This window comes from Heptranchias perlo, chromosome 8, assembly GCF_035084215.1.
Source record: "Heptranchias perlo isolate sHepPer1 chromosome 8, sHepPer1.hap1, whole genome shotgun sequence".
Classification (NCBI taxonomy): Eukaryota; Metazoa; Chordata; class Chondrichthyes; order Hexanchiformes; family Hexanchidae; genus Heptranchias; species Heptranchias perlo.
This window is the reverse complement of record NC_090332.1, coordinates 13420494-13658481: the sequence shown is the minus strand read 5'-3', so window position 1 is coordinate 13658481 and position 237988 is coordinate 13420494. Positions and strand designations below refer to the sequence as shown.

At 40.9% G+C, this 237988-nt stretch overlaps 1 protein-coding gene across 1 annotated transcript; it reads left to right on the top strand.

Moving 5' to 3' along the window:
* Positions 1-25374: 25374 nt before the first annotated feature.
* birc6 (baculoviral IAP repeat containing 6) lies at positions 25375-225072 on the top strand. Its single transcript, XM_067988688.1, has 74 exons — positions 25375-25578; positions 42899-43080; positions 48046-48183; positions 49443-49636; positions 51666-51777; positions 52337-52419; positions 53276-53498; positions 55256-55419; positions 55568-55626; positions 56926-58323; positions 66018-66167; positions 69616-69841; positions 75470-75630; positions 75958-76092; positions 77872-78003; positions 78897-79078; positions 79207-79343; positions 80333-80494; positions 80767-80898; positions 81136-81233; positions 82523-82670; positions 84789-84922; positions 90270-90404; positions 90844-91031; positions 91392-91709; positions 92919-93018; positions 93850-94064; positions 94911-95119; positions 96365-96711; positions 98852-99071; positions 100951-101084; positions 101573-101710; positions 102157-102284; positions 103000-103131; positions 105079-105294; positions 111533-111716; positions 113046-113204; positions 113395-113528; positions 114263-114416; positions 114513-114629; positions 116105-116250; positions 116340-116466; positions 116680-116790; positions 118633-118766; positions 121809-121936; positions 123922-124484; positions 126973-127148; positions 129763-129859; positions 130392-130586; positions 130829-131029; positions 131702-131981; positions 133870-134126; positions 134601-134709; positions 135955-136176; positions 137301-138093; positions 139345-139488; positions 142131-142260; positions 143722-143853; positions 145682-145849; positions 150801-150974; positions 157360-157556; positions 163788-164088; positions 164456-164673; positions 166262-166426; positions 170054-170219; positions 194179-194389; positions 203034-203179; positions 204174-204284; positions 207019-207236; positions 208760-208921; positions 210164-210241; positions 212623-212811; positions 221628-221762; positions 224351-225072. The coding sequence occupies exons 1-74, from the start codon at positions 25383-25385 to the stop codon at positions 224534-224536; spliced, it is 14544 nt and encodes a 4847-aa protein (XP_067844789.1). The 5' UTR covers positions 25375-25382; the 3' UTR covers positions 224537-225072.
* Positions 225073-237988: the final 12916 nt, after the last annotated feature.

The following is a 237988-nucleotide window of genomic DNA, read 5'->3' as shown; positions in this document are numbered from 1 at the left end:
CCAGAGAGCTAGAATATAAAGGGGAGGAAGTTTTGTTACATCTATACAAAGCCCTGGTTAGACTACATATGGAGTATAGTTCTGGGCACCACACCTTAGAAAGGATATTGGCCTAACCAGGATGCCAAGGATTATATTAGGAGAGATTACATAAACTAGGCTTGTATTCCCTGGAAGATAGAAAGTTAAGGAGTAAATTGATCTTGAAAGGAATTGATAGGGTAGATAGAAACTTTTTCTGTTGGTGGGGGAGTCCAGGGTAAGGGGATACAACCTTAAAATCAGAGCCAGGCCATTCAAGAGAGAAATTAGGAAACATTCATGCAAGGGGCAGTAGAAGTGTGGAACTCACTCCCACAAAAAGCAGTAGATGCTAACTCGATCAATAATTTTAAATCTGAGATCGATAGATTTTTGTTAGTCAAGGGTATTGGGGGGGATATGGAGCCAAGGCGGATAAACAGTTAGGATACAGATCAGCCATGATCACATTGTATGGTGGTACAGGCTCGAGGGGCTGAATGGCCTACTCCTGTTCCTGTGTAAAAGCACTATATAAATGCAAGGTGAGGCTATTGTTGGCTGGGGCAACAGTACAAAATAAGAAAACAGTTAGATTATACGGCACCAAGTACAACTATTCAGAGAGAGTTGTCAACCTCTGGAACAGATTTCCAGTATCTGAGTATGGATTTACCGCAGCCTTTCAAAATGAAGCTGGACAAGACTCAACAAGTCTTGAGTTGTGGAAATTAGGTGAGGATTAGCTGTGACTAAAGTTATTGATTATTGCAGTCTCCTGAAGTCTGCTTGATCAACTTCAAGGGTCAGAGATGCACCTCCTAGAGTTTTTTTTTCTACATTGGCTTCAGTTTTTTTCCTGGTTTTTTTTGCCTCCCTCAGGTGATTGCATATGTGGGGTTGGGTTGATGGTGCACCAAGACCACTGCATCTAGATGAGATGGGCTGGATGGACATGTCAGAATTTTCTTATCCCTCCTTTTTGTATTTTCATATGTATTCTAGGCATCTGCCACTGCTGCTCCTACCACTGGCTCTCCCAAAGCAGCCAACCACTTCCTCATTGCTCTTGGCACATAACCTGTTCATCTCTCTCCCGGTTTCCCCCCCCCCCCAAAACAAAGCTCTCCAATCTCCTCCCCGTTCCTCTCTCCTGTCCTCCCACACTTCATGGTCCTCCTACAATATATCCATTCTGCATCATCTTTCAAAGTATCCGCTCCCTTGCAAATAAGGATCTGATCATCTGCTATCTAATCCTAGATGAGCCCATCAACATCTTTGGCCTTACCAAAACTTCACACCCTGATGGTGACTCCTTTTCCGTTATTAACGCCATTCCACTAACCTATGCATTCCCTGATAATTTTTAGTGGGGCCCACTTCCAACCATCTGGAGGCCTGTATGTCACTTCTCGCTAGGTATACCGGCCACCAGTGCTACATTCTGTCTCAATTGAGCCGGGGGAGCAGAGAGTCTTGGTGTAGCAAGGAATCTCTGGCCCCAGCTCAGCCCCTCCCCACCCCCAGATGGTATTTGACTTAAAAGAGGCCAGAAAATGTTGGAAATTACTCAACAATGTTAGATCCCTGCCTTTTTCTAATGGGTTCCACTAGTTTTCCACAAGAGGTAAAGCAGGACTCCAGTGGGACCCCTGTGGATTTTTTGGGTCATGGTGTTTGCTTTATGCAATAATTCATTTGGAATTCGCAATAGAAATCTGGTGCTGTAATCATCCTTTGTCTATTTCTCTGTGTGTGTCTGTCTCTATCTGAGTTGTATTCTGTCCCTGAAGTAAAACTTTAGTGATTTAAATGTGAAACTTTACCTGAAAAGGGCTTTTATGTTTATCAACTTTGCTTCAAGTCATTTAGAAAAGCAAACTCAGAAATTTTTCTTTTATTTATTCATGGGATGTGGGTGTCGCTAGTAAGGCCAGCATTTATTGCCTATTCCTAATTGCCCTTGAGAAGGTGGTGGTGAGCCACCTTCTTGAACCGCTGCAGTCCGTGTGGTGAAGGTTCTCCCACAGTGCTGTTAGGAAGGGAGTTCCAGGATTTTGACCCAGCGACAATGAAGGAACGGCGATATATTTCCAAGTTGGGATGGTGTGTGACTTGGAGGGGAACGTGCAGGTGCTGTTATTCCCATGTACCTGCTGCCCTTGTCCATCTAGGTGGTAGAGGTCTCGGGTTTGGGAGGTGCTGTCGAAGAAGCCTTGGCGAGTTGCTGCAGTGCAGCCTATGGATAGTACACACTGCAGCCACAGTGCGCTGGTGGTGAAGGGAGTGAATGTTTAGGGTGGTGGATGGGGTGCCAATCAAGTGGGCTGCTTTGTCCTGGATGGTGTCGAGCTTCTTGAGTGTTGTTGGAGCTGCATTCATCCAGGCAAGTGGAGAGTATTCCATCACACTCCTGACTTGTGCCTTGTAGATGGTGGAAAGACTTTGGGGAGTCAGGATGTGAGCCTCTGACCTGCTCTTGTAGCCACAGTATTTATGTGGCCAGTCCAGTTAAGTTTTTGGTCAATGGTGACCCCCAGGATGTTGATTGTTGGGGATTCGGCGATGGTAATGCCGTTGAATGTCAAGGGAAGGTGGTTAGACTCTCTCTTGTTGGGGATGGTCATTGCCTGGCACTTGTCTGGTGCGAATGTTACTTGCCACTTATCAGCCCAAGCCTGGATGTTGTCCAGGTCTTGCTGCATACGGGCACGGACTGCTTCGTTATCTGAGGGGTTGCGAATGGAACTGAACACTGCAATCATCAGCGAACATCCCCATTTCTGACCTTATGATGGAGGTAAGATCATTGATGAAGCAGCTGAAGATGTTTGGGCCTAGGACACTGCCCTGAGGAACTCCTGCAGCAATGTCCTGGGGATGAGATGATTGGCCTCCAACAACCACTACCATCTTCCTTTGTGCTAGGTATGACTCCAGCCACTGGAGAGTTTCCCCCCTGATTTCCATTGACTTCAATTTTACTAGGGCTCCTTGGTGCTGCACTCAGTCAAATGCTGCCTTGATGTCAAGGCCAGTCACTCTCACCTCACCTGTGGAATTGAGCTCTTTTGTCCATGTTTGGACCAAGGCTGTAATGAGGTCTGGAGCCGAGTGGTCCTGGCAGAACCCAAACTGAGCATCAGTGAGCTGCTCCGAGTTGTACTTTGAGATAATCATACTGATGCATGCTGAAAATACTGTACACATTCAAACTGTGGTATCCTGGACGGGCCACAGCGAAGAATCGCATAGACCTCCTCAGAAGACAAACACAGGACGCAACCAACAGAGTACCCTTCGTCGTCCAGTACTTCCCCGGAGCGGAGAAACTACACCATGTTCTCCGCAGCCTTCAACATGTCATCGATGACGACGAACACCTCGCTAAGGCCATCCCCACGCCTCCACTACTCGCCTTTAAACAGCCACCCAACCTCAAACAGACCATCGTTCGCAACAAGTTACCCAGTTTTCAGGAGAACAGCGTCCACGACACCACACAACCCTGCCACGGCAACCTCTGCAAGACATACCAGATCATCAACACGGATACCACCATCACACGAGAGGACACCACCCACCAGGTACATGGTTCATACTCCTGTGACTCGGCCAACGTTGTCTACCTCATACGTTGCAGGAAAGGATGCCCCGGAGCATGGTACATTGGCGAGACCATGCAGACACAGCGACAATGGATGAACGGACACCGCGCAACAATCGCCAGACAGGAGGGTTCCCTCCCAGTCGGGGAACACTTTAGCAGTCAAGGACATTCAGCCACCGATCTTCGGGTAAGCGTTCTCCAAGGCGGCCTTCGAGACACACGACAACGCAAAATCGTCAAGCAGAAGTTGATAGCCAAGTTCCGTACCCATGAGGACGGCCTCAACCGGGATCTTGGGTTCATGTCACGCTACACATAACCCCACCAGCGAAAGGGGAAAAAAAAGTTATGTTTTTAATATTCTCTCTCTCTCTCTGTGCCATTTGGGTTTCTTTCTGTCTGTCTGTGTAATTGACACGATGTATATCCAGTGTACTGAGACGTGCTGTTCTCCGTGACTGGCCTGTTTGAACAACAACGACACCTCTTGATTGGTGTGATGCTGTCCCAGCCTAGTATAAGATATGCGATTTGAGAACCTTTTCACTCATTCACCTGACGAAGGGGATAATCTCCGAAAGCTTGTGATTTTAAAATAAATTTGTTGGACTATAACCTGGTGTTGTAAGATTCCTTACATTTGTGGTATCCTAGGAATTGTGAGTAAAGTTGGTAACTCTTGTCAGCTGACAGCAATGGCTCTGAGGGAAAAAAATCAACTGCAAGGCCACGGTGAGGCCTCCAAGTAAAACTTTATAGATAATGACAATCATATTTTATGAAACATGTAAATTTGTATTTATTTATTGCATTAGAAATTTTATTTTGATCTTGATTATTTGAGTTTGTGGGGAAACAAAAATGGTGGAGGTAAGTTGTTTGGTTCAGTTTCTAGTTTTTGATTAGTAGATTTTTGTCATTTTTAATAATTACAGACTTTAGATTTATTTGACTTGACATTGCTCATGGTAGCTCAGATTTATTCTGTTCTGGTGAGGAGGAGGGGGAATGGGAGTGGGTGGGGGCAGCAGCGGCGAACATATGTATTGAAAGATTTTAGAAATAATTTTTTAAGAGGTTTTCCTAGAAACAGTAAAGTGCTTTATTGATTGTATTGTGGAAAAAAAAGTGTTTGATTTTCACTTCCAGAAATCAGCATTAATGGAGGAGGAAAAAGCCTCAATATGGCTAACTTTAAGGCCCTGTTAACCCCAACACTCTTGTCAGCTGCCAATTTGAAAGGGGGTCATCCATGGGTGGCCGAGGGGGAGTGGATTCTGGGGTCTGGGAGTACCGAGAATGATGTGTTGAGAGTGTGAAAGTGGTGCAAGGTCAGTGCTGTTGTGTAACAGTGGTGGGAGACGATCTTAGGGTGCAGCAGTATTGGGGTTGATGGTGTTTGGGTGCAGTAGAATGAGAAAGGTATGGGACTTGGGGGCGAGGGATCCCAGAAAGTAGGAAATTGTGGGAGAAAGTGCTATAGTCATATTTGCAATCGTGAGCTGGGAATTGGCTAAAATTCGATCTTAGTAAAAGTGCAGTGAGTATTTTAAAGAACTTAAAGCCAGTTCTGAGGTCATAATTGGAAATGCAATTATATGGGTTTTTGTCAAGATTGGGTCAGTATTTGGGAACGGGGGACATCATAGGCACTCGGGGCAGGGAGCAGGAGTGGAGAGTGGCACCAGAAATGAACAAGTGATGAGGGAGGAAGGTACAGGGGCTCAGGGAAGGAGGGCCAGAGTGGTGAAAGGTGACAAAAGGGAGTGGGGAGGGGGACAGGCACAGGTCGGTGGGTTGGGAACAGGTGGGTAAGGGGTGATTGAGAATGAAGCCTGAAGCCTTCAATAATCCTCCCTTCCCCTCCCCCGAGGGTTTAAGAAATGAAAACGCTTTCCCAGCATTGAATGGAGGAAGGTTGTGTTATTTAAAACTCAAACAGGGTAAATTCACCAGTCCCACATTCCCAGCGAGGAGCCATGCATGAAGGGGGTATAGTTGGAGACTAGGCTACAGCACTGATTCTCTGCCTTATACTGATTTCATGTGCCGTTCCCTGCTCGAAATGCAAAACTGCTGAGTTCAGGGAGGAAATTCCAGAGTGCCTGATGGCATAGCTGCCAGTGGTGGGACAAAGGTAGAGAGAGACACACACAAGAGGTTGGAGACAGAGGGGAGGACTGAAGTTGAAGAAAGTTCCAGAGATAGGAAGAGGTGAGGCCATGGAAGTATTTAAACACAAGGATGAAAATTTAAGATTTGAGATTTTTGGACACTGGGAGCCAATGTAGGTCAGTGAGGTTAGGGCTGATGGACAAGCAGCACTTGATGTGGGATAGGATACTGGTAGAATAGATAAATGCATATCACAGCTACATAAATAAATAAATATACAATTCCACCCTATGTTTCTCCACCTCTCTGGAATGGAAAATAAACACATGGCTGCTTTAATAAAATGTATTTTTATTTTCAACCAGCAAAGTTCAGTCAACAATTTTTGCATCTTTTGGGAAGTGCGTTGAAGAGGGCAGAGCTTGTAACCAACATCCTTTGTAAATGGCCATTCTTCCCGTCAATCCCAAACACTACAGAATTACCTCAAGACACTTACCTGGGATAAGAGTCACAAGGTTATTTTTGCATTAAACATCTGAGAATAACAAAATTGTTAATGAAAAAAAAAGAAAGAACTTGCATTTATGTATAGCAACTTTCATGTCCTCTGTATGTCACAAAGCGCTTCACAGCCATTGAATTACATTGCTGTCAGGTTAATATATATGAACATATGAAAATGACCTACTGGTCCATCCAGCCTGTCCCCCACAGTTGTGATAGATACATTCCCCACTCACCCGGAGCCATGCAATCTCCTGGGAGAAGTGAAAAAATATAAAAACACAGGCCAATTACGGGGAACAAATATGGCAAATTCTTCTCCGATCACCTTAAGTGAGTGAAACTAGTCCAGGAGTCCAGGTTTACATTACAGGATACCTATCTCTTGTACAAGGTGATCTCTGCCCTAGCCAGAAACAGGTCCACCTCTCGCTTGAACAGTGTAATCGGACAAAAATCAACAATGAGATTTAGGACGGGTGGCTAAAAGCTTTGTCAAAGAGATGGGTTGTCTTAAAGGAGGAGAGCGAGGTGGAGAGGCAGTGAGTTGTAGGGAGGGAATTTCCGAGCTTAGGCCTAGACAGCTGAAGCACGGCTGCAAATGGTGGGGTGAAGGGATTTTAGGGTGCACAAGAGGCCAGTCTACAACGGAAGCCTTTATCTCCTTATGCTGTAACAGAATATCTGATATTCTTTGTTTTTCCAAATGATTTGAACACAATAACAAAGTCTTTTATAAACATAAATAGTAAAAGGGTAGTCAAATGAAGGGTGGGACTGATTAGGGACAAAAAAAGGAGATCTTCTTGTGGAGGCAGAGGGCATAGCTGAGGTGCTACATGAATTATTTGCATCTGTCTTCAATGTAGAAGAGGATGTTGCCATTGTAGCAGTAAAGGAGGAGGTAGTAGTGATATTGGATAGGATAAAAAATAGATAAAGAGGAGATACTTAAAAGATTGGCAGCACTCAGTAGAAAAGTCATCCGGTCCAGATGTGATGCATCCTAGGTTACTGAGAGAAGTAAGGGTGGAAATTGTGGAGGCTCCGGCCACAATCCTCCAATCCTCCTTAGATATGGGGATGGTGCCAGAGGACTGGAGGATTGCAAATGTTGCACCCCTGTTCAAAAAAGGGGAGAGGGATAAACCCGGCAATTACAGGCTAGTCAGCCCAACGTCAGTGGTGGGGAAACTCTTAGAGACAATAATCTTGGACAAAATTAATTGGCACTTGGAAAAGTATGGGCTAATAAATGAATGTCAGCATGGATTTATTAAAGGATCTGGACTTGGGTATAGAGGGTATAATTTCAAAGTTTGCAGATGACACGAAACTCAGAGTATTGTGTTCAATTCTGGGCACCACGCCTTAGGAAGGATGTCAAAGCCTTAGAGAGGGTGCAGAAGAGATTTACTAGAATGGTGCCAGGGATGAGGGACATCGATTAGGTAGAGAGGCTGGAGAAGCTGGGGTGGTTCTCCTTAGAACAGAGAAGGTTAAGGGAAGATTTGATAGAAGTGATCAAAATCATGAAGGGTTTTGATAGAGTAAATAAGGAGAAACTGTTTCCAGTGGCAGAAGGCTCAGTAATCAGAAGACACAGATTTAAGGTGATCGGCAAAAGAGCCAGAGGTGACATGAGGAAACATTTTTGACACAGTGAGTCGTAATGGTCTAGAATGCACTGCCTGAAAGGGTGGTGGAAGCAGATTCAATAGTAACTTTCAAAAGGGAATTGGATAAATAGTTGAAGGAAAACATTTACAGGGCTATGGGGAAAGAGCAGGGGAATGGGATTAATTGGATATCTCTTTCAAAGAGCCAGCACAGGCACGATGGGCCGAATGGCCTCTTCCTGTGCTGTACCTATTATGATAGTATGATTAGGTTTAGAGTAGTTATAGAAAAGGACAAGGAAAAATCAAATGTCAAAATATTCAACTGGAGGAGGACTAATTTCAGAGAGTTGAAAGGGGATCTGGCCCAAGTGGATTGGAATCAAAGATTGGCAGGTAAAACAAGAAATGAGCAATGGGAAGCCTTCAAAGAGGAGATAGTTCAGGTACAGATTAGACACATTCCCATGAGGGGGAAAGGCAGTGCATCCAAAGTTAGAGCTCCCTGGATGACTAAAGATATAGATTAAAATGAAACAGAAAAAGGAGGCTAATGATAAATGTCATACTCATAATACGGTGAAGAACCAAACTGAATGCAGAAAGTACAGAGGCGACCTGAAAAAGGAAATAAAAGGGGCAAAGAGAGTGTATGAGAATAGATTAGTGGGTAACATAAAAGGAAACCCAAAAGTATTTTATAAGCATTTAAACAGTAAAAAGAAGTCAAAGGAAGGGTGGGACTGATTAGGGAACAAAAATGAGATCTTCTTGTGAAGGCGGAGGGCAGAGCTAAGGTACTAAATTAGTACTTTGCATCTGTCTTCACTAAAGAAGAAGATGCTGCTAATGTCACAGTAAAGGAGAAGGTAGTAGAGAAATTGGATAGGATAAAAATAAATAGAGGTGGTAATTAAAAGGATGGCGGTGCTCAAAGTAGAAAAGTCACCCGGTCCAGGTAGGATGCATCCCAGATTGCTGAGGGAAGTAAGGATGGAGATAGCGGAGGCTCTGGTCACAATCTTCCAGTCCTCCTTAGATATGGGAGTGGTGCCAGAGGACTGGAGGATTGCAAATGTTACACCCCTGTTCAAAAAAGGGGAAAGGGATAAACCCGGCAACTACAGACCAGTCTGCTTGGGGAAACTTTTAGAGACATTAATCTGGGACAAGATCAATTGGCACTTGGAAAAATAATAGCTACAGGATACAGATTTAAGGTAATTGGCAAAAAAACCAGAGGCGACAGGAGGGAAAAGATTTTTCGGGCCTATGAGGAAGGAGCAGGGGAGTGGGACTAATTGGATAGCACTTTCAAAGAGCTGCCACAGGCATGATGGGCTGAATGGCCACCTTCTGTGCTGTATCATTCTATGATTCTAAGCAGGCAAATTAATTTTAAAGCTTTTTTGGGTATTACTACTATTACTATATTCACATCCGTCAGCTCAGCAGCAACACTGGGGATGAATGACTTCACTCCACAGTTGTCAGTTCTAAACTAGGCTGGCCGCTTCAGTCATCTGCATCCCTTTCTGTGACAAGTCACTCTTGATATTGTCTATCCTGCCTTTCCTCGGCCTTCCCGGCTTCTTGTTCCATGTACCTCTGTGCACTGGGTCATGAAAGGGAATCTAGCTGTTTCCATTCTTAAAACGTGCCTGAAACCATTGCAGTCGTCGTTCTTGGATCTTCTGTATAAGCGTTGTTTCTTGTCCGAGCCATGCTCTAATTATACCATTCTTGATTCTTTGCATCCTGGATACTCCCAGTATTCATCTCAACCAACTCATCTCTGCTGTTAGAATCATTTGCTCGTCAATTTTTTTCATGTCCTCTAGGTTTTCTTCAAATAATTTTGAAAAAAACCCCAGATACTGTTAAAATCAAAAGAGAAGCATTCTTCTACCAGATGGGCTGACAAAACGCTGCTGATGAATACTGGGAAACTGTGCACAGTTTACACATACAAACTGCAGCATCTATGTTGAGGTAATAGAATCGTAGGTCTGGGCAAAAATATTTAGTCCAAGCCCAAGGTTTTGATAGAATTTGAGGTCTACAACTAAAAACATTAATGAAGACAAGTTTATGGTTATAACCAAGTGAACTATGCAATGTTTAATGCCTTTTTATTTTACATACCTTTTAAACATTAGAAGAGTCATTCATTAACAGAAAAAAAAATTGCAATTGAATTTGTTTCAAATTTTTTAAAAAGTAATTTGATTGGTTCACCTTCTAGCCTTTATTCACAGGTTCTCTTGCCTGGTGATTCAGCATTGCTGTTTTCATAAATCCTTAATAGTTTCTCGGCCCTAAGCTCTGAAATTCCCACCCTAAACCTTTCTGCCTCTCCACCTCTCTCTCCTCCTTTAAGATACTCCTTAAAACCTACCTCTTTGACAAAGCTTTTGGTCACCTGTCCTAATATCTCCTTATGTGGCCTGGTGTCGAATTTTGTTTGATAATCACTTCTGTCGTTTTACTACATTAAAAGGCGCTATATAAATGCAACTTGTTGTTGATGGAAGAAGTGTGACATTACACAAAGTGTGACACTTACAGGAAGTACACATATATGGAATACTTTTAATATTACTGGCAGATATCCATTTTGTTACTGGTGGTGAGTTGGAGGATATGCTGATTTATAGAGCCGTGTTATGCCATGTAACAGACAATGTATCAGGCTATTGATTTAAGGTGACCAAATATGTGGAAATTTGTTTTTGTGATATGGTATTTTGGAACTTATAAACAGCATTTTAGGAATCAAATATGGAAACTGACCATTTTTCTGTGAAGACTAAGTGAGTGGTCATTATTATTATATGTTCCGCTACCTTTGTAGTTAACGTTTATCTCTTACTTTTTTAAAGCCTAGAATACACAAGGTGGTGGTGGGAAGATGTCCGTAGTTCCAGGTAGGTAACGGATGTTTTGTAATAGCATGAAGTGGGCAGTGGGGGGGGGGGGGGGGGGGCTCATAGGTTTTGGCAGTAGTAGTGGGGGAAATATTGGGTTTAATATTACAGGGGTGGTGTTGGGTTTGGTAGAATTGCAGAGAGAGTGATGGGTATAGTGGTACTAGTGGCTGTGTTGGGTTTGGTAGATCTGAAGGGTGGTGCTTTATTTGGTAGTGCCTGGAGCCTGGCAGTAATGTATTGCAGGAGTATAGGCATTCAGTGTGGGAGCAGCTAAAGGTGGTTGGGGAGAGAGGGAAAGGGGGGATGGGGAGGAAGGTAGGAGGGAGTGATAACTGGCTAAAAGAGTTGAGCGTTTAAAGCAGGAGCTGGAAAAGGAAGGGGGAAGGTATGAGTACCTGGGATTAGAGGGTGTGGTGAGTGGTGGGATGGATGAGCATTCAGGTTAGAAACATAAAAAGGTAGTAGGAGAGCAAGAAGGGGGAAGATATGGGTGTTTGGATTGTACGGCAGTAGGAGGGAATGGGGAACCATGGCACTTGGGCTGTGTGGAGAGTAACAGGAAAGTGAGAGAGAGATGCAGCAGCCTGAAGGCTGTACGCCATCAATTCCCCTTGCTCCCTCAGGTTTGGCGATGTCCTGTTACATAAAGCATTTGCAATTCAAATAACAGGGGCTTCCCTAAGTTTGGGACAGTCATTTAAGGAATGCCCACCTATACATTTTAAAAGCCCATTCCAGGTTCCAACTGGGAACAGACTTGCGAAGTCTGGGGCAGGATTCTGTAAAGTTTCCCCATGACTTTGGGGAAGTCCCTGTGACTTAAACTAGAAATGCTTTAAGTAATGGGGCTTCTCCAAAGAAGTGAGGAATCTATTTGGGGCTTTACAGTTTAAAAGCTCAGGGCCAGGAACATGGCTTTTGAGTAGGGTTGCCAACCCTCCAGGTATGTCTTGGAGTCTCCAGGAATTAATTAGTAATTTCCTGGACACTGCTGCGATCAAACCAGGAGAAAAGTAACAGGGGCATTAAAAGAATTGTATGTTTCTTTTTTCATTTTCTTTGAAAACTTTCATTTATCAGTTATAAAAATATTGCGGATAGAAAGAAAGGCTGTTTGATAACATAAACGGTCAGGGAACAAATACAATTATAGAACATAAGTGCAAAGTGACTGCTAAAAACAAAGGGAGGAGAACAATTACTAAAAACAAATTAAATTGCCTGTACAGCAATGTGCACAGCATCCGAAACAAAACGGGGGAACTGGAGGCAATAATTCATAGCGAGGAGCCAGATGTGGTAGGGATAACTGAAACAGGACTGGCAGTTAAATATTGCAGGATATAACGTATTTACAAAGGATGGGGAAGGAAGAAGGGGGGAGGGGTGTGGTAGCTGTACTAATTAGAGACAACATAATGGCACTCGAAAAAAGGGACTTAAGTAACATTAAGATAGCAACAGAATCCATATGGATTAAGACAAAGGTTAAGAAGGGATCGATCACATTAATAGGTATACTCTACAGACCACCTAATAGTGGAAGCGAAGTGGAGGAAGAATTAGGTAGACAAATCTATGAATTAAGTAAATAACATCAAATAATAATCATGGGAGATTTCAATTACCCCCAAATAAACTGGCAAGAGGTAGGGAAGGAAGAAAAGGGAATGGAGTTTTTAAAACAGTGTGTACATGACTCCTTTCTGACCCAGTATGTGAGAAGCCCAACAGGAGAGGAATCACTGCTGGACCTAGTAATGGGAACTAAACCAGAACAGATAAGAGGAGTAAGTGTAGAGGAACATCTAGGCAATAGTGATCATAACATAATAATGTTTAAAATAATACAACAAAAACAACTTGCATTTATATGGCATCCTTAACTTAGTCAAACATCCCAAGGTGCTTGGCACCTTTCTCAATAATGATTGAGAAAGACATAAATAAAACAAAGACTAAAATAATAGATTGGAAAAAAAGCTAATTTTGAGGAGATGAGAGTGGAACTAGGGCAGGTAAACAGGGAAAGAATTTTGACAGACAAAGAAATAGAACAGCAGTGGATAATATTCAAAAGGGTGATCAATACAGTTCAGGAGAAATGTATTCCCCTAAAAACGAGTCAATAATGAAAAACCATGGATGAATAAAGAGATAATGGTAAAATTGAAACAAAAAAAGGCATACTCTAAGTACATAGACAATAAAGGAAAGGATGAAAAGGGAAAATGAAGAGGTTAGGAAAGAAGTCAAAAAAACAATTATGAAAGCAAAGAGGAACTACAAGATTAAATTATTAAGGAATATAAAAAGAAATAGTAAAGTATTCTACATACACATAAATAACAAAAGAAAAATCAGAATAGGGAGAGGGCCACTAAGCGATGCATAAGATAACTTCACAGTTAACGACAGTGAAATGGCAGAAATATTGAATAGTTACTTAGTCTCCATATTTACCAGGGAGACTAACAAGGTGGGCAGGACATTAAAGAAGAGGTTGAAAAATATATTAAAACATTTAAGGGGCGAGATAATTGATAAACTAATCAAACTTAGAGAGGATAAAACCCTTTGTCCGGATGGATTGCATCCGTGAATATTAAAAGAAGTTAGGGAGGAGATAGCAGAGATACTATTACAAATATATAATAATTCACTAGAAAAGGGAAAAGTGCCAGAGGATTGGTGGACAGCTAATATAATTCCTACATTTAAAAAGGGAGATAGAACAAGTCCAGGGAACTATAGACCAGTTAGCTTAACTTCGATGGTAGGAAAGATAATGGAATCTTTATTCAAAGATGTAACAGAAAGACATCTAGAAAACAAAAATATAGTAAAGAACGGTCAGTACGAATTTCAGAAGGGAAAGTCATGCTTGACCAACATTATTGAATTCTTTGAAGAAGTAACAGAAAGAGTAGACAAGGGTAATGTAGTAGATGTGATATATTTGAATTTTCAAAAGGCCTTCGATAAGGTACAGCATTGTAGACTCATGGCTAAGGTCAGAGCATGTGGAGTCAGGGGACAGGTAGCAAAATGGATAGTAAGTTGGCTACAAAACAGAAAACATAAAGTAGAGGTTAAGGGTAGCTACTCAGGCTGGGAAAAATTGTGGAGTGGTAATCCACAGGAACCACCTCCCCTTGACAGTCAACAGCATTACCATCGCCGAATCCCCCACCATCAATGTCCTGGGGGTCACCATTGACCAGAAACTTAACTGGACCAACCACATAAATACTGTGGCTACAAGAGCAGGTCAGAGGCTGGATATTCTGCGGTGAGTGACTCACTTCCTGACTCCCTAAAGCCTTTCCACATCCACAAGGCACAAGTCAGGAGTGTGATGGAATACAGTCCACTTGCCTGGATGAGTGCAGCTCCAACAACACTCAAGAAGCTCGACACCATCCAGGACAAAGCAGCCCGCTTAATTGGCACCCCATCCACCACCCTAAACATTCACTCCCTTCACCACTGGCGCACCGTGGCTGCAGTGTGTACCATCCACAGGATGCACTGCAGCAACTCGCCAAGGCTTCTTCGACAGCACCCCCAAACCTGTGACCTCTACCACCTAGAAGGACAAGGGCAGCAGGCACATGGGAACAACACCACCTGCACGTTTCCCTCCACGTCACACACCATCCTGACTTGGAAATATATCGCCATTCCTTCATCATCGCTGGGTCAAAATCCTGGAACTCCCTTCCTAACAACACTTTGGAAGAACCTTCACCACATGGACTGCAGTGGTTCAAGAAGGCAGCTCACCACCACCTTCTCAAGGGCAATTAGGGATGGGCAATAAATGCTGGCCAGCAACACCCACATCCCATGAATGAATAAGAAAAAATCTGTGCTAGGACCACTGTTGTTCACTATTTACATTAATGATTTGGATTTGGGAATCAGAAGTACAATTTCAAAATTTGTGGATGACATCAAATGTTAATGTTGTTAATTCAAAGGAAGAATGCATCAAAATGCAAGAGGACATTAATAAATTTGCAGAATGGGCATGTAATTGGCAAATGAATTTCAATATAAACAAGTGTGAGGTGGTGCATTTTGGTAGAAAGAATAAGGAGGCTGCATATTGCTTGGATAATAGTCTAAATGGGATAGAATCTAGTGGTACAGATACACAAATCACTAAAAGTAGCGACACAGGTTAATAGGTTAATAAGGCCATAAAAAAGGCAAATCAAGCACTAGGGTTCATTTCCAGAAGGATAGAATTGAAAAGCAAAGAAGTTATGTTAAACTTGTGCAGAACCTTGGTCAGACTACATTTGGAGTATTGTGCACAATTCTGGTCTCCGTATTATAGAAAGGGTGTAGAGGCATTGGAGAAGGTGCAAAAAAGATTCACATGGATGATACCAGAACTGAGAGGATATAATTATCAGGAAAAGCTGAACAGGCTGGGGCCTTTTTCACTAGAAAAGAGAAGTCTGGGAGGTGATCTGATAGAGGTCTTTTAAGATAATGATAGGGTAAATGTAGAGAAAATATTTTTATTTGTGGAGGAGTCCAAAACTAGAGGTCATAAATATAAAATAGTCACTAATAAATCCAATAGGGAATTCAGGAGAAACTTCTTTACCCAAAGAGTGGTAAGAATGTGGAACACACTACATTAGAACATAAGAAATAGGAGCAGGAGTAGGCCATCTGGCTCCTCGAGCCTGCTCCGCCATTCAACAAGATCATGGCTGATCTTCTATCTCAATGCCATTTTCCTGCACCATCTCCAGATCCCTTGATGCTTTTAACATCTAGAAAACTATTGATCACTGTTTTGAATGTACTCAATGACTGAGCCTCCAGAGCCTTCAAGGACAAGTAGTAGTTGAGGCAAATAGCATAGATGCATTTAAGGGGAAGCTAGATAAGCACATGAGGGATAAAGGAATAGAAGACTATCCTCATAGGGTTAGATGAAGTAGGGAGGGAGGAGGCTCGTCTGCAGCATAAATGCTGGCATAAACCAGTTGGGCCGAATGGCCTGTTTCTTCTGTACTGTAGTTTCGACGTAATGGGAAAATAAAAAAAGAGCAGGCAATGAGGGTTGAAAAACAGCCCTGGCCTTTAAAAAGACAATGGAAGGGAAAAAAGAAATTCCAAGCAGAAATATGGTGAAGCCGTTTGACTCGCAGCAGGGCTGAGAGTTGGGGTTTGGAGGACCACATCTCATGATTTACTCCAGCCAATGACCAGTATGTACACAAGTAAAGATTAATGCTATAGTGCCATCTACTGATGAGTTCAGCAAAAGTGACTGAAGCTGCACCACGGTATTAAAGTAAATAGGAAATTTGAAGTATTACAGCAAGAAGTAACAGTGACGAACAGGAAGTATGTGCCAGGTGCAAGACGAAAGGTCATCAACCTGACACGTTAACCCTACTTCCCTGTCCACAGATGCTACCTGACCAGCACTTTTTGTTTTTATTTCAGATTTCCAGCATCTGCAGTATTTTTGCTTTTTGTTCTATGTTGATAGTGTCACAAACAAGAACTCAAAAAAGGTTTCATTACTAACTTCATCTGAAAAATTGTAATTCATTCCTGCTTTGTTTTCCTGACTTGAAAACCTCCTGATTGTTTACTACTGATTCCTGAATTCACCAGGTGAGGACTGTTGCTTTTCTCATTCTCTTTTACCCTTACTGTAGATTATTTTGGCTTTTGTAACTTAAATTACTCTCATGGGTGAGTCCTAATTCCCCATACTTTCAAGAGTGTTTGCACCTAGTCTTGGGATCTAGACAAGCTTTCAGTAATATGCCCGGGGAAACAAACAGCAAACCCTGTCTATCAACTATATTTTTCAGCTGCTGGAATTTATCCTATGCCTCCATAGGTTCTACGTCCAGTCTTTGACTGAAATACAGCATCACATCAGACTTTGTTTTAAGTTTAACAAATATTTGGCAAATTAATTAAATAGTGAACAAATGAATAATCGAATGGTGATATATATTTACAGTCGAAAGTTTATTATCTAAATCCATTAGTGGCAAAGTAGTAAAACAGTCACCTTTTGTAAATAACTTTTAAATATACAGTGCTTCTTTTTCTTCTTGCACATCTTACCACTGTGGGAGTCCTTATTAATCTAAACTGTTCCTTGGAAATTTTTCTCTCTTTCAGGAATTTCAAACTGATCAATTCCTTCTCTTGAAGAAAATCAAATTAGGATTCAGATTCAAACGGAATCATGCTCTTTATATCTCAGAAAAGAGTTACTGGGACTTCCTGGCCACTGAATATTTGACCATTAAAATTTTAAAAAGGAACTGGCATTCACATGAAAACTGAACTAATCTCTCGTTAAGGTTGGGTCAAGATTTTAGATTTTTTTTAAAACCTTATAAACTGTGATTGGATTAAAAGGGACAGCAACCAATTAAAACTAGATAAAATTCCTTATTCTTGCTGGAGAGTAAGCAATAAGATTACAGCAGCTACTGGAACAGAAGAAGAAAAAGACAAAAAGAAAAGAAAAAGAGGGAAAAAGAAAAATAGAATTGAAAGGGAGAAGCAAGAAAAAGAGTAAACGAATGCAGTTTTAAACTGGACTGAAGAATGCACATGCGAGCCACATTTTCACTGCTGCATTAGCTGGAACAGAATTAAATTGTGAACAGACTGTCCTTTACAACCAATGTGATGGGCCCAGATTGCTGCTTTGTTTTTGACAAGTGGAGTCATCTCAGGTCACCTACTTCTCACTTGGGACTAAAAAAAATCTCACATCTAGAAATTAGGGATTGTTGAAGACTCTCAGTTGTCCCCTTAAAAATACTCTGGTCATGGCTCTGTGAGAAAATATGTGTTAATGTACCATCCAGATAAGGAAGGTCCCTGGTTTGCGCTCAATCAGGTTGGGGGAACCTGGGGCTAGGAAGGAGGAAATTTTGTTTCTATCCAGTAATTCCTGCTGGAAATTTAATATGTGTGTGGATGTCTGGTGCAAATAGGATTATGCTTAAAGATAAAGACCTTGGGCTGCAGGCAATGGAGAATGTGTATTGAAGTCAATGAGGCACTTTAGGGGATGTCATAACTCCCCTATACAATTGTAATCACGTGGGCAGAGCATGAGCTGCCTCATGGACTATAACCTGGTGGACTATAACCTGGTGTTGTAAGATTCCTTACATTTACAGAGGATACACTCCTGAGACAGGAGCATTCAGGTTGTGAATTGGGAAAAGGGGTTGTGGTGTTACACAAGCTTTCAGAAATTACCCATTCTTCCCATTTCATTGCCATGTTAATCATAGTAAATTACTTTTCAGATATTTAAATGTGTCCAAATGGTTCCAAAATAACACTTAATTCAATGGCCATCGGCTGCGTTGCTCCTGATTCGCTACTATGCTCACTGCAACGTATTCTAATTAGAAAACCAGCAAAATAAAGAGTAAGTTATCAACGACGACATCGGTGAAATTTACGGTTCACGTAGCCAATCTGGTCGTTGCAGGAAAGTCTGGGCCGTTGTGTTGTACCATACACGTAAGGCCAAATGTTGGGAACTCCTAATTATCAGCCAATTTCCATTACTATGGCAGATAATGGAAGTTCCCCTAAACTCTACAGTCAAAAAAAAATAAAGGAATGATGCATTTTTAAAATACTTATTATAAATGATAAAACAATGCCATTATCAGTCCAGAATGACCTATTCCATGTTCTTTTATCTGGTCATATGTAATCATCAGATATATACATACAAACATTTTTTTAAAATACAAGTAAAAAATAAGTTAATTTTGATTGAAACCCACAAGACTGTGAATTGAGGTACGATTAGTGTGTTGTATAAACATATATATGCTTTCTTTTTGAATCAAACAATAGTCAATTTAATTTGTAAAACAAAATGTGAAAGGAAAACATTTTAGTGCTGTGATTGATAAAAGAAATGAGAGATAAAAAAGCATATGTTGCTGTAATCAACGTGACAATGTTGGCAGAAACTGTACTTTAACGATTAAGCAGACGCCAATTTCTTCCTCTGACTAATCTGACAATAAATTGACTAAGGAGCAGAAAGGATAATCAGTGGAACTGAACAACAGCTCAAGCTAAAAGTCCATTGTTGCATTGTAGTAGCAGATTGACTGAAACACTATATCCACACAGGCCAAAGGCCAACTCGGGAGCATTTAGAAGAGTCCATCTTAAACACAGAAGGGGTTATACAAAAACCTCATTTGTACACCAACATTTAAAAATAAATCAAATCGCTATCCTACTAAATACAAGTCTTATAGCGAAGCATCTTCTCATCTAATCAGTCAAACAAACTTTGTCATCCCTTTTAACGAGTATGGAAATAATTTCTTATTTCTCTGTTATTTCTCTATATATTTTTATATCTGTGTTTCCCCGTAGTCTTCCCTTGTATCTAAAATTTCTCTCTACCTTGTATCTTTTTGTCTTTCTCCTCCTCACTCCCTTCCCTGTTGTATTTTATACCTTCTTGTATCCACCCATACAATGATAGAAATTACAGCACAAAAGGACCTGTCTCTGGACTCATCAACAGCTGTATCTGTGCTAACTCTTCAAATGGAGCTCTCCTAATTCCATTTTGCTGCCCTTTCCCCATATCCTCCAATATTCTTCCTTTTTAAAAATACATTTCCAATTCATTTTAAATGATGTTTCGGGTAGATTTTCATTTATGGCATTGCAGATTACTCCACCTCCATAGAAACGGCCCGATGTTCATCTTCGTTGATTTCAGTGGAAATGAAAATCAGACAGTTTCTGTAATGGATGGCCAGTTTAACACATGGTGGCAAATGGAAAATCTACCTCACTGACTCAACAGTCACTTGTGGTAAAGCATTCCATGTTCTAATAACTTTAATTTTTTTCTTGTACTTCTCTCTCTCTCCCCTTCTTCCCCCATCTCCTCCCTTAATTCCCCAACTCTCTCCCCACCTAGCTTCTCCATCTCACTTCCTTTCCCTATCTCCCAGCCCCTCCCCATCTTCCCCATTTTTATGCCCCTCTCCTCCTTCCTTCATTCCTCTCCTTTGTATTCCCATCACTGCCTCCCAAATCCCTATCCCTTTATCTCCACTCCTCTTCCTTGTATTCCCATCTCCCCCCTCCTCTGTACTCGTTGCCAACCTCTTCCTCCCCTTCACCAGTATTCCCCTCCCCTTATCCCTGCTGCACCCAACTTCCTGGTATCATCCATCTCTTTCTCCCCTATATCCCTCCCCCATCTGTCGCCGTATCAGTTACTCCCCATATCCTTTTTCTCCCTTTCTTTCCTCCCCTCTCCCTGTTCTTCTTTCCCCGTATCTGTCTCCTGTCCCCATATTCATTCCTCCCCCCATAGACCCCTACATTCCCCCTCCTCCCCCCTCCCTCCCCCACCTCACCTCCCCTCCTCCCCCACCCCCCTCCTCCCCCTCACCCCCCCTCCTCCCCCTCACCCCCCCTCCTCCCCCACCCCCCCCCTCCTCCCCCACCCCGCCCCCTCCCCCACCCCGCCCCCTCCTCCCCCACCCCCCCTCCCCTCCCCCACCCCCCCTCCTTTTCTTCTGAATCTCCTCCTTCCCTGTACTCCCCTCCCCGTATTCCTCCTTCCCTGTACCCCCCTCCCCATATTCCTCCTTCCCTGTACCCCCTCTCCCCGTATTCCTCCTTCCCTGTACCCCCTCTCCCCGTATTCCTCCTTCCCTGTACCCCCTCTCCTTGTATATTACCCTTGTATCCCCCTCTTTCCGCTTATATTACCCTCGTATCCCCCTCTCTCCCCATATATTACCCTCGTATCCCCCTCTCTCCCCATATATTACCCTCGTATCCCCCTCTCTCCCCATATATTACCCTCGTATCCCCCTCTCTCCCCATACATTACCCTCGTATCCCCCTCTCTCCCCATACATTACCCTCGTATCCCCCTCTCTCCCCATACATTACCCTCGTATCCCCCTCTCTCCCCATACATTACCCTCGTAAACCCTCTCACCCCCTATATTATCCTTGTATCCCCCTCTATATCACCCTTGTATCCCCCTCTCTCCCGCTACACTACCCTTGCATCCCCCTCTCTCCCGCTACACTACCCTTGTCTCTCCCTCTCTCCCGCTACACTACCCTAGTCTCTCCCTCTCTCCCGCTACACTACCCTAGTCTCCCCCTCTCTCCCGCTACACTACCCTCGTCTCCCCCTCTCTCCCCCTACACTACCCTCGTCTCCCCCTACACTACCCTCGTCTCCCCCTGTCTCCCCCTACACTACCCTCGTCTCCCCCTCTCTCCCCCTACACTACCCTCGTCTCCCCCTCTCTCCCCCTACACTACCCTCGTCTCCCCCTCTCTCCCCCTACACTACCCTCGTCTCCCCCTCTCTCCCCCTACACTACCCTCGTCTCCCCCTCTCTCCCCCTACACTACCCTCGTCTCCCCCTCTCTCCCCCTACACTACCCTCGTCTCCCCCTCTCTCCCCCTACACTACCCTCGTCTCCCCCTCTCTCCCCCTACACTACCCTCGTCTCCCCCTACACTACCCTCGTCTCCCCCTCTCTCCCCCCGTCTCCACAATTCTCCCCCTATATCACCCTTGTATCTCCCTCTCTGCCCCTATACCACCCCTGTTCCTCCCCCCCTCCCCCCCCCCCCTCTATATCACCCCTGTACCTCCCTCTCTCCCCCTATACCACCCTTGTACCTCCCTCTCTCCCCCTATACCACCCTTGTACCTCCCTCTCTCCCCCTATACCACCCCTGTATCTCCCTTTCTCCCCCTATATCACCCCTATACCACCCCTGTACCTCCCTCTCTCCCCCTATACCACCCCTGTACCTCCCTCTCTCCCCCTATACCACCCTGTACCTCCCTCTCTCCCCCTATACCACCCTGTACCTCCCTCTCTCCCCCTATACCACCCCTGTACCTCCCTCTCTCCCCCTATATCACCCCTGTATCTCCCTTTCTCCCCCTATACCTCCCTCTCTCCCCCTATACCTCCCTCTCTCCCCCTATATCACCCCTGTACCTCCCTCTCTCCCCCTATATCACCCCTGTACCTCCCTCTCTCCCCCTATATCACCCCTGTACCTCCCTCTCTCCCCCTATATCACCCCTGTATCTCCCTCTCTCCCCCTATATCACCCCTGTATCTCCCTCTCTCCCCCTATATCACCCTTGTACCTCCCTCTCTCCCCCTATACCACCCCTGTACCTCCCTCTCTCCCCCTATACCACCCCTGTACCTCCCTCTCTCCCCCAATATCACCCCTGTACCTCCCTCTCTCCCCCTATATCACCCCTGTACCTCCCTCTCTCCCCCTATATCACCCTTGTACCTCCCTCTCCCCCCTATATCACCCTTGTACCTCCCTGTATCTCCCTCTCTCCCCCTATATCACCCTTGTATCTCCCTCTCTCCCCCTATACCACCCCTGTACCTCCCTCTCTCCCCCTATATCACCCCTGTACCTCCCTCTCTCCCCCTATATCACCCTTGTACCTCCCTGTATCTCCCTCTCTCCCCCTATACCACCCCTGTACCTCCCTCTCTCCCCCTATATCACCCCTGTACCTCCCTCTCTCCCCCTATATCACCCTTGTACCTCCCTCTCTCCCCCTATATCACCCCTGTACCTCCCTCTCTCCCCCTATATCACCCCTGTACCTCCCTCTCTCCCCCTATATCACCCCTGTACCTCCCTCTCTCCCCCAATATCACCCCTGTACCTCCCTCTCTCCCCCTATATCACCCTTGTACCTCCCTCTCTCCCCCTATATCACCCTTGTACCTCCCTCTCTCCCCCTATATCACCCCTGTACCTCCCTCTCTCCCCCAATATCACCCCTGTACCTCCCTCTCTCCCCCTATATCACCCCTGTACCTCCCTCTCTCCCCCTATATCACCCTTGTACCTCCCTCTCTCCCCCTATATCACCCCTGTACCTCCCTCTCTCCCCCTATATCACCCCTGTACCTCCCTCTCTCCCCCTATATCACCCCTGTACCTCCCTCTCTCCCCCAATATCACCCCTGTACCTCCCTCTCTCCCCCTATATCACCCTTGTACCTCCCTCTCTCCCCCTATATCACCCTTGTACCTCCCTCTCTCCCCCTATATCACCCTTGTATCTCCCTCTCTCCCCCTATATCACCCCTGTACCTCCCTCCCTCTCTCCCCCTATATCACCCTTGTACCTCCCTCTCTCCCCCTATATCACCCCTGTACCTCCCTCTCTCCCCCTGTACCTCCCTCTCTCCCCCTATATCACCCTTGTACCTCCCTCTCTCCCCCTATATCACTCCTGTACCTCCCTCTCTCCCCCTATATCACCCCTGTACCTCCCTCTCTCCCCCTATATCACCCCTGTACCTCCCTCTCTCCCCCTATATCACCCCTATATCACCCTCTCTCCCCCTATATCACCCCTGTATCTCCCTCTCTCCCCCTATATCACCCCTGTATCTCCCTCTCTCCCCCTATATCACCCTTGTACCTCCCTCTCTCCCCCTATACCACCCCTGTACCTCCCTCTCTCCCCCTATACCACCCCTGTACCTCCCTCTCTCCCCCAATATCACCCCTGTACCTCCCTCTCTCCCCCTATATCACCCCTGTACCTCCCTCTCTCCCCCTATATCACCCTTGTACCTCCCTCTCCCCCCTATATCACCCTTGTACCTCCCTGTATCTCCCTCTCTCCCCCTATATCACCCTTGTATCTCCCTCTCTCCCCCTATACCACCCCTGTACCTCCCTCTCTCCCCCTATATCACCCCTGTACCTCCCTCTCCCCCCCTATACCACCCCTGTACCTCCCTCTCTCCCCCTATATCACCCTTGTACCTCCCTGTATCTCCCTCTCTCCCCCTATACCACCCCTGTACCTCCCTCTCTCCCCCTATATCACCCCTGTACCTCCCTCTCTCCCCCTATATCACCCCTGTACCTCCCTCTCTCCCCCTATATCACCCCTGTACCTCCCTCTCTCCCCCTATATCACCCCTGTACCTCCCTCTCTCCCCCTATATCACCCTTGTACCTCCCTCTCTCCCCCTATATCACCCCTGTACCTCCCTCTCTCCCCCAATATCACCCCTGTACCTCCCTCTCTCCCCCTATATCACCCCTGTACCTCCCTCTCTCCCCCAATATCACCCCTGTACCTCCCTCTCTCCCCCTATATCACCCTTGTACCTCCCTCTCTCCCCCTATATCACCCTTGTACCTCCCTCTCTCCCCCTATATCACCCCTGTACCTCCCTCTCTCCCCCTATATCACCCCTGTACCTCCCTCTCTCCCCCAATATCACCCCTGTACCTCCCTCTCTCCCCCTATATCACCCCTGTACCTCCCTCTCTCCCCCAATATCACCCCTGTACCTCCCTCTCTCCCCCTATATCACCCTTGTACCTCCCTCTCTCCCCCTATATCACCCTTGTATCTCCCTCTCTCCCCCTATATCACCCCTGTACCTCCCTCCCTCTCTCCCCCTATATCACCCTTGTACCTCCCTCTCTCCCCCTATATCACCCCTGTACCTCCCTCTCTCCCCCTATATCACCCCTGTACCTCCCTCTCTCCCCCTATATCACCCCTGTACCTCCCTCTCTCCCCCTATATCACCCCTGTACCTCCCTCTCTCCCCCTATATCACCCCTGTACCTCCCTCTCTCCCCCTATACCACCCTTGTACCTCCCTCTCTCCCCCTATATCACCCTTGTACCTCCCTCTCTCCCCCTATATCACCCTTGTACCTCCCTCTCTCCCCCTATATCACCCCTGTACCTCCCTCTCTCCCCCTATATCACCCCTGTACCTCCCTCTCTCCCCCTATATCACCCCTGTACCTCCCTCTCTCCCCCTATATCACCCCTGTACCTCCCTCTCTCCCCCTATATCACCCCTGTACCTCCCTCCCTCTCTCCCCCTATATCACCCTTGTACCTCCCTCTCTCCCCCTATATCACCCCTGTACCTCCCTCTCTCCCCCTATATCACCCCTGTACCTCCCTCTCTCCCCCTATATCACCCCTGTACCTCCCTCTCTCCCCCTATATCACCCCTGTACCTCCCTCTCTCCCCCTATATCACCCCTGTACCTCCCTCTCTCCCCCTATATCACCCCTGTACCTCCCTCTCTCCCCCTATACCACCCTTGTACCTCCCTCTCTCCCCCTATATCACCCTTGTACCTCCCTCTCTCCCCCTATATCACCCCTGTACCTCCCTCTCTCCCCCTATATCACCCCTGTACCTCCCTCTCTCCCCCTATATCACCCCTGTACCTCCCTCTCTCCCCCTATATCACCCCTGTACCTCCCTCTCTCCCCCTATATCACCCCTGTACCTCCCTCTCTCCCCCTATATCACCCCTGTACCTCCCTCTCTCCCCCTATATCACCCCTATACCACCCTCCGCCGAGGCCCCCCTCCTGGTGACGTGTCGGCCGTCGCTTCCTGTCCGGTTGCCAGGCTCCTTGTGACGAGCGCTGCCGGGGTTAAAGTTGGCGCCGGGCCGGCTCTTCCTGTTTGAGAGCTGCTTCCAATATGGCGGCTGCGGCAGCGGCGGAGTCCGAGTCCGAGTGGCTCGTTACCCGCGACGGCTGCCTGAGCTGCGAAGAAGGGCTGCGCAGTCTGGCCTACCACCCGTCCCTCAACGCGATCCTGGCCGTCACCAGCCGCTCCACCGTCAAAGTCATCGACGGCACTTCGGGCGCCGTGCTGCAGGTGTCCAGGTTAAACGGTGAGTCAGTGCGGGCTGGGCCGGGGAAGGGAGGACGCATTACCGGCTCGCCGGGTCTGGGCCTCGGCTTCCACACCGGGGCCCAAGCCGCTGCCTGTGTTTGGGCGCTTGAGGCCCGGGCGATCTCCAGATGAAGGAAGCGATGGGGTAGAGAGAGGGGCGGGGGCCGGTAAGAAGCCCCGGCCTGTGAGTGACAGAGGAGTCCGGGAGGGGTGGGGTAGGATCGGGGGAGGGGGCGGCAGTAAGGGGAGTTGGACGCGGAATCGGGTTCGGGGCCTGCCTCTCTGGGCCTCGGTGAAAAGCCGGCGATGACGGGCGTGGGAAGGTTGGGTTTGTTCACCGGGCCGGAAACAGGACTGTCCGGGACCGGGGACAGCGAGGCCAGAGGCTGCTCCGGGGAGGGAGAGTGGGTATTGCGGGGGGGTCACAATAAAATACATAATAGTCCACCGCGCTGCTTATTTTAACCTCCTCCCCAATCATCCTTCACACTCCGGCTGTGGTTCCTTCTCTCGCTTCCGCACACACCCGGAACCGCTGGCTCCCTCTGCCCTTTTCTTTCTTACTGTCTGTCTGTCTCTTCTTCTGCCCCGCATCCTTGATCTTTAAAAAGGACCAAAAAATAACGTGTTTTCTCTATCATAGCGCTCATTCCTGGAAACAAAATGTATTAGTACATCTATTAAGTATAAAATGTGCTGTACATACAAATGCACGCGATTACAAATGTGTACATAATTAGCATAGACATCAATGTAAAATATGCTTATGTACACAATTGTAACTATACATTATAAAACACATTAAAAATATTTATGCATGCAAAGTGATGTGCATTGCATTTAAACTGTATATAATATTTACAAATGATAAATGTATCCATAACAATGCTTACCTATTTAATGCTAATACAATGTCACTATATAATTTATACTGTGTATATGTGTACTGTAATGTAGATAATACAACTATAAATTTCCATTTACTGGCTTTCGTAATGAGTCAAAATTGACCTGATCTAAAAGTGGACCAGATTTAGTAGATATGTGCTTAATTTCAAGTTATAAGATCACGTAGGAGAAAGTTAACAAATAAGGATTTTGCATTTCTCTGCACGTGGAATCTGAAATTTCTGTTTGTGCTATAATTACATTAAATGAAAAATCTTGATGTAACAATAAGATTGGTGTTCTGGTTTCTCATCGTAGCAATGCTTCGTAGTAAACGGTGCCCTGTTCATGCCATGTGGATTTTAATTCAGTTCTTCTAGTTATCCAGTAAATCTATTTTGCTTTCTGATTTATTAAATTCTGGGTAAACTAATTGGTGCAAATTATTTTATTTAACATGGCCAGGTATGATTCAGTATACCATTTTTTTGAAATATTAAATTTTAGCAATACACTTTTAATCAGTTTACATAATTTTAATGAGCCTGGTGATCTCTGCTAATTAGAAACTCTTCCTGAAGGCAATGTCTTGCGTAATATACAAAATCTGAAGGTGAGAATTTAAAAATAAGATGTCAGATTGAAAGCAGTTTGTTTCAATATATTTCTCTACAATGCAATAGTTTATGAAAAGCCTATGTAGTAGACAAATGCTACAAATGAGTAACTGTATAACTGCCATTCAAAAAATGTCAGTTAAATAATTGTGAGCTAGAATTTATATAGCTTTGTCACATTTCAAAGGACTCCAAAGGCAAAGAATTACTCAAGTGCACTGACTTTTATTTTTGTCGTTTTATATTTCAGCACACATGTACTAAATGTCATGCAACATCATATGTTAATACAGTTATGGTGTTTTCAAACAGAAACATATTGAATTAAAAGCAGATAATCACAACTGCAGGAGGGTAGACTTGTTTCATTGAAGATGACAATGATCTATTATCCCCATTGTCCAAGTGACTTCAGCCCAGTATTTTTAAAAGTGGAACCGTTTTTCAAGGCAATCTATGGTTAATTGTTGGGTGAGCTGGGGATTCCTCATAACTGCCTATTATAAGGTGGATTGTTGTTAGGATAGTACAGTGCGAACGTATCGTCATACCAGAATAATACATAACTGTTGTCTTGGTTTGAAAGGACCTTTTTATCATTGTATGCAAAACCTATACAATATTTATTTGATTGTATTTACCTATGCTTCAAAAAATGTTGAGATACCAGTTGTGTTTTGCCTTCTGGAATGTAATGGTGCTTTTCTTTCCCAGTCCCCTTAGTTCGAACTAAGGTTCTCTGCACTCATCTGGCCTCTGTCTATTTGGTCTATTGCTGTCACAATTGTTTTCTTTTAAGAGCAAGGTGATTCTTCCAACCCCAAGACCCTTATTCAACTCAAATTGCCCTTTATCAGCACTCCTCTTTCTATGGTAATTAATTGATCTAAAACATGGAATGTAAGGGCAAATAACTCTTGTCATGTGGTTTTGAGTAACCTGTAAACTATCAAGCAGTAAACAAAATGAAGGCACTTATGTTGGGTGGCTAAGAATTATACCTCTTTGAATGAAAAATCTTGTGGCAAAAGACATTTTGTGCTGTTGTAAGTTATTAATTTATTCTAAATGAATAGACAAGACATAATGCAAGGCGTTTGTATTGCTATGGAACATACTGTAATTGTACACTATAGGATGAAATGCCAGGTCGTCTTTGTGCTGCGTTATGGATGTAGCACTGAAATCATGTTACCAGTGGGAATCTGGTGCCATCTAACTGATCATTAGATTTTACTTCACAAATAATAAGGGAAAACAAAACCAGCAAGTGTTTGAAATGTGAAGTGGTGATAGAAAATGTTGTAAATTCTCTGCCAGTCGGTCAGTATCTGTAAAAAGAAAAGATAGGTTAATGTTTCTGATCGGTTGTACCGGAAACATAACCCCTCTTTTTCTTTTCACAAATGTTGACTGCTTTGCTATTTACTTCCAATATTTTCTGTTTTTGCTTGTGAATGAAACATGCCTGTCATGCCGGTGAAACGAAGTCTGAAGTAACATATATGATTGAATGGCATTGGTTTTAGGAGAATTTGTTTGGCTGCGAGAAAAGTTTGATTAAAATTATTTTGCTTTAACAGTCTGTGTACCATTTTTATATTAAACTATAGAATGTCGCCATGATTACCTATTGATGCTAAGTATCATTGATAGTTGAGTGAACAGTTCAACTACTGTGTCTGGGGGACATGATTTTCACTGATAATTATGTCTGACTGTCTAAATGTTAGACAAAAGTCAAAACTTCTTCCTCTACAAGGCAAAAACTAGTCCGTTCATATTGGTTCAGTTTGTGTGAAACTATTTCTTTAGTTGTTCAATTGTCTCTTTGGTGTCAAGGCAGGATGACATAATTTAAAAGATTTATCTGATGCATTGATGTACAAAATCTTGTTTTTATTTTCTTTATGCATGAATCTGGCTTGGAGCATGTACATTTTATAAAGGATCATTGCATTCCTCTTCTCCCAGTACATTTCTTGATGAATGAAGCATATCAATAAGCATCTTTTTCTGTTGGTTTTCACACCAATTTTCTTCCCTTGTCTCCTTCCTCCAGCCCCTGGCTGAAGGTGTTGCTGCCTTGTTATGTTATGATTTCACAGATACTAGGTGCCTTTTGCTGCTACTTCTGAGTAATCACTATTCACATATGAACCTTGACAGTTAATGTTGGGTTATTTAATTCTGGGGTAACACAGCTGAGCCTGATCCTATCATTCATCAGGGGTCAATGGATGGCAGTTAAGAGTGGGAGATCGAGCCAATTTTCTGCTCCCTGCCACAGGAGAATTAAGTTCAAATATAGTGCAGTCCTTTCTCCTGTATTCCATTCTTGCTGCCTAACTGCCTCTCGCTTTCACAGCTCTTTTTAAAAGGCCTGGCTCCCATTGTCAGCTTTTAGTCAAACTTTACCCTCTCCCTAGAGTAAAAGAATCCACTAGCCAAACTTATTAATGACCCCTGCCATGTTCAAATGAAGAGTTGTTGCACAGCAGTGAGAGTGAATGATCGTTGGAATGTCAAACTATCTTTTGTTGTCTCCAGCATGCTGGTTCAGACGCGCTGTCTGAAATCTAATCTTTACCTACCAATCTTGCTGTTGTGTAAATTTAACCCCGAGAGCTAAGTTCAGTTCAGTAGTTTTTTAAACATTTTTAAGGCTGTCCCTTCCCCCACTCATAGCGGTATAGTTTGAAATCCTGAAACATGACAGTAGTTGACTTTTAACCTGATACAGTTGAGCTTGGCAGCTCTAATATTTGACTTAGGGGTTAAGAGCAGAGATAAAGTTGGTTTGGTATGATCTTACAAAATATGAAACTGGAAGGACCACTATTTTCATTTTTATGGAACAGAGCTAGAATACCAGAAACTTTCTTTCCTATTCCCAGTATTTATGAAGGAGTGGGGAGGGATCAGGAAGGTAAAATGAGAAATAGCTAGAAGTTGATGTGAAAACAAAATGGCGTGCCAATTTGAAAAAGTGACGGTGAATTTAGAAAAACCTTGTCAATGGCATTATTTTAACAGATGTGTGAAATATCATCTGTGCCTAAAAATTCAACTTGGGTATATATTTTTATGTAGATATTGCAACATAATACGAGTTGACTTTTTTTTTTCCAGTGAAATGTTGGAGCCAAACCTAGGCTTAGTTTCTTCCTAGTGCAGGTTAATGAAACTAAAATTTACTTTGGTCTTCCGGGCTGTGCTCTGAATCTTTTTATTTTGTGCGTGTGTGAGCTTGTCATCCGACTACCAGGTGCAATCGGTTTGAGTCCTATTAGTTTAGCTTATAGGGAGCTAGACCTGCACCTCAGTGACTTTGGCTGTGAAGTTGACTTTTCAAGCATGTTTGTCGGTGAGCAGGAAGTGATAGCTGTGCTTAGGATTCTTCCCCTCGCTGACCTATTTTTGACAGTCGTGCTAAAAGTTCAACTAAAAAGGGGTAGGAAGTTTTCCATTCAGCGGTGCATGTCTTCTGATGATTCAGCAAAGCACAGACCACTAATGAACTAGATGATGCTCGTGTAGAAAACGTAAATCGGTCAAGTATACAACCTATTCTGTAACCTGGACAGTTAAGTTTTCTTGCCTGCAGCTCAATTAAAATATGTTGGGTGGGGTGGGGAAGTGTCTGACGTTACAATACTGGAAGTTCCCTGAATTATACTGACATTACACAATTTTCAGAAGAAAACCATTGAAGCTAACATATGAGCACACTTTCACTTCAAAATATGTTCCCACAACTCCGCCCCCATCCCCAGAACTCTGTTGGAAACAGATTGCCATGCTGCAAAGTCTCTGCCCTTCTGGGCTGCGTAAGAGCCTGTAGCCCAAAGATTTGGTTCCTGATCGCTATATAGTAACCTGCTGAAAGTTTTCATGTGTGGATGTCTGGTAAGGAGAGAACTGGCTCAGTGATGGAACAACCTAGTATTTCCTGTCCAAGCTAACGTGAAGAATAGCCGTGAGTGACGTACCAGGGGAAGGAGGCTGCCAGCACCTGTAGAACAGAACTGTACCCCACAAAGAAGAGTAAGTGCCTTCAGGAGAGGAGAACATTGGCACTAGGGAAAATTGCCAAATATCTCACCCCTGAGAACCCTTTTTTATTATCGCTCTCCAGATCTAGCTCCTTTTTAATTAGATCTTGGGTATTATTGCTCTTTACTTAATGCCTGTTAGGTGTTGAAACACTCTTTAGAAGCTTGGTGCTATTTGGACAATTTCCCAGCCAATACTAAGCAAGTGAAGTGTGCTACTGTACTGGGACCAGCATTCAGGAGCTGAAAGGAATGTTTATTTTCACCTGAGCTCTTAATAGCAGGTGGCTGAATGGGTGTCTTTCAGTCAGTCCCAACATTGCATGTTTCCATACGATGCCTTTGGACCTGCCCCATGGAAGAACTACATTTTGCAACCTTTTATGGAGGGAGTAGTTTAAATTGAACAGAATATCTCCTTTCCACACCTGCACCTATCCAGAGAAGGCTTTTTTGTTGTTGAAATATTAGTGCGCTCCCTCAAGTCCTAATATGGTCCAAGACCTTTAGCAAATCTGCACTTTTTGTGTTTCATAAGCCAGCAGAATGGAGGATGTGAATTTTTCCCAACATTGTGATTCACCAGCTACTTGGGGAACTGTTAAGATTATAAGTGATGTTTTCCTGCACAGTGAGGTGGTGAATTAACTTGTGACACTCTTGAGCTTTTCCTATTGGACAGTTAGAGTGGTACCAGTCTAGGAATAACTTGCATTCCTTGTGTGCCACTAGGCACAGGAGATTCTAACTAACAGAGCAGGGAATGGTGTTGATGAGAGAAATAGCTACTGTACAAAGATGGTTTTAAATTTACAACCAGCCTCAACAAGCCATTTATTACCCATGATGCTTTGGCAGCGCTAGAAGTCTTTTTGCCTAATGGTACCTAGGTTCTCTCAATTGAATTTGTTGAAAGTAGTAAATTCCCTCTAGGGGTATGAGTATTGGTGGAGACTGGGATTTAAATGTCTCAATGCTGCACTGTTGTAGCTGATAGTCTTCCCTGTAGCTGTTGTTTGACCCAATATGTTTGTGAAACTACCACTGGGGTACAGAGATGAGCACAACAGTGATAATCCAGTTTGATATTTTTTCTTGTCAGTTTTCTCCTTTCCCATTCCTGAAGCTGTCAGCCCCTCAGTTGGGGTCCTGTTATGCACAACCTGGTCATCCTTTACTATCTCGTTCAAATGGCCATTGTTCACATGAGCCCTGATGGTGAGTGTCGGCAGGCTATTTCGTTGCATGTGGATGGATCATGGCCTCTGGACCGTGATCAGAAATGATGACCCCAGCAAATGTTTTTTCCCTTTCCCAATTGTAACACTGCTATCTCTGCCTGGGTGAAGATCAGGTAACTGTGCAGAGTGAGGTTGCATTTGGGACCTTCCTAGTCTGTATGGATTAGCTAATAACCTGACAAACTCGCTTGGTCATTAGGATACAGCCTTGATGCTCCATTTTATCTAAGTGGTTGTTTAGTAAACCTCTTCTGCTTTTGTCTTGTACTAATTTTTCTCTCTCTCTCTCTCACCATCTTAGCATACTTGGAGACAGAGTTTTCAAAAGAACACTGCCTCATTAATGGAAATGGACACTTGCTCCATTTGCCAGTTTTTGCCTACATTTTACTGGTCTGTTCACTCTACATTTTTTGTTTTTAAAAATTATTTCCTTTCTTCAGCCTTTAAACTGTTCTTGTTTTTAAGCTTCTGACTTTTTTTTAAACTTATCTCTGCCCTGGTGGAACAGCAAGTCTGCATCTTTGATCACCTTCTGGTCATTTTATGTTGGGTACAATGGAGAGAGAATGAATGAGAGTGCTGAAGCCTTAGAGGCATTAGTAAGTTTAATTAAATGGTGAGTGTTCAATATGTGACTTAGACAGAACCACATGGCTGCTTAGTTAAATTTTATTTACTTTTTGTGAAACTGTCATTTTTTTGTAACAAAAGCAGGAATGAATCCAAAACATTACTGTATGTTTTCCATAGACGCTGATTGACCTGTGTGTTTTCAGCTTTTTATGTTTTCATTTGATTTGCAACATTTGCAATATTTTGCTTTTTATTAACCAGTTTTTGTTTTCAGACGATGAATGTTGATTACCTTGATCCATCATCCCACCACTTGCTTCTGATATTGTGATTTGTAAACAATTTTACAACACCAAGTTATAGTCCAGCAATTTTATTTTAAATTCACAAGCTTTCGGAGGCTTCCTCCTTCGTCAGGTGAACGATGTGATATTGTGATAGAAGTAAAGGTAGATTGAACTTGCACAAATAAAGCAGTTCTTGTGCATTTTAAAAATGCTAATGGCTTCAAGAGCACTGTATCCCGTTTAAAACCTGGAAAAGTTATATTTGCTTTTTACTAGGTTTTTGAAGGACTTTGCCAATAATTTTGAATGAGCCAGTTCCTGAACTTATCATGATCTACAATGGTCACTAATTATGATCCTCTAAATAAGAATTAATTGCAGAGTAATGTTGGTGCAGCTGGGGGAAGTGATATTTGGATTCCCAGGGTGGTGGTATAACATTAGGCGAGCTAGGCTCAACGGTTGCATATTATCAATCTACCTGAGCTAAGGGCAGATGTTTCCACTGGTTGTTGAATTGGTAAGCAAGGGTGTAGACTGAGGATTATCACTATAAGGACAATGGGAGAAGTTAAAAGAAATGTTTTCACACAGAGGATTAATAGAACATGGAATGCTTTACCACAAGTGCTTATTGAAGCAGAGACTAAATATAATTTAAAAGGGAATTTGGATAGGTATTTGAAAAGAGAGAATATAGAATGGTTTGGGGAAAGGGCAGGGAAATGGGACCAGAGCAGACAGCTATATTTGAAGAGTTAACACTGGCACAAGCATGATAATTTGAATGGCCTTATTCTGAGGCTGTTGATTCTGTTCAAGGGTAAATCTGTTTAGGACTTTTAATGTAATATATGTTGTGCGTATATTAAAGTGAACATCTTGGCTTTTGTCAACAAGCATAAATTTGGAAAAGCCACATCTGGTAGAAATACAGGATTGAAAAGTGAATATTATCACTCATAAGTAGCACTCAAACATTCCTTTTGGGAGGGTCTCAAATTGCCGCTTAGTGGAACTTCTAAATTAAATATGTTTTAAATTTTCAGATGGTTAGATTAAGCTTTTCTGTTAGGCTGGGAAATAATTTTCAGAAAATCATTACGCTGTGGGAGGGAATGAGAAGAGAATGAGATGAGAATGTTGGTGAGCCTTCAAAGCCGTGGTGTTTTAACAAAAGAAATAGAACTTGCATTTATATAGCACCTGTCATGACCTCAGGACATCCCAAAGCACTTTACAGTGCCTGTGTTGTAATGTAGGAAAATGTGGCAGCCAAATTGTGCATAGCAGGGTCCCATAAACAGCAGTGAGATAAATGACCAGATAGTCTGTTTTTGGGGATGTTGGTTAAGGGGTAAATGTTGGCCAGGACGCCAGGAGAACTGCCCTGCTTGTCTCTGAAAAGTGCCATGGGATCTTCTGCATCCACCTGAGATGTCTGACAGGACCTCTGTTTAATGTCTCATTCAAAAGACATTGCAGCATTCTCTCAGTACTCAATTGAAGTATTGGTCTCAACTATGTGCTCAAGTCTCTAGCGTGGGGCTTGTACCCATGACCTTCTGATTCAGAGGCAACAGTGAGCCAAGGCTGACACCTCAGCTTGCATTTGTATAGTGCCTTTAATGTAATAAAAGGTCCCAAGGTGCTTCATGTAGAAGGGTGGACTGAAAGGAGAGAAATTAGAGGTGGCCGAAGGCACAGTTACAAAGGTAGATTTTGAACAGGTTATTAAAGGTGGGGAGGTTTAGGGAGAGAATTCTAGAAGGTGGGGCCAACATGACTGAAAGCCTCGCCATTAAGTTAGGAAAGGTCACTAGGGAAGGGATGTATTGGAAACCAGCATCGGAGGGTCATAGGTTATGGCTGGAGGACCCTGCAGGTGTAGGGTGGGGTAAGGTCATGGAGGGATTTGTAAATGACAATGAAGAATTTGAATTAGGTGAGTTTGGAGCTGAGTTTTTGGAAGTCAGTGAGGATATGCATGATAGGTAAGCGAGATCTAGTGCAGTAAGTTGGAGTTTGTATAAGGAGAAGTTTAGGAGGGTATTTGAGAAGTCTAACCTTGAGGTAACAAAAGCATAGATGAAGATTTCCAAGACTTAGGGGTGAAGGGACAGTGTTTTAGGGGATGAAGTATGCTGTTTTAATGATGAATAGAATATAGGGTTTGAAGCTCTGATCGGGGTTGAACAAGACACCTGAGGTTACTATCTGGTTCAGCCTGAGTGAACGGGTGGGGGGGCCCAAGGGTATGAAGTTTTTAATGGTTGGTTGGTAAGTGAGATTGCTTTGGTTTCCTCAGTATTCCACTAGAGGCGTTTCTAGCTTGATGTCAAATAAGCAGTCTGATATCGTAAAAATGAGGGTACTGTAGTTGAATGTCATCAATATACGTATTGAAACTGACTCCATAACTACAGATGGTGTTTCTAAGGGGCAGCATACAACTGAGGAAAAAATGGAACCTGGAGGAGGTTGGTTGTGGGATAAATGTTGGCCAGACTCTTCATTTTATAATCTTCAGCCTTTTAAAACACAAGAATGGGGTCAAAATGTTGAAAAGCAAAATACTGCAGATGCTGGAAATTAAATTTAAAAAAAAAACAAGAAAATGTTGGAAACATTCAGCAGGTCAGGCAGCCTCTGTGGACCTTGGGGTTAAGGTAAAAGTGGGCTTTGTGGGGTTGGGGGACTGAGGTTGGAGGCTGTGGTGCGGGGGAAGATCTCCAGAGAAGATTTGGGAGATGATGGCTTGGTGCTCAGTAATGGAGTCGTGGCCCGGGGGAGATGGGAGGAGGTGTCAGAGTTGGTGTTCATCCTCCAAGGTGGAGTTCCTTTCTCTGTACAACAACAGCGCCTCCCTGGTCAGTAGATGTGATAATGTCAGGGTTGGACCTGGGAGAACGGAGTTCAGAGGGAGATAGATTTGAGGGGAGGGGAGAAACTGACATGACCGCTGTCACGTCAGCAGCTCTCAATGAAAAGATCGAGAGAGTAAGAAGCCAGGAGGTGGTGACCAGGTGGAACGTAAGTTCTTAAGACAGGAGTAAGGGTCCACTGTGCGGGGAGGTAAAAGTGGCAGAAGAGCAGCTCAGCATCATATCAAGCTTAAAATTCATAGAGGTGGGGGTGTAAGGGGATGAGGCTGAGGCCTTTACTGAGGATAGGTCATTTGGGGTCAGAGAGGGATAAGCCAGAGGGGTTAGTAGAAATACGAGAAGGGGGTATGATTCGAAGGAGGGATGGGGCCAGAAGAAATTGAAGGGGAAGAGGGATCGGGAGAGTCGTTGGCATCCAAGAGTCATTGAAGCTTGCGGTCCTTCCACCTGATGGGAAGAAAAGATATTTTGTTAAAGTGACGGTTGAGGCAAAGGGTGAAATGGAACTGAGGACTAGGACAGCTCTGAAATAAATTCTGTGCTGCTGAAGAGAAGGACTGAGAGCACGCACGTGCCGCCGCATGGTGGAGAGGGTGGATCGCATCGCAAGCAGTGGTTAGAGTAATGCTGAATATCATGGTGGTATCTGTAATCATGGATCTGAAACAGGGAGGGTGGAATTTAAGCTGGGGTCCATATGGAATGGATCTGAGCTGGAGACAGTTGCTGAGAAGAGGTGTGGCTATGAAAGCGGGTTTTAGCGAACACGTGATCAAACATGAAGTGGGACAGATAGCATTGAAGGTGAACAGGTTAAAAGAGACAAACAAATGTCACATTGAAGAGGAGAGCAGAAGGTGGGCATTCCTGGAAGAAAAGGGGCAGTCAATAAAACAAAAAGCAAAATACCGCAGATACTGGAAATCTGAAATGAAAACAGAAAATGCTGGAAACACTCAACAGGTCAGGCAGAATCTGTGGAGAGATGAAGGTAGGGTTAATGATTCACCACGCAGACAGAAGGTGCAGATTTTGATAAATTACAAAAAATGTCAAATTAATGAATATTCAGCTGTCCTGTTTCCTTTTCCTGACCCTAGATCTTGTTTTTCAGATTTAACTCGCGTGTTAGACACCCATGACAATTAATGTTTCTCGTGGAGTACTGTGTGCCATAAGACCAAAGAGAGATTTACCCCTCTGAGTGTTGGGAGATGCAGGAAATTCCATGCTCCTTGGCCTGATCAATTTTTTAAAAATGGTTTTATATTGTGCTCCACAATGCTTAAAAAAAAAACCCTTGTACATCAGTAATCAAGCTGCTCAAATGATTGGAGTTACTTCACTGCTGTCTCTAGTAATTTGCTAATTTACTACGGTGATAACTGTTTACTAATAAAATAAACTTTAAACATGTTCTCCCCACCCTCGCTTCCCTATTATGCCTCTTCTGATTTTCTTTTAACTTAGCAAATTATTGTATGCTAAGATTATGGACTTTTATTTGCATGCCTCGTGGTTCCTGGCATCCATTTCAGACACAAGACTCGCATTTAAAAAATTGGCCCTCTAGCCTTTGGATTTTTTTTATACAATCAAGACCTGGAAGTATAAATACTGTCATGGGTGTATCATGACACAACCATACCATCTTCTCACTCATTTAAAACTAGTGACATCTCAACAGGTTACCTTGTCTTGGCACTAGCAACTTGACTGTACCCCGATGAAATTACTTATCCAGCTCAGAGTTAAAAATCCTACTGTCATGACACCAAATTATTTGACTTGTGTGTCTCTTGGCAGTGTTCTGAAGGATGCACTTTTGGGATATAAATTTTAGCTGAAACCTTTCAGTTCATGTACCATATACCAGAGAAATAATTTGAGCATTCATTGGTAATCCTAAGAGGACAATTAATCCTGCCTTTATGGACTATGCTTGTGACTACGAGACCATGCATTCCTGTTTAGTGGAGATGTACAGACCTTTTTAAAGCAAGCATTTTTCTGAAAGCACTTGAGGTGGCTGCAAGGTAGCGAATACTTTTTGTCGCAGCATTGTACCTGTATAAGGACCTCTTCAGTAAGGTCCGGGCAAAGGTTCTCCCTGTTGCCTTGAAGTAGCTAATGTTTGATATTGATCTTGACACCTAAAAACTGAGTAGAACTGGAAGGGGTTGCTCCTCAGATAAATATACAGTTGTCTAAATGTCAGTTTGTGCCTATGTATATGTGTAATATATATTTACATATGTATAAAGCACCTATCAAGGCTTTGGCGCAATGTTGGCACTCTTGCCTCTGAGTCAGAAGGTTATGGGTTCAAGCCCCACTTCAGAGACTTGGGCACATAATCTAAGTTAATACTTCAGTGCAGTAGTTGGGGAGTGCTGCGCTGTCGGAGATGCTGTCTTTCAGATGATTCGGGCACTTATGTTGAAGCATTAATAATGGTCAGTTGGTTGAGGCAGGGTGACCAGCACAAATGGAACTGCACTCCAGAAATGCCTTTGAGAAAGTGGGGGGAAGGGGGAGTTTTTTTCAAAAAGCATTATGTTCGGAACAAGAAGTTAGTTGGTGACGACTTAAAACTTTAAATCCACACAATGGACAAAACTTTCAACTTCGGTGAGGGCATCAAATGGGAGGTAGCGGATCAACCCACTAGTTATTCACCCCACCCGATTTTGCTATCCATTGAAGTCAGTAGAAAAGAAAATCGGGCGGCGTGTATAATAGGTGGCTGTTCCAGCAATGCCCGTTTTATGCTACCACCAAAGTTGAAAGTTTCGCCCAATGTTTTGCTTTCTGCGTAGATGGGCTCATGTGGTATGTGTAGAGTTGTGAGGGGATTGTATGTCTAAAGGACTAGCTGACCTTGTACAGTAATACGCCCGATCTGTGATGGTGTATTTTTTCATGCATAACAATAGGATGAAAATCTGTTCTGTCAATTATCGTTACACTTTTTAGAAAGGTTTCCGATTGCAGGAAGTTAGAGCAAAGTATACAGAATGGTACTCTGAAAGTTGTGTACTGTTTTGTACTCAAACTCTGGCCTAATTCTCTTAGCTTTGTGCTGTTATAGTGTGTCTTGGAAGCACCCTTTGAATTGTTTTTAGATGTGAATTGGAGTCAAAATTTGAAGAACTTGATATCTCAGGATAGCTATAAAACTTGAAAATCTTTGTTTATGATTATGCCCTTTGGATTGTACTTATTACATAGAGTAGAAGACAAACAAAGGATACTTTTAAATATAACCTGTGGCATTACTTACAGACAACTAAACATAGTTAAAATATTTAACCAAAATATATATATTTTTAAAAGTTATCTCTTGGTAATTTGGATTTTGTTTGCTCTCCATTCTTACCTTCTTTCGTATTTATTTGTGTGCCTGCAGCTGCTGTGGGGTAGGAAGGAGCAGGTGGGTCAGTTCAAGTCCGTACAATGGCTTCTGGGAGTTGTACTGTGGATGCATCTGATTCACAGTACAATGATGCTTTTCAAGCACTCTGGCGGGGAGGAGTGTACCCGAGGTGAATTTCAATGGGTTATGTTTGGCCATGCACGGAAGATGGGAACAAGTGTCAGAATCAAGCACACCCAAGGTCAGGTGTAGCACGGCAGATGCAGAGTGAAGTTGCTACTCTGCCTCAACATGCCCCCTATTGCGCTAGTGTGATATTGTTTGCATTTGCCACTGCTATCCTGTGGCTTCCCTCCTGAGATTACTAATTAGTGATAGTTTTTTGTGCTGTAAAACCATGCTCACCAGGAGCTGGATTAGAACCACCTAGACTCGTTTTACATGGGCCCCTTGTAGTCTTGCAACCAGCAGACAGAGGAGAGTTTCATCCCATTATCCTAGGCTGCATTTGAACCTAGTTTCCAGGGTTGAAAGGCCAGTGTTTAACCCAGTTCCCTTGTTTGTTAAATTTAATTTTAAAGGAACAAAGGAGAGGATGGGGAAGTAACGGCACCTGTATGGTAGTTGCTTGCTGGAATGTAATTTGGTAGACTATTTTAGGTGGAATATGATTTAGTTATTTACCAGTAAACAAGAAGAATGTCTTAAAACACCACCAGTGAGGAGGAAGGCAGTTGACTGGTTTGATAGGCCAATTATATTATAACGGTGGAGGTAGATATCTGACTTATTGTTTGGAAGAGTGGGAGAGGGAAGTACATGAAAAAAACAAAATTGGATCATCACAGTTCAAAACAAGTTGTGTTTTCCCTACAATAATCAAACAGCAAGAAATGTTTGTTTTCTGTGGGTTGAGCAGAGCACAAAATGAGTGAAAATAACTGTCAGCCTCTTGGAAGATAAACTGCTGTGACCTGAAGTGCCTTGTGCATTGCAGTAATGAAATAGTTTCACTTTTTCCACATGGGGCTTACCAAGATTGTGAATATGAAAATCCTTTTGGTTAGGAGTTAAAAAGGGTGTGGATCTATGTTATCAACATTGTGATTGTTACGTACTCCTGTTTAGCAGCAGTGGTGAAACTATTTCTTCAGATGTGTTATAAGTTTCATTTTCACATTCAGCTTTCCCGCTCCATCCCCTTGTGACTTTCAAAGCTAGGATATGTATTGGACCCTGGAAAGAAAATAAACACAAATATGCAACTACTGAAATCTTACAAAATTTCAGTAGGATTGTACCCACGGTGAAGTGGAGAGCTCTGGAAAGTCAGTGACAGGCCTGATTATGTTCCAATGGATCTGGTAATTCACATCGTAGTGATAAAGTGGAATCTGCATTTCCCAACAAATCACAATTTTGGTAAAATTGGCAATACCCCTAATATGTTTGCAAGTCTCATGTATCTTACCTTTAGAACAGGAGTAGGCCATTCAGCCCCCATGCCTGTTCTGCCATTCATTCAGATCATGGTTGATCTTTACCTCCCCACCACCTTGTTCCTCCGTTGCGCTGTGTGTACATTTGGTGCACTACTGGATCATTGCTTCCCTCAAGAATTCTTGAAGTGTGAATTGGTTAGGGTAGGGAAAACTCAACTTGTTTTGAACCACGTTTGTCAAGTTTTGCTTTACTCCTGTAATTCTCCTCTTCCACCCTCTCAAAAACCTCAAATAAAATTCTTCTAGTCCATCCTTGTAATAATTCCATCCAAGTAACAACTTCTCACTTTCTAAATTAGGCTTTGTTTAAATGAGACTTTAATGGCAATTTTGTACGTTGGTTTGGCACAAATGGCAAGTTAATACTGTTGATGTAATTAGACTTTTCTGTTTTTAATTATTATTTGTAGTTCAATTAAAATTGTTGCTGAGATGATCACATGGAAATTTACTACTATGTACCCAGGGTGTTTTTCAACAAGCAGTGTGAAAAGGACCCTCGTTCCTATGTTGTGCTGAATGAAGATTACTTCACTTTCAGCCACCTGCAGCATGCAATGATGCAGAACTGAGTTAAGGCACTTCTTGGAAAGGAATTAAAATTAATATTAGTCCAATCAGACAGTGAAAACTGATTGCATTTGATTGAAGCATTACGTGGAGTGATCTAAAGATGAGTCTGCTCTGTGCTTAGCTGTTCAGCAGCTAGTAATGTGATGGATCTCCAACAAGAAAAGGCCCACCTGTCTTCCCCCTGACCTTCAATAGCACCACCATTACCAAGTCCCCATCAGCAACATCCCTGGGGGTCACCACTGACCGGAAGCTGAGCTAGATCCGCCATATCAACACTGGCTGTAAAAGCAGGGCAGAGAATGGGTATTCTGCAAAGGGTGGCTTGCCTTCCAACCCCACAAAATCTCTCCTCCATCTATAAGGCTTGTTGGGAGTGTGTTGGAATATTCATCACTCATCGCTGGATGTGTGCAGCTGCAATAGCACTCAGTGCCCTGCTGCTCGACTCAATATCCACCTCTTCACCGGTCCACTGTGGCTGCAGTATGACCTATGTACACTATGCACTGCATCGATTCCCAGCCCTGTAAAAGCAACCACCAAGAAGGACCAGTGCAGCAAGAAAATGGGAACAGCATCACATCCAATTTCCCCACCAACACCATCCTGCCATTTCTACATCGTCACTGGATTAAAATCTTGGAATTCTCAACCTAACACCATTGTGGGAACATCATCAGCACAAAGGCTGCAGAGAAGGAATGGGCAATAAATGCAGCCTTGCCAGCATCACTCTCACATTTTCCTCTTTACCTATGCCATCAACTTTTCCAGACAGTAATAACTCCAACATCTTGTGAATCCCACAGAGCGTCATTTTTCTCCTAATCTGCCTCATTGCCTCTTCTTTGTTCTAGTTCAAAGATTTTCTCGTTGGTCATTCTTGTCAACTTCAGCATGTCTGTAGTACCGTAACTGAGTGCTTCCAGTCTTTCTTCATGCAGGGTGGATAGTAGACTCAACTAACTTGTCAGAACCTTGCAGATCAGCTTCTCAGAATTGGGTTTCTATATTCAATTGAAAAACTTGTTATCTTCTAATGTGAAGAGTGCTACTGTTCACAAAAACTGAACCAACTCCAGTTTCGTGAGGTGGGAAGGTGTACAGTCTTAGATTTGTGTTAATGTCTGTCCAGAGGATTTGCTCAATTTGGGGGAGGAAGAAGTTATGTAGAATGAATGACCTTTTAATGTTTTTTGGCCTTTTAGAATGATCCACACAAGATCATGGGTTGGGAACTACTGCAGTTTTACTGTGAAATTTATTGTGAAAGTCACACTTCATGGATATTGAATCAGTTTGCTTCTCTTTTCAGCAAAGCCAGGAGGTCAGGTGAGGTGTCAGTACTTTCCAGCGGTGGATAAAGTTGTCTTTGTGGATGACTATGCAGTGGGATGTAGAAAAGACTTGAATGGCATCTTGCTCCTCGATACAGCACTGCAGACCCCTGTCTCAAAGCAGGATGATGTGGTTCAGCTTGAATTGCCAGTTACAGAGGTAAGAACATTTTCTGTGTCTGAATGGGTTCTCGTTTTCTGAAAATGGGTAACTTTATAAGGATAAGTGTTTCTCCCTCTTCCTCCTCCTTTCCTGAAATTGCATTTATTACTCTGTGGTATAAAGTTTATACCTTAAGCAAAGAATGAGCTCTGTAACAACAGTGATGGAGGATAAATAAATACCTCTACTTATGAGGCCGATAATGAACATTAATGTTTACATATGAGTTAGCTGATCAGCCTAATTTTTGGCAGTATTTCATCTCTTCCTGCTGTAAATTAGGATTGCTGTTCTGGCTGAGATCATCTAATGCAGCAGAGTGAATCTGAAGCCTTCTTCCAGCAGCCATGGATCTTTCCTCCCTGCCGTGGGACAGATCACCCTATAATGACATCCTATGTAGCAGTAACTTTTAGCTGTGGCAGTTAAAGTGAATCAAAGTTGAATGAATAATGGTGCACTTAGAATCCTGGAAAACTATGGATGCCTTATTAAGACTGACCTAAAGTTAAGAATCCTAGGTGGCTGATGGGGGGGGGGCTGCTGTGTATGTTTGCACTGTACCACAGGGTAAGGACCTGAATGTATTTTGTGGTTTTGCTGATGTTTGTCTCTCTCGGAACCTGTACGTGATTGAACCAGGACTGGTATGTGTATCACTTTTGGGGCCTTGAAAAGATGACAATGGGTTTCTGAAGTGGAAATAGCTAATTTAAGATACCCTTTCAGTTATGTAGAGAAATGTGAAAGCTGGCCTGCAAATTAAAACTGTAATTTCTGAAAATCCACGAGCTAGACAAAGAAGTGATTGCAAAAAGATTTTAAAATGTTTCAGTATCAACTACAGACACGTTGTGGAAATTTCATTCTCAAAATTATCCTAAATTATACAACCATAAAGATTGCTTAAAAGGTTGGCTATAGACCTTGATGCAATTTAATGAGAAAAGCTAACTCCAAAAGTGAATGACATGAGCATGTCATGGCCATTCATTTTTCAGTAATTTATTAATTCCTTTCATAGATTCTTAATAAAACAAAATGGAAATTTACTCAGCTACTGTACAACTTTCTCTTTCCTGAATCTCTCTTAAATCCCACCCTAGTGGGAACTTTTTGGGTGTTAATGGCTTCTTTTAGGATGCCCACAAGATATGGATACCTAGGAATGACTTCAGGGCAGTAACCCTGTAAGGGTTCAGATGACGTCCTTAACCACAAGGGTGAAGTGTTTTGTTTGTGCGTCTGACTCCAAGGTGACATTATAGCCGTGAAATCTCAATCTTGTTTTTGTTCATTTTGTAGTTTATAGCGTGACTTTTTTCCTGCCAGTGGGTATCCTGCCAATCACTTGATGTATGATGCTCCCTCGTGGGTTAAGTATTGTGGCATGACCTTATTAAACCTGAATGATAAACTATAGTTGATTACTGGGGTACACAATACATTGTGTCTTCTACATTTTGTGTTGAACCAGTTGATTTTTGAACTCAAGAATTTTTCAGGAAAATTTATTTTACCTTTTTTTTAAAACTGCAAATAATTCTTATTTGCAGCCAATTTTATTAGTAAAATCTGATCTGTCACATGTCCTAATACCTTCCCCTTGTGGCATGATGTGTGCAAATGCTTTCAGTTGAGGGGATCAAGAGCTTGGTAGAGTGGGCTGGAAAGGATGTGATAACAGAACACTTGGAAGGCATTAACGGGATTGGATAAAGTCAGCATGGGTTTATGAAAGGGAAATCATGCTTAACAAATCTACTGGAGTTTTTTGAGGTAATTAGTAGAATAGATAGGGGAGAACCAGTGGATGTGGTGTATTTGGATTTTCAGAAGGCTTTTGATAAGGTCCCATACAAGAGGTTAGTGTTAAAAATTAAAGCACATGGGATTGGGGGGGGAGTATACTGGCATGGATTGAGAATTGGTTGACAGACAGGAAACAGAGAGTAGGAATAAACGGGTCTTTTTCCAGGTGGCAGGCAGTGACTAGTGGGGTGCCGCAGGGATCAGTGCTTGGGCCCCAGCTATTCACAATATATATGAATGATTTGGATGAGGGAACTAAATGTAACATTTCCAAGTTTGCAGACGACACAAAGCTGGGGTGGAATGAGAGCTGTGAGGAGGATGCAAAGAGGCTCCAATGTGATTTAGACAAGTTGGGTGAGTGGGCAAGAACATGGCAGATGCAGTATAATGTGGATAAATGTGAGGTTATCCACTTTGGTTGTAAAAACAGAAAGGCAGATTATTATCTGAATGGTGATAGATTGGGAAAAGGGGAGGTGCAACAAGACCTGGGTGTCCTTGTACACCAGTCGCTGAAAGCGAGCATTCAGGTACAGCAAGCAGTTAGGAAGGCGAATGGTATGCTGGCCTTCATTGCAAGAGGATTTGAGTACAGGGGCAAGGATGTCTTACTGCAGTTATACAGGGCCTTGGTGAGACCACATCCAGAGTATTGTGTGCAGTTTTAGTCTCCTTATCTGAGGAAGGATGTCCTTGCCATGGAGGGAGTGCAACGAACGTTTACCAGACTGATTCCTGGGATGGCAGGACTGACGTACGAGGAGAGATTGGGTTGACTAGGCTTATATTCACTCGAGTTTAGAAGAATGAGAGGTGATCTCATTGAAACATATAAAATTCTAACAGGACTAGACAGACTAGATGCAGGGAGGATGTTCCCGATGGCTGGGGAGTCCAGAACCAGGGGTCACAGTCTCAGGATACGGGGTATGCCATTTAGAACAGAGATGAGGAGAAATTTCTTCACTCGGGGTGGTGAACCTGTGGAATTCTCTACTACAGAAGGCAGTGGAGGCCAAGTCATTAGATGTATTCAAGAAGGAGATAGATATATTTCTTAATGCTAGAGGGATCAAGGGATATGGGGAAAAAGCGGGAACAGGGTACTGAGTTAGATGATCAGCCATGATAATTTTGAATGGTGGAGCAGGCCCGAAGAGCCGAATGGCCTGCTCTTGCTCCTATTTTCTATGTTTCTATGAACCCGTTTTCATCCCTCCAAATGCCATTGGGCTGCTTGATGTTCCACCTTATCACAAAATGCCTCCTATTGCACCAGTTCCTTTTAACAACACTGTCAAATGCTCATTGCTCTTTCATGCTTTGAATTGTTTCCAGTTTAAGTGCAGTACTGAGGGAGTGCTCCACTGTCAAGGATGTCGTCTTTCAGATGTGACGTTAAACTGAGGCCTAATCTGACTCCTCAGGTGGATGTAAAATATCCCATGGCACTGTTCAAAGAGGAGCACAGGTGTTCTGGTGGTCTGGCCAATATTTATCCATCAACCAACATCACTGAAACAGATTATCTGGTTATCTCGCTGTTTGTAGGACCTGGCTGTGCACACATTTGGCTGCTACGTTTCCCTACATTACAACAGTGACTACTCTTTAAAAGTACTTCATTGAATATGAAACGCTTTGGAACGTCCTGAGGTCATGAAAGGTGCTATTGAAATGCAAATTCTTTCTGCTCTTTCTCAACTGTTCAGCAATGTCTTTTTTCTGGCTAACTTTATTCAGTAAGTACATATACCAGTGAGTACTGCTCTTTCCTTGCAATGTGAGGAGTACTACAACATGTTCAGTGGGATTTGAGCGGTGTTGTGGTCAACGGTATGAACGTGGAAGTGACCTGCATTGATTTGAAAATATTAAAATCAGGTTAGGCAAGAGAGGAGTGAGATATGCAGATCCTTTCAGCTGAGTGAGTAATGGGCCCTTTAGCCAATTAATATTTTTGTCATACATGTTCAATTCATTTTAATGTCCTTTTATATGTATAAAAGATTACACGTAAATATTGTACCTATTTGGGAGCAAAACTTTTTTTTGCAGTTATCTAACATAGGAGCAACACCATTTATTTAGCTGAAAGGTTATTTTGACAGGTAAAACCACTTTCGTGTCACAGTAAATTGATCTGTTGTGGGTTTCTGTTGAGCAGCTCCACAGATTTAGTTTCTGTTGAGGGTGTTTTTAAGTTTTAACACTTGGCTTTAGGAAGCATTTCTAGCTGCTAACATTTCAGGTGGTTCAAATTAAATTACGTACCGGGAATGTCAAAATACTTTCGCTTACTTGTTGATCATGTGGGCACTAATCACTAGGATTAAGGCATAAAACTGTTCGTGGAACTACCATGAAAGGGAATGGTATATGCAAGTGCTTTCCACCTTTTTGTTGCTTAGCTGTATGCAGTTGCTTTCGATTAAGAGTGTTGGACAGTGGAGGTTGTGAACTCTTTCAGAATCATTGCCAATCCTGGTTGGTTGCCAAAAGTAATTTTTACTGTTGAGAAAGGTGCTTTCCTTTTTTCTCTCGGTGCCAAGTGCTCCACTGGCGTAATGATGAAACGTACTCCTGAGTCTTGCAGGTTCTAGTGTCCTGTAACTATCAAGTACATTGCACTATCATTTTTTATAGATTTTAAATTTAAAATATAAATTGTCCTGTTTCTTGGGATTTTTGTTTTCCACAGTATATTTAAAATCTACTTATTACTTTGCCCACAAGTCAAATGGATTTCTGAATGGTGCCCATATATTTTCAGTATCTCGACAGATTAATCAATTAAGGTAATCTCTGGCTGTTACTTTAACTGGTTACTAACTAAAGCAGGGAAGGTGTTAAATCTATAGCAAGAAATTATAGGGCTTTTGAAAAAAGGAAGCTTTTTGTTTAAAGCGACATTGTAATGAACAGTTTTCAGACTGATACCATAAGGACTATTGCTGCATGGCATGTCATTGGTATAACTGCAGTGTTTAGGTTTTTTTTAATAGTTGCTTAGTACAACAAGGGTTGCAATATGTTTTTTTTTCCTGTGATCAGTGTAGGTCATTTTTCTAGAAGATCTATACTTAAAGAAACTAGTTGAAGTTTGTGCTTGTTTGCTTATGTGTGTACTGTCTTTTACATGTGTAGGCCCAACAATTGCTGTCTGCTTGTCTGGAGAAGGTGGAAGTATCGTATATAGAAGGGTATGATCAGTTTATCTCACAATTGAAAGATGGGTTGCAAAATACCTCACATGAGACGGCAGCAAATCACAAAGTTGCAAAGGTTAGTAGAAACTACAGTACATTCTCCAAAGGATGATATTGTGGCCCAATACTTTAACCTGTAGATGGAGAAAACCCCTGCACTTTCACTTCAGACGGTTGTTAGAACTTAGTGATGCGTTGTGAAGGCACTCTAGCCGCTAAAGTTGAAGGTCCAGTGATGCAGTAAATGAAATGTCCCCAACAGTGTTGTCAACGTACAAGCTGTTTGGGAAACAGCTGCCAGTATAACAACAACACTGTCCTATTATAACTGTAGCACCAAGATTAATGGGACCAGCAATACTGTTGTTCAGGCATTGTGGCCATTACTGTCCCTGTTCTTATTCTTGTGATGTGGGCAATGCTGGCAAGGCTGCATTTATTGCCCATCCTTATTTGCCCTGAGTAAGTTGTCCTGGTGGGACTTCTTGAGCTGCTGCTTCCTTTCCTCCCACCTGTACCAGATAGGGTCATCTGGTTGCCAGACTTGAAATTTGCTCCTCCTGGCTGAGTGATGCATTTTAGCAAGATTTCATGATCTTTTATGTTATTTAGTTCCTTTTTGTTTTTGAAATGTTAGTTCCTGGACTTTTAGAAATCTCGAAATATTAAAATGTTCATTTTAAAAACTTGCACCGTTGGAGCAAAATACTATTATAAGCAAACATTTATGATCTAAGGAGTGGAAAAATTCTGAAGCTCCTTAATCCAATTTGCAATGGTGTACTTGTCAGTTCCTGCATGCAATTTTGAACTGTATTTCAGAACTGGATGTAAAAATTGATGATTGAACCTCCATGAATGCTTCCAATGGAGGAGAAACACCTGGCAATATCCCTTTGATACGTCTACTGCGATGGGCGATCTTGGAACATGTGCTGTTTCTTACTCTCGCTATGCATATAAGGACTTTGTTCTGAGCCACATTTTTAATTCTCTTTCCAGTTGTCAGCAGCAATCCATGCTTACTTGTGTACCTGAGGGAGCTTTTTTTCTAAAAAAAAACAGATGCTCCACACTGCACAACTGTGAATTAGAATGACTGTGTTACCTTTGTTTACCAGTTTTCCTTTGTGAAAGTAGCTGGCCTGTGACCATCCATCCTCTCCTGCTTTCCAACAACTCCCTGGCTAAGATCAGGAACTATTGTAGGCAGTGGACTCCATGTCTAGGTTTTAATAAAGCTGTGTTTTTGTGAAATACTAAGGTGTATATTTATGAATCTGATGTTTTTATTTCCCAAGGTATGCAGTAATACATATGCTCTTTTTTTTGCAGTGGGCAACAGTCACTTTTCATCTTCCTCATCATATCCTGAAATCGGTTGCTAATGCCATTGTAAATGAGTTGAAAAAGACCAATCATAATATTTCTGCCCTGTCCGTGGCCTCATCTGTAATGGATAGGCTATCCTACCTCTTACCAAGTGCGCGACCTGAACTTGGTGTGGGTCCTGGCCGCTCAGTGGACAGGTATGAGATAGTTTACTATTCTTTGAATAGAACAAAGTCATAATGTTAAATTTGCCATCAATTTTATTTCAGATTATATAAAGTCTAATAACGATATGCTGTGTTGGCTAACTAGTTACCCAACTATTGAATTGTTTAACTGTTGGAGTTCATGCTTAGCTCTTGCATAAATTTCCTCTGTTCAGGCTTTAACTTAAAAGAAGTCACTAATAGAGGCACAGACATGATCCACAGATGTGCTTTTAAAGAAGCAACTCTTAATGGTATGGTAATTTTGTCTCAATCGTCCTTTGGTAGATTGAGCATTGAAGCCATTTTTTTTCAGTAATCTTTCCTTCAACATAGCAAGTCAACTGAATTTGGGATTGGCTTTTTTAAAAAACACAATTAGGGATCAGCTTTGGGGTGCTTTAATGTTGTTATGACATTAGGAGAAATGCTAGATGGTATGAAAATTTGGATTCATATGTCAGCATAGCTAAAGCACAGTGGGTAAAGGATAGCATGTGTTTTTATTAATTCACAACCTGCACATTGAATGTATAAAACCCCTAAGCGAGTATCCTTAGTGATCTCATCAAAACTTGCTGTTTAAATATGGATTATGTACTTGACTGGCTTCATCTTTTATCTCAGACTCCAAAGGACAGAAATCAAATGATCCATTCAGACCAAATGCTGAAGTCTACTTACTATTCATAAAGTGCCAGTATGCACAGGCTTTTTGTGTTATTTGTGCAATGACTAGTGCTTGGCAGGAATTTTTGTGGCGAATGAAGTTTCTGTGTATCAATTAATTTTGTTTTGCTGGGTTTTGAAGTTGAAAGAAGTTCTGCTTTCATGTTTCCGCCCCCCCCACCCCTCTCCTGCTCTGGTTATTTAGGCCTTTCTGCCATGTCCAAAATGGTAGCTAGTGCCAAAATGGAGTCGCAATTACCATGGGATTACAGCCAGGTCCAAAAATAGTTATTTGTTAAGGCCTATTTTTTAAAAACTGCATCTGTTCCATGTGTTCACTCAATCTAACAGACTGAAAATAATATTCATAGAATGATGTGAATATTGTAATGGATAGGCTATCCTACCTCTTACCAAGTGCGCGACCTGAACTTGGTGTGGGTCCTGGCCGCTCAGTGGACAGGTATGAGATAGTTTACTATTCTTAGAATAGAACTAAGTCATAATGTTAAATTTGCCATCGTTTTATTTCAGATTATATAAAGTCTAATAACGATATGCTGTGTTGGCTAACTAGTTACCCAACTATTGAATTGTTTAACTGTTGGAGTTCATGCTTAGCTCTTGCATAAATTTCCTCTGTTCAGGCTTTAACTTAAAAGAAGTCACTAATAGAGGCACAGATATGATCCACAGATGTGCTTTTAAAGAAGCAACTCTTAATGGTATGGTAATTTTGTCTCAATCGTCCTTTGGTAGATTGAGCATTGACGCCGTTGTTTTCTTCAATAATCTTTCCTTCAACATAGCAAGTCAAAAAAATTCCTGTTGCTGCAACACATAAACATAGAAACTTGAGTAAAAGGCATTATTATTGTAGGAGAAAGTATTCTCAAAATAAATTAGTTTCCTCTCTTCCTCTTTATCTTCCACCCTCCCCACCCTATCGTTTCTTTTTTAAATACTCTACCTGTATTTTTGCTTTGCATTTAACCCTTCTTCCTGTAGAAACCCTCCATTTCTGGTCCCTGCACACGAATGTGGGATATTTCAATGAAGCTGGAATTGGGGAAACATAAGTGCCTCCCTAAGGAATCCTGCAGATGGCCATTCTGGCTTAGCACCTTGTGGATAGGAGATACAGAATAAAATAGTTTGAGAAGTTTGTTCTTAAATGTAAGACAAGCTGGGTGTGGCCATTTGTATCACAAGTGGTGCATCACCGCCCTCCCCGTCCCCAACCCGTAACAAAAGTTTCATGCGTCCATTACAAGTGATGAAGTAGCAGTCAAGGCAAACTCGCATTACCCTTAAATCTGTGCAATATAAACAATTTCAACTCTCTATTTAGGTCGCTAATGTATAGTGAGGCTAACAGACGAGAAACCTTCACCTCTTGGCCACATGTAGGATACAGATGGGCTCAGCCTGATCCAATGGCTCAGGCAGGATTCTATCACCAAGTAAGTTCTTAATAGTCATTCCCAGTATCGTAAAGTACCTAGCTTTTGTTGTTTTTGTACTTTCGAACTATGTAATGAACAGAATTATTGAAATTATATAAATGTAAAAACTCAGGATTTGGGGGAAGCAAAGAGTATAATGTGGAAAAGTTAACTTTTACCTTTTACTGTTGAGTCAACCTTTTTGTAGTATTGTTTAACTTCAATTCATGAGAGGAGATAGATTTCTTCATCTGAACTCACCAAAGTAACATGGTGACCCCATGTAAGAAACACAAATTGCATTTTCAACACTGGATCATGAGTAAAAATGACTTTGCCAAAAGGTCCCATGTTCCATTTCTGGTCTGTACTGAGTTAATTGATCAGGTTGGGAATCAGTTGGCTTAGACTAGTTGCCTTTTGGCTAACGGAGGGGGAAAAGTCCAATGGGACTCCTGCTCCTGATCACTATTCAGTGGACTTGCAAAGCATTCTTTAATTTTGTCTAAGCTTTTGAGAACTGAAGCAAACATTATCAAATAAGCTGACCTGAATCCTTGTTTTGCTTTTTATTTAGCCAGCCTCCTCTGGGGATGACCGGGCCATGTGTTTTACATGTAGTGTATGCCTGGTGTGCTGGGAGCCCACAGATGAACCGTGGTAAGTAAGACGTGTAATTCCATGTGTGCATTAAGTGGATAAAATCAAGATAGTTGGACTTGCTGCAGTATTTACACAGAATTCTTTCTATTCAGAAAGTATGGAGTTGATGCCCTTATGAGTGTGGCTGCACACTATATGGGGTTTACTTGATGTTTTCCTAATACTGTTAGGGGATATTTGCTATTTTCTGCAATGTGCAATAATATTCCCAGCAATAATACCTTGAAAAGACCAGAACAGAGTCCCATAATAGTGGGTGAGGAGAAGGGGGTGGGGTGGGGTGCAGGCAGGAACCAGTAACTGTTTTGTGGTATGTATTAACTTAAAATATACCATTATTTTATTCTAAAATTATCAGTGACCAAATGTATGTGCTTTCAGCCAGCTGGAGAATTTTGCACCTGAGATTTGCAACTATTTTATGGAGTAATCTTTTGCTATTGGTGTCTGTGTTTTTCTTTTAAATGGAGACGATCTGTAGAAAATTGTAAACTTTTAACATCTATTTCGAGACACCTGATAAGTTGTAGCATTCTCTTTTTTTGTATGATCTCAATGCATTTCATTTTTGGATTTTATCTTGTGCACAAAAAAAGTAGATTTGTCTCCCTATTAAATCTACATTAACATTTTACAAGCTGCTGTTTGTCAATTGCAGAATTTAATTTGTTAAATACATGGCTTATGGGCAGGAAATAGAGCCGCAGCAATTGTAATAAGTAGAATACTTTTATTGAGCCTTTAACTTTGAAGCAATTTGATCAAATTTCATAAAATAGTACTTGTGGGATTGTGGAGGCCTTGTCTGTATTTGTAGTCTTGACAATTTTAACATTTTTTTAATACAACATAGGTCAGAACACGAACGGCATTCTCCTAACTGCCCATTTGTGAAAGGTGAACACACACAAAATGTGCCACTGTCAATAACGTTGGCAACAAGTCCAGCGCAGTTTCCCAGCGTAGATGTCCCCGATCGAATAGCATGTGTTGGCTTTGGAAGCTGTCCTCATTTCTTAGCGGCTTCAACAAGGCGTGGGAAGATCTGTATATGGGATGTATCTAAAATGATGAAGGTATCACTTATTTTATTTAGTGATCGTCTGAGTTTTAATTATCACTCTGTTTTCCTTCTGAAGGACCTCTCAAACCAGCTGGATAAATGTAATTGGCTGTTGAGAAGTATGTATATAGGTAATTACTGGTATAGGGGTGCAAACCCATCTCTTATCAGTCAATAGCACAGGATGTTAGTTTTCATGCACAATGTTTAAACTGTACATTGTGCCTGGTTGTGAAACCTATTTTTGAGAATTCATCTTGGAAAATCCTTCGAGATCAAGGCTAAAGTGGAGTGAAGTTCACCTAAGGTGAATTCCATTTTTGTGTTGGTAGAGATGCATGTTTTCCTCTTCTGTCTTCCCATTTCTTTCCTCACACCAGCTTCCACTCCAGAAATAGTTCAATAGTTTAGATGCAGAATGCATTGGCTTCAACCTCAGAAGGGCACACCATACTGGCCCATTGTGATATTTAGTGCAGAACCTTGGGCAGCTTCTCTCTGTTGAGCGGATCTCGCCAGTAATTGGCCAGATTCTGCTCACGTACCTTCACTTAGGACCTTTTTGGGTGGTAGAGAGAAGACTTTGTTTTCGTCATTCTAGGCTATAGTTAACCTCTGGTACAGGTGTCAGCCATGGCTTAATGTCGCCTCTGAGTCAGAAGGTTGTGGGTTCAAGTCCCATTCCAGAGACGAGCACATAATCTATTCAGACACTCAGTACAGTACTGAGGGAGTGCTGCACTGTTGGAGTTGCTGTCTTTCGGATGAGACGTTAAACCGAGGCCATGTCAGCCCTCTGGTGGATCCCACGGCACCATTCGAAGAGGAGCAGGGGAGTTCTCCCAGTGTCCTGACCAATATTTATCCCTTAATCAACTCCTAAAACAAATGATCTGGTCGTTATCTCATTGCTGTTTGTGGGACCTTGCTGTGCACAAATTGGCTGCCCTGTTTCCCTACATTCCAACGGTGACTGCACTTCAAAAGTACTTCATTGGCTGTTTTGCTGCGTCTCTCGCTCCTTCATGGTGCTACTCTTGTTGTCCAATGTTGGGCCATTAAGCTTTTTAAATAATTCTGTTTTACTGCCAGTTTCCTGGCATTCTGTTTTAAGAAAATATTAGTCTACAAACAGATCAGGGTGTTATGTACCCTAAGTAAGTGACTTGATGTAGCGAATGTAACTGGGGAATGGAGAGCAATGGAAAGGCATTGGCAGAATTATGTTGTATTTATTTGCCATTAGGTCAAATATTTACAATTAAAGTCAAATTGTACTGGGCAATTTCTATGAAAGGTGCATCATCCAGTACTTTCTGCAAAGAAACCCTATGCAAACCATAAAGTACCAGAGAGAAATGTGTGTATTAAAATTCTAAAGACATTTTAAAAGGTACTTTACTTTTTCAGGTTGTTGGATATCATCCCTTGGTGAGGATTGGTGTCCTACTCCTAGGTCTCTGGTAGTGCCACTCTAATACTGGCTGCTAGGAGGATAAATCTCATTGACATTTGTTCCTTTTGGGGAAATGTGTGGCCTTTGCTTGTACCTTTCCACTCTTTCCCATCAGGGGAGAATTGTTTCCAGGAGCCTGCATTCTCGCACTCTGTGGTGCTGTGGGTTGGAGCCTTAATAGAATCATAGAAGTTTACAACATGGAAACAGGCCCTTCGGCCCAACATGTCCATGTCTGCTGTGCCAGATAGGATCAACTGTTTAATGCACCAGAGACATCTTTTTAACTACCTTTTTTTAAAAAAAAAATCCAGGTTCATTTGAAATTTGACATCAATCCATATGATGCAGCAATTTTGAGGCAGATTTCTATACCTGGGGTGGAACACGTGCCAGGTAGCGAATCCCGGAGACCAACACTGGCATGGTTAGAAGACTCTTCCAGTTGTTCTGATATACCGAAATTAGAAGGTGACAGGTAATGAACTAATTAAAGTAAAAGTTTGAATTTTTGTCCTGAATTGGTGCTTCAAGTTGACATAATATCCAGTTGTTGGAAAATTTCATAATGCAGCTCCTATTGCATTTGCATATGCTTCATCAAAGTGTGCTTTTTTTTAATATAGTGATGATCAGCTGGAAGATTCTGATAGTGAAGAGCATTCCAGATCAGATTCAGCAACAGGTAAGATCAAAATGGGAAAGTTTTTTTCCACCCAGACTACCACTTTCCATAACACTGGTGTATTCTTCACTATGCTGGATCAGTGTCGGTTGCTGGCTGCCTGATTCCAGTATATCCAAGCTAATTGTTCAGAGGCTACGCTACACCAGTTCCTGGGAACATGGTAACTTGAGCTGGGAATTGGCTTTCTTATCAGTCAGGAAGTAAAAAGCAAATTCTTGGGCAATAAAGTTAATTATATAATTTTTAATTACCTCTGATATAGATTGGAAAACTTTTTTAAAAAAAAAGTTGCTGACATCATAGGAACAGGAATAGGTCAGTCAGCCTCTTGAGCCTGTGCCACCATTCAATTAGATCATAGCTGATCTGTATCTTAACTCCATCACATGACCTAACCGCACATGATCGTTTTTTGATCATCTCCTCCTCAATTAGCTCTTACCAGTGAGACCAATTTAATGCATTTTGCTCTCCACGTGAAATGTATAGAAAATGCTGGTAAATTCCACATTTCCAGCTAAGTTCATCCCATAAGTAAAGTGTGACCTAAGATGGCAGTCGTGACTCAGTTGGTAGCACTCTTGCCTCTGAGTCAGAAAGTTGTGGGTTCAAGCTCTACTTCAAAGCCTTGAGCACATAACCTAAGCTGATACTCCAGTGCAGTACTGAGGGGGTGCTGTCTTTCGGATGAGTCGTTAAACCGAGGCCCTGTCTATCTTAGGTGGATGTAAAAGATCCCACGTAACTATTTGAAGAGCTGGGGAGACCTCTCTGGTATCCTGGTCAATATTTATCCCTTAACCAACACCTTTTTAAAAAGAAAGACTGATTTATCTCTGCTGTTTGTGGGGCTGCTGCATTTCCTACATTACATCAGTGACCACGCTTGAAAAGTACTTCATTGGCTGAGAAGTGCTTTGGGATGACCTGAGCTTGTGAAAGGCATGATATAAATTAAAGTTTTTCTTTCTATTCCTTTTGCGCAGCAGTTGCAAGGACGCTGCGTGAGTCTACTTGATGACATATTTTGTATTTAATAACTAAACCTTCAGGATGTAATGTATATTTTGGGGGATTTGAGAGGTCCTTTCTTCACTATCTAAGTTTAGTAGTGTCATTTTGCACAAGTAAACATTTAAATATACCCCTTCATGAACTTTTCTTAAGCAGTGGTTATGGTGGTTGTGAGGATTTATAATTGTGCTGAGTTGTAGTAGTTATTAGTCTGGAAGTAAAAGATTTAGCAGCACCAGCCAGTGTTATAGAATATTAACATGAAAATCTTATTTTTATTAGGGCATACTTCTCAGAAGGAGTGCAGCATGGACGTCAGTATAGATGTGACTGCACTAAGTATCCTTCAGCAGCCTGAGAAACTTCAATGGGAAATCGTAGCAAATGTACTTGAGGACACTGTTAAGGACCTGGAGGAACTGGGTGGCAACACATCCACGGTCAACAACAAGAGTGAAAAAACTAAGGAAAAGCATGCTGAGCAGCACAACATTCCCTTTCCGTGTTTGTTAGCAGGAGTTTTATTATCTTACAAATCTGCTGCTGCTTCTCCTATTAGTAGTCACTCACGGAGGTCTCTGGACTCTTTAAGTAGGACTCAAGGCGAAAGTGTGTCTGAGCAAGTGACTATGGACAATGAATCCTGCAGTAACTCTGAGCTGAGTTCACCATTAGTAAGAAGGACCTTGCCTTTATTGTTGCTTTATAGCATTAAAGAATCTGATGAAAAGGCAGGTAAAGTTTTTGCACAAATGAACAATCTTGTGAGTAAAAGTTTACATGATGAAGGTTTCACTGTTCCACAGATAATAGAAATGGAATTAGATAGCCAGGAACAGCTCTTGTTGCAGGACCCTCCTATGACATACATTCAGCAATTTGCTGATGCTGCAGCCAACCTTGCCTCTGTAGACTCTGATAAATGGAGTTCACTGGTTCCGAAACCTGGTGCCCTAGTCCATTGCCTGCGGCTGCCAAAGTTTGCTGAAGAGGAGAACCTCCATGTTGATTCTATCACTCCCTGTGCTGACGGAATTCATCTTTTGATAGGACTGCGGACTTGTCCTGTTACATCCCTGAGTGCAATAAGTCAAGTAGAGGCCTTGAATAATTTAAATAAGTTGAACTCGGCACTGTGTAATAGAAGTAAAGGAGATTTAGAATCCAACCTAACCATAGGGATTAATGCAGATATTGGTTTTCTTCAGGAAGATCCACCAACTGACACAAAAACTCCACTCATAATCCAGCCTGAGCAAAGAAATCTGAGTGGTGGTTATCTTCTGCTTTATAAAATGAATTACAGCACAAGGATAGTAACTTTAGAAGAGCAGCCTGTTAAAGTGCAACATATAAAGGATCCACAGGATGCGGTTACCTCACTAATATTACTTCCACCGGATGTGTTGGATAATCGAGAAGATGACTGCGAGGAAATAATAGATGAAACGCCTTTGACCTCAAAAAACGGGATTGTGAGAGAAAAGAAACCTGATGCCTCTAATCTGGGGCACTTAGTAGTTACTACTCAGGGAGGATTTGTAAAAATACTAGATCTCTCAAACTTTGAAACTCTGGCTAAAGTGGAGCCGCCTCAAAAAGAGAGTAGTAATGAGCTAGATCCTTTTATCTCAGTGGTGTACTGCTCTGGAACAGACAGACTTTGTGCTTGCACCTATGGTAAGACAGTTTCACTAACAACTTTGTCTTGTCAAAAAGTGTAATTCTTAAAGGCCAAGATTTTCTGTGGGATTTACCACTCTTAGCTTGAAATGTTTCATGTATCAGATGTTACTAAGTGCACTTTACCCTTGTGTAATTTAAAAAGGTTTGTATGGTTCACTCTTTTCCATGGTTGGGCATTGTGTTGCATGTGATTTGTACTGTCAAACTGTGTTCAAAGTAGCTGACAGCTTGTTGCACAAACTTACATAGAATATACAGCACAGAAACAGGTCATTCGGCCCAACAGGTCCATGCTGGTGTTTAAGCCCCATAGTATGTTGGGACATACTTTCATTTATACAAAATGTAAATCAGTGAATTGGGATTTTACATTTCTTTGAAACTGACCAGTGTCCTGCAGTTTTCGGGGTAACAGCAAAATACCTTACAAAGATCTATTTATTCTTTTAATCCTCTGTTAACATATCGATTATTGATTTTCTTCCCACTCCACATCTTTGCCTCTTTAGCCACCACCCCCCCCCCCCCCCTCCCATTTCCCTTGCAGTGGAATTAGATGGCCTGTTACTTTGGCCATTCAGACACACCACTTGGTGACACACTGTAGATGGCATTGGCGGCGATCTGGGAACCCATCCTCTCCCATAGAGCATGTAGATGGGCGAGGAATTGGAGTAAAAACATTTATACTCACGTAAAAATTTCCTGCACAGTGTCCAACTCTTCCTCCACGTAAAATACTCAGAGGGCTGGGTGAGAAGGGCTACATAAACGTGGTCATTGTATCAACAGCCAGAGAAGCAAAGCCTTGCATGCTGACTGTACAGTTTCCCCTCCCTGTCCCTACATTATAGTTTCTACACTATTTCCTCTTCTGTTCTGTGGACCATGTCTCTTTCAGGGGATAGATTGAAGACCGCTGCCCATTATAACTGCAAGGTGGTCTACATAAATGGTCCAGGGTAGTGTGAGGTTTGAGATTTAGTTCAGGATCTAAGGGATATTGAGGTTTTGCACCCTCAGCAAACAACGGAGTAAGGCATATAGTCAGGTGATGGTAATTCTTCCATTTGAACATTGTGAAGACCAAAGTCGTCTTATTTGGCACCCACCAAGAAAACCAGTATCCTTGCACCTGACTATATTCCTTCCTCAGTTGTTTGCTGAGGGTGCAACACCTCAGTTGTTTGCTGAGGGTGCAAAACCTGAACTAAGTCTCACACCTCACACACTATTGGCGAGGTTGTTTGCTTCCAACTTCACAATATCGATTGCCTGAGGCACCTCCCTCCCCCCTCCTCTCCCAGCCCATTCTGCTGAAATCTTTGTCAACACCTTTTATCTGCAGATTCAACTTCTTCAGTGTTCTCCTTGAGGGTTTCCTGACCACATCCTGTTTGTTACTGAGTCCTTGTTGACCTTTGTTAGCTTCCTGTTCCCCAATATACCAAATCCAAAAACCCCTCATTTTACAAACCCCTCCTTGGCCTCGGCCCATCTTATCTCTGAAGCCTCCTCCAGCTCTAAATCCCAGCTCATGCTCTTTCCGATTCTAATTCTGGCCCCTTGTGCCTCTCCAATCACCTCTGTCCCATTCCCAAACCCCTGGGTCAGCCTTGTGTGGCAGAGCCTTCAATCTTCAATATTGCTGTTTTGGTGCTCTCGCTATCCATTCCCCTTGATATTTCAGTCCCTGCTTTTAAGAGCCTTACGAAAAGCTATCGTATCACTGCTGCTACTTGCAACCGTTTCACCTCCTGAAGTGCCTTGGGGCATTTACTACTATAAAAGAACTATATAAAATTTTGACCAAATTCAGTTTTGAAATGCCGAATGTGTCTGAATTCTTATGTGAAAAATATAAGTTGAAGACAGGGTTGAACAATATATTGACTCATTTAAACCTAGGGCATGCTTGTAACAGTCCATCTGAAAAACGAGGATAATGCAAAAGAGCTCATTTTTCTACCTTTTATGATACTGATTTTTAAATTTGCAAATTGCTGTTCAACTGTACATCAAATTACTGAACACAAGTGCATTATAATCTGTCATAAACATTGAAAAACAGCTCTTTTGCATTATCCCTGATTTTCACGTGGACTGTTAACAAACTGAAGTCATTGTTAAACTTTATTACTTGATATTACAGCTTTGTGTGTGGGTCAGATTTTCATTTCTGATTACCTCTTGAGACAGATAACTGATGCATGCTGTTTTTATTAAAAAAAAGGATTTTTTTTGGCAGTAAAAGTACTGTTTCAGAAGAACGCATCTTCCGTTACTGGGGAAATTTTGACGAGCCTGCCAAACAGTTAGGGCATCTGTATGGTAGCTAATTAGTATCTTACTGGCTACTAGTCGATATGGATTCTGTAGTATTGACATTGTTACTGGTATTTGTAGTTGTGTTGATGTGATAAGACATGAACCTTTTCCTCCCCAGAAGTTTGTCAATTCCATTATCTTCACAACCAGTGTCTCAAGGGGAAATGTAGATTTGATTGATTTCTAAAGAGCTCTCCAGATTTAGGCTGTGGCTCTTGTTCGCAGTATAAATAGTATGCTACAGTCAGTTTTAAGAATGCCCATGTGGGTCAGTGTTGTACATGTGTGCCTTGTTCTGTTTGTTTAAATTGCTATGCTAGGCAATGTTGCTTGGAAAACTTCATTAAGCCTATTGATCCTTGATTTTTGCAGCCCTGGGTTTGAAAACCTGTAAAGTGGTTATTTGTTAATGAAGCACTGAAAAGCTGTAACAATGAAATTATGGATTTGGAGGAGAAAGTGATGTTGAACCAGACTTTTACTCAGTGTAGTGGCTGCATTTTTGCCCTATTTTCTCCAGCTAGGCAACCTTCCTGCTTCTCCCAAGTTTACACCATTAGAGAGTTGAGTTGTACAGTCCAGTCTATGGTAATCTCCATGGCTGTTTTAGTGCAGCCGTTTCATGTGGCGGGGGCAGGTTGTACAGAGGAGGAAGCAAAAGGAGAGTGTGCTTCACTGGTGCTTGGAGAGCTCCCCACCTGCTTAGTTTACTAAACCTTTTCCCAAATAATTTGGCCAAGATTGGAAAATAGGACATCTCCGGAATCGCATGTGGAAATCCCCACTGAGACTGATCTGAATGCGGATCTCTGGTTATTAAAGGTTTTAACCTTATTTTTTTTTAGACTAACTCTTAGGATGCAAGTGTTGGAAGTTCTTTATTTATTACGATGTATCCCAGTACCAGTAGCTTTTATCCTCCATTCATCTCATTCAATTATTCCCTTAGGTTGACTTGATCCATTCTATAGGGCAAATCCTCTAATCACTATCTGCATGGATTCAGTTAACCGCTTGCAGACTGACCTAACACAATGCACATGAAGTGTTAAGAAGGGACCAGAGCCCCTTGTCCTCTCGCGTGTGCACACCGTCTCAATTGGTGCGCATGAATGTATGTGACATGGAGATTGGTAAAGCTTGCCCTTTGATCAAACGACCGCATCTTCTGTGTCCCCACCTAAATTCTTCAATTCCCTGCTCGGTGTCCACCTCTTCCACCATGTGAAATGCTCAGCACTAGATGAGAAGGGTTATATAAATGTAGTCATTGTATCAAAATTCAAGTCATAATTGAGAGTAGTGTTTGACACTGAGTTTTGCTTCCAAGCTACAGCCCTTAAACATCAATAAAATTTAGCTAAGTAAAATCATACAGCCTCTTCCTTCCCTCGACTGCTTTGAACCTTCAAGTTATTTTATCTTGCTTGCTGTGATCAAATTGCTATAATACTGGGTGGGTCCAAACTCATTAGATTTTTACTTCCGATCAAACAAAAGTGACACAAAATTTGTTAGAATTGAGGTTTCAGGTGATGCAGGGTACACATGCACTAAGGAAAGCTAGCTTTCTGAAATTCATAGATTATTCAGTATTAACTTCGGATTCTGGTCATATCAATGTGTGATCAGCCAGATTTTTTCACTTGCCCTTGCCAGCTCATACATAATTGGACGTGTTGACTAAGAGCTTTCCATGATCGATCATCATTCACTCCTAAATCACGTTCCATTTTAGTGCAGGAACATTGCTTAATTTCTTGACAAGTTTCCTATTCCATTGTCCAATAACCTTGCGTTTTTCCACTTTAAAATCCAGCTCACATTGCTTAAGTCATCAATACAAAAAGTTCCGAACCCTTTGAATTATAATCAGCCTGACATTTGACTTGGGTACTTAGCTTGGTGTCATCAGCATACTTTATCTTGCTTCAGAAAGCATTCTGCTAGTTTGAGTTATTTGAACAGCAATGGCCACAGAATCATATACTGTAGAAAGGACTAAGGCTGTGTACCCCCTTCAAAACTAGAGCTTTCTTATTTATCTTGCCACCTACTGACTATTGTTAAGAGATTTTAATCCAATTAGCTAATTTCCAATTAATTCCATGAGCCCTAGTCACTCTTGTCTGCAATATGCAGAACATTATCAAAGATCTTCTGAAAACTATGCTCTGTTTGGTTATATTGAGGTGAAGTGAGAGTGACTGCCCTTGACATCAAGGCAGTATTTGACCGAGTTTGGCACCAAGGAGCCCTCGTAAAACTCTCCAGTGGCTGGAGTCATACCTAGCACAAAGGAAGATGATAGTGGTTGTTGGAGGCCAATCATCTCACCCGCAGGACATTGCTGCAGGAGTTCCTCAGGGCAGTGTCCTAGGCCCAACCATCTTCAGCTGCTTCATCAATGACCTTCCCTCCATCATAAGGTCAGAAATGGGGATTGACGCTGATGATTGTACAGTGTTCAGTTCCATTCGCAACCCCTCAGATAATGAAGCAGTCCGAGCCCGCATGCAGCAAGACCTGGACAACATCCAGGCTTGGGCTCATAAGTGGCAAGTAACATTCGTGCCAGGCAATGACCACCTCCCCTTGACATTCAATGGCATTACCGTGGCCGAATCCCCCACCATCAACTTCCTTGGGGGTCACCATTGACCAGAAACTTAACTGGACCAGCCACATAAATACTGTGGCTACAAGAGCAGGTCAGAGGCTGGGTATTCTGTGGTGAGTGACTCACCTCCTGACTCCCCAAAGCACAAGTCAGGAATGTGATGGAATACTCTCCACTTGCCTGGATGAGTGCAGCTCCAACAACTCTAAGCTTGACACCATCCAGGACAAAGCAGCCCGCTTGATTGGCACCCCATCCACCACCCTAAACATTCACTCCCTTCACCACCGGCGCACTGTACCATCCACAGGATGCACTGCAGCGACTCGCCAAGGCTTCTTCGACAGCACCTCCCAAACCCGCGACCTCTACCACCTAGAAGGACAAGAGCAGCCGGTACATGGGAACAACACCACCTGCATGTTCCCCTCCAAGTCACACACCATCCCGACTTGGAAATATATTGCTGTTCCTTCATCGTCGCTGGGGCAAAATCCTGGAACTCCCTTCCTAACAGCACTGTGGGAGAACCTTCACCACACGGACTGCAGCGGTTCAAGAAAGTGGCTCACCACCACCTTCTCAAGGGCAATTGGGGATGGGCAATAAATGCCGGCCTCGCCAGCAACGCCCTCATCCCATGAACAAATAAAGAAAAAAAAATTCACTAGACTGTCCTGGTCAAATAAGGTCTGATTTTCAAAGAATTCCATTAGATTTGTGAGGCATGACCATTTGTTTCAAAGATCCATGATGGCCACTCCTTATTGCCCAAGACCACTGGAAAATTACAGCCGCGTTTTTATTGTGGAGTTAGTGAGATTCATACAGCCCTATGAAAATTGTCCTGCTCCACTCCCTGGTTTGCCCCTCACCACTGCTCCTGGCTTCTAACCGATGCTGCTGAAGTTCCAGAAGATAAAATACTTCTGCATACTGTGGGTGGGAATTTCTGATCTTAGAATAGTGTTTCAAGGTCAGGAATTCACACCCACCATTGTGCAGCAAAGGTCGATCCTCCAGAGCAGCAGATCAGAATGGAGCTAGGGATGATGGTGATAAACACACCAGGGAAAAGCTGGCTGTGTGGTCGGTGGTGGGGAAGGGTATAGAATGCCAGCATGTACTGGGGCGGGGGGGGGGGGGAAGAGAAGGAATTTAATCTGACAAGGGAGGGGGATTAATAAATAACTTAAGCTGATTTGGTACCAGTACATTTCAACAGTTTGCAACTTTTCCATTGGAAATAGAGGAAAAATCCCAATAACTTTTGCATCAATCTTCCAGTGTCCTTAATTATAGGCTTTTCTCCCTAGATGAACTTTGAAATATTTTGGTAGGGAGCGGTGGAGAAGGAAGAGGATGCTGGGGAATAGAGCACATACAAGTTAAGAGAATTTCCCAATGCACCAGTTTGAATTAATCCAGTCCTTATAGCACCTTTTATAAGCCGAATACAATGGGATTTGGCAGATAGTCGAGAGTCCTCAGATTTATTGTTGCATGATACCCCAGGCATGGTTACAGTTCCAAGTAACAAAAGAAACAAAGTAGATTTTATTCATCAAAAAAAATGAAATGCAAAATAACAAAAGTTGTGCAATGAGGCAATTCTTGCACGAGGCTTCATCCTGTGAAAATTCTGGTAGATAATCAGGATTGCATATAATAGTATGAATAATAGCATTTCTATTACACTGGATTATAGGCAGTTTGTGCATTATGCCATCACTCATTTCATCCTGGGTTGAGATTGCCCAAAGTGGCATCACATAGGATTCTTGTAGCTGGCAGTTCTTTTGTCAGCCCGTGCTTGGGTCTAAGAGGTGATGGGCCGTTGTTCCAAGCACCTATGGAGCTCTGTCCTCAGGATGGCTCCATTTGATTAATGTGAAAATGGTTCGAATTAGTTCCTATTGTTTTGAAAATATAAATTGTGAAATAGTTTAAATGGCAATAGTGTCATTGCTGTTTTGTCGTTTCTGGTTGGAAAAATTAGTTTGTTTATTATTAACTATTGGAGTTGAGAATTAGAATAGGTCAGCTGATACAGCATTTGGACTTGAGGTTTTACCTTGATTGAGGGAGGGGGTGGTCAGGTCATGTTTGTGCTCCACATAGTTTCTCCACAGTTTGGACAATCTGTTAGCCCAGACAAAAGCAGCATTCTTAAATGCAGCAAAAGTAATGTATGTTTTGCCAATTTATGGTCAACAGGAATATTAGTTTACCTGGATATCAAATTGACTGCAGTTGGAGGAAATTTAGATAAATTGGGCACCATTTGACAGGATCTAGGATCATTTTATGGTGCTAATGGAATAGTGTAGAGTTTGAGTTCTTAAATCTGTAGCCAGTAATCTGCAATTTTCTTGGATGCAATTTATGATTAAATATCCTACAGCAAAAGTTATTCAGTTGACTGATCAAAAAACAATCTGGCTGCCATCTGCAGGGGTGTATTTGAAGGGCATTTTTGAAGATTGAGAATAGCTGTAATCAAGTAGATATTAATGATCCTCATCTTCATATAATAAACATTAAGTATACTGAATGAATATGATCAGATTAATCCTTAATAACAGGTTTGCTGCAGTCTTGTGTATGTACTCAAGTAGGCTGACTGAGGAAGGGCAGTGAATGCATCCATAGGGATGTCTGCAGGCTGAACTAATTTGCCCCTCAAGTTGAGAGCTGGAACTAGGGAATGTGCTGTGATGAAATTCTTTTTTTCAAAAAGGTGGAGAACTTCATTTCCTTCAGATTGGAGGGACTTATGAAGATGCGGATGAAACTGATATATTTGTGGATGGCAACCTTCCTAAAGGGATAGATCAGTTGTCCGAAGGAATCAGACACACATCTAACCCTTCTAGCCCTGGAATTACAGGTAAGAATCTTGATCTGGGAAGTCGGCGGGTATTTGCCTTGCTTCTCGTGTGTTCAGTCTTTAGGTGTACAATGCAGTATCAATTCTTGTGATGGAATATTTTAATTCCTTTCAGGGAGATGCTTGACCTTTGCTCAGTGTTGCCCAGTTACTCAGATAAGATTAGAAGTTGTAGGGGAAGGAGGAGGAGAGAAATTGAGCCTGTGTTCTACCCTTTGGGATTTCTGTGTCTTGGCCAACGTTTTTCCTTCAACCAAAAACAAACTAACATAGGAACCTAGAAACTAGGAGCCTGCTCTGCCATTCAAAATGATCATGATGTGGAGATGCCGGTGATGGACTGGGGTGGACAAATGTAAGGAGTCTTACAACACCAGGTTATAGTCCAACTGACGAAGGAGGAAAGCTCCGAAAGCTTGCGATTTCAAATAAAACTGTTGGACTATAACCTGGTGTTGTAAGACTCCTTACAAAATGATCATGGCTGATCGTCTAACTCAGTACCCTGTTCCCGCTTTTTCCCCATATCCCTTAATCCCTCTAGCATTAAGAAATATATCTATCTCCTTCTTGAATACATCTAATGACTTGGCCTCCACTGCCTTCTGTGGTAGAGAATTCCACAGGTTTACCACCCTCTAAGTGAAGAAATTTCTCCTCATCTTCTAAATGGCATACCCCGTATCCTGAGACTGTGATCCCTGATTCTGGACTCCCCAGCCATCGGGAACATCCTCCCTGCATCTAGTCTGTCTAGTCCTGTTAGAATTTTATATGTTTCAATGAGATCGCCTCTCATTCTTCTAAACCCTAGTGAATATAGGCCTAGTCGACCCAATCTCTCCTCATACGTCAGTCCTGCCATCCTAGGAATCAGTCTGGCAAACCCTTGTTGCACTCCCTCCATGGCAAGGACATCCTTCCTCAGATAAGGAGACTAAAACTGCACACAATACTCCAGATGTGGTCTCACCAAGGCCATGTATAACTGCAGTAAGACATCCCTGCTCCTGTACTCAAATCCTCTTGCAATGAAGGCCAACATACCATTCGCCTTCCTAACTGCTTGCTGTACCTGAATGCTCGCTTTCAGCGACTGGTGTACAAGGACACCCAGGTCTCATTGCACCTCCCCTTTTCCCAATCTATCACCATTCAGATAATAATCTGCCTTTCTGTTTTTACAACCAAAGTGGATAACCTCACATTTATCCACGTTATACTGCATCTGCCATGTTCTTGCCCACTCACCCAACTTGTCTAAATCACATTGGAGCCTCTTTGCACCCTCCTCACAGCTCACATTCCACCCAGCTTTGTCGTCTGCAAACTTGGAAATGTTACATTTAGTTCCCTCATCCAAATCGTTGATATTGTGAATAGCTGGGGCCCAAGCACTGATCCATGCGGTACCCCACTGGTCACTGCCTGCCACCCAGAAAGAGACCCATTTATTCCTACTCTGTTTGTTTCTTGTCTATCAACCAATTCTCAATCCATGCCAGTATGTTCCCCCCAATCCCATGTGCTTTAATTTTGCACACTAACCTCTTGTATGGGACCTAATCAAAAGCCTTCTGAAAATCTAAATACACCACATCCGCTGGTTCTCCCCTGTCTATTCTACTAGTTACGTCCTCAAAAAACTCCAGTAGATTTGTTAAGCGTGATTTCCCTTTCATAAACCCATGCTGACTTTGTCCAATCCCGTTAATGCCCTCCAAGTGTTCTGTTATCACATCTGGCCATTCCTCTCATAACACTTTTATGGGAGCTTGCTGTACCAAAATGGGCTGTCACATTTTCCCTACAGAAGTCTCTACTTAATGTAATTGATTATATGTGAAGTGCTTTGAGATGTTTGAGACATGGTAGAGGTTTATGATTGCAGCTCTTTCTATTGTGAATTTCTGATCTTGTAAGAAGTGACCAAATAGAGAAGTGAATGGAACTGACCCATTGACACTGAGGGCACAAAAAAGGAATGAATTTGCAGAGCAAGAGTTTAAAAGCTGCAAACTGTTCATAATAAAGGTTAGGCGAGAGAGCAAGTTCCGTGTAAATGAAAAGGAGGGAATCGGCTGTGAGGAGCCCCCTCTGTGGTGAGTTACAGGCCAAGTATTAGTAGCAACCTGCACAGTGAGCTGGGGTGGGGGGAAAGGGCCAGATTTTGATTGATTTATTCTGAGTAGGAGTTGTAATACAAATGGGAGTGGAATTGGAGGTCAGAGACAGGGATATAAATATGATAGAAAGATATGTGTATCACTTCTATTATATCTATCTATCTATCTCATGGAGTAAGAAGGGGAGGGATGGGAAAAAAATGGAGCTGGAGATGATCGAACATTTGGAGGTGGATAGATGGGAATCCTTTTAATGAGTTCACTGGAGGAAGCTGAGATTTTCATTGAAGGTTGAAAATCAATCAATGTGTTTTCTAAATATTTCAGTGTCTGCTTTTTTGAGAGAAGGTGGCAGCATTTTCGTACTTAACTGTCTGTGAGCATTTAGTTTCTCAGTAATGGGCACATTCCCAAACAGTAAGCAGACTTCATAATCCTCTTAGATATTCAGTTTGTTTTCAGTAAACTGATGGAGTCAGAGCAAGACTCCTGTTTGTATGTCTCAAAAGTGTGGTGTATCAGTAACTTTAACTTTTTGGATTTTCACCAAACTTAAGTGATTTCTCTGCATCCATCTCTTTTTGTAAATGCGCTTGTTACTATGTGTGGCAGGCCGCTCATTCATAAACCTTTTGAACCCTCAACATGAAAACATTACTTCAATATAATTTTTTTGAATTTTAATTAAACATGACCAGGATGTGTTGTCAGATTATGGGTTTATTTTGCTGGTGAGCAAATGGGAATCCATAATCACATGCTCCTGAGACTTTCATAAGTCAGACTTAATTAGATTTTACTCAAACAGGAACATTGCCTTTGGTTTATTTTTTTTTTAAAAGGGACATTTTCCATTTGTATGTAATTACTAATTTTAAACCCCTGACCACTGAGGCAAATTTGCACTGTACCAGAAATGAAAATGTGCAGCTTGGGATTATAAATCCAGATTTAATTTTGTTCTCTGCAGTTAGTTGTACTGTTAAGAGGGTTCAGTGAGTACAGGAGGATACAACATGACATTACTGGTATTGAGTTTGGATGTGACCCCATGAAGGTAATAGGTTTTCTTTGAGAGATTTTTCAATGTGTCTATCTGTTGGGATGGTTCTGTTTTGGAGTTGTTCATTTTTCTCTCTTTTAATTGGAATTTGGCTAGAGGAGTGAAATCTTTTGTGGTGCTGCTTGTGGCAATCCAAAATAGTTCTGAGTAAATGTAGCATTGATGCAGTAGTGGCCAAATATTAGCCTATTTTTGGAGTGTAGGGGAGAAAGTGGGTGTTACTGCTAAGTGTTTTTGAGCTTTTTATTCTTCTTTGTAGGAGTCGACTTGTTGGTCGACCAGCCTTTTTCTGCAGAAATATTGACATCACTGGTGGAGCTCACAAGATTTGAGACGTTGACCCCACGGTTTTCGGCCACGGTCCCGCCATGTTGGGTGGAGGTTCAGCAGGAGCAACAGCAGAGGCGACATCCACAACATCTGCACCAGCAGCACCATGGGGATGCAGCCCAGCATACTCGCACCTGGAAGCTGCAGTCCGACAGGTACAGCAAAACAAATGTCAAGACGGGAAATGCAAACTTGTTTGCTCAATTGGTAAAGCTGAAAAATGTGGAACACATTTTGCAGTATTTAATTTATAGTGTGCTTTAATTCTGTTAATGAATTTGTTTTTTTTTATTTGTTCATGGGATATGGGCGTCGCTGGCGAGGTTGGCATTTATTGCCCATTTCTCATTGCCCTTGAGAAGGTGGTGGAGAGCCGCCGCCTTGAACCGCTGCAGTCCGTGTGGTGAAGGTTCTCCCACAGTGCTGTTAGGAAGGGGATTCCAGGATTTTGACCCAGCGACGAGGAAGGAACGGCAATATATTTCCAAGTCAGGATGGTGTCTGACTTGGAGGGGAACGTGCAGGTGGTGTTGTTCCCATGTACCTGTTGCTCTTGTTGCCCTAGGTGGTAGAGATCGCAGGTTTGGGAGGTGCTGTCGAAGAAGCCTTGGCGAGTTGCTGCAGTGCATCCTGTGGATGGTACACACTGCAGCCACTGTGCGCCGGTGGTGAAGGGAGTAAATGTTTAGGGTGGTGGATAGGATGCCAATCAAGCAGGCTGCTTTGTCCTGGATGGTTTCGAGCTTCTTGAGTCTAGTTGGAGCTGCACTCATCCAAGCAAGTGGATAGTATTCCATCACACTCCTGACTTGTGCCTTGTAGATGGTGGAAAGGCTTTGGGGAGTCAGGAGTTGAGTCACTCGCCGCAGAATACCCAGCCTCTGACCTGCTGTTGTAGCCACAGTATTTATATGGTTGGTCCAGTTAAGTTTCTGGTCAATGGTGACCCCCAGGATGTTGATGGTAGGGGATTCGGTGATGGTAATGCCATTGAATGTCAAGGGGAGGTGGTTAGACTCTCTTGTTGGAGATGGTCATTGCCTGGCACTTGTCTGGTGCGAATGTTACTTGCCACTTATGAGCCCAAGCCTGGATGTTGTCCAGGTCTTGTTGCATATGGCCACGGACTGCTTCATTATTTGAGGTGTTGCGAATGGAACTGAACACTGCAATAATCAGCGAACATCCCCATTTCTGACCTTATGATGGAGGGAAGATCATTGATGAAGGAGCTGAAGATGTTTGGGCCTAGGACACTGCCCTGAAGAACTCCTGCAGCAATGTCCTGGGGCTGAGATGATTGGCCCCCAACAACCGCTACCATTTTCCTTTGTGCTAGGTATGACTCCAGCCACTGGAGAGTTTTCCCCCTGATTCCCATGGACTTCAATTTTACGAGGGCTCTTTGGTGCTACACTCTGTCAAATGCTGCCTTGATGTCAAGGGCAGTCACTCTCACCTCACCTTTGGAATTCAGCTCTTTTGTCCATGTTTGGACCAAGGCTGTAATGAGGTCTGGAGCCGAATGGTCCTGGCAGAACCCAAACTGAACATCAGTGAGCAGGTTATTGGTGAGTAAGTGGCGCTTGATAGCACTGTCGACAACACCTTCCATCACTTTGCTGATGATTGAGAGTAGACTGATGGGGTGGTAATTGGCTAGATTGGATTTGTCCTGCTTTTTGTGGACCGGACACACCTGGGCAATTTTCCACATTGTCGGGTAGATGCCAGTGTTGTAGCTGTACTGGAACAGCTTGGCTAGAGGCGCAGCTAGTTCTGTAGCACAAGTCTTCAGCACTACAGCTGGGATGTTGTCAGGGCCCATAGCCTTTGATGTATCCAGTGCACTCAGCCATTTCTTGATATCACGTGGAGTGTATCGAATTGGCTGAAGACTGGCTTCTGTGATGGTGGGGATATCGGGAGGAGGCCGAGATGGATCATCCACTCGGCACTTCTGGCTGAAGATAGTTGCAAACGCTTCAGCCTTGTCTTTTGCACTCACGTGCTGGACTCCGCCATCATTGAGGATGGGGATGTTTGCAGAGCCTCCTCCTCCCGTTAGTTGTTTAATTGTCCACCACCATTCACGACTGGATGTGGCAGGACTGCAGAGCTTTGATCTGATCCGTTGGTTGTGGAATCGCTTAGCTCTGTCTATAGCATGTTGTTTCCGCTGTTTAGCATGCATGTAGTCCTGAATTGTAGCTTCACCAGGTTGGCACCTCATTTTTCGGTACGCCTGGCGCTGCTTCCGGCATGCTCTTCTACACTCCTCATCGAACCAGGGTTGATCCCCTGGCTTGTTGGTAATGGTAGAGTGAGGAATGTGCCGGGCCATGAGGTTACAGATTGTGCTGGAATACAGTTCTGCTGCTGATGGCCCACAGCGCCTCATGGATGCCCAGTTTTGAGCTGCTAGATCTGTTCAGAATCTAGCCTATTTTAGCAGGGTGGCATTTAAACCATTGTGAATTACTGCATACTGCTGTGTTCTTAGACTGCTATCTTGGGTGAACTGCAATTTCCTCCAGTTAAAGATTGAAGCCATCATCCTTGGCCCCCTCATTACAAACTCTACCTTTGCCATAGATTTCTCTTCCCTCAGCTACTATCTCCGGCTGAACCAGACTTTTGCAGCGTCTGTGTCCGAATCAACCCCAAGCTGAGCCTCCAAGCCTACATTCAGCATCACAAAGACTCCCTTACTTCCACCTATGTAATATTGCCCACTTCCACCCCATCTCAGCCTATCTGCTGTTGAAGCCCTTATCCAAGCTTTTGTCATTTCCAGCCTCGATTATTCCAGTGTTCTCCTGGCTGGCCTCCCATTCTCCACCTTCCAAAAACTTCAGCACATCCAAAAATTTGCTTCTTGCACCTAGTAGGGAGTTGGTGTCGAAGTGGAGTTGAGGTCGAAGATCAGTCACGATCTGATTCAATGGTGGTACAAGCTCGAGAGGCTGTATGGCGTACTCCTGCTATTTCTTATGTTCTTAAGTCCCACTCACCCATGAGTTCTGTCTTCGCTGATCTACATTGGCTCCTGGCTTTCCAGTGCCTCAGATTTAAAATTCTCATCGTTGTGTTTAATTCCCTACGTGGCCTTATGCTTTCATATCTCTATAAATCTCCTCCAGCACTCTAACCTCCCTTGAACTCTCCATTTTTCTGACATGGTCTTTTGTGTATCTCTACCACTCCCCACCCCCCCGCACCACCATTGGGGGCTGAGCTTTCAGCTGCCTAAGCCCCAAGCTCTGGAATTCCTGCCCTTCATCCCTCCCTCTCCTCCTTAAAACCCACCTCTTTGTCCAAGCTTTTGGTCACCCCTCCTAATATCTCCTCCTTTGGCTGGATGTTTGTTTTTTTGATTGCGCCTCAAGTGCTTTGAGATTTTTCTACAGTAAATATGTTGTTGGTGTGACAGAAATGAAGTATTTTTATCTGATTGGTTATTTATTGGATTCTTTCTAGCTGGTTACATCATGCAGTGGGTTAATATCATCCAGCTGTTTCTGCAGACCGCAAATAATGCACATCCCAGACTGACTGATTAATATGCACTTCAGGACAAGGTCTTGATGTGGATCGGTTGATTGCTGCCATTCCCTTGGATGGGAAGCTGTGTCTTGGATCATTTAGTGTTTGGGACTGATCAATAGGCCAAGCCCTTCCATTCAATTCAATTACAGGCATTTTGTGGGGCTGTTTCCAGTTTATGTTTATTTGGCAGTATGTGGGCAAACATTGTCTTTTGTGAGCCTTGATTGCTGTTTTATGCGTATTCTAATGAAAGCTCTAAGGGAGAGAATTAGATTTTCAGTTTCAAATACTGGTCTTTGGTGGTTTACCTCAAGGTTTGAATGATTCACAACTAAAGCAGGAGGGATTTTTAATCGGCCAGATTTTGCTGTAAACACTCACCATTATTTATGTGCAAATCGAACAGTAACTCGCAACACCGCAAATGCGTAGTTAAACACAGAAATCAGGATGTTGCTGCCCGAGACACACCGCTCCTCCAAAAGCTGCATGAAAACGGCATCTCGCTGGCTGACTCACCTTTCAAATGAATTGACCAGCGAGAAGTTCCTGTACTGACGTCATAGGTACGGATTAAACGCCCCCAAAAAGTTAGGGCTTTTCCGGTGTAAGCACCCTTTAACGGCGTGGTAAGTCTTAATTACAGCCAAACAACCTCTCTGGCACTGAAAATTAACTTTTACAAGTGTGGAATCTCATTTCTTCAGCTTTTAATTATTGTTCGACATTTTAATAAAACTTTTTTTTCCATACCTTTTTATCTCTCATCTCTCAATTCAATATTTCTCTCCCTCTCTTTATTTTGCTTACTGTACCTGATTTGACACTGAATTCACTATTCTAACTTACACTTTTGGGTTTAGATGCTGTGCTGTCAATCAGATTGGTTAAGGGGGTATGTAGCTGCTTGCCCTGTTCACACAGGTCCAAGATGCCCTGTAGAGGGTGCGCCGCGCTGAATGGATCTCTAACTTACAGTTAACTTGCTGTGAAAAACCTCATAGACTTGCACTTGTCCATAGACTTTCTAACGAACGGCGCCGCTCACTGCAAATTCTGCCCCAATGAATATTCTTCATGGTCTATGGAAGGAGTTCAGAGGAAATTCAGTGCACACTCAAAAGTCTGAGTTCTCATCTTAAGAACATAAGAAATAGGAGCAGGAGTAGGCCAATCGGCCCCTCGAGCCTGCTCCGCCATTCAATAAGATCATGGCTGATCTGATCCTAATCTCAAATCTAAATTCATGTCCAATTTCCTGCCCGCTCCCCGTAACCCCTAATTCCCTTTACTTCTAGGAAACTGTCTATTTCTGTTTTAAATTTATTTAATGATGTCGCTTCCACAGCTTCCTGGGGCAGCAAATTCCACAGACCTACTACCCTCTGAGTGAAGAAGTTTCTCCTCATCTCAGTTTTGAAAGAGCAGCCCCTTATTCTAAGATTATGCCCCCTTGTTCTAGTTTCACCCATCCTTGGGAACATCCTTACCGCATCCACCCGATCAAGCCCCTTCACAATCTTGTATGTTTCAATAAAATCGCCTCTCATTCTTCTGAACTCCAATGAGTAGAGTCCCAATCTACTCAACCTCTCCTCATATGTCCGCCCCCTCATCCCCGGGATTAACCGAGTGAACTTTCTTTGTACTGCCTCGACAGCAAGTATGTCTTTTCTTAAGTATGGAGACCAAAACTGTATGCAGTATTCCAGGTGCGGTCTCACCAATACCTTATATAACTGCAGCAATACCTCCCTGTTTTTATATTCTATCCCCCTAGCAATAAACGCCAACATTCCGTTGGCCGCCTTGATCACCTGCTGCACCTGCATACTAACTTTTTGATTTTCTTGCACTAAGACCCCCAGATCCCTTTGAACTGCAGTACTTTCCAGTTTCTCGCCATTAAGATAATAACTTGCTCTCTGATTTTTCCTGCCAAAGTGCATAACCTCACATTTTCCAATATTGTATTGCAACTTCCCACCCTATTTATTTCCCAAGCTAAATGGTGTGTTTTTATGCATGTTCACAAGAACATTATTTTCCAGATTGCTTCAACAGCAGTGTTTGTTTTCTGAGAATTAGAGCTTTGAGATTTTGGATAAAATTGACAGTGTTTCACATTTGGTTGGTTTCAGCTCCTGGGATGTCAACATTATTGAAATATAGTGTTTTGTGCAACACCGTTGTGTGGTGCATGATACTTACATATTTCTGCATTTCTTTTATAGCACCAGCTGGGAGGAACATGTCTTTGAGCTGGTTTTGCCTAAAGCCTGTATGGTTGGACACGTGGACTTCAAGTTTGTCTTGAATTCAAACATCACAAACATTCCACAGATTCAAGTCACTCTATTGAAAAACAAGGCACCTGGTTTAGGTAAAGTAAATGGTAAGGATATTTTTTTTTTCAACTTTCATCTGTATTTTTCCCCAAATTTGATTCTTGCTGGTTATTGTGTGTTCCTGATATGAATAAATTAGAACCCAAAGTCCTTCATAATTAGCTGTAAATAAATTACCTGTGCGGGGGGGGAGGAGGAGGAGTGTGAAGGCTTAGAATGGTAACTTGCATTATTTTTTTTTAAGGATCCTGCTGATTGCTTCCATTCTCATCTACATTTAGATAAACGGTGTTACTGGGATGATGACTTGATCGAGGATTCAGAGAAAATTTAGTAGTTCTAGTAAATGAACAGTAATTCCTTCTTTATTGCAGAGTCTGCAGTAGACAAGCAGATATCGTTTCCTTTATCTCCAGCTTTTAATGTGGAGGTAGAGAGAAATGGAAGGCCTGGCCTTGCTGATTTAAATGAAGAGATGCAGTACACCATGGATGTGGATGAGTCTCAAGGTTAGCTAAAATGTACCATTTGGAAAAAAAAAAGCCTCAAAATGTCTTTTAATCTATAGCGCTGACTGGTCACATTCCAAAAAAGTGATTTGAAAGCCCCCCCCCCATTGTCTAGAGATTTGCAACTGGCACCAACGTTTGGAGTTTTATGCTTCAAATTTTGTGCAAGGATATTTTAAAGAATTATTTAGTGTAGTCATTGATTTCAAACAGTTGTTTGTTTTGGGAAGGACGTCAACATGTTCAATTAGTGTTGTCTTTTCTTGGTGCATTTGACATTTTAATTTCCGTACAGTAGAGGGAGAAAAGTATAATCTGAATGAAGTTTCGTTCCTGCCTCTGACCATAATAATACAAGTAATCCATTTACCAATGCTGCTCTGCTCTGCTCTGTTTTAAAGCTCCTAAAGGAACAATGCTGCTAATTATTCAAGGAAATGATTAAATAAATAATGGTTAGATGTGGAACTTGCTTACCACATGGAGTAGTTGAGGCAAATGGCATAGATGCATTTAAGGGGGAAGCTGGATAAGTAGATGAGGGAGAAAGGAATAGAAGTAAATGCTGATCGGATTAGATGAAGTAGGGTGGGAGGAGGTTCATGTGGAGCATAAACGTGGGCACAGACCAGTTGGGCCAAATGGCCCATTTCTGTGCTTTAAATTCCATGTAATAGACCAGTTTGAATTTTGATCATAGTCACGGTTGTATGAGTAAATGGTAGATGGAATTCAAACTTTGTTCTGCATACTTGGGGAATATGATCAAATACATGTTAACATTTAGTGAGAATATACGACCAGCACACACCAGTAGATTTGCTAACTGTGCTGTCAATTTTGTATTTCCGTTCACAGCTTCATTTCAATGGTGAAAATACAGTAATTTAGGACTAAAACTTGCGGTTACCAAGGACATTTCATTTAATCCTAAAACAAAATATTTGAAAAGGCCTGAGTAAATTCTTTTTCTCGAGGTACAAGAACTGTGATTTAAGAATTTTGTTTCCCCAAAAACAAATTTTCTTCTTTTACTCCTGCTGTCTCCTCCTTCCCTTTCTTTCCATGTCCAGGGTATGCACTATCCCTTGATAGTATGCTTCTGTTCTATTCTTCCAGGAGTTGCCCATGGTAGTTAGCCTGATGACTTTGTTCCTTACCTATGGTGAAATACCAGCTTCTCCACACAGCCGACATCCAAAATTCAAGAATCAAGAGTGCTACTGCCATTACACGTGGAATTCAAGCACTGTGTCTTGGGTTATTTCCCTTAGTTTGATGCTCTGACTCTTTTTAAATACCTTTTTGATTATAAAAAGGCTCTTTTTTGCTTTTGAATATTGTTCTGGACATGGAACTGAGTTAATTGCAGTGTGCAGACTTCTCAGTATAGTGCAAGATTGCTGCGCTCCATTTAGGGGCTTATGTCAGACTCCCAGTCTCAAAGGCCTGCTGAATTCTGTTTCCCTAGTTGTGTTAATAGTTTGCTGACTAGATGCAGTGCTTTATAGCAATGGTATCATTCATCGCCAGGACTTGTAAGGAATTGAGGGAGGTCCTGCCCCACAGATGTGCAAGTTCTGTTGGGCAATTTTGGGGTCCACTTGATGGGTGCTGGCAGACTATCGCAGCAGGAAGTGTAGCTTGCATTGGTGAGGATTTCATTCCACCCACTCTCTCACCTTAGTTGTAAAATGTTCTTTGTATGAGAATTGTTCCCAAATATTACAGTGCAAAGATATATGGCTAAACCTTTTCTTCCATTCCAATACTGAGAAGGTCCCAGGCTGTGTCCATTTCTGGAAGAACACAAGGAAGATATATTGTGCGGTCCCGTATGGTTGGCCAGTGGCCTGGATCTTTCGGGACATGCTGGGATGCTGACACTAACTAGCCCTAAGTTAATTAAAGGTAAGACCAAGTTGGATTAGCTATGATTGCACTGAAAAGCATATTCATTTTTAAAAATTACTATATTAAGTGTAGATGTGAGTTAAATGAGTTTGATCAGTCTCAGTCTGATTTCTAGGGGCTGTGGAGCCACAGTGCTAATTGCATATGACTTGGCTTTAAATAAATCATCTCATTTAGATGCTATATTTAGATTTAGATACTGTTGTTGCCTTGGTACAATACAAGCTATTTTTCTGTGGTTATGGTTATAGCATGTCTTTGGGGCACAGTAGAGTGAATTTTTACTCTGGCATTTGGTCAGGTATAGCACATCCTGCATGCAAAGGTGAAAAAATGTTGTGCTCGCTTTGAGTAGAATAGATCACCAAAATAAATGTCTACAAAAAATTTCATGCAAGATTTTAATTTTTAAATATACTTGCACCTGCCAGAACAAAAGGAGGATCCAGCAACAACGGAGTTTTAAACAAAAACTGCTAAAAGTTGCCTTGAAATCCAAGTATGATGCCATTTTCTTTGGCTCCTTGTCTATGTCCAGAAATCTTTTACATCACTTGCTTTTTAGGGTTAATTAAATGTGAAGTCTGGAATTTATAAAACAGTGAAGCTATATTTCAATGGTGATGCTGAAATGTGATCAAAAAGTCAGGAATTGGCTGCAGTTGAAGTTCTCCCCTACTCAGTGTTTCAACAAATAGCTTTGGAAAATATCCACTCTGTCTCTTTTCCCCCTCCCCACACTTGTATAACACTGATATCAAATGGTGAGACTGTAATGCAATTAGAACGTATCCTAAAACTGAATACGCATTCAGTAATTGGGGAGTAGGTGGTATTTGTGCTTTGCCTATTTAAACTGAACATTCTTCATTTTTGACTCTTCTCAGCAGGCATGGCTGGTGGCAAGTATCGTTCATTTTTAGTTCACATCAGGTCGGCTAATGAGAAGCCAAATGAAGAGAATTCTAATGGTAGTGGAATAAGGCCGGTCATGAGAATGCAAGCTTCGAAGCCACAGAATAGCAAGAGTCACTCTCTTGCTTCATTACTTGCTAAAGTTACAGCAGGAAAGGTACAGTAGTGGTCTGTAATAGAGAATAGATTTGAATCTGTACTTCATATGAACTTGTAGGCTTTGAAAATGAATGTTAGCTTCTGTGTTAGTATACTTGTAAATGTAATGTCTCTTTTTATTAACAGGAAAAACCATCCACCTCAAAAGCAACCGAGTCTGGCAGCTCTTCTAAGAAACCTGACAATCTCAGAGGCTGTGATCTGCTGCAAGAAGTTTCTGTCACTATTCGAAGATTCAAGAAAACGTACATCCCAAAAGAAAGGTGATTTAGGGATTTTTATTTGCTTTTTGAAAGGAACTTAAAAACCCAACCTTGTTGCACCTGCTTTCCTTCTTGACCCTTCCCCTGTCAATTGCAGCACTGTTGCTTGGTTCAGTATTACAGATACTTAATACCAAAAGATAAGTCTTCATCTGCAACTGGGACTGCGGGAGGGGAAATGAAGGAGCAGAGGTCAAACCTTTCAAATGAACATGAAAAGTCTAAATGGGCCTGTTCCAACATAACTTGAATAAATATCACATTAGTTGTATTTGGTACTTCCAAATAGTGTCAAATTTGAAAGTTAGTCTTTGGATCACTAACTGAAATTTGAGATGGTCATAGTCTGCTGAAATACAATATGGGGTAAACTTGCTATCTAAAATAAATATTGTGTTTTTAGGACCAATGGAGTGCACAGTTTTGGCTCTTGGGTTTGAAGCTAAGATATTGGCTTTTTACGGTCTGGTCCTGCTTGTACTTTTAGTAACATTAAAGGTGTCCTATATATCGCCCCATCAGTATTGATGCAAAGTGGCTTTTTAGTTCCCATCGACACAAAAGCACAGTATAACTCAGTACCAAGTGCACTCAAGTTATGGGGTGCATGAATCTGTCAGGGAAGTTGTTTCTCAATGATTTGATTTTGCACAAAGTGCAATATAACTCCAGCCTAATCCTCTTGAGAGTTCCATTTTTACAAGGTTCACGTATATTGGATTTTTGGAGGCGATTCCTAGTGGAAACAGAAATTTCCCGTCGGGGGCGGGGGGGGACAGTGAAGGAAAGATTCAACTCGAACCACTCCTGGCATAATTTATAATGGTGTGAAATGCATGAGAGTCGTTCATCTTTTTTCCCCTCCACAAGCTGAGGAATAGTGTTGGATGGGTCATATATATTTGTGCAGATAAGATTACTTTAAATGCAAGTGGCCAAATTAAGGCAATATAAAGTGCCTCAGTGTAATCGCTGCTTTTGTCTTTTAGGGTGCAAAGATGTGCCATGTTGCAGTTCTCTGAGTTCCATGAAAAGCTGCTTAATACACTCTGCAAGAAGTCGAATGATGGTCCTGTCACAGAACATGCTCAGAGCCTTGTGTTAGACATTCTCTGCTGGTTGGCAGGCGTGCATGCAAATGGACTTGGCAGGTAGGATGAAATGTGCAGCAATATATAAACTGAAACTTGTCTAGATCTTGCAACATTTCAGTATTACTACTTACATGTGAACAATAGATTTGTTTTTTACCCATGCAATTCAGAATATTATGACTTGAAGCAGAAAAGTGCTGTTTGCTCCATAATTCTGTTCAATAATTGAGTCCTTGGCTGCTGTTTTGTAAGTAGAGACCTGTAATGTCAGATATTGCAGATCCAGTTTGAAGTGATGTGTTTATGTCCTATGAACTTTTCAAATACAGTTTCCGAGATGGCAAAGAAAGTCTGCACGCAAAAACCAAGAAACGACTCACTGGCATTGTACGTGTTTGCTTCTTTGAAGCGGGTCGAAGTATAGCTCACAAATGTGCCCGGTTCCTCGCACTTTGCATAAGGTCAGAAACACCCTATCAAATTAAAATTAATTTGCAGTTTTTGTTTAGCTTTTTTTTAAAGAAAACATGCTACTTGTAATCCAACACAACATGTGGCTAGTTGGAGATTGTTTTAAGGGAAAAGTGGTAGCCCCCGTTTATTGTTTCTTGGCTGTAATGAATGAACCTTTTAAGTTGGATCTGTTTTCATCATGCTTTTTGCACCATACTTATAAACATTTTCCCTGTTCTTTTCAGTAATGGGAAAGCAGATCCAAGCCAACTGGGATTTGGAGGCGCTCTATTGAAAGCTTTACTTGATAATTTGCCGTACTTGCCTGCAGCAGCAACTGGTGGTAGGTTAAACACTGTTTCTATTCCTCACTGTATAAAGGCAGTTCTACGTGAAAAGTATTGTAAAATAGCCTGCCTTTTGCACTGAATAGCTTGATTTTACAATTCCATTTATTTTCATTTCCTGTTCTGCTTGTTCATTTGATATAAAGTAACTCTTATCCTCTCTCTCTACTAAGTTTATCTCTACTGGTCTCTTGCTGCTGGAGGAGTCTTAACAAGCTTGAGGGGTGCTGTCAAAGTTCTTCTCCTTTGCCCCCCCCCCCATTTATACAGATCTTGAGCTCTTATTGGAAAAATCTTAAATATGATTTGTGTGGTACTTAGGAGCAATAAAACCCAAAGCTGCAAACACCTGTTCTGCTTTGTTTGGACTTTCTTGCTACCGTGCTCTCTGTACATGGAGAATATTCACTGTGGGAGCCAGGGCATACCCATGCTGTAAAATTACTTTCGTGACCATTACTCAGTTTTCTGTATAGGATGCTATTTTCTCTGGGTGGGAGAGGATAGGAAGAATCAAGTATCTAAGGAGAAGTTTGTGTGAGGGGCAGATGTTCATGACATTGGGGAAGGCCTGGGAAGAGTTCAACTGCCTGTGCCCTCTGGACTGGCAATTGGTGCTTAGTGACCTAAAGAAGGTAAAGAAAGTAACTTGTGATACGCAGAGTAGTAATCATTTAATCCTTTGAGGTGACTAATGGATATATAGGTTTAACCATCTCATTGAGTAGTATTGATTCACCTCTTCCCCATAGTAATACTGCTGACTGTGATTTTTTTCCTACATGTCGGAAGATTTTTTCCAGTATTTTAGCATTTACATTGAAATATGGGCTATTTTCTATTTTTTAATATTAGTAGGGATATCTTGGTTCATAGCATCTGGTGGGCTGTTTTGAGTACATTTATGCAAAGTGTTAAATTGATAACCTCCTGAGAATCTGCAGTGTAACTTGAGGAGCTCCTCTCAGTCTGCTAATTGGATTGTTGAGTGCAGATTTAAAGGCACCAGGGCTCAGTGGGTATGACATGGCCATAGCCTGAATTGAGTACATCTACACATCAGTTTTTACATTGGGAGATTATGGAACCAAGGCAAGTGGATGGAGTTAAGATACAGATCAGCCGTGATCTAATTGAATGGTGGAATAGGCTCGAGGGGCTGAATGGCCTACTCCTGTTCATGTGATTGTGTGTGGTGGTTTTTTAAATGAAAGCCTCAAATTCACTGAAAAAAAAAAGTATTCTAGCTTTAGAAATAATTTTTGTTTCTTTTTGTTGGGGACAGGTTCTGTGTTCTGGTACTTTGTGCTGCTCAACTATGTTAAGGATGAAGATCTGGCTGGATGCAGTACAGTTTGTGCATCTCTTCTCACTGCTGTTTCCAAACAGCTGCAGGACCGGCTCACACCTCTTGAGGCTTTACTTCAGACCCGGTTAGTAAAAAGAATATAGCAGCAACAACAAATGGACTTGTAAACCGAGATAAGTTTACATGAAATGGTCAATCACTGTCTGTAATAAGTGAATCACTACTGCTGGGGAAAATATTTGAAGTTTACCTACACAAGACAGTTTCCAAACACACTCATTCATCTTTCCACTTAACATAAACTTAAATTTTAAGTAGAAGAAATGAATCCTGAAAAGTGGGGGGAGAAAACGCATCTTTTGATAGATGAGTTAAGTTGAGTGGGAATGAGCTGCAACAAACTACAAAGAAAGCAAAGAAACAAATTGAAGGACTGGAAATTGAGGGATGAACTGAAAGTGACTGTCAAAGTGGAATTTTTGAGCTTTTCTGATATCTTTTTAAAATATATTTAGGATGTGTGTTTAAGTGAAGCTTAACTTCCTATAAAATGCTGTTGGTCCTGTGACCATTTTGTTTTTCTTTCAGTACTCTTATTTTATCATAAGTTCCTTTACTTAGTTTAGTAGAATAACAGTTGCCCCCTACTTATTATCCACTTACGTCTACCCAATATATAAATGCTAAATATTTCAATTTCCTGAATACAAGGCTACGTTTTTTACTAATTGTAGATTACCTGTGCGACTGTAAAACTAAAATATCACTGCTCTGTCGAACTGTTTATACTAACTTCAAATTGATATCTGTAATCCACTTTGTATAATGTTTAGTTCAGCTCCAGGTAAGATGATTGTGACTACAGAATTTTTTTTTAAAAATCAGTTTTATTGATTTGATTTACAGTATTATAACCTTTTACCTGCACTAATTGGGAGGGGAACCCAATGCTAATGAACAATGTAGGATGCAATATTGTCATACTAAAGTGTAATGGTGGGTATGTGAATTTTTTTTACCGTGCTCACTTGAATGCTGAGAAAAATGGGTCTAACTGTACAACTCTAGATTTTGCCTTTCCAAACCAAAATGCATTTTGAACTGCATACTAGTAGGCTGAAGTACTGGTGGTTACAGGGCAGTGGTGGGAGCAATTTGAGGGATGAATTAAGATATCACGAGTATTGGCATAACAAAATGACTTGCCAAGTTTCCTATAGCTTACTGGTCCTTGACTATACGCATTCATTCTCATTTATTATTGACCAGGTTTAATGGACATTCAGATATAGCAGGTAGGCCACTCGTAGACAGTACTAGCTATTTAACTCTCATACTTTTCCTTCCCGGTGTGTTGGCAAGCTGCGCACTCACCCTGTGTGTGTATCTGTCTCTGTGGTGCCTGGCCTTTGTTTGTCATGTGGCGAAACATGGCATGATTCTGCAGCACCTACCATTCTGGGACACCAGGCTGGAGCACCAACTTGGTCTGCTAAAGCACCACATTGTGCTCTTTAAGCAGTTCTGAATATTGCTATTGAGAATGTTGAACCAAATATTTTGCTGTATTAATCTGTTTGGAAAAATGCTATATTGTTGGGAGACTTGTCCAGCCAGTTTTCTCCACTTCCATCATCTTCTACTTGCAGTGATTCATTCTGGGAGGTAGATCCAATGACATTCAGTAGCGCTCTTCACACATGGCCCCAGGCAGTAAGGGTCCCCAAACTTTAATCAGCATGTCACATGGGAGATGAATCCTCTACTTGTATGACTGCTTTATTTCTACACTTAGCAGCATGGACCACTGGATTGGGATCAGGAATGGGAACCCTGGATGGTTTAAAATTCCCCTCCATCTTTTAGCCTGGTGATTTTGAAGGCAGTTCTAGTGCTTTACCATTGCTCTGCCTAAGATCGGCTAACTTAGAACAGAGCAATATTCACAGAGGTTTTTGAAGAGAAAAAATGTTTTCATATTTTTATATTTACAAAGCCAAAGAACTGGTTTAGCACTTAGTATTCATTAATGTAATGTTAGTGAAAGATGAAATGCATTGTTTCACTGATTTTAAAATATTGAACATAATTTTAATGTACTGGTATTTGGATACTAGCTTAATTAAGTGGATATGAAAGTGCTGTAACATTTTTTTTAGTCACTGATTTCAGTAAGTGTTTCCAGTTTCATTTTTCTTCCCGGTTGGTTATATTTGGTACTCAAACTGTTTTGAAATTTCAGGTACGGTTTGTACAGTTCACCCTTTGATCCAGTTCTGTTCGATTTAGAAATGGGTGGTTCATCCTGCAAAAATGCCTATAATAGCAGCATGGGTGTACAATCTGATGAAATAGATCTTTCTGATGTATTATCAGGTAAGAGTGCACATAATACCAGTGGCTGAAGCCAATAAATGCTACTTTGATTCTAGTGGAAATGTTCTTCCTGCACTGTGCTGATTAGCCAATTCCACAAATGTCATAGGGTTATAATATGGACAATGCTGAAGTCCTTTTGAATTTGATAGCTTGTTCAAAATACATTGTTCAAGGAAGGAGTTCAGCACAACGACCTCTGTTGGCTGGTAGTATAAAATGCATTTGGAGTGAAGTATTGGTGTACAGGAAAGCTCCAGTGCACCACACTGTTTTCATAGCCTATTTTGCATTCTGTTTCCATTTCTGGAGCCAATTAACACTGGTTTATTAGATTGAGATTCAATACATTATGCAGAGGACTGGAAAGAATGGGATTGTGCTGTCTCTATCCAGTGAAGCATTGGATGTGTTTAGTGCCAATATGTGTGGTCCATGAACAGGATCAGCATAAATAAGAAGCTTCTTGTACAGATGTTTTACAAACCAGTTCTGAACAATGTTTGCATATGTGAATGAAGTAAAACAAGTTTTTATGTTAATAGATTTTTTTTTTTAAAAGCCATGCAGATTTACTTTGTTAGTTAATGATACAGGTTGCTGACTTAGTTACCTTAATTTTGAGCTCCGTTGTGTTGTGATCCAACCTTCTTATCACACCATTGCTGCTTACCTGATTCTGTTTGCAGCACTGTGAGGTAAATGAGGTGGCACTGCAGCTTCAAAGGAAGCTTTTTCATACTATAAGAGTAGGTGTTCAACTGCTGCTCCAGAAGCATCAGTGGCATGTACGCCAATTTATACATGACACAGGTCTGTCTACTTTTAGGGGTCAGTAATGCATTTTATTAATTACTGGACTATGTGGACCTTTCTTTTTCCGCCCCCCCCCCCCCCCCCCCCCCCCCCACCTTCCTCAAATGGCAAATGGAATTTAAACCGGAGAAGTGTGAGGTAATGCATTTGGGGAGGGCAAACAGGGCAAGGGAATACACAATAATTGGGTGGATACTGAGCGGTGTAGTGGAAGTGAAGGACCTTGGAGTGCATGTCCACAAATCCTTGAAGGTAGCAGGACAGGTAGATAAGGTGGTTAAAAAGGCATATGGGATACTTTATTAGCCAAGGCATAGAATACAAGAACAGGGAGGTTATCCTAGAGCTGTATAAAACACTAGTTAGGTTTCAGTTAGAGTACTGCGTACTGTTCTGGTCACTGGGAAGGATGTGATTACACTAGAAAGGGTACAGAGGACATTTACGAGGATGTTGCCAGGACTGGAGAATTTTAGCTGAGAGGAAAGATTGGATAGGCTGGGGTTGTTTTCTTTGGAACAGAGGAGGCTGAGGGGAGATTTAATTGAGGTGTACAAAATTATGAAGGGCCTAGATAGTGTTTTTTTTAATTCGTTCATGGGATCTGGGTGTCGCTGGCGAGGCTGGTATTTATTGCCCATCCCTCATTGCCCTTGAGAAGGTGGTGGTGAGCCGCCACCTTGAACCGCTGCAGTCCGTATGGTGAAGGTTCTCCCACAGTGCTGTTAGGAAGGGAGTTCCAGGATTTTGACCCAGCGACGATGAAGGAACGACGATATATTTCCAAGTCGGGATGGTGTGTGACTTGGAGGGGAACATGCAGGTGGTGTTGTTCCCATGTGCCTGCTGCCCTTGTCCTTCTAGGTGGTAGAGGTCGTGGGTTTGGGAGGTGCTGTCGAAGAAGCCTTGGCGAGTTGCTGCAGTGCGTCCTGTGGATGGTACACACTGCAGCCACAGTGCGCTGGTGGTGATGGGAATGAATGTTTCGAGTGGTGGATGGGGTGCCAATCAAGCGGGCTGCGTTGTCCTGGATGGTGTCGAGCTTTTTGAGTGTTGTTGGAGCTGCACTCATCCAGGCAAGTGGAGAGTATTCCATCACGCTCCTGACTTGTGCCTTGTAGATGGTGGAAAGGCTTTGGGGAGTCAGGAGGTGAGTCACTCACCACAGAATACCCAGCCTCTGACCTGCTGTTGTAGCCACAGTATTTATATGGCTGGTCCAGTTAAGTTTCTGGTCAATGGTGACGCCCAGGATGTTGATGGTAGGGGATTCGGTGATGGTAATGCTGTTGAATGTCAAGGGGAGGTGTTTAGACACTCTCTTGTTGGAGATGGTCATTTCCTGGCACTTGTCTGGTGCGAATGTTACTTGCCACTTATCGGCCCAAGCCTGCATGTTGTCCAGGTCTTGCTGCATGTGGGCACGGACTGCTTCATTATGTGAGGGGTTGGGAATGGAACTGAACACTGATGATTGCACGGCGAACGTCCCCATTTCTGACCTTATGATGGAGGTAAGGTTATTGATGAAGGAGCTGAAGATGGTTGGGTCTAGGACACTGCCCTGAGGAACTCCTGCAGCAATGTCCTGGGGCTGAGATGATTGGCTTCTAACAACCATTGCCATCTTCCTTTGTGCTAGGTATGACTCCAGCCATTGGAGAGTTTCCCCCTGATTCCCATTGACTTCAATTTTACTAGGGCTCCTTGGTGCCCCACTCAGTCAAATACTGCCTTGATAGCAAGGGCAGTCACTCTCACCACACCTCTGCAATTCAGCTCTTTTGTCCAGATAGAGTGGATAGGAAGGACCTATTTCCCTTAGGAGAGAGGTCAATAATCAGGGGGCATAGATTTAAAGTGATTGGTAGAAGGATTAGAGGGTAGTTGAGGAAAATTTATTTCACCCAGACGGTGGTGCGGGTCTGGAACTCACTGCCTGAAAGGGAGGTAGAGGCAGAAACCCTCATCACGTTTAAAAAGTACTTGGATATGCATTTGAAGTGTCATAACCTACAAGGCTATGGACCAAGTGCTGGGAAGTGGGATTAGGCTGGGTGACTCATTTTCGGCCGGCACAGATACAATGGGCCGTAAACTTCCGTGATTCTATGAATTAGGAAAGCGATGAGGAACAACAAAATTAAATTATCAAGGAATATAAAAATAAATAGTAAAGTATGCTACAGACATATAAATAACAAAAGAAAAATGAGAATAGGGATAGGGCCACTAAGGGATGCACAAAATAAACTCGTAATGACAGCAAAATGGCAGACACATTGAATAGTTACTTTGCCTCAGTATTTACCAGGGAGACAAACAAGGTGGGCATGACATTAAATATAAAAAGGAGGGAGATAATAAACTAACCAACTTAAGGAGGAAAAAGCTCTTGGTCCGCATGGATTGCATCTGCGAATATTAAAAGAAGTTAGGGAGGAGATAGCAGAAGCATTATTACGTATACATAAAAATTCATTAGCTGTCTGCCAGTCCCCTTTCTAATGTTCTTGCTCTCTTAAATATAGGAATAACAAGTCCAGGGAACTATAGACCAGTTAGCTTAATGTTGGTGGTAGGAAACATAATGGAATCATTACTCAAAAATGTAATGGAAAAACATCTGGAGGCCGAAAATGTACTGGAGAATAGTTAGCACGGATTACAGAAGGGGAAGTCATGCTTGACCAACCTTATTGAACTCTTTGAAGAAGTAATGGGAAGAGTAGACAAGGGTAATGCAGTGGCTGTGATATATTTGGATTTTCAAAAGGCCCTCGATAAGATACTGCATTGTAGACTCATGACTAAGATCAGAGCATGTGGAGTCAGGAGTCAGGTAGCAGACTGGATAGCAAGTTGGCTGCAAAACAGAAGAGAGAGTAGTGGTTAAGGGTAGCTACTCAGACTGGCGTTCCACTGGGATCGGTGCAGGGACCACTATTGCTCACAATTTACATTTACGATTTGGACTCGAATCAGAAGTACAATTTCAAAATTTGTGGATGACACCAAATTGGGTTGAGCAGTTAATATGAAGGAAGAATGCATCAAAATGCAAGAGGACATTAATAAATTTGCAGAATGGGCATGGAATTGGCAAATTAATTTCAATATAGATAAATGTGAGGTGCATTTTGGTAGGAAGAATAAGTAGGGCACATACTGCTTGGATAATCTAAATGGGATAGAAGAGCAAAGGATTCTTCGTACAGATATACAAATCACTAAAAGTAGCAATGCAGGTCAATAAGGCCATAAAGGCAAATCAAGCACTGAGGTTCATTAGAGGGATAGAATTGAAAAGCAGAGATGTTATGTTAAACTTGCATAGAACCTTGGTTAGACCACACTTGGACTATTGTGCACAGTTCTGGTCTCCATATTATAGAATGGATGTAGAGGCATTGGAGAGGGAGGGAAAAAAAGATTGAGGTATATCCTCCCAGTTTTGGTGTTATCCTTATCAGGAAAGGCTGGAGTTCTTTTCTGTAGAAAAGAGAAGGCTGAGGGATGACCTGATAGAGGTCTTTAAGATAATGAAAGGGTTTGATAGGGTAAACGTAGAGAAAATGTTTCCACTTGTGGGGGAGTCCAAAACTAGAGGTCCTAAATATAAAATAATAGCTAATAAATTCCAATAGGGGAAAAAGAGTGGTAAGAATGTGGAACGCATGACCACATGGAGTGGTTGAGGCGAATAGCATAGATGCATTTAAGGGGAACCTAGATAAGCACATGAGGGAGAAAGGGATGGAAGGATATGCTGGTCGGGTTAGATGAAGTAGGGAGGAGGAGGCTCGTGTGGAGCATAAATGCCGGCATAGATCAGTTGGGCCAAATGGACTCTTCTGTGTTCCAGTTTCAATGTAACTTGAAGCAGTTCTGTAATATAAAGAGGCATGAGCATCCACCTTTCATGCTGTTCTTAGTTGCTCTTTATGCATGCCTCCAATCACTCTGCCTAAGTTGTACTCGCATTGTATGTCCATAGTAACATGCCACGTAATGGGATAATTTTGTGGACGGAAAATATAAATTGTGGCATTTTAAATGTTCAGATTAAACTATCTGTCCCTGTTCATAGGCTCTGCCTATAATTCTTTGACTGTTTGCTGACTGTTTAGCACTGTTAAAACAATCATATTCAGGTAGCTTTGTACTGACTGAGGTATCCCTTTCAAATACACTACCCTTTAGAATTTTAACCTTTTTATGGGAGTAAAAGACTCCAGTACTTTCGACCACATCATGTACAAGTCTTTGGCTAAAGACTATGGCAAATATTTTTCTTCTTCAAAGATACAGCTGTCGTTTTACAACATTAACTTTTCCAGTCAAATCAGATATTTCGATCTAATTTTGAATGTGTTTCTTTCTGGTGTTTTCCCCCACCCCCATTTCTTGTCTCCTCTTTTTCCCTTCCTCCCCCCCCCCCCCCCCCCCCACCCCCCAATCGTCCATGCTTGCTAGATGTACACTAAATGTAAGGGGCTTAACTTAACTGTAAATACGTATCCCTCTGCAGGGAATGGGAAAATGAGCAGTTGCGCAGCAGCAGAGGGCAGTTTCACAGCTCTGACTGGACTCCTGGAAGTGGAACCTCTGCACTTCAGCTGCATTTCAACAAGTGATGGCACAAGAGTGGAGAGAGATGATGCAAGTAAGTTGAGAAGTACTAAATGATGGATAGATAATGGTCATTTCTATAGAACCTGGACCCCTTTCTGTGTGCCCACTTCTCATGGATCAACCTCACCATCCTGCCTAACTGGGAAGGCCAAAACAAATATAATGTTGGCAACCCTGCACTGCCTTCCCATGTGCCACTAAATGTCCCAAAATGCATGCACATGTAAATGTTTGTTTTCTATGGGGTTAAATGCCCATGAAGCTGACATAATTGGATTGCTTTGTATTCAATGACAGAGAGTATGCACAGTAATCCACAATTGCTGTCGGAAGATAAGTTAAGCTGGAGGTTGAAGCATTAGGAATGCTTAGCACTTTTTAAAATGTAAAATATATCTTTCAGATCAAAGTCTGAATCGTTATTGTATCTTAACTTGTAATGTGACCGTTTCTGCTTTCCTCCTATCTAGTGACTGGCTTTGGGCTTACAACAGCAGTGGGTGGGCTTACAACTGGTACAGTAGGAGAAGCCTCAACAGCACTGAGTTCAGCAGCTCAAGTAGCCCTACAGTCCCTTTCGCATGCTATGGCTTCAGCCGAGCAACAGCTACAGGTTTTGCAGGAGAAACAACAGCAGTTGCTAAAACTTCAGCAGCAGGTGGGCAGTGAGGCTTTAATACTATTTGTTAATTGAGGAAACCATGATTAAGATTTGGTGGCCCTGACTTTACCCCATCCTCCTAATTTATTTAAACATGTTACCTTTACACTTAATATATTTAGTGATAAACCTAGCAGCATTTTGATGCACAAACGAAATGTGAGTAGTTTGGTATTACTGTGTTGACCGTGGAAAAACCTAGTTTTAGGATAGATAATATCAGGGATAGTTGCTTCACACAATCTCAGATCCTAAAACCAAATCACATTTTTCTGTGTTTGTTCTAAGTTATAATTGGAAACCTCACGAGCTGTAATAAGGTAGTTTAATGGACTACTCTTTTTTTAAATATAACAGAAAGCCAAGCTGGAAGCCAAGTTGCATCAGACTACGGCAGCGGCAGTAGCAGCGGCAGCACCTGGAGTCGGACCTATTCACAACTCGGTGCCTCCTAGTGCCTCCACAGCACCTGGCTTTTTCATACATCCTGCCGATGTCATTCCTCCCACTCCAAAAACAACGCCACTGTTCATGACTCCGCCATTAACGCCGCCCAATGAGGCAGTCTCTGCAGCAATCAGTGCAGAGTTAGCACAGCTCTTCCCTGGCTCAGTTATTGATCCTCATCCAGTCACTGTGGCCATTCATTCAAAAAATGCCAACAAGTCCAAAACGGTACGTTTGGGGATATCACACTAATTTATTTTTAGAAATTGCTGTGCATATTTAAACATGTAGGCTTCAAAAATTAGTTAAACATCAATTGCATAACAGTTCCAATTAACTTTTTTAAAAGATATAATTTGTTGCACCAATGAATCACTGAGGAGATGCATACATGGATTTTCACAAGGCATTCAATGTCTTGTAGGAGGCTTGTTACAAAAATTGGGGTGAGGAAATGTAGCAGCATGGATAGAAATTCGTTGGACAAGAAACAAAGGATTAGTGTTACTAGGTGTTGCTTGAATTGGAGAATAGTAGCTAGTGGTGTATGTCAGCGGACAGTGCTCGGCCCACTTGGTTCTTGTCGTTTATGGGTAGATAACTTGTACTTGCGTATAGGGCGAACAATGTCAAAATTTGATGACAAAAAAAGTAGAGGGTTTGGTAAACAGCAAGGAGGACTGTACAAAACATCAGGTAAGACGTAATTTGTTAGTGGAACGGGCAGACATATATAGCAGATTCAATTTCAGGTGGAGAAGTGAGGTGGATTTTTTGGATGAGAAATGGGAGTATGCACTTAATGCAAAGATGTTGAATGGCGTAGATGACCAGAGACACTTAGGGGTTTAAATACATAATTCAGTGACAATGTGAGTGTGGGTCAATGAAGTTATATAAAAAAGGCCAAAAGCATAGGAGTTTAGAGTATGTGAGTGAAGAGGCAATCAAGTTGTATAAGGCACCATTAGATACTCCATTACAGAAGGGGTTCTTTTTGTTGCTGTCCTCTGCATTATGTCTCATATAATGCTGACATGCTATTTGCCTGCGATGACTGTGTCACAGTGCAGTCTTGAACAGAAATGTAGACTGTTAATAATATGTGAATTGTAATTTGCTGAATGTTGCATGTCATGCAGAATGCTTCATTTCCACGTTTTATATAGAGTATAGTATAGAGGGATATGGGCCAAGTGCAGGAAATTGGGACTAGCTTAGTGGTATAAACTGGGCGACATGGACATGTTGGGCCGAAGGGCCTGTTTCCATGTAACTTCTATGATTCTATATGCATAGTGTGTGGAAAACAACTACTCGATGGACAGGTATGATTCACTGTTGATTTCAACTGGTCTGTTTGAAGCGCAGGTGTTTATGCCTTCATGTAATTATTGATTTTTGGATATTAACTCTCAATTTTTTTTGTTTTTGCAGAGTCCTCTGGGTACTGGTTTAGCGCTAGCAATTTCTCATGCTTCTCACTTACTTCAGCCTCCACCGCATCAGTCTATTATCATTGAACGCATGCATTCAGGTAGAGAAACTTTTTGTAGCTTTTGTAACAATTGGTTAACTTACGCTAATATTTCAGAGCTGTATAAAAACATTTATTTTCCTTACCAGTTTTCTTGCATCCTCCTTTGAAAGCATTGACTCCTGCTGGTCATCTTGTTACATCATCCAAATGGCCATCCTTCATGTGAGCCCAAACAGATAATGTAGGCAGGCTATTTTATCATGAAGTGCATCACAGATGAGCTTAATGCTGTCCTCGCCTGATGTCCATATTTGCTCACTTTACAGCAGGGATCCAAGGTTGGCTGTCAGAAGTGAGAATTCTGATTGATTCTCCTCTCCCGAGCCAGGGGCACGGAGGTTGACTGTTGTGCCCCTAGTGGCCACCTTGGTGGAGAGCAATTATCAGTACAGACCAGGGATTGAACCTGGGACCTTCCTGCTTTGTGCAGTAAATGTACTCAATGCCTTTGCCAGTTGAACTGTCTGTTACTTTTAAGCTATGTTGACTTTTTGAGGCGTGGGGCATTTTGATGAAAAGAACAAGAGGAAAGGAAGTGAAATAATTTTAATAACACTTCAGTTTTAAAGTTTAGCTGTTTTTATTTTCTTTGTAGTTTACTTTCCTGCCCATTTTCAATTCTCCTATGCACTCCCAAGATGATCTTGCCTGCTACAGAACCTTGTTACATGTTGAATGAAGTATTAATTTTTATATAGTTCCCATACTGATATTTAAATTTTCTTGTCACGCATATCCTTGGTACAGTGCTCATATGGACATTTTGTTATACCAAAAAATCTTGCTTGTGTTAGGCAATTTAAATTGGGTTTCGTTTTTCCAATTTAGGGGCAAGAAGGTTTGTGACGCTGGACTTTGGGCGACCAATACTCTTGACCGATATATTGATTCCAACCTGTGCAGACCTGGCATCTTTATCAATCGACATTTGGACTTTGGGAGAAGAAGTGGATGGAAGACGTTTAGTGGTGGCCACTGATATTAGTACACATTCATTGATTCTTCATGATTTATTGCCGCCACCCGTTTGCAGGTTCATGAAGGTATACAGCCTGTTAAACCAACTGAAACAACAACAATGTGCATTTACATAGCACCTTTAACATAGAAAAATGTCCCAAGGCGGTTCACAAGTATAATCAGACAAAAATCGACACCGAGCCAAAGGAGATGTTAGGAAGGGGTAACTAAAAGCTTAGTCAGAGGTTGGTTTTAAGGAGGGTCTTAAAGAAGGAAAGGGAGGTGGAGAGGCAGAGGGGTTTAGAAAGGGAATTCCAGAGCTTGGATAGCTGAAGGCACGTCTTCCAATGGTAGCGCAAAGGGATTTCAGCATGCATGAGGCCAGAGTTGGAGGAACGCACAGTTCTCTGGTAGGCTGGAGGAAAATTATGGAGGTAACCTCCATGAGGTAAAACCATTAAGGGATTTGAACACTGAGATGAGAATTTTAAATTTGAGGTGTTGGGGGACCAGAAGCCAATGTTGGCCATCGAGCACAGGGGACGGTGATGGGTTTCGGCAACAGATGGGCTGAATCGGGTGGAGACGGACCATGTTACGGAGGAAGACGTAGACGGTCTTTGTGATGGAGATGATATGGGGTCAGAAGCTCCGCTCAGGGACAAGTAGGACACTGAAGTTGAGAACGGTCTGGTTCAACCTGAGATGGTTGCTGGGGAGGGGGATGGAATCGGTGGCAATGGTATGGTGTGTGTGTGTGTATGTGTGTGTGTGTGGTGGGGCCGAAGACTATGAAAACTTTAGATTTGAGATAAATCAATTGTAGGGCAATTGTTCTGTGTTTTGTATGTTTTAACTTATAAAATATATAAATAACCTCATGAAGCCTCCTATCACTTTTTTACCAAATCCTCCCATTTGCTTTGCAGATCACAGTGATTGGGCGTTACGGTAGCACAAATGCAAGAGCTAAAATACCGCTGGGACTGTATTATGGGCACACCTACATCTTACCATGGGAAAGTGAGATCAAGTTAATACATGACCCCCTGAAAGGTGAAAGTGATCCTGCGAGCCAGCCAGAAATGGAACAGCAGTTAACAATGATGGTAGCTCTTCAAGAAGACATACAGTGCAGGTTGGTTTAATCATTTCAATAGGTGCAGATATAGAGTGGTCTTTTATTTCCTTTACCCATCTCTTGAAGACTATGATTTATGCTGGGACGTACCTCCCCTGAAGCTGGCAGTCCTCCAGTACCTCATTGAGGGGCCATTCTTCATAACTGGGCCTAGACAATGAATGACATTTGACTGTTTAATCATAGGGAAGGGGACTAGCACAACCATGTCTGCTTTGTTGCACAATGCTTTCATATGTTGGTTTGTCCAGCAATGGGCACTGTATAGTGATCAAGAGCAGGAACCATGACCATTTTATCCCCCTTCCCTATCTTAGGGGTACTGATTAGGATACTGTTGATCCTGGCTGAAACCGGCAAACCTACACATTTACATTTTTTGAGTAATGCCGCTTTTTGCTTTCAAAATACATTTTCTGCTGCTTAACATTTCGTAAAATGGTCTGCAAACTTGTACGAAATCAAAATGCAGAAATCATAGAATCTTACAGTACAGTTGATGGGCTCCAATTAGTTCCACTCCCCTGCTCTTTCCCCATAGACTTGCAAATTTTTCCTGTGGAATTCTCAATAAACTAAAATGGTCTTGGTACTGTTGCTGAGCTTGGAGGGCTAATGTGCAAGATACCAAGTTGGTATTGGTGTGAGCTCTGTGATGGCACCTTTTGGTGTAGTATTAAAACATATAGAACATTAAGTCCAGTGTGGGTGCTGATGGCAGCTGGAAGGCTATGATTGCCTCAACAATTGGAATGTAAAAAGAAATTAGCCTCCCTTGATCACTATCCAGGAATTACTGCTGGAAAATGAATGGGGTTGACTGAGGATAGGATTGATGCTAGCCCGCTTTGTTTAGTCGTAGGCTCACACCTGAAGGATAGCCACTTAGACAAAGCACCAGAGGTTTTTCAGGGTTTGTGGAACCCTACCCCAGGGGAGGAAGGACAAGGGGGAAAAGTTAGCATTAGTGTTCCTTTCCTAAAAAAAAAAAGTCAACCCATTAAAATGTTTTTTTGTAATAACTTTAATGCACTTTTTCTTGGTTAATCCATGTAAGCATAGCATTGATAGTAACTTGTTTTTGTGGTCTAGAAGGGAAGATGGTATTAATGAGGGGAAATGGGAAGGAGACCAAAAATTAAACTGAACCACTACGAGACTATAAAACTTGCATGTTCATAAGGGTTTTGTTTGGTGGTAAGTATAGTCTATTTATTAATTGTAAAAAATTTGCTTTGACAGGTATAACCTCGCTTGCCATAGGCTGGAAACTTTGTTGCAGAATATTGACCTTCCTCCACTGAACAGTGCTAACAATGCTCAGTACTTCCTACGGAAGCCTGACAAAGCAGTTGAGGAGGATAGTAAAGTCTTTTCGGCGTATCAGGACTGCATTCAGTTGCAGCTTCAGCTAAACCTGGCGCATCACGCTGTGCAGCGCCTCAGAGTGGCTCTTGGATCCAGCAGGAAGACTCTGCCAGAAACATATGATTCAAAAGAATTGATACAGAATTCTTCTACGGAGCAACTGCGCACCATCATCCGATACCTTCTGGATACACTGCTGAGCCTTTTGCATTCATCCAGTGGTTGGTGTCTTTTTTTTAATCCTTTTGAAAGCGTTCATGTACAATATTCATTCATCACATTAAACTAAATGACCATCCAGGAGACTGCAACCATGGTTCCCCCAGCAGTATATAAGTGGGTTCAGCGCTCTTCAGTTCTTTGCAGAGACTGGGAAGACCAAGGAAATTGGGAGGGTGGGGGGAAGACATCATGACCATCAGACTTAATGACATTGATCACATTGTAATTCAGACAGGCCCAAGTGTAAGCTATTTACTTATTCAGATGTTCTAGCAAAGCAACTATTTATTTAAAATACCATCATTACTTATAGCCTTTCCATTAAGAAAATCCTTTGTGCTATTCCCCTTTCTCCTATGTCTTATTTCAGTTTTGTTGTGAGGTAATTATAAGCTGCTAAATGAAGATGTTGTATGATCTTGTCAAAATCTTGATAGCCATAGAAGGAGGTGATTTACAGGTCGATGTAGATGTGTGAATTGTTTGTATGATTAGCCTATTAAATTGCGAGTGATTCAGAAGGGTGGAGAGGTACAATTTATATTTGTGTTGTGGGTGAGCTCTGAGTTTCATGCCATTAAAATCATATTTATTTAGTGCTTGCAGACCTAGCATATAATTTCAACCATCTTAGAGCATTGTCATCACCAGCAAGCAAAACGTGTATGCCACCAGATAGTTTAGTTAATGGGCATAATTCATTGCCTTGGAACACGGTTTATATTTGTCCGTTGTGTTTTTGACAACAACAAATATCCTAAGAAATAAGAGCAGGAGTAGGCCATACGGTCCCTCGAGTCTGCTCCGCTATTCAATAAGATCATAGCTGATCTTCTACCTCAACTCCACTTTCCCGCCCTATCCCCTTATACCTTGATTCCCTTTGTGTCCAAAAATCTATCTTATGAAAGGTCCCATTGGTCAAGATTTGAGTTGAGGTGCACTGCACTGCCCTGCCCAGTTTGAAAGCAGTTGAGAAATGCCCAACTGTGACATGGCCAGTTGAATCCTGGTTGACGGTAGGGTTGGAGATGATCTGGTGATTTATAGGAGCATTTGCTGTCCTCTCTTCACGCCAGTGAGTTGGCAAGAAAAAGTCAAAGAATCAGGAAAGGTCAACCATATTGGGTGTCTCTAAGAGAGCTGCGCTGTTAGTGGATAGAACAAATCAGAGTGAATTGGAAACATGATTTTGTCACTAAGTTTATTCACCAATTTTGTTTCTGTATCTGTACGCTGAAGGTGTGAAGGAGCTATGTTGCAGATGACTGGTAATCATGGGAGGGAAGTAGGGTGCAATGCGCCTGACACACGACGCAGTCACATGAAGTTGAGTAGCTTTGTGTGCGGTGAGTCAGCCCAAATGGGAGCGCAATATTCCACAACTGAATAGCAGAGTGAAAGCAGATGAGCGTAAATCGCATTGATTCCTGATAAACCTATAACTCCTTTCCTAAGATTATGTTTGGGACAGGTTTTCTACAGATATTATGTGAGTATATAAGTAATATTTAACCTCTTCCCATTTATTATACTCTCCATCATCCAAAAACTGATATTTTACAATAATTTGTTAGTGTGAGAGAGAAGTGAAATGAGTGATGAGCAATCGGGGAACTTGGCAGAGGTATAAATCAGTAGTTTGAGGTGTATATATATCCTACCTAAAAGAAAATATTTTGGTTATTACTTTCACTGAGCCACAGGCAAAAAATTTTTGTTTTTTTTAAACAAAAAATTGGGATAGGAATGATTTTGATTTCTCTCAATTCACCTTCTTCCAAAGTGTGTGGGATTGACTTATTATTTCTGTTAGAGTTTTTCTGTCGAATGTCAAAATTTATTTTGAACAGCTCCCATGGCATCAAATTACATTCATAGTGGTACGTCTGCATTAAAAAAGACAAGGCAGGAATGTTAAATTACAAATAAGTAGCTGTTGGGAGTTATTTTGAGTAACCTGCTACTCCCTGCCTTACGCCTGTGTTAAAATAAAAATCTGTGTTATCTTGGTGCATACAGTGCCCCCTAATGACACAAATAAGACTTTGATGCGCTGTAATTTTATCCAACTGGCGGTGCTGATGCACATCGTCTTTTCACTAATGGTACATTTATATGTGTTTTAAATTCTTGTAGGTCATGCTGTACCAGCAGTTCTTCAAAGCACGTTTCATGCACAGGCTTGTGAGGAACTGTTCAAACATCTGTGCATCAGTGGTACCCCAAAAATACGATTGCACGCTGGATTGCTGCTTGTGCAGCTTTGTGGTGGTGAGAGGTGGTGGGGGCAGTTCCTGTCTAATGTTTTACAAGAACTTTATAACTCTGAGCAACATCTCATCTTCCCACAAGACAGGTAGGTGTACTGTACGAACACCATCACGAGTGGTTTACATCACATATAAACATGAATGAAATAATCAGTATTTAATTACATAAAATCTTATATAAATTCAATCTTTTTTTAAGCATTGTTTATTGGTAAAACACAACTTTTTTTTCTTCAGCCCCAATATTTGAAATTTGAGAAGCAGTGTGACCTGGAGATAGAATCATAGAAGTTTACAACATGGAAACAGGCCCTTTGGCCCAACATGTCCATGTCTGCCAGTTTATACCACTAAGCTAGTCCCAGTTGCCTGCACTTGGCCCATATCCCTCTATACCCATCTTACCCATGTAACTGTCCAAATGCTTTTTAAAAGACAAAATTGTACCCGCCTCTGCTACTGCCTCTGGCAGCTCGTTCCAGACACTCACCACCCTTTGAGTGAAAAAATTGCCCCTCTGGACCCTTTTGTATCTCTCCCCTCTCACCTTAAATCTATGCCCCCTCGTTATAGACTCCCCTACCTTTGGGAAAAGATTTTGACTATCTACCTTATCTATGCCCCTCATTATTTGATAGACTTCTATAAGATCACCCCTAAACCTCCTACTCTCCAGGGAAAAAAGTCTCAGTCTATCCAGCCTCTCCCTATAAGTCAAACCATCAAGTCCCGGTAGCATCCTAGTAAATCTTTTCTGCACTCTTTCTAGTTTAATAATATCCTTTCTATAATAGGGTGACCAGAACTGTACACAGTATTCCGACCAGAACTGTACACAGTATTCCAAGTGTGGCCTTACTAATGTCTTGTACAACTTCAACAAGACATCCCAACTCCTGTATTCAATGTTCTGACCAATGAAACCAAGCATGCCGAATGCCTTCTTCACCACCCTATCCACCTGTGACTCCACTTTCAAGGAGCTATGAACCTGTACTCCTAGATCTCTTTGTTCTATAACTCTCCCCAACGCCCTACCATTAACGGAGTAGGTCCTGGCCCGATTCGATCTACCAAAATGCATCACCTCACATTTATCTAAATTAAACTCCATCTGCCATTCATCGGCCCACTGGCCCAATTTATCAAGATCCCATTGCAATCCTAGATAACCTTCTTCACTGTCCACAATGCCACCAATCTTGGTGTCATCTGCAAACTTACTAACCATGCCTCCTGAATTCTCATCCAAATCATTAATATAAATAACAAATAACAGCGGACCCAGCACCGATCCCTGAGGCACACCGCTGGTCACAGGCCTCCAGTTTGAAAAACAACCCTCTACAACCACCCTCTGTCTTCTGCCGTCAATCCAATTTTGTATCCAATTGGCTACCTCACCTTGGATCCTGTGAGATCTAACCTTATGTAACAACCTACCATGCGGTACCTTGTCAAAGGCTTTGCTAAAGTCCATGTAGACCACGTCTACTGCACAGCCCTCATCTATCTTCTTGGTTACCCCTTCAAAAAACTCAATCAAATTTGTGAGACATGATTTTCCTCTCAGAAAACTATGCTGACTGTTCCTAATCAGTCCCTGCCTCTCCAAATGCCCGTAGATCCTGTCTCTCAGAATACCCTCTAACAACTTACCCACTACAGATGTCAGGCTCACCAGTCTGTAGTTCCCGGGCTTTTCCCTGCCACCCTTCTTAAACAAAGGCACAACATTTGCTACCCTCCAATCTTCAGGCACCTCACCTGTAGCTGTCGATGATTCAAATGTATTAAATATCCTAGCTATTCAAAAGAACTGGTGTTTCTTCGAAACAAATACCTAAAGCCCTTACTATAATCTGAACTACTGGCCAAAACAAGAAATCATTTAGGTGACTTTTATATTTGCTATTTTTAAGAGCTCATAATTGCTACCTTTTTACTTCCACTTCTTTGTTTCAGGGTTTTCATGTTACTTTCCTGCTTTGGTCAGCGATCGCTTAGTAACAGTGGGGTCTTAGAAGGCCTACTTAACCTTTTGGATAACTTGTTGTCATCTCTCCAGCCACAGATGACAACATACAGACGTACAGAGGGTAAGCAAGTATTTGTATTTGAATATGAGCAGTGAAATGATGATTCACTTTTGAATGGAGTTTATGTTAACATCACCTGAGTGTAGTAGTAATCTGGAGTGAAGTTTCTTTAAAAATTGTTGGAGATGTGGGTAATGCTGGCATGGTCACATTTATTGCCCATCCCATGGTGCTGGTGGGCCGCCTTCTTGAAATACTGCAGTCATTGCGTTTAGTGCTCCTGTTTTGGTGCTAGGAGGCAATTCCAGGATTTTGACCCAGCGACCATTATAAGTCCCTGCTCTGGTTTGCAATTAGAGTAGAATATTTTAGAAAACCATTTCTTAGAGTTAAAAATCTAATGCTATGCTGACCTTGTACTAAAAGTTACGAGCGTGCTCTTCGAGCCAGAACATTTGGCAAATATCTTGCTTTTTGGCTTTTTCAGGGACAAGACAACAGCATTACTACAGTACTTAATTTATTTTTATTTTTTTTAATCCCCTCAGGTGTATTGGACATCCCAATGGTCAGTTGGGTTGTCATGCTTGTGTCTCGGTTGCTGGACTATGTTGCAAGTGTTGAAGATGAAGTGGCTGCAGCCAAAAAGCCATTAAATGGTAAAGACAGAGAACGGATAGTGACAGGTATACTTCATTACAAAGTTGTAATATGTTTAATTTCCAATTTGATTATTTATGACTGGGTTGGTACCTACAACACTAAACCATTGTAAAGTAAATTTATACATTTCCTCCTACCTCCGAGGATTCTCCCCTCAGTCAAATTGATAGTAAATGACCTGCTTGCAGGCAATTGCTAGTGGTGTTTCGCCAGTTATTTACACGGTACAGATTGGTTTGCCCCTGCACAGCTCCAATAAAAGGCTTGGCGTAGTTAATGACAAGACAAAGCAGTGCTGTGCCCCTCTGTGGTGCAGTGCAGTAATAGTGTACAAATGCACTGTGTCAACTGACCGTATTGACTGATGTTGAGAAATCTGTTGGCCCAATTTTGAATGTTTTGAATTCTGAGGTAAACATTGCTTGTCTTGGGCGTGTAATAAAGGACCAGAGTTTCCCCTCTGCTCTAGGAAACCAATGGAGCTTCATCAATAACAATCTTCAGTCACAGTGTTCAGGCAGATCCACCAAAGGCAGCAGCAGTCTTGATCGATTATATTCGAGAAAAATTCGAAAGCAACTCATACACCATAAACAGGTATTGTTTCATCAGTTGACAATATGTGTGAACTTTGTTTAGATTTTATAAACAGCTCAGTAATCCAGTACTTTGGCAAATCTTATGGCTATGGTAATGAGTATTTTTTGTTCACAAAATGAGAATTGCTGAGACCATAATTGTAGCATCTGTACAGCACTAATGGGACAACTCTCCAATTGCTATATTTGGGAGCAAGAAGAATATTTTTCTGCCAGGTAGTGTGGTTTAGGAAGATACTCATCTTAGCAAGTTTTGCTCTTTCAAGTTGGGCTGTGAGATACAGTGTAATCCAGACTTGAGTTCAATCAGGTGCCTCCAGTGTGTTGTGCAAGTGTTGGGATATGGTTTTCCACCTGTCACTGCCCTTGTGAGTTCCTGATTTTCACTGGACTGGTGATCAGACACTCCTTCACAGGGAGGGACAGTGAGAAGGATAGTTATTCCAGGCATGTTTATGGCTGCATCAAGAGATGCATTTGCAGAAATCTTTGAGCAGATTACCTGTAAGTACTCTCGGCCGGGTTTTAGTAGGCGTGCTACTGGGATAAATTAAACTTCAGGGAGCAATGTCAGAGGGGAGGGGAGAAAGACAAGAATACGTAAGGTTTAAAAAAAATGATCAAGGTGTTTAAGGACTTGCTCTGTAGTTTTAGTGTGTTTTTTGGGGTGTGTACACATATCAAACTGACTTTTGACTTAACCTTTTTTGCAGCAACTCAATTTGTTAAAAGCAAAACAAAAGGCATTAGTTGAGCAAATAGAGAAAGAGAAGATCCAGAGCAGCAAAGGATCCTCATATAAACTTTTGGTAGAACAGGCAAAACTAAAGCAAGCTACGTCAAAGGTATGACGTCTGTTTTGTTCTATAGTTTAAGTGTTTAAAATGGTTGCAGTCCTATTGGTCCAGCACAGGACGAGAACTAATAGATTGTTTTTTGCAGCAACAACTTGCATTTATAGCACCTTTTAACATAGAAAATTGTTCAGAGGTGTAATCAAAACAATGGACGCTGAGCGAAAGGAGATATTAGGCAGAGTGACCAAAAGCTTTGAAAAAAGAGGTGCATTTTAAGGAGGGCCTTAAAGGAGGAGAGGGAGGTGGAGAAACTGAGAATTTTAGGGAGGGAATCCCAGAACCTGGGGCCTAGCCTGCTGACGACATGGCAGTTAATGGTGGGCTAAAGAGTTGGGGGGGGGTTAGCGGGATGCACAAGAGGCCAGAGCCAGAGGTATGGACAGTTCAGGGGGAGGGTGCTTGTAGGGCTCGAAGTGTAGAGATAGGGCGAGGTGAGGCCATGAAGGATTTAAACACGAGAATGAGAATTTTGAATATTAAGTGCTAAGGGACCATTAGCCAATGTAGGTCAGCAAGGACATTGATGATGGGGTGAGCAGGATTTGATGTGAGATAGGATATGGGCAGCAGAGTTTTGGGTAAGCGATAGAAGAGGATGGGAGGCCAGCCAGGAGAACAATAGAATAGTTGAGTCTGGAGGTGATTGGGGGCTTCAGTGGCAGATGGGCTGAGGTAGGGGTGGAGGTGGGCGATCTTAGATAGGTGAAGTGATGGAGAGGCTACGGATAGAGTTGGACCCCGAAGTTGCCACCAGCTGGTTCAGCCTGATGTAGTGGCCGGGGAGGGGAATGGAGTCAGCAAGGGTAGAGTTTATGGCGTGAGCTGAAGGTGGTGGCTTCAGTCTTTGTGCAATGTCTTGCAATGTTTCAACCACGGCTCATCCAAGACGGTGTGTCTGATAAGCAGTCGGATAATTCAGAGGAGGTGGTGTTTGAGAGGGGTGGAGGAGAGGTAAAGCTGTGTGTCGTCAATGTACATGTTGAAGTTGACCCCGTGTCTATGGATGCCGTTGCCAAGAGGCAGCATGTAGTGAGGATGAGGAGAGGTCAAGGATACTCTGAAGGTAATGGGGCGGGGGCAGGAAGAGAAGCCATTGTTTGGCAATGATTGGATAGGTAAGAGTGGAACTAAGCAAAAGCAGTCCCTCTGAACTGGACAGTGGGAAGGCAATTGGAGGTGAATGATGTGGCTCACCGTGTGAAAAGGCAGCAGTGAGACCGTGGAGGGATAGTGCATCACAGTCGCAGTGAATGTCATTTGCAACTTGGTTAGGGCTGTTTCAGTGCTGTGACGGGTGAAAACCTTACTGGAGAAATTCAAACATGAAGTTGCAGGAATGACAAGCACGCAGTTGGGAGGCAAAAAACTGTTCAGGGATCTTGGAGAGGAAAGGGAGGTTGGAGACAGGGTGGTAGTTTACAAGGACACAAGGTACAAGGGTGGGTTTTTGAGGAGATGGGCAATGGTGGTTTGATGGGAGGGGGGAAAGTACCTGAGGTGAGGGAACCACTTAAAATGTCAGACTGCCTGGGGGCCAGGAGGAACGTTGGGTCATCAGCAGTTTAGTGGGAATGGAGTTAAGGGTGCAGGTGATGGGTCTCGTGGATGATATAAGGTCAGAGAGGATATGGAGGGGAAGATGGGAGAGAGGTTGATCTTTTAATTTGATTATTACTAGAGGTCTGCTCTGCCAATGAATGCACTGTTAACTGAGATGTTGCTTGGGCTATTTTAGTCTCTAATAGTTATGGAAATTGAACAGTTTTGTTTTCACTTAGTATACCTATCTCTAGTTTTTCCTCCCAGTGAACAGAAATTCAGATTTCTGTTTTAGTTTTTTCTGAATGTTAATTGCATGTGTGTAAATTCAGATAGTGGGAATTAGTTAGTTGACCAAGTTAATTGCATTTTATCCTAACTTCAATCCTACACTAGCACTTCAAAGACCTTATTCGTCTACGCCGGACTGCAGAGTGGCCTCGCACTACTTTAGATTCAGAATCGTCCTCAACAAAAGACTCCCCCGAGGTGGAGCCACTCCCGTTTACTTTATCCCATGACCGCTGCATTGCTGTGGTGCAGAAGCTTGCGCTTTTTCTTCTGTCCATGGATTTTACCTGTCATGCAGATCTGCTGCTCTTTGTCTGTAAGGTGAGTGTATATGTGTGTCCTTGCCTTTGTAACTTATCTGCTCAAATGAAAACGTTTCTCCAAATGTTTTCTCTCATTTATAAACGGCCAAAGAAAGTTCCTAAAGTGATGGTTACTGGAGTGTTAGAAGGCATGGTTACATAATTGGCATTCAGATGTCCTATGCTGAAGTTCATGAACTCGGTTAGACCTGAACTTTTTTACTACCATTAATGCACTACCATTTGTATAAATAATGATGTGCAAGTTATAAAATTACTACATTTGAGGGAGGTGAAGTAATCAGGATTCAGTGGATTATAGAATTTTACAGCACAAAAGGCCTATCGCACCTGCGCTGGCTCTCAAAGAGTTAACTATTTAGTCCTGTTCCTCTACCCTTTTCAATTTTTCTTTTTCAGATGTTTGTTTACCAATTCCCTCCAAATAACTGCATTTTTAAAAAAAAATTCTCCTAACCTCTTTTGTTCTTTTGCTGGTGGTTTTAAATTTATGCCTTTCAGTTAGCAACTATCAAAACCATTAATAATTTTGAACATCTCATCAGATCTCTTAACTTTATCTGTTCTGATGAAAAGGATCCCTGTTTTTCTAGTCTTTTCTCATAACTCAAAATATCTCATTATGCTTTGCTGACTCAAACTCACACTCTAAATTGCGGGGAAAAAAAGCACCATGCTAAAAAGTACCAGATGTTAACAATAGAGGCAGCTAATTTTTTTTAAGTACTTAAAACTGAAATGTTCCAGAGAAATGGTGCAAATCTGTGTAACTTGTACAAAATGGTAGCTGTAATCTGATACTTTGGGTAAATCTAAGGATATTGTTTCTACAGTGCTGATATTAGCATTTGAAGTCGATAGATTCTGTTTAGGCTTGCTGGCAAACTTGGATTTCATAAAATTGATGCAACAGTGTTTTTTTTTTGAGGGGGGGGTGTGGGTGGGTGGAATATAAAGAACAATTGAAGTCCCTGAGGCCCAGTTGGATGACTGGTCCAATAGAGTGCAGAGAAACAAAGAGCTCATGGTGGCTTTAGCTGCTTCCTACAGGGAAGGGTTTTATTTTGTTGAAGGCTTCCCTGTGGGAGTGGGACAGGTTTTGAGTGAGAGGGACTAAAATTATCGAACCTTTACAACAACAGTACAATTTAAGCAGTTTCTAGAATCAAGGAAAAGTTGAAGATATTGGTCAGTCTACAAAATATTTGTGTGGAAATCTGAAGGGCAAAATCTTTTGCAGAGATTTGTGAAAGTAAAAGATAAAATTCTCAATTATATTGGAACTCTGCTGAAAAGTAATGTAATTTCAAAATAGACAGCAGTTTAAAAAACGAATTGTCAAATAGTGTCATTCTATTAATGGTGGCGGGGTTGGGGGGGGGGGGGAGGAGGGTTGTGACCACCCTATTTGGGAAAACCTCAATGTAAATATCAAGTAAAATAGGTGAACAAGGGAAGTATTTTAGTTATGATAAAAGTGCAGCTGCTTGTTTAACATTGTCACCCAGTTCAGATGCCACCCCTTTTGTGATGAGGACCACTGTGTTCTATTGCAGCCTTTTTCTGGGATGGAGGGTAAACTTTCATACTTTGCACACTTGAACAAAAAAAAGTCTCCTAAAAGTATCATGGCATCTTGGAAATGTCTGCACAGAAAGCTCATTTGGCCTATTGTGTCTGGGAGGTGATAACTAGTTCCTCTGTCAGAGGTATCTAATCCTATTTCCTTGCTCTTTCCTCGTATAGCTTTTAACTTTCTCCAGCATTTTATTTAACTTCCTCTTAATGTCACGATTGATTCTGTTTCATTAGCCATCTGTTGTAATGCATTCTATATTCTAATAACACTTTGTATGAAGACAAAATTCTTCTACCCAAATCCCATTTGTCCTTTTAAAAATTTGTCAGCATTCCTACATCTGTTTCACTCCCCTGAGAATGTTACAATTTAAAGTATTTTTCCATTCTCCATTTTTTTAAAATCCCTAGACATTTGAACTCAAATGCCACATTTACCCATCACCCTAGTGTGTCTATCCTCCCGCAGTTTCCTGCATTCATACAGTATGCCTTTGTCAACAAACTTTGATATGTAGAACGAGAGGCCTCAACAAATATCTGAGGCACACAACTAACTACACATTGCCAATTTGAGAAGCATTCATTTACTCCTACTCTCTATGTTCTGTCCTCAATCTAGACTACTGCTTTACTTTTACTACTGTGAGCCATAATCCGTCTCTTATGTGCCACTTTATCAAATGTTTTTTTGAAAGTCTTGATATATCACATCCAAGGCATTCATTATATATGCTTGATAACTTCCTTGAAGAATTGAACTAAGTTATCCAGACATGAATTGTCTTTTACAATTCCACGTTTGTTGTCTCTGATTAGGGCCTACTTTTCTAAGTGCTAACGATTGATACCCCTTTTATTATGGTCCCAGCCGTTTTCCTAATTGATGTGAGGCTAACTGGTATATGATTGCCTGACATTACTTTCCCCTTTCTAAGCATGGGTGCATAATTTCTCCTGTTTGTGTTATTTGATACAATTTTCGATTTCCAAAGAATTTTCAGAAAAATATATGGCTAATAACTCTCTTTCATCACTGACCTCCCTCAATTAAGCCAATTTTAAGGCTTTAAGCTCTGTCCAATATATCAGACAGACGTATGGAAAGCAGGAATGATCCTTTTCACTCACACCTACAACCCAAAGAAGTGCAACGACTGATTACAGGAAGAAGTCAATTGTTTTGTAGTCACAACAAGCATTGAGAGGGTAGAGGTGAAATCAGTCTAAATATTTGAGAAGTAGTGGAAGGGCTTATGGGGTTAGGGGTAACATATTAGCCTGGATAGAGGATCGGTTAACAGGTAGAAAACAGAGTAGGGATAAACGGGTCATTTTCAGGTTGGCAGGCTGTAACTAATGGGGTGCCGCAAGGATCGGTGCTTGGGTCTCAGCTATTTACAATCTCTATTAATGACTTGGATGAAGGGACCGAGTGTAATGTATCCAATTTTGCTGACAATACAAAGTTAGGTGGGACAGTAAGCTGTGAGAAGTACATAAAGAATCTGCAAAGGGATATAGATAGATTAAGTGAATGGGCAAGAAGGTGGCAGATGGAGTATAATGTGGGGAAATGTGAGTTTATTCACTTTGGTAGGAAGAATAGAAAATCAGAATATTTTTTAAATGGCACGAAACTATTAAATGTTGGTGTCCGGAGAGACTTGGGTGTCCTGGTACAAGAAACGCAAAAAGTTAGCATTAAGGTACAGCAGTAAATTAGGAAAGCAAATGGCATGTTGGCCTTTATCGCAAGGTGGTTGGAGTACGGAAGAGTAAGGAAGTCTTACTACCATTGTACAGGACTTTGGTGAGACTTCACCTGGAGTACTGTGTACAGTTTTGGTGGTCTTATCTAAGGAAGGATAAACTTGCCTTAGAGGCAGTGCAACGGAAGTTCACTAGATTGATTTCTGGGATGAGAACATTGTCCTATGAAGAGAGATTGAGTAGACTGAGCCTCTACTCTGGAGTTTAGAAGAATGAGAGGTGATCTCATTGAAACATATAAGATTCTGAGGGGGCTTGACAGGGTGGATGCTGAGAGGTTGTTTTCCCCCGGCTGGAGAGTCTAGAACTAGGGGGCATAGTATCAGGATAAGGGGTCGGCCATTTAAGACTGAGAGGAGGAGGAATTTCTTCACTGAGGGTTATGAACCTTTGGAATTCTCTACCCCAGAGGGCTGTGGATGCTGAGTCATTGAATATATTCAAGGCTGAGATCAATAGATTTTTGGACTCTAGGGGAATCGAGGGAGAAAGTGGAGTCGAGGTTGAAGATCAGCCATGATCTTATTGAATGATGGAACAGGCTCGAGGGGCCGTATGGCCTACTTCTGCTCCTATTTCTTATGTTCTTATGAGTGGAGTTGAGGGTGTTTAAATTATCCTGATGTAAATGTGCTGCAAGACGAAGGATGTTGATGTAAAAAGCACATCTGAATTGTGTAAACTTGATGTGTTGAAAATCCAATTCCCCCCACACATTGCTTAACTGAGCTTCTCTGTGATGGTGTGGGTGGCTCCAGTTTTATTTTTGGTCTGTGCTTAGTTTTCTGATCTTAGCCAGGGCAGTAGTCAGCATTGGTCCCTAGGCTAAGAAGGAAAAATCAGCCAGAGTTCCTACTCTGTAATCGTTACTTAGTGACCCCCACCGCCCCCCCAACAAGGTCATCCATGTGGACAGAATTGGGCTTGATGTGATGTCTTTTGTAGGTGAATAGCCTGCAGATGCCATTTAGGCTCACCCGATTGGACACTTGTGCAAGATACCAGAGGGTGGTGATGCCTGTGGAATTGTATGTTTGTATGAGGAGAGGATGGGAGAAAATTGTTACAAAAAACCCAAATCCTTAATTATGCAAAGCCCTTTTCACTATTTGAATGCTTCAGTGCTACTTGGCAGTGATGATTGCAAGTGCAATTTAAGCGTTACATGACAATTTTTAATGTAAATTGCAAGGAAAGGTATTTATAACTTGAGTTTGAACAGTTTTTGAGGACCTATTTTGCAATTTGTGGAAGTGAGAAATATTCTTTGAGCAGAGAAATTTTTTTATAAACCTATGTTTACCTGTGGCCGCTCAAATAATTGCTCAGCAAAATGCATCATTTTGACAGTTGTGCTCCCTCATAAAATGTTCACATGATCATGATAATTACAGATGAAGGTGGCCATTTGGCACATCTGAATTCATCCACTCAGAAGCACCTACAGCTCCCCCCACCCCCACCACCACCACCATTTCAGTATCCAATTGCTTATTAAATAAATGCAGAATTGTTGCCTCTGCTATTCTATCCAGGAGTCCATTCTGCATTGATCACACTGTGTGAAGAATTTTCTAATATCACCAGTTTGAACTTATGTCCCCTTGTCTAGTGTCTCAATTTATTTTGAAGTAATATTATGGATTTATCTTTTCCATGCCCTTAACTTGGGGTATAGCTCTATAAAATCACCTGTCAGAGGCTTGCTTTCTGGGCTGAAAAGCAAAACTTGCTTTAGTCTTTCCTCCGAACTCACGTGTAACTCTAGGGATCAGTCCATGGCACTTCTCTGCTCTGCCTCCAGTGCTTGACTGTTTCCCTTGTGTCTCGGTGACCAGAGCTGGGCCCTGTACTCCAAGAATAAATAGAAAATGCTGGAAATGCTAAGCTGCCTGCCTAAAGCTTGTAGGGTCCTTCTTTACATAATGTCAATAACTTCCAATAAAGTCATCGGGCTCCAAATTGCAATTTTAACTCTGGCCTGAGCAGAGTAGTTGTGGCGGTTTTTCTGCCAGGCTGAAGAGAACCAGAGCGTGCCAGAAACATGAGGCCCAAACAGGTACGGTTTTTTCTCTTTGTGGGGCCAGAAGAGAGTGAGTGCTCCTCCGGGCACCACAAGGAAAGTCATGGCCTTCCCTGCCTCACTTTTTTTCTTTCTCCCATTCCCCCTCCCCACGAGACCCTCCTGCAATCCCATTCCCGCACCTACCTTAATGCTGATGGGGCCAAGGGTGGCAGCTGCTTTCCACCTACTCCAGCAGGAAGTGGACTGGCAGCTTGTTAATGAGGCTTTTTAGCTTTTGATTCATGTGTGTGCACCTTATTTCTTTGTCTTTTTATTCCTTTTTAGTTAACCTTCTATCGCGTATGGTTAAGTGGCTAATATGTCATAGCTTTTCCTGGATGTAAAACCATGCCAAAGTTCTACAATCGCATTTGGTACTGCTGTTATGGTGTGCATGGTTTTTTAAAAAAAAACATGTACGTATGGTATACCGTTTAATAAGTGGGACTGAGCATGCTATAGATTGATGAATAGGACTTGCCACTCCATCCAAGTTTTAAAATTCAGCAAGTTGTTTGCAAGGCCAGTGTAATACTTTTCTCTTTCGTTTATCTGGTTGAATCTCTGTATGTAGGGCTGTGATAAAGAGCTAAAGAACAGCAGAGCAGGAATAGTCACTGGTTGCAGCTATGCTGTTCTTCACAGGAGATTTGCATTTTTAAGTGAGTTTATTTCCTTTTCTTGATTTAGTACTGGACTTTTAGAAAATGTACGTGAGGTAATGTACTTGCTATCTGTAAATGGACTGACTCAAATAGCGGGCTCTTTGCCGCGGACATTAAATGGTGGCAATAAATGAATTTCTGAACTTTCTTGGTAGGTTCTGGCACGTATTGCAAATGCTACAAGGCCAACGATTCATCTTTGTGAAATAGTTAATGAGCAGCAGCTAGAAAGACTTCTGCTTCTGCTGGTAGGAACAGACTTCAACAGGGGCGACATCTCCTGGGGTGGAGCATGGGCACAATATTCTTTGACCTGCATGATTCAAGATATATTGGCAGGTAGGAAGGAAGAAATTATACCATAAGTGTTTTCTCCTTAAAAATTGCATCCAAAGTGTTCTTCTGTACTAAATATTTGTGTGTGAACAGTGTTGAAACGATGCACAAAAGATTAGTTTTACTGCTGTGCATATGTGTGGGGATGTGTATAGTCACACACATATTACGTGTAATATATATTTGTTTTTCTCCTGCTAAAGGTGGGCCAGTATTTGGCATGTCATGATCAGAATTGGAATCTTTGCTGTCTCCCAATTTATACCTACTGGCTCTCTTTTTACTTCTTCCCTGCCTCTCCCCCCATTTTTTCTCTCCACGCTCATATTCACTGTCCTCCCTCACTCCCCCTCCCCCCCCCCCCCCCCACCCCCACCCCCACCTTTTTTCTCTCCGTCTCATACTCTCTTCATGCATTTTTCTCTCTCCCAACTTTTTCTTTAACAAATTCTAGTCTTAATTTTTTTTTAAAAAGAGCAAAATACTGGATGCTGGAAATCTGAAATAAAAACAGAAAATGCTGGAAACATTCAGGTCAGGCAGCATCTGTGGAGAGAGAAACAAAGTTAATATCTCAGGTCGATTGCCTTTCAACAGAATGCCAATTCCAGTTCTGATAAGGTTATCAACCTGAAACATTGACTGTTTCCAGCAGTTTCTATTTTTATTCCAGTCTTAATTGTTTTTTTCAGTGAATGACCCAATGTAGACTTTTGGCTGGATCTGATTGGTCTTTGAGTCTTTGCTAATCTCGACACCAGTTGGCAATGTCACACGTTCACACCAGTTAATATAAACCTATTTGTCAAATTATGCAAATAGTCATTATGCTGGACTGTTGGTTAGATTTATAGAACTAACCTGGATGCTGTTGGGTAGAGTTTTTTCTTTTACACACCTGTTAAACATTTACATTGTAAGTAAACTGAGACCTAATGACAGTAAATGTCTGGATTGCCAAATTTTGTCCACCCATTTCTGTAAGCAGATATGTTAGTGAATTAATTTAATTATTGCTTATTAATGCTTACAAGTACGATGTGATATATTGATGTGATGTACTACTTCATACTAGCCAAACTTATGGGAAATATGCAACAGCCCATGAAATTGAAATACCCTTCAGAGTGCTGGCCCGTCTTTCACAATGGTTATCAATTTGTTTTTATTTCTGACTTACAGCATTTGAATTTTTCTGTTTCTTCAATTTCAGCTGAAGTGTTGCAGGTTTTTGTTGATCTTTTGTGTACAGTGAGCAGGCAGCACGTATTTAAATATTTTGTTTAAAAGTTACCACCTACTGCTAACGTTTTTCCTTTAAACTGGAAACAGGTGAGCTGTTGTCACCAGTAGTTGTAGAGACCATGGAAGAAGGAGCTGTTGGTGAAGATGCAGGAGCATCAATAGCTGAGTCTGATGATTCCCTACCACAGCCGTCTGTAATTCCACTTGTGGAATCTATAGATGAGCCTCTGACCCCGGATATTACAGGTAAGTGACTTGTAAGGAGAAAAGCAGTGACTAGGTTGTCCTTTTATTAATTTTAAAGAATATGCTGTACTGTCTTTTTATATATAAAAAAAAAGCACAGCCTTAAAATTGCCTGGTGAGTGTATATGGTCCATTTCCATACATTAGTTAACATACTTGGCAATGTTAAAGCTGTTTTTATCATCCAAAGGTGCTCCATCTGCATCATCTTTGGAAAAAGATAAAGACAAAGACTTTGACATGCTACAAGACCTCATGGATGTTGATATTGGTCCCCTAGATGTTGACTTTGATGAAGATCCCCTTGCTGCCAAAGTGTTCAAGGTATAGTATGCACAATTTAAATTTTATCTTTGCATGCAAAACTAATTTTTGTTCTGGTTAATGTTGGCAAAATTGACTTTCATTGTGTTGCCTTGGGCAGTATTCTTAGTATGAGGTTTTTCTTTTGTAACCCTATCCTCCCCTTATCCCTCCCATTTTTCTTGTAAGTTGTCAAAATCAAGCCTAAGAAGACTTGAAACTCAAGAGTGCGTCATACTGTTGTAAACACAGAAAGACTCTGAAACATATTGCTAATGCAGAAGGTTTTTTAAAAAAAAATTAAATTGGTATTACAGAAAATCTAAAATGAACCAATACGGAGCTTTATTGGCCATCAGAGTACTTGTAAATGCATTCATTCTCTGTTTTACCAGTCTTATGCTTTAGGTTTTTTTTTGGAATTGGTGTATATGTGTAGAATGTTTAATGGTTTTTATAAGTGTGGACTACATTTGTATTTAGCAGCCCAAGACAACATAATTTAAGGAACTCTACAGAATAAAGTCAACTTGGGTCATCTCAATTGGACCATTTGTATAACAGTTATGGATTTGCTTTATTTTAGCCTTCATCTATTAGATACCAGCATAGTTTTTAGTTTTAATTCATGAATCCACAGAATGTTTAAATTTAATGAATTATGCTATAGTTTTGAGTAAAATGTTGGAAGTAGCAGAATGAGCATTAAACAAATCAGTGTTGCTGTTCAACATTTTATTTTTTATTCACAAAAGCCTATTAGCAGTACTTGGTATGACTATTGGGGTACCGACTATGGCACTTACAGTTACAATCCTTATATTGGTGGCGTTGGAATTCAGATGCCAAAACCACCCCCTGCCAGCGAGAAGAATGGATCTCAAAGTGTATCTGTTTCCGTGTCTCAAGGTTTGTATTTTTCACAAGTAGTTTTTTTTTTACATTCTGATGCTGCAAGCTAGCAGAAAAAGAAAGTAACTTTCCTTGGTTCTGTTTGTGGTGCAGCGCTGGATGCCCGTCTGGAGGTTGGTTTGGAGCAGCAAGCCGAGCTCATGTTGAAGATGATGGCTACACTGGAAGCTGATTCTATTCTTCAGGCTCTCACTAATACATCACCAACAGGTAGATGGATGGAGAGATGCTCAAATCTCTAGAGCAAAGTACTAAATTTATAGGAAAATGGGAGTAGAAGTAGGCCATTCAGCCCCTCGAGCCTGATCCGCCATTCAATTAGATCATGGCTGATCTTTACCTCAACCCTATCTACCCGCATTGGTTCCATACCCCTTAGTACCCTTACCTAACAAAAATCTATTGATCTTGGTTTTGAAATTTTCCATTGACCCAGTCTCAACAGCTTTTTGGAGAAGTGTGTTCCAGATTTCCAATCCCCCCAGTATGAAGAAGTGCTTCCTGGCATCAATTGAAACGACTGAAATCTTCCATTCTTTGTTTTTTGTGATATCTAATTCTGGTTATTGTCTGTTACCTTTGCAGACTTTCAAACCTCAGCCAAATGTATGAACAGTGTTGCATTTTTTTTTACAGCTGGCAAACTGGTGCACAAAGTGGGAATGGCTTTGTGATGTGTTCTAAATATTGCTGTTATCCTGGTACCTATCTTAGACTGCAGCTATCTGACTCTGAAGTGTGATGTGCAGTTGTCAGACTGGAGTAATGCTACCCGTTGCTGCAGGTTACGCTGAGTTTAACCACCAATGTCTATGCTTGGATGCATGCACAGAGCTTTCTTCCTGGGTAGCTAGCTTTTAATGTGGGAGCAAGGTTGCAGGGTGCCTGCTTTCTCCTAACATTAAAACAGGTTGCATGTAAAGTTTTGAAAATTTCCAGGAGATCCCTTGTCACTTGATTGGGAGATGCTGTGAGTCGCACTGCTTGAGTTTAGTGCACTTGGAGTTTGGCTAGAACCTGACTGTTGAGTTATCATGACACTTTTGTGTTGCTGTACACTGGAAACTGCTTTGCATTAATGCAAAGGTGCCAGTATAACTGCATTCTTAAAATATGTGCTCGTGATATTTGCATCTCAGTGTAAAGGATTCTTCGGAGTCAGCACTTAATGCAACGTCATGAAACTGTGTCTTATAGCAATTTCAGTTGTTTTAGAAATTGCTTTTGGGTAAAGTGTTAAGCAGCTTGTTGTTAAGACTGTGTATATCTTGGGGTGTGTTACTGCAAAGTGATTTTGGATGCTCATCAACGCAAAAGTAATGTAACTCAGGAGACTGCTGAGTGCACTAAAGCCTGGAAGTGCGAGATACGGCCCAGGAGGCTGTGTCTCACTTATTTAGTTCTTTGACTGCGGTAGAACCCCAGATTTTGATGAATGTTAGCAGTAGAGTAACTAATTATTTGTGGTAGAATCACAATCTGCTAACAAATCGAGTGTAATTACTGTCAACCTGTAGTGTGATCCAGTTGCTCAAGTAAGTGTTAGAAGTAGATTGTCTATTGTATTTCACTTCAGGTAGAGAGATTTGGGGACTGCCTTGAGTTGTAGGGTGCTCAATGTCTTAATGGCAAAACAAACCACAATAAATGGATATTTATTCTTGTGTTTAATTTATTCACTCTAGTATCTCAGCCTCCTCCTGGAACTGATGACTCCTTGCTGAGAGGGTTGCATTCGTCTAGTCAGCTGATTGTGCCACCGCCATCAATCCCTATGCTAAGTGCATGCTTCAACAAATTGTTCTCAATGCTCCAGGTTCATCATGTTCAGGTATAGGATCCAAATTGTTTCACTTAGATCTTGGTCTGTGGTTCTTCATTTTCCCCCTTTTTTTAATGCAATTTTAAATTTTATTTCAGTTGGAATCATTACTGCAGTTATGGCTTACATTGAGCATGAATGCTTGTTCTGTTGGAAATGAAGATGCTGGAGCTGATGCTTTTTTATTTAATGCAAGTAGAGTACCAACAATCCCCTTAAACCAAGGTGAGCCACTTTTTTACAAAAAGTAATGGCTGTTTCCTTCATTTCCTTAAAAACATATGTAAAGATTGCTGAATTGTGTTTGCTGATGAACTTGAAGATAAATGAGATGGAATAATTTATAAAGAGATTCCTTTCCTACTGGCAATGCAAACTTGTGCATACTGTAAATTTTGAATGCCTTTCTGAAAATATGTTTGTTCGTTTAAATGGCAGCTTCAATATCTAGCCTCTTGACAGTGTTGGCATGGTACCCAAACACCTCGCTGCGGACTTGGTGCCTTGTGTTGCATAGTCTGACTCTTATGACAAACATGCAGTTGAATGGTAAGTACTTCGTTTAAGTTTGGCATTTCTCCTCCTTCCTCTTTATAAGTAATACAAAACAGTTGGAGTAACTTTTTCATTTCTGTGGATCAAGAGGAGCAATTTTATTCACTACCCTTTAAGACCCTGTCTAAATTGAATAAGAGGCAGCCTCAGCTATCCATTTGATTCTTGCACACTGTACATCTATCCAACCTACAAGTATGTGGTACATATTCCTGACACAAGCTGTGCTTCTGAAAATCTACAAGCTGCAGTCTTAGTTTCTTTCTTTGGCTGTAATGATGAGCTTTTGTACACTGCTTAGGCTGCAGTTTTTGAAAGGATATAAAAACAATGGAAAAGGTGCAGTGTAGATTCATTAAGATGTTAGCGGGGATAACTGGTTACTGTTGTGAAGAGAGACTTGAGAAGTTGGTGCTAAGAAGGTTCAGGGGTGACCTGATAACCCTTCCTGACCTTGAAGGCCTCTTGTGATGGGCCAAATAGTAGTGGATTATTGCCATTGGTTAGTGCGATGGTAAACAGAAGGCGCAAATTTAACAATCCCAGAAATTATTAAAGAGGCGGTTAGAGAAAGCACCTTTAAAGAGGTTGAAGCAGAGACCGTAATTACTTTTGAAAGGGAATTTGATAGTCACTTTGGAAAGAGAAATAGTAAAGGGTATGGGGATGGAGCAAAACACTGGTGCAAACTTGCTAGACTGAACCGCCTGTTTCTGTGCTATAACATTATGATTCTGTTACTGTATAAAGAATCAACACCTGCACGCCTCAAAATAAATCACAGTTCAAGTTTTTGTGTAATTGTGAATATTTACAAATTAACTTTGACCTTTTCAGGCTTCAACCAATCCTTTTAATCATTTAATCTCTTTTGCCTTATTTTCATTGCTTAAGAGGGTGATCCAACTGGAAAATAAAATTATGAATAAGAGGCTGGAATCCCACAAGTTCAGACTGCATATTTTTCAATAAACACATGTTCCCATGTTGTGCATCACTGATGAAATATATATTAAAATTTAGATTTTAAAGCAACTACTAGTTAATGTTATTAGAATTGTGGCCTCAGTTTCTATACAATTGCTAAACAGAAAATTGAGAAGGTGCTTAAATGGGTTGGGGACAAATGGAGCAGAGTGAAGGAGAAAGCTAAGGCAGAGAATGGAGGGTTTCTGATGAGTAGCTCAACGCAAAAGACAACCTTCCAGTCTTCTGACCCAGGTCTTCCCCTTGGTTTCCAATTCTGTCGAAGTAAAGGAAAGTGTAGAGATTGCATAAAGTAAAGAATACATGCAAGTGACAGGAAGATTGACCTGTAAGAAAGAAAGGGGCAAGATGCAGAAAATTAAGAGCATGACATTAGGAAATGTGGCAAAAGTTGAAATCTTGACCAGCGAAAGAGGTGTTGTGTTTAATAGTGTACTGATTGGAGGTATAAAAAATACTGAAACTGTCTCCCGGGTGTGATAGGAAGTTTAATTTTCCAATAGGAACATGAACTTTTTATCGTTGATTTTAACCCAATCCTTGGTTTGGTTACTAAGTATCTGCAACAGCCTGTTCACTTTCCCTTTTGGCAAATTAGAATAGACTTCAATTAATGAACCTCAAATTTAAACCAAGGGGAAATACAGGGCATTTGCACTATTATGTAAAATAAATGCCGTACATTCTTGCTGTATTTCCATATTAAATTTACAAAGAGTTCAGTTAAATGTAATTCTAGTTCCTGAAGTGTTGCATCTGTAGTACATAAATTGGATTAAAATGCTTACCTAATTTCTAAAGAAGATGACGTCAACAACAATTTTATTGTAGGCTTGATTTCTGTTTCAGTTGCTCCAAGCAATAGTATGGTCTTGCAAGAAAACACAGCGCAGGTGATGGTGTCCGATCCAAACATGATTCATGTATTAGTGAGATTCTTCTCAGGAACCAGCCCCCATGGCACTTGTCAACACAGCCCACAGGTACTTAATTTATTACAGTTTGTGAAATAGATTTGTTTAAAAAAAACCCATTATATTTCAATGCATAGTTGCCGTTTTCATTTTGTCCTAGATTTCTGATCTGTTTATAAGGATTCATGTGGCAATGTGACAGTTGCTCCATTGTTTATTCCCTGTATTGTTGAATTTTTGTCTACCTATTTGTCTAATTTTCTTTTAAATTTCTGTTAACTTTGCTTCATTCCCTATGTTATGGTCTTTTCCTGGTGAGATTTTAAGTTCCTTCTCTCCCCAGCCAATAGATCTTTAGCTGAGGCAAATGATCTGCTCCCAGGCTCTCCAATGCTGTTCTGAAATTGGCTGATTAGGCATGCAAGAATAGTTTGGGAATGACTGTCTGTCTACTCTTTCCTCCCTCCAGTGCTGAGCCTCGACTTGGTGCCTTCCCATAATCAGTTATTGAGGGGTTTTTTTTCTAAATTTTGTCATTGAAGGTGAAGGCAAGAGTTTATTTTCCCAACCTGTGCACCACAATCATTGCTTGTTTCATTGTGTGTGGGCTGATATTGATTTTCTGAATGAGCCTCCTTTGTTCTTTTGATGGTGATAACGCTTGATTGAGAACTTTGGAAAGGCGATGGACACCACTGTGTGCAGAGGAAGCATAATGAGCTACAATACTTGATTGTGCAATTCAACAATAAATTGTTTGAGTCTGTCCCTGTAAAATCATCAAGGTTAGGACAAGCCCCTCATGCTCAGTATGATACATTCTGTAGCAGTAAAAAGTAAAATTGCTGTAATCGTATTTCAATGAATGGAAATAATGTCACCTGATATTTCAACTCATTGGGGGAGATGACCATTTTTGTGCAGGCTTGACCCATGAGATGCTAACTGACTAGTTTTATCCCTGCTCGTCTTCAATGAAGATGACTGATGATTTAATCACAGAAGACGTTAGTGAACTCTTGAGTATGAATGTTCTTCACTTAGTTCTTCACAAACAGTTCAATCCATGGTTGGTAATGTAGTTTTGAGACCGTTTAAACCATGGTACTGGTTAAGTATCGCAGTGGAAGTAAGTCTGTCGTGGGTCATTCTTGTGCTAATCTGTTGTAGTGCCGAGTTACAATCAAAGATGTAAATACGGCTGGGCTTTCAGTACAACACTAGGAACTAGTGGTGTCACCAGAGCTGCAATGTTGTAGCTGCTAGTGTTGGAAACAACTGATACAGCAAAGTAAGAGGGGAGATTTTTCTGGGTCTGTGCCAAGATGCACCGGATCATCTGGGTACAGGGGATATCTGATGTCAAAGTGCACACCTGCAACGGAACCTACCCAATTTTCTTTTTATTTAAATTAACGGATGGCAAACTGTTCTTTTACAGGTGTGCGTTCCAACTCATCCGCTTTTTCCGATATCTGCCGCGCCCAGGTGATTGACTGTATCTGGGTGCAGACCTAGGAAAATCTTTCCTAAGGTTTTTAGTTGTCACAGTTGAAGAAAGCAGCTATTTTTATCTGCCCTGGTTTTCTTGGGTATGTTAGTCCAGGACACAAGAACATAAGAAATAGGAGCAGGAGTAGGCCATACGGCCCCTCGAGCCTGCACCGCCATTCAATAAGATCATGGCTGATCTTCGACCTCAACTCCACTTTCCCACCTGATCCCCGTATCCTTTGATTCCCTTAGAGTCCAAAAATCTATCTGTCTCAGTTTTGAATATACTCAGTGACTGCGCACCCACAGCCCTCCAGGGTAGAGAATTCTAAAGATTCGCAACCTTGAGTGAAGAAATTCTTCCTCATCTCAGTCCTAAATGACCGACCCCTTATCCTGAGACTATGCCCCCTAGTTCTAGGCTCTCCAGCCGGGGAAACAGCCTCTCCGTGTCTACCCTGTCAAGCCCTCTCAAAATCTTAAGTTTCAATGAGATCACCTTTCATTCTTCTAAATTCGAGAATATAGGTCCATTCTTCTCAATCTCTCCTCATAGGACAATCCTTTCCTCCCAGGAATCAATCTAGTGAATCTATGTTCCACCGCCTCTAAGGCAAGTATATCCTTCCTTAGATAAGGAGACCAAAACTGTATACAGTACTCCAGGTGAGGTCTCACCAAAGCCCTGTACAACTGTAGCAAGACTTCCTTACCCTTGTACTCCAATCCCCTTGCAATAAAGGACATTCACTTGCAGTTCCTTTTATAGCAAAGATTGATATTTCTTACCTTTTTTTAGTCTGTGGACTAAATTTAAGTCCTGCTTTTTTTTCGAAATTAGAGATGTTTTTTAATTGCATTGACTTTGCACAGTGTTCCCTCTACATCAGCCCAGCACCAGTTGGTGTGAACTGCAGCTAGTCTGACACTGAAGATGATAGCTGGACGGACTTGTTTTGCAACCTCCCTCACTCTGATCACATCATAATGTGTGTCAATAATTCTTACAGTGGATGCTTGGTTTCAGTGTGGATCTGACCTCCTTTGAGTTGAGTGTTGAAACGATTTCTGACACAAAACGTGAAGTATTTTGTCATATTTTGACTGGACATCCAAAATTAGCTTGACATACGGATGCCAAAAACGTTAACCTAGCAGTTCCCTTTCAAGTAATCAAAAAAATCTTGGACAGCATCCAGAGCTTAGTCTTTGAAAATGTGGCCAAATCTGAGGGGCAGTTTTCAGAAGAGCTCCTCCTTTTGGCAGATGGTGTTTACTATAAGGATAGAACAAAAGTAAAGGGCGGAGTTGTCTTTCTCACCCAATTTCTCTCATGTATGTCCAAATCAGGATAGTGTGTGATTGGAGGGGACCTTGCAGGTGATGGTGTTCCCATGACACAAGATGCAAAAGAAGTATGTCATAGCATACAGTGAATTGTCGCTCTTGAACGTGGTGTGGTATATTCATACTACAGCTTTCGTCTATGGCATAAACTTAATTTGACAATACCAGGGTGATTTTTGCAGATGCAGCTTTGGGATTTAATGAAATTACATTTCAAGTTTCAAATTACATTTACAGAAAGGTTTAGCCTCTTTTTGTTTTGCCTTTCAGGTTGGACCAACAGCTACTCAAGCAATGCAGGAGTTCCTCACTCGACTTCAGGTGCATCTCTCCTCAACCAATCCTCAAATGTTCAGTGAATTCCTGTTAAAACTTATACATATACTTTCAACTGAAAGGTAACTGAAGCTTTCTTCTGAAAATGTGTGATGAGATGGGTTTATGACTCAATGTTAGGGCTAACTTATTTTTTTAAAAAAGGTTGTTTTTCCATTGTGGTTGAAATTAAAGAAAGAAAAGACTTGCATTTATATAGCACCTTTCACGACCTCAGGACATTCCAAAGGGCTTTGCAGCCTATTAAGTACTTTTTTAAAAAAAATGTAGAAAATGTGGCAGTCAGTTTGTGCACAGCAAGGTCCCACAAACAGCAATGAGATAAATTACCAGATAATTGGTTGTAGTGATATTGATTGAGGGCTAAATATTGGCCGGGACATTGGGGAAAACTCCCTTGCTGCTCTTCAAATATCCCATGGCATTTTTTTTACATCCACCTGAGAGGGCAGACTGGACTGTGGCTTAACGTCTCATCCGAAAGAAAGCACCTTCTGCACTGGAATGTCAGCCTAGATTTTGAGCTCAAGTTTCTGGAGTGGGACTTGAACCCACAACCTACTGAAGCCCAGGCTGATGCCTTGTATTATTATAACAAAAATTATGGTAACAAAAAGTAATTTTTGGCTAAAATTAATTCTTTATTCAGAAAGCAGTGATTAAACATTCACTTAGTGATTTGAAGTGTTTCCCCAGTGTACTTAAATACAGTGGGGTAATTTTGTATGAGAACACCTGATGACTGTTTACTGCAATTTTTACAGCATTATTTTCACCATATTTTAGATGTGCAATACTTGCTAAGCTCTAGTCCCCTGTTGTCCTCCATTTTGTTCCCCAGTTGTTGCTGGTGCAGGGACTTGGTGATGCTTCCTGTTGAGGCAGACCTGTCTCCACTTCTATTGTTACCATGGTCTCACTATAGTTAATGCAGACTTTCCAATTGCATTGTGGAACCTGGGTGGGCCCTACCTTAATAGCGTTTCCTCTTTTTCTGTTACTGGAATTCAGTGTTGCTTCTTCTCAAGTAAGTGACAAATGGCACCAGATAGGCTGGGGATTGATGGTACAGGCAACAGCTGGGCAGAGCAAGGAATGGCAGTCAGATATTGGGGGGCCGGTTGAGGGGTTGTTGGGAGGTATGAAACAATGGTTTAGACTTTGAGAGAGTCTAAATTTAGTAAGATATTGCCGTTTCTTCAAATGATCAAGTAATTAATATGAATCTTTAAATTATTAAGACAACATTTTACTAGTTTTCTGCTGCTCTGCCTCAGTCTCTTTCCTCTGCCAAGCCCAAGAAAGAAAGAATGTACATTTTTGTATTAATGCATCATGTCCTGAGGATGTCCCAAAGTGCTTCACAGCCAATGAATTATTTTTTGAAGTAGAGTCACTACGTTTTCTAGGCAAACGCAGACATTTGTGCACAGCAAGGTCCCACCAACAGCATTGAGATAATGACTAGTTAATGTTGGTTGCGGGATAAATATTGGCCAGAATACCCTGCTCTTCAAATAACGCCACAGGATCTTTTGTGTCCACCCGAATAGGGAGATGGGACCTCAGTTTTATGACTGATCTGAAAGATGACACCTCCACAGTGCAGACTTAAGTGTCAGCCTAGGTTACCTGCTCAAGTCTCTGGAGCGGGCTTGAACTCTCAATCTTCTGACTCGGAGGAGAGAGTGCTACCACTTAGTCCTACTTAGCCTCACTGACAAAGTAGATGCTTCTGTCTGCAGCACTATCCTGTGCGCAGTAGTTAAGATCTGAAGTATAAAATTAACTGAAAAAAAAATCTCAGGCTGGAAATGCTGTAAGTGCCAAGTTGGCCTAGAAATTCTGACACAATTCATGTGAAAGAATATTGCTCCTATATACGTTTTCATCTTGATTAAAAATACATTACTTTGTTATCTCAAGTGTTGTATAACTATTGCATGTGATTTAAAAAAAATATTGCTGGATAACATGGTGACCAATTTCAATCCTCAAATCATGAATTGTAAAATAATTTTTCTTTTAAACTTTACATGCTCTCCAGAGGCCCGTTCCAAACAGGGCAAGGACCACTGGATGCACAAGTTAAACTCCTGGAGTTTACACTGGAGCAGAACTTCGAGTCCGTTTCTGTCAGCGCAATCTCTGCGGTCATCGAATCTGTGACTTTCTTAGTGCATCATTACATCACCTGCTCTGACAAGGTTATATCTCGAAGTGGCTCCGACAGTTCAGTTGGTGCCCGTGCCTGTTTCGGTGGACTGTTTGCAAATATCATCCGTCCAGGTGATGTGAAAGCGGTATGTGGGGAGACGACAAGGGATCAACTCATGTTTGATCTGCTGAAGCTGGTTAACATTTTGGTGCAGTTGCCCCTTTCGAGTAACCGAGAGTACAGTGCCAAGATACCAGTTGCCAGCAGTGCCTCGGATAGCGTGTCTGACGAGGAAAAGGTCTCCGGCAGTAAAGATGGGAACGCAAGCACCTCTTTTGCACAAGGAGCAACAACTTGTATTGCTGATTTAGTACTGGGAAATCAGCAAATCATGAGTCAGATTCTTTCAGCTTTGGGCCAGTGCAATAGCAATGCTATGGCAATGATAATAGGTAGGTATTTTAAATTTTTGGATTGAACTTTGATGGGAACTTTTTGTTGAGGTAGAGCCAACTAAATTAATTAAAAGTAATCAGTATGACCTTGCCATTTGGTTCCTGAGGAGTTGAATACTGGGAATTTAAGTAAATGATTCTGAGGATCAAAGGAAATTAGGGGATATGGATAAGATGGTGGCATGAACAAAAACGTGGCAGATGGAATCCAGTGTCAGTAAATGTAAGGTGGGTACGTTTTGGGTCTTAACAAAAATAAAAGTAAACATGCCTTGAAGGTTGGTCGATATGGAAGAGCAGAGGGATTCAGGCATACGATATTAAAAGCAACACCTCATGTATACAGTCGTTTTTTTTTTAAATCTAATGGAATACTGGGTTTTCTAACAAGGGGTAGAGAACATAAAAGTTGGATGTAATGATGAATCTGTATAAAGCTTTAGTACTCCAACTGTGGTCTTACTGCATGCAGTTTTGGGCTCCGCAGTATAGGAAGGATGTTGAGGAAACAAAGCATGCCGCCAAGGTACTAGGATGCTGCCTGGAATGAGAGAATACAAAAATGCAGAAATTATTCAAAAACTGGGGGTGTTTTTTTTAGAACAGAGAAGATTATAGGATGATATTTGTGTTTAACAATTATGAACGGGTGGGGCAAAGTGGAACCATTTTCAGTGGTTGAGGCATCTAGAATAAGAGGACATAGATATAAGACTTAGAGGTATGGGATTTAGGACAGAGAGCAGGGGAAATTTTTTTTACACAGGGTTGTGAGACTGTTAAATGTACAGCCGGAATTAGTGCTTAAAGCGCACACCATGTCAACATTTGAGAATAGGTCAAATAGATGGTTGAACAAAAGGGGGATAAAAGGATACGGGAAAAGGGAGCGCACATGGGATTGAGATTCCTGCTCTTGTAGAGGATGAACACCAACACGGACCAGTTGCATCGAACCACCTCTTTCCATGATTTAGCTGCTGTGTGATTCCATGAGACTTGAGGCTGTCTGTTGCTTAAGTTCAGCCAATTTTCAGCTATGCTGTAGGATGGAATTCTATTGTATTGGTAAGCATAATACATGTGCAGTGCATGCGATGATCCTCTTCTGCTTACTTTTGTAATTTGGCCACTTCCTAGCCATTTGTAGAGTGTCATTGACATTGGTTATGAATATCACAAAGACCTTGTGCATTCCTGGTTACCAGTGGGGGGGTGCATTGTGATGGCCCCCTGTGAAGGTTGGAAAATGGAAGCAGAATTTTTAGTTTTTAAAAAAATTGTTAAATGAACAGGTTCCAAATAAAATTTTGTAAATAGGCCACTTGACAAACTGTTAGCATATCAATTAACAGCAACAATAACTTGCATTTATATAGCGCCTTTAACGTAGTAAAACATCCCAAGGCGCTTCACAGGAGCGTTATCAAACAAAATTTGTCACTGAGCTACATAAGGAGATATTAGGACAGGTGAGGGTCAAAGAGGTAGGTTTTAAAGAGCGTCTTAAAGAAGAGAGAGGCGGAGAGGTGTAGGGAGGGAATTCCAGAGCTTAGGGCCTAGGCAGCTGCAGGCATGGCTGCCAACGGTGGAGCAATTAAAATCGGGGATGCACAAGAGGCCAGAATTGGAGGGATTTGAAAACAAGGATGAGAATTTTACAATGGAGGCGTTCCTGGATCGGGAGCCAGTCTAGGTCAGCGAGCAGAGGGCTGATGGGTGAACGGGACTTAGTGCGAGTTAGGATACAGGCAGCACAGTTTTGAATGAGCTCAAGTTTATGCAGGGTGGAAGATGGGAGGCCAGCCAGGCGAGCATTGGAATAGTAGAATCTGGAGGTAACAAAGTCATGGATAAGGGTTTCAGAGGCGGAGATGGGCAATGTTACAGAGGTGGAAGTAGGCAGTCTTGTTGATGGCGCAGATATGTGGTCGGAAGCTCATCTCCGGGTCAGATAGGACGCCAAGATTGCGAACGGTCTGGTTCAGCCTCAGACAGTGGCCAGGGAGAGGGATGGAGTCGGTGGGTAGGGAATAGTATTTGCTGCGGGGACAGAAGACACTGGCTTTGGTGTTTCCAATATTTAGTTGGAGGAAATTTTTGCTCATCCGGTACTGGATGTCGGACAAGCAGTGTGACAAATGAGAGACAGTGGAGGGGTCGAGAGAGGTGGTGGTGAGTTAGAGCTCGCTGTCGTCTGTGTGGAATGTGACGTGTTTTTGGAGGATATCACTGTAGATGGGAAATGTGAAGGGGCCAAGGATCGATCCTTGGGGGACTCCACGGGTAACACACATACGTTTATTTTAAATGAGTATCATACAGCCCATGTAGAAAGATCTTTGATGAGCTGCACAAAATCAGAATCATAGTATTGATGAAATAACTTTTAAAATGTATTTTAATGTTTGCACAAATTCTACTGTCCTAAAAATGTGTCGAAGCCAAGATACGGTGATCATGTTGAGTTTTATTTCCCAATCAGGTGCAAGTGGATTACATCTTACTAAACATGAGAACTTCCACAGTGGTTTAGATGCAATTTCAGTTGGTGATGGTCTCTTCAGCATTCTGACTACACTAAGCAAAAAAGCCACTTCAGTACAAGTCATGCTGCAGCCAATTCTCACATATATGGCCTGTGGGTATATGGGAAGACAGGTAATTGAATTATTTCTTTTAAGTTTTTGTGAGGTTACTTGTCTGTAGTCTTGCATTACTGCTGGATCAGTAATGCAAGACTACATATCTTCTAAAATGCTTAGTGAAAACTTTATATTAATGTTATGTGAGCAGAGACCTGTATCACCGTTGCCATGTGAACAGCTCAGCAGTGTTACTCAATGGTTTGCTCCAAATTACTGTGAATAAACACTTTTATGTATAAACGTAGGGCAGCACTTTGTTTTACATTGTCTCGTTTTCTGGTCTCTCTCATCTGCACTGTACATTAGATTGGAAAATTTCAAATGTAACTCTATTATTTAAGAAAGGTGCGAGAGAGAAACCAGGAAGTTATAGACCTGTTAGACTAACATCTGTTGTGGGGAAGCTATTGGAATCTATAATTAAAAAAAAGTGCGACACAGCACTTGGAGAAATTTGAGCTGATTAGAGAGAGCCAGCATGGATTTGTAAAGGGTAGGTCATGTCTAATGGACCTAATTGAATTTTTTGAGGAAGTAACTAAAGCAGTAGAAAAGGGAATGTCTGTGGATGTAGAAGAGACTGTTGGCTAAAATTAAAGCTCATGGAATTGAAGGCAAATTATTGACCTGGTTAGGAGATTGGTTAGAAGAGAGAGTAAGGAAATGATTAGTAGTGCCCCACAAGGATCTGTGCTGGGGCCTCAACTATTCACCATATTTGTTAATGACTTAGAGAACCATATATCCTAGTTTGCTGATGACACAAAGATTGGTGGCATAGTAAGCAGTGCAGATGGGAGCATAAAATTACAAAGAGACATTGATGGATTAAATGAGGGGCAAAACTGTGGCAGATGGATTTCAATGCAGGTAAGTGTGAGGTCATCCATTTTGGACCAAAAAAGGATCGATCTGAGTTTTTTTTAAATGGTGGAAAGTTAAGAACAGTGGAGGTCCAAAGAGATTTAGGAGTCCATGTACACATCACTAAAATGTAGTGGTCAGGTACAAAAAATAATCAAAAAGGCTGATGAAATGTTGGCCTTTATATCTAAGGGCTAGAATATAAAGGGGAGGAAGTTTTGCTACAGCTATACAAAGCCCTGGTTAGACTATCAGGAGTGCTATATACAATTATGGGCACTGAATCTTAGAAAGGATATATTGGCCTTAGAAAGAGTACAGAGCAGGTTCACCAGAATGTTACCAGGGCTCCAAGGGTTAGATTATGAGAAGTTACATAAAACTGGGCTTGTATTCCCTGGAATATAGAAGGTTAAGGGGTGATTTGATTGAAGTTTTTAGGATTTCAAAAAGAATTGATAGGGTAGATACAGGGAAACTTTCTCCGCTGGTTGGGGAGTCTCGGACAAGGGGACATAACCTTAAATTCAGCTCCAGGCCATTCTGGAGAGAAGTTAGGAAATACTTCTTCACGCAAAGGGTGGTAGAAGTGTCGAACTCTCTCCCATAGCTGCTAGCTCAATTAATAATTTTAAATCTGAGATAGTTAGATTTTTGCTAGCCAAGGGTATTAAGGGATATGGAGCCAAGGCAGGTAAATGGAGTTAGGATACAGTTCAGGCATGATCTCATTGAATGGTGGAACAGGCTCGAGGGGCTAAATGGCCTACTCCTGTTCCAATGTCCTATGTTCCTATGTACAGATACAACGCCCAAGCCTCCTGCCAGTGTGACTCAGAACTGGCTGCTGCATGGTGCACAGGGGCATCCTGTGGATAATATTCCTGCCTCTTCTCTCTTTCTTTCTATCTTTTTATGGCATCCACCTCCACACCCCCCCCCTCCCCCACCAGCCAAAAGACCTGGTCTCACAGCAGCATGGGTGGAAAACTGTGGACACGCATCCATGTTTCAACATCCCATGGCCCGACAGTTTGCTGCTCCAAAATGCTGTGCCGCTAGGCTGTCTGATCTCAGATGGGGTAATTGGCCATGGCATTGCCCATGTTTTGCCGGAAGGGAAAATCCCAATTAACAGCATTGTTGAAAATATATCGCAGCTAAAAATCAGAGCCTTCAGGATAAGAGGGGATATAATTGGAGTGGGAGCAAAGCAAGTACTGTCATGGTGATCACGTACCGCTTCAGCCCACTTCACTTCCACACTGAAGGTGATTGTGTCATCTGCTCACTTTTGAAAGTAAACATCATATTTCATAGGGTGGCATTCAGCATTTCTTCATGTGTGGGCTCCCTTTTGAAATGAAACTGTTCAAATATTTACTGCAGGCAAAGGGAGTGCACATTCTGTTTTAAAGGGCTTCCAATTGATGCTGAGGAGCCAATTTCTCTCCTTTGTTCAGCATTTTTTCTCGCTGGTTAACTGCTCGCAGAAAATTAATAATTTCTTTTGTGGTTGGGAAGGGGGCAGGGTCTACTTTCTCAGCAGATAGAAATCACCACACATATACCAGGCCCTGAGATTTTTGCGAATGACTGGACCTTGCTGGCATATTGGCTGAACTTCATTAAAATATTGTAAACAGCACAAATATCATTACTGGACCACTCCACGCAACCAGTACCATAATATAATGTGTTAACAATAACTGCTTTCTGTTTTTCACTTTTCAGTAATCTGTTTATAATATCCTTTCTTTTAGGGTTCGCTTTCAACGTGCCAGTTGTCCGAACCATTATTATGGTTTATTTTGAGAGTCTTGGACTCCACTGAAGCACTAAAAGCTTTCCATGACATGGGTAGGTGAATTCTACCAGCGGAATATTTGTGATAGAAAATGATAGATTTCAGGAGTCGCACACATGGTTCAAGGCTCGTTTCCCTTTTGACCCCCTGTATTTGACATTGAATATTCTTCCAGATTGCTAAAACCATATTTGTGTCAGCTTGGCTCAGTTGCTAGGCTTTTGCTTCTGGGCCAGAAGTTTGTAGTCTCAAGCTCTAAAGAGCTCTTAATCTAGGCTGACATCTGGTCCGGCACTGAGTGAGTGGCTGATTGTTGGATTCCTTCAGCTGGGACATGAGCCGAAAGTTCAGCTACTTGTTCAGGTGGACATTGAATATTCCGTGGCATTCTTCAAAGACCACGGATTTCCCTCCCATCCTGCCCAATCTTTTGTGCTGACTGTTTGTTCCTCAGCATGACAAAATCATATTAAGAGATCCATTTTTTGACATTGCTTCGGATTTTTCAGACTCTATGAATTGAGCCCTGTCCATAATGTCTTTGGACATTTACACCTAACCAGCAATTTTTCACCTTTTTTGTAGGGGGTGTCCAGCTTATCTGCAATAACATGGTAACAAGCACACGAGCAATTGTTAATACAGCACGGAGTATGGTATCCACCATAATGAAGTTTCTTGATTGTGGGCCTGGTAAGACAATTGATGGAAACATGAAAGCTAGAGTATTAGCTTCCGAGCCAGACAATGCAGAGGGACTCCATAACTTTGCTCCATTGGGTATGTAATGCCTTGCTTGTGTTCCAATGTAATTCAATCCATTGTATAATTTTTTATTTGTGTAACTTTGCACTAACAAATTGCAGGACTGTAACCATACAGGTATCCAATATTTTCGCCAGTCTTTGAAACAGTGATGTTTTTAATGGCCTGCAGCGATTTGTCATCGAAATATGTGTAGAAACTTTTCAGTCACCTATGTAAAATCTGCATTTTTACGATTTAATTTTTGTTCTTTGCAGGTACAATAACTTCCAGTAGCCCAACAGCTCAACCAGCTGAAGTACTGCTTCAGGCTACACCGCCCCATCGCAGGGCTAGATCCGCAGCGTGGTCATACATCTTCTTACCAGAAGAAGCATGGTGTGACCTCACTATCCATCTGCCAGCTGCAGTGCTGCTCAAAGAGATACATATTCAGCCTCACCTTGCATCTCTTGCTAGTAAGTACATTCAGCATTGAGGTTTCGTGGTGATTAATGTAAAAATTTCTTTTACTAGTTTCTGTCCAAGATGTTCCGTTCAGAGAATGAGGTTAGATGGTGTAGCACTGTTTTTCTTGCAGGAGCAGCACATGGGGGCATGTGTGACATCATAGTATCCAGTGCACAAAACGGATCTTATTGTTAGGTTGACCTGGGAACCATGTCATTTAAGTAGATATTGGTCAGTAAAGATGCTCTCCAGTTCATAGGGAAGGCAAAGTTTGCTTACAGGAGTGAGCGGTGATGCTGAACCATAGAACATCTAGTAGAGACCTGAAAGTTGTAACAAAATGTTATTGTGGAAATTAATAGCCTGATTTGCCCTCTGCTAAATGGCCATAGATTGGTAGCAAAAATGAGTTGTTTTCTCACATTGAAAGAAGTGGTGATACAACTTCAAATGTGATCGTATTATTGGACTAGGAATTGCAACAAAGCTCTGACGCATTAATTATTGCTTATTAGAGCATACTTGGAGATGCAGGGCATTATGATGCAAATCATCACTTAACTGAAAGCATGTTTGACGTACATTAACTGAATTCACGTACAGAAAACAAAATAACCTTTTAGATTATGTGACTGGCCAACTGTTTAAAAGTTGTATTCATCCCACTTTCTCTCTTGCAGCGTGTCCTTCTTCAGTGTCAGTTGAGATCAGTGCAGATGGAGTGAACATGTTGCCCCTTTCTACCCCAGTTATTACCAGTGGACTAACTTACATTAAAATACAGCTGGTCAAAGCTGAGGTAGCATCAGCTGTCTGCCTTCGGCTACACCGCCCACGGGATGCCAGCACACTGGGCCTATCGCAGATCAAACTGCTGGGCCTTACGGCCTTTGGCAGCACTTCATCTGCAACTGTGAATAACCCTTTCCTGCCCTCTGAGGATCAGGTTTCCAAAACCAGGTAAGATGCTGGAGCCATGATGCTCATAGTAAATACCTGTTTATTAAACTTAAAGCTCAAAAAAATGTGTAGAGGGAGTTATTTTATGTTCAAAGTGGCTTTGCGGAGTGTTTTTTTCAGGGCTGGGTGCAGAAAGAAGTGGGATCGGAAGGGGATAAGGGGCTTTGAATGGCGAGGGATACAAGGAAGTGGTCAGAGGTGGCCTTGTCTGTGATCCAGACAATGGGAGTAGAGAGGCCACATGAGATGGCAAGGTCGAGGGGTTGGCTGTAAAAATGGATAGGCGAGTTTATATGGAGGGAAAGGTTATAGGAGGGCGGGCAAGGTAAGTTGAAATGGTGACTGAAATCACCACGGGTGAGGAGTTGCTCAATTCATGGGCTGAGGGAGCAAAGGCAGAAGGATATCTCAGTGAGAAACCTTTGTTGGGGGAGGGGGTGGTGAAAGAGAATAGGATTTCAAAGGAGAGGCTTGATGGGTGGAACAAGCTGAGGTGCTTGAAGGCAGAGTAGGAGCAGAGACCAGTGTGTGACTTGGTGATAAGGGCCACACTGCCACAGCGGTTGTTTGGGCTGGGTCAGTGGCAGAAAATATAGCCAGACGGGGAGGCTTCAGTAAGGGACTAGTTGTCGCCACCCTTTAGCCAAGTTTACGTTCGAGCAGTGTTGTCAAGGTGATGCCTTGTGGTTGAGGCAAATTTAGCTAAGTTTCTTAATTTTTTTTAAGTTATGAAAAATGTTACGCGCGACACTCATGTTTTGACATTGTACTTTCATTAGTCGATCACAGCTGATGCTGTTTAGAAATATGTTGCTTTTGGTGGATTATCTACTATTTTGGTTAGCCAGGTGTCTGAGACATGGGGTAAATTTTAACAGGGAGCTGGGAAGTGGGGGGATTTCCTGGTGGGGGTGCGAGATCGTGGAAGTGTTGCGGGGGGGGGGGGTCAGCTGATCGTGTTGTGGGATCAGGGCAGGTAAGCCTGTTGGGCCTGGAGGAAACACTTCTGCTTCCCCTGGCCCACAAGCAGTGCCTTCAGAAGGCTCAGGAAGCTCGACCTGCAAGAGTTAAAAATAAAAAAAACCTATTAAAATGGAGGCCCGCGGCCTCCTTGAAAGATTTTACTGACTGACCTGCCTCCTGAGAGCGGGTCGGTCGCTCGCCCCACTATCCGCCTCCGTTGAAACCAGAAGTGGGCAGGTTGGGGTTGGGTTTTACCCCCATGTTTCAGTGTCTCATCCCAGCTGCTCAGAAATCTGCAACGTTATTCTGGAGATCAGATTTGGGTGAAATCTGCCATTATCTGTTTTAGGATGTAACAGATACAATTTTGCATGTTTAGAATATAATCCTTCCATTATAGTTGTATCAAAATGTCTTATCTAATTCTGTACCAAAAATAGCTTGATTTTCTGAGTTATGTTAGAATTCATTGTTCGATGGTGGCTCCCCTGCAGCTGGTTAAGGAAGTCAGTAGCTGAGACATGCAAACTAGAAAAGCTCCAGGTTTTATCTTTGATCTATGCTTAGGTAGTTGAACTCAGTTAGCGGTGAAGGTGCTAAAATTAGCTTCTGGAGGGAAAAATTGGATAGAGTTTCTACCAGTGGGTGTGTGGTCTGTGTAAACTTGTGCATGCTTGTGGTCATCAGGTGAGGACAGCATCAGCCTCAACTGTGATGCTCATTAACAGTCAAGTGGCCAGCTTTCACTCAATATCTACCCTCATACTTTTGGATTATTGACACTTCGAAGGGTACTTGACCCATGCAAAGAGGAAAGGGCTGTTGGAGTGGAGCACAGAAAATTGATAAGCGGGCAGGAAAGAACCTTCATTCTGTCCAGATATTGCTTGGAAAATATTACAATAGAATTTATTTCTATTTTCAGTATTGGTTGGATGCGACTGCTTCACCATTGCTTGACCCATATAAGTGAACTTGAGGCGATGATGGCCAGTGCAGCAGCTCCTACTGCTAACCTACTGCAGACCTGCGCAGCACTGCTGATGTCACCGTATTGCGGCATGCATTCACCAAATATTGAGGCTGTGCTGGTAAAGATTGGGCTGCAGTCGACCAGGATAGGTCTAAAGCTGATTGATATTCTTTTGAGGAATTGTGCTGCTTCAGGCACTGACCCATCAGGTAAGAAATATTTCAATCTGTGCTATGTGAAAAGTATTGGGAAGCAGAGTTATTTCAGGTCCTTCAATCATCTAGTTGTAATATGTGGAATGAGTGAAGTTGACCACCAAAGCTCACAGATGAAGGGATGAGGAGAAAGGCAAAAATGATTTTTTTCACCATGCCAGAATTGTAATTTTCAAAAGAGCTTGCGATTGTCTGCCCCATTAATTTAACAGCAGTGAGAAACAATGTGGGGTTGGGTTTGGTATCTGTTAATAATGGTGCACGAAAGGGCTTGATGGGTAGAATGGCCTTTTCTTCTGAACCTAGTTTCTTGAGAAATTTAGAATGTTTTCTGAATGCAAAAAGGGTATTTAGTCAGATAATACTCTCCTGCATTTGAGAGACAGACGTTTTGTTTTTTTTCCCTCTCTTCCTCACACCCCCTCCCCGAAGGTAACTGATCGTGTTGACAACTTTTTATTTGTCTAGATTTAAACAGCCCTTTGCTTTTTGGACGACTGAATGGACTTTCCTCAGATTCAACAATCGATATCCTGTATCAACTCGGAACAACTCAGGATCCTGGTACTAAAGACAGGTAATGCATCAGTGTTGTATGGGTAAGATCTGCTTTGATTTTATATCGATAAATTATTCTTTGGGAAATTTGTGATGCCTTTTTTTAACTGGCAAAATATGTTAAGGATAATTTATCTTACCAAAAATAGCCATGCAGTGGATGTGTCTTTTTATTGCCACTTCACTTCTATGTAAACACTCCACAGCAACTTTTCCAGGTGAGATTTTGTAGTGCCTGATTGTAAAATAACATTTGCAGTGACCTATCCGCTGTATGCAGACAGTTTATATTATAGATGATGTATTTTTACTACCTGCATGATTTTCACAGAGCAACGTCCTATCAGGCTCAGTGTTCACTATTGAGTCTGCAGGGAGGTTAAGATTATTTAAGATAAAGTCAATGCATATATGAAATTACTAAAGGGTGTGTTTCAAAAATAAAATGCTGGAAAACTAAGCGGGGTAGATTCTTACCTGGGCTGCCCGGCGTAAACTGAGGCGGTAGCTGCCTGAAAATGTCTTGCCATCCCGTTTATGCCTGCGCGGCAGCCGCCGCCATCCTCAAAGGGGTCTTCCGCAGGGTGACTGGAGTGCCTTTTTATGATGCAAATTGGTGCCCTATGATATACACAAGATCCTGATTGTAATTTTGATGGACAGTGGGTCGGAGCCGTGCCCAATTTCATCGGGCACTATAGCAGAAAAGGCACCAAGAGGTAAGCTTAACATCTGCGGCCAGGAGGTGCAGGCGTGCTCCTCTGGGCTCCACAAAAATAATATGGGCCATTGACACCGCGGGCTCCACCCTCTCCCACCAACGAAGTAGTTGATGTCTGTACATTGAACTCTCGTTCAGTCCTTGATATAATTGCGCTCTTGGCTTAGATTAGCTAAATCATCCAGGAGAGCCACCAAGGTCGATTCTGTGCTTTCCCAACATCTCTGCACAAGGGTCAATAGATTGGAGTGATTGGGCAGCCTGCCTGTTGTTTTCATCCCCTTCCTAGCCCAGGTGATTTGATAGCAATAATAGTTTCCCAGTTGTCCTGGCTGACATCAGGTGGTAACTGGATCTGAATCCATCAGTTAATACTGCTTCTACCAACTGAGCAAAAAGGGGAGTGTTAATGATTTAATATTGGGTAACATTTTAATGGTGGGAATAATGTTGTGTATTTTAGTTTCCAGCTTTTAAGTAAGGAACATACTTTGACTTTTTATTTCAAAGTTCACTAAGCTAACACACACTTGTGTATTTCAGAATTCAGGCTTTGCTGAAGTGGGTTTATGACTCTGCAGGAGTGGCTGCACTAAAGAGAAGTGGCCACATTGCCACTGTAAATACGGAGAACATAACTCGCGAGTATGGCCTCCTTATGCCATCGCCTTCTCATTTGCACTGTGTAGCTGCTGTCCTGTGGCATAGCTATGAGTTACCTGTAGAGTATGATCTTCCAGGTTTACTAAACAGAGAACTGTTTGAGTAAGTAGAATGTTCAAGAAGCATTTCGTGGTTTTAATTTAGAAACAAATTTTGATTACCTTTTCATTGTTGTTTTCGGTCCTTTAGTGATTCCTGTTTACATGAGTTTTATCCTATATAAATTTAGGTTATTTGAAAAATAATTAAAATAGGAAATTCTAGAATGGTACAGCTTGAAAATCCTGCAGGTCTGCCACCAGAGGACCTGGTGATGGATACAGTGGATGTAACTTCAAGGTTTAAAGAAGAGTATTGGGCATCATCAACTTAACCTTGTAGTCTGCAGGTGGAAAAGAGAGCAAAGTGTCACTGTTTTGCTTCCTCTCTACCATTTTCTGGCTAAGGTTGTGAGTAGGCAAATTGATTTGAGGCCTCCCTGTAACCAGATTATTTAAGATAAAGTCAATGCATATATGAAATTACTAAAGGGTGTGTTTCAAAAATAAAATGCTGGAAAACTAAGCGGGGTAGATTCTAACCTGGGCTGCCCGGCGTAAACTGACAGTTCCACAGCTGTCCCAACAGCAAGGCCAATATCAGGAAGTCCTTGTCGGTGGGGAATTGTAGGTCCAACCAATATCCTACTACAGATCCCAAATTTATGTTGGAGACTTTCACTATTGAAACAGTGATGAGGGTTTATGGGGAGAGGTCTCGTGTAAGTGCCTTGCTGTAGACTGGCATCAACACCAGTCCTAAATGCTGATTTCTAGGTTTCCTTATTTACCTGCTCCCTAACAGACTTGTAACGTGCATCATTGGAGCTCCTCACTGTTGAGGGAAGACCTGAAATTATGGATTTGCATTGGTTGGGGAGGGTGGGATGGAAAATGAATACTCCCAAATTAGGATATCTCCCCTTGGAAGTTTTTACACAGAGTTGTACTATACAGGAGTACTTTGTATTGAGAATAACCAGCCTCTTGAGCATTATCCTGCTATTTGTGCTTCTGCATTTTCAGTATATTGTTGTCACAATGATTACGTGGGCTAATGTGCCTTTTAAATACAGTAGTTGCGCTTGCAAATCTGAATCTTTAAGTTTCTGCGCTGCAGCCACATTTATTTCACCAGAATGACTTCACCCTTGTGCTGTGAGGTAATTGTAAATTTTGTCTTTGTAGATTGCTGTATAACTGGTCCATGTCACTTCCTTGCAACATGGTTCTGAAGAAAGCTGTCGACAGTTTGCTATGTTCCATGTGTCACATTCATCCGAGCTACTTTTCTTTGCTGATGGGTTGGATGGGCATCACTCTGCCTCCTATACAAATGCAACATAGACTTTCAATGACAGATGACAGCAAGAAAGAGGACTTGAATTCTGGTTTAACGGATGACTCCAAAAATGCACAGGCCCCGATTGCACTAAATGAATCTCATCTTGTTACTCTCGCAGCAGCAACCCAATCTCCAGAAGCTATTAAACAGCTCCTAGAGTCAAGTTTACCTTCAATGCTTGTGAAGAGCTTAATCAGTTTCTGTTTCAATCATATTTCCAGTTTGGACTGTGCAGTGCCTTCTGCAGAGCTTGCCACAGACCGAAACAAGAGGCATCATTCGCAGCAGCGTGCGACCAGTAAGGTTCCCCTCACAGCAGATCTGGTGGCTCCTGTTCTCCGGTTTCTAACTGAAGTAGGCAACAGCCACACCATGAAGGACTGGTTAGGTGGACCTGAAGTAAACCCCTTGTGGACTGCTCTCTTGTTCTTGCTGTGCCATTCCAGCAGCAGCAGCTCTGGACACCACCAACACACTGGGTCCCAATATGTTGGATCAAGGTACCTTCCTTCTGCCTCCTCGCCTGCAGGAGTAGGACTAACGACTCAACAAAGAACAGCAATTGAAAATTCAACAGTTGCATTCTTCTTGCAGTGCATTTCTTGCCATCCAAACAATCAAAAATTGATGGCTCAGGTAATGTCAATATTGCATTTTGAGCCGTTCATCAAACCTCGTTCACTTGATGGCTGAGTGACTTTGTCCAGTAGGTAGCTGAACCATATGGACTGGACATGACTGAAATGGGGTTGGAAAATAACATTTTTGGTGTATTTGCAACTAATTATATTTGTTTTTACCCTGTTTAATGAAAAATTATTTATAAAATCAGTCAGAATTATACTTGTTAAGCTGTGTGTGTTCAGTTATTTCCCCGGGAGGAACAGGGAAAAGAGGAAAGGCAGGTTTTTCCCCTTCTGTCCTGGAACTGTTGACTCGTGCTAGTGACTAGTTCAGACATCTCTGCAACCTTATCCATAAGGCCATCTTAATGCATGTTTGTGGCTTATTCCATACCTAAGCCCCATCCTAAATTTACTCTGTGCCCACACACGTATTTTCCAGCAGGGGTTGCTGGATAGCACCTTCAGGGGAGCATGGGAAAAATTACAGGGCAACAAAAAGCTTCAGACCTACCTGTCTAAGTGAAATACCCAACTATATGGTGTGTTTATTTATTAAGCTACTGGGGAAACTTAGCAGAGATGATTTTTTTTTCCCCATCAGTTATTCCCCCCCCGACTCCTTGCAGGTTCCACATGTGCCAGCAACCCTTCAGTACCTCACCTAGTGACCGCTATTAATTTTGCAGCCTCAAGCATGAGTGCTGAAGCAGAGCCCATTGTCCTCGCCTGACATTCAAACACATGCACTTTTAGCAAATGTCACTGAATAGCAATGAGTCATGGAATCCGGGCTTATTTTGCTGCTCCATAGTCCAGGGCTACTGAGGCCATTTGTAGGACTCCCACTCCTTCCCAATAAGATCAACTCCCTCAGCACAGACTAAGGATTGAAACTGGGACCTTTCTGATCTGTATGACTCAGCTACTCTCTAGGTAAACTCACTGAGCCACTCAAGGAACTGCAGAGGTAATTTCAGCTGTCTTTAATCATTTAGTTTTCTGAACTGGTATACACCATCCTGAACAGTTCAGAAAAGTTTTATCATGCATTACATGAAAATCTTTCAAATTCTGACAACTGTTTGATTTGATAAGTTGTGCAAGCGTCCAAAATAATCAAAACATAGTTTGAAACAACAGGGTTTTAGTATTTTGCTGAGTTAGGTTTGAATTTTGTGTGAAATATTGGCACATTATCTTTTAAGCAATAAATAGCAATAGACATATAACTTTATCTATTTAAAAATGTCAATATTTTCAGGTTCTGTGTGAATTATTCCAGTCAACACCTCAGCGAGCAAATGTCCCAACGTCTGGAAATATTTCTGGATTTATCAGAAGGCTTTTCTTGCAGCTAATGCTTGAAGATGAGAAAGTGACTGTGTTTCTTCATTCTCCTTGCCCTGTAAGTACTGGTTGACATTGTCAACATAGTTAAGATTTTGAGTGCAGCCTTGAAACAAGGGTGTAAAAGTAGTGCATGATTTCTTTGGGCAAACATGTATCCAGGTATACACTTTACACTGAATGAAATGGTAGGAATGTTTAGAATATAGTGCAAGTGGAGAAAGGGTGGGAGGGGCACACTGATGTGGCAGTAACTAGCAACTCCAGCTGTGTACTCCAGTTCATGAAATTGATACTGGTGAGTACTGCCTAATGTTGTTCAAGCTAGTAGCTCAAGAAAGATGTTCAGTGCAGTGCAAACATCTTAATCTATTGAATCTGGCTGCCCTCACTTGAGTATAATGCATAAGTCACAGTTTAAAACAGGTCTTTATGGCTCATGAACCTGACTGTGCAACATGCACAAAGTTTGTGTTCTTTTGTCACCTAATTTAAAAGTTGTGAATAAAACTTTTTTTAAAACACTGGTGCTATGTATCCACTGTTTTCATGAGGGGGCGGGGGTTGTCAATGTATTCAAGCGGAAAGAATTTGTTTGGAAATTATTATTCTACTTTGAATTGATTCAGCCTCTCGTGCTTAATATTTGCATTCTAATTTTCACAAGTGCAGTTTCAAAAGAGTCTGTAGGCTCCTGTGAGACTAGCTCAATTTAATTTTGGTATTCATTGTTCAGCTGCTGTATTGTCTCCATGGTTTCTTTTGAAATTGTATGCTTTATTTGCACAATTAAAAATGATGGCTAACTTGCACTGAGCACATAAATGTTTTTTCTTTCACACAGTTCATTTAAAAAAAAAACATGGAATCCCATGAAATAAAAACAGAATTTAATTTATTTACTTGTTGTAAACCAGTGCTCTTAATTATAGGAAAATCAGTTCTCTTGCATATTATAGGTGAGGCCAGTGGCTTACTGTTTTCATGAAAAAATTAATGTAATTGCATAACACGATTCCTAAAACATTAGTAAAAAATCTCAAGAATCTTGTGTAATAAAAGTTGAATTTGTTGTCTTCAGTTTCCTTAAACCAGCAGTCATTATAGGTGAATGAAACTGAATCTTGAAACTGAATCTGTTTCCTGGTTTACAGTGTAGTGCTGTATCCACTAGATGGCTTCCTTAGACTTTGCGTTCAATGTTACAAGCAAATTGAATACAAGATACAGGTGTCATACGATTGATATACCTTTTTGCTTTACTTGCACACAGTCACATTGTTAAATTGATTTGCTGAGAAATGCTATGAAGTTCTGGTATCAGCTGCTAACCTTAATTTCAAAGTTGCTTGATTCAGATGATCTAATTATTCAATTTTTAACATTAAATTCCTACTTGATTTCTTTTGCTTAATTCAACTTGTATAATTCAAAATTTCTTTGTGCAAAAAACCTTCAAATTATAAATGCTAAATGTAGGCAAATACAATCTTTTGTAAGAATCATAAATTTCAGCACAGAAAGGAGGCCATTTGCCATTGTGTCAGTGTCAGCGCCCTCTACTGGATTATTGTCCTTTTTCCCTCCCTAATTCTTTCCCTGTGCCCTTTTTAATACCTTTATGTTTAATTCCTATTTAAATATTATGATTGATGACATCTTGGAAATGACTAAACTCATTTGGTTGTTTTTAAGCTTTAGGCCTTTAAAAGAGTGTCGAACCTTTTTTTCTTTTTATTACTAAAACTCCAATGTTTCATTGTCCTTTGTTTAAAGGTGCAACAGAAATGAGGATAAAAGTGTCACGTTCCTGTTTATTGATGGGAGTAAAAATTGACATGTAATGGAAAAGTTTGGAATTCATGAAACAGGAATTGATGCTTTCTACAGTTCTTTTCCTTTTGAGCATGTGATTTTCTAACAAATGGTTACATTTCACCTTCAGCTTCATGTTAGCCATAATATTCTGACCTTGATTCCGGACCTCTGGGTCAGTGACAGAGTTCAGTCAGCACACTGTACTCTTCAATAAAAAACACACATGTTGGAAATGCACAGGTGCACCTGAAAACAAGAGGTTAACAAGAAAAAAGTAATTGTAATTATTCCTGAGGCTCTAAGTTACAAACTATAAGAGCCCTTCATTTTACAGCCTTGTAACTTACATGAAAACATACAAAATTGGGTCTTTTTTGATAGAACAATGCAGATTACAGGACGATAAGTGTTTAAAATAATGAAAGGATAGTACTGCGTAGATATCAGTGGACTGTTTCTGGTAGTTAGGGGATCGAGAATGAGAGGCCATAGGCACAAGATTAAATGTAAGAGATTTAGAACAGAGAGCAGGAGAAACTTCTTCACATAGTTGTGAGGATGTGGAATTCACTTCCAGGGTTAGTGGTTGAGGAAACTGTCAACATTCAAGATTAGATTGGATAGATGGATAAAGAAAGAGGTTGAGAAATGGGAACAGGGTGGGTAAATATGTTTAGAACTATTTGCTTGCATAGAGGATAATTACCGACATGGACAAGTTGGGCCGAATGGCCAATGTCCGTGTTGTCACTTTTATGTATTTCTACGTATCCTCTTAGTGCGATATTTTGTGATGAGCTACTTGTGTCCTTAGTTCTTCAATTAAAATGTGGTAATTAAATCATTGTTGTTTATCCTTCTACTACAATTTTTTCCTTTTAGCTGTATAAAGGCAGAATTAATGCTACTAGCCATGTGATCCAACATCCCATGTATGGAGCTGGACATAAATATCGCACCCTTCATTTGCCAATTTCAACCACATTAGCAGAAGTTTTGGACCGTGTATCAGGTAGATTTGCAAACCTTGTATTGAAACATAATCTTGTACATTTTTCATCGTTTAATCTTTTCTGCACAGATTTAATGGTGTTCATGCAAAAACTGTGACTTTGATGTATTGAATCTGCCCTTTTGAAAAGTAAAATTTATTGGAAATCTTTTCAGTCAGAATTTTAATTGATTTTCTGTACATTCGTGTTACAAAAACCTTGAAGTACCATGATATGAATTCATGCATAATCGTCAGCGGCATTTAAGTTTCTAATATTGATGGAGAGCTTTAGCATTAATGTAGACATTTTTCTGCAGTTAAAATAGTGGACAGCTTACAAGATTATAATGGAATGATTTGTTCAGGAAGTACCAACTCGATATCTTTCATACATGGTGTAGAAAATTGAGGATTATTCTTTCAGTTCTGTGCACGTTTCCCTGTGATGGATTGCATACTTTAAGGTTAAGGAGAAAACTGAATATTCTAAATAGAGATGTGATATTCAACTGGCATTTAAAGCTATAGTAGGTCAGTGGCAATCAGCCATAGATGAGAGCAATTGGGTTGTTAATTGTCATTTGGTATATTGCTGCAAACTGGGTTTCAATGCTTTTCTAAAAAAATAGAAAATATTGCTTGACCCTGATCTAGCTATAAGATACTATTTGAAAACTTTGAATTTCACAGGCTGGCAGATATGACAAAAACCGTGGTCGATCTAAACCTTTAAGCACTTTTCATTTTAAAGTTGAAGTGTTAAATTAGCATTTTTGGTGGTGTTCATTGTTTCCTAAAGTTGTGGCACAGAATTGCAAAAGAATCCATGTCTAATTGACATTTAATGGAAAATATGATTCAACCATCAAGGTCAGTCTCTGTATAGTTAGTGTTACAAATTTTAGCAGTAGGTACTGAGACACTCAGCAAATGTTGTGTACAGTTTGTTAATAGCTAGTGTTTCTCTGATAAATTACCCTTCTCACAGGACCTTGAATAAATAAACTGTTCTTTGCACCTTGCTGTTTCCTTCAAAATATGAGAGTAGCTATGTAAAGTGAGTACTAAACTGGTGCATAAACGGTTGCTATAATGACGCACCGGCCTTGTGCCTCAACAAGAGTCAAGGATGGTTAATAAATAAAGATTGATTGTATTGAAAGGGTGTGTCTGCATACAAAATATTATGCATAGTTCAGTAGCTCATGTAACTCTGGTTATTAGGAGAGAAAAGTACAAAATGCATCTTGTTTTCTATTAGTTTATAACAGTGATGATTGGCAGAGAATCCATGGTTTTCTAATAAGCTGTTCCTTGGATAGGTAAAACATGGATCTATTTCAGCGATGTCAAACTCAAGGGAGTGAGGTGGGGGGAGTTATTTGCCATTTTTATCAGGAACCTGAAGGGAGGATTATTTTAAAGTTATGTTTGGAGTTTACGCCCTTGACACATGCTATGTATTTTTGCACATGTTAGATACACCAAGTATCACTGCAAAATTAATCAGTGAGCAAAAAGAAGAAAAGGAGAAAAGGAACCAAGAGGAGAAAGACAAGTTGAAGAATGATAATGGCTTCCAAGACAACTACAGTGTTGTTGTTGCCTCAGGTAATTAATGTTTGTGATACATCGGTGCTCACCCAGTTCTGTATATGCTGCTTCATTGTTTTATAATCTAAACTCCCTCCAGCTAATGGCAGTCTCTTCAGGTAATCATACAGAAAAAGATTCAGTTGCTTTTTAATTAATTTCAGAATGCAGAATAATCAAGCTAATTTCTGATGCATTGTGAATTATTTGCATTGTGGCAGAACAAATACATTCTATTTCTATAACCTTTTGTTCTGATGGAAGATTATTTTAGGCTGCCCAAATAGAATGCAGTGGGCGATGTTTCAAATTAATTTGAACCGTGGTGGACGGTGCTGTTAGAACATAGGTTATCTGCATTATATCAATGTGATCTAATTTACATTTGTGCTGTTCTTCAAATACAATGAGATTTGTAGATCCCAGTTTTGTCATGGGAGGAGAGAGAAGTAGGAGAATAAAATAGCCAGGTTGACTAATTCAATTATCCTACACATCTTTTCTGGATTGATTCTTGTATGATCTGAGATTGTTCCTTTTAGACTTTTGAGTTTCATTTGCAGGTGCAGAACATTTGGTGCAGTGAATCACCTTGCTGATATCCAGTATTGTCTGGAGATGTGTGGGTGACTTCAGTGTCTCACAAGTCACCTGGTCACATTATTTGTCTTCCTACCCCTTCCACCTGTGAAAATCTTGTTCTTATCAAGACAAGGGATGTGGATGCTGGGTAATGGAACATTTCACCATTTCAGGCACCCAGTGTCTATCAAGTGTACCACGGCCAGGCGTGGAGTGTAATTCCCTGTACTCTGCTGGAACAATTTGCCTGAACATCAATCTCTGATCCTTTCTGCATCAGTGTGGCATTCTCCCTCGCCGCCTTCCATTTTCCACACCAGCCATTCTGGTGACTTCTGATTGAAAGTATTAATTTCTGCCATATGGATAGTTTTGTCCTGCATAGTCATGCCCACTAGGATCTGGGTTGAAATTCCTGGATGTGCTTCACATAAAAAGTTTTCAAGACGTTCAAAGCCAGTTCATACTTTTCTATTTACATACTTGAATTTACCAGGGTTTTTTTTGCTGTGCAACATCGCGTGTTATTAAGATATAAAAGCCGGATCTGAATTAAGCTTCCAGAAGTAACCTTGCTCACCTGAATGTATTCCAGTAACAACATGCTAACATAGTGATGGCTGGCTAAAAATGGTTTCTCGCTACTTATGTGAATCCCATAATAAATTGTGTTCATAGATTACAACTGTGTTGCTAAAATTAGAGAGTGAAAGTCAAAGGGAGCATTTTTTGTTCAAAAGTATTCCCTCATTTTAAATTGGGAGGTATAATGTCTCAAACAATAGTCTGATTTTTTTTTTTAAAAACTTCAATTTCTCATCTCTATAGATGCCACTAATTTGTGTCTCCTGTCTGGTTGGTTGCTCTGTGACTCTGCTAGAAAGGAGGTATCCTTGAATGGCTCCATTAAAGGCATTGTCTAAACCGATCAGATCATCATCTGGGCATTGCAGTAAAGCTTTTTAATATTTTTAAAAATCCTTCTGTGGAAGAGAGACTGGCGAGGCTTATGCTGCTTTCTGAGTAACTGCTTTTCTGTGTGCTCATAAATATTAACTTGCCAGCTCATTAACGTTGTAACTTTTTAGTAGATTTGAGCCACACTTCACTAATATCATCCTGTCGTCGGACATTGGGGTTCCTTCTTGTGCTGAAAGTGTCCACATGTCTGCTGTCTGTCAAGCTATTTGCCTTTAAAACTAAGTGAAGGATATTTTATTTTGAGTGTTTGTCACTGGACTTACACTGTGTCATACTTTATCAGGACTGAAGTCCCAGTCGAAGAGAGCCGTTTCATCTACGCCCCCACGACCACCATCTAGAAGAGGGAGAGTGATGACGGATAAGTTGGCAACTGCTTCATCAGCAACAGAATCTGCTAACAAAACAATTAGTGTCCCTGTGTTCCATTTGTACCACAAACTTTTACCAGGTGAGTAAATGCTACTAGTCAATTAATACTCAAAATGGTAATAGTTTACTATAAATTACAACCTGCACTGTCAAAGCTTTTATCACAAGCTACTTATAGATGTGGAAGGTCATTTGACCCATCTCTTGACCATCCAGAAAGTCCCTACGTTTCCCCCCCCACTATGCCGGTGGAACTGGCTATGCCCCGAGATGGTGATGGAGGAATTTGGGACATTGGCTGATAGGCATATTCACAAAATCATACCTATGTCAGGCTGTTGCTTGACTAGTCTGTGGGACAGCTCTCCCAACTTTGGCACCAGTCCCTAGATGTTAGGATGTTGCAGGGTCAACTGGGCTAGGTGTGCCTCAGTCATGTCCTGATTCGATGCCTATATCGCAGCTGACTGGTCAGTCTCGTTTTATTCTTGTTATTTGCAGCAGTTTTGATATAGCTGAGTGGCATGCTCGGCCATTTCAGAAGGCAGTTGAGAGTCAACCACATTGATGTGGAACTAGTGTCACAAATAGGCCAGACCGTTTGAGGATGGTCAGATTTCCTTCCCTAAAGGACATTAGTCAACCAGTTGGGTTTTTACAACAAGCCAACAGCTTCATGGTCACTAACCGATACCAGGTTTTTATTTCCCAGATTTTTAAAAACTGAATTCAAAGTCTCATATTGCCATGGTGGGATTTAAACCTTTTTCTCTGGATTATTAGTCCAGGCCTCTGGATTCCTAATCCAGTGACCACTATACTACCATACCCATTTAGTTTGAGCTTGCATCAAAATGTTGAGTTTGAGGCACACACCAGGATGTGAGCACGATTAACGCTTTAATGCATTATTGAGAGAGCTGCATTGTCTGAAGTGCCGTCCTTCAAATGCGCCATTAAAGTGAGACTGTACCTGCCCGTTCAGGTGGCTTTTTAAAATATTTATTCTGTCCTGATAGACTAGTAAGCATATTGTATATTCACTTGGTACAAGATGTATGATCTTCTGGTTTACACTGAGTCTACAGCACAGTAGCAGGCCATTTGGCCCAACTGATCTATGACGCAGCGAGAGAGTGGTGGACACAGATTCAATCGTGGCTTTCAAAAGGGAATTGGATAAGTACTTGAAGGGGAAAAAAATGACAGGGCTACGGGGGAAGGGCATGGAAGTGGGACTAGCTGGATTGCTCTTGCAGAGAGCCGGCTTGGGCTTGACGGGCCGAATGGCCTCCTTCTGTGCTGTAACCATTCTATGACTGGGTTTATGCTCCACATGAGCCTCCTCCCTCCCTATTTCATCAAACCCTATCAGCATACCGTTCTATTCCTTTCTCCCTCGTGTGGTTATCCAGCTTCCCCTTAATGTATCTGCTATTTGCCTCAACTACTTGTGGTAGTGTTCCATGTTCGTACCACTCTGGATAAAGATTTCTCCTGAATTCCCTATTGGATTTATTAGTGACTATCTTATATTTATGGCCTCCAGTTTTGGATTCCCACACAAGTGGAAACATTTTCCCTACGCCTGCCCTATCAAACCCTCTTATTATCTTAAAGACCTCTATTCGGTCACTCCTCAGCCTCCTTTTCTAGAGAAAAGAGCCCCAGCCTGTTCAGCCTTTCCTGATAAGTATATCCTCTCAGTTCTGCTTTCATCCTTGTGAATCTTTTTTGCACCTTATCCAATGCCTCTATATCTGTTGTATAATATGGCGACCAGAACTGTGCACAGTACTCCCAAGGGCAGTCTAACCAAGGTTCTGTACAAGTTTAACATCATTTCTCTGTTTTTTCAAATCTTTCCCTCTAGAAATGAACCTCAGTGCTTGGTTTGCCTTTTGTACGGCCTTATTAACCTGCCTCGCTACTTTTAGTGATTTGTGTATCTATACCCCAAGGTCCTTTTGCTCCTGTACCCCATTTAGACTCTTAATATCCAAGCAGTATGTGGCCTCCTTATTCTTCCTACCAAAATTGCACCACCTCACACTTAATATTGAAATTAATTTGCCAATTACACGCCCATTCTGTAACTTTAATCTTGTATTTGGATGCAGTCTTCATTTTGTATTAACTGCACCCCCCAATTTGGTGTCATCCGCAAAATTTTGAAATTGTACTTTCAATTCCCGTCCAAATCGCTAATGTAAATTGTGAACAACAGTGGTCCCAGCACAGATCCCTGTGGAACACCACTTCCCACTTTTTTGCCAGTCTGAGTAGCTACCCTTAACTCCTCTCTTTTTCTGTTTTGTAGCCTGCTTGCTATCCATTCTGCTACCTGTCCCCTGACTTCACATGCTCTGACCTTAGTCATGAGTCTACATTGCGGTACCTTATCGAAGGCCTTTTGAAAATCCAAATATATTACATCTACTGCATTACCCTTGTCTACTCTTTCTGTTACTTCTTCAAAGAATTCAATAAGGTTGGTCAAGCATGACTTTCCCTTCTGAAATCCGTGCTGACTATTCTTTATTATATTTTAGTTTTCTATATGCTTTTCTATTACATCTTTGAATAATGATTCAATTATCTTTCCTACCATCGACGTTAGCCTAACTGGTTTATAGTTCCCCGGAATTGTTCTACCTCCTTTTTTTAAATATAGGATTAACATTAGCTGTCCGCCAGTCCTCTGGCCCAATTCCCTTTTCTAATGAATTTTTATATATCTGTAATAGTGCCTCTGTTATTTCTTCCCTAACTTCTTTTAATCGCGGATGCAATCTATCCGGACCAGGGGTTTTATTCTCTCTAAGTTTGATTAGTTTATCAATTATCTCCCCCTTTCTATCTTAAATGCTTTTATATCTTTTTTGTTCTCCTCTTCTAATGTCATGCCCACCTTGTTAGTCTCCCTGATAAATATTGAGACAAAGTAGCTACTCAATATCTCTGCCATTTCTCTGTCATTACCTGTGAGTTTATCTTGTGCATCCCTCAGTAACCCTGTCTGTATCCTGATATTTTTCTTTTGTTATTTGTGTCTAGAATACTTTGCTAATTCTTTTTATATTCTTTGATTTAGTTTTGTAGTTCCTTTTTGCTTTCCTAATTGTATTTTGACTTTTTTCCAAACCTCTTCATATTCCCTTTTGTCATCCTCTCCTTCATTGTCTGTGTACTTAGAGTATGCCTTTTTTTTCAGTTTCAATTTTACCCTTATCTCTTTATTCACCCATAGTGTTTCGTTATTCACTAGATTTTTTTTTAAGAGGAATATATTTCTCTTGAACTCTATTACCATTTTAAGTATTTCCAGTGCTGTCCTATCTTTTTGTCTATCTTTTTTTTCCCACTTTACTGTCCCTAGTTCCATTCTCATCCCCTCAAAGTTAACTTTTTCCCCAATCTATTACTTTGGTCTTTTGTCTTACTTATGTCTTTCTCGATCATTATTTTAAATCTTATTATGTTATCGCTATTGCCTAGATATTCCCCAACGCTTACTTCTCTATCTGTTCTGGTTCATTTCCCATTACTAGATCCAGTAGTGATTCCCCTTTTGTTGGGCTTCTCACATACTGGGTAAGAAAGGAGTCATGTACACACTTTTTAAAAAAAAAACTCCATTTCCCATTCCCTACCTCTTGCCAGTTTATTTGGGGTCGTTGAAATCTCTCATGGTTATTATTCGATGTTTTTTACTCATTTCATGAATTTATCTATATATTTCTTCCTCTACTTCCCTTCCACTTTTAGGTGATCTGTCGAATATACCTAATTAACGTGATCGATCCCTCCTTATTCTTTGTCTCAATCCATATGGCTTCTGTTTCTAAATATTACTTATGTCCTTTTTTTCCTATTGCTATTATATTGTCCCTAATTAGTACAGCTATCCCCCCCGACTCCCACCACCTTCCTTCCCTATCCTTTCTAAATACGTTACATCCTGCAATATTTAACTGCTAGTCCTGTTCTTTATGTAACCACGTCTCAGTTATTCCTACTACATCTGGTTCCTCGCTACCAATTATTACCTCCAGTTCCTATGTTTTGCTTCGGATGCTGTGCACATTGCTTTGCAGGCAATTTAATTTGTTTTTACATCGAGTCTGCAGCACAGAAACAGGCCATTCAACCCAACTGATCAATGCCGGTGTTTTTGCTTCACACAAGCCTTCTCCCACCCTACTTTATCTAACCCTATGACCATATCTTTCTATTCCTTTCTCCCTCGTGTGCTTATTTAGCTTCCCCTTAAATGCATCTATGCGATTTGCCTCAACTACTCTTTGTGCTAGCGCGTTCCACATTCTTGCCATTCTTTGGGTAAATAAGCTTTAATAATTGTTCCCCTCACTTTATTTTTAAGTCATTTTGTACTTATGTTCTATAGCTGTGTATTTATTCCTCGGTTGTCTATTATCCTTAGTCATTACCTTGGTCTGACCTTTACTCTCATCTCCCATTTCTTTAATCTTCAGACTTGTTATTTTCACCGGATCCCTCCCACCCTCTTACTTGTTTAAAGTCCGATCCACAGCCCTATTCTTTCTGCTAGGACACTGGTCCCATTCCGGTTCAGGTGGAGCCTGTCCCAGCAGTATAGCTCCTCCCCATCCTAGTACTGGTGCCAGTGCCCCATGAAATGGAACCCCTCCTTCCCACACCAGGTCTTTCAGCTACACAGTCACCTTCCTGATCTGTCTATCCCTATGTCAATTAGCACATGGCTCGGGTAGTAATCCCAAGATTACCACCCTTGAGGTCCTGTTTTTAATTTAGTTCCTAACATCTGATATTCTTTTAGCAGGACCTCCTTCCTTTTCTTCCGTATGTCATTGGTCCCAACATGGACCACGACAAATGGATTCCCCCCCCCCCCCTTTTCCAAGTTCCTCCTTGGGAGTTGTAATGTGTTGACAGAACCATATGTCTTTGTATTCTAACATTCAAAGAATATAATCCATTTAATAATTAATTAGATGTCTCAAAATAACCATGATGTTGTTTCCTAGGTCAACCACTGCCAGCAGAGGTGACACTAGCCCAGCTGTTGACTCTGTTGTATGACCGCAAACTCCCTCAAGGCTACCGGTCGATAGATTTAACTGTCAAGCTAGGTTCTAAAGTAATCTGTGACCAAGGATTGTCGAAAACGGACTCATTTAAGCGTCTTCGCACGGACAAAGGTATATTTGTTTTCTCTCTTTCATTGACCACCTGCTCTTACATTCCTGCAGTGTCTTTGCACAGCAATAAAGCCTCCTTCTCCACTTTGTTTGCTGCCCCCACTGGTGACTCAGTCAATGTCAGCCCCAGTACTGGCAGAAGGTCCAATGGGGACACTTTTTTGTCTCACTTGGTGCATGTGCAAGAGAATTTAGGAGGGTTTTTCACTTCTCCATCTCCTCCAGAATTTAGCAGAGTGAGGTTCTTGAGAAATACCAACTTCGGTGAAGTGCAGAAGTTGGTGTTTATAGAGGCTGCAGAAAGTGTCGTTAGCCCAGGAAATCGTGGTTTTAATTCTTGGATTCCCAAAAAGCATAGGGATGGGGATTTTGGCTGGCCCATCACCCCTTCCATCATGAAAGATGAGCTCAAGATGGTAAAACTTCCACAGCTGGTGTACATGGAAGTCTGCCCCACAGCTGTCAATCACAAGGATGCAAATTTAGGAAAGTTCCATTTACAGCAAGTGCAGATTCTGTCCTTTGCAGAATCCCATTTTCAGGACGGATTTGGGATCCATTTCAACCTACCAGCTGAGTTTCAAACCCCATATCCAATCCATCAACAAGAATGCTCACTTCCACAGCACCTGCCTCACTTCAACTACCACTGAAACACAGCTCCAGACTCTTCCAGTACCCTCCCTGCTGACTTCCTGAGCTCTGAGCTCATCAGGTGGAGCTTGACCATGAAAAATGCTTCTGTCCACATTCTGTCCCACTCACCCATCGCTCTCAGGCTTGCTGACTTCCATTGGCTCCCGATCCCCAACATTTCAAATCTTCATCCTCCATTTAAAAATCCCAGTTCTCTTTGGTTCTATGACTCTGGCAACCTGTGCAATCTTTTCTCCACCCAATCCTCCGTTGGTGGTTGAATCTTCAATTACCTTGGCCATATACTCTGGAACAATGCCCCTAAACCCGCTCGTTATGCTGCAACGGTGCCTTCAGCCTTTTACACCCTAAGCTCTGGAATTCCCTTCCTGTCTCCACCTCCTTTTAAGAACCACCTTAAAACTTGCCTCTTTGACCAAGCTTTTAGTCACCTGACCTAATATCTCCTCCTTTGGCTCGGTGTCAATTATTGTTGTCTTACGCCCCTGATAAAGTGTCTTGGGAAGTTTTCCTACATTAAAGGTGTTATATAAATGCAAGTTGGTGTTGTTGTCCCTTCCCTCCTTTTGAAAATCTTCTCTCAACTTTTCAATCATGCTTTATCTCTCTTAAATCTTTTACTACTGCTCTCTGTCCATTTCTCCTCTGTGAAGTGCCTTGGGATGCATTCTGTGCTAAAGGTGCAATATAAATGCAAGTGCATTGTCATTTCTTTGGAATATTCTATAATATGTTGCATTTTAATGTGTGCTTTAAACATCAGGAACAAACTAGGAGAACATAGGTTAGTAGAGTGCAGATGCAGTTCAATACAGAGAAATGTGAAATAGTACATTTTGAGGAAAAGAACAGTGAAAGAAAGAATATTATTAATGGAGGAAGAGAGAGACCAACTCCTAGGTTGTAAATATGTGGATCTTTTAACTTGGGAGTGTAATTAGAAAAGGCTATAAAAAGACAATTGGAGTTCTGGATTTTCTACGTAGCGGAATTGAATACAAAGGGTAGGAAGTGATGAATTTGTGCAAGACATTGATTCGGCTACAGTTGGAGTATTGTGTGCAGTTTTAGGCACCCATTAAAGGGAAGGATATTAGCTGTGGAAAGGGTAAGACGATGATTCACTATAGTATCAGGAAAGGATGTTATAGTTGGGAAGAAAGGGCTCAAAATAGTGGGGTTTTTTCACTGCAATAGAGAAGGTTAAAAGGAATTCTAGTAGAAGTTTTTAAATTATGAAAGCTTCGTGAAACATATCAACTGGTTGTGGTATCGATACAAAGGGGGACATAAATGTAAGATGATCACTGGAACAATAGGGAAAATTAGTTTTAAAAATTCACAGAGGCAATTGGATAAGAAAAAGAAGAATCTGAAGATATGGGTAAAGAACAGGGAAATGGGATTAAAGTAGGTCGCACACTTTAAGATCTAGTATCGGCATGTCCTTCTGTTCTATAATTTGACATTGGTTTACAATCTATCTCCTTATGGACATGGATTTGCACAAATGTAGAGTTTCAGTTCAGTTTAGATCAGTAAAGCCATGGCGGTAGTCCAAGCCTGGTTTAAATTCTTTACAGATTTTTTTTTAATGTGCAATAATCAGTAATTTTACAAATTTGTATTTAATATCTCTGTACAGCTGGTTAGTTTCACTTACTGCATACAGTTTTTGGCATCGGATGTATTGCAGTTTGGTGTGATTGTGCAGTTTAAGAAATTTGAGGTCTCCAGAGCATGTGGAAAAGTTTAATCACTTTAGTAGCATTGCTGTTTATTGGAAGAATAGTAACTAATTCTGGATGAAGAACAGCTTATACCACAGTCGTGCCACACTGAACAAAACAGTGCACTCCATTCCACACAGTTGAGACTGGGACTTTGATTCCACTCCCCCTCTCACTCCCCTGTATTCTGTTCCCAGCCCCTGCCAAGAAGCAAATTAACTTTCCAAAATCATCAGCTACCCTCCTGTACTGACAGCTATTGTCTGCAGCTGTATTTTAAAGGAAAAAGAGGCTTTGTGTATTTTATAGACAGATGACTTAATTTTTTGTACCTTTTGCATAATATACCATTTTATCTATGGAGCATAACCAGAAGCAATTGGTTAGCTCTGCAAATTATTCAGATTATTTGCTTCTCGCCCTCCCCTCCTCCTCCGCGCCCTTGCGCCGCCCTCCTCTTCTGCGCACTCCTTATTATTTAGTCTCTGTCAAGTTGCTGCGTGGAAAGATTGAGCAGAGGCAGCTTAAATTTTGCACTGACTCAATTTTTTTTTCCCATGCGTGAAGCCCACCAAAGCCAGAAATGTAAAGATTTAGTATTAATTATGAGGTGTACAAAAGCAGTATATTTCGCAGTTTCCTTTTGCACATCCTGTACAAAAACAGATGTAGGTTTAGAAGGTGCAGCATTCACAAAATTAGCAGCCTTTTATGCATTTTGTTTCACATGCCGTAGAAAATCTGACGCCTGCATAGCCAACAGAGAAAGTTCTCATGGTTACTTGAATCCAAGACAAAGTAGAATAGTTCTCAACCAAACCAACTCTGGTGACGACCAATTTATTCAGAGTTGAGAAAGGCAGACTTGCATTTGGAAATCCAAATGCAGAATCCTGGTAGGCTGCCAAGTTGGAGCCAGAATGTGCAAATTCTCACAGCAAAGGTATCCTTTTTTCCCCATTAAGAAGTCCAAATTTTAGAGTTTGCAGTGTATAAGCTGTATCTTAAAAGTAATCCAATCAGTAGTAGACACCCATCTGGTATACTGGGACTGCTTTACATAAGGGTAGGGCAGGTATGAAATAGTGTGCAGTGTTATCTGTCAGGGACATTAAACTGTTGTTATAGCAGTTGTGCAAACAACGGAGCTGCAGTATCAGAGATGGCAGTGACTTGGATATGACAGGTGGGTCTGTCAATGGAATAATGATGTCCTCATTCCTGACCATATTCAGGATATAATAAGTATGTAGGGTCACAGTACACCACAGAGGTAGTTTAGGTCCTCTCCTGTCTCTTGCATGCCTCCCCCCCACCCCTTCTGATAATTAGACGACAAGGGTTGCTGAAGTAGTATCCAATGGAGTTATTCCAAGAAATAAACTTCATATGACCCAGGATTGCAGCAAAACTTAAGGCTGAAGACTGCAGCTATCTGTTTGGTCCAGTATGAAGGGGGACTACAAGCAGACTTGAATTACTGGCTGTCTCTGCAGCATTTTCTTTTTGCTGCTTTTTCTTTCTCAGCATTTAGTCTACCCTGAAGCAAACAGCATCACGTTTTTTAAAATGCAGTTTGAGTTGGAGAGAGGGAAACAGACAAGAGAATAGCAAAATCTATTGCTCTTTGTAAAAATAAACTGAATGTTTTAGTTATTAGAGGCTTAGCAGGTTATAACGTTTTCAGCTTGTGGCAATTTCTCATCTGTGATTAAATGTAATACCTTTTAGGCACCCACAAAATTTGTAACCCAAATTCTAATATGAGCACATGTGTAGGACCACTCAGCCTACCCATTTTTAGAGTGGATTAGATTCTAATCTGAGGCTCCATTACAGTGCATGTGACAGTTGTAGTTTTGTTCCAAACTCAATAGATGACTTTATGGATAAACACACTTTGAAATCTTGGTACCAACCTGCTGGAATTTTTAAAAATCCATTCTCTGGATATGGGCCTCGCTGACTTGGTCGACATTTATTGCCCATCCAAAGTTGCCCTTGCTTAATTTTACACAAGAAATAAAAAGAAAACTACAAATGTTGGAAATTATAAATACAAACAGAAAAGCTGGAAATACACAATAAGTCCATCGGTATCAGAAGAGAAAGGATGTTTTGGGTGTAAACTTTCCTCTACTTGGTATTTGTAGCATTTTCTGTCATTAGTTTGGTTCTACACCAGCTTATTTGTCCATCATTTGTCCAAATGATATCTACCAATGTCTAGATCCTAACCTTGAGGGATGGCCTATCTGGTTGTGTTGGGCTCAGCAAGACTATTAAATGAACTGCTTGAGAGATCAGTCTCATTTGGTGACTATGCAATTTTGGCATCTCGGAAGATGGGATGTTACTTTGCAGGGTGTGGGGGTGGAGAAGGCATGATTTCATTGGGAGAGTGAAGATGATGTGTTGGGAATGACATGATAGACTTTATCCTCTAAAGTCTTCAATGCGCCATCACCTTCCAGGTTTGTGTGCATCTCTGCTGCAGCTGTTCAAATCGTACAGTCTGGTTTATGCCCTTTTTACACACATGGCCCTAGTCATGAATGACATCCTCTATGGCTGTGACTGTTGCATTATCTTTCCTCATCCTTTGTGACCTTTCTGCACTGATTGACATGGTTGACCACCTTGTGCTCCTCCAGTGCTCCTCTTCCATTATTCAGATCTAATACATGTATCTATTCCTACCTACCTGAATGTAGCCAGTGCATTTCCCGCAATGGCTTCTATTCCTAATCGACATACTACCTTTCGGTGGAATAATTCGCAGGTACAGGATTACCTTTGCAACACTGCCCAAATCCACTGGTTTCTCTGCCTCTGTAGGAATTCTTATTCATGTGTTTATCACCTCCAGACATGACTATTTCAAGACACTCACTGGCCTCCCATCCTCCATAAACTCCAACTTGTTCTAAACTCTGCCGCACATTCTATACTGCTGTAAATCCTGCTCTACAGTTACCGTTGTCCTCATTGCACTACAGTAGCTTCCCATCCACCAATGCCTTAAATTTAAAATCCTTATCTATAAACCCCTCTGGCCGTTGCAGTCTTCAACATTATAGCTCCTACCCCCAATCCCCAAAACTCAGTTCCTCTGACTCCAGTCTTCTGTGCAATTCCCCCTCACTTTACCCCCACCTTTGGTGGAAGAGCTTTCAGCCTCCTTATCTGGCTTCCTACAATTCCCTCCCTAAACTACTTCACCTCTATCCCTACCTTTTTGCAAAACTTTCTTGAAATCTGCCTTCTCAACCAACAGTTGGTTACCCCTCCCAATCTCTCCCCTTCCTGGTTTAGCATCTTGTTTCCTTGCACCTACTTTTTGAAGTGCTATGTAAATGCAAATTGGTAGTGATATCCTGAAAAGGTTTCTTTGGCTTTTCCTAGTTGTGCATTTTCCCTATAGTATGTGTTAATTTGAAGAATCAGACTTAATACTTGAAGAAATATGGTGGCAGAGTTGAATCAAAATTGTGTGTATGTGGTGCACAATATTAATGGCTTACATCGCACAAATGTGAAATAGGTTTAGCTGACCCAAGCTCAAATATGTCAAATTTCACTTTGTAGCTTAAAATCTCAAAATAGTTGGAACTTGGATTTCTTTGACTTCACCATCTTGAGTTTTAAATTGCTTGTTTAAATTTAACATCTTTTAATTAATGAATGGAGTCTGTTTGAGTCATACTGAGGAACTGTCTGGATAATAAAAACTAGATCTAAAACAGTGTTCCAATCAAACTTCAGGCTACAAAATAGCCTCAGAATTTTGATCAAATTTTCAGACTTCTAATTGTATTTTAAATGTATTTCTGTAATGCCTGCTCACTTACATGACCTATATAACTTCTGCAGTGCAAGTTTGTGAACTTCCCTTATCTAACTCTTAATGGGTCTATTCAATACCAGTTCCTTGCTGTGGCAGTATTTTATATTTTTCATGCTTTGGTAGGCTAATTTATATCCACTATTTCATGCAGAGCTTGGAGATGGGCTAACCAGCTGTCCTGAAGATGAAGTGTTGCAACCAAGTGATGACTGCATAGATAGTGCTCTGGATGAGTCTTTGCTTGAAACAAATCCTATCCAGTCTCCACTTCAAGTGTTTGCTGGCATGGGTGGGTTAGCACTCATTGCTGAAAGGCTGCCAATGTTGTATCCTGATGTTATCCAGCAAGTAAGTGACATTTCTGCTGATGTATTCTGCAATCATTTATCACACTCACCTGACACACAAACATATTTGAAGTTTTAGCATGTTCTAGTGAAACAATAGATGTGATTAGAACCTCCAGCTTATGACAACTTTTCCCAGTCTTAGTGGAAACTTACACTTCTCCTAATGCTGACATAGCACATTGCTCTAGTTATGATGCCATAAGAGTGTTAGGCCTTAGGTTTGCACCTATGAATTCTTGACTTTTGTTGCTCTGTTGAGGGTCAATGGTTCAGTGCTCCTCTGGAGGAAGGGAGAAGAAATGGGAGGGAACTCTCCCTTGTGCATGCTTCTTCACAACTGGTTCGAGTAGCTCTGAAAGGTCTGGGAATAGGTTGCCTGCCCTGCCTCTTAGCTGGGGTGCGGGTGATGAATGACACAGCAGGAACTTGAGAAGGAGAGGATATAAAATAGGAGAGTTCAATTCCCCAGAATGATGAACCCCTGTTGGGAGTCACGTTGTTAGATTGTTAATTTTCTACATACTTTCAGGACAAAGAGTGCAGCATTTGGCATGGTTGAAAGTTTCCACTTAAAGTTGCAGCATGCTCCAGTATTTAACATCTGATCTAATCAGTGCTCAAAAATAGCCATTTTGTAGAAAAACCTTTTGTGGGAATTTGCTTGACACAGCTCTATCCTGGTCCATCGTTCCGATGTGCAGTTCACTGGTTCAAGTTTATCTGAAGAAGTTAGCAGCTATACTTCCAAATTGAAACTTACCTAACAAGTAATGCAGCTGATTACCTTTTGCTGCCTCTCCCAGAATGTTGTGACTGATCCAAAAACCTTTTGTAGTGGTTATGATCTGGAATGCACTGCCCGAGGGGGTGGTGGAGGCAGATTCAATCATGGCCTTCAAAAGGGAACAGAATAAGTATTTGAAAGGAAAAAAATTTGCAGGACTACGGGGAAAGGGCGGGAGAGTGGGACTAGCTGGATTGCTCTTGCATAGAATGGCCTCCTTCCGTACTGTAATCTTTAAGATTCTATAGTATTGTCGTGATTGCACTATGCTACTACTTGATTCAGTTTTGCCTTTGCTTGGTGAAGCAAGTATAATATTTTCAAGAAAATGGAGGAAACATTCAGCAGATCAAGCAGCATCTATGGCGAGAGAAACATTGACTGTATTTCTTTCTCCACAGATGCTGCCTGACCTGCTTAGTGCATCCAACATTTTGTGTTCTTATTTCAAATTTCCAGCATCTGCAATATTTTGCTTTTGTTATATTTTCAATGGTAGATTGTATTTCAACAGTGATGAAATGTTAAGTCAATGAAATGATACTATAATAGGTCCATCTTAAAGTAAATAAATAATTTTGACACATGAAGTGGAATCTTTGGATGGCAAATAGCTCAATCAACTATTAAACAAGATTAATTTTCTAAATGATGGAGCATTCTATATAGAAGATAACCCATTGATACTGGTGTAAAAGCTGCTGAATCCCATAATAATGTGACCAGCAGTGGGATTTTGAAAATCTATTTATCTGAATGTTTGATTTAAATTTATATACCCAGTCAAATAGAATTTATAAAACTCAATTGCCTGAACATTTTGAATCTTGACGGGATGCCAAACCTCCGAGAAATGAACAAAAGAAGCTTTGCCTGTTTGAATCCCTGATTGAGTGTAACAATTATTAAGCCTGAATTATTCTGACTGAATTCACTATAATTTAAATATTTGAATTTGATTGTACAGCAAAGTTAATGATGGAAAAGTAAAATTCTTTCACAGCTGGTGTTCAGCTGCAGTTATAGATGCTGGCGATAAATGCAGTCTATTTGTCCGTTTTATGAGCAAAAATGTAACTGCAGTGTTTAAGGTGAAACTCTTAACTATTGAGATTGCATTAAATGAACAGATACGGGATAAATATTGGAAAAACAAGGGCATTTGTAAGTTATATAATCAGTTTCACTAAGAAATCTCCTTTGGTTTGGGAAATAGTTTTCCTAATTTTTTATGCATTGATTAAAATACAAATGGGTATTGTGTTCACAGGAAAACCAAGCCAAGTATTTTAGTGCAAATTTTGTCATTCTAATGCTATTTTCAGGCTCCATTTTTGATCCAGCCTAGGAAAATTCTGCCTCTGTTCAGTTTTCCTGAAGAAGTAGATTGCATTGTACTAGCTTACATAAGAACATAAGAAATAGGAGCAGGAGTAGGCCAATTGGCCCTTCGAGCCTGCTCCGCCATTCAATAAGATCATGGCTGATCTGATCCTAACCTCAAATCTAAATTCATGTCCAGTTTCCTGCCCGCTCCCCGTAACCCCTAATTCCCTTTACTTCTAGGAAACTGTCTATTTCTGCTTTGAATTTATTCAATGATGTAGCTTCCACAGCTTCCTGGGGCAACAAATTCCACAGACCTACTACCCTCTGAGTGAAGAAGTTTCCCCTCATCTCAGTTTTGAAAGAGCAGCCCCTTATTCTAAGATTATGCCCCCTAGTTCTAGTTTCACCCATCCTTGGGAACATCCACCCGATCAAGCCCCTTCACAATCTTATATGTTTCAATAAGATCGCCTCTCATTCTTCTGAACTCCAATGAGTAGAGTCCCAATCTACTCAACCTCTCCTCATATGTCCACCCCCTCATCCCCGGGATTAACCGAGTGAACCTTCTTTGTACTGCCTCGAGAGCAAGTATGTCTTTTCTTAAGTATGGACACCAAAACTGTATGCAGTATTCCAGGTGCGGTCTCACCAATACCCTATATAACTGCAGCAATACTTCCCTGTTTTTATATTCTATCCCCCGAGCAATAAAAGCCAACATTCCGTTGGCCTTCTTGATCACCTGCTGCACCTGCATACTAACTTTTTGATTTTCTTGCACTAGGACCCCCAGATCCCTTTGTACTCCAGTACTTTCCAGTCTCTTGCCATCAAGATAATAACTTGCTCTCTTTTTTCCTGCCAAAGTGCATAACCTCACATTTTCCAATATTGTATTGCATCTGCCAAATCTCCGCCCACTCACCCAGCCTGTCTATATCCCCTTGTAGGTTTTTTATGTCCTCCTCACTCTCTACTTTCCCTCCCATCTTTGTATCATCTGCAAACTTTGATATGTTACACTCGGTCCCCTCCTCCAAATCATTAATATAGATTGTAAAGAGTTGGGGACCCAGCACTGACCCCTGTGGAACACCACTGGCTACTGGTTGCCAGTCTGAGAATGTACCATTTATCCCAACTCTCTGCTTCCTGTCAGATAACCAATCCTCCACCCATGCCAGAATATTACCCCCAATCCAGTGATTCTTTATCTTAAGCAATAATCTTTTATGTGGCACCTTGTCGAATGCCTTCTGGAAGTCTAAATACACTACGTCCACTGGTTCCCCTTTATCCACCCTGTACGTTATGTCCTCAAAGAACTCAAGCAAATTTGTCAGTCATGACTTCCCCTTCGTAAAGCCATGCTGTCTTTGTCCTATTAAATTATGTTTATCCAAATGTTCTGCTACTGTCTCCTTAATAATAGATTCCAAAATTTTACCCACCACAGATGTTAGACTAACTGGTCTATAATTTCCAGCCTTCTGCCTACTACCCTTTTTAAATAAGGGTGTTACATTAGCAGTTTTCCAATCTGCCGGGACCTTTGCCGAGTCCAGAGAATTTTGGAAAATTATTACCAAAGCATCCACAATCCCCACTACCACTTCCCTCAAGACCCTAGGAAGTAAGCCATCAGGTCCTGGGGATTTATCCGCCTTGAGTCCCATTATTTTACTAAGTACCAATTCTTTAGTGATTTTGATCGTATTTAGCTCCTCCCCCCCCCCCCCCCCCCCCCCCCCCAGAGCTCCCTGTTTGTCCAGTGTTGGGATATTCTTAGTGTCCTCTACCGTAAAGACTGAAACAAAATATTTGTTCAGCATTTTTGCCATCTCCATGTTTCCCACCATTAATTTCCCGGTCTCATCCTCTAAGGGACCTACGTTTGCCTTAGCCACCCTTTTTCTTTTTATATAACAATAGAAACTCTTGCTATCTGTTTTTATATTTTTTGCTAATTTATTTTCATAATCTATCTTCCCTTTCTTAATCAATCCTTTAGTTACTTTTTGCTGTCTTTTGAAGACTTCTCAATCTTCTATCCTCCCACTAAGTTTGGCTACCATATATGTCCTTGTTTTTAGTCGGATACTATCCTTAATTTCTTTACTTAGCCACGGATGGCTGTCATTTCTTTTACACCCTTTTTTCCTCAGTGGAATATATTTGTTTTGAAAGTTGTAAAATAACTCCTTAAATAAACACCACTGCTCATGTACCGTCTTACCCTTTAATCTATTTTCCCAGTCCACTTTAATCAATTCCGCCCTCATACCATCATAGTCTCCTTTATTCAAGCTCAGTACGCTTGTTTGAGAACCAACCTTCTCACCCTCTAATTGGATATGGAATGTAACCATGTTATGGTCACTCATTCCAAGGGGATCCTTAACTAGCTTGCATTGCTTCAAGTCCACATACTGTGCCAGAAGGTGAGGTGCAGTATTAAATGCCACCAGAACAGATATTATGGGATCAAAGATCAAATTATAGCGCTGTGCTTATTCTTTCTACATCTGTTATTTTTGTATAAAAAGTTATGGTCTCAAAGTAGCACTGAAATAGAATAAACATTGAGGCTGTTGTGTGATTTCTACACAGGTTCACAGAAGGCTTTAATAGAATTATAACCTTGAGCCTTCTGGAATCTTGTGACTTTTCTCTTGCCTTGTAGACAGTCTTCAATGAATGTAATTTCAGTACTACGTTTGTCAGCATTGATCTGAAAATTAAAAAAGTGTTGAGTGCAGTAATTTTAATTGGATCCAGATGGCATCCACAAACGAATGAAGCTTTGCTGCCCTAGCCTGTCGTGTCTGTTGAACCTCTTGATTTAAATTAGTTCTTCCAATCATCCGTATATTTTGCAAAATTATAGGACTGTTAAAGCTGTGCTCTGAATTGTATGATTACCTGCAGTGGAGGAAACAATTTTTAATGATCCCCTGTGGGTCAGTTTTTTTAAAAATCTTGTTCGATATCTGTTCAACAGATTGTGAAACTATTCACCTCCATCAGTTTTTCCTTTCTCCTACAATCTACAGGTTTTTAAACCCAAGTCTCGCTCCATCTAATTACTGCTTCATTCATTTCATATTCCTTACTTTAGTGTTCTGATCTATTGGGTCTTCTCTTTTCCCCCCCCCCCCCACCCCTTCATAAACAGCTGTTGCCTTGAGATAATTTTTCTGTCACAGTAGCAATAATGCACTGCCCATACCCACGTGGCTTCTTCATTTCTAAAACCTCTTGCTCTGATCCTCGAGGCAACAGACTTTTATTTTTTCTTCTCTCCTCGTCCCCAAAACTTTGTTGACGAAATTCATGGGGAGATTTTTCTGTCCTTGCCCATCTCCAAGCTATTGTAAATATCTGAACAATATTAACATTATTATGATGTACTCTTACTTTTCTACACGTTTTCAGTTCCTAAACATATTGTGCTCCACAACCACCTCCAACCATCCTCTGTCTTTACTGATACCTGTTTACTCAAGGACACTTGGGCTATCAAATGCTCAGTCTGAACCTAGAATGACTCCTCCACTGTCGTTCAAGTGCATTGCAAACTAAGGAACTGCAGTTCTGAAAGATTGTATTAAGTAACTTCTGGCTTGCTTAGTTGTTAATGAAAGAATTTAATTAGTCAATTTAATAAAAACTATGAATAAAATTTATTTCCAGCTTTAATATTTTTTTAACCAATATGATTTATGGATTGGGTTCAACAATTATTTCTTGGACAAGGCCAGAGCTTTGGATTTAACTGTTGACATTTGTTAGGTTCCAGTATACCTGGTTAATGAAGAAACTTGACCTGGGCAAACTTCAGACTCATTTTTGGGGGGAGGTTGGGGGCATAAATGGAGCAAACTGAATCTTCAAAATGGTGTGAATAATTTGCTATTAAATTTATTAACAATGTTAAGGGACAGTATTCACTTAATTAGCTGCTGGGGCAGTCATCAGCTGGAGTCCAGTTTGCAGGTTCTTACTGACCCAGAGCCTGAAAACTGGGGATTCTGTAAGAGCCTACAATTTCAACAGATGAATTGATATATATTTTTGAAGTTAAGATTTGACCTCTTCTGTTTGTTTATTTAGGTGAGTGCTCCAGTGGTAACCTCCACTTCACAAGAAAAGCCGAAGGACAATGAACAGTTTGAATGGGTTACCATAGAACAGTCTGGTGAGTTAGTCTACGAGGCTCCTGAAACCATAACTGCAGAGCCACCACCAATCAAATCGACAGTTCCTGCCATGTCTCCCATACCAGCACATTCTCTCGCAGCCTTTGGACTCTTCCTCCGTTTACCAGGATATGCAGAAGTACTCCTCAAAGAAAGGAAACATGCTCAGTGCTTGCTAAGATTGGTATTAGGAGTAACTGATGATGGCGAAGGCAGTAAGTAAAACTTGAGATTCACATTCACTGAATATGATAGTTTTGTTGCTTTTCATTTACTCTTACATTGCTAATGTAAACATACAGATTTCCAATACATACAGTCACTAGTACTCTTACAGAATTGCATGTTGTAATCAGCAGAATGCACCAGTGTCTTTATGAAAACAGATTTGTGTTGGGAACAGCTTTTTTGAGTAAATTAAACTCGGTGGCATAGTGTTCTTGTATGAATGTGGATGACAAATTGCATAATAGAAACTCCATTTCCTGAAAAGGAATTTTCATTGAAATAGTTTTTTTTTTTTGTTGGGCATCGAGTCAGAATAACGAAGTTTTAAATCATTTTAATTTTCCCTCTTTTTAGGTCACATCCTACAGTCCCCATCAGCAAATGTTCTTCCCACGCTTCCATTTCATGTTTTGTGCACTTTATTCAGTACCACACCGTTGACTACCGATGATGGCGTTCTCCTTAGGCGGATGGCATTAGAGATTGGAGCAATTCATCTTATCCTGGCTTGCCTCTCTGCACTAAGCCACCATGCCCCAAGAGTACCCAATGCACGTGTCAACCAGACAGAGGTGAGCTCAGCCCAAGGTTATGTATTAAATCCAGGTTTTAACTACATCTGTTCAAGTGACCTAATATGAAGGGATAGCTCTTCACTGGAAATAGTGATTTTAAAAACAGATTGAAGTGTGTGAAGGGTTTATGTCCAAACCTCAAGATTGAAATTGCATCTGCTTAAATTTGTTCTTGAATTCATAATTATAGATAATATATTTGCAGTTTGTTGGATAGTAAGTTTTTTGATTTTTTTTTTATTACTCACTCCAAATGATTGTTGATCCTGTTATGTAACTTTTCCAAATGGCTTTAGCTATGGCTGTAATTGAGTATTCTCTCAACTCAAATGTAAAGCCTTCCCTGCTGTATATTTGAGTACTTCATTTTGGTAGTAACAACTGACCAATTTGCGGTGCAGACAAGAATGAGAAAAAGATATTGGGCCAAACGAAATGTCCATATACTGCATAATCAAAGCACTCCGACTCCTGCCCTTACTGCAGTTTAGAGGGTTCTGCAGGGACCTTGCCTTTGCTATGAATTCTGTGTCTTCAAAATCATAAACTCTTCATGCATTACTTCATGTTGGTTTATCTGTTGTTCTTTTAGAAATTGAAGGGTAATTTTGTGAATAAACTGAGGGGCCACATTGCTGCTGCAGCCCTTAAAACTGTTAATGGTAGTTGGTACAATGGGCTGCTTGCAGCTGTGCTTCTTGGTTAACAGAGACATTGTTTCTAACTTTGCCATGGTTTAAGGTGTTAGAAACAAACATAGTCAGTCATTACCATATCTCAGGACTTTAACATTGCAAAACCCACAAAATAGATTGAGTTGTGGCATACAGGAGCCAAATGTTGCATTGGTTCGGTTTTTATTTCATACTTCTGTTGGCAAGGGACATGATTGTTACTAAGTATAATTTCCAGGAAAAGAATTTCAAAGTTTGATACAAAAGTGTTAATCTTGAGCCTCTAAGAACTGTGGTTGGAGTTTCCAATTATTGGAAATGTCATTGTAAATACTTGCATTTATATAGACCTTTATTGCATCAAAATGTCTCGAGGCTTCAGACAAACAAATTAGTATTGAAGTACAGTGACTGTTGTGTTGGCGCATTACATTCTGCATTTAGGTTGCACCTTGATATTCATGTATTGGTTTTCACCTAGCTAATATGTGTATATGAAGTTTTATACACAGATTTACATAGATTGTAGGTTTACTTAACCCTATAGGAAGTGAAACTCAATAGGAATTCTTATGGTTTACATTTAAAATAGACAATCAGGCAGCTTGCTAACTGCAATATTGAAGTATTGGTCTCTTGAGTAGGCTGGACAGGTTTGGATCCAATTGACATTCGCATCAGGGCTTCCCATAGAAAATAAATTCAATGTTGAGTTGAAGGAAAGAAAAAAGAGTCAATCAAAGAGTAGGATTGGTGGGGTGACTGCTAATGTGTATATACCCTGAATAAATCTTGTGCTGATATGTAAACATATGTATATTTATGCATACATTTTTGAGTTTGTATAGACTGCAATTGCTTCTTTAGTTAGCGACCAGCATCTAAATTTTTCATTTTTTAAAAAAAAACAGCCACAAGTTTCCAACACACACACAAACTCTTCCACTGAAGACCAGCAGTTATATTGGGCCAAAGGTACAGGCTTTGGAACAGGTTCTACTGCATCAGGTTGGGATGTGGAACAAGCCCTAACCAAGCAGAGGCTGGAGGAGGAGCATGTGACCTGTCTTCTGCAGGTAAGCAGTGACTGATTTGTTGTTCTGCATTGTTGAATCTGAGTTGCCATCTTTCAGTACTCAACCCCTTCTATCTTTCAAAATATAAATATTTTACATCCTAGTATCATGATTTGTCTCCTATCCTGGTTATTCCCCCTGGTATGGCCTCCACCATGGCATCATCGAGTTACATCGAAACTACTGCACAGAAACAGGCCTTTTGACCCAACTGGTCTATCCCGGCCTTTAAGCTCCGCACGCACCTCTTCCTTCCCTACTTCATCTAACCCTATCAGGATACCCTTCTATTCCTTTCTCCCTCATGTGCTTATATAGTTTTCCCTTAAATGCATCTATGTTATTTACCTCAACTACTCCTTGTGGTAGCGCTTTCCACATTCTTACCATTCTTCGGGTAAAGAAGTTTCTCCTGAATTCCCTTTGGATTTATTAGCGACTATTTTATATTGATGACCTCTAGTTTTGGGCTCCCCCACAAATAAAAATATTTTCTCTACGTCTACCCTATCAAACCCTATTATTATCTTAAAGACCTCTATCTGGTCACCCCTTAGCCTTCTCTTTTCTAGAGAAAAGAGTCCCAGCCTGTTCAGCCTTTCCTGATCAGGATATCCTCTCATTTCTGGTGTCATTCTTGTGAATCTTTTTTGCCCCTTCTCCAATGCCTCTATATCTTTTCCGTAAAATGGAGACCAGAACTGTGCACAATACTCAGTGCGGTCTAACCAAGATTCTATACAAGTTTAACATAACGTCTTTGCTTTTCAATTCACTCCCTTTAGAAGTGAACCCTAATGCATGATTTGCCTTTTTTATGGCCTTATTAACCTGCTTCACTACTTTGTGATTTGTATATCTTTGCTCCTATAAACCTTTTAGACTCTTGGTATCCAAGCAGTATGTGGCCTCCTTATTCTTCCTACCAAAATGCACCACCTCATACTTATATTGAAATTTATTTGCCAATTACACGCCCATTCTGCAAGTTTATTAATGCCCTCTTGCATTTTGATGCATCCTTCCCTTGTATTAACTACACCCCCCAATTTGGTGTCGTCCGCAAATGTTGAAATTGTACTTCCGATTCTCGAATCCAAATCGTTAATGTAAATTGTGAACAACAGTGGTCCCAGCACCGATCCTTGTGGAACACCACTTCCCACCTTTTGCCATTCTGAGTAGCTACCCTTAACCTCCACGGTCTGTTTTCTGTTTTGTAGCCAACTTGCTATCCATTCTGCTCCCTGTCCCCTGACTCTACAAGCTCTGACCTTCGTCATGAGTCTACAATGCGGTACATTATCGAAGGTCTTTTGCAAATCCAAATATATTACATCGACTACATTACCCTTGTCTATTCTTTGTTACTTCTTCAAAGAATTCAATAAAGTTGGTCAAGTATAACTTTCCCTTCTGAAATCCGCGCTGACTACTCTTTTTATTACATTTTCGTTCTTTAGATGTCTTTCTATTACATCTTTGAGTAAAGATTCTGTTATCTTTCCTACCACCAACATTAAGCTAACTGGTCTATAGTTCCCTGGACTTGTTCTAGCTCCTTTTTTTAAATATAGGAATCACATTAGCTGTCCGCCATATATATGTGTAATAGCGCCTCTGCTATCTCCTCCCTAACTTTTAATATTCGTGGATGCAATCCATCTTGACCAGGAGTCTTATCCTCCCTAAGTTTGATCAGTTTATTGATTATCTCTCTTCTCCCCTCACTTCTATCATGAATGTTTTAATATCTTTTAAGATTTCTTCTAATGTCCTGCCCACCTTGTTAATCTCCATGATAAATACTGAGGCAAAGTAACTACTCAATATTTCTGCCATTTCACTATCGTTACCTGTGTGTTTATCTTATGCATCGCTTAGTGTCCCTATCCCTCTTGATTTTTCTTTTGTAATTTGTATCTGTAGAATTATCTGTCAATTTTTTTCCCAGTTTACCTGCCCTAGTTCCATTCTCTTCCCCTCAGAATTTTTTCCAATCTATTACTGGGGTCTTTGTCTTTCTTATGTCTTTCTCAATCATTATTTTAAACCTTATTCTGTTATGATCACTATTGCCTAGATGATCCCCTACACTTACTTCTCTTATCTGCTGTGGTTCATTTCCCAATACTAGATCCAGCAGTGATTTCTTTCTTGGGCTTCTCACATACTAGGTAAGCCCTTCAAGCTTCTTGAAGTCCAAAAGGTACAAACTTAAGCATACCTGATGCATAACTAGTTTAGTCATCCATCACCAGATTTGACTTGTCTACATCAAGCTCTACTGGGCCTCGCTGTCCTCTGCCAAAAATGGCCCATTATTCTAGGATCATCCTGGAGGGCAAAGATAACTCTAGGTGCATTTTCTGTACTGCCAATCACCTCCTTAAACCCCTCTGCCCTGCCCCCTCCACCCTCACCTCTAACAGCAAGTGCGAGGAGATCATGGATTTCTTTGTCTCCAAGATAGAGACCATGGGGTTAATTTTCAATTTTGCCAACTGGGTGATAACCTGCTTTAGGGGATTGCCCACCCTTTATAGAACCCAGCCACTTTTGATTCCATTGATTTCCTGACCCTAATTTTAGCTGATTATTGTTAGTGGATCCCTCTCGGGTACTGTTTCCGCACCCCCCCCCCCCCCCCCCCCAAGCATTCATTCCTGTCGTCATCATCCCTCTCCTCAAATCAAACCCACCTTCGAACCCTCTGTCCTATCTCCAACCTCATTTTCCTCTTTAAGGCTCTTGAACATGCCATTACCTCCCAGATCTGTGCCCACCCTTCCTGCAACTCCCTGTGATTGTGATCATTGTGCATTATCCTTCCTTGACTTCTTTGCAGCCTTTTGACACAATCTATCACATCTTTCTCCACTGTTGTCCAGTTCCATGGGATTACCCTTGCTTGGTTTCATTTTTTTCCGATCCAATTGTAACCAGAGCATCTCTTGCAATAGCTTCTCTTCCCATCCTTGCACCACAAGCTCAAGTTCTCTAAGGATCTGTCCTTACCTCCCCCCCGCCCCCGCCAACTTCCACATCTACATGTATCCCCTTGGTGCCATCATCCACAGACATGAGGTCAGCTTCCACATGTATATCAATAATACCCAGCTATACGTTTCCATCATCTCTGTTGACCATTGCACTGCCTCTATTCTGTCAGATTGTTTCTGATATCCAGCCTTGATAAGCTGTAACTTCCTTTAGCTAAATGTTGGGAAGATTGAAGCCTTTGTTTTGGCTCTTGTCCCCCAACTACTTCCTCCTCCCTGATTGCTGTCTCAGACTGAACCAGATTGTTCACAACCTCAGTATTCTGTGTTTTATCACTAATACTAATAGCAGTCAGTTTGGATGTCATTTGTTTTCCTTTGTGCCAGACCACAGAGCTAATTGACCATGATGCTTTTAGATTTGATCCTTTTGTGAATGACTGACATTCAAAAGTTGAAATAGGACAGATGCAGCATTATCAAAAAAATATTACCTGCAACACATTTTAGCAATCTTACTTCAGGTTGATTTTTTTTTTGAGATGGGAGAAAATGAGGCATCAATCAATGTCTAATCTTCACTTAAAATTAAAATTTTTGTTCTGTTTATCTGTTATATTTTTAGGTTCTTGCCAGTTACATAAATCCTGGGGGCAGCTCCTTATCTGGAGATGTACAGCCTGGTGAAAGCAGAGGACAGAACAATAATGCCCTTCCGTCAGTACTTGTGGAGCTGCTCAGCCAATCCTGTCTTATTCCTGCCATGTCATCCTATTTGAGGAATGACTCGGGTATGTAGCAACAATAAAATTGTGTATTAAATGTGGGTTTGGTTACCCTTGAAAGTGCTTTGGATATCAATATGAAGCTTTGATCGTGGGGATCATGGATTTTTACTTAAAAGTTTGTGCCTTATGAGTATTGGTGAAATTTGCCTTAGCATGAGTAGGTGGATAGGCCTGTACTTGGTTTCTTCAGAGCAACAATGATTAAGAGTAATGCATAACAACAGTCTTCAATTGTATCTGGTGTGGTGTGCTTCAGTTTAACTCTTGTCAGGGTGTTGGTTCCTTTTGTAGTGAAAACTTACTTCATGATGCCCGAGTCCTGGAAGAATGTTCATTTTTGAAGTGATCCGAAACCTCTTGTTAAAACCGTCTAGTGATGGTGAAGCATCTTGCTTGTGTAACAAGTATTTAGAGCAGATTATTCATTTGTTTGTGCAACAAGCTACGCAGACCAATTTATGCAGTCAATACAACCGACCACATACTACGAGTGGCCAAATCAAGTGTTCGGTGTCACAATTTGTATAAAAATGTTATGGATACACAAAGGTGATATTTTTATACCTAGGTTGTACTGGACTTTACGACTGTTTTCAAAAATTGGATCATAGAGGAGACAAAGATGATTAAACTAAGGACTTATTGTTTACTTGCTGAGTCACAAACAGATTTTGCAGTTGTGCAAGTGAATGTGTTTGTATGCAGTGATTCAAGTTGGGTTCCTGTAAGTGCCTTTGTAGCAGGCTGGGGATGGCAGCCTGAGGCTGTAAGTTTATACCTGTTATCCTGCATTGCTGATACAGTACTAATTTCATTTCTGCAGAGTGTGAGGAGGGAGCATTCAGTTATACTGGCTAATGACAGCACTACAGGAGAGGGAGTGACAGAGCACTTGGGTTATTATTTTCATTGATGAAAGCTGATGAGCTGAGTCAGCTGTGTAGCATGGTGTAGTTTGGTGCATTTTTGTTCTATAATGTTTTCCAATTTTAATGTAAACTGATTTGGTTTCTATTTCAGTTGACTAGACTTTTCGAAACTTTATTTTTATCTTTAGGGCGGAGTGCTGTGAAATTTGGTCACATGCGATGAAGTAATTCATTCAAAAGTGGTTGTTGCAATGCTGAAGAGACACTAATACCCTAAAACCCTGCACTTCTGTTACAGTATATTCTTAAAAGTTGTCAATATTGGCTTCAACTAGCTTTCACATAAAAATCATCACAAGTTCTGAATTAGTGCCTATTGTCTAACCAAATTCATGTGATTAGCATAATTACACCCTGTGTGTTCTGTTTTCAAGTTATGAAATTGACATCACCTAAATTTTGCACCAGTACATAGGCAGATTAGAAATGAATTATGACTAGCATGTTGGGCTTGAGATAACACTAACTTTGGAAGAGAAATTGAAATGAATCTAGGTTGGGGGGGGAGGAGGTGGAAATTACTCCCAGTTTTTAGGGTAATTCTCTGTCGCACATTTCCTTTTGAATAAATGCTGACCTAGCAAAACTGGATATAAAGTGAGTGGATCCTGCTGAAGTTTGGTGGGGTATTTTCACTGATTATAGTCACTCACTGTTGCTGAGTGCCACATTACTGTCCTGTTCAGTTTGACATTAGAATTTGAAGGTATGCAGCTTTCCACTGTATGTAACGATACCAAATGACCAAAATAATAATGCTTCTATGTTACTGCAAATTTGGAAAACACCAAGGAATGAGATCAGACTGATATCTCCAGTCATCGCTTATACTATAAAACTCAGTTTCTTTCCTGGTTCTTCATTGGTGCTGATCTTAATGGTCTAACAGCTTAGTTTGTAGCTTGAGTCATCGACTGTCTCTTCTCTCTTTAACCCCCCCCCCCACCCCGATAAACTCTATATGCTTTATTTGTTCTGGCCATCATTTGAATTAATTTTAAAAAGCTGTAACAGTGCAGCTAGTTAATGTGGTAAACATTAAGAACCATACAGTATGCCATAGTTAACAAATGTATTCAAGGTATGTGGTAACCATGGAGAAAGAGTATGAGACTTTTTGGAACAACTTGTCTGTTTGATGCAGTGCGTGTGACTTTCTAACTTGTAAGTATTAGGAAATTAGGCTTGCTGTAGCACTGCATTATGCCTACTTATTTTCTACAGTCAAATCCACTTCTCATTAAAATCATTGTTCATTGAACAGTTTTCCTCTATTACCATTAGCTTTAAAAAGGGGTAACTGCAGAAAGTTTTACGAGAGTTCTATATCATAGGAATACTTTTGATGTCTAGCATGTTTTTAAACTTTTACTACAAACAAGTTATTCAGGAGCTCTGACTGTTGAGGAAAATAACTTGATTTTAGATTCAGTTGAGTTCTGCTATTTGAGGAGGGGGGGGCGAGAAAGAGAGGAGAGCTCTGCAGCTGACGTTGCAGTGGCTCTGTCAGAGTCACTGGATGTACTAATGTACAACATATTCCAGATGGTCTGTAAATTAGAATTTAGACCAAATAAATGATGAACAGAAGTCAAGTCATGCAATATTTAGCAAATCTTCTAAACTTAGTGGACAAACATTCAATGTATTTGAGGGCTGCTGAACTGTTGCTTTTTTGTCAATTCCCACAAGATGAAATATCTTGCTCAGTTAGACTCCAAAAGTTTACATGTAATTTAAGTTTCTTCTACGAAGTGGTGGTACTATGTCTTTTAATGCTATTTTATGTACCTACATAATTTTTATACTCCAAGCTTTACTTTTGCAGCTCATGAAAATTGGTGCTTTGTAATACATTTCTGGATAGCTAGTGCTCTTTACTCTGAGTTTAATATAATCCTCAATGTAATTACTACCATTGTACAAATACTGTGCATGAGCCATGTTGCTACAAAGTGTAGACACAGATTGAGCTTCAGTCCAAATAGGTTCTTGTAGCATGCAGGATTTAAATCCTGGAATCAATTCTACTTATAGAAAAAAAAAATCATAGAACAGATTCAAAGAATTTACAGCACAAAAGGAGGCCATATGGGTCTTTGCATCTGTGCAGGTCCTAACTCTTCAACTGATGCTATCTCTCAAGATAGTTATGTTTGAGGAAGGCCATTCAGCCTATCTATGTTCATCTTTATGATCCTAAAGTTCCCCCAGTGCAGCATATAATTGGTTTTGAAAATGATTCCAGAGTTCTTGTCTCCATTCTAATTAGTGCTTCTGGTTAGCCAATTTGAACTTTACATATAAACACTGCAACCCTGAGTCATTCATATCCTTGGTACCTTTTACCCTTCCATTTTTTTTCTTTCCTTCACTGTCTTTCTCCTAAATCTCTCTCTTCTGTTGCCCTAAATCTCTCTCATCTGCCCTAAACTAGTTTCTATTCCACCCCAAGCTATTTTATTCTACTTTGCCTCCTTACAGTACTTATGCTTAACCCCAGCCCATATGCTCTGAGGTGTGCCTCTCCATCCCCATAATAGTTGCAAGCTTTTCCCACCACAAGAACGTTGGTATTGGTTTGGTTGAAATGAAGCCCATCCCACCTGTAGACCTTCCCTCTGTCTCGGGACTGCTCCCATTGCCTGAGAAATCTGAAACTTCATTCTGCACCATGTGGCTAGTCTGCTTCTCTCTAACTGTCCCAGTGTGTGGCACTGGGAGTACTGCTGAGATTACTACCCTTATAAATCAAACTCCTCAAGCTTCCTTTGCAACACCTCTATCCTGTTTATTCCTACATCCCTGGTTTCAACATCAACTGAAGCTTGAGACTGCTCGCACTCCCTTGCGCTGGTACCTGGGAGGCAACAGGTTATTTGGGACACCCAGTTATGGCTGCAGGAAAAATCCATCTATTCCCTATAATTATATAGCTCGCTCGCTTTCCTTTCTCTCCCTCTTTAACTGTGGGTGACCACCTCATCATATGTATCCCAAGGACCCTTGCTCCTCCTGTACAGCACAGCATGCCTCTAACTGTTTCTCAAGCACAGTAACGTTTTGAGCATGACCAAGTTCACCTAGAGATGCTTATTGCACTTGTGGTTGTCCTGGGTGTGCAAAGTTTCTAAAAACTCCCATTTCATACAAGTTACACACCTTAGTTTCCACTATCCAGCTATATTAAATGACCTTAAAGGGGCAGGCTTGATGGACCAGCTGGTCTTTTCCTGCCTGTCAATTTCATATGTTCATAGCTTAAAGCCAACTATACTTATCTCAATGCAGTTCAGTCCAAATTCCATCCGATCACTGCGGCTTCTCAGTCCACTGGCCTCTTGCTTGTTCAACCTACTTAAAAATGCTCGGAACACCATAATCAGCCAACTTAAATATAGGGGTAGCTTGTTCTCTCCATAGGGGCTTCTAGATCTTTGTAGTTTCATAATGACCATAGAGCCAAAAGGTTATTCTATTGTGAAGCATTTCTAAGGATGGTTCCCCCTCTCCCTCTCTTTCCCACCCCCACCAACCCATCAAATTTTAAGTTGCTTAACCTCTGGAGAGATAGTGGGCCCTCCAGCTTGTTTTAACATGCAGTAAGTCATTTATGCTTTAATTCACTCCTCAGCGGTGTAATGTCCCAATCCTTATAGTAGAAAATCCAATTTTGGGTACAATTACAGATTTAATCAAGTCATTTGTTGTTAATATGCAGTATGTGCTACAAGAGTCTTGAAACACATTAGCAGAGACAGTCTATTGATGGTCGCTGTAAATAGCTATGTTGCAGAGGGTACTAAAGAAGCATGTCTATAATGAAACTGGTATTTTAACAATGCTTGCCTTGTTGACGTCTGTTTGTCATGAAGGTGAACAAGCAAATGAGGTTTAAAAAAAATCTCATTTGAAAGTAATGCAACTTTTTAATACATCAAGATCAAATAATGGAACTAGGCTTTTTTTTGCAGACAGTTAGTAGATTTTGCTATGCTTTTTAAAGTTCATTATATTTGAAACTTCCTTTTTCTTCATGTTGCATTTTAAAAGCCATGGGTAAAATTAGTTTTCAAATATGAGGGAGGGGGAGTGTTTTGTTTGGTTTGCCTCTTGCAAATTGTCTGTTAGAAAACTACTGTCCACTTGAAGAATGTCTTGTAGTGGCCTCATGTTTATTATCATTTTTTGAAGTTCAAAGTTTGAAATTAAGTGTATTTTATAATCCACTATAACTTGTACTCCAGTTTGTACTGTTCTGGAAGTGTAGTGCGCCTCAAAGTAGCCAGAAATTTGTCAGAAGTATGGAGTATCTGTACCACACACTCCTCCTTCACCTTGTGGAGGGGGCAAGCCAGATATTCTAGATGCTTTTCCTGCCCCCAAACACACCTGAAGAACATTCATATGCACCACGTTACTTACAGCCAGAAAGGCCATATTGTTCGAAACCAGTGTATGTGTCTTCTCTAATACCTCACTCAAAAGTGTCTTAAAGGACTGGCTGGCACTAGCCTCTCTCTGTGACGTTGTTTAAAGGTCACAATTAATGACTAATTCTGGCTGCAGGGCCTTCTGTTGGTTGCAAAGGTCTATACAGGTGATTAATCTCAAGTGTTGCTGGCCTACACTGATGAACCCAGCCTGTCTTAGGTAAAATATGATGACCAACACCACCAGTGATGATATTAAACATTTGCTGCCAGGCGGCTGGAGGCACTGACCGAAAACAACCACAGGGTTTTGGTGCTTATTTTCGACACAGATCTGCCATCGAAGCCAGCACTGACGTTAGCAGTTATGATGCTAAAGTATCACTGGTTAACCAGAATGCTGCACTGCCAGATTCCGTACCATTTTGATCTTTTGAGCATAATTAATGTGTGGTGCTTAATAATCACTTCATATGCTAGGTAGGTAAATCTATTTGTCAACCTATGGATGAGTTTGAAAAATGGGATGGTGCTAAATTTTCAAAGCACGAGGGAAATTAGTCATCTTTGTTGCATGTAATTTTACAACTAAACGCATTGGCCCGTTGTGGGAGAGAGTGGTGAGATTTAAGTGTCTTTTCAATATTTATGTATTTTCATTAAATTCTATACATTAATCATTTTTGAAGTACTAGGGAAAATATTGACTATGTTTCATCTGTAGTTCTGGGGTGCGTTAATTACTTACGTACGTCTTTTGAAAAAGTGTAATCTGGGTGAGGAGTGATGTTAATGGCACTTGTAATTTATCTGTTCTGGTCAGTGAAATTTTGTTTGCCTGTTGTAGCTGTGCTTTATAATTAATACCTTTTTATAAAAGAAAAACTGACTCTGGCAAATCTATTGCAAAATAAAATAATCCAATCCATTTTTTAAATGTAAGTTCTTCTGTTTTAGTTTCTATATCCTTGAAATGTTATAAACGGTGCAAAATGTAGTAATGATGCAGAGGGTGCCAGCTTCCAAGAATTTGTTTTTTTCCAGCTAGTGTTCTTGGTTAATAGGCTCAGATGAGAGGTTTAGGGTGCATTGATCAGGTTGTTTTAGGGTTTAGATTTTTACTTATTGTAAGTGGTGTTCAAATAGCTACGGATGAAGCCAAAAGAGATCTTGGAGTTTTAGTAGGCTCGATGCTTAATGTGTGCAACCAGTGGAGAGCAGCAATCATAGAAACAGGAGTAGGCCATTCAGCCCCTCGTGCCTGCTCCACCATTTGATAAAATCATGGCTGATCTGTGATTTAACTCCATATACCTGCCTTTGGCCCATATCCCTTAATACCTTGGTTGCCAAAAAGCTATTTATCTCACATTTAAATTTAGCAATTGAGCTAGTATCAATTGCTGTTTGTGGAAGAGAGTTCCAAACTTCTACCACCCTTTTGTGTGTAAAAATGTTTTCTAATCTTACTCCTGAAAGGTCTGGCTCTAATTTTTAGACTGTGCCCCCTACTCCTAGAATCCCCAACCAGCGGAAATAGTTTCTCTCTATCCACCCTCTCTGTTCCCCTTAATATCTTATAAACTTCGATCAGATCATCCCTTAACCTTCTAAACTTGAGAGAATACAACCCCAATTTATGTAATCTCTCCTCGTAACTTAATCCTTGAAGTCCGGGTATCATTCTAGTAAACCTACGCTGCAATCCCTCCAAGGCCAATATGTCCTTCCGATGGTGCGGTGCCCAGAACTGCTCACAGTACTCCAGGTGCGGTCTAACCAGGGTTTTGTATAGCTGCAGCATAACTTCTGCCCCCTTGAACTCCAGTCCTCTAGATATAAAGGCCAGCATTCCATTAGCCGCCTTGATTATTTTCTGCACCTGTTCATGACACTTCAATGATCTATGTACCTGAACCCCTAAGTCCCTTTGGACATCCACTGTTTTTAACTTTTTACCATTTAGAAAGTACCCTGTTCTATCCTTTTTTGATCCAAAGTGGATGACCTCACATTTGTCTACATTGAATTCCATTTGCCACAGTTTTGCCCATTCACCTAATCTATCAATATCCCTTTGTAATTTTATGTTTCCATCTATCAAAGCCAATTGAATGTTGTATTCTACTGTTCTGACTATGTGGTACAAGTCAGGGGAAGTTGTGACCAAATTGTACACTGCTCTGGCCAGACTGCATCTTGAGTACTGTGTCCGTTTCTGGTCACCAAGATGCAAAGGAGATATTCAAGCACTGGAGGCAGTGCAGGGAAGAGCAATGAGGCTGATTCCCTAGTGTCAAAGGTCTGGGCTATGAAGAAAGATGGCAGAGACTTGGGCTTTTCAGTCTGGAAAGGAGATGTCTGAAAGGCAATCTTATATTCAAGGGAAAGAAAAAAGTGAAACTGAAAAACTTGTTAAATAATTAAAGTAGGATGTGGGGACCTAGATTCAAACTGATGAAAGGTTAATTTGGGACTTGTCAGGAAATCTTTCTCTACAATAAGAATAGTCAATGTATTGAATAGACTCCCAGAAAGAGTAGTGGAGGTGAATGACCTGGAATCGTTGAAGAAACAATTGGATGCTGAAATATGGAGAATTTAGCGAACTTCTGGATGGATGAACTAAGATGGACCAAATGGCCTTCCTAATCTAACTTGTGATCTTGAAACCTGGCAAAGAGGAAGCTGTTATGTGGGCAGTGAGCAGCTACAAAGCAGTCGGGGAATTGCTTGGGGAAATGGGGTGGGGGGCAGGCAGAGAAAATGAAAACAAAGAAATAAGGTTACACGTTCAGATTTTTTTCCTGCAAGTGGTGCTGCTGCTGACATTAGAATTCTATTAATTATAGATCATTTTTGTTGTACTGATATACAATTCTGTGTGGCAGTGATGCTGCTGACATTCTGTTTCTCATTAAACTTCTGTTTGTTTTAAGTAAGTTTCAGTGCCCAGTAGATTTTCCAAGCTTGCATAAAATGCTAAGTTGCCCATTGAGCATACATCTCCCTGTAAAAATGGTTAAGTAGCAGCTAATTAGAGTCTTCATGCTGTGAAAAGGACTTACTAATGCTTTTAAGTGTGCACAGCCTCAGTCGATGAAATATTCATGTGCCACATTCAGTCGTAGTGTTTCCTGAGGGGACTAACGATGAAACACATAATCGCAAAGGATATTTAAAACCTTGCGATCACCATTTTCTTTAAAGATATTCTCGTTCTTCCTTGTATTATTGGAGGCGTAATGTTGTCTTATAGTTTAAATTTATGTATGAATATTTAGGAATTTGGCACATGGAGGGTTCATCTAAAGAAATCCAGTTCAGGGTGGTCCTGCACCTTTGTGCTGTAAGTTGAATGTGCAGACATAAAAACAGAAATTGTTGGAGATGCACAGCAGGTGAGTCAGTATCGATAGGGAGAGGAGATAGGTTAACGCTTCTGATGGGTTGATCTCTTTTTCCACATTTGACTGACCTGTATATTTCCAACAATTTCTGTTGATGAAATTTCAAGAATTTGAGGGGCTTTTCTCTTTTTATATAAGTGCAGACATAATCAGAATTGTGGAAATCTTGGTAGAATCTGCACATTAATGTCAAAAGTGTCAGTACCTACAGAGAAGAGGGTGAGATGGGAGGAGGCTCGTGTGGAACATAAACACTGGCATAGACTGGTTGGGCCGAATGGCCTGCTTCTGTGCTGTAAAATGCTATGTAATAAATTTTAGAATTGGGAAAGGGAAATTTGTTGCCCCTCTGATCTCAGCCAAATCCTTTTGCCAAATCCCTCAATAGAAAAAAATGACGAATAATGCAAATACTAATGTTTAAGTAACACAACTTCAGATGTTCTTATCCTTGTAGCAACTATTTAATTTTATTTTTGTGAATTAATTAAAAGCTGATGGAAGATAAATCAAATGGTTGCAAGCATTTCTTAACCTTTGTCAAATGTATTAAAAATTGCAAAATATTTTGGCAGTTTAACAAATAGACTTCCTCAGAACTAAGCGATTCAATCAGGCTGATGCTTCTCAAATTTAGAAGGTTTAAAGATGTAGAAACTGCTTCAAAATGAGGTGCGTATCTGCAGGACCGATTTGTACATACCACTTGCTTTATTTAGATTGCATTTAACTGAAGTTCTCTCCCCGCACTTGTACACAACTTCAATCTCACCATTGCTCCAAATAAACGCAAGCTCCAATAATCAGCTGACCTCCAAAAATAAAAGTGTTTTTATGTTGCATCAATCACACTTATGACCTCTTTAAAATTCAGGTTTGACACCCCATTTGTATTACAGTGCACATGACATGGTTCCCTTGCTGACTAATTTCGCCTGTTCCTACTGAGTGGCAGATTTGGCAATTGACTACTGCACGTGTGTTAAATTCAAAATCGTTACTTTTCCAGTTTAGCCAAGAGCATTTCTGATATTGGGAGAAAAGGCCCTTAAATGCCAGCAATGCTAAAAGAGCATTATTGGTGTGAAAGGTGGGCCGGAAGGTTAGCTTGGCTGTGATTAAGCTTAAATTTCACATAATTCTATGTAGTTGAAAGGCCACCAGCTGCACCCAGTAGACATAGGCACCAGTTAAAAGCTCCTCTTTGAGAAGTTTTGATGCCTCTGACAGCAGTGGTAGCATTTTATTTAACGTGTTACTTTTGATGATACACTTGCCTCTGAAAGCAGTCTTGAAAGTAAAAGTGATATGAGATCATCATCTGCTTTAGAGCTGTGTAAACTAGCAAATATTTACACAATTTGTATTCTGCGTTTCAGACTCCATACCTTATCCATCATTAAAAATACCTATTTCCACCTCTGCAACATTGCTCACCTCAGCCCTTACACCTTCCTTCCACTCTACCTTTTGGAGGCAGACCCTTCAGTTATCTTGGCCCTACACTCAATCTCCCACTTTAAATCCCTTCACCTTGCTACCAAGTGTCAGCCTTTGCTCTGGCAGCGCTCTCGCCCCCGTCAGAGATGGTGGGTTCAATCCCCACTCCAGAGGCTGGAGTACATAATTTAGGCTGTCAGTTCAGTGCAGCACTGAGGGAGTGCTGCACTGTCAGAGTGCTGTCTTTCAGGTGAGACATTAATCCGAGGCCCCATTAACTTCTCAGGCGAACATAAAAGTTCCCAAGGCACTTTTCAAAGAACAGGGGAGTTCTTGAGTCCTGGCCAACATTTATTCCCCAATCAACGCCACTAGAACAGATTTATCTCATTGCTGCTTGTGGGATCTTGCTGTGCATAAATTGGTTGTTGCGTTTACCTACAGTGACTTGATCACAAGATAATTGCAGGTGAGGAAGGCTATTCAGCCGGTCTTAATTAATTCAGTCAGAAAGAACCTAAAGTTCCACCTTTGCATCATATTCAGTTGGTTCTTAAATGATTCGAGTTCTTGTCTCCACGACTCTATCTGGGATTCCATTCAATGTGTTGATCACTGTGAAAAAGAACTTCCTTCTATCAGTTCTAGGTTTGCTGTTTACTAGTTTGAAACTGTGAACCTTTAAATTAAATGGCAAGCGTAGGATAAAATAATTTTCAGAATTTACCTTTCCCATACCATTTGCTATCTTGTACCCCTCTAAGATGATCACCTGGATGTCTCCTTTCAAAACTGAAAAACACTGGATTCTCTGGTCTTTACTCCTAATGCAGATCTTTGTCTAGGGATCAGCTTTGATGCTGCTCTTTGCACTGCTTCCAGTGCTTAAATATCTCCCTTGTGTGTTGGTGGCCAGTACTTAAGGTGTGCTTTGACCAGAGCGCCGTACAATTTAAGCGTGACTTCCTCTGACTTGTCTTCTACTGTTTTGGCTCTTTAGGTTAATATCTGATCGGTTTTGTTGATTGTTGCTCTGCACTGGTTGGATACTGAGTGTTGAGTTAACTAACATTCCCAGATCTTTTTCAACTTCATTCTCACCTGTTTCAATGCCATTCACGGAGTACTGTGCATTTTTCCTTCCTATGTGCAATACTTTGCATTTGTCTGTATTAAATGTGTCTGTCATTGTTTTACCCACTTGTCCAACTCATTGTGTAATTTCTAAGCTGCCTGCTTTGATTCCACTACCCTTCCTAGTTTAGTATCATCTAAAAATTGGATCAATGACTGACTCAAAACCCCAACACAAATTGGTCAAAGTTAGAAACAGTAGTATCCCAACATCAATCATTGGGGCACCCTACTCAGTCCTTGTATCCTCCCCTCCCCCTGCTAGACATAACTCCTCTAACAGCTACCTTCAAAAGTGCACAGCTTCATCAAGATCACAAAGCTGCTTAACTACTTCCTTAATATTTGGTCACAGACACACAAAATGTTTACATTAAGTTTTTATTGAGGTATAATCTAGAAGTGAGATCCATCTGGCATGGGCTCGATGGGCCTCCTCCTGTGCTGTAACTTCTATGAATCTAATTGTAGGCCTTTTGACTGGCCACCTTTTAAAAATTGACCACGGCATAATGTAACTGTAACATTTTTAAGGTTGAATTGAGTTATTGGCTAATTTAGCCACTTGAGTTTTATCAAATTGCCATAAATGACAAGTTACAACCAGCAGTTTAGCAGAATACAGGAGACTTGTCCCCAACAGAAAATTGTGCAAGGTTAATGAACAAAATAGGTTTATGCCATTTATGGACATTTATATATTTTTTAAAAGCAATGTTTTCAGTGACTTTTATTGTGCCATTTACTTATCCTCTTTTTTTTGCTGCAATCATTCCCAGCAACAAATGCTGAGAACCCAAACACTGCAGACAAATTTTGTGAGAAACCTTGTACAGATTTTCTGTTTTAATGCACATGTGTATTTTCTCAAACTTCAAGCTGTATGCATTTTTAAATATCACAATCTTGTCTGTAGTTCACATACTTTGGTATATTAATCCTTTTCTGGCACCTGCTTTCATTTTGTTTTGCATATGCCCAGTGATGAATGGTTTTCAGTGTAATGCTCATTTGTTGTATTGGTTTGTTACAAAATTCCAGTTGACATGACTGAAAGTAGGAGTTCCACATTGTCAATGTAAGTTATTTAGTCAGATGGTGAAGTACTGATTTTTCTGGGAGTTGGATAATGCTTGTTTGAGCAGACCTCGTGTTAAACAGATGCACTCTGAAGAACTTTTTGGTAGTAGCTTATTGCCTTTTCACCAATGTGTGAGCTTTCAGAGTGTAGTATAGATATACACAAAGATGATCACAAGCAGATTTAGGATTGTTCCTATTATTCCCAGCAGAGCAAGAATAGATTCCTCTCTGTCTTCTTTCTCTCCTTGAATTCTCACTTCCTCTGCTTCAGTGATGGCAGAGATGCCCATTTTTGTAGTGAATGTGTTCAGCAGTAATCCAGCAGCTGTCTGCTGATTGAAAAATATATAAAACACTGTTTTATTGCAGCAAGTAATAACACACTACCGAACATTTAAGATGATATAGTTCTAGGGGATGCTTTTTTTTTTCCACCTTCAGTTTTCTCAGTCAATTGTGTACAGTCCTTTTCAAAATGACAACTCCTGCAAGATTCTGCACATTTCTTTCACAATAGCACGTTCTCGTTGTTGGACAATCTTGCAGCAGGTTTGGAAATGTTATATGAATGTAATCAAGGCAGATAAGACTCATACACAGAAATTTCCAGTTCATAGAAATTTTTCTACTGTCAGTTTTTAAGCCTTCATCGCTCCAGTGGAAAGCATGTCATTCGTTTGCATTTGGGAAGGCTCAGATTCTTAATGTTACCAGCAATGAGGTTTCACTGTCCTGCAGAAAGGTATCTGAAAGTGACTGTTGATCACCCAAATGATTCTTGCATATTCTTGTCGGTTTCTGTATCTGTTAAATTAGTCTCCTCTGTAGTTTTCACCTCAGGTGGTTCGGTTTATTGAACCCCACGTCGTTAAGGGAAAACCTAGATTTTGCAGTATTACTTTTATAACATCAGTTTAATAAAGATAACGTTGTTCTTGAGAATGATGACGTATAGCAATTTTTGTTTAAACAAGTCTATCACTCTTTATAATTTATAGGTAAAAGAAACATGTACCATACATTTTTTAACGTTTCGGTGATTGTTTTAGGAAAAGAAAACCTTACCCCACACTTTGTTAGGAATGAAAATGCATCGGCATGCTCGGAGTCCCCTTCAGATTTGTTGCCGTTTTGTATCTGCACGGAGCACTGTTCCGTGTTGGAAAACAAAAATGATTTGCCAGTTGTAGAAATGGTTTACAAGGTTTCAAAAACAGGCATTAGGCATCAGTAATCCCCTTTTGAGGTGAGATGATGTCTCACTGCATTGATCCTCAGTGCAATTTTTCCTCTTTTAAAAAGAGTGATGGTTTTTTTTTTACCATCACCCAAACATAACGGTAGCTATTCAGTGGCAGGAAACTGGTGGGGCACACACACCAGCTGCAGGCAGTGAGCAGAGAGCTCCGTCCACTTTTTCATTAGTGTACTGAAGACTTTCTCCCAAATGAGCATTCTAAAAATGTCTCTTGCCAGCCATCTGAAGAGCGGTCTGGATTGCATGCTGTGACTTCAAATGCAGTAAACCGTAGATTCAATTACAGCTGAACAGCAGAACCTTTGCTTGGAAATGAGAGGCATTTGCTCATTCCTGAGAAACGCACCTGAGCACACATTACTCAAAGCTGTGCATTTATGGAAATCTTTAAATATTGCATAACTGTGAATCGCATATGAGGGTTATAATGAGTAGCTTAGTTCCATACTTTGGTGTGGTCTGACGCTGATTAAATATACACTTGGCACCAAATGAATAAGGCAAGAGCTACAGACCACCCATGCAAACGCTGTGCACGGCATTACAATGCACGCTGCCGTCGACTTGTAAAGGACATTTTTAGTGATTTACTGAACAATAATGTTGATTCTTAGATAATTTTGAGGAAAATCTTTACTTTTTTTGGTTTTTTGCAAATGAACTGCTCCCTGTAGGACACAGGCTGACAGACTGCTGCTGGATTTTTTTTCCTGTTGCCTGATATTCTCTTCATCCATTGCTTTGTAACTAACAGTCTGCTGAAATATTGCTGCAGCTCCCAACAAGCATTTTATTTTGTGGCTTCAGGTAACATGTTTCTAATCTGCTTGAAAATGACCATAAGTGTTCATTTATTTCCCTGTATTTTAGTCGTCATTTTAAGGGTTGACTTAAATTGAAGAAGGCAGTAAGGGAGGAATTGCAAATTATCTACTAGATTTTTTTTTCCAGTGACCACAAAATTTGGAGGAAGGAAAATGATTTCAGGGGCTAGATTTACAGCAGTAATGACAGTCAAGGCAGATGGTTAATTTTTCATTATGAAAAGGGTGTGCAGTCTGTAGGAAAGTGTTTGTTTAACCATATCCTGTATAGTTAAGAGCACAGATATAGTAACCATGCCTTTCATGGGAGAAATGCACGGATAAAAATGCTTGTTTTATTTATGCATGTACTAACTTCTTTCTGAATACTTCAGTAATTAGATGGATTTATTGCTGCACTACCCTGAGAAGATTTCAGAAAAGTCTCATTACATGCATGTGCATGACCTTTCACTGTTGTCTGAAGAAAATGTTCTTTGCAACATTTTGTGATGAATTTCTTGGAACTATTGAATCCAGCTTTGTTCTCTAGGAACCTTTTTAAAGTGACAAAATGGCAAAGTCTCTGTTATACTATGATCCTGTTGCACTCACTCACAGTTTAGTGCTGGAAAACTTTTTTCGCTCTACAATACGTATAGCAGACTCACTGACAGCATTGGTGCTGAGGACTTAGATTATTGGAGGTCACTTTGTGAGCCTAGGGGGAAAGAGTTTATCACCATTGTTAGAAAGCCATTCACTTTTTTTTGAAAACTTGAAATAGTATTGACAGCCAGTACAAGCTGATGTAAAGACCCTAGGTCAATGGGCATTGTATCTATTGCTCACTTGCGTTCGTGTGCGACCATTTGTGAGAACAACAAGTAACCCTGATTTTGATTATTCATCTGCAATGACAGTGACTATCTTTTTGCAAGATACTGGCAGTTGCAAAATATAAATTCTGTAGGCTGTTGCAAATACTCACAACAGTTCATTAGAATTCTTTTGTGCATTACTTATGCTGTGAAATAACTTAGAAGACAGTAAACAGATTCTTCAGTTTAATCATTCCTGGAGTGGTACCATAAGTTGTTAGTTTGGGGTAGCATAATGTTTCAGCTCATGAGTGTCTTGTAATTTGATATCTGCTGATTGCTGCATCTAGATCAGACTAATTACTAACTTCTTTGCTGTGATCAAATTATTGGGCCTCCTTGGACATTTTTTATATTTCAGATAAGCCTAATTACCTTGTTTTAGATTATTCATGTATTGTGTTATACAGTTGTACAATTTTAATTATAGCTTTATACATTTATCATTTTAGTGGCCGAACAAGCCACTCAGTTATACAAAAGCCCATATCATCACCTCAGGGCAGCTAGGGAGATCAAATATTTAAGGGGGAAATAGATAAGAACTTGAAGAAATATATTAGTGTGCGGGGGAAAAAGCAGGGAAATGGGATTAGCATAGATTGCGCTGGTGAGAAAGCTATCATTAGACGGCAGCAGGAATGAGTGGTCTCCTTTTTGTATCAATTTCTGAATGTAGTTCAACCTTCAAATACAAGTGATTGAGCTGCCATTCGAAAAGAGGACGGGGAGAAGGACTGGGATGCTGCTTCCAGGGGATTAGTGTCACCTGGGAACCATGCAAACACATTGTCTTTCTACACTGTACACAGTAAGATCCTACAAACAGCATTGAGGTGAATAGTGTGTAAATCTGTGGGTGGTAACGATTGAGGATACCGGGATAATCTGCTCCTCTCTGATTAGTGCCATGGGATCTTTAGTGCTCACCTGAACCACTGCCAGAACAAGCAATATACGACCATTAAGCATAGGCTTAACTTCTCATCTGAAAATAAGCACCTTGGCAGTGCAGTGTTCCTTCAGTACTGCACTGGCATGTCAGCCTAGATTAAGCAAGTGCTCAAGTCCTGGAGTGGGGCTTGAACTTATAACCTACTAACGTGGGCAAAATTGTTACCAACTGAGCTGGCCTTAGACTTATCAAAGAACTTTTCCTTGGCTTATTAGCAACAGAGCAAACTGTTGGTGACAGAAGAAACAAATTGTGGCATAGACCTTGTGAGCAGCAATAGTTGGGATGATACCACAAATATGCATAGCATCTGTGTGATATGGGCAGCATGAGGGTGTTTCCTTTGTGTTCCCTAAGCTCTGGCATTCCCTCCCTAAACCCCTCTACGCCCCCTCCTCCTTTAAGATGCTCCTTAATAGTGCTTAATCAAAGACGAGGGGTATTAGTTTTTTAGTACCTTCAATCTAAGGGGTTGATTTCTACTCGAGCAAAAATTAATTGTTTGAGCCTTAGCTGTATAGCTAGTTTCAAAAGGTATGTCTGTCTTCATCAGCGTGGTTTATAATTAGTAGCTAGTAACCTTGGAACACCATTTTTTTAAGAAAAGGTTATTTACAGCAAACAACTATTTGCTTATTGTGTGTCTGATGTAGCCAAACTTTGTGAGGTACTTTATGAAAAAAGATGGGGAGGTAGAAAGCTGGCACCGAATATAGAGAGGTGGGGGGGGGAGTGGTGTCACGGGTAACATGAACATTAATTGGTGTGTTCAATTAAATGTTTCAAATACTTTCAATCTAACGAAACTCTGTTGGCATATAGTTATGCAAGTTTCCTACAAAATCCAAGTAGACGTGTAGGACGTGATCTCATTGCAAATGTACAAAATTGATGCTTTGAGCAGCATGCTCTATTCCTGATCAATCAATGACTGCAATGGAAGTCATACAGCATCTGAAATTTAGCTGGCAGAGCAGATTATAGAAATCTTTCACATTCTGTAGGCACCAGAGTCAATTGGGTTCTGAAGCCTTATGTTGAGTTCTGAGTTTTGTAACCTAGCTGTTATGTGGATTTACGACAATCTTTAACAATGTGGAAACAGTGATGAGGACAAAGAAAGGCATTGAGGAAAATTCTTTTGAAGCATAATTCCTATGTGTGTGGATTTAAGTACTGGAAGCTGTTTTAAACTTTTTGAGTCATCCCTTCCACTTTTTAAAATTTCCTATCTGTTAAGTTACTTATTAATGAAGAGTTTACTTCAATTTCTTTTTTTAAAATAGTATCTACTTAAAAAAAAAAAATCAAATTCCAAATAATGGTGTGTTTACTTTGCCACTGAGTTATTGGCGAACCATCAAAATAATGGCTTGTATAGTGGACATCTGCAGCAGTAGTGTCTGCCCTCTACTGGCCACTAAAACAGTTTCACTCCCTTGGCGCGAAACGGACCTTCCCAAGTCATTCGGGAAATTGCAGCTGTGAAAAATCTTAACAAATAACTTCAAAATATCAGCAGTCACTGTACAACTTACCCTGCAAAATAATAGTGCAAACTCCAATTGTGATGCAGAATTGCTTCATGAATATTAAGAATATCTAACAAAATCTTTATCAGTGCCTCTTTCTTTAAAACGCTGTTGGATTGACTGCAACACATGCTAAACTTTTCCACTCAGCGGTTAGAAGCCTTTTAAATGGGGCATGTGGACTCCCAATTTCTCATTCACCTGTAGCGGATGGTCACTGGTAGTTAGGCTTCTCCTCTCTGTTGCTGCATAGACTGATTGCCAGCTAACTGCGTATATCTTAAATTGGTTAACGATTTGGAGGCTTTTTTAGGGAAAGTTCTTCGGCATTTTGGTTGGATACAGCTAGAAATTTAATTAATTTATTGGCCTTGCAGCTCTGTTTCTAAATTGTTTATCTGTTTCCGTTTATACCGTTCATCATCGGTAAACCCTTTCTGGAACTCCCCTTTAAAAAATAAATAAGGCAGGAGGCCTGTTTCTTGGCAGTGACTTTGATCGAAACCACTGGGCTGCAAGGTGCATGGAGGCCATCAATTCTGACTTTCCTCCTTTTAGGAGTAAGCTGTCCGTGAATAAGAACTTTTCTAATTCTGTTGATTGTGAGAAGCAATTAATGGCCCCAGCATCTTGCTGGACATTCCAAGGACCAGTTCTACCACTTTCTTTATAAATGCATATTTTATCAAGTTTTTCTTCATTATTTTCCCAGTCTCCAGTTCTATGCAAAATTCTGACCAAAAGGTCTGCTTAGCCCTTGAAAGCTATATTGGTTGCCTGGTACCTTTTTAACATTGGGCACATGCGTAGATACTCGTGCATATATAGCACGCAGTCTTTGGGCGGCAGGACGTAGAACTTGCATTTTATATGTAGCGCCTTTCACAATCTCAGGACATCCCAGAGTACTTTACAGGCAATGAAGTACTTTTGAAGTGTAGTCACTCCTACAACGTAGGAAATAAAATCTAAATGTAAGTAAGTACTAATATGGTTTATCTTTATCTATTTCTATTTTAATAACTTTTTTTCTGAAATCCTTGAGCTTTCTTAATGGCTCAGCTGGTAAATTCATTGTGCAGTATGGAACTGGACCATACTGACCAGGAAGATCGCAGGTCAGTCTCCAGTCTGTGATTTTGTCGAGTCCCCTAAGTGCACCACCATTGCAGAGTCCCCATCATCAACATCTTGCAGGCCACATTGACCAACTGGATCAGCCATATCAACACCATGTCTGCATGAGCATGGCAGAGGCTGCATTCTGAGTGACTTACCTCCTGACCCCTTAAAGTCTCTCCACCATCTTCAAGGCTCAAGTCAGGAGTGTAATGGAATACTCGCCATTCCCCCCGGGCAGCTGCAAACATAACAACACTTGAGAAGCTTGATCCCATCCAAGACACAGCAGTTCACTTGACTGGCAGCCCTGTCACTGGGCTCAATATCCACCGCCTTCACCACTGGTGCACTGTGGCTATCTATAGAATGTACTGCAGCAACTCACCAAACTTACTTTAACAGCACTTCCTAGCCAAGAGAAGGACAAAACCATCATCTACAAGGTCCCATCCAAATCCCACTCCATCCTGGCTTAAACATATATCACCGTCATTCATTGTCATTGGGTCAAAATCCTTGAATTCCCTACCTAACGCCATTGTGGGAGCACCATCTCCACTAGGATTGCACGGGCTCAAGGAGAAGGCCCAGCACCATTTATAATTTGCCCGTCTGCCTGCTGTGCGCATGATGGGGATCAGCTGCGATGCTATTAGCAGTCCCGTAATTGAATATGCAAGGTTATCAGAGGACTGTTGGCCGCTGTGGAACACACCCTGATCTCAGCCAATGCCAGAGATGGGGAGAAAAAAAAGCAGTATAATTTCCTAATGTAAAGTTTGACACTGTTCCCAAGATGGTGAGTCCTTTGGAGAAAATAATTGTTTGTATCTGTCTCTTCATATACAAGCCAAGATGTTACCTGGTCATTATCTACCTGCATTGGATCTGTTAAACTGGCTGCCAATTGCAGTTAATGATGCATCATGATATCATTACTACCCCTATGGGATAAACTTTTGATATTTATGGCAAGTTACTGGTATTAAAGTAGACATCAACTGCAGGGGAGCTTTTCTTGCAACCAACATCTTTAGGTGGCTTAATGTAAATCAGAAACAGTGTTAAGTTAGAACTCCAAATTCAATTTTGTTGAAAATCTTGAGCCCACATGATTGGGGAAATGTTTCCCCTCATCTGGAGTGGATTGACTGAAGGAAATTAGCTCCAAAATTGGAATCTTGAAGGGATTTGTTCCTACATTGGTTCATGTAAAATAACCAGCTTTAAAATATATTTAAACACTGGTGTAGTGGAAGAAGCTGAAAAAATGTATATGCTCAGTATTATATTTGCATATGGTCAGCATGTTTGATATTGATGAATTAGCATTTAGATTTTCATTACGCCAATAGTTGTGGCAGAATAGCCATTTTCATCCAATTAAGCAATGCTGAGGATGTTAAATGATTTGGAAAGAGAATTTAGTGCTGCTCAATATTACCTATTTAATGGGCCATTAGGTGCAGCTATTCTTGCATTGAACATCTCTGTATATTAAGGAGAGAATTGGAATTATTAAACAACAGTAAATTGTGCCTACTGCTCTTCAATCTGAAGAAAGCACATAAACAGCATGCAAATTAATACTAAATTGTGAGCAATTGGTTCAACAACAGTTTCTATAGTTTTTGGAAGTATCCTGCAAAAATCCACATGTGATGCAATAAGTATGTTCATGTCCACGTGAGATTAGGTGTGTAATTATGCATAAAATGTTCTGGTGGCCGTCCATTATTCATTTATTTTGTGACGTTCCTCTGAGGCGTTTATGGAAATAGTCCCCTTTGAGAGCAAACCTGAGCTAAATATTAAATTGTCAAAATGATTTTTTTAAATTCTTCTGGCTCTGGAAGGATCCCAGGGCTAATTTAAAATTGATTTTTTTTAAAAAGTGCTTTGATATTGGGAAGCAAACCTAGGTCTAATTCTATAGTAAACTGCATGAGTGGGCTCAGTAGCACTGGAGAAAATAATATTGTGGCGTTATGCAGTTCATTGCTTGTTTTTACACATTCTTGCTTCCTCCCTGCTCCAAAAGAGAAGTAATTGGATTTGATATGGTTTCTAAACCCTAGCTGCCTTGGGTATACATTTTCATGGCATTAGGCATAAGATCTTTGGATACAAGTACAAAAGGAGAGAATTGTAATTGTTTGTTGGTGTTGAAGTCATAGAACAAGGTGCAGCCACAGATGATTGTAAGAAGGGGCATATGATTCCCAGATTCCAGCTTGATGGTTGCTGGGAGCTCAATGAATTGGAACACCAACACGCAACTCGGATTTACTGTAACCTCATGCAGGTTCCAGTGATGTCATCTATCAGTGAGAGTGCTGTTGTATACTCTGTTTGAGCTTTCTGCGTTGATATTAAATGTTAGTATTAGCAATAACAGTTTTTGTGTTCTATCTTGAGTGCTAAAGAATGGCCACCATTCCAAATCTCATTGGAATGAGCAGAATAGGACATTTTCATTCTCATTGGTTCCATCAGTACTAATTCCTTATGAAGTGAAAGGACCAAATGTGAGAAACATCTGTGATAGCATTGCTGCAGGGTGAACAATGAAATTTTCTACCATTGACATATACACTGGAAATAGTACAGCCTACCCAATATGTGCTTCAGATCTTTCTCAACGCCATGCTGCCGGACCATATAACTCGGGCTAAGGACTACAACTCCAGTTCATTAAGTAGTAAGATCCTACAGAAATGTTGGAAAATCAGCAGATTAGATAGATTATAGTACTTACTTTTACATTATCTGTTGCAAAACAAGAGTTTTAAGTTTCAAAGTCTTAGCACCCCTCTTCAGTAACTTTTGGCCCTGAGTCCATGATGAAGAGCTTTAATGAGAAAAGTAGCTCATGGGCTCCTATAACCCCCAATCTTTATGTAAGGAATCTTACAACACCAGGTTATAGTCCAACAAATTTATTTTAAAATCACAAGCTTTCGGAGATTATCCCCTTCGTCAGATGAATGAGTGAAAAGGTTCTCAAATCGCATATCTTATACTAGGCTGGGACAGCATCACACCAATCAAAACGTGTCGTCGTTATTCAAACAGGCCAGTCACTGAGAACAGCACGTCCCAGTACACTGGATATACATTGTGTCAATTACACAGACAGGCAGAAAGAAACCCAAAATGGCAGAGAGAGAGAATATTAAAAAACATAATTTTTTCCCCTTTTTTGCTGGTGGGGTTACGTGTAGCGTGACATGAACCCAAGATCCCGGTTGAGGCCGTCCTCAATCTTTATAGCAAAGGAGGGAACTGAAGAATATGGTGCATCAGCTTGACTATATGTCTCTTTCCCTTTGATGTCCAAGCTGGTATAAAAGAAGGCAAAAAGATTGCAATTAACCAAAAATATCAGTTGAAGATTGGTAAGACTCAATGGGCCATCAGAGATGATGGTGGCCTCTACTTGATAGAGATCTCCTGATGGGACAGCAATCAATTGATTAATGCTAGCTTGCATTCTTTAACATATGCCCAATTGGATTTCCTAAAATGAAACCTGTGAAGGGTGCATAATTTGATTAGCAGAATTCACATGTCTACTGGGCATCAAAACAGACTAGTTAACTTGCTACGGCAACAATAACTTCTCCTGGGGAATTGCTAGCTGAAGTCCATTTTAAAAATTCCAGGGCTCTGGCTTGCTTATATAATGTAGAGATTCTTGTTATCAGAAACAAGGTGGATTCTGTTATGCCATAGATGTAATTAATTTGAGCCTACAGTGGTTTCAGTGGAAGGAAGAAAATCTCTTCTAGTTGCAGTTATTTTCTGGTCACTATGCTAAAGAAGTGGGCATTTCAAAGGGACACCTTTCAATCCCTACCCAAAGGGTCTCTACTGGCAAGATTATTTCTCATTTTTGTTCAGAGACTTGCAGAAAATGCTGATGCTAGTCAGAAAGAAATGAATTTGGGGGATGTAACGCAAAATTCAAACAATGGTATCCGTACAAATGCCTTTGTTTGGAATTGACAAAAATAAAATCTTGGTCCATTTTTACAAAAAACTTTCGACCTTGGGTAAATGTTGATTTAAAAATTAGGGTGGTATTAAATACTTCCAGTGTAATTTTTTAATGCTTGATTGTGTAACTACAGTCTTTTGAAATTAATGTATGAGTCACACCATATCATTTTCTTGGTCCTCTAAATATTGAAAGAGAGGAATGAGCTGTTACAAGGGGTTTCCCCAAAATGTTATATAACAGCACTGATGCAAGCATGACTTATACACTGGGTTTCGATATTTCCATTAGCACCGTAAAAATCATTGATAGCACAAAATAGTGTTACCTGTTAATTGTTTGTGTCCTCATACAGAATACTGCATTTAAATATTTTTCACAGCTGTACGTGACAGGAACATCCTTGTTCCTGTTCAGTTTCTGCCGTTCCTGTTAACTGTTTTTCATTACATTGATAATTTGGAATGTCTTTGTAGTAAAATGGTTTAGCACACTGCCTTTTCAGCACTCAGCGAGTCTGGGTCTGAATCCACCCCCAACTATTGGGATGGAGGTCCTCCTCTGTTTCGTACAAAGATTTTGGTCGTTCTCAACCTGGTTCCGAGCGGGCCCTCAGAACAAAATTGCCCACAAATTTGCAGTTACTCAGATGCCATAGAGTGGCCAGCATAGAAAGTGAAAAAAATTGCATTGGTGCAGCTGGGGGATCCACTTCTGAAATTGGGAAAGGGTAGAGCGAAATTAACTGTATCTGGCTATATTATCCTCCACCTAGGAGTGATGCTGACACTTAAGTGCCTCAAGTGGGAAAACTGAAAATTACTAAATAAAAGAAAATTAATTGGTTATCTAAGATATATATATATATATATATCACTGTATTAGTAATTATTTCTAGAAGCTTATTTTATAAGAGGAACCATGCCAACGTTTATTGCATTGATATGGGTTGATTTTTTACTTTCCTCTCATTTCCCTGCAGTGCTCGACATGGCCAGGCATGTTCCTCTGTATAGAGCCCTGCTGGAGTTGCTGCGTGCCATTGCTTCATGCACTTCCCTCGTGCCTCTTCTACTGCCTTTGTCAGGTGATAACAGCGAGGAGGATGAGGAGCACTCCGAAACACAGACTTCTGTTGGCACTTTACTGGCAAAAATGAAAACCTGTGTGGATACTTACACCAACAGATTACGGTATGTTGTAGCAGCTAATGATGACTGGTGCTTTGGTGCTCCAAACTGGTCTCAACATTCAGTCATAGGGAATCTAGGGCTGTCATTCTTTTCCTCCAGTGCAAAATCAGTGTAAGTGAGGTATTAAAAAAAAAAGTGACTTTATTTATTAAAGAAATGGAAGGGGGAAAAAATGACAAACTGTCTGGGTATGTTAGTAAAATTCCCAGGTGGCTACGCTGATATCAAACTGCATGGTTCAAAACTGTACAGCTCAGTTTTCTGCACTATTTTGGCGGTTGAACGAATGAGGAAGAATGTTAGATTAACTACCATAAAATGGTTCTCATCCTTTGTCCATGCACATTGTTTCCTCTCAACTAGTTGCTCAGTTCTTCAGCTTAGCATAAGCTACCATTTGTTCTGCGTTCATCTTTCTCTCCAAAGAACTGGCGTATGCTTGCAGAATCAGGCCTGCATATACAGCAGGAGTGGAGGGGAGGACCACTTGAGTACCATAGTCCCTCTGTACCAAATTCTTGGAGATTGTCCCACTGTTTAAATGTCTTAAATGACCCATTCATTTGTATGTAGAGATTGAACAGCATTAAAGAATTAAGAGCATGCTTAAGGTAAATAATTACATTTTGTTTTTCAGATTTTTTTTATTGAGTATGTCTTCAGAAATTAAAATTGCTTCAGTATGACTGCTGAGATGTCATCTATAGATGAAGCAAAATTAAATTTAAATTGTTAGTGTAGATATTACTTACACGCCTCCCACCATTTCGTAAATATTGCATCAATGTCATAGTTTGGCTTTAAATCAACTCATCCGTCAATTTTCTACACTGATCAGAGAAGATTTGGTCTGTTAACCTGACTTGTTTAATGACTAAACGTTGGACTGAAATGAAAACATTGTTCTTGTTTGACCTGCCACATTATTGAGATTGTATGAGTGCCTGTCTTTAGTTTATGGTTTTTTTTTTTAAGTTTATGATTCTTTTAATAAAGAACTATTAACTTGGTCTTTTTGGCTGAGTTTGGTATTTTAGTTCATGAGTGTAGTAAATGTTTTAGTACCATATGATTTGTACAATGTGTTTCTGAACACCGCAGCCCTTTCCCTAAATCAGAGGCAAAAAAAAATCACCGATTACATTGATTTATTGTTGACAGCTGGAGGCTTTTGTGTTTTACAACAAATTCTGATTGAGAAAACTGTATTTTAGAAATTTCTTTTGAAAATGTTTCTGTCCTCTTTCACTCTAATTTGTTCTTCCTGTGCATATTCATTACTGCCACCAACTCCAAAGCATTTGTCCATCCACTGAGACTGATGAGTGCGGATGTTAAAGCCATTTTCCATTGTGCTCTGAGATGTCACGCCTAGCCTATCAGAAGTGTGCTGTTATAGGACAGGACTATTAAAGCAGTCTGCAATTTAACAGTGCTCGACCAAGTGGCTAAACTTGCTTAATGAGAGTAGAACCTCTTGAGCATCAGTGAAAGGTGGGATTTGAACTTCAGCCCTGTAGGAATCTCAGCTTCCTGCTAAACCTACTGGGTTGGCCATGACCTGTTTAATTTCTTGTTATTTCATCTTATTAATATTGAACTCTTGTTTCCCATTATCTACTGGCTGCACTTGACACAAAAATGTAGCTCCTGGCTCATTGAAGTAAATGTCAGTGACACCTTGGTGCTCCTAGCAATTTTTCTGTCTGAATCTGTTTAATACAATAAATGATGTACCAGTGCAGCCTGGGGTAGCTGTTTTGTTCATAAAAGGTGATTTTTAAAACATTTTCTATGAAAATCACATCATAACATGCATTTTTATGAACATTGTTCATAAATTAGCTATTTTAGCTATGAATTGGTCTTGGTTTACACACAGCCAATTTTTTCATCTAGAATTCTATTTTTCCTTTGAGCTGTAAAACTGTTATCTTCTCTCTCCCATGCCTAACTGCACATGAGACAACTTATTTCTTTCACTGGTTTACATCCAGCAGAAAATGCTCTGGGTTTTCTCCATAAAGACTACGCTTTTTATGTGGACAGGTTGTTAACCTGACCAGGGATAAAACTGTTACAGAAGCAGAATATTGCTTATATAGTGACTAATTGTAAGCTGACACATACTGTAATGAATCTACATAATCCAATTTTGTCACTCTCAATGTTTTAATAATTTCAGTTCCTATAGCTCCTAATTCTTGTGCATTTGCTGTGCTTAAATATGGGAAGATAAATTAGCTAGAATTAATTCCCTACCATCCCCATGCCACATCTGATCTCCTAGTCATAGGAATGACATGTATAATTATTTTTGTATGAATTTTATTTAGTTTTTTAAAGAAAACTTCCAGTTAAATCCCCCATGAATATGTTGGTGTATGTCATCCGTCATCTTTATCCCTTAGTGATTTCAGTATAATCCCAAGTGAAGCTTTGTGCCAGCAAGTACCCCACCTAGCTTTGTATCATCAGCAAACTTGGATACATTACACTTGGTCCCTTCATCTAAGTCATTAATATAGATTGTAAATAACTGAGGTCCAAGCACCGATCCTTGTGGCACCCCACTAGTCTCAGCCTGCCAACCTGAAAATGACCCATTTATTCCTACTCTCTGCTTTCTGCCCGTTAACTAATCCTCTATCCATGCTAATATATTACCCCCAACTCTATGAGCCCTTATCTTAGGGTGCCACGCAAGAGGTTGTTACATATCAAATGCCTTTTAAAAATCCAAATATACTACATCCACTGGTTCCCCTTTATCTACCCTGCTAATTACATCCTCAAAAAAAACTCTATTTGTCAAACATGATTTCCCTTTAATAAAACCATGACTCTGCCTAATCATATTATAATTTTCTAAGTGCCCTGTTACTACGTCCTTAGTAATGGATTCCAGCATGTTCCCAACTACAGATGTTGGGCTAACTGTCCTGTAGTTCCCTGTTTTCTCTCTCCATCCTTTCTTGAATAGCAGTATTACATTTGCAACCTTTCAATCCACTAGAATCTGGGGAATATTGGAAGATCACAACCAATGCATCCACTATCTCTGCTAGAATGTAGGCCATCAGGTTCAGGGGATTTGTCGGCTTTTAGTCCCATTAATTTCTCCAGTACTTTTTCTAAATATTAATTACTTTAAGTTCCTCAATCTCATTGGACCCTTGGTTCCCCACTATTTCTGGAATGTTTTTTGTGTCTTCAAATGTGAAGACAGATACAGAATATTTGTTTAATGTCTCTGCTGTTTCCTTATTCCCCATTATAATTTCTCTTGTCTCAGCCTCTAAGGGACCCATGTTTACTTTTGCTACTCTTCCTTTTTATATACTTGTAGCAGCTCTTACAATCTGTTTTTATATTTCTCAATAATTTACTCTCATTCTATTTTCTCCCTCTATCAATTTTTTGGTCATCCTTTGCTGGTTTCTAAAACTCTCCTAATCCTCGGGCTTACTACTCTTGGCAATATTATAAACCGCTTTTAATCTAATACTATCCTTAACTTCAGTTAGCCATGGATGGATCACTTTTCCTGTGGAGTTTTTATTCTTCAATGGAATGTATATTTGTTGAGAATTCTGAAATATTTCTTTAACTGTTTGCCATTGTTTATCTACCATCATATCTTTTAATCTAATTTCCTAATCAACCTTGGCCCACTCATTCTTCATACCTACATAATTGGCTTTGCTTAAGTTTAAAACTAGTTTTGGACATAAGTACGTTACTTTCCAACTCAACGTGAAATTCATCATATTATGATCACTCTTCCCCAGAGGGTCTCTTACTATGAGATTGCTAATTAATCCTGTCTCATTACACAAGACAAGATCTAAAATAGCCTGTTCCCTGGTTGGCTCCACAACATATTGCTCTCGGAAACTGTCTCGAATGCATCCCATGAACTCGTCCTCCAAACTACAATTTGATTTGCCCAGTCTGTATGAAGATCAAAGTCCCCCATGATTATTGCATTACCTTTGTTACAAGCTCCTCTTATTTCTTGATTAATACTCTGTCCAACAGTATAACTACTGTTAAGGGGCCTATAAACTGCCCCTTGTTATTTCTTATCTCCACCCATGTTGATTCTACTTCCTGATCTTCCAAGCCAAGATCCTTTCTCACTATTTTTATGTCATCCTTTATTATCAGGACCGACACCCCCCCCCCCCCCCCCCTTTCCATTTTGTCTTTTTGAAAAGCCATGTACCCTGGAATACTTAGTTCCCAACCTTGGTTACCTTGCAACCACGTCTCATTACTGGCTACAAGATGAAATCCAGTTATCTCTATTTGTGCCATTAATTCATCTATATCTTGTTACAAATACTTTGTACTTCAGTTTTAACCTTTTACTATTTTTCACTGATGCGCTATTACCGTTAAACTCTCTTTCCCTTCCCGACACACTCTGCTTATCTGTATGCAAATCGCTACACTGCTCTATGGCCTTGACTTTTCTCTTTAGATTTACAAATTTACCCTTAGGCTATGTTTCGTGATTGGTAATGTACCAATTCCAATGCATCTATTTACTCTCAAAATTTCTTACCCTAAATACATAAGAGCACCTCAAATAGTGTGGAATTGGTGAACAGCTGAAAACATCCAATTACTCAGATGATTGAGAGTCCAAACTGCACTTGCCAGTGAGTGGAGTAGAGGGTGAGAATCTCTGTGCAGTATCCTGTGATAGCAATTTGGAGCAATCTGTCAGTTTACCTCACTGTTCTTCCCTCACCAAACCAAATGATAACTGCAGTTTCCATCTCCAACGGGAACGCTAGCACCAGAGTCTTCAGTCAATAGATTTGCGTATTGATCAGGTGTTGTCCAACATGTGAAACACAGCAGTCCAATTGGCCTCAATCGATACACTCGCTATAACCAAGGTTCTTCTATCTTCCCCAGCATTTTACTTGATTGATAATTTGATGCAGTTTGCAACACCATACAACAACCGTGCACAACAACTTCTACTCAAGATATCCTTATCTTGCAAGCATACCTTGCTTCAGTTCTTCCTCTGTAACTTTTGGCACTTTTCTTTGAAACTATTGTGTGAGGGGGTTGAGATTAACATTCCCACCATGCCTTCTAAGCACTGCAGGAGCCCAGAGAAGGTTTATTAGGAATGTACCTTTTATTGTTAGAGGATACAATATGAAGAGTTGTCTTCAGGCTACAACTCAATTTGAATTCTCATCATTCTGAGTTCCTATATATCAAAATCTTGCAATACCCATTTTCCCACACTCTTCTTTCATTGGTTTCAGTGTTTTAAAAGGTCTGTATTTTCGGGATTACACTGAAGACACTCAATGGATTAACTGTTTTCTTGTCATATTCCAATTATTGGAAAGCCTATACCAATTGTGCGTTCTCTGGATGTGTATCCTGTGTGGTTATAGAATAGGAGGAAGAGAGCTTCTGGCAATGGTTCAGGGCAGGAATGTTGAAGATTTGTCTTTGTGAGTTGCTTATACAGTTTTCAACGACTTTGCAGGCCAAGAGTTTTAAATCAATGTTCCTGTGAGTTTGCATACATTTCAATGAAGCAATAGTGCTCAGAACAGCTCTTTCCAAACTTCCAGACCTACAAGATTCAAACAGGACTAAAAAAAAATGAGCATGAGTAGTACTGAGTTGCCTGGGCTGCAGATGATTATAGTTCAACACCTTGGCTCATTCCACTATAGCAGTGGTGGCCACTTGTGCCTGCCTCAGAAAGGGTTTATGCAGACATTATCTGAATATTTCTTGGACAAGCACAAGTTTCCTAAATATTACTGTTTGCATTTTTTCTTCTCCACAATATGTGAATGTAGAAGGCCTAGGGTCCAACCTTTGAGGTCTGCACCACATGATTGTAATCTTCAGTTGGATTAAACTTCTTTGGTGTAATGTAGGTAATGAATTAACAGATATATTGCCTACTTATGGTCATCTTCCGTTCTTTCAGTTATGTACATCCCCACTTACCTGATCTGGGCATTAGCAGGAATCATTGTATTTGTCTTTTTCTTAATTAACTTTGTTGTTGGATCTATAATTAGTCATAATTATAGATTTAGTCATAATTTTTTTGAGTGAAAGAACCAAAAGGTAGTTTTGATCATGAGTTTACAAGGAAGTTTGTGATATCTTGATGATATTTCTCTCCCTTCTCTTCCCCCCCCCCCCCACCCCCACCAATGCTTATCTCAGATTAATCCAGTTTGAGAAAGTTTTAAGTAATACTGCTGCTCAGACAGCCATTGGAAAATTGTGAACAGTCACCTAAGAAGGTCACTGCTTTGGTCCTGTGACTTCCATACCCATTTGTTTCTTACAGTACTCTATTGTCGAGTCATTCACAAATATCTTGGCTTATAACCTGATCAGTGTGTTTCATATTGACCCCTAAAATCTTAAACCTGTGGAAATCTGAGGCCAGGATTGATAGCAATGGGTTATCTTCTGTATTTAACTTTTGACTGATGACTTCATATTGAGTTACTGTAATATTTGGTGCGTTCACTGATATTGCTGTTGCATTTGTTTAGATAACTGGTTGTGATCGGCTGTGAAATGCTGATATTGAACTCAACAGAAGAGAATAGAATAGAATCATAGAATGGTTACAGCACAGAAGGAGGCCATTTGGCCCATCGAGCCCATGCCAGCTCTTTGTAAGAGCATTCCAGTTAGTCCCATTCCCCTGCTCTTTCCCTGTAGCCTTGCAAATATTTTCCCTTTTTTGAAAGCCACAATTGAATCTGCTTCCACCACCCTTTCAGGCAGCACATTCCAGATCATAACAACTCGCTGCGTAAAAAAGTATTTCCTCGTGTCGCCTTTGGTTCTTTTGTCAATCACCTTAAATCTGTGCGCTCTGGTTCTTGACCCGTCTGCCAATGGGAACAGTTTCTCTTTATTTACTTTATCTAAACCCTTCATGATTTTGAACACTTCTATCAAATCTCCTCTCAATCTTCTCTGCTCTAAGGAGAACAACCCCAGCTGCTCCGGTCTATCCTCGTAACTGAAGTCCCTTATCCCTAGAACCATTCTGGTAAATCTTTTCTGCACCCTCTATACGGCCTTCATATCCTCCCTAAAGTGCGGTGCCCAGAAATGGACACTGTACTCCAGTTGTGGCCAAACCAGTGTTTTTGTTTTATCAAGGTTCAACATAACTTCCTTGCTTTTGTACTCTATATCTCTATTTATAAAGCCCAAGATCCCGTATGCTTTTTTAACCACTTTTTCACCTTCAAAGATTTGTGCACATATACCCCCAGGTCTCTCTGTTCCTGCACCCCCTTTTAGAATTGTACCATTTAGTTTATATTGCTTCTCCTCGTTCTTCCTGCCGAAATGTATCACTTCTCACTTCACACTTCTCTGCGTTAAATTTCATCTGCCATGTGTCCGCCCATTCCACCAGCCTGTCTATGTCCTCTTGAAGTCTATTACTATCCTCCTCACTGTTTACTACAATTCCAAGTTTTTTGTCATCTGCAAATTTTGAAATTTGATGAGGTAAGAAAGAGAGTCAGTCAATAAGGGCAATGCAGTTGATGTGTATATGGACTTTCAAAAGGCATTTGATAAAGTGCCACATAATGTACACCCAAGTCCAAGTCATCAATGTATATTTTTTAAAAAAGCAGTGGTCCTAGTACGGACCCCTGGGGAACACCTCTGTATACCTTCTTCCAGTCTGAAAAACAACCATTCACCACTACTGTCTGTTTCCTGTCACCTAGCCAATTTCGTATCCATGCTGCCACTGCCCCTTCCATGGGCTTCAATTTTGTTGACAAGCCTATTATGTGGCACTTTATCAAATGCCTTTTGAAAGTCCATATACACATCAACCGCATTGCCCTTATCGACACTCTCTCTTTCTTACCTCATCAAAAAATAAAAATAGAAACGAAAATCCACATTGATGCTGTGCTTTTGAAATCTAGGGTTTGTGCCAGTGAAGGTGTTACAGTTAAAATTCCATATAGAGCCTTATCACGTTGAAGCATCACAAAGCACTTTACACCATGAAATATTTCTGAAGTTCAGTGACTGTTATGTTTAGTGGGGCTGCAGTCCATTTATATTCCCAGCATGTGTATTGTAATTATCAGGCGAGTTGTCTTTTGTATTAATAAAAGTATTGTATTCTTTTCTGCCAGCTAAAATCTCTCTACCAGAAATGATAGGAATAATAGTGTGATCATTTGGGAGCCAGCTTACCTATGCATGTAATGCCACAATTTTCAAAATGCAACAAACTTGAAACAAGACAAAATGCCTTCCTAGCTGATGCATATCTTTTGAAGCTTCATTAATTCACTACTCATCAGACCTTTGTTAAACACAGTTTTGCATAAATAGTGCTAATGGTAGTATATGGAAAATAATGGATACCTATGAATGATTACTGCATTGAAATCAGGCTAATTTTAGAATGCTAATATTTCATATCTTGTGCATTGGCTTTACGTCAGTTTCAATCTGTGCAGATGCTGTTTGGCAGCACGCGTTTGATTAACGTTCGTAATGTCATCAATGCATGCATATTGAGAAAAATAGGTGGGTGCTATTTTTTATAAAACCCACTAGACGTTACTCTTGTTTCTGACAGATCCAAGAAAGATAAAAGTAAAGCAGGATCCAAGACTGAGGCAGCAGAAGCAGAATCTGAGGGACTAACGCTGCTTGTACCTGACATTCAGCAAACCGCGGAGATTGTCCAAGTGGCAACCACCAGCCTGAGACAGGCAGCGCAAGGTATGGCTATCGACTTTAATGTACAGTTAAGATGTAATTTTTGACAACAGTTAGAACTTGATTTGGACAGCCTAGGTTTTGGTGTTAAAAAACAGACCTTGCAATATTTTTTGTGAGAATATTATCTCTAATCCAGGCTGCTGCTGATGGCAGTGCTCTCTGCAAAGATGTCAGTCTGCAACACTGGGAATGTGCATAGTCTACATTGACTTTGATTTGATGCTTAACGATGAAAACAGTTCCCATTGAGAACTGTCTTCAGCAGAAACCTGTGTGTTCTCTCTTTCTCTTACCACTCCTCAAATTGGCAGTGGTGTCACGTAGTACCTCTAGACCACCTTGTCAGTTCATTCAAGTCCCAGTCAGAAAAAGCTACTGCTAGAAGGCTAATGGGGGACTCCCTGATCTTTGGATGTCAAAGCAGGAAGTTAGTTTTCAGTTGAGTGTTTATTTTTTCCTCCAAGCAGTGAGCTTGAGAGCTCTTAACTCCAATGACTCTCTGATTTCTGCTGGGAATTGAACCTGCAGACATTTACATGCAAGGAAACTGCTGTGCAACTCTGCTGCATTTTTGCACTTTTAACAGACTGCAAAATGTTATAAGAAGTTTCTTCCTCAAATCTGCTTCGCAGAGCAATGTGCTTAAATAAATAGAATTGCCTTCTTAGCTACTGGTTTACTTCTCCCACGCTTTCCATGTAGGTGTTGACTCCCTTGCTAGAATACAGATCAGTGGGCTGTGGATGACAGTCTATTATCTTGCCAATGTGTAAGTCTTGATGGTGTCAGTGCAAAAGACATCACGGCTGAGTAAGCTCCTGTCGTCTTCCAGTGTTCACGTGTATGCAGTTACAGAAATGGTCACTGGAAGTGATCAGGAACAGAAATTCCAGTCAATATTTTTTTCACTTCCCTAATCCAGGGGTGCCTCTTCAGAGATTTTAGTAATGCATTGGATTTGCTACAGTATTTATTCCCTGCCTCTTTGTTTCAGAAAAGAAAATTGCGGAATCAACAAAGAAAGCTATGGCGAGACCAAGGCCTTCAGCAGTCACACGCTCTCTAGAGGAAAAATATGTAGCTGCAATGAAAAAACTGCAGTTTGGTAAGTTTCATTTAGCATACACCGCATAAAGGAGTCTGAAACGGGGTTCAAGGAAATTCCTGTGTATTATGCTTTGCTTAATTAAAGCTGTGTGCATGCCATTCTCTCAACGGCTCGGTGAGCAAATGTACTATTCCATTGCTAGCAGATTCAGGAGGAGAGGTAAAGGGAGAAAGTAGAGGCAAAAAACTTTTTTTTTAAACTGGAAATCGAATTCTCTCAATCATAACATTCTTTGGGGCATTACATTTTAGATTTATTTTTTGAATTTATAATTGGTTGAAATTTCAACGTTTGAAAACAAGGTCAAGTCGGTAGTGATGTTTCTACTGCTTGGCTGTTGAAGCTGCCCATCGGTCATATACTGATCCGGTGTAAATGGTGAGCATCTTTGCAGTTTATTCAGGGTTGCTACCGTGTGTTTGAGCATGGTATTCCTGATTTTTGGAATGAACTTGGGGCAGTGCGGCTTTCAGATGAATCAAAGCTAGTTATCTCTTTACACGTGTTTACACTGGAAAGAGTTTTCCTCAGTGCATTTATATAACTGTGCAATTCAATCTAAATAAGTAGAAAAGCTGAATATGTTTTGAGGAAATGCCAACAGGAAAATTATTCTCCAGAACAAATATCAGGTAATGCAATGAATATTAAAACATCGGAACAAGAACAAAATTAAAATGTTGAGTGTGGCTCTAGAGAAGTGATTTATAAACTGCTGCTTGAAGGGGTTGATGCAGACTTTTTTCCCCTGCCACCAGGGAATGGGAATAATTATTACTGTCCAAATACTTATTGTACCCTGAGGAACATAGCACAACAGTAAAAGGCTGGCAAAATTTAGAACATCTTGGCTGAGTATACAGGATTCGCTTCCTCTTATCATACCATGTCTGGGTCTGGGTAGGCATAAATGTTCCATCCACCAATTTATGCCTACCCAGACTCTTATCTGTGCAAGTTTTTCTGTAGCAGATAGGCGATTATAGGTGCGATTCCCAGCTCACCTGAAGGGGGGTTTAAAATGAGCAGTCTAATCTTTGCCAGTGCCGATCTGATACTGTAAACAAATTTGTGACAACATGCTGATTTCTGAAAATTGATTAGCCTTGTATTAAAAAATGGTGTACTGCATATGTAAAAATCCAGTAGTTTTTGTTTTCATTCTCCTTCCACTCCCAACCCCCCCCCCCCAACCAGACAAGACCAGTCCCCTCTATTATAACCTTATTTAGGAGGATTGTTGTTGTTTTGATGATAAGGCGGCACAGAAGGAGTTGAGAAGGGACATTGATTGATAGAGTAAGCGAGTGGGCAGAACTGTGGCAGATGGTGTTTAATGTGGGAAAGTGTGAGGTCATCCACTTTGGACCTAAGAAAGATAGATCAGAGTATGTTCTAAATGGCGAGAAGCTAGGAACTGTGGATGAGCAGAGAGATTATGGGGTCCAAGTACAGAAATCACTAAAAGCTAGTGGACAGGTACAAAAAATATTTTAAAAGGCTGATGGAATGTTGGCCTTTATCTCAAGGGCTGGAATACAAAGGGGTGGAACCTGTGTTACAGCTGTAGAGCTCTTGTTAGAACCCATCTGGAGTTCTGTATTCAGTTCTGGACACTGCACCTCAGGAAAGATATTATGGCCTGGGGGGGTGCGGCGCTGATTCACCAGAATGATACCAGGGCTGAAAGGGTTAAGTTATGAGGACTGGTTGCATAAACTAGGTTTGTATTCTCTTTAATATAGATGATTAAGGGGTGATCTAATTAAGTTGTTTAAGATGATTAAAGGATTTGTTAGGGTAGATAGAGAGAAACTATTTCCACTGGTTGGGGAGTCCAGAACAAGGGGGCATAACCTTGAAATTAGAGCTAGGCTGTTCAGGGGTGATGTCAGAAAGTACTTCTTAACATAAAGGGTAGTGGAAATTTGGAATTCTCTCCCTCAAAAAGCTGTTGAGGCTGGGGGTCAATTGAAAATTTCAAAACTGTGATTGATAGATTTTTGTTACCTAAGGGTATTAAGGGTTACCGGAACCAAGACGGCTGGATGGAGTTAAGATATAGATCAGCCATGATCTAATTGAATGGCGGAACAGGCTTGAAGGACTGAATGGCCTACTCCTGTTCCTATGCTTACCTTAAGGCACTATTGGGCATAGGGGTTTGTTCCTGTTGCTGACATTCGTCCCTGAAAGTGCAAAACAGTCACGATCACTTGAACATAAAAATGCATTCAAAGTGCATTGTTACAATCATGCAATTGTAAATGATTGAAGTATTCATTCGCAGGACTATGATTTTAACCAATGTTATACATCTATTCTAGTGCTGGACTCATGTGTTTTTGGAAGCTACTAATTTTGAATGGACAACTACCAGTTTTGTAGAAATGCTCAGTTTGCCTATATTAAATAGGTTATCCGCACTTGAATTTGTGAACTGAAGCTATACTGAATAAGATGATGATCATCATAATGTAATCAGACACGTATACTGAATAAAAAAGATGGTAGGGTAAGCAAATAGATTGAGGTGTTTGCATTTGTCATGTTGGGGAAATATTATACCCAACCGACTGGCCTTGGACCCATGTGATGTCGGGTTTACCTGAAGGGGATATGTAGATAAACCAGCCTCATTCTCTGATCTCTCAGTACTGGCAGATTTTTAGTTCTGCTCGTTTCATTAGTTAACCCCGTTGTGTGTGTAAAGCATTATCTCTGTTTTTAGATACCGCTGAGATGGTCACAGAAGATGATGATGGAAAACTCATGTTCAAAGTAAACTACCATTACATGTCTCAGGTGAAGAATGCTAGTGATGCTAACAGTGCTGCCAGGGCCAGGCGCCTAGCCCAGGAAGCTGTCACACTCTCAACATCTCTGCCTCTTTCCTCTTCATCCAGTGTATTTGTGCGTTGTGATGAGGAGAGATTGGATATAATGAAGGTAAATGCAAATTGGTGAAGCTAAAAAGGTTAACCTATACATAGACAAATAGCCTTGGAGTAAATACACATCATCAGTTTATGTACAAATTTCTTCAAAATGTTAACTGTTAATGTTCATTATGAACCATCAAATATATCATGATTATTGAAAATAGTGATGCTTTTAGAGTATGTTTGGGGCAATTTCTATCCCCACCTTCCTTCCCATGGCTCACTTGACCCTCTGTGAATTTGAAGTAGGGATGCTCCACGTTCAATCCCTGATCTTTGGTAATAAAATTTTGGGTAAATCGATTACTATAAATGGGTTAGTGAATTGGGCTGCATAGTGTATTTTCTCTATGTTCCCTTGGTGGTCAAGAAAAGTCCCAATCCATTCATCTCGTGCAGCAGCGACTTATTTAGCTAGCGTGCATGGAGTTTCCCTTCTCACCATATTCAAGGCAGTTAATGGTTTAACATACTTTGCTGTCTTGTTCCAATTCTAACTGCTTGGGATAAGCAGTTTGGCTAGTGTCTTGAGGATTAGTGCTCCAGGTATTTCCTTTTAACCCTCTTCCCCACCCCATATTTGACAGCAAAATGCAGAGTTGTATGAGGTTAAAGTGCACTCAGAAAATGAGGACCACATCTACAGGGGCTAGTCTTATCATTTGGTAGTTGCATGTTTTGCCCACTAATGGTGCTGACCGTCAATTCTTGGAATACCTACCAATGAGACTTGGGGACCTCGTGGGAGGACTGGCTGTCCAGACTGATCATTCACATAAGAAATAAATCTTGGAAAAAGTTGGGTTTTGCAAAATCTCATATTTGAGATACAGCAGCTTTTTGATGGAGGGAAGGGAGGAAGTGCCAAAGTTGTAAGTGCTGGTAATTTAGTGAGCAGTTTCACACAGGTGAGATAATGGTGTGCTCTGAAGTGCTGTGGTTGAATACAGGTTCATGTTTATAATTTCCAACACAATCAGTGAATCTTGACTGTGCCATTGGAAGAGACATTGAACAAATTGCCAAGCTTTTACCACACAGGGAGAAAACACATCTGCATCTTGTCACCAGCTGCAGACAAGCATTTGACCTGGTAGCAGGTCACCTGCCTGCTCTCTTGGCCAGAGCATTTGTGGCATGTTGTGACCTAAAACAAAGGCTGAGGAAATGTTACTTTAAGCTACCTGCAATTTTTTTTTTAAAACATATTTTCATATTAAGTTTGAATTTTTTTTTCACCTTCTACCCAATATTGAATTCCAGATGAGGACAAAAGGTAAAATATGTTTGAGATAAATAAGACATGCCATTGAACTTTAAATATTATTGGACTAAGCTTTATAGCCATCTGGTTCTGAGAGGAACTTAATTCAGCATCGTTTGTCAAATTGAAATGGTCAGCTCATGGAGCTGTTATGTAACCACCTCTTCACATACATCAGCATTCTTTTAAAATTAGGAAAAAAATTATCAAAAAATATGCCAGAATGCTAGTATATGTTTCTGATGATTCTTTCCTCTTCCTGTCAGGTTCTAATCACAGGACCATCCGATACACCTTATGCAAATGGTTGTTTTGAATTTGATGTATATTTTCCCCAAGATTATCCAAATTCCCCTCCACTTGTAAACCTGGAGACCACTGGAGGACACAGTGTACGATTTAACCCAAACCTTTATAATGATGGAAAGGTAAGGAAATAGATTGTAGGTTATTTGTGTTCAAGTAAAGCTGGATTTGTTTGAAAATCCTTAAAAGGGATCTTCCACTTTGTGCAGTGAGGATAAGCTTGTAGTAAAAGTGTACCTAAAATTATTTACTCTGTACAAGATAATGTTGTGGAATCCACTTAAAGGTCTGGATTTAGGGAGGAAAAAAACAGTGAGTTTCCATGTAACAAAATGGTTTTGTTGACTAAGTCTGTAATGAGCAAAGAGATGGCATCACATAGGAAAATTCTCAGTTTTGAACCGGTGTAAATTATGTGAAAGGCATGCATTGAATTACCCTTTTAATGATTTGTATTCCAACATTTAGAAACTGATTACGTTTTGTGGGAATATAATTTTTGTTGTTAGGTCAATTTGCTTTGCCAGCAATTGTCTGTCACTAATTCAAGTTAATTGTGACAGCAAGACAAAGGGAACAGGGGTTCAAACCAATGAAAGGCAAATTTAAGACTGATGTCAGGAAGTTCTTTACACAAAAAGTGATCAACACGTAGAATGGACATCTGGGCAAGGTAGAGGTGGGCAAAAACCTTGGAAGCATTTAAGGACCTGTTGGATGACATGATGGAGGAACTGTTAAGTTCTTTCAGGTTGGATGAGTGAAAATGAAGATAGGAACAGGAGTAGGCAGCTTGGCCCATTAAGTCTGGCAGCTCTTTTTAATACCAGTTCCCCGCTCATTCTCCATATAACTTAATACCTTTACTTCCCAATGGTCTGCATCCATTGCCTTTTGGGACAGTGAATTCCACATTCTCTCAACCTTTCACGTGAAGAAGTTTCCTGCATTAACTTTTAACATTATTATGACTTTAGCATTGCGTCTCCTTGTTCTGCATTCCCCTACCATGGGACGTACTGATTTTCTTCGTTATTTTAAGCCCCTTAATTGAAACAACCCTTAACCTTCTCAACTGTAGGAATTAACCCAAGTTCACATGGTCTCATAGCGAAGATTGGCTAAATGGCCTTCCTTATCAGCTTGTATCTGTCAAGTTAATTCTGTGTTACTGATGTGAGATGATATTGAAGCTGTAGGATTTAAAATCATAATTAAAAATAATTTGCAGTTGATTATTGGATAATTCGGAGGCCGGATTCTGTTGGTGTGAAGTTCTGCAAAGCCACACAGAATCCTTAAGCAACATGTCACAATAATTGTGCGTGTCTCTGATTCTTGGTATGATTTTTCCTTTGTTCCAGGTCTGTTTAAGCATTCTCAATACCTGGCATGGAAGACCAGAGGAGAAGTGGAATCCTCAAACGTCTAGTTTTTTGCAAGTAAGTAGAAGTACTTGCTATTCATTAGGGTATGGTTTTTAAAAAGCAAGAAATTCCTAAAATCTAAAGGGTTTGAACGTCTCATCAGCAACACGTATTAAGATTTCAGGAAATGCAAAATTTGCCGAATTATATTTGAGCAGTAATTTAAATTTGATCAGTGTGGGCAAATGTTAGGCATACAATGCAAATGGAAAGAGTATTGGCAAGGATACCAGGCGCCATGTCTGTGCGCAACTAAAAGAGATACACAGAACTGAAACTTGAGAGAGAAATAATGTAGTTTGGCACATGAGGTATTATTTTTAAAATCCAGGAATTATTTTTTTTTAAAAAACAAAAAGAACCTTGGTGCTTACATGACTTCAGTCCTATAATTGGAGAGGAGACTTTTTCCCGAAGTGAATTGGATACTAGTTTATCTCGTGGGCCAAATCTGGAACAGGGTCAATCAATTCACAAGCATGTAACTCATGCTATTATCAGATTTGGTCTCCACAACGCAAATCAAAGGCTTGGAGTCTGAAGACACTGGCCCCATTTCTGACACCATGCAGGAAATATTTCACAGCTTCTCCATAGTGTCCAGCATTTGGCCTTAAAAGAGTTGTGTCAAGAACAGTGATACAGTCTGCTAGTTTTGTGATGACTGGAAGGAGCTGGAGATGGTACAGTAGCTTTGTAATCCCAGGAAGTCAATGGAGGTCCATTGTTGTATGCAGGTGATTGAATATCAAATAAAAAGTGACTGAAAATCATTCTTGACTATCTGAGAAGGAACTGAAGAGATAAACTGAGTGGCAAAACCTAAAGAGCAGACCATTAATCTTGTTCGGCTCATTAGATTGATGCAAGGATCACCTGACTCCATGCCACATTGCCCCCATCTCTGGTTGGTCCATCCTGCTGGTGGAACAGGATATACCCAGGAATGGTGATGGAAGACTCTAATGATATTGGCTTATAGATTTGATTTTGTAAGTATGACAATGTCTGGTGGTTGTTTGCCAAGTCTGTGGGACAGCTCTCCCAACTTGGGCACTAGTTGCTAGATGTTGGTGAGGAGGATCTTGCCCGGTCCTTTGGGCTGAGATTGTCTAATTCTTGCCCAGATATGTTGCTGATAGTCTGTCTGTCTTGATTGATTTATTTATTGAACTTTGTAGCGCTTGTTTACAACTGAGTGGCTTACTAGGCTTCAGAGAGTGTTAAGAGTCAACCATGTAGTGTGGGACTGGACTCTTGTAGGCAAGACTGAGTAAGGATTCTTGAAGGACACCAGTGAATCATTGTCTTTTTATGACCATCCAGCAGTTTTCATGATTTTTATGGTACTAGCCCATAAATTACCAGATGAAAATTCAATTTCACAGCTTTCCAAGGAGGGCTTTGAAATCACAACCTCTGGGTTGCTAGTCTCAAACCACAACCACTGCACTATTTTAACCTAAACCTTCAGTTAAATACCTGATGATGAGTGAGGAATAAAAATGAGAATTTCAAAATATTTTATACCAACTCCATTATATTTACAGCTATTAACTTGAATAACTAGTTGCAGACTTCTATTTGGTGAATACCTATTGACCAGATGACTCATTTCACCATGTTTACAAGCTAAGCAATAGTCCATCTTCCGAACACACTATGACTTCTATTTTTCCAACTTACCATCCATACAATTAAAACAATTGTATGAAATGGTTAACATTTAGAAAAAGGTTCTATTGCTTTTAAAAGTGTAAATTTTTGGGAATGGTTTATACTTGGAGCCCCACATTCTAGCTATTTCAGTAAAGTAGAGCATGGAGGCCTATTTGCACACTTGATCTTTCATAATATTGATGTCAGAGAGATCGGTCTGTTTGTAGTCCAGACACACAACTTCTCCAGTCTGTTTATGAAACATTTCTTGGAATTGGAAAAAGAGGTTTGCGATTACACTAAAAAAATAAAACACCAATTGTGCAGCTGATGCACTGCAAAGGCAATCTCCTTAACTTTTATATCACAACAGTGAATCTAAAATGGATCAATATGTTATGTAAATTTGAGAGGGATTTGAAATAAAAAATGGAATTTTAGAACGTGTATTGGATTTATCTAAGGGTATTTACTTGACTTAAAATTCCACACAGTTTTAAAAGTGAATACGTTGTGCAATAGTCATTTTACTGATGCTTTAAATTCCTGCTCAGTGAATAAAATATATTCCCGGTAAATACTTCCTCCTTACAAGATTTTCTTCAAATAGGCAATTTTTATAAACTGAAGAAAGTGCTAAAATTGAGGATTTTGTTCTCTGCGTATGGTCAAGTTTGTTCTTACCTAAAACCAGCTCACCACTGTGATCAAAATGTGAAACCTCTTATTTTCTATAGGTACTAGTGTCAATCCAGTCTTTGATACTGGTAGCGGAGCCTTATTTTAATGAACCTGGCTACGAGAGGTCGAGAGGAACACCCAGTGGCACTCAGAGTTCTAGAGAGTATGATGGAAATATAAGACAAGCAACCGTAAAGTGGGCCATGCTTGAACAAATAAGAAATCCCTCACCATGCTTTAAAGAGGTACGTTTCATTTAAACACTGTGAGCGGGCAATGATCTGCAATTGCTGTTTGAAATTTTAAATGCTGAGAATCCAGTAAAATACTTTTCTGGCTTGAGCTTTCCTGTGCAATGCACTGTTTGGGCCAAAGATTATTTGTTTCTCGAGCACTTGGCATCATACTGAAGGTATCTAACATTCCGAAAATGGAAAGACTGGGGAGGGCAAGGGTGGGGAGAATGTTGCAAGTTTATGTAAAGGTTCTTTCTACATAGTGAATTGTGACTTGCAGCAAAGTTAGCACCACTCAGAGGATTCACACCATCTGTTCAGAGTGTTGCCCTTGTTGAGATTTGATTTTCAATTTCTGCAGTAAAGTACTGGAAATGAGCTTGGTCCTGGAATCTGAATTTGGAGGTTCAGAATCCAGTACCAGTGTCTTTGAGGACAGCATAGTCTGTGTCTTTGACTTTTTCTTTAAACTACAAAACCTGTACTCCACTCCTACTGTCTCAGAAGCTACTCAGCTGCACTGATTGATGATCTAAATGTGCTTAATTCAAAGTTCATACCTATTAATTGATACCTTTCTAACGTGTAGTTAGCTTGATCCATTCTCCACTGTCATAACTGCAATTGTAGTAGTTCAAAGGACCTAAAAGGAGTTTAGGAGTGGAGTGGTTAGTTAGGTTGTAAGCTGTCTATTTGGATTTATGTGTAGTCAAAAATTAGTAGCCGTTTCCAAGGTTTCCTCCAGATTCAGAGCATCTTGCTTGAGGTCTTCAATGGATCAAAAGTCTTGATGAAATTACCTTGTTACATGATGTTCTTTTGACTAACCATGCATCTGACAGCTTTTTTTGAGTTAATGGTTTTCCTCTAGTAGCTACTTTTCTGCATTCACTAGATAAGATTAAAAGAAGGCAACCTGACCACTGTAGAAGATAGAGCTCAGGAGTGTAAGATTTAAAGAGGGAGTATTGCCATCAAGGAATGTTAGATTGAAAACATTTCCTGTTGGTGTTTTTTTGGATTGTTGAACAATTCTAATGACATTAGAAATACTGGCATCAAAAATTTATTGATTTGCTACAGCCTTGATGGGGTAAATTAGCAACTGATGCTCTTGACCTGCATTACTTCAGTGGATTTGGTTCCAACACCAATTCATTGCATTTTTAAACTCTAACATTCACAAGCATCTTCTGTAACATAAATGTATAGACAGCTGTCCACAAATGTGATCTATCTTAATTATTGGAGTCAGGAGAAAGAACAGTAGTTTGCACCAACATTTTCTGTCAAACACAAATGCAATTTTCCTGAGAGGTACTTCAAAAATGCATTAATTATGTTAATTGTGTCTATCTCCAAGCCACCATTATATTTTAAAACTGAATCCAAACTTACCTGTTAAATGATAGATGACTTGAGGGAGTAATGCATTATTGGAATATCTTCTGCAGCAAGCTTTAGTATGAAATGTACTTAATATGCTCTCTTTGAGAGTAATGACTGACATTGAACAAAGCTGTAGTGAATTTTAGAAATGTAGCAGATGACTCACTGGTTTGATGGACAGAATAATAAATGAATTTTCTTTTACTATATATCAAATTTTGAGATGGAAGTTCCCTCTGACTCTTAAGTGTTGAGGACTTTTGCAAGAAGTTGAACTACTTTTATAAAATCAAAAGATTGTTCAAGACATGTCGCTTAGAACCATTATGATAGGTCTTCAGATGAAGAACTGAATACAAATGAATAATGATCTCAAGCTCTTGAAGTTGATGGTTAACATAATTTCAAAGGGATTTGGGAGAAACTTAAGTATTGATTTATGGTGTTTTTACATTTTGATCTTGTACCTTACCTACTAAAAATTTGTAAATGCCGTATGTTTGTTTTTCTCTGGATTATACGTTTCAAATAGTCCACCTACCATTTCCATGTGATTTTCAGGATAGATGGTTTACAGGTGTTAATCACATTATATTGGATCTGCTTAAATTTCAGTATTTATATGGATATGTCAAGTGATGGAATTAACACAAGTTTTGGTAATGGGAGAGTGCGGTGTGCAGTTGGAGCATGGAGACCGAACTAAATAAATCACAAAATCTGAAATACTCATATTGATGTGCATTGTCACATTCAGTCATCCTGTTAAAGATAATAAAATTTAGGGTTTTACATGAGAAAAAGATTAGTGTGAACCAAATTAATTTTAATGCTTGTACATAAGTGTGATGAATTTGTTATGTCTGTATATCATGATCCGTGCAATTATTTGTCGTGTTGAGTACTTGGCTTTATGTATAATAAAAATCAGAGATAATACATGAAGGCTTTCTGAAAATACTTAAGCTAGATTGTTTAGTGTGTTCTAAATCTGGACAATGGTATATGAAAAAGTTGCTGTAATGTTGATGATCGATATATTTTTTAAAAAGCCTTTCATAATTTTTGGAAAATTGATCAATTTATAGCAAGATCAGCAGAATATTTGAAGAATTAAATAAATTATTTTTGAACTGATGAGTTCATTGTTAAATTTAAGATGAAATGGAATTGTTTATTATGCCACAGATATGTGGCTCGAGATGGTTGCTCGGTTACTTGGATTCTTGCAACATAAAAGAGTAAGCACCGGAGAATTGTACAGCTGAAGTGTTGTCAGGGTATTGTACCAAAGTGATGAATCAGTGGGTGTATGCTGAAAAGTGCTCACTATTCTACATTTCATCTGATAAAAAGCTTTAAAGAGAAAATGGGAAGAAAGGCCATATATGTATTGGGTGTTCTCAATTGCCCTGTTCTATTTTAATTTTTATTGGTGACTTGTTGCCAGTAAAAGTGTAGCTACGTTTTTGAAAGGTTTGTTTTCTTGCCTTTTTAACTGTTGCTTGGCTTACTGATGGGAAATCATAGCCTGCTCCAAGAATGGAAAAACATACAAAAGTATATCGACAAAAATATGCTTGAGCTCTGAACTGTTTACAGAAATAAAGAACAACTTCCTGGTTTGGTCAAAATAATTTTAATTCATTATAGACAAAGCTTTAGTGCCTCTTTCATTCCTACTTCTCCTTCTCCCATCCATCCCTGTACCCCCCCCCCCCTTGCATTTTATTCCCATCATATCCTGTATGTGTTTAGTAGATTTTCTCTCCAGTAATTTTCCCTCATCTTCTGAAGGTGCTGACTTTTACTGGCTTGCTAGGGTATAGTTCCATGGGTGCAGGCAGTGTGAACCTAAACAATGAATGCCAGGCAGGTGTATTCAACTGTGGTAGGCATCACACCCAATTCTGTTTCAGCCAGTGTCCACAAACGTGCATGTTCCAGCCACGTTTTCTTTTTAGTGATCAGGGGTGGAAGAGCTTGCTGATTCCTTTCCCCCTTAACCCAATGCCTCACTTGCTGCTGATGATCAGATCAGCTAACTCAACGTAGATAGAAAATATAATCTGGGGCCTTCTGGTTTGCATAACTTAGTGCTACACCAGAGCTTCCGTAACTGGGGAGGGGGTGTGACGAGGTTATCGGGAGGGGGAGTGTAAGGAGGACGGGCTTTCCTAAATTAACAAGTACGAGAGCCACCGATGCTGTCTCATATAACCAGGGGAGGTCTATTATAGGCCATTCTCAGTTTAGAGGATGTTTGAACCCCACTGATTTCCAGTTTGTGGACATTGGACCTATTGGAGCTGCCTGCAGACTCTGAGTAAGGAACAAAAGTTTGTTTTTGAAGAGTACTTGTATGGACGGCAGCTGTCTGCAGACGTGAGATTCAATTCGCTGTCGGCTGCACTAAGTATAAAACAGCACAACCTGCAGGGAACCGACTGCAGCAGAGACCCAGGAAAATATAGATCTATAAATCTGCTGTCTGATTAAAGGCTGCTGATCCAGCAAAGTAAATGTAAGGGATACAATCGCACGCACCAGAATCCAACACTGAAAGTATGATTGAGGGGAGATCGGCAGAAGAAGGTCACTAATCTCAGACAAGAAGAATGCCCCTCCAACTCAAAGCACCTACGTGACTGACTTGATTCAAGGATCATTGAGCTTATCACATGAGGAAACTGAGCATTTCCCCCAACCTAAACCACTGAGCTTTGTTTCCTGCCATTCTGGATAATGGAGCACATTTGACCTGAGATGGCAAAGTCCTGCCTTCCGTGCTTCATGTTACCATGTGCACAATATAAGCTCGCCATATTTAGGTTACAATTTTGACTTACTAGCACCTGCCCACTTGTGGAGATGCAGGGAACTAGCTGGATTGGCTTTAATGAGAATAGGCACAGATTGTCTACCCTCTGAAATGCTTCTCTACAATAGTGATTACATTTCAAAAAATACTTCATTGGCTGGAAAGCGCTTTGGGATGTACTGAGATCCTGAAAGCTGCTATATCAATGCAAGTCTTTTTGTCTGAAAGATTAACAAAGGGTACTTTCCAATACATTATAAGAGCTTTGCGACTTGTACTGGAAGATGTGTGATTGGAGAAATGACTGATGTAGGGATTTTTTGTCGTTGTCTACCTTTTGAATCTTTTACTGAAGATTCCAGCTAAACAGCTCAAAACATAGCTGTTTACTGTGTAGAAATGCCACTTAGGGAGATGCTCTAATAGTTACCAGAAGTGAGTGAGTTTTTAAGAGAAATCTCTTGAAGGGGGACGCAGCAAGAAAAAGTTTGGAAACCTCTGCACCAGATCATCATTAGACCTTCCTCTACACACACACCTATACACACACACACACACACACACACACACACACACACACACACACACACACCTACACACACCTACACACACACACCTACACACACACACACACACACACACACACACACCCTAAAAAAGTAAATGTCCTAACTTTTGATGTAGTCTCATGAAAAACTATCAGCCTTGTGGCATTGTTAATGAAAGATTGGTGAAATTGGCTATCTAATTAAATTAATAAATGAATGGAATTTGCTTGTTGAGCCTAGCTGGATTTGAGGCGAACTACAGATGTAAATCGTGAATAATTTAATAGAACGAACTCTCGGTCGGGGGAGGACAGGTGAGAAAACTGCCTGATCAGCTAATGAGGATTTGAACAGGGTCCTTTTTTCCCCTGAGGAGTAAGAGTGTAAGTATCTTGGCTTTTTATACAAATCAATCATAAATGATGAATGAGAGAGACTCTCCCAAAAAATGTTTTGTGGAGTCTGTCTCATTCGTCATTTATGATTATTTTGTAGCCAAGAGGAATTTTGATTAGGAAAAAATCAATCCAATATTTATTTTGTAGATTTTTTTTTCTCTAAGACTGAGATACCAGAGAACAATCTGTTCAGATTAGTTCATATTGGTCTATGGACAGTTATTCCTTCCATTAAAACAACCTTCTTCAAGCCTTCTGTTTTATTCCAGGATGAAAGGTTTTGTTTCTTTTGAGACATTGGGGTATCTAAAGCTGAGCAACATTGCATTCTTCCTGGTTTTCAGCAACTGTATGTGACACAAGTTTGTTTACCTTCATACTTGCAAAATAAGAATCTTGCACATTGAGGAAATTACAGTTAGTGGGGAGGGAAGCCCCAAAAGACCCTAGAACCTTAAGGTTACAGTGCAACGGTCAGTTTTAAGCTAACTTAGTTTATTTTTAGTTTATAACTTAATTTAGTTTTACTTGATGTCTTGGATTCACTTGCATCGTGTCTGCATAGAACCTGCGGAGGGAGTTAATGAACTTTTTGTTGATAGCGTGTGGGAAATTGGTACAAGTATGGTACAAGTAACTTATTGGTCCTGACTTAATTCAGGTCACTTTTAGCTACCTCTCTACCTGAAATCTAATGGCTGCTAGAATAAATTTCTTACCTTGAAGTTACAGCTTTCCTTCATTGAACGTAAGAAATAGGAGCAGGAATAGGCCATACGACCCCTCGAGCCTGCTCCGCCATTCAATCAGATCATGGCTGATCTTCAACCATCTTAAATGGACTGAGGTCACCAAGTAAACTAAATACTTAAATGAAAGCTAATTGCGTAAAAGCTGCTGTGAGCACAGAATAGAATTGTAAACTCTTCTCAGTGTATAATTACAGACATAAATTCTCTAAGTGCATCATCACTGATATAAGTCGTGGTGTGAACTGGTGGTGATTGCAATAATAAAGTAGGACATCAGCCTCTCTCTAAGCATACGGATGTATGTGAATTGCATTGTGTGTTGTAGTCCGATGACAGAAGTTAATGTATTTTGGAAGTTGGAGAGCAGCAGCTCCTTACTGAGGATTAATTCATAGAAAGTTTGTTTTTTTTCTAAATTACTTCAACTGGCATTTTATTTAATGGCTTTGTTGCTATACCTACAGTTCAGATTCCACCCTACGTCTAACATTTGAACACTCCATATGAGCTGCTCCGTAAAATCAGTTATGCAAGAAACAATGTGATGCATCTCATGACATATCCATTCCTTAAAATCTTGGGTTTTGTTCATCTTGTAATTGGAAAGTATTTTGAGGTATACTTTTGAAGAATTTGTTTATCTGAAAACTGTTACTATTTTGGTATAGGTTTTGTGATGTTTCATGTGTGCTTCCACTAGATTTGAGATGTGCATTAACGGTCAGGTTAATGAGAATTGCATATAAATTGAGCATCCTTTCCTTACTGGTACAAGCTGGTCTAAACATTGTAGATGCACAATGCGATGTGTACTAATGTGCAATAAAAATAACTAGACCCTACCGTTCAATGTGATCTGTGTTGTTGAGAGGGGTTGGTGTACGAATTACGAATTAAAAAACATACGAATTATACATGTAGAAATAGCAATATGTGAGGAAACGTGAAGTGATTTTATTTATGTAGTCATTCAGGATGAAAACTGGGGACATTGCTCTGATAAACTCCAATTGAACTTACCCAGATGTTTTGTGTTCCATTGAATCCTCCTACAATTAATTTTTTTTAAAAACCTCGCTGGAGCTCTCAGGCTTACCCTCAGCTAGTCGCTGGAATATGCAGGAGAACAGTCTGTGCTGACCTGCATTTTAATTGCCTTGCCCTCCCTGTGGGGATGTGTGTATAGTTACCCTCGCCTGTTTCACCCTCTCTCTTCTCCACCCAAAAAAAACCCAGTCCACTGTGGCGAAGAATAGACACTGGAGGGGGGAGGGTATACACATTACTACTGCTGTGTCCCATGGATCAACATTCATAAGGGCATAGTCACCAATATCAATGGACTGCTAGGGCCTCCTGAACATGACAGCATTGAGCCTTGACCAAAGTAAATAACCATATTTGTAAAATTGTCATTTATTATTGTGCTGAACAGATAAATACAGTAGGGATTTTTGTGTGTGTTTTGAGCACTTCAAGGATATTTTATTGAATGCAAGCTTTGTAGATACCTTGAGCATTTATATAAATTTAACAGGGTAGTTAGATCAAATAAATTGGTTTTATTATTTTGCCCTAGCTGTGGTGGAGGATTTCTATTTTTGGATTCAGTTTACATGACTGACTAAACATTCAAGCATGAGTTTTAATTCTGATTCTCAATACCAATTTATATTACTTAGCAATAGAAATGAAATCCAGTTTATTGATGAGGCAGTGGTTTAACAATGCTGCATATACAGAAAATGGAATGATTCCTTTGCATACTTTGCAATTTCTGGAAAAGTTGTGAGTTAGCCCAGCACAAGGTGAAGATTTCAGTAATAACATGAAAATGGATACCGGGCAGACCTCATTGCACTATAATTTAATTAGAAGAACGTGAAAAAGTCTCTGGAAAAATTCAGTGAAAACCAGCCTAATCCTGGCCTGGGGATTCTTGGCCCCCTAATTGTCAGTAGTGTCCTCCATTCATACATCCTGCCACTGTGGATTCTGTTCCTAATCTACATGCCTGTAATTACACCTCCTTAGAGTCCTTGGAACAGATGTATGGAGATACCATTGATATGAATAGGCAGAGACCAGATGGAAGGGTTTTTTTTTAGCTTAATTGGGAGGGGGGTTTAAAAGAATTTGAGGCAACATTCATAAAGGCAAGCATTAAAAACTAGAATAGAGGAGGAGGAGAAACTCCATACTTCCCAGTGGGCAATGTAGTCAGTTGGGCATGAGCACTGGAAAACAGACTGTGCATGTTGAACAGCGCAATACATGATTTGTGATGGTGTGAAATCAAACTTTGGTGTCATGGTGACGTTTTTGACAGGTGAGGTACGTGCTGTACATGTCTACTCAAGCCAGCTTGTTACTGTGGCAATGGGCCCTTTGCACATGCTCAATGCATTTTATTTTCTTGTTGATTACAATCTTTCATTAAAAGAAGAATGCAAGGTCAAAACAAAGAGTAAGCAGGGAACGGATAAACAGATGGGAGGAGAGAAAGCCAATAAACATTTGGCAAAGCCAACTCCTTTCTTGAACTCGCTCTTCCCGATATTGCCCTAAAAATGATCTGGCTGTTATAAATGGAGTCAAATGAGAACCTTATCAATAATGTAACTATGTAGCAGATCTTCTGATGCGAACACCTACTGGAATTCACCAGGTAAATAGAAAATAACTATTCCAGCAAGGACACCATGGTCAAATCAATAGGAAACTCGCACACAATCTCCGCTGCCTGTCTGATACTTCTTCGTGAGGCAGTGCCTCACTTGCCTCGCATGACAAGGCGCCTCTGGTCATAGTATTCTGTTAAGTGTGTAAATTGCCAATGCAAACAAACTTCTCCATAAATGTGTGTATATGTAATAGATATATATATTTTACCTTTCCCTCTGGACCTCTGCCCTAGGTCATACACAAACATTTTTACTTGAAGAGAGCTGAAGTTATGGCCCAGTGTGAAGAGTGGATTGCCGATATTCAGCAGTACAGCAGTGACAAACGGGTCGGCAGGACCATGTCTCATCATGCAGCTGCTTTGAAGGTAAGGCTGAGGAAAATGGTTACTTGTACACACAGAGTAAGCAAAGCTGTTGGTTTCTTTTCCTCAATGCAAAATAAACTTCTGGGACGTTGAGATAAAACCCAACAAGTTTGATCGCACTAATTAGGATTCAGCTAATATCGAAACACACTTATATAGGTGAAAGGGTAGCTGTTGAATCAATTCAATGTCCAACTAGTGACCACCTTGGATAAGGAGGATCTCTGTTTAGGTGGCTGTAAGATGCCACGCCAGATGATCAGAGTTTGGAACTCCATTGATCCTGTGTGAAAGACTTCGTAATCTTTAGCTGAGCCAGGTAGGCCCACAGTACTCCAGCCAGCTTGGCTCAGAACCTGAAGGGGTAGATCTGTCACTGGGAGTAGGGATTCTTCCTACTTTACTTGATATACCTCTGCCCAATGAGTAAGGTGACCTGGATGAATATTCAGCAGGAAGTTTCAGTGCTCCATAGTGGTAAGCTGCACAGTTTTAGCTGGTTAAACACGGCAGTGCCCCTTGAGTATACTAGGAAGTCACACGCCTCTTGCCAGCCTGTGCTCAAATTCACCGGGCGCTCTTAAGTTTAACTTTCTTCTGCTTTCCTTTCTTCCATCGTCCATTTTGAAGGAGAAACATAGAAAGGTTACAGTGTGAAAGGAGGCCATTCGGCCCATCGAGTCCATGCCTGATCTATGCAAGAGCAATCCAGCTAGTCCCACTCCCCCGTCCTATCCCCGTAGCCCTGCAATTTTTTTCCTTTCAAGTACTTATCCAGTTCCCTTTTGAAAGCCACGATTGAATCTGCCTCCATCAGTCCCAGGAATCTCCACTCTAACGTCAGTACTCAATCAGTTTCTTTTTAAATAGAGGTTTCATTGGCTGTAAAGCAGCTTTAAAGGCTGCATTCCCATCCAAAGGAAGGCCTGGATTTGGAAGATTGCATCGTGACTATTTGATACAAAAATTGTGTCCAAACACAGAAGTGTTTGATTAATTAGTTGGAGAACTAAAATGTGGTACAATCAGTGTTGCACAAAAGAGGTGAACCTCAGCCACATATACTTGATCCGATACAAACAGATTGTATTGGTCCCTAGTGTCCTACAACAAATGCATAGAACTTTATTGTAGTTAAAAATGTAAATACCTAAGAATTTTCGAATTCTTATAAGCAGGAAAACAACTGGTACTTACAATTACTTCAATTACCAAAGCTCATCAATTCTCTGTGGCTTCACTGAAATTAGAACTAACCCAAACACAGGAAATTAAAACCTAGTTTGTTGAATACTGAAAAGTCCACACAATCATTTTGATTCTTCGCTGTGACAAATGGTCGATATTTGTAATTCCATTATCCTTAGCTGATTTTTGTTAATGACTCTGGTCCTTTGCCGACCTTTTAGGACACTGTAGGATTTCAAGTGGCACTAAGATTATAAATCCAGTAAAAGGCTGTAGTGAGGCAGTCCTATAAAGATATCAAGTCAAAGTAATGTAGTAAGAAGTTGTGGTTACAAATGACTTGTCATTATGACCAGAGCCACTGGAAAATAGTGATTTTTTTAAATTGTGAAACCTGTGAAAATTCTGCTCCCTACAAAAATCCTCCTACTCTGATCCCCACTTGCCCCTCAACACTTCTTCTGACTCCTGTCTGATGCTGCAGCTTCAGTGAGTCAAACTCTGCTGCACGCTGTGGGTTGGAGTCTGAGAGCTCATAATAGATCAGGTATTCCTGCCCGTGGTATGCAGCGAAATGTGATCCCCTGATGTGGCAGTAGTAGTGGAAGTGGTGGTGAGGGAAAATCAGGGAAAGTTTCTCGAGCTGGTAGGGGAGGAGGGAAGGCAATGTTGAACTTGTAATCCTAGAACTGCCGTTCAGTTTGAATCAGCAAGTGCTGATTTTTCACAGCATGTGTCATGTAATGATTCTGATTGCTCACACTGTATGAGATTCAACAATGAAAATGCAACACTGGAGATTAATTGTGGTAAATAAGCCCCAACTTTATAGTCAGGGATAAGTGAAAGAGTGCCAGGATGAGGAGGATGGGAAGAGTACCAACTTGAACTGGGGAGAAGGGGGAAGAAAGAGGTAAAGAGCAGAGTGCCAGCATGAAGGGGGGAGGGGGTGCGGGGCGGGGCAGGGCAGGGCAGGGGGGGGAAGAGGTGGAGTACCAGCATGAACTGGGAAGGGAGGAGGGGATTGATCGATTTTAAAGCAATTGAATTTTTAAAAACAATTTAACAAGCAGATTTAGCAACAGGAGATGTATACAGCTGATATATATCCACAATAGAATAAAATTTCTCTAATTTTTGCCATAATATTCTGCATTGTTCCAGTAGTCCTAATTCTGAACAATACCTATCCAAATTAAATAGCCGCCTTTTGCTTTCAAACAAAATGGGAATAGGCTGCATTTTTCATGGATCTGTCCTGATTTTATTAATATGGTTTCAGAAATTCTATTAAATATTTAGCTCACCTTTATGAAAAGAATTGTTTAGAAAGAATGTAACTAACTAAACATCCATCACGAACTTTTTGCACTACTTGGTGCCATCTGATTACCTCTCAGCGACACACTGCACAGCTACGTGAAGAGCTGCTGAAGCTTCCCTGCCCTGAGGGCCTAGAGCCAGTGTGTGATGAGACAGTGGAGAAAAATGAAGAGGCTGCGACTGGTGAAACGGAACCTGTACCACAGGGAGAAGAGAAACCCAGCAGCAGCAGAGACCACTCCTCTAGTGATGTCAAACTATGATCTGCATTGCGTGGACTTGAAAGACTCAAAACGGCTTTGAAGCACAAGCCAAACTTTGTCAATATTTGTATGTAAGAAGCTAATTATGTAATAGGTAATAAAATTGAACTATGCTATGCCCTTAAAGGTAAAACCGTTTAAATCAATATGATCTTTTATTTACCTGTAAAAGAGTGTAAACTTTTTTGTGCTTTTATTTTTCAATTGTGACATAACCACTACATGGTATGTTTGAAAAAATTGTTCATGTATACACTGATGACAAACTGATAAATCACTGATATAAGGGAAATACATTAGACTGTTTACCGAATGTTAATTTTTCAGTTTTGACCATTAGAGGACGGTTGTAACCAGGAATATATTGTCATCCTTATAGATACTTCGCTTATTTAAAAATACAGATCTTAGGTTTGATAGCCCCCTCCTCCCCCTTCTCCTCCCCCCTCCCTCCAAAAAAATGTTTGGCCATATTCATTGCTCATATTCAATTTCTACAAACTCCTGTAACTTCAATAAAAGATGAATGGACATTCTATACAGCTACGATTTATTACTGGTACGTTAACAGTACTGTTAATTACTGAATTCATGAACGTTTTTATGATGAGTCTTAAATACATTTTTAATAAATATAACTTGCTTTGGTTCACATGAATGCATATTGGACTCTGGAGTTATGAAGCACTGCGAGAATCACATTGTATTGCATTTTGGAAATTCAGCCTTACGCTAATGACCTGGGGAACAAATGGAATATAATTTTTTTTGGGTGTTTTGAGTTGATGAGCATGTTGGTGCTAATCTTCCATAAAGTGGTAGAATGTAGCTTCAAGCCTGCAGTCCCTCACATGAAGTTCAGATCTCAACTGTGCAATTAGAGATACCAATTTGGCACTGTTCAGAGAAATCAGGCAGATTGTTCTGGGTGCTTCTTATGCATCTCCTGCTGGCTGGCTCAAGGCCTCCCCAGAGGTCTGGGAGACTTTTTGTTTTAAAGCCAATTGAATAGTGTGTTTTGCTTACAATGGTATAAGGAAAACTATTGATAGAGTAGACCTTGTTTGTGGGACTGTCTTTGGAAGCCATGCAAAAGAAAAAGTTATTTTTATATGACTCTAACCACAAGCACTAATGTATTATAGTGAGTGCATTATTGTATTAGTACAACCTATTGATTTCTGTGCACCATTTTGGTGTCAGTTGGTATCTTTTGTTTATATCAACCACAAGACCAGGTATTCAGTGTTTATAATGTTTTTTAGGCATATGAGCATCAGGGTCAACTTGGATCAAAAGAGCCCACAAATGAATGGACTGGTTGATCATCAAAAATATTTTAATCTAGAATGGAATAAGAAATATAAAGGCTTCTTATCAACAAAATCCTGTTTAGGGAAGGAGGAGAACAGGCGGATTTCCATGAGCTGTCTGAATCAAATCTACGTTGAGTAGACTTGCTGAGTGAGTCACAGAGCACTCACTACTGCTTCCAACTCACTGGAGAAATGTAACTGGATTGATAAACGAAACTCTTCACTATGAGGCACTGTGGTATTTCTCAAGTGATTCAAGCAGTCAGAATATTTCAGAATGACCTGAATAGTTAGCTCTTCATAAATAGCCACTTCAAAATGTGTAATCCCAACAGGGATTATTGAGGCAAGTGTATTCTGTGCCTCTGCAGTATTGCTGATCACATGTCTTATGTGTGCCAATTTGATTTCAATTTACAACCTACCCTAAAGTGTTCAGGAGATAAACTCTTGTATTCTTATTAGATTTTACAGGTATTGTCCATCGCCTGGGAGACTATTTCTGTGGCCTCCCAGTACATTATATAAAACTCTACAAAACAGTTGTGCAGGCTGGTTTAGGTGCATACAATAAGAAAACAGCTTACAGCCTTCATTCAACCCCATTGCAGGCAGCAAAATAACTGAACATCAGTAACTGATGTTACTGTGTATCTGGATCCCTCTGGGGACAGATCTTATAGTGGGAGAGTGGTCTGCAAATTTGAGAATCTGGAAATTTAATCTGAAGGTGAATATCAACTATCAATGAATATCTAGATCTTAATTCCACTTAGGAGTTGTCCCTTACAGAGACATGTAGCTCAGTTCAACAACTGCTGCTTTGGGATCAGATGTTCTGCCTGTACTGCTACTGACCACCAGAACAATTAGAGATACTAAGGGATAAAGAAACCTTACTCTAATTGGCTGGCATAAATTGGCTCTCCCAAACATTAATGATCTGGGATAAAAACAGAAAATTTTGGAAACACTCAGCAGGCCAGGCAGCATTTGTGGGGAGAGAAACAGAGATAATGTTTCCGGTCAATGAGGTCATCCACCTGAAAGGTTAATTCTGTCTTTCCGCTGTTGCTGCCTGACCTCCTGAGTGTTTCCAGTGTTTTCTGTTTTCGTTTCAGATTTTCAGCATCTGCAGTATTTTGCTTTTGAATTACTGATCTGGGGTCTACTGAAATTACCAGCTGAGACAGCGATGCAAGAAAATGTCCTACAATTTAATGTGAGGTCTCTGTACCAACATGGAATGAGTTTCATCATCTATTGCTTCCCTCTAATCTATGAAGCCTATTTGGCTTGATACGGTGTAAAGGAGTTCCACCTGAGTCACACATTTTATAGGATGTAGTGACCGGTCCTATTTACACTTGATCTAATAGTTTTCCAGTATGGCTCATTCCAGATACCAGTTAAATGACGTCCAAGGTGCTGCCACACAGAGGACAGTGACTACATTGGTATCATTGTGCCAGTCTTCACTTGCACTCTTACTATTGTTGCACTGACAAACTTTTGATCACAAGTAAGTTTGCTTTATGGCTAGTGTGAGGGATTTACAAGTTTCCCTACGAATGCATAGCAGATTAACTGCACAAAATAAAGTGTGATATACAGATTAATAACGTGAAAAGAAATTATTTGGAAAGTGCTGATCTTGCATCTATAATATTGAAAGTTTCTTCAGTATTGAAATGTCAGAAAATTGGTATTCTACATTTTGACTACTTCTGTAGTTATCTACTCAATACTACACTTTTGTACATGATGTAGATTATCAAATGTTTTTAATAAATGCTATTGTATTGCAAAGCACAATGATGGCAGTGTGTTTGCAAATAAACAAAGTGCTGAGTGGATGGATCAGTTTGTACTGTTCTCCCTGGCCAGAGCTGAATGTCTCTGGGAAGTCCGCAGGCATACCTAGTTATATTTTAAGGTTTTCCTAGAATACTTCAAGGCAAAGTCATTAAGGTTCTCTCACAAGGGAAATTATTTTTTGGACAACTTATAGAGCTCGTCAGACGACACCAGCGAAACTAGTCATGCTATGTATGTGTCGTACTGTGCAGTCTAAATGACTTGCTCCTATCCCTTAAGGCAAAAAGATTCCATTGTTCCTTGGTTTAAGCAACGTGGACAAGGAGACCTGTGCATGCTAAAAAAAAGTCCTAATTCAGAGCCACACCACCCCAACAGTGATAATCAGTCATTAACCTTCATCACTGGTCAAGCTGTCAATAGGGAGGAGAACGCTATAATCCATTTAGGGTTAGATGAAGAGTGGTGGCAGGAGGCTAGAGTGGAGCATAAATGCCAGCATAGACCATTTGGGTCGAATGTCCTGTTCCTGTGCTATAGATTCTATGTAATTGTCTGATACCCAATTTATGGGTAAGAGAAACTACTATAGGAGATTATACCATTTATTTCAAGGAAATTCCTCATTTAAAGATTTTTTAGTTCAATCAGTGTCCTTACTCAGGAGATCTTGGCTTCAGAGATTACTTTATATTCCTGCCCTCAGGAAACATGTTTTATGGCTTCATGGTATAATAAAGAGTTTGACTCCTCATATCAACTTTTTGTAGACCTTGGGTTCTTGAACAAATTTACTTGGAAGGAGAACTTTTAAGATGATGCCACATCGTACAATTGGTATGCTGTGAGATTAACTGGTGGTAGTGGCTTTGCATTGCAACTCCAAAATTGCCTTAAACTCTGCATGTTGAATTTATCCGTGCAGGATACTCTAGTTTAGCTTACTCAAGACTGAACCAGACAAAAATAGGTCAGTCAGCATCTGTAAAATGAAAAGACAGCATGACTATTTGAAAAGTGTCCTTCACCAGAATTTTAAGACTCAGAATATACTCAGATTTTCTGCCAGCAGAGATACCCTGCTCTCATCTATTGCTCATATAGTTTCAGTGCTTAGTTGCAAACTTCTCTCGGAATAATCTCTCTTACATAGTCATTTATCAATATTTTTGGCGTCATTTTCTTGCCTGACCTCAAATGGAACGCCCATGCATTATTCTCTATTGCCTCCAACAAACTTGGATTCTTTTTCATGCCAAACTCTACTTGTCCCCTCAACAATTTTTAAGAATAGAAACTGCTCTCAAATACGGGGAGGCTTTTCTACAATCACTATTGCATGACTCCAAAGGATAAATGACAATAACAGAACCTTGGAAGCAAACGTGTAAGGGTAGTTGAGAGTTCCAATTATTTTAACTTGGCAGTTGAGCCAGTGGAGTCACCCAGTGTTCATTCTGGCTCCTATGCTTTCATAACTTTACAAAAGATCCTGATGAATGCATTGTAAGCAAAATGTCTTATTTTGCAAGTAACACCAGATAAAGCAATTCCTCCCAATAAGGGATTAGAAATGGGTTCAAAGATGGTTCAAGATCTTAGATTATTGAGTGATGAGAAAACTCAATCCATTCTCACCGTGGCAAAAAGGATGGAGGGAAAGGAAAGATGTTTCTGAAGGGAACGGATAAGGCAGAGCTGGAAAAGCATTTTTGAAGAACTAGGGGATAACATTGTAATAATAAAGGGAGCTACAAGTTAAATGTTTCTAAAGAAGTAAAGCAAAGCACTGTCTTCATGAATAAGTACATACTTTTTTTTGAACATTTACAAACATTTAATGCAGCAACTCAAATCACATTGAATGATAGCATGATACAAATAGCATAAGCCTCTTGAGGTAATTCTCCTTCCCCAAAAATATAATTGTCACTTTTTCATGAAAACAATAGACACCAGTTTTTTTAAACAAGTTTTATTTCCCTCCTGTGTTCTGCTCCTCTCTCCTGAAGGCAGTCACTCAGTCTGGTTTACTGTTAATTCAGTGGTAGCACTCCAGCCTCGGGGTCACAAGGGTTGTGGATTCAAGTGATTTAAACACACAATCTAGCCTGACACTTCAGTACATTATTAATAGACTGCTGCACTGTCGGAGATACTGCCTTTTGATGAGACATTAAACCTTTCAGGTGGACGGGAAAGATCCAATAGCACTATTTGAAGAAGTGTAGGGCAGTCCTCCTGGTGTCCTAGCCAATATTTATCCACCAACCAACATCACTAAAGATACAGATTGTCTGGTCATATTTCTCATTCCTGCTGTGTGGCCTTGCTAGGTGCAAATTGGCTGCCGCATTTCCCTCTATTACAACAATGATTATACTTCAAAAGTACGTCATTGCTCTGTGAAGTGCTTTGGGACATCCTGAGGACATGAAAGGCACGATATATGTACAAGCTCTTGTTACTTACAGTTCCACAGATGCTAGCAGTCTTCCAGCACTTCGCCCAAGTGGCCATTCTTCATGTGTGAGCCTGGATTAAGTGTTAGACGGGCTATGTAACCATGCAGGGCAACTCTAGCAAGTGTAATCCTGTATTCATCCAACATCCACATGTGCACCATTCAGCAGGAGTCTTGAGAACAATCAGGAGTGAGAACCATTGTTGATTTTCTTCTCCATAGACCAGAGGCAATGAGGTCAATTGTTAACACCTTTAGTGCTAGTGCTACTCCAACTGAGGTCTGCTAATTCAGTGCAGACAGGGAAGCAAACCTGGAAGCAAGTTCATTTCATATTTTTTCCTTTGGTATCTTGCACTTGTGTACATATAGAAGATATACCAGATTGGTACACAGATCAGAAGTAATAATATAAACAGAAACATTGTTATCACTGTAAATGTTGGATTGACCCTTGTTAATTTTTGACTTCCACACAAAACACAAACAGTAAAAAAAAATTATAAAACTATTAAAAAAAATTGAGATTTTTTTGCATGCTCCATGGGTGCTTATGTGGTTGATGATGAAGGATCACAAACTCACTCTTTCAGCCTGATACTAGTGATTGAAAATGCCACCCGTGGCTTTTTCCAAAAAATGACAGTTCTGTCCTATTTGCTAGTCCTGTATCCCTTCTCTCACTGACTCCTGAATTTTCTATATACCTTCTTGTAGCTCTTTTTTTGTATTTCTTTCCTTGTTTCCGTCTCTCAAGTTGCCCCTACTTTCTCTGTTTGAGTGCATCTCTCTGAAGATCACAAAATACTTATGGATGAGGAAGGCCATTCAGCACATCTTAATTCATTCATCCAGAACAACCCTATACTTTCCCCATTGTAGCATCTAATTGTTTATTAAGTGATTCCAGGGTTTGCACTTCCACCACTCCACCCAGAAATTAATTCCAAATGTTAATCACTCTCTGAGTGAAGAAACCTAATACCAGTTCTAAAGTTAGCTTTTACTAGTTTAAACAAGTGTCACCTTGTCTTCCTCCCACTGTTTAATTTAAAGTAGTATTCCAAATTAATCTTTTGCACACCATTTAATATCTTATTTACCTCTATAAAATCACCTTGCAGCAATCTCCTTTCCAGGCTGAGAGCCCAAGTCTCTCCAGTCTTTCCTCATAATTCAGACCCCTGACACTAGGGATTAGTCTCATGGTTCCTCTCATCTTTGCTTTCAGTGCTTGAATTTCTCCCTTGTTTCTCTGCAATCAGATTGTTCCTGTACTTTATGTCTGTGTGGTGCCTGTGTCTCTTTCTAGAGCTGTCCTTGTACTTTCTCTGGATGGTGTCTGTGTCTCTTCCTTTTGGATTGTCCCTGATCTATTTCTCTGCTAATGGTGGTGTTTCTCTCAAGTTGTCCTTTATGCGTGTCCTTATGCAGGTATCCACATACTATCTGTATGTGGATAGTACCTGCATGTCTCTTTCTCTTGGGTTGTCCTGTACCTGCTCTGTGGGTAGTGTCTGCCTCTCTCTCTTTGTCCCTGTACTTTATCTGCTGGTGATGATTGTGTTTCTCTCTCTCGCTTGTTGTTTCTCTACACTTTTCTTTTGAATTGTCACTGTACTTGCTCCATTGGTGATGTCTATCTTCATATCTCTCTCTCTCTCTCTCTAGAATGGCTCCTGTACTTTTTTTTCTCTCTAGAATGGCTCCTGTACTTTTTTTTCTCTCTAGAATGGCTCCTGTACTTTTTCTCTAGAATGGCTCCTGTACTTTTTCTCTAGAATGGCTCCTGTACTTTTTTTCTCTCTAGAATGGCTCCTGTACTTTTTCTCTAGAATGGCTCCTGTACTTTTTCTCTAGAATGGCTCCTGTACTTTTTCTCTAGAATGGCTCCTGTACTTTCCCTTGAATTGCACCTCTACTTTCTCTCTTGAATTATATAGAATTTACAGCACAGAAACAGGCCATTCGGACCAACTGGTCCATGCTGGTATTTATGTTCCACGTGAGACTCCTCCCACCCCACTTGATCTAATCCTGTCTGCAAATCCTTCTATTCCTTTTTCCCTCATGTATTTATCTAGCTTCCCCTTAAAAGCATCTACGTTAGTTACCTCTACCACTCCTTTTGGTAGTAAGTTCCACATTCTCACCACTCTCTGGGTAAAGAAGTTTCTCCTGAATTCTTTATTGGATTTATTAGTGACTTTTTATGTTTATGGCCCCTAGTTTTAGACTCCCCCACAAGTGGAAACATCTTCTCCACATCTACCCTATCAAACCCCTTCCGAATTTTAAAGACCTCTATTAGACCTCTCACCCCTCAGACTTCTCTTTTCTAGTGAAAAGAACCCCAGCCTGTTCAGACTTTCGTGATAGTTATATCCTCTCAGTTCTGGTATCATCCTTGTAATTCTTTTTTGCACCTTCCCCAGTGCTTCAATATCCCTTTTGTATCATGGAGACCAGAACCATTCACAGTACTCCAAATGTGGTCTAAACAGGTTCAATAGACGTTTAACATAACATCCCTGCTTTTCAATTCTATTCCTCTAGAAATGAACCCTAGGTGCTCCTCTACTTTCTCTCTTGAATTATTTCTGCACTCTCTTCTGAATTGTTCCTCTACTTTCTCTCTCCAATTATTTCTGTACTTTCCCTTGAATTGCGCCTCTACATTGACTCCTGAACTGCTCCTCCACTTTCTCTCCTGAATTATTTCTGTACTATCCCTAGAGTTGCTCCTCTACTTTTTCTTGACTAGCTCCTGTACTTTCTTGAATAATCTCTGCAGTTTGGCTTGAATTGTTCCTCTACTTTGTCTCTTGAATTATTTCTGCACTTTCACTTGAATTGTTCCTCTACTTTGTCTCTTGAATTATTTCTGCACTTTCACTTGAATTGCTCCTCTACTTTCTCTCCTAAATTGCTCCTCCACTTTCCTGAATTATTTCCGCACTTTCACTTGAATTGCTCCTCCACTTTCTCTCCTAAATTGCTCCTCTACTTTCCTGAATTATTTCCGCACTTTCACTTGAATTGCCCCTCTACTTTCTCTCCTAAATTGCTCCTCTACTTTCTTGAATTATTTCTGTACTTTCTTTTTAATTGCTCCTGCACTATATCTCTTAAATTATTTCTCTTGAATTGCTCCTCTATTTTGTCTCTTGAATTATTTCTGTACTTTCCCTTGAAATGCTCCTTTACCTTCTCTCTCGAATTATTTCTTTACTTTCTCTGCATTCTTTCCTGAATTGCTCCCCTAATTTCTCTCTCGAATTGCTCTTGTACTTTATCTCTTGAATTATTTCTGTACTTTCCCTAGAGTTGCTCCTCTACTTTCCCTCTTGAATTATTTCTGTACTTTCCCTTGAAATGCTCCTTTACCTTCCCTCTTGAATTATTTCTTTACTTTCTCTGCTTTATTTCCCAAATTACTCCTCTAATTTTTCTCCGGAATTGCTCCTGTACATTATCTCTTGAATTATTTCAGTACTTTCCCTTGAATCATTTCTGTACTTTCCCATTAATTGCTCCTCTAATTTTTCTCTTGAACTGCTCCTCTACTTTCTCTCCTGAATTGCTCCTCTACTTTCTCCCCAGAATTATTTCTGCATTTTCATTGAATTGTTCCTCTACTTTCTCTCCTGAATTGCTCCTCTAATTTGCTCTTGAATTTCTTCTGTACTTTATGGAATTATTTCAGTAATTTCCCTTGAGTTGCTTCTCTACTTTGTCTCTTGAATTATTTCTGTACTTTCCCTTGAATTGCTCGTCTACTTTTTCTTGAATAGCTCCTGTACTTTCTTGAATAATCTCTGCAGTTTGGCTTGAATTGTTCCTCTACTTTGTCTCTTGAATTATTTCTGCACTTTCACTTGAATTGCTCCTTTACCTTCTCCTAAATTGTTCCTCCACTTCCTTGAATTATTTCCGCACTTTCACTTGAATTTGCACCTCTACTTTCTTGAATTATTTCTGTACTTTCTCTCTAATTGCTCCTGCACTTTATCTCTTAAATTATTTCTCTTGAATTGCTCCTCTATTTTGTCTCTTGAATTATTTCTGTATTTTCCCTTGAAATGCTCCTTTACCTTCTCTCTTGAATTCTTTCTCTACTTTCTTTCCTGAATTGCTCCTCTAAATTTCTCTCTTGAATTGCTCCTGTACTTTATCTCTTGAATTATTTCAGTATTTTCCCTTGAATTGCTCCTCTACTTTCTTGAATTATTTCTGTACTTTCTCTTAAATTATACCTCCACTTTCTCCCTTGAATTATCTCTGCAGTTGCACTTGAATTGTACCTTTACTTTCTCTCATGAATTATCTCTGCACTTTTTCAATTGTTCTTCTACTTAATCTTTTGAATTATTTCTGTACTTTCCTTTGAATTGCTCCTCTACTTTCTTGAATTATTTCTGTACTTTCCTTTGAATTGTTCCTCTATTTTCTCCTGAATTGCACCTTTACTTTCTCTCCTGAATTATCTCTGCACTTTCGTTTGAAATGTTCTCCTGCACTCTCTCCCACGAATTGCTCCTGCACCTTCTACCCTGAATTGCTCCTGTACTTTCCCCCCCTGGATTGCTCCTGTACTTTCCCCCCCTGAATTACTCCTGTACTTTCTCCCCCTGGATTGCTCCTGTACTTTCTCCCCCCCTGGATTGCTCCTGTACTTTCTCCCCCTGGATTGCTCCTGCACTTTCTCCCCCTGGATTGCTCCTGTACTTTCTCCCCCCCTGGATTACTCCTGCACTTTCTCCCCCCCTGGATTGCTCCTGTACTTTCTCCCCCCTGGATTGCTCCTGTACTTTCTCCCCCCCTGGATTACTCCTGCACTTTCTCCCCCTGGATTGCTCCTGTACTTTCCCCCCCTGAATTCCTCCTGTACTTTCTCCCCCCTGGATTGCTCCTGTACTTTCTCCCCCCCTGGATTACTCCTGCACTTTCTCCCCCTGGATTGCTCCTGTACTTTCTCCCCCCCTGGATTACTCCTGCACTTTCTCCCCCCCTGGATTACTCCTGCACTTTCTCCCCCTGGATTGCTCCTGTACTTTCTCCCCCCAGGATTGCTCCTGTACTTTCTCCCCCCAGGATTGCTCCTGCACTTTCTCCCCCCTGGATTGTTCCTGTACTTTCTCCCCCCTGGATTGCTCCTGTACTTTCTCCCCCCTGGATTGCTCCTGTACTTTCTCCCCCCTGGATTCCTCCTGCACTTTCTCCCCCCTGGATTGTTCCTGTACTTTCCCCCCCTGGATTGCTCCTGCACTTTCTCCCCCCTGGATTCCTCCTGCACTTTCTCCCCCCTGGATTGTTCCTGTACTTTCTCCCCCCTGGATTGTTCCTGTACTTTCTCCCCCCTGGATTGTTCCTGTACTTTCTCCCCCCGCCCCCCGGATTGCTCCTGTACTTTCTCCCCCCCTGGATTTCTCCTGCACTTTCTCCCCCTGGATTGTTCCTGTACTTTCCCCCCCTGGATTGTTCCTGTACTTTCTCCCCCCCTGGATTGCTCCTGTACTTTCTCCCCCCCTGGATTTCTCCTGCACTTTCTCCCCCTGGATTGTTCCTGTACTTTCCCCCCCTGGATTGTTCCTGTACTTTCTCCCCCCCCCCCTGGATTGTTCCTGTACTTTCCCCCCCTGGATTGTTCCTGTACTTTCTCCCCCCCCCCCTGGATTGTTCCTGTACTTTCTCCCCCCTGCATTGTTCCTGTACTTTCTCCCCCCTGCATTGTTCCTGTACTTTCCCCCCCCTGGATTGCTCCTGCACTTTCTCCCCCCCTGGATTCCTCCTGCACTTTCTCCCCCTGGATTGTACCTGTACTTTCCCCCCCTGGATTGTTCCTGTACTTTCTCCCCCCCCCCCGGATTGTTCCTGTACTTTCTCCCCCCTGGATTGCTCCTGCACTTTCTCCCCCTGGATTGTTCCTGTACTTTCTCCCCCTGGATTGTTCCTGTACTTTCCCCCCCTGGATTGTTCCTGTACTTTCTCCCCCCCCCCCCTGGATTGCTCCTGTACTTCCCCCCCCCCTGGATTGTTCCTGTACTTTCTCCCCCCTGGATTGCTCCTGTACTTTCTCCCCCCTGGATTGCTCCTGTACTTTCTCCCCCCTGGATTGCTCCTGCACTTTCTCCCCCCCTGGATTGCTCCTGAACTTTCTCCCCCCCCTGGCTTACTCCTGTACTTTCTCCCCCCCTGGATTCCTCCTGTACTTTGTCTACCCCCTGGATTCCTCCTGTACTTTCTCCCACCCGCCCCCCGGATTGCTCCTGCACTTTCTCCCCCCTGGATTGCTCCTGTACTTTCTCCCCCAGGATTGCTCCTGTACTTTCTCCCCCCCTGGATTGCTCCTGCACTTTCTCCCCCCCTGGATTGCTCCTGCACTTTCTCCCCCCCCGCTGGATTGCTCCTGTACTTTCTCCCCCCTGGATTGCTCCTGTACTTTCTCCCCCCTGGATTGCTCCTGTACTTTCTCCCCCCTGGATTGCTCCTGTACTTTCTCCCCCCTGGATTGCTCCTGTACTTTCTCCCCCCCTGGATTGCTCCTGTACTTTCTCCCCCCCAGGATTGCTCCTGCACTTTCTCCCCCAGGATTGCTCCTGTACTTTCTCCCCCCTGGATTGCTCCTGTACTTTCTCCCCCCTGGATTGCTCCTGTACTTTCTCCCCCCTGGATTGCTCCTGTACCTTCTCCCCCCTGGATTGCTCCTGTACTTTCTCCCCCCTGGATTGCTCCTGTACTTTCTCCCCCCTGGATTGCTCCTGTACTTTCTCCCCCCTGGATTGCTCCTGTACTTTCTCCCCCCTGGATTGTTCCTGTACTTTCTCCCCCCTGGATTGCTCCTGTACTTTCTCCCCCCTGGATTGTTCCTGTACTTTCTCCCCCTGGATTGTTCCTGTACTTTCCCCCCCTGGATTGCTCCTGTACTTTCTCCCCCTGGATTCCTCCTGTACTTTCTCCCCCCTGGATTGTTCCTGTACTTTCTCCCCCTGGATTGTTCCTGTACTTTCCCCCCCTGGATTGTTCCTGTACTTTCTCCCCCCTGGATTGTTCCTGTACTTTCTCCCCCTGGATTGTTCCTGTACTTTCCCCCCCTGGATTGTTCCTGTACTTTCCCCCCCTGGATTGCTCCTGTACTTTCTCCCTCCTGGATTCCTCCTGCACTTCCCCCCCCTGGATTCGTCCTGCACTCCCCCCCCCCCCACCTGGATTGCTCCTGTACTTTCTCCCCCCTGGATTGCTCCTGTACTTTCTCCCCCCCTGGATTGCTCCTGAACTTTCTCCCCCCCTGGATTCCTCCTGTACTTTCTCCCACCCGCCCCCCGGATTGCTCCTGTACTTTCTCCCACTCCTGGATTGCTCCTGTACTTTCTCCCCCAGGATTGCTCCTGTACTTTCTCCCACTCCTGGATTGCTCCTGTACTTTCTCCCCCAGGATTGCTCCTGTACTTTCTCCCACTCCTGGATTGTTCCTGTACTTTCTCCCCCCTGGATTACTCCTGTACTTTCTCCCCCCTGGATTGCTCCTGTACTTTCTCCCCCCTGGATTGCTCCTGTACTTTCTCCCCCCCTGGATTGCTCCTGAACTTTCTCCCCCCCTGGATTCCTCCTGTACTTTCTCCCACCCGCCCCCCGGATTGCTCCTGTACTTTCTCCCCCTGAATTGCTCCTGTACTTTCTCCCCCCTGGATTGCTCCTGTACTTTCTCCCCCCTGGATTGCTCCTGTACTTTCTCCCCCTGGATTGCTCCTGTATTTTCTCCCCCTGGATTGCTCCTGTACTTTCTCCCCCTGGATTGCTCCTGTACTTTCTCCCCCCTGGATTGCTCCTGTACTTTCTCCCCCCTGGATTGCT

What these genes read in the sequence shown, in the direction of transcription:
- birc6 (XM_067988688.1), top strand. Translation starts at nt 25,383, where the DNA reads ATGGCGGCTGCGGCAGCGGCGGAGTCCGAGTCCGAGTGGCTCGTTACC. An exon ending in ATCTGTTTCCGTGTCTCAAG is followed by an intron (nt 114,417 to 114,512) that starts GTTTGTATTTTT and finishes TTTGTGGTGCAG; the next exon opens with CGCTGGATGCCCGTCTGGAG. An exon ending in AATGAAAAAACTGCAGTTTG is followed by an intron (nt 204,285 to 207,018) that starts GTAAGTTTCATT and finishes CTCTGTTTTTAG; the next exon opens with ATACCGCTGAGATGGTCACA.